General features: G+C 39.0%; 2 protein-coding genes across 3 annotated transcripts in view; both read right to left on the bottom strand.

Moving 5' to 3' along the window:
• Positions 1-638: 638 nt before the first annotated feature.
• PDZRN4 (PDZ domain containing ring finger 4) lies at positions 639-231331 on the bottom strand. Of its 2 annotated transcripts, XM_071423593.1 has the most exons (10): positions 230690-231331; positions 228325-228411; positions 224483-224587; positions 39971-40224; positions 38287-38389; positions 17598-17696; positions 15394-15456; positions 12227-12328; positions 8679-8795; positions 639-2817 (listed from the first exon to the last, which is right to left on the bottom strand). In XM_071423593.1, the coding sequence occupies exons 1-10, from the start codon at positions 231329-231331 to the stop codon at positions 1291-1293; spliced, it is 3099 nt and encodes a 1032-aa protein (XP_071279694.1). In that variant the 3' UTR covers positions 639-1290. The 2 variants fall into 2 exon arrangements, with proteins under 2 accessions (XP_071279694.1, XP_071279695.1); XM_071423594.1 differs by lacking the exons at positions 224483-224587; positions 228325-228411; positions 230690-231331 and adding an exon at positions 97889-98215.
• Positions 231332-276064: 44733 nt separating this feature from the next.
• CNTN1 (contactin 1) overlaps positions 276065-288358 on the bottom strand; it is a 211298-nt gene continuing 199004 nt past the window's right edge. Inside the window, exon 24 of the mRNA XM_071423632.1 lies at positions 276065-278616. Coding sequence (XP_071279733.1) covers positions 278537-278616 — 80 coding nt within the window. The 3' untranslated portion in view covers positions 276065-278536. The remainder of the gene's footprint in view (positions 278617-288358) is intronic.

The raw sequence follows: 288358 nt of genomic DNA on the forward strand, positions 1-288358 counted from the left end.
CTTCAACCCCACAGACTGCCCAAGACCAGTCATTTCAGCTTGCTCTATCTCACTGGGCTGCCAGCAGCAGCAGCTCAGAAGATTCCCCAGTGGCAGCAGAGGGGCCTCTGCTGCATGGAGAGTCAGGGAGTCCCATCAAGCACCCAGACAGCAAATTGCCATTGCTCCTGAGCTCCAACCAGCTCCCACTGAGCTTTAAATGACTTGGATGCTCCTCAACAATAATTTTACACCCGTAACTCAATTCGTTGCTTTTCATTCTCTGTTTTTCCTTAACTCACATTCTATGAAAATGTCACTGCTAGTTTTTCTTGCATGAGATTTGGCTCAAAGTTAGGCATATGCTGTGCTCATGTTTTGTATGTGTAGAACAAACAGCAAGCTCAGCCAGGGAGAGGACTCATGGCAGTTACCTAACATCTTACAACAAAGAAATACATCAATGAATCATTTAATTAACTAATAATATCAGGTAAGGAAAAGCCAGAAAGGCCCACTCATTCTATGTGTTCTGCAAAATTGAAAGCTAATTCATAAGAAATATCCTATGGAATTGTGTCCTTTGTTCTTGAAATCTCTACATGCTGTAAATACCATGCACAGTGAAATGGCTTATATTTAAAGAAAAATTCTCAATCTAAATAAAACAATGCTTGGCTTTTGTTTATTTCTTAAAGATAAGCAATAATTTATTTCTCTTTCATCTTCACAATTATCACATACTGTGCAGCTACAAGACCAACGCCACTACATAACACAGGAGAATTGCTCACCTACACTTTACTTGGACAAGTACAATTACAATTTACGGATTAAATGTACTGTAAAATATGCAGTTGGAAAAATGTCATTCTTATCTATATGATGGGATGTGGCATATGTTTTATGAACAGATTCAATCTAAGATGTAAAACTTTAAAACTTGTTAAGCCAAGGATACAGTATAAAGCGTTTTGATTTGGTATTGTATTGTTACTAAAGTAGAAAAAGCAAAATTAGAGAAATAAATCCAGATCTTAAGTTACAGGATATGTGTTAGGTTAAGAAATTTTTTGCTTTACTTTTCTATATTTTTTTTACAAATGAATAATATGAATATATTGCAGGATAAAGAAAGACTGCCAGATAAAGAAGGTACTGTTATATGAAAAACAAATGAAAAATACCAGGTCATTTTGCTTACAAAAAGATCAAACTATAAACAGTCACAAAATATATAAAAATGCCACATTGAACGAGGCAATTGTACTCTACCTAAACTGGTAGTATACTCTCTGTTAGAAGTTGTGTTCATACAGTAGTAACTGATAAAAAGGCATTGTGCACTCTTGTGCCATCTGGGGACTTAGCACCATGTGTCATCAGTTCTTGTATTGTCATCCAGTTGTCCAGGATTTTCTTGTTTCTCTTTTTCATCATTTTTTTGTGACTCAGTTCAATAATGTTGATTTCTTTTTTGCCCTCGCTGCCACTCTGTGGACTTTCCTTTAGACACTCCAGCCTGCTCCTCATCATGAACTCCCGCCGCCTCCTCTGCTCCTTGGCGCGCACCAAATGCTGCTTCCGCTCCTCTTTGCTCCAGTAGCGACCCATCTTCATCTCACTCATCGTGTCATCATCTGTCGTCATCCCACTGCGCTCCTCTTTAATTTTTAAGGCACGTTCCTTCAGGATTCTGTCTCGAACTGGTCTCTTTGTGATGTACCTCGTCCCATCACTCCTTATTTTCACTTTCCATTCCATCTTGGGCTCCACGCACTTCTGCGAGTCTTTGCACATGCTCACCAGGCTGAGCTGGCTCTGGGCATATTCCACAGCAGACTTCTGCTGGATCAGCTGCATATAGCTTTGATAATGCTTTGCATGAGCAGGGATGTTCCCGTACCTGTAAGAAGAACTGTGATATGGAGACAAATAGGGAATGTGCTCGCTGCCTTGCCTATCCTGGTCTGTGAATTTGCTGCTTTCTGATGCCAGCACTGCATTCTCAGCAGCACTGTTTTGCTCGGTGGGTTTGGTTTTGGCTGAGGTTGTCTCCCTGTTGCTTTGTCCTGAGGATGACTGATTAGCAACAATTGTGGTCCTCAGGTTTTTCCTGTTGGTTATGCTGATTACCCTCTGGAGAGAGTTATCAGGGGATCGCTCCACAGTCAGTGGAGTGCTCCTACAGCTTTCAGCAGTGTTGTAGGCACTGGAGCTGTCCTTGTCAGACTTCTCAGGGTGCTCCATGATATCATCCAGTTTGCCTCTTTGTACATCTGTGCTGGTGTTATAATTCCTGAAACTTTCATCATGTAAAGACCAAATGTCTCCATACTGGTCTCTCACCTTTTGGAGCCGGTGAGCTTGCATAATATTCTGGCATTCAAGTTCAATGTTCCTCAGTTCCTCATTGAGTAGCTGCAGCTCATGCTCCACTCCATCTTGGTCTCTTCTGTTGCATTCTATCATGCTGCTTGAGTAATAAAGATCATACTCCCCATGGTTTCGAATCTTGCACTTCAGTTCCAACAGCTGCCGAAACCTTTCACATTCCTCTTCTGGGTTTCCTATGAAATCAGATTCAATGTATTCCCCAGACACAAAGCTTTCATTGCACTGGAGCTCAACACTGCCTAATGTGTCCTGGCTGTGGCCCAGATCCCGTTTGCTCTGCAGGGTAGCACCGTTCTGCTCTTCAGTTGCATTTTCTTGCTCTGAGCTCTCATCATTGCGAAGACTTTCATCTGTAGGTCCCACCCCACTGTCCTTCTCATGATTGTTGGATGATGAGGTTGCAGTGTCTGTAGTGCCATCTTCCTCTTCATGTTTCTTTGGCTAAAAAAAATGAGTAAACCAAAAGGATTATCAAATGCAGATCATATAGAAGAATTATTTTCCAGTTCTCTTTTGCTTAAATAGCTGGGATCTGATTTAAGCTCAATTAAAACAGATCACTAAACAGCAGTCCTACTGCTCATAGCTTTTAAACATTTCTGAGAGCCATGCTGTGGTTTCCATACTAAGCAAAGTAAGTGAATTACACTACTAGTGACATAGCTGCTTAGGTCTGTAAAGAAATACTTCCCTCTCTAGCTAAGCCATCTCTTTGCAATGCTTAAAGATAATGATCACCAGATGGTGAGCTGATTTTGATTCTGGATTATGGCTCCACTGGTGGAGCTGCAATCTTCTCAAACTTGAGAGAAAGCTTCAGTACTGGTATCACTTCAAACAAACAGAGCAAGCAGCCAATGAAGCAATGACTAGTACAACCTAAAGGATGCAAAATGACTGCTGTTTCTTTGTTTAAACAGTGAACTTTTGTTTGCTTCATTACACCCTCCATGGCCTTCTCCTACACTTCTTGTGCCCAGTAGCCTTTTTCTGAAAAAGTGTTCATTTCAGATTCTAGGATTCTGCTCAGAAGGACCTCAGTCTGTTTCATTCCTGGAAACTCTTTTTGAAAACTCATTTATTCCCATTGTTAGAGTTTCTGTTCCTAAAAACTAAAAGCAGTCTTTCAATATTAAGTGTAGAACAACACTGAATGCTTCGCCATGGATATAATGTCAAGCTTTTTGACTGCTTATTAGCTCTCCACTCATTGTACCTCACCTATTTTTATATTCTCAACCTATTTATATTCCATAGAATATTATCCAGAGATAATATCTCTCTGAAGAGACAGACACTTTATTTTTCAAACCAGATAAGCAAAGAATCATGCAGAGTGCAATTTGTATGACCAAGTACCTAACTACACACAGTACCAACACCATGTCTCTTTTAGGAGGTATAATTGGATAATTATGTATAATGACTGTAATAATCAGGAGAGAAAAAAGGTACTGTGCACCCAGTGAAAGGAAACAAACTTAAAGAGGCCACTGTCATAATTCCCTCTTTATCTACTTTGACAAACAGTAAAACAGGATGAAAATATGTCTCCTATGTCATTCCTTCTCCTCTCTTCATGTGCACCTCATGATCACATGCCCTTCATCTGGTTTCATTTCTTCAACTGTTATGAAAAAATAATGGCTTAGGGTCAGAAAAACAAAAATAACCTCCACTCCCAATTCAGTGTAAGAGTGGAATAAAGCAAATATTGAAAGAAACACACCACCAGGAGAATTTGGTGTCTGTGACAAACCAGTTAAAAATTTCTGAAAAGATGCCTTAGGAGATTTAGGTTTAATTTAGTATCCTTCTAGTTCACCTCCTCCTGGTGAATGCTGCTACATATGCTATTCTGTTCCCTTCTCTCACCTGCTTTGGAGCTGCTGCAGTTTGTCTTGACCTCCTCTGCCCCCAAACCTTTCAGCAGAGAAATGACTCCAACCCGGGCAGCTTACACTTCACCCCAGCCATTGCACTGCAATGTGCAACCCATATTTCTCACTGCTCTGGAAAATATTTAACTACTGACAGGAGGGAGACAAGCTCCACCAGACAACAGGAGAGCAGTGCTGCAGGATAGTCAGGAATCTGGGTGCCTATTCCAAAGGCAGGGCTCCATTCACATGATCAAAGGAGGATAGTCAGGATCTGCTATTTGACTCTGGGCATGAGTGAAATTACACAATTTGCATCCATATGACTAAAGCTCCAAAGAGGGTGGTTTATGTGTTAGCCCAGCTAGACAGCTTACAAGAGCAGAGCTTTATGATACTTCCTCTGATGTCTTCTGCATGGTATTACACCACCCAAAGCATATATTTGAGCACTTCTGAAAGAAACCACTTAATGAGGCTATTTGTACAGGTGTTGGGAAGAGACTTTGCAGTTGAGGCCCATGCAATCAACACTTTCAGAACTGGTAGCTCTTGTTTTCCACACCACTTTTATCAATAATTTAAGCTTTGCTTCTTCAACCTGATTTATACTGACCAAATATAATACTCTGCCATCTACTTAAGTTACACTATCTGGAATTAACATGCACACACAAAAGGTGTAAACAGAGCAAAGTCCATCTTTTGAGTCAAGTAGAAACCAGATGAGCGGGATTGATCTGATGAAATATAAGTGGCTGTAGTACAGACATCTGAATGTCAGATAGTGACTTTGGGTTCCCTCAGGAGAAAACAATTGACTATAAATTCAGATTCTTCTCAAACTAAAGCAGACATCCATATCACATTAAATTTTTCCCCATTATGTGGATACTTACAGCTAAGTCAATTAAGAAAATGGAAAGTAATACAGATATTTATTGTACTGCATGTTTTTGACATACATTTTATTAAAAAAATCCATTGTGACTCAAGTAAGGTAGCCCCTGGCATTTTTGTCGTGGACATTTCATGCTTGCCAGAGCTCCTAAACATGTGCAGACTGAGCAGTCTTTTACAGCATGAGATAATTTTAATTTTATTTTAAAAGATAACAAGCCCAATTCCACATTACACCTCTTCTGAAAAACAAGAGAGAATCCACAATTTTCAGTGTGTTGCTTTTTCTAGTGTTATCTGATATCTGTTTCAAACAAAGTGTTTGTTTTCAAACATACATTGTCAATCTCTTCTACACTTATTTCTGTTTGAAATACCAAAGGGCTCCTTAGGCCTCATCTTTGCAGTGAGAACTCAGATAATGAGAAGGTAAACCCAGCAGTGCGTACAATCAAGCAATAAATGAACCTCAAAAGATTCTGCATTTCAGCTCCAGGAAGAATTCCTGCCTATAAAATGGCTAATCTTGCAGGAATTCAGACACTGTTCTATTCTTTTACAATTTATAATGTATATTGGGACTCAAAACCCAGGCTGCTACTAAAGTCTGAATGCCGTATGATTCAGTTGAAGCCTCCAACAAACACAGCTGGGCTCTCTGGTCAGTCTCTGACAGTGAGAGGGAGACATGTCACAGGGAGAGGAATCTCCAGTGGCAGGCTAACCATGAGGTACTCAAACCATGAGGGAAATTTGGAATTTATTTCAGTGGTTCACTAAAAGGGAAAATGCTCTTCTGCCAACAATGCAGGTCTTTTAAAACAGGCTTCTTTCAAAAAAAGGATTTTTCCCCAGATATTTTCTCTGTATTTCAGCTTTGAATGAACTAGAAGAATTCTTTTTATCCAATTCTTTCTTCTTCTTCTTAATAGGTTCTGATATATTACACTATACCAATAAGAATTTCTGCATGGCACATGAAAGGCAGTCTTCTGAAAATTATCTCTGCTGCACAATGAACCATGATGTCGTAAAGGGAAAGGAACACAATGAGTTATAAAAAATGGAGAATTACATCTTTCCTTGAGGCTTTTTGGATTATTCCATACAGAGAAGATACAATTCTTGATTGAATTCTACAGAGTAGGTCAAAAACATACAGAAAAGACATGACTATCTACTTGACTCTTCTATTACAAACTGTACCAATTTTTTTTGTGACAGCTCACATTAAATGTTAAAATGGCATTCTGTAAAACAGACTTGTATTTGGAAGGATATTATGATAGAAAGTGTATTCATTCCTGCAGCTCTCGAGATTCATGATGACAGATGATTATGAAGCCAGAGGGCTAAGTTTTTGTTCACAAAAATCAAGGCTGGTCTCCTTGGCCAGCCGGGGAGCTTGGAGATGCTCAGATTGGCCACTGGCAGCTGCAATGAGAGTGGTTTCATAGCTCCAATGGATGGTGTGATTCCCCTCAGGAAACTGCTAGATTTCCCAGCCTAACAAGGAGTAAAGAACCAGTTTTCTGACTTGACGAGTCACTGCATAGAGTCTAGAGAGACAGCAGCTGTCACAAATTACTGATGCCCCATTACACACCAAGCTGCATTTGGTTGATTCGATTACTCATCAGAAGGGCAAAGAAATGTCTGGCTGTCCTAGAATTACTTCAAGCAATGCAATGTCAGATACTGACAGATCAAAAGCGACCACAATTTTTTTCCTAGTGTACTGTTCTTTATAGCAATATAAAATCTCAATATGGCAAAAAAATATGCTTGGCAAAAGATTCCTACAGGGAATAAACAAATTCAATGGGTTCTGTGAAAGCACATCACAGAATATCACTGTTTACTCATTAACACTATCCACAACCCAAATTCATCCAAAGCCAAAGTTTGACATGAAGTTTTCAGTGTAAAGTCACAATGATAAAGTGATTGCAGAGATCCCAACATGTAATGTGAGTGCCTAGTAGGAGTTGATAGATAGACTTGTTCAAGAATTTCTACCAGAACTGGAGGTTTGAGTGAAAATGTCACCATGCAAATGAAATGGTTTGCAAAGAGCAAGTGGTTTTTCTGACAGGAAATATTTGGTATCCAAGATAAAATTTTGGCTAAAACAATAAACAAGATGCCATATATCAGCTGAAAGTAGCTAGCAGTGCAGCACTTAGCACATTTAACCTGGGAAACTGAGGCTTGGCTCACTGCCTGAAAAGGAGAGTCACATCTAAAAGGCTGGTAAAAATCCTGTTGCAAGGCTCCCTTCCCCCCAAGCCTGGAGTTATTCCACTTGGTGTAAATAATTAAATGCTTATAAGATCAAATATTTGTAATCTGATCTGTCATTTTTCAGAGAATTGACTTAATTATTCTGTCAGTGTCTGTGTCCCAATGAATATTTCATTGATATACAGGGAAGAGCTTTACTATGAGCTATCGCCTACTCATTGACCCAGTATCAAGGCTGAAGGGGAGGTCAGGAGGAAACAGACTAAATGCACATTCAGGCCCCCCAGTGTGGACCAAGCATTGAGGCATTTGAAGTCAAAGAAGCTCCCTGGTTTCCAGAAAAGAGAAGGCTCTCATAGTCTTTCTGCCTCTCTTCAAAGAAAAATGCCACAGGCTGTCCTTTTTGAGCAATTCAAAATGGGGTAAAAATTGTAAGTCACAAAGTTCTGTGGGTGGAAAAACAGTTTCTTCCCAGCTGCATAAATCCAGAAGCCAGGAGAAGTTGAATTTTATTTCTTTGGCTCCTCACAGGTGTGCACACTGGCAGATCATCTGATCCAGGAGTGGGTACTTACACCTTTCACAACAACGTACATCTGAGAAGACCACTTGATGAAACTGTAGGGTATGTTTGCCACAGTCACACAGCCTACAGAACATATGGGCAGGTAAAAGTCAGGACAGGAGCAAGCTGAGACTATGCTAACAATAGCTTATTTGTCTCCATTAACAAAACAAATGCTGAGCTGTGCGCTGTCGGTGTAAGAGAAATACACTCCCATTAACAAAACACCTGTTGTTTATTTAAACATGTCTTCTATCTTGTTTTGCAAGCTCTGGTGCAAGGCTGGCTCATACATTGCATGCATCCCAAAAGGATCATCAAGTCCAGCTCTAAAGTTAAATCCTGCATATGGGGATTGAACCCATGACCTCGGTGTTATTAGCACCAGTTTAAAAAAACTGACATGAAGTTTAACATCATAAATCCCAAACACTTCAGAATTAATGAAGGAAAGCAATATTATTCTGAGAGTTCAGAGAAAAGGAGAAATGTGTACTTTTCACACCCTATTATATTGTTTATTAACTTGATATACTGGGCCTAAGCATGTATTGTTCTCTTTTTCCTTACATAGTGTGCTGGAGATCACAGCATTTGGAGAGAGAACTCTATCAAAGCCTTTGACTCCATTTTACAGCACACTGTTTCATTCTCTATTAATAAAAAAGTATACCTAGAAAAATTTCAAATTATATTTTTAGTAGTGGTCGTACCTGCTCCACCTCATTGGCTGTGTACTGCATCGCTTCATTATGCTGCTCTTCCAACATTTCCAAGTTTAACTCTTCTAAGAATTCATTCCTTTCATCATCCAGCCACCCTTCCTCCAGCTGCAAAGAATACATCAGTATGTTATTTTATGTTAGCAAGGACACATGCTAAAATAGAGTAAACCCAAATGGCAATGCTTGACTAGCTCTTTTTATTCTAACGATTTTCTTCAGAAAGTCAGGCGGTAGGAGTTCAAGTTCACGTCTCAAAAAAAATAGAAAAGAAAAAGGATAAAAAGATGGGATTCGTGTCTTTTATCCTTTCGTAAAACAGTATGACTGATTTTCTCTCATAATGAAGGAGACTGCACAGCACAGACATTATTTCCTTTCAAAAGGTATGAAAGGCACAGCGCACAATCCTGAAGCTGTCATGTTCATTACTACTGAGAGACCCTGCACTGCAAGAATGGCAGTGTTACTAATAGGGCCAGGAGGCAACTGGGCTCTTCTCTCTAACAACCTCCATTCCAGCCCTGCAGCCACCGCCTCAATGGAAACCTTATGCTGCGTTTCTGTCACTATCTTCCCATTGATCTTCCAGGTAAACAAATAAACAGAATAGAGTGACAGAAAGATGAGGTGACTTGAAGGGAGGCAATTTTAGTTCTCCTGGTGTGTTTGGAAACAAGGTTTATCTGTTTGCTTGGTTTTTTCTTGCCAAGTATAAAATAGTACATTGACATTTGGTGAACACAATTTTGCAAAAGGACAGGAGGGGATGCCATGTTTTCTGTCAAGTATATATCTCTTCTTGAACCTATTTCACACCCTTCACATCTTTCAAAACTGATAAAACAGGCACCTGGCCTAAAACGCTGTTACTTCCATTTTGTTCATTATGCTCATGTGTGCACATGAGCATAATGATCCTTTGTACCTGCAATCCCTTGCCAGATGGCGCAGTGCATCAAAAAGAAAAACACTGGTCAGTGGCACTCTTGACTATAATGACAGGATTGTAGCGGAAGGAAACATTGGTTGTTTTGTCATTGATGAGGGAACAACAGGGATTGCCAATGGTGACAAAAACTTGCTGAAAGGAAAAGCCTCAGCATAAGACAATTACAAGAATACCAAGTACTCATGTCCCAAGATAGCAAGACAGATGTAGCACAGGCCAACTCCTAGAGCAGAATTACCACTGCCTCCAAGCCAGGATATGTCTGGTCACAGATGTCAGTCAGAAAAGTTACACTGAACCAGTAGTAGTAGTAGTAGCAGCAGCAGTAGTAGTAGTAGTAGTAGTTCAAAGCTACACAAGGAGTGACTGATGCTGTGCAATACTTCTAATGGAATACTGGCAGAACATCACTGTTTCCTTAATAAACTCTGATGTGGTTTTGCCCATGTCAACAAATTCTGTCCTCTTATAAAGAAGCCTTCAACATTTCCCCTGGTAAAGCCAGCCACATATGGTTTGGGATTAGGAGGAGACTTTTTTCCTTGAGGACATATAATTTTTATGTTTGTCCTCAATGGGACTTTCAAACTGTTCTGTGAAACATGTGGTAGTTTTGTTTACTTGTCTTGTTTACTTTTTTCACCCCAAGGAAAGCATGAGCACAGCCTTCCTCTGCTGTAAAGGACACGGTTTAATTCACCTCATGTGAGAAAATTGCAGAGATTAACAAATTTTGAGGATGAAAGATGAATCTCACTTGGGCAAATCTGCTCATTTGATTGTGGCAGTCCCTTTATATAACTAATAAGAACACTCATGTTATGTTACAGCTTTTGAAAGAAAACGAATATGTGCCTTAGCATACACGTGCATTACTTACACTGTGTACACATTCACACATGAGAATGCATGTGTGTGGTGTGATCCTCTAATGCTCTGTTTCAAAACTTCATTATTCACTGCAAATATATGTGGTCAGAGGGGTTTTATTCCCTGTTACTGAGGGAATGTGCTCAGCAGTTACCCTTCAAGGCTGCAATACTGCCATTACAATTTTTGATCTAGAAATGAAAGCCTGCTTAATCCTGCTGGTTTTTGGCAAGTCAAAGCAACACAACTAGCAGAAATCAGTTGACAGCCTGATCTCTGACTTAGTCTGGCTTTTTCATCAGTTTTGTATGAGTATGTGTTTAAAACACATAAACTGAACACAAAAATCCAGCACTAAAGGCCCAAACCTAAACCAACTCCCACTTATTATTTTAAAGAGTATTCATGTGGGAAGCTACATTGGTACACATAATTAACTCCTTATCTCATACTAATCTTATCATGTTGGCTCCTTATGTCATGTTGACCAGTCTAAACAAATACAGAGACTGAACTTTCTCTGGGCATGTATTTTTTATAGTGTAGAGAAAAACAGAATCCTAATGAAAAACAGTTGGAATAACATTAAAAAATCTCTTTCAAAATTTCAGCAACTGAGAACTATAATTTTGCAGTATAAAGTGAGGCACACCTATTTTTGCTGTACTTTGTCACTGTTTTTATTAGAATTATTTAGCTTCCTGAAAAACATAAAGGGTATGAATGCTGACATTGTGACTCCTTTATAACTACGGTATTTAAGTAGAGAATCACACTTACTTAATTTAATTTATACAGAATATGCAGCTAGTGAGACTGAAAATATCAGAACAATAGCATGAGAGACAAATGGCAACTTAACCAACTGAATTGTGGGCAGATAGAACAGTGACAATATAATGTCCTTTGCTTTGCTAAGGCCTACAAATAGAATATAAAGGGATACAAAAACAGCAGTCTTCTACCACTCTACCTCTTCTTTATCTGATAATCAACCTAACATCTGTTCCCCGCAATGATATTAAAAATTCTTGGAATAGCAAGATTCTTGGTATTGGCATAATTTTATTTTTAAAATCATAAAAATGCTTCTAAAAGATTTTGAAAATGCACCTCCCAAAATGCGGGCATGTTTTTGTGACCAGGATGCTGTAAAAACAATTAGATTTCCATTTGCTGAATGAGACTGTAGAGAAAGTCCCATAATTTATACGTACATTAATAGTTTACATGCCTGGTTATAACCACATAGCATAAAACAACCCCTCAGAAATGACAAGTTAATGCTTTGTTCATATAAATTCATATAAATTCATATAAGTTCATATAAATTATAAACTTCATATTAAAGATAAAATTGATAAATGTTAAGTATGGGAAATTTATCCCCTGAACAAAGCAGAATCCTCTAATGAGTAATGCATAGTTTTCAAGTTCTACTTCATATTTTACTAATATCATATTGGTGCTGCCAGCTTTATTTATATACCTGCTCATTCTGCTGGAATAAAACTTGTTTAGTTTGGGGAAAACATGCCCAAGTAATATCATATTATTTTCTTTGTTGGATAAAAAAAGAGCAAAGCTCTGCAATTAACTGTTTGCTCCTTTTGTCAGTAACTTTGGCATTCCTATTTCTTGGCAGCTCATTACTTGCAGTGACAGTGAATGCATGGTATAACCCAGGTTCTGGCTCAGTGCATCTGTTTAGTCTAACCTGCATCTCTGGCCTCGCCACCAGCAACACAATTTTCCTGCATTCTTCGCTGGAGAGCAACGCCACTGCCTCTTCCCTATTCTGGACATCTTGGCCATTTATCTAGGAAACAAATGAAAGTGGCACATTAGTTTCTATTTCCACAAAGCAACACACAATAAAGGGCAGATATCAGCTCATTTGTGCTGAATGTATGGACAATGAAAATTGCACAACGGGCTCATCTTCAGCCCCTCGGTGGTAAGTGCCTTCACTCAATTATGCGCTTACTGTAAGAGCTGTATTGATCGTTGAAGGATGGTGGACATCAGAGGAAGCAGTTATGTTCATAAATGTCCAACCTGCGCCCTGGTAACATACATCTAGCAACACAATTAACCAGCCCCTGACAGGTGACGTTCATCTTTCTCCGTTCAGAGTAATGGAAGTGTCACTCTGAGATAATAGTGCTGGTGGAAGAAGACTGGTAATGCTACAGCTGAAATCAGTCACTGAATGCTGGTAGAGAGCCAATTAGAGAGCTGCAGTATTATCTCTCACCAGGCAATACTTTCAGGCCACTGTTTGTTGCTGCTCCATTTAATCATTTCATATTTGTGCGGACAGCTTAGTAGCTGGTACCACACAAAACATATGTATCCCCCTTACAAGGGGATAATCAAAATAAAAGTGGTTCTTCAATGAAACTCGTCTTTTCTTGCTACCTTTCTCCTATTTTGTAACCCCATTAAAACAACGACATCCATGACTATGTGGTAACAAACACAATTTTCATTGTCCAAAAACCATTTCTGAAGGAATCAAATAGAAATCTTATTTCTCATAAGAATTCAGTTTTGCCCAATTCACAGCACAAGAAGTGAATTATTCTCATTGTGGCAACAAAACCTCCAAAATTCAGTCTATTTCACAGAGAGTGAAAACAAAACTGGATGGTAGAAATACCTGAATATTTTTGGTGGGAAAAAATCTAATGGTTCCATTTCAAAGCAGCAGTTGTAATTTTATTTCCATTTCAAGTCCATTTGAGCTTGTAGTTGAAAATCAAAGAGAAAGTTGCATTTTTGTACATATGTTTGGCTTGAAAGCCCTGATTCAAAAGCATAGCTTTAATTCAGATTAAAGAAAATCCCTGAATACCTAACTGGCAGTGAGCAAAATGTCTGAGACTCTTCAAAGCTTACATGATGGGATAATTGTGGTCTGTGGGAGACCAGGTAACACAGAGCTGCCCTAAGATAAAAAGCAGAGATGCAGCCACAGAGAGGCCTGGGAGCAGATTTGCAGCCTGTACAAAATATCCCCAGACATGGTGGCTCCTCCAATAACTCCTATCAACTGAGTAACTGCTCGCCATGGCCCCAGAGGAGGCAGTCGGGCTGTCCCCACACCACCTGAAGGTGGCCACCCCATCGCAGCTGCACTATCATGGGGAAAGAGAGGACTTCAGCCTGCCCCATGGACTGTGCTCAGCCTACAGGTTTACAGCTAAAAACATCAGAAGTTTAGGCAACTACCACGAGGACTGCCCTCTTAAAACTTTCTCTTGACATTGTAACATTTTATTTAAAATACTCAGGCAGTTTTCAGATGCTTAGACTGTAAAGACTGGTGGTTTCTGAGAATGAAAAGGGGGCAGTTACAGCCTCAAAAACAAGACAAAACCTGCTGTCATTTTGTGAGGAATACACATAACAACATTCCCCCCATAGCCTTAACCACTGCTGCCTGCCACCCACAGAAAACACCCCTGTGCTCAAGGATCTGTATCTCTCCCAGTCCCAGTGTAATCCACCCCTAATGGCACCGTCACCTTCTATTTCTCTGAGCTATCTCATCAATAAGAGGAGATAGAGGGTCAATGTGTTTTCAGATATGAAAGTAAACCCCACATAAGTCTCTGGGTGTTAACTTTAATGATAAAATTCATAGCAATATATCAGCACTGACATTAAAGTAATGCTCCAGTCCACAAGAGGATGCCAGAATTATCTATGTTTTCTCTCACCCCTGGAGTCTTTACTCAAAATTGAAATGAATTGAATTTCATTGGGAACTGGAGAACATTTGCCTGAACTGTTGTTGGCTGTCCACCCAGGAATTTTACAAAAAGGAAAGGAGTGGAAAGTTTCAGCAAAGATATTTCATGCAGAAATGAAAAGATTGGAAGGAAGGAACAGACTGATCTTGTGAAAACCTGAAAGCTCATCTGCTTAAATTAATGAAGGGCAATTATGGAACATGTTACAGAAAACCAACCTGTCATCACCAGGAATTTCTTCTGGGGCTTCAGTGAAAAAAGGCAAAAGTACAAGGCAAATCAACTTGGAACTGGAATTAAAATGCTACCATACAGCAAAAAGTTTCCAGTCAAGTGATTTTTAGTAGCTGTTTCATGATTTTGCACAGTGGTGAAAAATGCTGGCTGAAAAAACCCATTGCTGGCTGAAAATGGAAACCCACTGCCATTCTCACTGTTTCCCTCACTGTACAGATACACTGCCCCGTGCAGCAGCCAGCCACCCACTGATAACTGTAACACACAAACCTATGCTGTAACACACATACCTATTTTTGGGGTAGCTCTTTAAGCAAGTGGATCAACAGAAACAAAGGGAGAAAAAAAAGCCAAGGTGGTGGATTAGAAAAGAATTCAGAAAAGCAATGTATTATTGTGGAAGGAAATAAAACATTAACAAAAACCTAATGAACCCCCCTCCTTAAGTTCGTTCAAGATCATCCTTCTCTAACCAACACTTTTTTTCTGTGAAAACTCATATTATCTATGCTTACCATAAAGAGTTTTACTCAAATTTATGCAATTGGTTAATGATCAGCATGTCTTTGACACTTATATTTATGTCTGCAGGATCCTGTTTAGAATTTGACACTGAGATGAACATAGTGGAAATGAGATTTTCTAATAAATATGGGGAACAAAAAGACATGGGATGTAAGTGCATGAGCCAGAACGAGTTTGTCAGTCTCATTTTTCAATACACACACTCTAGCTCCCAGCTATTGTGTTAAAAAACAGACAGACATGGATTTTCTCATCGATCACAGTAACAAAGAGAACTATCTTCCCTCATTAATAGTCCACAGAGAAGATGGCACTGCATGTTTGTCTGAAGAAAGAGTTTAAGGAAGAGTCTCTCATCACATACTTGCAAAATGCGGTCTCCTTCACGGATCCGTCCATCTCTGGCAGCAATGCTGTTGGGATCAACCTGCACAGGACAACAACCAGTAACTGAACATGAAAAGACTTCTATGGGAAATTTTAACAGCTGCAAAATTGCAAGAGTTGAAAAAGTACAATTTTGAAACAGTACAGAGACAAGCTGAAGTTTCCTTTAGAGTAACAGAAATGAAGGAGTTCTTTAAATGATCATATATGAGCTTGTTTCAGAAAAAAGCCTCAAGATAGAAAGGGTTGGGAACATATGATTTTCAAATTAATACTTTGCCACTGTCAGGCATTAACCTTCAGCTGTCAGAGCATTAAAAATTAATGAGACACCCTTTTCTCTGGAAGTTCACTATGGACTGAGAAGCTTCTGCAGCAGTTGATACCTCTATACAAATGGGCCTGTCTTTGGGCACGATTCTTTTTCTTCCATGGAAACATTTACTATTAAATTATTATCTTAGTAATCAATCTGTTCACAAGGAAGCATCAAAAAAACCTGAAGGATCCATATTGTATGGATCACTCACAGGTCCTGTAAATCATGCCCAGTCTGAACCAGTTGAATTTAAGTTAATTTAACCTAAACAGATATTTAGGGCTCCAGTGATAGTTTATCAAAGACACTATAGCTCATCCCTGAGTAATGACCTACTGTTTGTTGCAGGACAATTCAATCTATCACCTTTCACTTGATGGTTGTCTTAAAACATTTACTTTTCCTCATCATGATATAAGTTCTTTTTTCAAACCAAAATTTTGAGTTGGGCATTGAGTTTGCGGGATACATCTTCTATGTGTTAGATATTATTTTCTTCTTGTGCATTGTCATAAAAAACCAATGAATCTGAAGTCCTTAATCAAGTACAAAAGATAATATCAATACATTCACTCTCAAAGGTCTGAGAAAATTTTATCATGTAGGATAAACAGAACATTTCAGATATAATCCTGGAATGTATTAAGAGATTCCTGAACTTTCTTTGCCCTCACAAGGTCAAACAGACAGCTTATACAACTGGTGGAAGATATATTTGTAGGTAATTTATATTAATTCCTCATTCTTGTTCCAAGGCTTTGCTTTTCAGCTTATTTAACATTGCTACCAGCCTCTTTATGTGTAATCTTGCCTTCATCCCATTCACTGATACATAGGAGAATTCTGTATTTTGTGATCCTCTCCATCCATGAGCTCCACTAAGAATTTAGAATCACAGAATGTGTCAAGGTGGAATCGACCCATATGGCCCCCATTAAGTCCCCCAACCTCCTCCTCAAAGGACTACCTAAAAAAGCCCAACATATGACTAAAAGCTTTGTCTAGTTGCTCCTTTAATTCTGACAGGCTTGGTGCTGTGACCACACCCTTGGACAGCCTTATTCCAGGAACAAACCACCCTTTTGGTGAAGAACCTTTCTTTAATGTCGAAATTTGGTTCAACATGTCAAAAAAGTGACCAACTGGGATCACAGCTCATGCAGAATAATCAGCAGTGACCTTGGACTCAGAAGAGTTTTGTTTTACCCAGAGAAAAAAAATCTTTGAATGACTGGAGACTCAAACAGAGATGGTGTTCTTGGAAGTCTTGTGGACTGATCATGCGAAATGCTAACAATCTGTGCTGGGTGCCAAGTTTTCTTAGTGGAGTCAGTGAAAACCTGAGGATTCATCCCACCTCAGTATTTAGAATTCTATATTTTGGTTTTCTAACATATTATTAATCTCTCAAGCTACTCCCTCTACCCATCTCTGGTATGTCTGTGTGTAGCACAATTGTAACAAACACAAAAATAATACAATAATGATTGACTACTGTTAATATTACTGAGGCTGTGAGAATGCAAGCAGGGTTGTCGAGAAGGCACTTTTCTCCTCAAAAGCTCTGCCTGATCTCCATCATAAGGGCACATTTCTTTCAAAATTCAGACCATTCTCAGACTGCTTTACTAACTACAATGTTGTAGTTCAAGGCACTTACACTAAAGAAGCCCACTAGTAATTATTACTCTGCTTGGGCAACATGATTTGAGCTGCTAATCTAAATGAATTGAGAGTGACATGAGCTGGCTGATGACCAACACTTCTGTGCTCCTGTCTAAGAGCACTTTCATGTTGATTCCCTGGCATGTGTAGCCCTCCACAAACATCCCCCATGCTCCTCCCCAGTGCTATGTCCTCACCTCACTGACATAGATTCCGGTGTCCTCCTCATCATCGGTTCTGTAACAGACAGTCAGCCCCAGCTTCTCCTGGCTGCCAATGCGGCACAGCTCCACTTCCTACAAGAAAATTCACAGGCTTTTGTGGTGGCTCTTGCCAAGGTTGGAAAAAAACTGTGCACAGCACAAGGGAGCACCAAGCTGCTGAGATATTCATGGGGTATGACCTACTCATCCTGCTCAATCTTGAGACACGATGTTACGGGTGGATCTTTAGGGGAGAAATTATTCCATGAATTAAGAAGGAAATCCCAGTACAATGCATGTTCAAGCTATACAGAAACTGTTTCGTAAGACATGCCAAACTTTGAGAAATATAGCTGTGCATTGATTTTGCAGGTCTTTGACTTTTGGGTAATAGAAGCTGACTTATAGTAGATTACATAGTCCTTCTAGTCGCATCACAATAGCTGATTCATGGCATCTAAGACAGACCGGATACCATCAATCAATCCATCACACAAATGCCACTCCCTTCTGACAGCAATCCAAACCATAAAGCAGAAGTACAGGCTTCCATTTATGGCATAATTCCTTCCCTGGGCAGTGTACTGGTGCTTCATTGCAGAAGCTGTTAGATAACAGAAAGATGCTTCAAGGAATCTCCTATGGAGATAAACAGCAGTGGCATCTTCCTCAATTGTGAGATGATGCAGAAAACATATTTTTAGTGCCAGATGTCCCAGCAGTGGCATCTCATGAAAAGTGCAAGTTTTTGGGCAGATGGTAGAGTGATAACTACTACATACACCAATCTGAGTTAAGCATCTTTAGGGTTTCATAGGGGAACCATTCACAAAAAGGCAAAGCGGCACTTGGTTTGAACACTGTGAAACAGATAGTTGTAATAAAGCAGGATGAATCCAATAACACGGAGTATTAGCTTGGTTTCAAGTAGGAAACTTTGGTTGGTATTTGTATGTAAAGAGAGTCACATTTGGACCCTGGACTTCTGCTTCTGTGGCTATGCTATAAAAGGAGAGAGATCAACCTTTGCTTCAGTTCTCAGATACAGAGTTCTTCGTGATACAAAGCCTGCTCCTCCCCACCCGTTCCCAGAGATGTCATACAGACTAATCCACAAACAGGGACTGGGTGCACAGCAGTGAGGACTCACTACTGAGTCCAGCAAGTTGTAGGGCCCAGTTGTCAAAAAAGCACAACTTACAGAAAAACCTGTACTTCACACACATGGGTTAGCCAACAAGCCTCGTGATGTTTTCATTTCAGCTGAAGATCTTTCACAAAGTGCACTGCTATGGCTTGCTCCCCTGTTCCCTCACAAGAATTCAAATCTACACAGGTTCACTACCTGCACAAATCCTAGAAGCTTCTCTCTGGACTTTGGATATTCAGTGTCTTCATGAAAACAAATAAAATGTAGAAAAAACTCATGAAACCTGTAGTATTTAGTTTTTCTTACATATGGCAGGAGTTCTACATAGGGTGGTAAGGAGTGGAATTATTCACCAGTACACAATACACATTGGGTTTGAAAGAAGAAACACAGAAGCATGTTTTATTAGGGAAGGGAATTACAGTGACCTGATTTTGGCATTGGGAGCAAAAGGATGTGTACTGGAGGGAGGCCTATTCAAAACCCATAGTAATTGATGCCTCCAGAGGGAAAGACCACTTGACTAGAACTGTAATATTAGGGAGAAATTACAGTAACAAAATGGCTTCAATTACAGCAACAAGGTATACTTTTAAGGAATAAAGAAGTTTGTGGTCCCTTGGAGGCCTATAAGGAAACCTAAATACACCATAAAGGACCGAAACTGGGACCTTTAAATCAAGGCAAACAGGGAGCTGTGCACAAGCTGAAATCCATTAACTTTCATTGTCCTGCTGGCACAACCTCTTGTATCCCCAAGCTGAGGGTGGACAGGGGCCCCAAGGACTGCTCTGAACACAATTTCTTCAGATGTGAATGACCTTAAAATTCTTGTGGATGATTTGACTCAAAATACTACTACAAAATTGTACCAACATTTCCGGCTGCAAACAAACTGAATTCTCTTAGTGTGCTGGCTCAATGAGCAGAAAAAATTAACCATTTAGGGCATGAAAGAGCAAAGGAAAATGAGGATGAGCCTAGAGGCATCATCCTGTGTGTGCAAGAGATTTGCCAAAATCACCTCAGGGAAGCAGCTGATGACAAGTATCAGTGACTAATATCCTCTGGCTGGGCTGCAATAGCCCTGGCTGCACACAGTGCTTGAGCTACCACAGCTTTCATTTCTCTGCCCAGTAACAGAGCTATAAGCTGAGGTTACTACTTGGTAGTCTTGGACTGTCTCTTTCTTAAATATAGTCTTATGACTGCACATAGCTGTGGCTGCTTAGAAGCTGTAGATACCTATAACTGAGATCCTGGCACTTAGTATTAAAGTCCCCAACAACCATTTCATCTTTTTCAGTGTAGATGCAAGTACACACTCAAGTGATATCTCATTCAGCATGAGGGAGAAGGTGGGTAAGGTCTGTTGCTTTGCACTGGAAGTCATTTCAGATAACTTCCTTTTGCCCATGGCTCATCTGCATTACAATCCTCAGGCATCTTTTTTTTTAAAGGAAACACTATTCACCCTGGTCACAAGCAAACAGACCAGAGTTGAAAAATATTTTAGGAAAATTTAAAACCACTTTGCATGAAATAGTAAATCATCTCTCAGAGCAAAAGTCCACAAATCTGCTAAGTCTGTGTAATAAGCACATATGAAACAATTTCAATGGAAGAGCAGCAAGTGAAACACTAGAGAACCTGAACTATCACAGTCAAAAACATTTGACATAGTGTTTTGCAACAGATGCTTTATAGTGCTGTGGAGTTTTTCTCCTCACAACTGGTCTTCAACAGAAGAAACAGTAGGTTTGGCAGCAGTGATGAATTTGCAAATAATTTCCTTCTCTGAAATATTTTTTGATATATGCATGCATGTGTGCGTACACACACACACACACACAGTCGCTTTCTCTTTGGCTTTTCTCTGTGTGCATGTAGGGACTGAACTGCCAGTCTTCAAGACTCAGCATTTTCAAAATATATGAGAAATAATATTTGGACATCCATGAATAGTGCTGACAGACAGATGGTGGGAGGAGAGGGACTGAAGCTCAGGAAGAGCTCAGGAGATGATAGCCTTCCCCTCTTCTGGGCACACTGGGGGCAGCACCTCTCAACACTTTAAAGAGTATTTTGCTGCCAAGTGACAGAAATCAATGCCAAATGGCTCAATCTTTGACTTGCTGCTTTTTTTCTCTGAGTGGCCAGAACAAAAATTCAGTGCATTTTCACAGTAAAGACAATACTTTAAAGTGTTTTGCCATAAATTATTTGGTAAAAAGACACACATGGAAATCAGAATAAGGACTATCCCTTCTTGAAAGACTGTGATGCAAACTTACAAAGTAGCCAATTTCTGCAGACATAGAAAAGACAGAAAAGAGATGCAGATCATGTAGGATTGAATTTTCCTTACCATCTCAAATTTATTGTACTTTACAAAAAAAAAAAAAAAAATTAGGAATATCTTGCCTCATAGGACAGATTTTTTTAGCAGAGTTCCAGAAGTTTTCTGCTTTTAAGTCACTATTCCCTGTTTGATTGTAACTGCTTTGCTATAGTCACCTCATACAACTTTTTGTGACTTGTTTTCCTTATATATAAGCAGAAAAACACTACCAGAGTAGTGGCACATTAAAGAATAAATGATTGCAGAGCATTTGAAAAGCACTGTAAGAATACTATAAATACTCTACATCCTTCAAAAAACATCCCCATCTGCCTTTACAGCAATTGCTGAACCCACTCAAAAGACCGAGACAGACTATCAAAACTGTCACAGCTACTGAGCTTTCCTCACCCATACAGTATCCAGAGTAATGGGTCCAATGAACTCTGCCACTAGAAGGGGCAGCATCAAATCCAAACACAACAGTATTTTTCCTAAATGGACATTGTGTGATCAGTTAACATTAAACTCCCCATTACAATGAGAATATTATCTTGCCATTGAGACAAAAACCAAATTAATAGTCAAAAAACAAATTAATTTTAATTAGTGTTACTCCCCAGCGTAACAGAACTTGTTATTCATAATTCAAAGTTTATATTTTTGTGACACGGCAAGACAGAAGATCCTAAACATTTTCAGTTTGTGATACAGTCAACTATTTAATTTCTAAGCATTAACTAGAATCTACTCATTTTATTTAGCTCCTTTATCTTTAGAGGAAAAGATCAGTATAGTCTAGCCTGTAAAACCAAAACACTCTGCTTTCTCCCTCTCCTGTTCAAACAACACTCCTAAATAGAGGGAAAGAAAAAAAGACAGGAATGAGAAGGGAAGCTTTGCTGTTTACAAGTATGGAAACAACAGGTTTTAAATTAAGAGCCAACACAGCAGGACACACATAGGTTTTAGAAAAGGAAATCACCACAGCATACTGGAGAAGGATTCCTACTCCACCAGCAGAAAGAAAAAGTGCTGCCAATCTGAAAAACTCCTTGTGTGGTGAAACAAACAATGCAGTCCAGTGATGCTTTATCTTAATCCTAAAATGTTTGAACCATGGCTGTCAAGTTCTATTTACAAAGCCCACAGTAATGTAATGGTGTTTTAAGGCAAAAGAATTCCAAGAGATGCACTCTATGGACATGTCTGTGGGTTCAGCAATTTTTCTGTACCAGTGAAGGACTACTAGTACCTTTTGGACCAAACCCAGATTATAATTCTTACTAGTTGATATTATTGCAATACCAAGGGAGAAAAAAAAAAAAAAACAAAACTCAGCAAATAAAATGTTATCCTTGTAGCCACCAGAACAACGCCCTTATCACTAATAAGTGAGTTAGTGCCCACAGCTAAGTAAGTGGCCATGTGCAGATTCTGAAACAGCCCCATGAGATAAACCACCTTTATGTTTTACACCTTAACAGTCCACCACCAGGGAGAGCTCCAAACTCTTTACACTATTTACCTCATGGTCAGATGACCTAAGAGTTTGGAAATGTTAAAATACACAAAGGTTCAGCTTACAGGTTTTTTTGATTATGTCCTTGTTTACCTGTAAAGCAGTGTCTTGTGTCAGGCAAGTTATTCTGTGCCACAGCCCTTTCAGCAGAAATCAAGGCTTATTGAATGGAACAAGGGGCCCAATATCTGATGATCCAAAGTGGAGAAGCATAGTGTTTAGTGTACATTTGAAGAAAAAACAACACCAAAATAATAAAGCAAAATAAGAAAAGAATAGTTACTTTTGTCTTTGTTTTTCCTTGTTACCTGTAGCAATTGCTGACAAGCTGCTTTTACTGTTCATCTTGCTAATGGCATAATTGACAGAATGAGTAATTGAATGAAGGAAGCACAAAAGGCTGAGATCAGAGTACTTACAGAATAGCTCAATAAGGAATTAACTGAGAAAGTACATTAAAGTCAGACCTATTTTAATAAATTAGTTACACTGAAAAAAAATCCTCATCTATCAGGGCTGGTGCCAGTCTTCTGAGGCCTCAAACAGAAGAGCTAAGGGACTATGTGGATTACACACACCTTAAAATTAAGATTCATTCTGCAGTATCATCTTGATTCTGCACCTTTATGGGTGAGACCAACCTCCAGCTGAATTTTGGCTGCTTTTCACACTTTCTGTCACAGTTACTATATGAAGTTTCTGTAAGTAAGACAATTTTTTTCAGCTTCTTGTTAGTTTCTGTAAACTATGGAAACTAAGAAAAGATGAGTCTCAGTCTCATAAAAGCGTTTAGTAATTCCAGCTCTGCAGTTCTTGTCTCATCGCTTATCTTGCATCTCAATGATGCAAGCATTGGGATCATTATCAGACAGGGCTTCAAAGAGTCAAGCACCTGGCAGATCTTGCTAATAGCATTCACTTTCTTGGTCTTTTCCTCCACCTGACCTGAAGGATTTACCTTTTCCAGGCTGCTAAATCACCATTTGTTTACATTGCTACTTTGTATAATATTTAATTTTCATAATGCCACACACTCATCATCACTGGTAAGTAATTCTGCTCATGAAATAAAAATAATACAAACAGAACCTTAACTCTTTGTACAGTAACTGCTCAATCTAATGAAGCCCTAGGAGGGCTAACAGTGGAACTACTAAATAGGAAAAATTCATCTCAAATTCCGAAGAGATGATAATGGTACTACATGTCACATAAAATCATGCATTGCAAATGAGAGGGTGTAAAACATAGGGTTTGTAGCAAAACAAACATCAGCAGCAGAATCAATGCAATTCTTTAGACTTCATTTTAAAGCAGAGTTTTTTTCACCTCGAATTTGTACTGTGCAGGAGTTGTGAGTGTCATGTACAAATGATCAGGGTGTGTACAATGGGTAAGGTACACACTTTAAACAGTGTTTCAAACAGGTATCATGTGTCTCATAACCCAAATCATGCTTACAACACAGAGCATGGCTTTTTTTAGAGGTTATATCTTTAATGGTGACCAGAAGTAATCTGAAGAAACTCAGAAGAAAGAGATGTAAATCCTAGCATTGGTAGAATTCATCAAAACAATCTATTTCAACTGTGATCTTTTTTCTATGGACTACCTATCTTTGTTTAGATGAAGAGAGTCTGTAATGCCTCTGCTGTATATTTAACAAAGTAATTTCATACTAAGGCAGCTATTTCACTTTCAGGGTTGGGGTGGATGTTGAATATTTAATTCTTTACTTGCATGTGCATGTGCCTATGTGTACAAACTTTTGTATATGACTGTATAGGCACTGCAGTACTTATATATCTGTGTAGTGCTTATGTGTCTGTATGCAAATGCATGCCAGGCAGGCCAGTTACACTGCAGAAAATCTTTCCTGGCAATCATATGACAGTTAATTTAAGAGCATGATTACAAATCTTGAAAACACAGTGACAGGGTATATGCTTATAATGAGAAAGTGAAAATGTCAGATCACCCCACAATCCACAGAATCAGAGTAATGACATTTGCAGCCATCTCTGGATTTCACTAACTTTTAATGACAAACCACATAGACTACCTATTTATTCATAAATGCAAAAAAGAAATGGCAAAAGGAAACAAGAATTTTCAGTTTCTAGAAAAGCTATTCTGTCTTAAGATAGATCAGTCCAACATAAAGCCCTTCTCTCACTTTACCTCCATGACAACTGAGTGTTTAGGGTGAGCTGCTGTAAAGAAACAGCTCACAGGAGAGCCTGTATAGAGGAACTGCCTATCACTGCAGCTTTCTTAAGTGTGCCAATAAAAAAAGATCAAAACCGCCTGGGATTCTGGGGCTTCCAGACAGCAGGCAAGCAATACTGCAGGCAAACAAAGGCATCCTAGACCTCAGAACTATCCTAACATCATCAAGAGTTATGCTCTCCTGTCAAAGGGATTTTCCAGGAAATACATTAATGTCTTTGTAACACAGGCTAATTGAAGGCTATCTTACAGAAGTATTCAGTGTGAAACAGAGTGCAATGAAACAGCCCTCCCCTTCACAGGTCACTGCAGGGTCCTATCACATTCTTTTCACAATGAATAAGCTTGTATTTAAAAGCTTGCAGGGGATTTAATTTACAAACACCAGTTACTTTTACAAGAAAAACAATTCTTCTATCAGAAAAACAAAGCTCTTAACTGCTCTGCTATCTTCACCATGGAAGGTTACAAACACTGCAGGATTTTAGCACATTATACATCAGTTTTAGAACCCATTCTGTAAATGTCTATGGAGATTTGGTCGAGTTCAGTGTTTCACTTTTAAAATCACTGACATTCTCAAGTTGTAAAAATAACCTAAAGAAATAAATTATTTTTCCTCTCCTTAACAGTCCCAGTATGTTCTGTTATTCAGATTTCACACAGACCAGCACATCCACAGTGTACTTGGGGGCTATTTGGATGGAAATAGAAAAGCTATGGAGCAAGACAGAGCCAGCCTAGATGTAAACAAGTTGGAACTGCTGGCAGCTGTGCTGTTACAAATAAAATTGCATTCCCTGGTGTCTTCCCACTTATCAATTTTGACAGAAGACTGTCCTGACTTCTCATAAACAGCATCGAAAAGGACAAATCACATTGGGTGTCAGATTTGCCAGAATGGATTTGGTTGGTAGCTTACCACAAAGAAACAGAGGGTTATCTCCATTCCACATGGTGGGGGAAAACAATGCTCAGTCCAAGGGGTGGGGGCTTTACCTTATAGGCTGATGTCTCATATAATCCTCATTTTTTAAAGTCAGGTTTAGATTTAAGAATCTCTGACACAAGATTTGTTTACATCAAAGCAGAAAGTAGAAATATCAGCAAGCATTTTTCAAATGCATAATCCAAACCCAAACACAATGTAGTATGAGAAATACTTAAAAATAAAACCACTTTCCTACTGATCCCTGCTTTATAGCTACTCTTAGAGCCACATGCTCTTTTGTGTCCAGACAAAGAAAGCTCTGGGATGGCAGGATGCTGTAGACAATGATACCAGTGTTAGAAAACAAAACAAAAGAAAACAAAAGGAGAAAAACCTATATTTAATTAATAAGTGCCTATATGCTTAAATATAGGCACCTATTAATTAAATATGATTGTTCTGGGGGAGAAGAATTTGGCCCTGTAGCTGCCGAATCTTTTGATAATAAAGAAGCTCCAATGGATGTGGGAATTCAGTCTCACCCTGCAGCTCTGCATTTAAAGGATATTCTAGCTTAAAGACACATGGTGGACTTTAGAGTGAGTGTATGCCATATGGAAGTCAAGGAAGGAAAAAAAAATTCTTTACAAATTATAGGCTTCCTGGCTGCTAAAGGGTCAACAGCTGACAGTGTATCCTCCAGGAAATCACAAAACTTCTCTTGAAGCTTAGCTGGCATGCATGATACCAAATCTTCAGATTCCTGTCAAAATGATAAATCCAAAAAATCAACACTTATGAGAAATATTAAACCTAAAATACTCTAAATGCTATTGAAAAACAAATTTTCCCTATTGTCTGGATGATCACACTTACGGGAAAGTAAAATATCCACTGTCTTCATTCAAACAAGCCATGGTCTTACTTTTCTCCCTAATTCTTCCACCTTCCTATTTGTCCTCTTTACTTCTGCTCTTTTCCCATGGTGCAGTATGAATACTAATTTATTAGAGATACTTAACTACATACCTATATTATTCCATGATATGTATGCATATATATTTTCTCCTGCTTGAGACCCAGCACCCCTTCTGGTATATTGTGTATCTGGGAAAACCATGAACACTTGCTTTCTGAGCAGAAAGATCCATGAAGAAATACTCATATGTAGTATTTTTCAGGAGTCAACTTTGGTCCTTGCTATTGGTGTTTCCCTCAATAGAAATGTGAATTTGCAAGGGTACAAGAGGAGGTTAAAGTATAATGAGCTAACTGATAATATGCAGTGAAGTTTCTTTTTCACTGATCTCAGATCCTACACTGTCACTTTTTTCTCCATAAACAAAGTAGGTGGAATAGCACAGACAAGGCAGAAACTGAACCTTATGTTAAAATGAGATAAGCAGACTGGAGTAGTAACTATTCTATTGTGCAGTATATATGAACATGCTAAACTGTCACATTGGTTTTTGCTCCTTGAGGGTGGGGAAAACAAACCCAACAAACTTAAACCAGTTCAATTTTTTTTTTTTTTCCTTTTGGGGCTTTCCAGAATTTGCTCCCACATCTGTTTTCTAATGGAAATGGCTCTGATGCAGAATGTTATAATGGACCTTCTCTTGGTTTTCAGGTAGGAATACAGTACTCCATATCTGACAAGAAGTTCATTAACTAATTAGAGGGCTGGAGTACATCTCCAAAAAGGGAAAGCTGGGAGAACTGCATTTGATTAGCCTTTTGAAGAGAACTCATCTACTCAATAAGGAGATATTGTTGCTTCCTTCAGACACCAAATGCAAGAGTCCAGAGAAGTCAGAACCAGACTCTTCTTTGAGATGCATTGTGACAGCCACATGAGACACCAGTCATCAGTTGCTACTCGGGACATTCCAGTTAGATATTTAGGGAAGTGCTTCTTTACTATGAGGGTAGTCAAAGACTGGAAGAGTTGTCCTGAGAAGCTGTAGACTATAACTACAACTACAAGTTATAGACTACAACTATATCAGCTGTATAATCAGCATCCATTTCTTTGCTCCTCTACAACAGGTTCACAGCAATTTCTGGACTTGCCTCAAATAGGGGTAATTGAAGGCCACTTGGAAAATTTAGTGGTAATGTCTACGGAAGGGAATGAGACAATATTAGCTCATGACATCAGTGCTAAAATCTTTACAGTGACTTCTACATTTCTGTTCATCCTTCATTGTGTTGGAGATTAAGGTCTGGAAGGGATCCAGGAAGTGCAAAAGCTCTCTGTACTTGGAAACCAGTCTCCACACCTGAGACTGTCAGATATATGCTTCTCTGTCCACGAATGTCCTCTTTGATACTCTGGAGTTTTCCTGGCCCTAATGGTATAAAAACATTCAAATCTGTCACACTTCATTGGGTAGAAGTAAACCTGTTGAAAGTAATAATTCTGATAAGGCCAGGAACTTCAGGTCCCCAGATGATAGCTGCTCCCCTTTCAAAAAACCCATCTACCTCAGCTGTTTCTGGTTTCCAATTCCCTTAAGTCTAATAAAGAACCTCTTCACAGCTTACAGTTCTTTCTAAACTGGAGCAAGCACCTTTTTCTAGACAATATACCTTAGATGCACAAAGTCCAGAGATTTAAGGGGCGTCATAGCTGCAGTTCAGATCAGCTGAAAATCACTTAGAATAATTAGCTTTCACAATATAGTAAATGAAACAATAAATTAAACCAATACAATACAATAAATTTCACCTAGTGCAGGTAAAATTATACTTTAAATTTGCTGTATTTTAAAATACTACTGCTGAGTACTTGGCTCTATAAACATCATTGTTACTGCTGCCTGCCTGCTGTGGGCCTGAAATGTGTCAGAAGATTTATCTGCCTCATCAGCACTTTCCAAACACCCAGGCAGCCAATCGAAATGGGGAGGCATAACAGATGTGCCAACATCTGCTGCAGCAAGCATTTATCTGGACAGTGGAACACATAGCTGCAGATTCAAACTCTTACCCAGTTACAGCTCCATGTGTATGGACAGCCTAGATCTACAACTGTGCGAAGGCTATTTTGGGATATTAAATGAAATCAAGTGAAAATGCAGTTTTTCAATTACATTTGTGAGAAATATACCTTCCTGTAATTCAGTCAGACACAGTAAAGGCAAAATATTATGAAAAAGCTAATTTTAAAGTTGAACTTAGAAATTCTTAGAAAGCACTATTACAATTCCATCTCATCAATGGTCTTGTTTACCTCGAGGTACACACACATTAAAATATGTTTAGTTAAAGTATGCACATTTTAATCACATACATTTGCCTATAAATCAAGCACATGAAGCAATAAGAAATTATTTTCAAAACACATTTTGATTTTCCTGGCACCAAAGTGAAGTCTATGGGCACCACATCCATGCTGAGTTTCAGCTGTTCAAACTTCTGTTGCACATGGAATGCCCTCTACCCCCTAACACACACTTGTGCAGATTGATAAAATCATGAGATGAAATACAAAGCAAACTCATCTTCTGCTTTTTGATGCACAATACAGTTTCACCTGTATTCCTGCTCTCCAAACCATGCCCTCTAGGAATGACTATAACATTCTCTTTGAAGCGATCCCTCATTAAATAAAAAAGCAAACTCCCAGAGAAAAGGCTTCTCCAGCTTTTTTTTTTGATTTCTCCTCTGAAAGCCCAGCATGAATAATACTGAAACCTTGTTTTAAGCCCAGTTTATTGTAAAAGGTTCCCTCTTCCTAGGGTGACTCAGCCCATGTTTCCTGTGCTCTAGGATTTCCTAGGATCTAAGCTTTAAAAAAGCAACATTATAATAAACTGGTTAACATGACTGAGGCTATTTTAAAAGAATATGTAAAATAAATTATTACCTCTCATATTTTGTCTGTATAGCTAGATTTCATGTTTCCAAGACAGACTACATGAACATTCAAGTAGAAGGCATATGAAAAATAGCATTAATAAAACCCTTAGAAACATTTTGACTGTAAAGCATATATGGAACTTTGTGGGATAATAATGTAAGAACTGTCTAAACAAAGAATTTCTCCAAAACAGAAGATTTATAATCCACAGATTTCCATAAATATGAAAATATTACCAGCATCTTTCTCTTCCTTCACTGACTGAAAAGCACATTCCATACATTGTAATGTTGCCCAGCAATAAAATGTTGCTGAACTAAAGTCACTTTTCTTCATTTTCCTAGAACAACATAAGCTCTGACAACAAGTAAGAATTTTTATTAGCTTCCAGGTGAAATAAGGAGTAACCCTGTGCTTCTTTTATGAAATCATGAAACAGAATGAATATCTCTGACTTGATATATATTTTCTCCTGTTTTAAAACACAATAAATGGTAATAACCTTGATAAATTTGTCCATGCCAGTTTTGTGTCTTTTTCTCCCCATTCTCTCATGATCCTCTGCAGTTGTGGACACAATTCAAATCCCTAAATTGGCTTATTTGTTACTTAGAGGAAGTGAGATGACAGCAAATTCATTCACTTTGAATGTCAGGATTTTGTGATGATATACAGCAATACACTCAAAATCAGCGAACAACTGTGGCAGAAATTACCCTGACATTGCCTTCTATCTAAATGACCCAATGACTAGCAAGGAAGAAGAGTGATTTAATGGCCAAAAAAGAGATGCACTACAATTAAAGGCTTCTGGCTTTTATTGCCAGTTCTGCCACCGATTGACATGGCAAGTCTCTCAATATGACTGTCCTTAGTTCACCCTATTGTGAATTCATGTAGCAATACAGGACATCATAACACTGCAGAACCTCAATAGAATGGTTTTGTTTAATTTATTTATACCTGAAAAGTGACCTCAGTATTTAAAAGACTAATGAAAAACTAAAAGAAAGGATTTTATCAATCCTTTGCTCATTTACAGTGTACAATGGGCCACAGTTAGGGAGAAATTCTATGTTTATTATTGTCTATGGGTAAATTATACTGATGTAAATTCAAGGGTATTTTAAAAATACATAATCTTATGCTGTTTTATGCCAAATGCATGCTCAGTCTTCTTTTAATTATTATCCACTGCTATTAAAATAAATAAAGCAAAAAATATTCCAGTGCCACTTTCCCCTTTTTTATTTCAACTGTGACCTTTTCTATTTTTAGTCAATAGCTGGGTCACAGGCTGGGCATTTGCCACCCAGAACTCTTTTGAGTTAACAGGAAGAAATCACAAGGAAAGGTTTTAGAAGCCCTGATCATGATAAGTGCTTCCTCAGGTCCAACTGAAACAACTCTAATAATCTATTTACTAATCCAGGAGAATTCCTTACAAAATAGCTTTAAACCAGATTCCATTTTTTCTCTTTATATTTGTATGGTAGAACAGGTGGAATGGGGAAAAAAAAAGGTCAATCACCCCAAGTTCCCACAAACCTGACTTTCCTAAGCAGCCAAGACCACAAACTACAGGCACACACATACCTGTTCCCTTCCTTCCTAATACTTCTTATCATCAGGTACCATATAATATTAAAAAGTGACACAAAAAAATGAGAAGAATGGTGTCAGTAAATGCCTCTATAGCATGGGGCAACCATGATTCAGCTGTAACTGCGAGGTTTGAATCAATGGTCAGAAAAGAAACAGTGTACCAAATGTCCCTCCTATGATAAGAGACTGAGAGAATTGGGGTTGTTCAGCCTGGAAAAGAGAAAGCCTCAGGAAGAACTTAGAGCAGCCTTCCACACCTAAGGGGGGCTACAAGGGAGCTGGAGAGGGACTTTATACATGGGCATGTCATGACATAGGACAAGGGGTAAGGGCTTTAAAATGAAAGAGAGCACATTTAGATTAGATATTAGGAATGAGTTCTTCCCTATAAGGGTGGTGAGACACCCAGAGAAGCTGTGGATGTTCCGTCCCTGGCAGTGTTCAAGGCTGTGCTGGATGAGACTGAAAAACCTGGTCAAGTGAGAGATGTCCCTGCCAATGGTAGGGGCTGGAACTGCATTACCTTTAAGGTCCCTTCCAATCCAAACCATTCCACGATTCTATGATGAAGTCCCAAATTATCTAAGCCCACTTTGAGCTGTCAGTTCAGTCCCTTCACCACAACAGCAGCTCCATAAGCTAAGGCATGTGGTGAGAAGCATTTCTCCTACCACACCAGTCAGGTCTGATAACAATGGAAAGACACAACCTTGTCCAACACTTCAGCTCTTCTAAACTGCAACACTCATATCTCTATAAGGATCCATATTTCTCGAAGCCTTCCCTTTTAAATTGTCTGGTGGTTGCTGAATTCAAAAACTGCCTTTTATTTCCTAGAGGTGCATTTTGTGATTTATCTCCAATTTTAAGACGTTCAGGGTAAAATATAAAGATTCCAATCACAGTAGAAAATATAGTGAAAAAACAAGCACAACCTGATATCTAGCTTCATTGTGCAGAAACACTCATCAAGTAACAAAACAAAAGAGCCTGACAGCAGCAATCAGCAGTGCTGGCAGTGTGTGCACAGAAGCTGTTTCCATAAAAACCTGTTTGTTCAGGTGCTAGCAATTGAGGAGGAGTTCCAGTTGTGCTGCTGCAAGCTCCTGTAATGCTCACACAGGGGTGTTTGCAGATTATCAGAGCTCTGGAGGGAGCTGTTACAGGCCATCAGCTCAGTAATCCTCATGTTAAAAAGGCCCTAAATATGTATTCACAAGATAGACAGACCTGTTTGTTTTATTGGTTATGTAATCCATGTGTTGAAAATGTCTTAAATAGGAATTCACCAGGCAGGCAGGTCTCTCCTGGACTATTACAGCAGTGGTGGGCTGTTCACTGAGAATGAATGTCACTGAGACCACTCTTCAGTGGCCCACGAGAGCCTCAACCCAAAAATACTTATAGGTATTCAAGTAACTTTATTCAGATAAATAGCCTCACTCAGACTGTTAATCTGAAATTACTCCTTTATTTCTATGGAAAAAATGCCAATAAAAATCAATCACTTCAAAAGTATAATGTCACAGAACTGATAAATTTGAATTTGCTTCTGAAATACCTTCCCTCATCACAATGGGGTGAGTATTACTGGAAGAGGGAACCAGTGTGTTACTGCTGCAATGTATCTACTGCAATGCTCAGATACAGTAGAAGAAACAGGAAAAGCAGGGTAAAATTTTCCCCTATGCAACTTTTTCCAGTGCAAAGATGTCTACACAAAGACTTAGTCATGGCCAACTCTGAAAGGTTTCTAGTTCATCTCTATTCAAGGCCCATTTTTAGTTTGTGAAAACAGCTGACAGCATCTGATCCAGAAATGCTCAGGTTAATAGGAAACCTTAGGAATTCCAGCAGGTTTGGATCAGGCCAATAGTAAATTTGATGGACTAATCTAAGTTTACAGTTAACAGATTTATGAGTGCAAATACTTATATCAAAACATTTAAATGAATGGCTGTGCATAACCATAAATTAGCATTTGCATTCAACATGCATACACACACATTTATTTCCTTATTCTGATGGAAAAATCTGTCCCTTGGTTCTACAAATCAGAACATGATCTTAAGAGTAATAATTTTTGCCCTGAAGTATTAGCCAACCCTCAGAGCACTATGCACTGCTGTGCTTAGGAGGAGGATGATGCAGTAAAGCAACTTGCATATGAATATTCTAATTTCCAGAAGTCCTATTTTCTATAGCACAGGAAGAATCCACACAGCATGTGCGTAGTTTTCAGCTCATGCTCCAAGTGGGAAAAGTCTCACATGGTTTTTTCTCAAAATGGTTTTTTTCTCACATGTTTTTTTCTCAAAATTCCATGCTCTTTCCTCCAAGAACTCTTATCCTTTCATTGCCTGGACACAAAAGGCTCCATAAAACATGACCACAGAAAGATTCTACCTGCACATGATTCATGTGGCTCTCTTACTGATATGCACAAAAAAGTAACTGAGCAAAAAAGGTAACATAAAGCTGCTCAATGGTTTCTAAGTGAAGAGCATCAGAATACCTCATAATTTCATATAAGGTCAACTCTATCCTAAGCAACTTTTCAGAGGTACTGTTCTTAAAACTGTCCCAATCTATCAAGACTAGCATTGGTGTGTATTAGAACTAAAGTCAACAGACACAGGTGGGCTAACACAATGGCTGCCTTCTCCCTTTTTCACTCTGAGATGTTTCCCTCCTGATATGATGGACTGTTGATATAATTTTCCAGACTCCTGAAAGCTGAAACAATCACTTGTGCCTAGAAATGAAAATAATTAGAGCTAGAAAGTATTTTAGGCAATTATTCTGGTTTCCTTTGTGCATCCACATTGACTAACACCCAACCTTCCTCCAAAAAACAACCCCTCAATGTTGACAGCAAATTTAAGTATAGTCTTCCTCAGATATGCAACAACAGAAAATGCAAACCACTTCTATTCCTTCTCAGGGATGTCTGCTTTTGCTGTTTGGAAGAAGCATTCAGCTGGAAATGAGAATCTTTTCCTATCTGAGATATATGAGGTTTTAAAAGCTGTAATCCCCTAGCAGAAAGCAATCACCTCCCATTCTGCTTTTGCTCAAAAGCTACTTCAGTACATACATGGTGTGAAGGTCTCTGCCCGTGGATAAGGACCTGGTGACTAAACAGCATTACCAGCTTGTGCCTGCTTGTAACATCTTATTTTATTGTCTCATTAGACTGATTGTGTAGGACCAGACATCAGTGATACTTTGTTTTGACCAGCTCTGTCTTTACAACATCCTTTGTTGGTTATCTTTTTTGTACCTATTTTTAACTGTCCCACCATTTCAATGACTCTGTCCCCTTGGTTGCTGTATTATTACTATTAATGCTCTGAAACAAGTATACAAAGTTTCTCTCTCCTGGAGTGTAGGCTTAGAAATGTTATTAAGAGTGCACCATTAGCTTACTTATTCCTCCCTCGTACCTGTAGCCTCTATTCTTACAGGGAAAAATTTTAGAGCAAAGTTTAACACATATTTACTGGGGACTGTGACGCTTTCAGTCATCTCACCTCAGTAGTACCAGCAAGGGGGATCTATAATCTAAACTCACTTGTCCAGCAGCTGAAAGCCACTCATAGTCAGGCTGGGTGGGTTTGTTCTGAATATCTCTGGCTCTCTTTCAGTGATATTGATTGCAAGTCCAATGGAGCACTTACACATTAGTCCATTCCTGCTTCTTAAAAGTCCTCATGGGTATCTGGCTATGCAAGAATTGCAAATCTTTTGATGCCTTTCTGCCAACACTGACTGATGTGGGCTCTGCCTTAACATCTACCAGCAATTCAGATTTCTTCTAGGACAATTTTTGCAGTAGCAACACAAGGATGCTCAAGTTGGCAGATGAAAATCCCCCAGCTTCATCATCTTCCCAGCCAATCGTTTAAAGTATGGTACTGTATGGAGCCTAATGAGCCTCCCTGGGAGTGCATCCTTCCAAGACAATTGGCTCATACTTGAGTTCATTGCATTGTGACAATCTGATCACAGCCCATGGGGCTTTTCTAGCTTACAACTGGAGTAGAAGAGTCTTGTAAGTGTCCAATCCTACCACTGCAAGTGTAAATCCATAGCCCCAGTGCTGGCTATCATATATGATCCTCCTCTTGGTCTCTTGTGGTAGCTCAGGTACTTAAACACCAGCACATATTTGTAAGCAAGAACCAAAGTGATCAGAGTTTTTCAGATCATTCCCTTTCTTGAAAAACATTTTTGTTTCCAGCACCCCCTTTGCTAATCATCTTATTTCCTTACTTCCTAATGTGGCCGTAGATTTTGTGTTTTTGTCTCACAACTGATGCATTCTTCATTTACAAACCATTTCTAGGAAATAATGAAGTGTTGTTCTAGTTCTTTTTCTGCCCACTATCTTGTTTCAATTCCTTTCTGAAATCTCCAGGTTTGGATTTTAATCCATTTAAAATTTTTGCCATGGAGACCTGTGAGCAACTAATCTCCATCCTTTCGTACAATGGGAAAATTAATGTGCATTTTGGAAACAGAACCATGCTCTTGACAGCAGACAAGTTTTTGACTGTGTGTGATTAGCTAAAGTTCAACCAGAAAGTTGTCACAAATTAAAAAACAACTATAAAATCAAGGAACACTGATAAAATCCTCCTTCTAAATAAAGCAGAGTAAAAACAATAAACACAGGATAAATCAATCAGTGTGAGATAGAGAACACTCTGTGGTTCTTCCATCCAGCCTGCAGACAGAGGGGTGGCATGAGCAGGGCTTCTGCACCCTTCTCCATGCTGCTTTCACCCTAAGATGGTGGATATGATGTGTTAAAAATCTAGAAACAAAGCAACACACTTTTGAGACAATATTAATACAGGAAGTAATATAAAAGCTGGTCTTTAATTGGAGATCTCCAAAGGAAAGTGAGGAAAAATGCCCACATCACGTAGGGCGAATACGGTTTTGTAAGTTTAGCATTGGAGCATAGCCTCCACTCCACCCACTGCCCTGCTGCTCCTTCCCAGGACCAGCAACAGGAGCTGGGAAGTTCTTTTTGACTCTGAGACTCTGTTTTGGGATGGGGATATATAACTCTGAGGACAATGATCTCAGTTTTTCCAGGTCCCTGGTTATGGCAAGGGAACTTAAAAAGGTCTTACAGGGACCTGAAGTAGCAGATAATACAACCAGTGAGTAACCTAAACCATAATATTACCATATGGGCTTAAATTTTGGGAATATCTTTAATGTTTAGAGCTCTGCTAATTAAAGGCTGTGAGATATTCTTATTCCTCCTAAAAACGCACATATTTAGTAGAAAACATTCTTCTCAAAGGAGTCTAGACAGTTTCTTTCCCATTTAAATTTCACATCAAACATTTTATTTCAGTCACTCAGTGTCTATGCCTTGGGCAACTGAATCACAGCTAACAGCAAATGAATGACTACGATGTTGTGATTAGCAGAGAATACAGGCAACTGAGAACCTGTCCAAACATTTACTGTAGTCACAGTATTTATGCCAGCCATTATTAGGGATAAATAATGGCCACAAAGAGGACTTGATTCCACCAGGTAGACCCTTTAAAAATTGTCACTGATATTCTTATTAAATGGTGAAAATTATTTCTATTTTAACATTTAAAAAAATATTTCTAGATGCTTACATTCCTAATTAAATCAAATATTATCAGAAAAAATAGTTTCTATTACATTTCAGGAACAAGTATCATGAACAAACACACTTGACAGAGAAATTTAATATTGTATTACACAGGGGGAGTCAAAATAAAACTTAAAGTCTGAGACTCTGATGCTGTGAGACACTACACCAAAATCCAACTGGGAAGAAATAATAATTTCACTTATCCATAGCAATGATTTTCTGAGGAGTTCAAATAAAAGTTTGCTTGTTCTGATGAGATCCACTGAGTAGACATTATTTGATTTTCCAGATTCCCCTGTCTGCTAGAAGAGCAATGGGCTGAACGTGCAGTTGAGCATCTTAGATGCTAAAGGCACAATAAAATTGAACTCACTGAGTATTTGCCAAGGCTTTTGCCTTTCATTTAATTTCCAAATGCCATCCAGTTATATGAAACCTTTAAAAGGGTTTCTTAAGGTAGAGCAAACAGGAAGTTAGGATGTTTTTAATCTTGTATTAAAGATTTTAAGTTGTTTATAATCATTAAAACACAGTAACTTGAACTTATGAAAAGACTCAGCACTTTAATAATAAAAAGAACCATCTGCTTCTTATGCCTGTTCCTATAAATATTTTGTTACTAGATGCCAGTGGAAAACATGAAAAGCTAATGACTGACTGACAAGTAGATTATTTAGATACTGAAATGAAAATCTAATGAAGAGCAACATCACTAATCATATGTTATCATTTTGGGAAGCTTCACATAATGATTTTCCAGTGACTCAGAAACACATCCACCCTTGTCACCAGACAGTGCAATACATCAGCAGCAAAGGGAGATTTGTGGTACAGAGCACAATCTCTTATAATTGCAATACTTACAAGGTCAAATATCAAAGAGCAAGTAATAAAAACTATATTCATTGTCCAATTTTAAGCATGATAAAAACAATCAAGCACACAACCAAATATCTAGAAGACTGATTTCTAATGCATGAAATACAAGGACAATTGATGCTTAAAATTAGAGGCAGGAAGAGGAAAGCAATTAAACTTCCAGTAACCATTTGTGGAAAGGCCTGCTTTAAAGTGTTAAAACTACTAAAGAGAAGCATTTGAGTTACAGTCTCCACTACACAAAGACAGAACATGTTAAACAAGCCTCCTAGACTTGTATGTAGTCACCCACTGCAGAATTCTGCTTTCAAATTTCACATCTTTAGCCTAACCCTAGCCTATCTCCAGTAAATCCTGTGACATCACACAGGTATAACACAAAACTGCCTTTTGTGATGATTTTTAAGAAGTATTCCCACTCTTCTTTTTCTCAGCGGAGCCTACTATCAGCTGTGTAAATGTCATATCTGTAATAACAGAAAGAGACGGTGAAGTGTGCCCATGATCTTACCTCATACTCAAAGTCCTCTGCTCTATCTGCATCAGCAGGCAGGCTGGAAAGATACTCATTGCCTTCATAAAATTCATGCTCCACTGGGTGAAGAGAATGGCAGCTATGTGGAACAAAGCAGTACAATAACAATAGATGAGAAAATATGGGTTTTTTAAATTAAAAGGTCCCACCTCACCCCCCTCCACTGTCAGCTCCTCCCGCTGCTGCCAACCCAGTCTCACTTCATAGTTTTCTCATCTCAGAAGCGCTTCTCTGAATGGCTGGACAGCCTGAAAGAACCAAGTACCTGAAAGAGCCAGTACCAAGAAGCAGCACAAGCTGTTTTCCCTGCAAAAGCTCATGCTCTGATTGAGTTCATTTTGCTGGGTTAATCTTTAGGCATATTTACACAGGGTGATTTCTTAAAAGGGTCTGGTTAGAACCCAACAGCTTCACTGTGACATTTCAGATTCCTTACACTCATAAAGGTACATAACTCCAGATTTGGGTGCTGTGTCATGGCTGAGGGCATCTCACTAATTATCTGGTCATAGTCTTGAACAGTCTACAGGCTGTATCAGGCTCACAAACTGCTTTAGAACTCATGTAAAATATCTTGCATTATCTTCTTGTGTTAAAGTGGTAACAACATGGTGAAGTGCATTTGAGCAACTGCACAATTACAAACGTTAGTAAACTGTGCTGTTAAATGGGTTTGGAACACAAAGAACGAGGTCTTTAAAACATCTTTAGACCCAAGGCTGGATCCCAGCCATGTAGTATCCGGGGTGGACCTATTTTAGCAGGGTTGAAAACTCTTCCCCATGCTGAGGGCATGGGAACTTCAATCACAGTAGCCCAGAGTTTAGAAATATCCAGTAAAAACTCAGAAATACTTGTATCCTGTTCCTTGCTGTGCAGCAGTCAGCAGTAAGCCAAGTCCATCTAGCCCAGAATTTCTAAAAATGGACCTACATCAAAGTTAAAAGTGTCATGTTCTGCATTAGCATCAATTCTGCAAACCCACACAACATGCCAGCAAATCAGTGAAAAGGCTCTAGGGCTATAATATTTTTTGGCAGGCTACAGAGGGTCTGTAGGGTCATCTGAGGTCACCCACGAACTCATGAGGTATTTATGAGGTGGGGTTAAAAGAGGAAGAACCCTACACCCTATTTATGTATAAGCACCACCTGCTGGTGTTTGCACCCAATTCAGTTCCAAAGAGAGATAATTTAATTAATATATTTTGCCATATGACAGATGAAATGGTACTTTTTGATATCTATATTTTTGGAATTGTTTTGCTTTTGATAAGGGGAACTTTATATTAAATCACTTGTTTCATTGATTTGCTTTTGTAAAAAAATTGGAAGAAAAGAAAACAAGACAAGCTCTTTCTAGGTCTGAAGAAGCCTTTTTGGTACTTTGGAACACAGAAGTGTTTTTCTTCTTGACTAGGGCTTAGCTTTGGATGAATGGATACATAAACACAAAGTAAACATGTCTGAGATTCCTCCCTGTAGCCTTAACCTACAAGCAGAGTTTAGGAAAGCTGTCACTGAAGCCTGAATGGGATAGTGTTTATCAACAACATTTATTATTTATTTAAAGTGTTCCTGAGACTTTTTCAGAAGGCTAAAAGATCCTCCCTGCAATGCCTCAATGCTGCAGGTAAACAGCAGAAAAAGATAAACCATACCTATCTGAAAGTAGAAAAGGGCAGATATCTGGAACTGGTGGTGTGGAAGGCCTTAGCTTGGCCAGAGCCATGATATGCTCAAAAGTGATGTCAGTCTGAGTGCTGGCATCCATAAGCCGAACATCCTGAGAGCCGCTGTGAGCTTTGGCAGCTGGGGCTCGTCGTAAAACCTGAACTACAATGGGCTCCTTGGCATTGCGGAAAGCTTCCACGGCTTCCTCGTGAGTGGCCTTAGAGAGGTCCTTCCCATTGACCTAAGGAAAACAGGGAATACAGCCAAGGTGAGAGAAAAGGCAGCATAAAAACATGGGTGTAAAATATAGAGGGATGAATTATTTGTGTGGCACATCAAGCCACCTGATGACATTGATGAGCATATTTTGGTATCCATGCAAGAGGGAATATACAGCTGGGAGGAGAAATAAGTTCTTTAATCTTTGCCAGAAATTAGAAATGGTTTGAACTCTTCCATAACTGTCCCACCCAATGGAATCCAAACACAGCAAAGAAAATACAATATTTAGAAAGTAATTTAAATTATTTCCTCTTATTTTATTAACTTTGTAAAACACAGCTAAAATAGGAGGGGTGCGTCTAATTTTGAATTTCAGCATTTTCTGCGGCATGCAATTGTTTTAAAGGATTTCTGGCATAGCACTGTTATTAATGCAGATGTCAATAAACATGTCTCTGATGTCTAAAAAGAAACAAGGCCAATTTTCAATGTTTTGTCACTTATCTGCTATGGCCATTATACAACCATTAAGACCACAGATAGGAAGATTGGACTAGCACAGTCAGCTGCTGGTCTTTCAAGGAAAGAGAACTAACTCAATAAATAATTTGCTATGAACAGACAAATAATCAGCCAGAGAAAATTACATTGCAAATGTAGCATAGCTCGGCAAAACTAAAAGACTGTGCCAAGGCGTCTCTCCACTACAGGCAAAGCAGCAAATTCCTCCTGGTCTAGATGAGGCCTTAGGGTACTAAAATAATGTAACTGCAAGGTTTGATTATGCTAAATTTATACAAATTCAGGTGCTTGGGACAAGATTTGCAAGCATCAGCCCACTACAAAATGTGAAGGCTAATTGGTCAATGGCAGTCAGTAGCTAAGCCCTTGAACACAGGGCTGTGCAACATCCTTACAGAGAAAATACTATTTCACTGGTTCCAGAGCAGTGGAACCACTGTAGACTGCTACACAGGAACTAACTGTTGTGAGCTACTGTGGAAATGAGATGATCCTGTGCTGGGGTAGAAAGGCAGGGTTTTCAGAAATGTGACTACCTGAAGGCACCAAAACCTGGTTAAAATTTATATTCCCAGGAAAACTTCTACACTGCCAGCAAATCAGAAATAGGAGTCTGCCGCAAGGTCATGCTCAAATTATCTTCTTTGTACATAAAATGTGTCATAAAACTTCATAAAACTTAATGAACCCTCCCCAGAAATGGGACAAACCCATAAATTACTTTTCCCCAATGTTTGCAAATAGTGGTGGAAATGAAAATTTCTTTGCCACATCACTCCTTCATTCAAGAAATTCTTGGAAATTTCTTGTCAAAAAGGACAAAGGCAAACAGGAACAATGTCAGCAAACTCAAAAGAGCCTCAGTAACTCAGCAGCCTTCAGTAACATTTTGAAGCAACTTGTGCAACCATAGTCCTATCAATTTATGTGCATGGCTAGGATACTGCTGACCATTAATTTCATGTATATATCAATTCAATACATTTCCAGAGTATGTGCACAAGTACAAGGTGGCATCATCTTTCCTCTGACCTAATTTCCAAAGAATCAGCACCTTCACACCCATGTCACTCACAAGGACATGCAAAATAACTGTACTGTGATGTAGCCACCAATGTAAAGGTCAGCTGATCTTTCTAGCTGGACCTGATGCAGTGATGGCAAGCCTGCAAATTTTGAACACATTTCTGTAGATATAAAAGCTCAAAACTCTTTATGCTGAATGCTTGGGGCACCCAAAAGTACCACACCACTGCGGCCTAGACTGTGACCAAGTAATTCAAAAGGCAGCTAGGTTGGTGACCTAAGCTCAATGCATATCTCTGGTCTGTCTGATAACTGAAGCAAAAAAAAAAGATTTAATGTTATAATTTTATCATTTAGACTATCATCCATAAAATCATTACTAATTATAATCTAATTTACATGGGAAAATATCAGTTGTATCTAAGAGGAAGAGCCAGAGCTGTCTAAGAAAAAATTAAGTTATAAGAAAACCCAAAGAAATTTCCCCCAGAAGAGAACTTCTGCAAACCCTCCCTGCTGACACAAGTGACACTGCCAGGGTGATCAGACTCAGCGCCATCTAATGGAGGCAATTCGAGATAAAGCTTCAAGCCTGGGTCGTCCAGCCACTCTTCAGTCTCTGCTTCATTCTTGTTTCGAACTCATATCCTATCAACGACACAGTTTTTCAGTGTCTGTGATTTTTGTAACAAGAGTGGTCTATAGGCTGTCTGAGGGACTCTCATTCCTAGGGCCCTAAGAATAGCAAAATTACTTTCCTGGCTCCCCAGTCCCTTTCGATACTTTTTCAGCTTCAGACAACTATATGGTGTTTCTCCTAAAAGTAAATGTTTGGGAATAAATACCACGTAGCAATGTATCATTTTTTTCCTCTATTTCAAGTATAAAACACACAGTCCTTCTGTATCCCAGCTGAACCACGTGGATTTTGGCACAAGATAACCATTTTATCACAGATACACATCAACAATCTAAAAGACATTTGGATAGCCTACAAAACCCTTTTTTTTTTGAAAATCAGAAGCTGTCTATTCACATCAGTCAACACTTATCACTTATTCTGAGGAAATAGACATAAATTCACAATAATGCCATTTACATGCAAATTTTATTTCTAAAGAATAATAATATTTTAAAATCACATGAATGTGAAAAATCACAAAAGATATACATTTTCATTTATCCTGGGAACCTATGTCTGACCTCTATTTTCATTTAAATGCCTATTTAATTTGATGGCTTTAAACACATTCTCTCCTTTATTTGGTTTCTTATGAAATACAAGCACAGTGGACCCAATACTTGTTTAAATTGTCACTTGAAGTTCATCAACACACTTTGTCGATCTGCACAGAGGTCACATAATTTACAAATGCCTCCTTTCTCAGAAGAAAATCTATAGCTGAATTACTCTATGCTGGCAGCTGTCCTGCCCACTTGGGGTGGAGGAGAATATTTTAAAAACCTAAAGCCAGTACTACACGTGGGGTTGGAAGCACTTTCCCTACAGGTTCTTTAAGGATCTTCTTCCTGCATTATCCTCCAACTTAACTCACATATAGTTACCCTGGGAGTTAAAGACAGCTGAGCACTTATTTACAACAAGCCATTTACAGGTTCTTAGTGGATTATTAAATAAATTCCTCGCCTCTGAAAGGTTACTTTCAGTGGAATCCAGGGTACTATTTTAAGTGGATAGAGAAATCAGTCACTTTTAACAGTCAACACAAAGACAAGGGAATACATTTGTTGTAGCAGATGGGCTAATTAATCCACAAGCTAGTTGTGAATGTTAAGTAAAGAATATATCTTTTCTCATGTAAACCAGCCTCCTGCCCTCTTTGATTAAGCTTTTGTTTAATGAAATCTCTCTCCCCCTGTCCCTGGCTATTGGACACACTGCAAAGTCTGGGCCACTTGTCAACATCTCCCCCAGAGTGACTAGTGGCCACCGCCTGGATCCTTGCCATCTCCTTTGGATTCTTGCTCTAAACCCAGCCACATGCAAAACTTCATCAGCATCAGAAAACAAACAAGGAAATGGGCTTTGTCTTTCATGCAAACATACACAGACATTGGCCAACTGCCACTGCTAATGCCAGCACCAGTGCACACAGGCGTGTTCCTACACAGAGAGGTGGGCAGCAGAGAAGTAAGGACTAAATAACAAAACAGTGACTATAAAATATGTAGACAAATGGTTGTTAAGTTATCTTCATGTTATGAGTGCTAAAGACAAGGTGAAGAAAAATCAGTCCTTCAATGAAGACTGCTTCTAGGATTTAAGTGCCTGTGACTGAAAATTTAAACTGCCTTGTCTGTCTTCTAACACTTTTCTGCTCTTGATCATTTAACGCTGGGCAGAATTTTTGAAACAAAACAGCCAGAAATGTTAATGTTTCCTGTAGTCTTTACTTTTTCCATATGAAGAGAAAAAGGAAAATAGCAGGAAAAAGGGGAAAAAAAGTGGAAAAAAGGAAAAAGTATGTATAGTCATGTGAATGCAATCACAAAATCATTAGCAGCTCATGAGATAACCTCCTACCCTCAGCAAATATCTGGCATATGCAAGTTTAAATTTAAGATTACCTCTGCTGAAGTGAACTCCTTTGAGACACTTCATTTATTCAGTAGAGGCAATGGGAAGAATAACTGAAGTGTTCTGCGAGAGCAGAGGTGTCTCGACACACAGCTTTCCTAGTTAAATGACAGAGATGCTGCCTGACATGATGATGGAGTTCACACAAGGCTCACTGTCCTAGGAGATTTCAACACCCATGCAGAAGATGTCCCTGACCTGACAGGTGCTAAATCTGCTCTCATCACAGCAGTCTCCTCACCTTCAATCTCTCACCCTAAATACACCCAGGCTACCATTCCCTGGGTGCATCCTTGGACAGCAGACTGGCACAAAGATCAAACACTGTCCTTAAGTTTGACCAGTCCTTCTTTAGGACAGGAATTTGAGCCCTTCCTAACTGCAGGCAACAGAGAAAAAAGAACAAAAACATCTCAGCTTCCTTCCAGATTTACAGCTTTTGGCATACAGAAACTCTAGAAAACTTCTACTGCTGAGGGCCAACAGCTGCGAGGCTCCCTGGGCAGGAGAGGTTGGCACTGCACATGTGACACAGTGCCAACCTGTCAGTTGCTCCCAGGGACACCCATGCTGCGGAGGACACTGTGAGTCTCCTGCTAACACACGTGTGATAGCTCATCTCCAGAAAGGGCATTTGACACACTGACATTTTAGGTTACAGTTTAGTACTAAGTCGCATTTCTTCAGCAAGTTAATCTGAAAGACAGCAAATTCAGCCATTATCCAATACCACTATCTCAGTCAGGGTTCATGCAAGTTCAGTAGAGGGACAACTTTTATTATGCTGGTTAATGACATTTTCTCTTCCTTGGCCAGATGAGTTAAGCGACTCTTGTTCCAATTTGATCCTTTGCTGCCCTGACTGTGAAATCTTGTCATCTTTCCTAAAAGCTACACAAGCTGCTGAACATGCAGGCTCTGGCTGCTTCCCTCAAGCTGAACCACAGGCTTATAACAAGAATTACATCTCTATTACCTGTAGAGCTGAGGTTTGTGCTGTTGGATAGCTGGTTTGTATAGTTGGTTCAACGATACCAGATAGGCCCAGGCAACACCCAGTTCTGCAGCCTTCTGTGCATCTCTGTGTGTAACCAGCACATCACCTCCATTTCCCCGTAATTAGCAGAAATCTACTGTGGCTGAAAAACCAGTGGGTAAGTCTTTATCTGAGCAAGACAAAATAAAGGTTACAAAAACTGGAAAAACATAAAAATATACCTATTTTCACTCTGTAAAATTTCCTCTCAGAGTGAGACAACCTAATGACTTGGCAATTTTGATAATTTAAACAGCAATTGCCAGAAGAAAAGCACCCTCCTTTCAACTGACCTCAAGACGATGCTTCATTTTGTCAGAGCTGTTACTGAGATCAGTGCATCTGTGGGCAGGTCTGACAGCTAGAATTTCTCTCTATGAAGGACATGACATATTTTGGTAAGACCCCAGCAAAAAGCTGGACACTGCCTGGAAGTATTGCCCAACAAGATGTCCTAGGAAATTCAGAAGATTTTTAAACTGGAATGGAAAAAAATGTCCCAGGCAGATGTACAGAGAATGGACAAATAGTTCTCATCACATCTGCAGTTAATACAGCAAACTAGTGAGCAAGGTAACTAATACCTTGTGCTTGTGAAACTTTGGTTCTCCAACAAATAGAACCTCAGTATCTTTCTTCTTTGTGATTTTGCCTTCTCTACCCCGTCACCTCTAAATAAAACAAAACCACTGCGAGAAGCATCTCCCAAAATTGTGTGCAGAATCATGCTCCATGTTTTGAAAAAAACATTTAAGTCTGTTGGAAGCAAAGCAATCACTGAAGATCCCCCAAACTTTGGGAAGAGGTTTGGGTTTTTAAATCCCAAATGCATTGACTGCCTAATTGCATGTATGGTATTGAGTATAAGAAATGGATTGTGTTTTAGATGTGTGCCTACAGCCTGCTTCTAGCTGGCTGGGTGAGGTACAGTCATCATTCACTACAAATGCCTTTGAGCATTTCCATCTCCTTAACGCAGTAAGGGACATTTCCATCCCTAAAGACTCTTGGTGGTTCTGGGCCCTCACCTTGGGACATCTCTTAAAAATCACTTGGATGCTACAATTTGCATCTCCAGGATAACTATCTGCTCCAACAAGTTTTAAATCATTACTCAGCAGCTTTAATTTGTAGCCAAAATGCAAACTTAATTTCTGCACTTCATAACATGAGGCTTGGCAGTCGGTGTAACTGGAGAATATTTCTTCCAAATCATCACTGTCTTTTAGAACAATGCACATCTCACAAAGATCCTTTCAAGTCCTTTAATGCTGATGTTCAACAACATCAAAACAGCTCAGAAAGTTCAGCTCAAAAAGTACAGCAAGTGCTCAGAAAATATTCACTTAAGTGTTGAAAGAGCGAACATAACAATTATCTGCAATTCTCTTGGTTTGTGTTATCTGCATTTGCCTTGTGAGTGAAATGAAATCACCAAATTAAATTAAAGAATTACTGCATTAGTTTCAGAGTGAGCTGCCTGGAGACAACTGCTGGTAGACAAGTATTTGTGATCAACTGCTGTTGTCTTTTTCCAACTCCCTTAATCTACCCAGCAGACCTGTGATTAGCTGCAATCACCATCTTTCTTGCATGCTCTTCCAATTTGTATTCCCAGCCTCATTCCTCCTTCCCTTGCTTTGCTGCCTCTGTTCTCTCTCTTAGTCTGCTTGGCTCTTCTCACTCTGCCTTTTTCTTTCAGTGCAGGCCCTTCTTTACTCCCTAGGACTCTCACGCCTGCTGATTCCCGAACCTTCCATCTTTCCTTTCCTGAACTCTTCTCTACAAAGACCTCCCACTGCCCTCTCACTGAACCTGTCCCCTCCCCACAGGCTGGGAACTTGTCATCCTCCCAGGGTGACAGCTGGAAAGCTGAGCACTCATGAGGTCTGCCGTCACCAGCACCTCCTGGTACCGACACGAATGCTCAGCTAACCCAGATGGTAATGTTGCAAGGCTGGGGTATATTTACTATGCAAATTGCTTTTAATATTGACAAACAGTTTTTTTGATGATATTAAGATTCTGCCTGAGGGCAATAAAGACTAAACTAGCTGTGGCATGCATAAAATACGTGTGTTACTTCTTGATATAATTAGGACATCATTCATTACATTAATCATTGCAAACTTTTTCTGTTTGGGGATAGGGCATTGAATAAATCTCTCAAGAGATCTACCACATACAGTAATCCTTTGATGATGGGGAAAAATACAATCAAAGGCCAGTGTGCGTGCTAAGAAAGAACATTTTTTATCTCTCAGCCTTTGCACTGAATGCTATAGTCTTCTGTGAACTTCACGGTGTCTCTGCTCCATCACAAGCTCACTCTCCAAATTCTCTTACAAGGTATGTACTTTTCTCAGAAAAGAGGCTCTTCAAAAGGTAATTGCCATTAAAGTTTTAGGAGACCAAATTAATGACATTCTTTAATCATCTGCAGTTCCCAAAGAATAATGGAAGAGGCTGAATGGCAGATTTTAACTCTCTAAATAACATGTAGTCACTTCTTTCCTTTTAGGGAGTCATACTCCACATTTCACTAACAGAAAAAAAACCTCAGTCACGGCTGGCATCGCCACATGAATGTTACACTTATCACTGTCATAACAATTCATCCACACACAGACGACTGAAACTCCTGGTCTCCTCTGAACCGAGTAGTTTAAAAAGATAGATGGCTGCCTTCTGGCTAATTGTGGGAGTTCTTTCATTACTATAAAAAGACTTATTATATCTCAAGTGACTTTATAAGCAGTGAATAATGAGACTTAAAGTCTTTGGAAAAGACTCTGCTGATCAAATGCTGGGATAACTTATGGGCACAGTGACCTTTTCCTCAGTAAGATACTTCAAACTGCTGCTGTTGGCCCATTATTAAAACTCCCCATTTAAGGCATGCAGTTAAGCCCAAGGCAGACTTTATTTTTTAAAAATTTTTAAATTCAATTTAAGGTAGCACAGCAAGACCTGTATCTCTCCCAGCGTGGAGGACTAACTCCTGGCCGCTCCAGCTGTGCAGGAGCAGGACAGATGGCTCTGGAAGTGCAGGCAGCTGGCTGGGTCTCACCACCCTGCTTCTGACAGCACTGCTGGCACCAGGAGCCTGCATCCCATGTGCCACAGCACTCCTCACCCCAGCAAGGGAGCTCCTTCCTGCCAGCACATTCACCAGCAAGCACCAGTACACTGGGCCAGCTCCTGTGTCGCTGCAGGGAAGAGCAGCCCACCGCCTCCAGCCAACCTGGTGTGCTGCGTTTGGCCTGGCCAGGAGGGTGCCAGCACTGCACACTGCAAAACTGCAGAGACATTAAACCCAACATCACAGCCCTGAGCCTGGTCTCAACCCTGGCTGATACCCTGGTCAGTTCCTGGGTTTTGCCACACATCTAGCACAACCCAATGCCCTACTGGGGCGCCACACACATGAAGTGCTAAGGTTAGAGTGACCACTAAATGCACCTGCACTTGCTTTTTTAATGAAGGAACAACAGACTAGCTCTGCTTTAATATTCATTTCTTACTGAGCATTTGTTTTAATTTTATCTTGAAGAAACAGTAAAGGTTCCTCCTCTTTGGAAGCAAAACTTGCAGAGTCTCTTTCATTATTTTCTCATTCTTCTCTCATGCTGTCTTGAAACTAATCTGACACTTTTGTTCCTCCATTGATTTTCATGGCTTTACTCCAGAACAAGCATATTGGCAATTTCTTTGGGCATAATAGTACTTTCAAAAATTAATTTCCAGTGTTTTACAGGACTAAATATTTAAAAAATACTTTTGATGAGCTCAGATGTATTTAGATTTTCTCAGTCATATGGGCAGACAAAACAACAGATACATTAACTTCATCCTGCCTCTGGAACATGGCAACTTCCTAGAGCTCTTTTTCAAAGATGAAAATGAATTCAGAGGAACCACTCACTTGATAAAACAATGCAAGTAATGGGGCCTTACCTGCTATTCAAAAGTTCATCAGATGCTTTTGTACCAGAAAGTTTCCCATAGCTTTCCCCACAGGAAGGCTTAGCAACAATTTTTATTGAACATAGAGAAAACAGCTGTAAACTTCTAGCTACACGCAATGAACACAAAAGAAAATACGTGCAGAGGCATAGAAAAGGAATCTGATGAAACATAATTGTGACTGTTTCTTCCCTTTTGTTTCTCTCTCTCCTACTTTGATCCTCTTTTAAAGACTATTTATTCATGTAGGATTACTTTAATTTTCTCCTGAGTGATGAGGGCTTGCTATGCTGACAGAGAAATATTTTAAGTTGCTTCTTCCTAAAGTTTATTTGTTGCATTCCTTCTTAGAAGAAAAGGTTGTAAAGGATGTGAATATTAGTACCAGCTTAATTCTATCTTATTTAGACAGCACCATGACTGTGTACACATTTTCTGTACTAAGAGCTACAGCTCCTTTCTTGCTAAAAATCAATTACAGCCGCTATTTCTGTCCCTGTGTTTCCAACTCTATACTTCCTTCTGAAGGCCTGCTCCTTCCTGTCTCCCTATCTCTGCCTTCCTTCACCACTTCCTTCCTGTGTTTTATTCCAGTTGCCTCTTTGGCTTCCCTCCCGTATCTTTCACTCACTCCTTTGACTCCCTTTATTTTCTGGGATTTGGTCTCTGCAGTGTTAGAAGCAGCGGCAACTGCTCCTGTATGGCTTTAGTGTTTAACACCTGCAAAGGGAATCTCTCCCTGAATGAAGTCTACAGGAAATCCCTTCCTACAGGCTTTAGGAGAGAAGGAAGTAGCTGACTCATAGCATTTTCTGAGGAACTTCATGCAATGCTCATCAATTTTCTTTTCCCAGGCAATTCCAGGTGTATTGCAAGGATATCAGAGCTGCCATTCCAGCTCTCCCAGGCACATCAAGGCTGTTGAGGCTCAAATGGCTGAAAAATACATCAGGGAGCTTATGCACTGCTGGTAGCCAAGGCTGTGCTGCTGACTGGTCACTGAATACGTTGCACCATTGCCTTGCAATATCACAAATATCACTGAAATACAAACAGATTTTGAAGAGTCTCTTGTGTTAACTCTTCAGGAAAAAAGCTGGCCTTTGGACACATCTGAGCAGTTCTTGTTGCTTTCAATTGCCATGCACCTACATCAGATGGTGAAGTTTAGCACACAGAGCAGAAAGGACCTTTAATTATCAGGAATAGACTAATTCTTTCTGCTCAGAGAAACAGAATTTTACTCTAATATGAAGTGAAATTATCTGACAGGCTTTTGATTATTTTAAAAGCAGCACAAGCAACTTAATTAAAACACCAAAAAGAATATGGCAACATACTATACTTGTGTATTTGAAAAAAAACTGCCTAGGGGACGACTGTCTTTGGTTGTATAGTATCAAGCACCACAGAGCCCCAGAGTAAGTAGGGCCTTCTAGATATTGCTGTAGTAAAAATAATGATTATACATCTGTGCTGAGAATTTAGACAATGAATTATAAGGGGACATGAATTAAAATAGACATGCTTTAAAATAAAGTTTATGGCCCAGACAATGAAAACACTTTAATCATGGCACACTGGGGGATATCAAGACAAGGGCAGTGTCATCTTTGTTTTGTCTCAGGAAGAAAGTCCTTTTAAAAATGAGGGTTTCTTTTCGCAATTTATATGACATTTCATTACATAAAAAGATAGCTACCACTGAAAGAAGAAATAAGGCCCCTTATGTTTTAGATTATATATCAGAAAAGATATGTTAGGTGCACATGAATTCCTGATAGCAACATACAGATTATATACAGAGGATAATTTATAAAGGGAGATATAAATTCTGTATGTGCTTATAATAGAATTATTACAAGTAGACTCTCTAGGAATGCTTTTAGTAAGTTATAAAAGTGTTTGTAAAAACAAAATTCCTGACCAAATGAAGACATTTCACCAAAATCAACAACATTGAAATGCTTCTCGGCTGAACTTCTTAACTAAACCTCATGGATATTTGTCATCTTACCATGACCCCTGCATTGAAGTGTTTGTTTACACTAACTTTGGCAACTTTCTTCAGCAAGAGGCAAGGAACTGTGGTAAAATAAGAAATATCTATGCTGTGCACAAGTATGGACTAGGAGAGGAGTGGCTGATGGGCAGCCCAGCTGATCTCCCTCATATGCAGTGGCAGGACACATGGCAATAGTGCAAAGCTGCACCACGGGAGGCTTCTTTCCTGAGATGGTGGTCAGACACAGGGACAGGCTTCCTAAAGAGGTGTGGCATGCCCCATGCCTGTCCACATTTAGGAAACATTTGAGGAATGCCCTTAACAACAGGCTTAAATTTTTGGTCAGCCCTGAAGCAGTCTGGCAGTTGGACTAGATGATCACAGTAGGTCCCTTCCAACTGTAAAAATTTTATTCTATTCTAGTCTATTCTCACAGAAACAAAAAAATGATGTTGCAACATCACAGCTTGTAAAATTTTTGTTCTTTAAATAGGAGGCAGGTGGAGAGCAGCAGAAGCTTGCAACTGGATCGATAAATTGTAGTGAAGTGCAAATTTCAGCCAAGTCCTGTGTGTTCTAACAGCTCAGATGTACTTGGATTCAAAGGCTTCTTCTTGGCTTATTTGTTGAAAAGGTTATGTTTTAGAATGGCTTGTTGACGAAAAGTGTATTTTCCCCCTTAAATTTAAAGTCAAGTGGGCTCCCATTTCAAAACCCACATCATGTAGGACTTGAGAGCAGCTTTCTTGTTACTGCTGATATATTCTTTAAGAAAGCCGTGTTTCTTTAAACTTTCATGGTAAGCTGGCTTTACAAGCTAGTAAAGTAAAATGTCATAGCATAAAGTTATTGGTGAAAAGAACCACATCTGCAAAGCAGAGACTTCCAATAAATTGAGAAATGTCTGAAGCCAAAATGGCAGGGCAAAATTTAAACAAACCTTCCCCACCTAAGGAGAGGCAGACAGGCATAAACCATTCCCAGCAATCAATTCTGCTATTTGAATTCATCCTGACACTTGTTGGGCTCGGTTGCTGATGTGGAACCATGGCAGAAAGGCCAGGCCACCAGGGAAATTTGGCCAGCCTCCACATCTGAGAGTGAACCACCCGACTGCAGGTCTCCAACCCTTCTATCGCTTTTCTTTGTGTTCCAAGCATAAACTGTTTTGTCCACTGTGTTTCAGGTCTGCCACAATAAAGAAAATTCTTCGTTCACTGTTCATATAAGAGATGGGAAATACTGGAATGGTAAGGTTGCTTTTCAGGCAGACAGTTTAAAAGTAAACCTGTCAAGTTAATATTCATGATTCTGTTTCTCACTCTGGCTACTTTGCAGTTAATTATTGATATTGTTAGACAACAAAGAAAACATCTGAGAAAAGGCACTGCAGGTTTCTAATTTGTGAAAATTCAATATTTACATACATTGGAGACAAATCTGCTTTTAATGGAGATTCTCAGAGATTTTTGTGGGAAAGAATTTCCATACTGGCCTTGAGTGCCGTCATTAATACCAAGCAGAAATATCATCATACTCTTGAGTTGTTAGTGCGTAAGTCTCACCAAAACACAGTTAAGGTAGCCAGTGCTCACAGATATTCAGAACATGCATTTTCTTTCCCCCCTCCTACCCCTCCAAACCCTAGCCTTAGAACAACCCAGAAACTGTGAGGTCAGGTACCCAGCCATGCAATCTCAATCTCCAGACTGACGTCTCAGTCAGTGGCAATAAGCTGCAGGGCAGCCATCACATCCTGTACATTGCACAGCTCTACTGAGCAAGAGGGATTACCTGGAGCAGATTGTGATACTGTGATCTCAGAAGGCAATGCCATCCCATCTGACATCCTCATGCATGATCAGCAGCCAAGGTGCACAGGTACCAAAAGTTATCGGTGTCCTCATTTCACCCTGAATTATTTGGGTAGGAGGAGGCACAGGGTCCCTCAAGACCTGTCAGCAGGAGATGCATGTGGTCCATGGGGCAAGTCAAGAGCCACTGTGCCCAACAGGCTGGAAGCAAACTCAAAAGGTGCTTTTGGAGCTGCCATCAAGGCCTTGCAATTAAGCAGACATGTCTCCCCATTAGGTCTATGCTTCTATTCCAGGCCCAGGACAGTCAGACTCCTTAAAAAGTTAAGTCAACTAATAGAACACAATACTTTCCCTCTCCCTTAAAAAATGAGGACAGTATGGATAGGGAGCAGTAACAGCTGTACATTGACACACTAGCTTAACAAATAAGTTATTTGCCTAAAAAATGGAAAAAAGGAACTCAGCATAACTGTATGAAATCACACCTTTCACTCTGCAAGGCAGTCTTTCCATCAGGTTCCTGAACATTCTGAAATGTAAGAAATTACACACCGCTTTCTGAAGCTTTAATTTAAAGTAACAAAATATAATCTAAGCACCAATCAAATAGGGCTGGATTTAAGGAGTTAAGTATGTGGTTAGATGGAGGTTACTCTTCTGAAATGCTTACACCATCCCAGTCCAATAGGTACAACAGCTATGTTTTGAAATCTGCCAGTAGTGGGACAAATGGGAGAAATAATGGGTCTAGTCTGAGCCTCTTTATTCTCATTACTGCACTCTGATTACCGTACTTCCATAAAACATGGCATGTCTCATCCTCATTATGGCATGTCCCTTTTTTTCTCCACCTTCTTGCTTCACCATTTAGCCTTCTCCCCTCCTCCCCTCCTTTTTCCCCCCAGGGTTCCCCGGTAAAGCTCCCAGTCCTGCTGAAGCAATCTGTATTTTAAAAGACATTAAGCATGTCATTAGGAATTGGCAGGTGAAGTTTGCTGATATTTCCACAAATGTCACCAATAAAAGTATTAAATAAGATCACTGCAAAGACAAACTCTTCTGGAGTTCCAGCAGTAACCTCTCCTCGGCCTTTCAATTTCCTTTTTAGCACTACATGCAGTTAGATATACCTGCAGAGTCAGCTCCAGGTCCTCCTTCCACCCACTTAGATCTAAGTGCTTCTCTTCCAATTTAGGTAGTATTTTTCTTCATAGTATCAGATCAGATATTTTTGTTTATCTTAGTCCAGATAAAGAGGACCCACCACAGACTCTTCATCAAGATAAGGCATTTGCTAATCAAAAAGACTACCATGTTAGCCCGGCTTTGCAACCTGCTCAGTCTGTGATTCATTATGCTGCACTTACCCTTTGCCTTCCCTAAGTGCAATCATCCTCTTCTTCAAATTGTACTTTAACACCTTCACACTGTGTATTCTGAACCTAAAGACTGGCAAATCCCATAATGATCCTAAGCACAGGTATACCATTTAATTTTATTCCATTAACTCCTCCACGCTAGACTAGATTAACCAATCTTCCTATTTGTCCTCGCTACTGCTCTCTCAACACTTGAGAATCTCTTGCCTCATAGTTTTGCCAGTATAACTACTTCTGGAGGTTACCCTATGTTGAAGATTGCAATGCAAGTTGTTTTCCATTACCATCTGTATGGCAGACTGCCTTTGTCAAGTGGGCAGTTTGCTTTATCTCTCTCTTTGAGTGACCACACTCACACCTCCCTCTGGAGGGGGCATCTGCTGATGACAGACTATTGAAGGTCACTGCATGACTGATAAGAACAGTAACATCCCATTGGGAGATGCTCTGCGCAGAGGGAGGAGCCAAGTATTGCTACCCAGATATAATCTAGAAGTTTTTGAAACACCAGCATGGTTTTCTCCACTGGATTCCCCAGAGGAACAGCAGCTGTCTCTTCTTCCACTGGATCTTCAGAGGAAGAATACATCCTTCTCTACAGGTCCTCCTTGCTCCAACAGAACCACACCTGATACTTCAGGAGGACTGCAGCCACATTTCCAATTGGACTGCCACCAACACCCTGACCCACAGGGTGTCAGGTTGGGTTCTGACTCTGTCAGTGTTGTTCTAGTGTACTGCATTGTTTATTTTATCCTTTTATTTTTTTCCCTTTCCCTATTAAAGAACTGTTATTTCCTGCTCCCATATTTTTTGCCTGAGAGCCCCTTAATTTAAAATTTATAGCAATTCAGAGGGGTGGGGAAGGGTTTACATTCTCCATTTCAGGGGAGGCTCCTGCCTTCCTTAGCAGACACCTGTCTTTCCAAACGGAGACAGCCTAAAAATTGAATCCCAGAAAATCCTGCTTTGAAAATCATCTCTATTAAAATGTTAGTGTTATTTACCCTATGGACAATTGCCTTATCCTTCCATATTATCCATGTTTCCCTCAAATCCTCTCTCCTACACCTTCACTCTTTAGGTGCTTTTCCCACACACTCAAAACACGTGCCTGTGCAAATCTTTCTGAGAGGTTTTAAACCTTTCTGCTTGACACATATTGTAACTCCCCAAAAGGTAGAAAATCTTCAAAATGGTCAGACTGTGATAAAATGACTGCTTTCCTGGACACAAGGCACAGGGAATATGCAGTAGAGCCAGCCAGATCTTCAGGTTGAAAAGGAGGACAGGAATGGCTCTTTAGTACTAAATACCTCACATTTGTGTGAGTATGCTTTCAATTTACTAAATGACATAACCTCGGTTTTGGAGGTCTCTTAAAGGAAAAAAAAAATCAGATATGAAAATAAAATCAGTGAAAGACAGGGAGAGAACAATTCAAAATGCGGAAAAATTATAAAGATTTACTATTATGGCATTTGTTAATCCAGGGAGAACACCTCTATTAGTAGATAGCAATATTCAGGGTGTTGTAAACCTATTTCCCTGGATGAGGTCTGATTTATAGTCTTGGACAGAAATTATTCTTCTCATGTCTTACAAAAACAGAAAAAATCTTTTACTCAGCATGGTTTCAAGCTATACAAGTACAACACAGCGGAGACTCTGCTGCCTCTTGATGCCTTCTGTGTTGGTGTAAGTTAGCTCAAAGATGGCTTTATTTTTTAGAGTGATATTTTACAGGCTGTTAATCCAGAAAGTGGATTATTGCCTTTGGGTATTTTGTGAAAAAATAAAATAGAAATCAATTGAGGTATTTCATTTATTATAGCTGTTGCTGTGCATGGGCAATCATTTTTTTTTTCTCCCATAATATATTAGGCTTCTCTGCACTAGAACTTCCTGAAGCAGCCTCACTAACATAGTTCACTCTAACCCCCTTAGAGCCTGTCTTGTCAATTATCTGTGAATTTAGAAAGACTTGCACAAAAGATCATAATGAACTGGGTTTGAAACAGACTGTAAAGGTGTAAGGTACTGAATACTGAAGTTTGGAACAGCTACGGTGGAGATATGTCTTGTGCTAGGTCTTGCACTCAGACAATAAATGCTTTTTCATTTAAAGGTTATGTTAAAAAAGATGGAAGTAGAGATGTGAATTGAATGGGGCAGAACATGAATTGTCTGAGTTCTGCCTTTATCACTGGCATAGCCCTGTTGTACAGTATATTAACCTTGCTTAACTGTATTTTAATACTTTGCTATATTTTAAATTTCTCCCTGCCTGCTGTTATGCTGAAGATAGTTGACTTCTACTCTGACTTCAGTAATAAACGGTTTATTTTTTTTCTTAATCTAGAATATAATTATTTTTCCATATTTGCAGACAACCATCCCCAGATATGATGTATGCTTCTTGCATCACACCTCAGAAATGCAGTGTGACTGAGTTCATGTTTGCAAAGCACTTCTGAACCTCAAAAAAGAGCACATTCACAAAGCAAATTGTAATAAGGACAGATGTCAAAATTTGATAACAGCTGCAGCAACAGCACAAAGCAAAACCAGGCAAAAGTCATGACTGATATCTGACCCTCATTCATGCATCTCCAAATGCCACTAGTGTTTAAGACTGGTACCAAGAGGGGAATCACAGGAGTATGAGGAGAAATAGGACAGTCCTTGTGCCAGAATATCTGGATTTCCTGATGGACAGGAAATGGATGGATGACAGCTGAAGACTCCATTTAAGGTCTGCACTTTAGTTGGCAGACACAGATGTAAAAGGTTTGCAGGTAGAGCTCCTGGAAAATGTGATGACTGCAAAGAACAGCTCCCACTGTGAGCACTGTGCCTGGCTCCATCCAGCTCTGCCTCTGGCACATTGCTTGGCAGCAGGCTGGCACCAAAACCAGATCTGCCCTCAGCTTTCTCTCAGCTTCAGGAACACAGTGGATACAGGCACAGTTAACCACAAAACTGGGGTCTCTGTGTACAGCTGGGTCAGGACACTGCTACACTGGATTGCTTTTAACTTGTGACATGTGGCATATGCCTGTTTGTGCCTGGAGTCTGTTCTTTGTCAGATGGCATGAGAGAGGCTTTTAAACCACCATTCACAGGATGTTTGACACATTCAGAAATTCCCTTCTGTGTCAAAATAATAAAGTGGAGAAGTCTTCAGGATAAATAGAAAAAACTAGAATATATGTAGTTGTATACACTGATTAGCCCCCTGGAATGCACATTTAACAAGGCTTGTGAATGCAAAATTAATCTTAAGTTTAAAAAAAAAGTTTTGTGAAAAAAAGCTAGAGGGGTATTTGATAGGAGGCCAGAGTATTGTTGCCTGAAGTAGAATGATATTTACAGACCAAAATGTGCAAAACTGGAACATTGTTTTTGTCAAGTACAAATTAAGCTAATGTACCATTAAGAGCTAGAGGCTCATAGACATTAAAATCATGAGGTTAGGACACAGACTGTGCTATGACAAACTAACTGTGCAGATATGATAGGGATGATCCAGCACCCAGCTAGGATCTTGAAAAGCAACTTGCTGCTTCTCCTGTGGCATATTTAGGATGAGTCTTTTGAATACTAATATTACTCCAAGCCAAGATACTCTTTCATTTTTGTGAAAAGAACTAACAGTGGGTAAAAAGAACAAAAAGATATGGAGCCTAATGAGAGGTGAGGCACTACTTCTGGAGTCAGTATATATCATTTTGTTATGATGAACAGCTCTTCCCTAAGACAGATCTTGTATTTCTAACCTTGTAGCAGCTTCTTGAAGCCACAGAGAGGAATTGGAGGAATCTTGAAGCCACAGAGAAGGAAAAAGAAGGAATAAGATGGAAAAGAAGCTTATATCCCAGAATCATAAACTAAACTTTAGTCAGACAACATGGAGATTGTCTTTACACTGTTTTTCTCCACCTGCAGCTACAAAATAAAATTTCCTTCCATGCTGACTTTGCCTACCTCCCTTGTAATGTCTCTCTGACCTTTTTGATAATAGATATTTTCAGTATTAAAAAATCACTTGCAACTTTGCCCCATCTCATTAGTGGGAAGCCACAGGAAAAAAAGACAAAAAAACCCCAAACAACTGAGAGTTAAAATAAACTATGAACATCAAAGCAAAAGACTGTTAACTGTGGCTCACACACCTTGTGAAAAGTGAGCACATCCACCTGAGGCTCATGGTCTGATACAATGGCTGGAATGGCAACCAGAAAACAGACAACCTGATGAGACCCTCCAGACCCTGGAGGGCTCAAGCCTCTCTGGGACCTTGCTCTAACCACAGGGCCATGAGGTAGTGTGCTCTGGGGAGCTCTGCTGCCACCTGAGGAAAGGACAAATGGTTGGTGAGTGACACGAGATGAGCAAAGTGAGAGACACCTCTCTGAGGAAAGTCTCCTTGGATGTGTGTGCTCTAATTCCCTCCTGGCTCACCACCATGGCCTGTGGGGGCTGCCTTTCCTGTCTCTGGAATGACAGGTGCTCCAGCCAGTGACAACGCAGCCCTGACCCAACACCAGGCTTCATTTGCTTAACTTATCACTACTGTGACATCAAGGGTCTGTGACCCCCATGCATGACCAAGTAAATGCATGGAATTGCCAAAAATCACAGGCATTTCTACTTTAAAGGACAAGCTGTCCCCTCAAAGGAATGTTTCACCATCTACAAATTAATCCCTCAAAGATTTTTGCTGAGAATTCAGCAGGAATGAGAAAGAACAATTTCAAGAATACTGATGGCAGACAGAAAAACAAACCCTGTGGATTTTTGTAGGAGCTCTTTGCTTTCTCAGTACCATTGGAAAACTCAGCCCTAACTTTTTTCATAAATCATGAAAGAAAACATAGCCCCAAGCCACCTCCTAGCCACACAACAGTCAGTTCAGCAAAACAGGAGTGGGATGCAAACTGCCAGACAGCACAGAGAGATCCCCAAGCTTTTGAGGACAGCCAACAAGAGCCTGTACCTCTAGAAACAAAGGCAAGATATGCAAACTGAAAAGCAAACACTTCCATCTCTGTAAGTCTCTGCTGCTGCTTTTTTCACCATGTGTGGTTGTTACACTGTTTTCCACATTTGCTTCATCAAAACAATTATTATCTGCAGCCTTTTGAAATTATTTTCCAAAGATAAAACAATTATGTCAAGGACTAGTAAAAGCTCGTCACTGTTCCATATCTGCACAAATTACCTTGTATTTCAGATGATTTTATGTACATTTAATCACTACAGATTAATTAGATGGCATACAGCAACCAGCAAGACTGAAGAGCTAAATTCAGTTTAAGTACACATGCAGCTAACTTGTGGCTTTTAAGAACAATTTTAATTAAAAGTTCTAGAAAAACCATCCAGCTGAAAATATTGGGAGCTTTGGGATGGGCTTAGCATAGCTAATAATTTTATATTTAATCAAAGCAGCCTTTGGCTGTAATAAAAATCTATTTTCCTCTGGTAATAAATAGAGTAATTCTGTGAAACAGAATACATAATTTGCAAAATTTCATATGTACAGAAGATCCATGCAAAAAAGAGATCATTTCAATCCCAACCTTCAGAGAGCAGGTTGCTTTCCTTTTGAATATGTAAGACTATTTTGAAATCAGCTTTAAATATTATGCCATAACAGCAATTTCTGAAAAAGATGACCCAAAGTGCCTTGGGTTCCTCCAGAAGAGGGATAATAATCTAAAGTGACAGTAATTTTGAATGAGGCTGACTTTTCCAGTGAACCATGGAGAAAATGCAAGAAATGTCCCACTGGCTCAGACCAGCCACCAATGTAGCTCACTTCCAGCAATGGCAGTGGCAAATGCTGTTCAGAGGGAGGCCTCACATGAGGCCAGCTACTTTTGGCAACCCATCCCCATGTACCCTCCCAAGCACTCATAGAATCTTACAGACCATCCTTTAAAATGTCAGTTGCACAGAGAACCTGAAAAACAGCCTTTTTGACTTTGTTTCTACATAGCACAGTATAATAGCTGGCAGATTTCCAGCTCTAGCCAGCCTGGCCAAATGCTGGATTTGATCCATGCAATCAGATGAAAACAGCCCCATTAATACAATATAAACCTTCCAGCTTTGCAAGTCACAAAAACACTCATCCATCTACTTACACAGTGACAGCCAAGAGCTGCTACAGCATCTTTTCTACTAGAGACTTCCTTTCATTTATATGACACAAATTCCCAGTTGTGCTGCTGTAACATGTTTTTCATGTGGTCCTGCACTGAATTATATCCACTCCTTTATACTGGGTAGATGCAAATTTAAATAAAATAGCTACATTAATATAACATGATGCATCTTCTGCTCCTAAAATACCTAATGTTTTAAAATAAATTACAGCTTTGACTCTCTGCTTTCTTAGATGGGTCAGAATGCAAAACATTTTTCCTGCATTGAAATATTTCATTCATTTGTAGTTGTCAAAATACTTTCTTACCATTTTTTTTCAGTTAACACAAGAGACTGACTAGAAAATTATTGGTCTGATGCACCCTCCTGATACAATTAAATTGGCAAACAGATTAGGTATTGATCTGCTAGCAAATATGTATTGATGAATACCTGCTTATTGGGAATTAGTGTTGAAATGAAAATGAATGTTTCATTTATAATATATATTATGTGTATATGCACACACTGCAACCTCTGGTCATTAGGACTGAATTGCAGTAAATTTATAGATCCTTGCTTTACTATAAACACATGCCAGTACAGCTGATCTGCATAGATTTTGGGAGATGTTATAGGGAGACTAGCTGTAAGTGCCTTTCCTGTGGCAAAACCTAGTGCTGCAGTTCTCTTTTGTTGTCTTCTTTTCTACTTTCTGTGTGTATTACAAGTATATTCTCTCCCTTTCTTATCTAAGAATCAAAACCTGCTCTTCCTGATAGCACTGATGCAAGTGCAGTCTTTACCAGCATGTAGCACAGATTTAAGGCTGTTGAGTTGGCAGTAGAAAGCTTCTTGAAAGCCTTTCCCAAGAACCTCACCTTCATGGCCTGCTCTTCTAGCAGTACATCAAAAAACTTTGGTGCTGCAGTCAAATAGTTGAAACACATCTCTTAAGTCATCTTTACATCTCAGCAGTACTTTGTCTAAAGTGTTTACATCTCAGATTTACTTTGTCTGAAGTACCTATTGCAAAGGTATAGCATTTAAATGACTTTCCAGTAAAAGTGCGAAACACATTTAGAAATGCACAAGTAGAAACACACAAGGAGAAATGCTCTTATTGCCTTCCAAGACTTACAGTTAGGCCTTTTTTCCATGCAAATAGTCCTAGTCATTATCAGCTAGTTCATTAGTTTTGTTCTTGTCCATGCAAAACAATCTCTGGAACAGGATTCTTCAAACTAATTACCAAGGAGCTTACTGTCATATTTACCTTGTAACCATCATTTCCTAAAAGCAAGCCATTCTCAGTATCCAGCCACGTTTCTTCATTCTGTTGGATCTCAGTGTTGCTAGCTGCACTTCGTTTGGGACACTTTCCATTGCCCAACATATCATCACTATTTTTCCAGACATTGTCCAATTATATGATAGTGGATATCTTTGGAATAAAGACATAAATACATATGTCTGTTCTCTGCACCAAGAATGTGCAGAAAAAAGCACAACAAGTAGTATTTGGGTTCCATCTTGATGACAGGCTTTCCTAGTATTTTCCATCTACGTCTTTTTAGATGTCACCCCAAGGATGTGTTAGCCTTACTCTGGCAGTTTGTTCTATAAACAGTAAAGGCCAGAAATGTCTTTGTAGAAAAGACAGATCTTGAAGAAGAATCAATCATAACCACAGAATTTGAGGTATAATACCCTTCAGTTCTACCAGTGAATCTTCCAGAGCAAGACACTTATGCCAAGTTGTAATACCTTAGAACTGATCAGAAAATAAAGATGATATTTTAAAGTAGTAAAAATTAGCTGTATTGATCAACAACTGTGCATTTAAGAAGAGCAATAAAGACAGATGAGACTGTATGTTCAGCTACACAGGGCACCAATAACATTTCACATCCTGAAATGATAGAAAGCTTCATGTCTGTAACACTATGTATGTCCTTGAGCATTGCCTTCTGTTCCTTTACACAATTGTTTCCCTCTGCATATTTCATGGGAAGGAGACTGGAAAGAGGAGTGCTTAATAAATGGAACCATTAAAAAGATTGGATTGCTCTTGCTTTCATAGGCATTATTGCAGCAGAAACCATTCATCTATTCTGCTCTGAGTAAATTTTGTACCTAAGTCTTAGTAAAAATACAAGTGCATCAAGACAGTAAAAATGGTAATCTGACTGATGATCAAAACTAATCAAAATGCTGCTTTATAGGTCCTTTTGCTGATACATACCTTCAGGATCTGCTTTAAGAAGATACAAGAACAACTGATCATTAGAAAAAAAATCAAAACAAACTGAACATCAGAAAAAAAATCAAAACAAAATGTCTATACACAGTAGGTCAGAATATGGAGTGTCTAATTTCTACTGTAACAAAGTACGTTGTACTTGTTCTCATCTCTATTGTTTTCAATAAATGATTTAATAATAGAGCATTTTTCTGTTTCAGTGACACCCAACACAGTGCTAGTCATGGTGTTATTGCTACTATTATCTAAAGCCATCAGAGCAAAATACATAGAACGTGATAATGTATCTTGTACAAGAAAAGGTCATGCAGCACTTCCACAATTTGCTGATCCTAAATATATGTAGAGTTGTATCACACTGCATTATAATCACATTTCTGACGTGATATAGCCAGCGTGCACGATAGCAAGTTTATGGTACAGTGCCAATTACATGACATTGTGGGAGAACAGACAAAAGTTGAACCAGCATAAATTTAGCATGGTGCAGACAGATGATATCTGATTTGGTATTAAGCATAAGCCTGCTGTTAGGAAATTAGCCAATCAACATTTTTTCCCACAAAACTGAAAGATGAATTTTAACACAGTTAATGGTATGTGAGATGCAGTCACAGAATTTTCACACTTGTATTTATGAGCCTTGGAGCAGCATTTACTGCATCACTGAATTTCAGCCCAGGAGAGAAAGGGAAGATACATGGAATTTAGCCAGGAAAGCCTTTCTGCTCATCCAAAACAGGCATAACAGCTTTAAATGAAATGAGGACTGGAGCAGTTGCTGTGATTTAAACACAGCTGTATTAATCATACAAAGGCTAACAAAAGTGTAGTTAGCCCATGAAGAGCAAGAGGTGATGTAAGCAAGGAGGAGGAGCCCACAGAGAAGAACAAGGAATCAGCAGGTTGGAACAGTGAAGGGCTACATCAGTCAGATGTAGAGGATGAGATAATGATACAATATGCTCAGATTTCTCTATCTAGTTCATGATTTGGGGTATGACTGACATTTGTCCATCTCCTATGCCGAGCTTCCTGTTTTCCAGGTCTAGTTATACAACAGATTTTATTGTATTTGCAGAACAAGCTATCATAGTAGTTGTTTTTATTAATTGATGGAGATTGGATCCATTATTAAAATGGAAAAAAAATTAGATACTGTTTCTCTAAGACTCTAAAAATGAAGTTTCTGTGTAAATGAAATGGAAAAAAAAATAGAATCTGTTGCTATTACTGGACAATATCAATTAAAGCTGGATTTAACAAGTTCTAAAATAATATTGACTACATTGGCACAAGGTAATGTCAAACCACATCACCAATTAAGAATACAGAAAACTGAAAAACTTGAACAAAGTATACAGAGATAATTAATCCTCTAATTAATTAATTAATCCTCTAATTAGGAGGCTAAAATTAGATCAGGAATTGAAGGGTGAACTGTTTTAATCTTCACTTATCTATGCAGAAGAGTTTCCATATTTTACTTTTTAAGAAATTATTCATCTTTTCAGTTCAGGTGTATCAATGCATTTTTTCCCCAGGTATATGACAAAGACTGCAAATCACATGTGCATGCCTGAGTTTGAGAAATTTCCTGTCTTAGTTTAGGAATATACCCACTCAGGTAAACTGGAAAAGCAAACACATCACAAACATTCTTTGGATTTAGAGCTGAACTGAGTTTCCAGAACTTATAAGGAATTTAAAGCTTTTTAGGATATGTCTGAAAATCAAACCCTTTACGTATTTTCTGCTCAGGAAGCATTAGCTTTTTAGCACCAGTTATTGTACAGAAGTCTTGCTCATAGAAGCTTGTGTCCCATACTTAGGAGATGTCCTCTGCCAAAGACAGTAGTTCACTATTGAAATTACTGGGCATAATCAGTCTTCTGTTATTCCTAAAAAAAAGTTTTAAAAATAATGAACTGCAGACCGAGGCCTTGAAATCATCCAGAATTAATCATCATTAGATCCAGTAGTGTGAGTCAAGGCTAGAAGTACCATCATGCTGCTGAAGGAGGATTTGAGTGAAGAGAAACAGAAAGGAGAGATGAAAACAACCAAAGCATCTGCTACAACATCATGACAGGCTTGTACCAGGGAAAAGGTTTCAAGTCAATTTTATCTGTCCCTCAGGGCCACAGTGAGCCCATTTTTTAGTCAAAGAGAAAAGACAAGGGATTTGCTGCATCAGTATTACAATAAGTAACACTTGAAAAACCAGGCTAAGTATCCCAAACTTCAAACCTGCCATGACTGGGATTTGATCAAGACAGTGATACTTAAAATGCAGGGCATAGCACATGTTACAAGATCGAATTCCAGCTCCTGCTACCACCTGCCCTGGTGCCTATGTCCTGGCTGGTACATAGGCAGGGTAATGGAGAGCAATGGGAAGCAAACTTTTAGGTTTTCTTCTTCAAATGAAATCCAGGAATAAATGTGTTTCAGCTTTTAAGTCTCACAAGTTTAAAGCACATCTGTAGTTATTCTCTAAATTAGATAAGGCACCAGGATCAGATACAGTACATTAAAAAAGAAACCCTGTAGAGATAGGCAAAGCTTGTTCACTCTTGTTATGGACCACTTACAAGGTCTTTTTTTGGCATTCACATCTTTGTTAAGAGTTATTTAATTTTTTTTTTAAGTTGCACGACTTTTATTGGTGAGTAAAACAAGAACAGCAGGATCCAACTCCTATCTCTGTAACTCTTTCATCTGCTTAGCTGACTGTATTAGCCACTTTCCCTGAATGGAGAATGGGGGAAAGTTCAACAGCAGACTGACATAATAATGAGGACACAAAATATAGATGAAAAGAATACATGCCTAAATGTCTGATGAACTGATATTAGCATATAAATGCAATATATGTACAACAGCAGCCTTTGAATTAAACCACAAAGAACACTGTCTACTTGATTAGTTGTTTATTTTTCCTTTTGAGGGAACACATCAGAGCCACAGATTGATACTTTAATAAGGAACACGAAAACCTTTAGTCAAGATTAAAAGGGCTAGTAGTTAGATGTCATAATTCATGGATACTGATTGTGCAGGACTTTGACAAGAACCATTAATTGTCACTCTGTAGCTTCCTTCTGAAGTCACATACTCAATTTAGTTCTAGTTCTTACAAGATGTGGTAGGATCATTAAAGGAAGCTTGGGGCTAAGCACTGATAATGGGACTATTTTAATATTCTTAGTACTTTCACAAGGGAACAGCATGTCATACATCTGTTCTATGTATTTCACCTAAGGTCTCTAAAGGAAAAAGAGTCTTTTTGTTGTCTCCACTGTTACCTAAGACAGTGAGATGTTAGGGTTTCTGCACTCTTTTGCAAGCCTGTCATACAGTAGAAATTTGAAAAAAAAGCCCACAAAAAGGCCCAGCTCACAGATGGCTTTCATATTTCCTTTGTACCTTTTGGACTAATCTTACAGATTGACTATTATTTCACAGTAAAAGGAAAAAAAAAATCTAAACAAAGGATGCCTTCTTTCTTTCTCTGAAGGTTTCAGGAGTTCTAGAAGATCAGAATTTTCTTCTCCAATGACAGTCAGAATGGATGAACCCCTAGATTAATGTAAAATTAAACAGAATTTTTCCCATTCTCCTTTATTTCTTGTCTGCAGTTGCTTCAGAGCAGTAAAACATGGCAGCATAAACAGAGGCTAAATGTGCCCATGCAGGCACAAAGCAGAGGAAAAATTCAACATGAGTACAGGTCTCAGTGTTCATTATTAAGGCAATAGCAGGGTTTAGGTCAAATAAATAAGCATAAGAAAGGCATGGGGGCAAAGAGGGTTCCTTCAGGCAACGGGTCCCTCCCGCCTGAAGGACTGGCAGGTTTATTCCACTACAGACTTATACTATTACAAAACCACAAGATAGCATCCACCTCACCTGCCTTTTAGGTATCTGAAGCTGTATGTCTAAATGGCTGCAGGCTTCCTTTGAAGTCTGTGGGGAAGAGAGCAGCTTCAAGCCAATGCATCTGATCTATTTAAGCTCTGCTAAGGCAGAGCTTACCTGCTCCCTCATAGTGCTTGTTTCTTACCCTGTTTTTCACAAGGCCAGACACATGGTTGAAATAAGGAAGATGAATCTTATTCAAACATCACTCATTTCTTGACAGCTTGACTGTTGATCTCAGTTACTGTGAGTTACTATTTCATCTGGTGAGCAAATGGGCATCAGCCTCCATGGAGAGGAATATATAAATTAAAAAATCCAGCAAGTGTATAATTAAATAACTTAACTAACAATCCACCAGAAGTTTTCGTTCATGTAGTCTTACTTCCATGTTTTTTTTGGTAACTAAATGCAGATGCTTGCTAATTAACATCAGTGTTTTAATGGCTTAATATAAATACTGTCACTGTTCACACAGGACCACTTCCAGTCTCGCTTCAGACAGATATTGAAGTCAGGATCTGGCTCTATGCCTCAGTCACAAGGGTTTTTCTTTTTCTTTTCTTTCCCCTTTTCTTTTTTGAGAATGAGTGTGAGCTATTTTTCAAAGTGAGACAACAAAACTGGTATTATTTCAGGATGCTTCAAAACGGAAGCCAATTCACTCATCATACAAAAGGAAACAAAGCTCTAGAAGAAGGTTCAGCACTACAATATCCCCTGAGGTTGGCCAATTACTTTTGGTTGATTTGGAAGATTCAAATCCTGCTTTGTTTACAACTAATTCTATATTATTTAACACATTATTGCTGTTGACATCACATTAATTAAAACAGCACAGAGACAGATTGTTCCAGCTCTTGAAAACAAAATGAATAGAAGACCCCACAAGAACAGATTTCTCTTCCTCACACATTGCAAACACCAGATCAGAGCTAGAAGTATTTCCTGTCACAAATTAAATTGGTATTTACCAATCTTTCAGCATCTGAGCAATTTCTGTTTTGATTACACACAGCACATGATAAATTAAAAACTGCCAGAAGTTTCACAAAAGCATTCCTGGAGCTAATAACCACTTCCTGTGTATCTCTCTCAGATCACATGCACCACAAGGGGAATTAAGTGGACTCAAAGGTCACAGAAAACTTGTGTATGAGGAGGGAGTTCAGTCTCAGCAGCCCCTGAGCAACACTGATTCCAGACTGGAGTCATGTCCTCTTTCCTATGCCCTAAGGAGTTGATTTAGAGCAGTAAAGGAGAAATATATCTGGGAGAAAAATCACAGAAAGCAGTTTCTAGGTATTGAAAACCATCTCATTTAAATGTTTACACATTTAAATGTGTAGGGTAGGGTACACTAGGACAGCTAATCTAGATACACTTACCATTCAATGGCTACTCACCCATCAATTAGTTCTTGATGCCACCAATGGAAAAGGGAGTTTTTCCTTTGGTTCCTGGAGCCTGTGAAGGCTGCTGCTGAGATCCTGTTTGGGATCAACAGCAAAGCAAGTACCTTTTTGGACAACACTGCTCTTAATCCCTCTCACTCAGCAATATCCACCCAGAGCAGGACTGCTGATATTTTGTCTCATGCTGAAAAATTACAATTTCTCTTCTCAGGTTCCTCATAATGAAGATTTTCTTTTCCACCCACTGATTGCAAGAACCAGAATAACTGCAGATGTTTCTGTTGCACACCATTTTTATATTTTATTTTATGTACTTTTTTCTCCTAACTCCATCTCTTCTCCCAAGCTAACACACCATCTCTTGTCCAAGGAACTGTGACCTCTGTATCTCCATGTGTTCGATTGTAATGGATGCACTACGGAGAGTTCATTTGTTTCATACAAATGGACTATGGGAGCACCTTGGAATGACCACACATATTTCAGGTGTGCTATTAATATCAAATAAACTATTTTAACACATCCTTAATCTTTCTTTAATAATCCATTCTAAGTAAATTATCTTGAAGCAATGCTGGACTCTGATTGATGGGTCTCTCTATAAAATCTCACTCTTGGCTCAGCACAAAAGAAATACCCTACCAATTACAGAAAGCTCACTCTGGATATTCAAACCAGATTCTTGAAGAAATAACAGGATGGAAGAGAGACTGATATTTCTGAAAGTAGTTCAGTGAGTCTTGAATTCTCTCTGAAACAAGATAGATGCCTTCCTCTGCTTGCTCACAGCACTAACAACTTGCCCTGTATATGCATCCCCAGAGTTATTGCCAAGTGCAGCACCACTGTACATGAAGCACCACCACCTCCATGCAAACATCCCTTATCAGAATGTATTTGCACATCTATACAAGGTGACTGCTTTAAAGACATGGACACTTACTGGAAGAGCCTGTGCCTATGCTACTTGAATTATTGATCAATTACAAACAGATTACTAACTCTGAATCATTAAAACCTTATAATAAATCATGTAGATAAATAAAACATGCCTAGGGTGAATAATCTTCTTTCTCTCTTCCTCTTTCTGAATTCACTACCAGAAGCATGGCACTAATCTATTTATAGTAAGGCTACCCTCTAAAAGCCCAAAGTCAATATTTAAGAAGCTGGTGGTCTTCTGAAGTAAAAAGAGTACTTCCTTAGGCTTTATTATCTCAGCTGACAAACCAGACACTCCTAATAAGTTCACCCTACAATACCTATGCCTCTGAAAAAATTCATCATAAATAATTGGCAAATAGGGTAACAAATTGCTTTTTTGTTCCTTTAAAGATATTTTATTCCTGTAATTTTAACAAAGAATCCTTGAAAAAATGCAGTTAAATTATCTAGCAATACAAATTACAGTGCCCTAATTCAGCAAAGGCAACTGAGTATTAAAAACAAATAAATTAGGTCAGGTAAGGTAAGTCACAGTACCTCAGAAATTAGCTTTGCTAACCTATATTTCAGCATTAGTATGCTGATTTCTAATTTCAAAAGGAATTTCCATACTTCATTGTAGCATTAATTAGCAAACAGACCCCTTTTCCTTCCTCAGAAAGAAAACACTTAGATTCTGGTTCAAAGCCTTCCAATGCCTAAAAAAAATAGAAAATGTGAAGTTTAAAAAATACTCAAGACCCTAAATAGTTTGCTGGATCTAGGCCCTATTGCTTGTGCCATAGGGCACTGCTACTTGATGTATCAGTCTTCTCTGCTTGCTGCTTTACTTTGCTCTACTAAAGGGTAAGCTGAATTTTACTCACTGAATAAGCCACCAAATTTGGGGTAGACCTGGGTGGTCCCTAAAATTTTACCAGAGCCATTGTCTTTAAAGAAAGAAATGTGTAGAACATAAAAGAAAAAGGCTAATACTCCAATGAAGTAGCTGGTTTTCTAATTTCCAATTATGAAAATACGTCTAAACTTGCTCACCAGAAGTGAGTTGGCAAATACTCAAAATAAAAAATTTGACATGAATTCACAAGGTCATTCTTATTTTCTCCAAAGCCACATCAGATTGTGCTCTGTGAAGCCAGCATTAATCAAATCTAGCAGAAGTCACAAATCTCTTATTTCACTAAGTCATGATGTTGGTTGCTTAGAAACTCAACAAAGTATTACCAATTGTATTTTACTGTTTATTTCATTTTCTCCAGAGCATAACCCAGGCTCAGCAAGCTTTACATTCTTTCAACTCACATAGCAGTCTCTTCAATGGAAGAAACCTTTCTCTTTATTCTACATACCCCTAAGTCTACAAATAAATGCCAGTGTGGATCCCAGTACAGAGATGGAACCTTATCACCACCCACATTGCTACAGGTGCTTCTACAGTTACAGAAGAACAGTAGTAGGATAACAGTATTTACACACCCCTGGCACAGAAACTGCCCTAATTTCACTGTCTTCCTAGACAATTCAGGGCTGTGCCCTTACAGAAGTAACATAATTCAATCCAAACTTTAAAGCATTTTTAAACTCAGAATAAATATGTAAACTGTAATCCAAGCAAATATTATGCAAGTGTGGCTTCCACTACTTATTCTGCAATTGCTCATGCAAAAGAGGCAGACTCAGAGCTGGAGCTGTCAATATTGTGACTGTCAGTGCCAAGAAAAAAAAACCACACCAACGCTGCTGGGAATATCAAAATAAAAGTAGACTTCAAGCTTTCTCCAGGACAAGTAAAGCCACAACAGAAGCCTTCCCCAGCAATGCGACAGACATCCTCTCTTGCTGATAGAAGCCCTTCTTGCCTGATCTTTGAAGAGTTTTGACAAAACACTGGGCAGTAATTTATTTTGTCTTACCCTAGTCATGATCATCACTTCTCTATGCAAGTTCATCATGTATGGGATGGTTAAGTGGATGCAGCTTAAGCTAAGTGGCCCTTTTGGCACTTAAAAGGGGAGGATTTGTACAGCGGAGCAGGCAGGAGCAGACCAGTCTGCTGAGAGCAGGATGGTCTGACAACAAGGCATAGGGCTGAGCAGGCCAGCAGGGGCTTGCTAAGGAGGTCCCTTTCAAAAACTGAAATAGGTTAAAGGAGCATGAAGTATGCTTTCCTCTTGATGCTATAGATAGTGAGACAACAGCAGGTTGCTACAAACACTTTGTGTTTTATCTTATTCTCAAGGAATGCAGAAAACCCAAAAGTGCTGGCACTCAGACACTACTGCCCAGAAGTATTTGCTTTCTTGTACACATACAGGGAGGGACATGTTCATAAGGAAGCACAGATTAGTATTATTAATGTATGTCAACATGTTAACAGCTAGACAATGTGGAGGATTGATCAGGAAACTGAAGTACTCTCTTAATAAGAATGCATAGCCAACAGTCTGTGCCTAGAATTTTGTGTATCAGTATATAAGCAAAATAAACAAACAAGCAAAAAATAAAGTAAAAAGAGGAACACAGATTGACAATGAGTCTGTGAAATTTGCTATATCAGCATACTATTTATGTCATCATCTTTCTGTAACTTACTATGGATGTTAAATCACATCTCTTTTTTAAGACTATAATTAGTGCCCCTTTAGTGATTTAGGGAATTATGTGGAACTTCAAGGATGCAACAAAAGGTGAAAAATCTTCTAAACACTGGAGGAAACTGGACCTCATTTTCAAACAAATGTTTCTGACTCTTCAGCTAATGGAAAACAAACAAAATCTCAAATACTGAACATCTTTGAAGATGTCAGCACTTTGATTTTGATTTTAATTACATGAAACTCTGCAAAACTGAGTCAAACACACATCAGTAATCCCCAATTGGATTCCTTTTGTTACATTTCAGTAAACCCCAGGTGGATTCCTTCATTTACTTCGGAAAAGAAGGAAATTCTTTCTTGCAATATATCGTTTTTTCAGAAGAAAAATGATTTTAACTTTAGGATTGCTAGTTAGTCTCAAAATAGCATAAATTATCCTGCAAAGACTATTTACACAAAAAGAATATGAAGTTCTGTCCCTTAAAATTAGTGGCCTCTGCTGACATTTATAAAAGCTCTGCAAGCCATCAGGAGTCCTCCAAAAGCTGTTTTAAGCAAAGTGAGCTGAGCTAATTTGTAACTTCAGTGCTTTGTTCTACATCCAGAGCCAAAAAGTCAGTCCAGTGTCTCAAGACAGGGGTTACTTTATGATGTTACTTTACTGATGCCACCAACAGTACAGAGAGGACAGAGCCAGGCTGTCCTCAGTGGGCACAGGTCAAACCAAGTGAAATCCCAGTCAGACATCAGGTAAAAAGCTTTGCCACAAGGATGATGGAACACTGGGACAGGTTCTACAGGGAGGCTGTGCAGATTCAATCCATGGAGAAACCCTGAGCGACCTGCACAAAACTGGCTCTGCTGTGGGAAGGAGATGTAGCTGGTGGCCTCCGGCCACCCTCTCCAACCTAAACAGTTCTAAATGAATCTGTACTCAGCATGAGTACACAAAGGAAGAGAAGTGAAGAGAAATAAACCACTTACCAGCCAGCTGGGCATTTTAAGGGAAAAAAAAGTGGCCTTACCTGAAAAACATAAGAGAAAGCAAAATGTTAACAATTCATCAAAATCAGCAGGGTAATGAATTGCAGTAACTCTCTGTACATAAACAACTTACACAATTATGCTTTCACAACATTGCAAACATTGGCCTCAATATGTTCAAACCCTGTAAAAGACACAGCTATGCTGAAATGCATACCAGGGTCTCCCGACAACTGAACCTCCTGCAACTATGCCCACAGCTCAGGGAAAAGAAGTTTGTCATCTGTAGGCTCTGTGACCTGAACGTTTTCATACTCACTTCCTCACTATTTCAATTCATCAGACATGTGCCAACATTTCTTGTAGACAATTTTACCTTCAGTCCCTGCTGAGGATCTGTCCACTAATGACCATAATGAAACATGCTTTGTGTGAGAGCCTGTTCATTTATTTTCATTCCCGTGAGTGCCTTCAGAGACCAGTGTTGCAATCACGGCTACTTACTATTTAATTCCCAGCCAAATTTATGGTCAAATTGAAAAATGGATGCAGGCTGCCTGATGCAGCATGCTTTTGTCTGAAGTGTCCTCATGGAATCATTATACTTGCATTAATCTTTAATCTGCAATTAAACAATCAGTTCTATGTAAAAGATAGCTGCAAACAGATCTCCTGAATGTGTACTAGGCAATATATCTTAATGAATGTATGTGTGCTGTCGAGGGTCTGCAATTAGGACAGCATCCATCACTGGGCCCCAGGTCAGCAAAAGGTTAGGGGGGAACCAAACCTCCCCCAGGTCCTGAGTGTCCAACCATGCTACCTGTCCTGCTCTAGGGCTGTGCCTGCAGCAGTAGAGAACATTGAGAGAAAAGCCAGGTGGGGGTGGGAAAGGAGATACAATGGATTAAGGCATGGCCTCGCTGATAAATCTGTCTTGGCAGAAGATGCAACCTGCTTTGAATCTGTTTCTTTCCAATTAAGAAACCTGTTTCCAGCTTGGGCAGATGCTTAATTGGAGACTGAGGCTGCCAGGCAGGCACCAGAGCCATGATCATTAACAGGTAGTTTGAAGCCATTAAGGTGCTCCTGCTTGTCAATTCCCCTCTCATATACCAATGACATAAACAAATGCATCCTCTTCCCCATGGCAGCAAGCTCACCTTGCAGGGGGATTTGCACATGTGTGTCCTGCAAACACACCTTTGGTTTCTGGGACTGTGAAGTTATTACATCAGCACCCAAGGCATGTGAGTCTGCAGGGAATACAAGGGGCCTTCCTGCCCGGTGTCAGTGTAATACTAGAATGGTACCAAATGGCTTCAACAATAGGTAAGCAGAAGGGCATCTGTTTCAGATTTGACTATAATTAGATCTTGGTAAGAGATCCGTCTGCTCATGTGAGGTTTTATCAAATGCTCTTGCCTAATCCATACAAGGAACCAGTTTTCAGGCCTCAGTGGACAGTGTTTCTAATGCAAACACGGGCACAACCCTAAGAAACTCTACACCTGTGCAGAGTATTCTGTATGAATAGATGACTGCACCAATACAGCAGGTTTTTAATTTAATTTAAGAACATGGGGAAACAAAACTACAGTGATACCCATGAATGCTGTCTTATTACAGGACATTTGTCCCTTCCCTGTTTTAGACCTAATAATTCCCTCACTGGTGAAAAAAAAAAATAAAAATCCACTGGATTAATGTCAAGCAGTGAGATTCATTTTGTTTTATCTTACAAGGATATCCTGACAAAAAAATCACAACTGCCTCATTTAATGATGTAAAGAATTCACTACCATGTACCATTTGCAGCTTACAAATTAGCCAATCTTGACAAATATACACTAATTAAGGGCAAGAAAGTAAAAGACACTTATTGATTTCAAGGTCTGAAGCACCAGAAAACTGATTAAATATATGTTGTTAAGGAGTTAATAAATGAATTAACTCTGCTATGCCATGCTCCATGTACACACAAGGCTATGGTAGCTAAATGGCAATTCAATGCTATAGTCTTCAATTATTTCCAGTGGGCTAATAAGACAAGCAATTAGACCATTGTGTTCATTTCAAACCACAGCATTAACACACCCACTTGTGCAAAGGAATAAATGATACCCATCAGGTGGGGACAAAACTGCCATGTATAAAATATTTTGCAAATAGAAGACCCATTTGTTTAAAGAGAAGTCTAAGTCAGCTGCTACATAAAAATAATAGAATTTTACAGCTGCAGAGTGATCACAGGAACACCATAGCTAAGGGAGGAAGATCTCCCTCACCAAGAGGGAGAAAATTCCTACTTAAATATATAAGCTTTTAAATGGATTCTATGCCCTAGGTAATGCAGACCATGATGGACTATGACGACTGCAAAATGATTAACCAAGACCCTTCTTGGCCCCTTGGTCTTTGTCCCTTTACCTGAACCCTAGTCCAAGTGGAGTAGCACCACTCTGAATTGTAGCCCAAGTGGAATGGTACCATCTTATTGCACTTTGGGATAAAAGCCCAGTAGTTCCTGACTTGGGTTATGGCCAGAATGGAAACTTACTGATGACCAGATCAAATCACCTTGCAACCCTATAAACAGTACTCGTAAGTGAGGCCCTTTGAGCTCTCCTGGACTGCAGCAGCTCCCTCTGAGTGGGACACGTCTCAGAGCTCACGAACCCTCCAGCTTTTGATACTCAAACTGTCACTGATGATGAGGCCTAGGCTAATTCTGCTCCCAACACACAATTCCATGCTCCTTGAGGTGCAACCCTTCCTTGCCTGCTGGGAAATGCAAAGGAATTTGATGTGAGTATTCCACTGCACCTCACACATTTTACCTGTGTGTATATGAATTGATTGTGACATCAATGTTATTATCTCAAATCCATAGTTAAGGCACTGTTATAATTGGTAGTTACCCTACCGACCTGCTTTGTAAAGGGTAAAGCACTCAGTGATTAAGTGCTGCTAAACCCTTTTGCACCCTTATCTGTACATCCATATCCTTTGCATCCTTACCCCCTTTTGCATTTTGAACTTCCATGTAAATCATAGCAAATTGTTTCTAATTTGATCTTCCTTTATATGCTTTAACCTGTGTAGTAAGTTATAGAGTGAACCTTGCAATCAAACTCTGTAAAGCTGCATTTTCAAAAATATATGTTAAACCCTATAATTCTCAGTTATGTGCACATTTATTCTTCCTCCTTTTTCTGTTTTCCCCTTCCCATAAATTATGAAGCTGTATACTGAGCCATGATGAATAACCGTAGCAATAATGGGCTTGCTCCAAGAGTTCTTCACTATTTTGACAATGCCAAAATTAAGAGCAAAGCATGTGTTGCTGTGCATCTGTCAGTCACACAGCAGTCTCCTTTGAGGTCTATCAATGAGCACAAAGTGGCGGGTGGTCATCTGAACAACACACTGTGCTTCCGTACTCCGCTCAGCAGTCTGCACAATTGTAACCAGGGAGCTGCAAGGATAAGGAGAGCAGATTTTTTCCAATCAGGTTAAAATGTTTCAAGTGGCCCATTTTCACTTTCTGTATACTTCTGAAAGATGACTAGGAGTCAGTGAGAGAGATTAAGCTCTGTTGGAGGTGCACTGTATTCATAATATATTAATAACCAAGAATGACTCAATTTTGGTTTTACACTGGCAGTAGACTAAACTACAAAAGGACACATACGTGACAAAGAAAACTGAAGGAAGTGACAACAGGTTACTTTCCAGTACTAGAGGACCTTGGAAAACTGTAAGAATGAGGTTCTGTGCAAAAAAGCTGTAAACCAGTTGTTGCTGAACAAATTTCCACAATGAAAAATTGCATCTATGCACTTGGAAGGAAATAGAAGCTATGGAAGGAAAGAGGTGCTACTAATGAACAAACTTCTTACTGGACTATGTCAAAGAAAAAAGCATTTCTTAAAGGATTGTGATAATTCAGATTTGTCTTGCTGATTTGGTATTATTTCCTTACTTTGCTCCCATCTGTGACTGGGAGACTCACTGAACTGAAAATATATTTGCAAGATGCAATTTCAAATATCTGAAGACACAGCATTACTACAAAACACTGGCTTGAAGCATATCATGCTTCCTTACAGAGGCTTCCAATTTCCTTTACCCAGGTACTGAAATTCTACAGCAACTACCTCCACTAAGTATTTCTGCAGGCTAAGCAAATGCCCACCAAATTTTGAAACTGACTTTATACAGATTCAGATATTATTTTCCACATATTAACTGAATATCCAAACCATAAACTATGTGCTCAATGATTTCAGGAGAAATCCAACCCAAAACAACCAAAAAACCAAACCCCAAACCCCCTTGCTCTTCTGTACCTTTATTTTGCAACTGCAAGTGAAGAGGAGAAAATAATTAACTTTTATAGCAGCAATAACAAAACATGATGTCACAATAGTAAAACCGGAATCAGAAAATTATTGTATTGATCCTGAAATGTGTGAAGGATTGGTCATTGCTGTAGGTTACCCACAATCTGATAATGCAAATTTTGGCCATTTCATCACACTGTGCAAACACGTCTTACATTCTGCTGGGAATTGTCTGCAATCACCCGCTTTCCTAGGAAAGATGAAGCCACAAAAATTCTTAGGTCTAAGGCTTTTAATGCTTCATAGCTCTCTTCAAATGTTGTTCTCTTGTCTCTCAACTTCCATTTGTAATTTTCAGAAATATTCCAGCAACAAAGTACCCCCAACAGAGTAAGAAATTAAGGACCTCTTATAACGGTTACCCAGGTGCTCTACTAATATTTACCACCCTTCCACCTTCTGACACTTCACCACATAATTTTTTGTAATGCCATCAGCTATTATCAGCTAGTGGAAATACAGAGCATATAAACATATATGAACCACAGACACATAAAAAGTGCCATACGCATGAGTTCAGGAAACTTAATGTCCAAGGAATACTACTAGGGAAATAAACACCAGGAAGAGAAAAGGACACTAAAGAAGGCAAAGGTTATTTATTAATTCAGGGTGTTCTTGTCTTCTGTGTCTGAAGATCAAGACCATGCATTGTAAATGGATCTAACATTCAGGAATATGCTGTGTTTTTTCCATTGCAAAAGTATGATCTATAGATGATCTACAGATCGGGGATCTGGTGATAGATCATAACTTCAGTGGAAGGCGAAGCCTGCATTTGTCGGTGGGTCATGGATTTTTATATTCTTTGCTTGTGGTATGTAAGAGAATGAAATATGCTTTACCTGTATGATCTCTCTCAGATATTAGAAGTAATGTATTTTGAGGTTTTTTTCCTGGGGAATGAAGCCTGAAGAACAAAACATTGCACAATGTATATGCATTTTTATTTCACTAGAAAACATTGAGCGTGAGGGAAAGTGAAAACAAGACAAAAAACAGACACAAAAAAATCTTCGGCTAACTTTTTATACTGCATCTTCAAGAATGTTACAAAGATTGGTCTGTTGATGTGCAGATGCTACACCTACAGGCATTACCTATGCAGAGAAGCCATAAATTACCATGCCCTTAATTTGGCACTTGAAAGAAGTCACAAAATGTAAATAGGAAGGCATGATATATACCATGAGGTCGGTTCTGTCTTGTATTTTTCCTTTACTTGTATACTCATTTTAAAACTCAAAGAAGCCTATTTTAGCAATCTTGCCATTAACTTGCCCAAAGAAAATAAAAGCAAGGGATGGGCAGCTCACTGTTCTTTAGGCTTTCTTTTCTTCTGCAAAATTTAAAATTTCCTTACAACCTTTCCCCCCATACAGTCTACTGCCACCCTTAGATGTCATTGAAACAATGTTAATATTTGTAGCTGGGTATGACACTCAGCCACCAGGAGCAAAGCTATTTGGCACTGTAATGCAAATGACTGCATTCATCAAATGAGCTTTGTTAGTTATTCATTGTGTTCCTTATCATTCCTTTCCCAAAGCCCAGTGCCTCTGCATTGTGCACAGAGGTGTGTCCACAGCAGCATCCCGCCGTAAAACCCACCCTTATCAGGCAGAGCAGGGTGCCACCCGAGTGACCTGCCAAGTCACTGTGTCCCCTCTCCTCCCTGCACCCTTTTGTGCCAGTGTTGCTCTTTGTCCTCCTTCACAGGATCTGTCTCCCCCTGCTCAGATCGCTGTGCCAGACCCTCTCCCACAGCTGAAAGAATGATTTGCAATGAAAGAGACTCTGGAGAGATGGGTAATTCCCTCCTTCTTTTACCCCAGCTCCTCATTTTCCTCTGAAATTGACTGCACCAACCAACTTTCTGCAGGGTTGGGCTTTTAGAAACAACTACAGCACAAAACTGCCCCAGCCCCTGTGTGTATTGTGGCAGCCCAACAGGCTTGCACAGATGGAAAATGGTATTGACAGGTTTGGAAAGGGACAGACATGGACTCTCATGCAGGCAGACACTGGGGGCTTATTTTTCATTAAATCTTTCACTGCTTAACACAGTTCAGCATACCATTCTGTACCTCCAGAGAAAAGCTTTTGGGAGATGGAGCCAGAGATTAATCCCTCTGTAATTTCTACTGCTGCTGGCAGTACTAACTGCCAAGGGATTTTGGGGAAAGATAATGGCACTGTTAACTCGTAACCTAGGTGTAAAAGTGGTCTTAATAAAACTGGGATGGTTGAGGCCCCATCAATAACCACCACACACCAATTTTATTGGATGTAACAGATGCAATCTGTTTGATGTGGTACTGGAGGCTCATCCCAATATGGTAATTAATAGAGGTTGGGGAGCCACTCAAAAAATTGTCTGCCACAACAGCAAAGCATCTGGGACAGTCAGTTTAACCTGTAAAGCAAAGTAAAGATGTAAAAAGAGCTTACATATAAAATTGCATTTTACACTGAAGAAAGATCCAGATCAGTAAGAGGACTGGTCTGGACTTTTCTTCAGTGTAAAATGCAATTAAGCAGGGTATAAAAACCTGTGTATAATTAAGCTAGTTTGGAATGATTCTGCAGATATTCCATAATTAGTGTTTGTATAAGAGCAGATTTTCTGTTTTGCAAGAATCAGCAGTTGATTGTTAACCTGAGAAGATGCTGATACCAGCATAATTATTTTTACATATACCTACCCTTCCATGAAAACATAAGTTAGAGACAATTTTTTCTAGCCAAAAAACAGGTGTAACAACACAAGGCATAATAAATTGTTCACAAACAAATCCAATTCTATTTTTCTGTTTATCTTCAGCAGTGTTGTTTGTTTTTATTTCGGAGTATGGAGGGGAAGAGATAGAAGCACTGATTTCACATTCTTGGCACTATACGTAATCTTGAGCAAAACTTTCCTATACATTTTTTTCCCCTGGTACTTCCTTGTCACAGATCAAGATTACTCTGTTAGTCTGATGGATGCTTTGATACTATAGTTAGGAAAAACAGGCTAACAAGAATAGTACTATTATCTGCCCTGTGTAATGTACTTACAGATGCTTTGTGATCCAAGTGCAAGGTTCCTAAATCTTCTTGTTGAAAAAGAAGAGTGCAAAAAGATTTGTAGAAGTTAAAGGCTAAAACAGGAACAGAATACTAGGAATTTTTCAGTGCAATAAAGAAAATGGGAGCTATTTAATACCCTGATAGAGACTGTTTTCACTGGAATCCTTTATGCTTCTGGTCATCTGTTCTCTCAAATTTTCAGGAGCCCTCTTAGCTTCCTGAATGGAGCAAGAGTCTTCATCAATGGCAACTAAAATTAGGTTTACTTTAGCTTCTTTTAAACTTTCTATGCATTTTCTGTGCCCAGGTTGTCAAGAAGGCCAGTGGCATCCTGGCATTTTCAGCAACAGTATGGCCAGCAGGAATTAGGGCAATGACCATCCCCCTGTACTCAGTGATGCATGTCAGATTCTGTGATCAGTTTTGGGCCCTTCACTACAAGAAAGACATTGAGGTGCTGGAGTTTTTCCAGAGAAAGGCAAGGAGGCTGGTGAAGGGTCTGCAGCACAAATGCTGCATGGAGTGATTGGGGGAGCTGGAGGGGGGACCTCTGGCTCTCTACAACTACCTAAAAGGAGGCTGTAGTGAGGTGAGGGTCGGTCTCTTCATCCAAGTAACAAATTTGCCCCGGGCATTTAGATTGGATATTAGAAAAATATCTTCACAGAAAAGGTTATTGGGCATTGGAATAAGCTGCTGAGGAAAGTGGTGGAGTCACCACCCCTGGAAGTACTTAAAAGAAGTGTAGCTATGCCATTCAGAGAACATAGTTTAGTGATGGACTTGGCAGTGTTAAGCTTACAGCTGGATTCAATGATCTTTAAGATCTCTTCCAACCTAAATGCTTCTATGAATTTATGAATAGGCAATATTAAGGAATCAGCAATCAGTTTCTAAAAGCATCTCCTTGACTTTGATAATATCTGCTGTTATTACTAAGTTTGTTCCCATTTATGATCTTATCTTATTATGATTAGGAAAGCAGTTTTAATGTAGCAGAGAATCGATTTACAATAATGATAAAAAATACAGCCTTTAAGGCATGCCTGTGTTAGCCCTGCTACGCATTTTCACACAGTTTCTTTCCTTGTCCTCTCATCTTTTTCCGGTCATGTAGAACACCTTCCAAAGCTCAGACACTTTTTCAGGCTCTTTCTCTAGGATGCCCATCGACCATTATCAGGAAAAAAAGTGTCAAATGCCCACTGTCACCTTCAGTCAGCTGCCAGGAGCTGGAGATGTAACAAGCTTCATCCCTACAGCTGGTTGTGGTGCCACAGGACTAGCACAGCATTTTCAAAAGATCGCTCAGGTGTATCTCAAAGATACCACTTTCCAATTAAATTTGGCTGGCTCCATCTAACAGGGTTTAAGACTGAAGTGTCCACAGAGCACTAAGAAAATTGCTGAAACTGCTTGAAATTCAATTGTGACAAATACCTAACTCTGGATAAGGTCTTTGAAAATCCTGCACAAAAAGATCTGAAAACAGGAAAAGCAATAATATAGAGGTATAGAAGCACACAAAACCTACTATGTCCAAAGCCAACAACATTGCATTTGTATAAAAAACACTAACTAGAACAAACTACTCATCAATTAGTACAATATTCATCATATCTGCACCAACTTTAGTGACATTTTTAACTACACGTTCTACAGAAAACGTCACCACTGGAGAAACATCTAGGAAAAAGGAAATGTTACTTATAACCCTGGTATACTGAATTATTAAATGACACATAAAACAATCTAGTTGCAAAATTTTAACCCTTAAAATGAAATGTAAACCTATTATAGTGCAGAAAAATCTAAAGGTGTGCTTTCTGCAATGGGAAAACATTAGATACTCTCTTAGCAGAGGAAAAAATCTTTCAATTTGCCACAGACGCCATAGCCCAGAAGATTAAATTTCAGTAGAAAATTATCAAATCAGCAGAAAATAAAATTGATCATTCCCATGCATACTGCAAAAGCAGTATTTTACTGAAAAGACTGAATACCTCAAATACAACATAAAAGCTTGCCATAATGACAGATAGTTCTATTAGAAAAGGTACTGAGTGCATAATTAACCAGTGCTAATACCTATCTGAATATCTGAAAAGAAGAAAAATTTATTCAAGTGGAATATAAACTATTCATCAAAGCTGGGGGAAAAAAAGGAAAAAAATAAATTGCCACACTTAAAATATGCACTAGTCAGGCTATGTTTATGATCCCCTGACAGAAATGTATAAATAGGAAAAATTTACCACTCATTCACTAGGGGCTAATGAAGCAGAACTAAGATCACACGTTCACTATCACTCAAGTAGAGAGCATTTGCAGCTTCTCAGTTTTATATGGAACTGCCTGCTCAAGTCACACATTCTGTAACAAAGGTCATATTTTTTGTTTCAGTCTAAACAGTAAACTGTAATTGGCTCAGAAGTTTCATTTTTCTTAAACTAATGTTAATTTAATGAGTATTTTCTCCACATTCCTGGATATAGGTGATGGAGGACTTCGCTTTCTCAGTTTCCCAGTATCAATCAGTTACATATAGTAAGGCATAAAATGTAATACTTAATTGAATTTTCCTTTCTTCAATAAACAACCACAGCTCTAAAATTTTGGATTTTTTTATAGCAGTTTACAAAAATAAGGAAGGTCAATCCTGCTATGGCCATACTACCTAAGCTACTGGAACTATTTAGTTGCAAATGTGAACACAGTATGTATCAACAATTTTAAAAAATGCTTCTGGAGCTAAAGTATTGGTAAAGGACAATCAGAAGTTTATACTGTGTAGACAGGTGCAAGTAAGGTCTAAATTCTCAAGCAAAGGCAAGTTTCCAATCCCTGAATGTTCATTTGGAGTAACACAAGCTGCATTACTTTGCAGCCAATAGAGGCATATGGACAATATTACTGAATATACTCTCAGCTTTGAAAGTTGTAACACTTGCAACCGTAAACATATTTCTGAATTTTTAGCATCATCTTACTCTGATCTGTGTCAAGTAGTATTTTCTGGAAGGTGGTTGTGAATGAGATATAAACTGGGAAGATTTGAAGTATTTGCCATGAATTTACTTTCTCAGAGGTCCTAGCAAAAATGCTGCCCTGGAGTTTTAGCCAGGTGATTATCCCTGATACATGATTGACTTCCTAACTTATTTACACAGCCTATAATTCACTTAATAAAGATTTGAGTGTGTGAGGTATTCTGTGAATAAGAATAATGTGTATAAATCTATAAACAGATTTATAACTATGGGCCTGTTTCTAAGAAGAGGAAAAAAATTGTACCTTGTGCTTCCAGCAGCATGTTAGGAAAATATTCTCTGGAGTTCTGCCTCTGTTCCTCAAATGGTTCAACATACTGCCAATCTATTAGAAGGATAACTTTTTTCCTGATCTAAACATAAACCTCCACTACACTTATAGAAGTGTCCTTACTGGAAGTTTTAATTCTGCATATTGTTTTCTGTAAGCATGCAGACAGCTGAAAGGACAAAGAGAAAAATACAAAGAGAAAAATATCTTAGAGCAACTGGTCATGTATATTTACTCCGCCTACAGCTGCATATCTGGAAAGGGATGACCAATACAGACCTATTGAACAAAGGTAACCATGAGAGTAGCTTGCTTATGGATCATCCTCTGATCCCCCAAGAAAAAAGAGAGCACCCTGTAAATACTGCAACCAGTGTCACATCCTGCTCAGCAGAGGCCAGGGTGATCCTGTCTTCCTTCTGCATGGGCTGAACAAAAACCATGCAGGGTGAGGCAAGGCAATGCTGTGCTTTCTTCTTTAATAGCAAGGTAAAAGATCTAACTGCCCACTAGGAAAAAACAGACTACCCCTGGAACAATATTCACAGCACTTTAACTGAGGATAGTAAAGTTTTCTCCAGAATGTTGTACATGCTACTAATGCCAGTGTAATTGGTATTATTCAAATGACTATACATGTTCTGGGGAGTAGAAAGAAAGCTGGTCAATCAGAATTCAATAGTTACCAGTATTGAACACATCCATAACAAACATATCAAATCTCTCTCTGGAGGAAGAAAAATAGGAACCATAAAAGACCTTTTGCTTGACATGGCTTGAGGAACATTTTCATAACATTTTGTACAGTAAGCACAATTCATTGTGGATCAACTGGTAAATAAATCTTATAGAATGGCTCATGTCTTTAATTCTTTCACATCTTTTAGTTGTTGCAGAGGCCCAAGCAACAACACCTGTGATACTGTAATTTTGTTTCACCAATGAACAAAGATTGATATGGTAGTCAGAGAATCAAATTAGAAGGAAGAGACAGGAGTAAATATTCTGTCAGTGTTGTTCAGTGTTCCTGTGCAATAAAAGGAAATCCAATTGTCTCATCCCTCCCCTTGCATTCAGATTTTCCTCACTACAAAAAAAAAAAAAAGATAAGCAATTCTCAGTGTTTTCAAAATCAAAAGTGTAGGAATAGCAGCTTTTCTAAAAATCTGTTACCTAGAGTAAATTCCAACTAAAATTTCCCAAGGTATGGGGAAGTGGAAGGCTGAGACCTATTTTTTCTCAAGTCATACTAGAAATCAACAGCACTACTATTTGCATGATGACCTTTCTGTATAGTGCTAATAACTGGTTTTCCTTGGCAACAGAATTAATTAATTGGGACCTAGTCCCAGCAGCTGCTGCAGTCAGTGCAATCCAGAAGGGTAAACTGAAATTTCTCTCCCACTTCCAACCTATTTCATATCCCACTGAAGACACATGCATTGGGAGACCATTTTTGGGGTGCAAATTTCAAAGCATCAGCTACCTGCTGCACATTTCTGCCCTAGATAAAATACAGGGTGTGTTCTTCCACAATCCCTTTTCCATAAGTCATTTTAGCACAGAGTAATAGAGAGGCAATATAAAATTTATTCCCCTGGGGTTACTTGTTCAAGTGCCTGTGATGCCAAGGGTGAGAATGTGCTTTGAATAGTCTAGAACTGTCCTGCTAAGATTAGAGTACTAAGTAGGATCTGACTGCAGGTCCATTGTATTTTTGCTTAACTTCTACTCATTTCAGGAGTTAATTATCTGTAAAAAGGTTATTGTAAAATGATGAATCCACTCTCAGCTGGAGGTCAAATAAGTAACTAAAGAGAGAAGAGACCTCACAGAGAAATTTTTAAATTAAGATTCCTAAAGTCTTATTTGCCTATTTTAATCTTAATCAAATTCCTCTTCAGGAATTCTAGATGGGAACAACTGTCTTTATAGTAACCCAAGTGAATCCACTCCCAACCTAAAAGTATTATCCACTTCACAGTACACCATCTCCAGACTGAGAAAAATGTTGGATGAAGCAACAGGACTTGAAGACTATCAGCAAGCTTAAATAATTACAGATTATGGTGTAAGAAACAGTCTTTCAATACTCCCAACTCTCAGAAGCATTTCCCAGCCCACAAGCCAAGCACACTTTTTGAGCTTCAGACAGAATACCTACTAAGCCTGAATTAACGAAGGATTAATATCAAGACAAAGTCTAAGAAACCCAAAGTCCTTGCACAGAAATATACAAATCCAGCACATATTTGAACTTTGCATGGAAATAAACTTTAATGCATCTGAGTACCACTAGGAAAGGGAATAGAGCTGCATACAGCACTTGCTGAAATCTCTACAAGAACATAAGGGAGCCTAAAGGGGTCCATTATGTTGCATTTTGGGGACATGCAAATGCCCATAGTCAAAATTAAAATTTGAAAAAATAAAGAATTTACAGTCTCATTGCTATGCACAAATGGGAAAGAACTGCTGGCTGCTATGCTGAGAAGGCTGTCATAATTCTATAAATAATCAGACATACTGATCACTTGGGAGCTTTTCCTTATGAATTCCCTCAGTGTTTTGCCTTCAGTTGTCAGTAACTATGACATGTGTCCTCTCCATCGAGCTGGCTAATGGCCCTGGTCTAACTCTGAAACATTGGACTAGCACTTTGTGAAGCCATCTCTATCCAGGAAATAAAGATAAAGCCAACACTACAAAGTCTTTTGAACTTCTAGTCTACCATTAATTGCCCTGAAGAACTTAAGGTAAGCAAGCACTTACCACCAAGCAGAACCTTGTGACATCCCACAGAAGTGCTCTCCCAGCATACCTGAACTGTGGACAAGGAATGGGTTCATCCTCAAAGGAAAGGCCCCGGCTAGTCAAACATGCCTCCATCCTTTCCTAAGAGGGCAATTCAGGCATGGTAGCAATATCTCACAGGCAGGATTACCAGAGGCAGTTGATAAATCTAAGAGAGTTTGTATGTTCACTCATTGTCACAATATTAAATGAGACAATATTGATGCAAACTTACTACTCTCAATATAATAGTGGAAAAAAAAAAACCCCAAACTAAGGGATCTACTGCTAATATTAAAATGAAGTAATATAGATAAGCCTAGAAATAACTGTTCCATTTACTCTAAACAGCAGTGGAGTCTCATTTGCTCTTTCAAAGGCATAATCAGTTGAAGGGCACATTTTTCTTCTTTGTTCTTTCCCATCAATTTTAATAGGTGCAGAACATCAGTCACATGAAATGTAATGGGACAAGAAGATGGATGAGTACATTTGAAGCCACTAGTCACAGGACAGAAAGCATCCTGACAAAGTGACACTGGCAGCACAGGGTTCAACAATAGAGCCTGGACAATATTTAGTAAGTGAAACTACAGTGCTACATGATTTGGTATTTTCTCACTGGGCAAAATCCTTTCCCTGTCACTATTCATCATATTCCTACAAGTCAGGCTTTCAAAGACATTCTCCTTCTGAACATGACCAAATGACATTTTTAAATCAGGGAAATACATAAATCTGGGGAGAAAGAGGTCATTTGGAGATAAATTGGAATGACCTCCTATGTTAAGAACTTCAAACTACTTCATCAAGAAGGTTTTAAATGGTTTAGTCAGATTCACACCTGAAATATGAAATATATTGTGGAACTGACAGCAACAGGACTCTACTACTGATGAAAAAAATACCAAAATTTTCCTGTTTCTACTAGGATCTGAAGAAAGCAATACCAACAAATTAACAATTAGAAATTCTTTCACACTAAAAAGCCTCTGATCTGCATACTACAATGAAATACATGAATAAAAAACCAGCACATCCCATTAGCTGCCTGTGAAGTAGTACTGGGGAAATTGTAATGAAAATTTATATAAAATTGAAGTTTCATGTACAATGAAGGAAAAAACAGTCATCCAACAAACCTAATCAAACCCTTTCTGTATGTTGAGGAAGCATTGGAAATGCAGGCAGGCCTACACCCTCCTGCAATGATCCACTTGTGTTATAACTTTACCAAAAAATGCTCAGTGGCTCCATCCAGCACTTTATGATGGTTGTTGTGATCACTATCATCATTATTAGGCAGTGCTAAGTCAGTTTCTTCATTAGCCACTTGCTATGTTCTCTACAGGTAATCTTTAAGCTTTAAATAATACTGAACTTTCTACAAGACCAGGAAAAGAGAAACCAGAACCTCTTAACATATACCCACAAGAGAAGGAATTAGAGCCAGACCTCCAAGTCCCACTGCTGCACCAAGTAGGCCCTATACCTCAGTATACTCCAATCACCCTTCCCGTGGGATGCAATATCCAGAAAGGAGAAAAACAGATTTTGGCAAATTCTCTTAAACAGGGCAAAATTCCTCTCTAGCAGCACAATATGCATTGATGGTGGGTGGTGCATTCTTTTTCTGTCAAGTACCTTATTGGAAGCTGTTTACAGCTACTAAAGCTGTTCTTGCCACTTCCCTCCTCTCCCACAAGATAGAGACTGCTTTCAAACAAATCTCTACAAGTGTGTGCTGGCAAATACAATTTCACATAGACAGGAGTTCCCCCCAGAAAGTCACATATTTCAGTATGGGACATCCAGAGAGAATGGAAATTCCACATTTAGAGAAGTTCTGAGATTTTTCAAACAGTACACCTAACTCTGGGAAGAGCAAAACAATTTTAGATAAAGGAAAAACTTGACTCACTTTTGGCTTCCAAATTTCATACATGAAATAACACACTGTTTCACAAAGTCTTGTATACGTTTCAAAAGTTAATCGACCTAAATATTCAATTATGATGATATATAAATAACCTCCATGAATTTCTGGAATTTTTTCCCCATGTTTTTTCTGTAAGTCCATGTTTGAAGAAATATCTACATTTTTTATGAAGCATTTTGATTTTGATGGAATTAGATTCCTTAGTGAGAAACAATGTAGATACCACCCACACTTACTGTAAACCTATAATAAACATTTATAAACTTATCTGTCTCCATCTTTCCCAGCTGTAATAGTAGACTACATGACAAATTCAAGTGAAAAACTATATTGTAATGGAAGATGTCATCCCCACTTTCAGCAACCTTGACTTCTGAGAATGCATTCCAAATGCTGAACTTTAACTAATAATCAACCTTTTCTTCCATTAAAATTTATTTTGAGCTGGCAGTTCCTATGACCCGGGATATCATGAGGAATCTGAATATTTCACATTCTAGCCATGGGGAAGTAGTCAAAGACCTGAATAAATGATTTCCCTGAGCAATTTTCCCTGCAAATTCATCACTATAATATGCAAAAAGCACATTACAAATACAATCAAACATATAACATGGGTCAGTCAATTGTTCTGTTATATTACAGGTAACCAAAAAGAATCCTTTTCTCTGCTTATATCAATTGTTCAGTCCTCATAATGATTTAGCCAAATCCACCCAATCCCATGCTCCCTGTGGTCCTCAGGACACTTGTTCTGGCACTGCAGTACCTATTTCTGACATTACAGAGCAACTGAACGTGTAGCAGGTTTGTGGCTCTCTCCCAGGAGCCTCCCCAGTTTGATGCCCAGGGACACAGAAGCTGCACTGACATTTGCAAGCAGGACAGTTCCTGGAGGCATGCCTGCAGATCCTGGCCAGGAGCAGCCTGGCTCGGAGGTGTCTGGAACCATGAGCCATGGCTGGCTCCTGCAGGCACTGATTCTCTGGGCAAGCCCTGACAGTGCAGAGCCCAACCATGCCCTCCTCCTCAGGGCCATGCCCTGCTGCCAGCACCCTGTGGCTGGGTTTCAGCCTCACCTCTCATGCAATGCTGCCAACCACAGATATGCAGAAGAATATCAAACCAGAGTAACACTGGTTCTAAACATTATCTATTAAGTTCATCCCATTTCCTTTCAAATTTCATAAACTGAATTAATAACCTGATTGCAACTTACAAGCTTTTCACGCTGATCATGAATGATAGTGCTACTAATGAAAAATAGTTTTTACAAAACATTATGATTCCAGGAACTAGGAAAAAAACCCAAACAAACACTCCACACCCCCCCTCCCAAATACTGAAAAGTATGAAACATAGAAGAAAGAATTCTCCAGCTAGTTGAAGAACTCAAAAACTAAGTTTTATCCAGACAAATTAAAGACACTTGTAGACTTTTTGCAGATTGAATCCTCCCAGGTTCAACTCTGACATTACTATACCTGAAGCATAGGAATTCTTGTGTGATGTGGTTTGGAAGATCACTTGTTCTACTGTTCCTATGTTGTTTCAGAGGTCAAATGTCATGGTTAAAACCTCTAGAGAATAACTATTACCATAAAATTCAGAAGACAATTAAAAAAATTGCTGCACTTTGCTTATTATCAGGGTTTGTTTTTTTCAGTTAAACATATAAACAAACAAACAAAACCTCCAACTGTCATACTGGAGAAGAAAATTATGTATTATTTTTTCCACCAGAGAGAAGAATATGTAAAATATTGTTTAACTTTTAGGAAGTCCTAACTTCGTAAAAGTTAAACAATAAAAACTCACAACAGTGGGAGTCATGGAAGTCTACATCATCCTATTATGCAGGAATGGCCAAATAGTCACCCTGTTCTCTGCCTCTCCACATCAGTATTTTAAACTAAAATGCAAACACTTAAAGAAGAGACTTTACAGTGCATTACATATATAAAGACAGTATAATTCCATTTCTAGGTCCAGTCCTAGAAATAGCATACAAGTATTTTTAAAATTCTCTTTCTGACCCACTATTTGTTATAATAATACTATAGATAACCTTTGAACAGTAGCTGATTTAATAACCTCTTTTAACAGACTCGGTTTTGTTACAGTTATTGAGCAAAGTAAAACAAAAGACAAGCTTATTACACAAAAAATAGAAAAGTAACTATCTTCACTGCAACCACAAAGTAAATGTATCAAGAGTTATCAGCATAGAAATTCTTAAATTCTTTCATGTCTTGATATTTTGAGATGATGTCAGCAAACTTGGAAATCTTCCCGCACTTGAAAAATAAAATCTACTTAGGAGTATCATCAAACTACTTTGCATTAAACTAAAAGATGAGAAAAGCCTTTGTGATTGAAATTACCAGTGGGTTCAAAGTTATAGGGTTGACAGAAAAGCAAATACTATTACAAAAGCTCATGCCATTTAAAATAACAGGTCAAACATAATCTGAAGCTAAATAGTCTTAAAGCCAAAGATTCAAGAATTTTTCAGTATTTTTTAAAAATTATTTTGATAAGACCTCAACAAATCCCTAGGGGTGTGTGGGAACTCAGTACATCACTCTGGATGTCCAGCGTTACTGAGAGAACCCTTGGGGGTCTCGGAAATCCTGGAATGTTGCCAGGAGTGTTTGGTGGCTTGATTTTGATCCATCTACGGAAGTGACACCAGTTTGAGAACGTGAGAATCACTTGAGAGTGAAGGGTGCAAGAAAGACACATTTATAGGGTGAAATATAGATTTTAGGGTTTTTGGTACAGAGGGGTTATGGAGACAAGATGGAGGGATCCGGGCGTGTCTCGCCCTTCTTCTTTCTTCTTCTTGTCTTCCATTTTCTGTGGTGGTGTTGGCACTTGGGGATTGGTTCATGGTGAAGGTGCACTTGCTAATATGGGTGAAAGGTATTGGGAAATAAAGGTAAATATCATGTACATAGATTTCAGTATAAAAAGACACGACTGCCCCGTGGGTGGTCAGAGTGCCCTTGGCTGCCTTGCAGGTCAGACCTCTGTTGGGCAGACAGAAAATTTTGTAGATAAGAAACAATAAACAATCTGAAGATCGAAAAATGGAAGAGTCCAGACTCGTCCTTTGAAACGCGTGCCACCCAAGAACCACCCTACCCGTGTCGGGGCAGAGACAGACAGCTGAACCTGACAGGGGTGGAAAACTGCTAGTTTTCACCAAGCCCTGCTGCATACATCCCCATTAAACTCTCAGATCCTGAGAGAAACCTGGTGAAACAATCTACTGTCAGTTAACCCCACATTCATGGTGTTGTGTTTGGCTGACATTTTAATGCCCTTCCTCTTCAATGAGCCACAAAAAAAAATACTGAACCTCTAAAATATACTTCTTTTTTGACAGAATGCTCAAGGTAGCAAGACTGGCTTCATCACATCACTGATGTATAGAGCTCACATAAAGATACATTTTGCCATAGGCCTAAGGATTATATCCACACCAAATCACATCAGGAAGAAAGCCTCAAGAAAGGACGGCTCTGTAAAAATGTATAAAAATCTGGTCATTAGAAGAATCCTTAATCCACATTGCTAAATTCAAGATGCAAGGAACAAACAGTAAGATGAGAGAGAAAATCATGCTATTCAGTACCTGAACCACTTCTTTTTAAAAATTTTCATGACATTGCATGTGGAATTGTAGAATCAAAGAATATCCCTGCAGATTACAGATATAATCTCAGTATGGCTTTTTATAGGGGCCTGTGTCGTACCCATCCCCTGAATTCTTATCTCACATACTATTGTCTGCTTTCTTATCTCAGGATGACTCTTTCTTTATCTTTCCTCTTGAGGTATGCACAGGAACTATAAACCTTTTACAAGACAGTAAACAAGGACAGAAAATGAAAGCTTGGCCTCAATGAAGTCAGTGTTAACACTTCAGAGTTTCCTGGATTTTACCAGAAAAAAAAGTGTTTCATCATTTCTTGGTTTGAGATCAAAAATAATACTTAGCTACTCGACATGTAATTCAGGTATTATGCTCAAAAGAATGATCAAAAACCCTCCTGTGAACAGGTTTAGGTTTTTAGAGAACCAGATGACAACCTCCTTACATGTGCAGTTGTATGCATGGATGTCTTCTCTACAGCCCCTATCCAACCAGACAGCCAGAGCTGGTCATTTCAGGCAGCCTGTGTGTTCCCAGACCCAAATCCCAATCCTCCAGGACTCCTCAGGGAGCGTTTACACCCAAACAGAGCGCTGTGGTAAGATCTAAAGTCACACAAGAGGTGGCCTGAACGTGTCTCTTCTCTTTTAAGCAATTGGCATGTGGTGACTCAAAGCCCAGAGCTGAGGAGTGGGTGCCCAGGGCTCTGGGGACTATTACTGCTGCAGCCCATGTTCCCTGGATCTGTGGCACGGTATCCAGTGAGGGAAAGTGAGCTCCTCTACCAGGAGCAGGTTGTTAACAATGACATGACACTACTGTTTCTTCCTGAGCCTGCAGAAACATTATGACAATGGGATTATTTCTATGATTTAATTTCCATTGTTTCATGCTGCTTAATTATTGGTGTGAAGGAAATAATCAAGGAAACCTGAGAACCAGGAAATCTGTGCCTGCTAACCACAAAGATAACCTCTTATCTAAAAGAGAAGTCAAATTTTTAAACTCATTTTTCAGTCTTTTCAGTTCAGCAGAGGTTCTTTAAAGAAATGCCAAGAAAGTTTTTAGGACATGGCTAGAAATGTATGACAAGCTTTACTTGATTACATCTTAATATTACATTACTACTATGAGACAGTGCATTTTTGAGGGGAATTACATAAAGCAGATCTCTAAAACTGTTCAGTTAAACAGTACTCCTGCAAGTTTGTTGACTTTTATTTTTGAACTTTTCAAATAGATATATGAATATTCAGAAGAGCTACTTAGAGAAAAAAAAAGACTCAGGGGGTTATCACTTGTTTGTTTAAAAAATTTAGAGGAGCAAGAAGAAAAAGAAAGGTAATGCTGTAAGATCAAACCAGATCTACTTTTGCTACTGATTTAATTAAACTCAGATAATTCAGCTAATTTCCAGACAATTAAATTCAGACTTTTTTTCTTTCATATTCTCCAGAGGTAAAACTGTGCTGCTACAGAATTTCTCATAAAAGAGAGAGAGCTTAGATACAAACCAAAAATGTGTTTCTGCTGATGCAACACAAGCTAGTACTTTCCCATAGCTGGTGAAATCATGAGGGGCATTTGGAGGTGGCATTGATATACAGCAAACAAAGGTACACAAAAGTTGTGGCAGGTATCTACAAAAAAGAATGAGAGCTAGTGGCAACCCCCACACTGAGGAGTTGTCATGTAAATACCTCACATGGCATAAGGACCAAAACAGAATATTGGTGGCTGAAGGGGGAAAATCCGTATTGCATCATCTTGCTCCTTAAATCATCTTTGGAACAAACTCAAACTTCATCAAGACCAGAGAAGGCAGGTCCCAGTGCTAAGGAACACTGCTTGGCCCCCAGTCATCCATATTCCAATGCCAGCTGCAAGCAGCACCTCCTGAAACTTGCAGAAATGCCTCTGCTGTTTCAGTGGGCAGGCTTGATGTCTCTCTTGTGAGCAGCTTTGAGTTTGAAGAGCTGTGCCACTAGAACTCAGTACAAGTAGCCCAAGGGATATCAAAATGAACATAAAATCAGAGCTCTAAAATGATAAAAATTTGAACTTTATAGTAATTATGGAAACCAACAGGAGAAGCAAACAGCATAATCAGTCTTCAGAGGATTTAAAAATGCTGTGAGCAAGCTCTACTATTATCCCAGGTCAAATGTGAAACATAAATGTACAACCTTACAGTTTTAATCCCAGCTTCACCACTGGCTTTGTGAGCCATTTGAGATAGCCTCTTTTCCCTTCTGGCTTCTCTCCTTTCTCCCTTTCAATTCGATGCTCACCTGAGCTAGATCTGCTTCTTAACATGCAACTCAAAAAAGAGGTTTGCACCATTCTTTGGTTTACTTCTAAAAGCAGTGTTCTCTCTCCAGCTTTCTCCTCTTTTTCTGGGTTAACTCCACATTTTGAAAACAAAGCACAAAAATTCAAGCAAACAGAAATGGTTTTATGACAGCCACAATATTCTGAAGAAAACCTGCATTTTCTAGAGTCTCAGACAAAGCTATTGAAGATTACTGGTGATTCCCTTCAATCCTAGCCATATTTCTCTTATCCTTTCTGCTAAATGGGAAGAATCCTCACCATGCTGTTAACAAATGACTTTAACTCGCTTCTTTAACCCCTGCAGTGGAAGAAAAAATCAGCTGAGTATGGCAGAGGTCTGCTTTTAATGAACATGAGCATACACCAGATCCCACCCTCTCTAAGTGACTTGACATAGACTTCCTGGATACACACTCATTAGCTCAATCCTGCTTATACAGCACACAGGAAATAATATTAAAGTGCTCCACAAAGTAGCATGTAGGGCCATAAATTTCAAATTCAGACATCTTTCATTTCTGCACTGGTAGGCATATGGAGAAGAGGACTTGAAGGAGATATGCCTGATACCTTCCCTCAGTGAAGCCAAGAAATAAACCTGAGCCACGCTGAGGACTGGTGAAGAGGCACTCAGAAGGACGAGGGTCCTCCACCAATGCACAGTGGTATCTTAAAAGCTTTCATTCTTAAAATATGACTATTTGACTTTTTATTTTGATCCCAATCTGCACGAACAAAACACAGTTATCTAAATAAACATATCCATCATACCAGCAAATGATGGTTTTGGAGATGGCCCCATGGTCTCTGAACTGCTACCAAGCAAAAGACAAGTCTGGAGTGAAGGAATGGAGGAAAAGTGAGAAATTATACATATTCTAATGATGTCTTCCTTTTCCAGCAGCTCTTCAATAAAAATCCCTGTGATGCTGAATCTGACCTCACTAAAAACAGTCACAGAAACCTGCTCCACTGCAAGCATTTGCATGGTTTTCCTCTGCAAACATGCTTTCCTTTGTTTACTATATTTTTAAGTGTATGAGTGCACAGACCACCCACAGTATCAGGTAGCCCAGCATGGGAAAGGTGGCAGATGAGGCTAGGATTGCTTCTTTATATGAATATAAATTAATCTATCTGATCCACATATGCTAGTGAGCCGCAGCTCATCCTCAGTCAATTCATGTCCCTGACAGGCTAACTTGTCCCAAGCTCTCCAGAAATCATGTAGATGAAAGAGCCCAGCCTGTGGTATAGGAATTACAGGACTGGAGAGTTAAAAAGGGATTTGCAAATCAAGTAGTAATGCCTGCCTTGGCTTAATTTAATTTATCATATTCTACTGCTGCTCCCCCTTCCCAGCAGCAAATCAGAATTGTACACAGAAGCAGTTATGGTGTGAGACACTACCTGATTTTTACTGCAGCACCTGGTTAAAAATATGCTCAGTATCCTTTGGGCTCTGACCTGCACACACTGAAACAAAGATAGGGATGAGTTTACAGATGAACACAGGATGTGGCTGTGAGCACACTAAGTCATTTCTCTGCTCTCCTTCTGCACCTTATCAGTGACATTTCCCTAACAGCACAAGATGCAGCACCAGGCTCACTGCATTTCAACTCCCCAAGGAACATCCCTGAGATCCTCCCAGGGATAACACTTTATCTGGCAAGCACCAGAGTAAAAAGTGAAAGCATTAGTTAATTTTGCACCTTGATTGCTCACATCTACAGACACTCCAACTCAATAGCAGAGAAGATAACAGATAGAGGGAAGAATTTCTCTTGAATCTCTTAAAAACCCCACCTTACAACATTACTGCAAGGAATATTTTGAAAATGCATTTACTCTAAACCAGACACAGTCTTTATCCCATACACACACGCAGCCCTTTAAGAAATGTCTGATTCCTTTCACAGCAGAACCTGCATTTCTTATTCCCTGGCACAGAAAAGCAGACACTGACCTACTCTACTCCATTTTACACTTTCAGATCAGTTTGGCAATCCAGAGCTGGGGAGAGGGAAAGGGAAGAGAGGGAAATGTGCTGCTGCTATGCTTTTCCCTGTGCTGTTGCTGTAAGAAAAAATGATTATGGGATTACAACTAAATATTGAACTAAAGGGAAGTGTTCCACCTAGAGACCATCTTCATCAGGCAAGGCAATGGGCATGCTACCTGCAAACAGACACTCTTTTAGGATTGAATACACTTGCTGGTTCTGTGGTAAAAAATGATGCAGAGGTATGGCCCCCAGTAGTAATTAACAATGTTAATCTTCTTCTTCCTCTCTATGGTGATAAAAAGAGTCATTTTTATATTTAATTAATGCAGAGGATCATTCTGGAAACTGGCTAATGAGGCTCTGATCACATTACCATGAAAATGTGCATTAACACCACAACTGAGGAGGCTGCTTCATGTGTAGAGAATCCACTTTGTAATTAGCCCACTGTGAAATGAATCACGTCAGGAGGAACTCGAAGAGAACCAGTCGGCACTGGGCACTTAGCTGCTGCTGTGCCAATAGACCACCAACATTCTAAGCTGTTTTTTCTCCCCTGCACTGCCTGTCAGCAGCAGTGCAGTCCAAAACTGCCAGTGCTCAGCCTCTATCAATGGCAATGTATCAAAGCCAGAACAAATTACAGAGAGGGAGAGAACAGATGCTGAAAGGCACTAAACTTTAGCATGCGTGAGTCTGCTATGCCAAGAGGAAAAAAAAAAACAAACAAAAAGCTGCAAATCAAATACTGATTCAATAGGATCTGAGCAAAAATTATGGGCTATTATGGGGAAGTACTTGTTTCATCTTTTCTCATCTTATTCTGAGGGAGCTGGGAGCAGAGCAGCAGCAGACTGCTACTCTGCTGTGCACTACACTGTTAGGATGCTGAAAGAGACACCAAAATACCTAAATGGGATTATGATCTTTGTCTAGTAGAATACAGAAATAACACACAAACAATGAATGAACGAGCAGCACACCTTACCCATGGAACCCTGTTGTACTCAGTACCTGTTTAAAGGCAACAACACATTTCAGAATTATTCCAATTTTAATTAATTAATCTGAAAATTTAACACACTTCTCAGGCAGCATAGACATACCATAAAAACTTTGTTCCTTAACTTAAAAATACCTGAGATCACAGACCTAAGGCTTTCAGAGGCAGCAGAGCGATTTATCTGAAATCAGTCTTATTACCCAAGCCAAGGGCTCCCTTAAAACATCACCGACATGGTTCAATGAGAGTGCTGCTATAAGACTGACATCTTGGCAGAAGATGCACAAAAATGTTAAAAGAATCCCACAGGAAGTCATCTGAAGGGGGAGTGGCATACGAGCAGAAAACAACAGGCACCCAAAATACTAATAATTACTAATCTCCCCCCAAACAATTTCACAAGCAATTTTGCAAAGGACAGAAAAAAGGCAAAGCAAAACAAAAGCATCTCTACTTACTGTCTGTAAAGCACACACATTTTTACTCTGGAGATTGCTGGCAATATCCTCTGCACTCACCTGTGAAACTTCATAGAGCAGTTTGTAGTGTTCCTCTCTCTTCTGAAAAGTGCACAGATTGCAGCCCATCCTAATAAGCAGCACAAGAGCAAAGCCTCTAATTTCCCCAGCACTGAAAGGCAAATGCACTGACGGGGAATCACCCTCCAGACTTGTCTACTGTTTTTCATCAGTCACTCGAGCCCCGACACACAGGCACTGTTAGCTGGAAGCACAAGGCAGGGCAGTGCGAGGCAGCATGCTCTTCTTCCCTTTCCCTAACTATCTTACACTCACGTATACACACACAGAGTTTCGACTCAGTTCATGGCAACACTCCCCCTGTCTCTGCATCAGTGCACATGACTACACAGATTCCCACTCATGAATATTAATAGCATCTCATTGATTATTTATGACAGAACGTGTTAGCAGGGAGGGGTGTCATAGCTGCTGCTGATGACAGATGAATATTCACTAATTAAGAAGCAAATGTACTGTGGTTAAACAAAATTCACTCGTGTCAATACCAACTCTGTTTATTAAGGTTAGAGAGACTAAGCTGCATGCATTTCACCCACACTCATCTCAATTTTTACAGTAATTGTGAGACTAATTCATTAATGGAGGTGGGAAAAGCACAAGTCAAGTCTTATGTTAGGTCTCCACCTGGTGCAACAGGGATCACAGAATACATTTAAAATATTTGTAAGCATTTTAGGAGAGTGCTTGTGAAACCTGAACTGACGTTGCTAAAAATTTAAACTAAAGAAGGCAGGAGAGAAAATTAGCCCAGATGGCTTTACTGATAGCTCCAACTCTGACATGGCCAAATTTAGCCAAAATTCCACTGTACTCATAAAAGGCATAATTCCATAACAATTCATCATGCATATGTAGGATATGTGGAAATGCAGGTGTGCCTGACCTGGTGCTTTTTACATATAGACACACATTTTACTGTTTATTAAAAAATCTCACATTCAAGTCTCTTTCTTGCATGTATAACAGATTAATTGTAACTATAGGCCAAATTTCTCAGAAACTCAACAGATACACCCTCTCAGACTCCCAGGTATCAAAGCTATTATTTTAACATATCATTATATACAATTTTACCATTTGTAAATTAGATTTTAATAGTGCCACAATTCTTAATGTGTATATAAAGGAAAATTTAAAATTAAACTAAACCCACAGCTTAAATATTAAGGCCAATGGAAATAACACTTAATTCAAGGCTGACATTAATTCCTGTATTGTACATCACATAATCCAATGGTAGTTATGCAAGATAAAAAGCCCAAGCCATAACAAAACAGGATATAAAAAGCAAAAGTTGCTCCTTTTTTATCTTTACTTTCTCAGCAACTTTGCTCATTAAGAACTATATCAAGTGCTTATTTAAAAACATCTTTAATCTGGAGAGGATAGCAGGTGGAATCCAAAGCAGAAATAATTACTTTAACACCAATGAAACTAGTTAGTTAAGATTAACACTGTGCCCTAAAGAGTTTTATTTACTAAGAAATTATGTACAACTACTATTTTTTTGGGTGCAGTTCCCTAAAAGTGCTTTGTCAAATATTTAAAATCAATAACAGTAAATTATTCTAATGACCAGTAATTGATAAGAAATTGGCTTTGCATCTAGCAACACCTCAAACACCAGCAACAACGGGTAGCAAGCAGATCAACAATCATGTGCTGCTTATCAGTTCAGCCCCTTGGGATGTAATAATCCGATTTTCTGGGCCCTAATTTTACCTAATAGACAGGATGAGAGCCAAGCAGAGAAACATACAGGAAAAACTGGGCCATTGCTGCAAACTCTGCATAGTAGTAAAGTTTGCTAGAACCTCTAGGTAAATTATAAATAGGTTGAGACTAAATCTTAATTAAATTTCATCTCCTTTAATAAATGTGCAGAGTCAGGAAGAATCTAATAATGACCATTAACAGAGCAAGCTCTTCACATACCAGCTTCCAGCAGTGTTCTGAAACAGAACAGTAAGATTAATTTTCATTTGGTGGAAGAACCTGAGCAGGCAGGTTTGGTTATGAAATTCCTCCAAAGCCCAAGGATTTCAAAGATGAACCGTGGAGGCCGGTTCATCATTGTTCGAAAGAATCAGCCTCTGTTCTACTCCTCCACACTCACATGAAATGCTGTTCACGCTGAGAGGTTTAAACCCATGCAGCAAACATCAACTCAATCTTTGAAGGTTTCTGTATTGTAAGGTGCAGAAAGATTCTCAGATGTGTAAATTTTGAACTTAAGAAAGTCAGATCAATGAACAAGACAACAGTCATGCAAGGACACCCATGCCATCTTTTGACGAAAGCGTTCTCTTCTTCCACTGACACAACTTCCTTCTCTGACACATACACATTTTGAAAGCTAAACTACATTCTTGAAAGGAAACATTATTTACCTTGGTATATTTTTGATAGTTTCTTAAAATTAGTTCTTAAAATATCAGGGGAAAAAGGGCACATTATTACAGGATTCCAGTTATATACAAGAAACAACAACAAAAACCAATAGACAAAATAAGCAATAGAAAGCCACAGCTAAGCTTTCAGCAGTTTCCCCTTACAGTGTCTATTTGTTCTTTCTCTGATTCTTTTGTCTACTTCTCTGGAGACAACATAAGCTTGGCCATTAATTTATCAAGTGCCTGCCCTCTGCTCATACAGAGTAAAAAGGTTCTGTCTTCTGCTTCTGCAACCACTAATGGGCACAGTCTGAAGGACTGAATAGATTTATTAGAGAAGGAAAGGTGTACGTCTAGGTTCCTGAGCTTCATCAAAATATGCAACTTTGATCATATATGTGGTCAAAATACAAAACTTTGTGCAGTGTATAACAATATTCAAGGCAAAACTTGCTAGAACTATAAAAAGAATTATGTGATGTACTTTGGTCAAGTTATGTCAAGAATTTAATATTGGTAAGAAAACAGTTTCTTTCCCTCTTCTTCATTGTTAGTGCCCTCCGACATTTTGTAGCTAAAGGGATCAAAAAGGTACAAAAACATAATCAGGTCACTCTTATTTTATATGTAATTCATAGATATTTCAATAATTCAATGCTTTTCTTAATTTTGGAGTTCTCTATGATCATTTCCTACCATTAAATCTTTCCATAAAAACTAAAATCATAATTTACAGTCAAACCAGTTTAATTTTAAGAGAGTTACAACAAAAATTGTTAACATTTTCAAACAACATGCCTTTGTTTAGGTCCCCTAATTAATCTTAAGTATCTAGGAGATGACTTATATTTGGTATAAAGTTACCTCATTGAGGTACAGCAATGTCTAATTATGAGCACCCATGCTTGAATATTTATCATTGCAAAAAATTAAAGACAATGACTGCAAATTAAAGGCCACTCACTCCTTTATATCTTCTTTATCACACACTGAAAGACACATAATAAACTATAATATTCATTTTAAGAAAGCATAATGAAGCTGTTGGTCCAAAGTCAGTGGTGAAACCTAGTGAAGTATATGTGGAATTCCAAGTTTTCTTTGCAAGCCCTTGAATTCTCACTGTCCTCCTGATGTACCAGCCCCACAGCATTTACTACATAAATTTTGAGGAATTCCCAGAAATCTGGCTCACAGAACAGATGGCAATGCAATTTATAGTCTAAGGGCTGCATAGCTGTAAAACAGAAGTATCATATGAAAAATGGAACTGGAGAAAACTTTTGCATATCCCCACTGTTCTGAACAAAGGCCTGAACTCATAAAGTTTAACCTCAGTCTGGGTAGATCTTTTAGTCTGTTGGGATATTTAGTCAGTTGGCATATTACAAAAACAAAGAAACTTCCAGACCTATGATTGCAGGGGAAAACTTAAAAACCTTGAGTAAATATAACCCAAAGGCTCAGAATTTGCATATATGCTAGCCAGCTTGAACTCTAAAATAACATAATGTATATATGAACCAGTAGGATAAATGAAGGTGCAAACTATGGAAGCACAAAGTCATTGAAATGGGCTTAGGCTTCAATAGAACGGATTTTTGCAAATACAATAAACTAGAAAATCGTACCACAATCCCTATGAGGTACATGAAAGTCTTACTCAAAGTAAAAATGCTGTACATTTTCTACAGTCATCAGACCATACTTGAAAAAGCTTGAACATAGAAACTAAGAATTTGTATCTACGACAAAATGCAATATTCTCTGGAGCATTAAGTTAGGAAAGACATTTGTTTAATCTCATGCCCTTTACCACAGCTACCAAGATTTCATGCACAGGTCAAAGTCACAGCAAAATTAAGGTGGCAAGAGAAGAGGGAGGACATGGAATTCCTATGTTCTGTATTTCCCAGGAGGACTGTAATTTCTCTGAAGACTATTTAGGTCTGCCTGACTGTAAATCAAATGGACTCCATAAGTGGAATTTTCCATTGCCTCAGTCCCTGCCTTCCTCCCTGGAAGGCAGGGAGCACCCATAACATCATATTACACAAGCCCAGTCTATTGATATCTATTGATTGTTTTTCCCATCCATGATTAAATTGACATGGGAACTATGGGATCCTATGGGATTTATGGGATTCCTTGTCAAAAATGCAAATACCTGTCTGAGGGGAAATGGAAAGCAAGCACATGAGGAATCCTCTCTGCCACGACTGCTTACAATACAAGTTCTATTTGTTCTTTTTGTTCTATACAGGAAAAAAAGAAAACAACCCCTCTGTTTTAACCCATTTATCTATCAATACAATGTGAATGAGCTGGCTAGCTTTCTTTGGGAAAAGCACAACTCCTTTACCATGTCTACTTCAGACTGCTCAGAAATCTTTTGTCTCTTTTCTTTCTCAAAGAATCATCCAGGATATTTTTTCCCCATGGTTTTTACTCTGAGTGGCTTCCTTATCACCCTTAAACTGGTGTCATAATAATTAGGGAACTGTAGCAGAAAACCAAATTATGCCTAATACTGAACTTTAAGACCTCAGCAATACATAAAGGTTGGTGTCAGGACTTGGTTAACATCTTCTAGAAGGACCTTGACTTTCTCTTGACTTTCTCTATCTCATCAGTTAGTTATAAGGAAACCATCTCACACAACTTCATGTTTTTGAACCATATGATCATATGAAACCAGGCTGATGGCTCTCAACTGCACTGGAGAGTTTTAATGCTATGGAGTACACGAAGTAGAATTACTCATAAATAAGCGATTGAAGTGATTTAAAGGAAACAAGGATTAATCAGGATAGCCAAACCTAAAGTGTATGAACAAAGTTCTGGGGAAAATGCTCTGATTATAGATAAATTTAGATGTGAAGTCCCATGTTAATATACATTAAATAATGCACTTAGAGAACACTGCTAAAATATTCAGTCATAGTCTCTAAAGTAATTATATCTACTCAGAAAATAGGTTTGGAGTTGTGGATAGTTTCCTCCAATTGCCTGAGGAAAAGACTAACAATGGAACAGGAACTATTGAAACTGCACAAACACCAGAAATATCCATATTTTATCCATATAGCCAGCAGTCCTGGTCTTTCCATCTCTAAATCATTTAAAGAAAACAGAAGAGCTATGAAGCATAAATGAGAAATACAGATAATAGTTCACTTTCTCTGCATCTTCCATCTTTGTATGTACAGATCACATTCCTTCTCACATTTCACGATGAAATAATAAGATGGTACATTTAAAACAGCAAAAGAAAGTCTGGATTTTTTTTTTCCAAGAAATTTGACAGTGGAATGCATTATCTTCAAGGAAGTAAAATGCAGAAAAGGGTTCAAAAAGGTATTAGACAACCTTACAACAGGTAACTGTTCACTAGTCATCTACCTGCCTAGGAAGCTCATAATTCACCAACTCCTGGGAGCTATAAGAGATGGAACAGCTCTGAGATTTCTCTACATGCATCCCCTTGCTGATAGCTCCCCTGTGTTTATTATTTTTCTCTTTGAAAATCTAATATTGGCAACAGGATCCTTTACTATTTTAATTCTAAAGCTCCAAATTTACCAGTTCTTACACAAAAAGCTAGAATATCTCTTTAACTGGAAGTTCCTTGGCTAATGTTAGCTGCTAATACAACAGCAAGAGTCCAACAGCATTAAGGATCACATCACTTTGAACTTCAAACACATCTATAAAAGTACATTTTATTGTTGTCCTGATCAGTTTCAAAGCTTTTCAAGTTGCATCTGTTTCAAAATTAAAAAAAAAAAAAAAAGATTTTCCTCAACAGTTTAAGATTATATCTGAGCTTTTTTATACCTGTGTGGGAAATAAAGACCATTTGGAACTGAGATATGCCAAGTTCAGGCCCAGATCAAACAACGGCAAATATCAATGAAAAGCCTCAATGAGAAACTGAACTCACAGTACAAAATTAATTCAAGGGCTGAAGCTGCAGGGACTGGTTCAGAGGACAAGAGCAGTGGTGAGGAACTCCTTGGCTCTGTTCTTTCCTCTGATACCTGGATCATTAGAAAAGCTCTTCCTTTTTACATCCTTATAAAATCACTAACACCAGCCTTGCAAGGGCATCAATTCAATAAGCTTTTTAAGACTTTACAGAGCTTTTCAAAGAATGTGTTATGGAGGGGTGTTACACCCACCCAAGCTCTGCTGAGGCCACCCTTGCAGTCACCAGCACTCAAATTAATTAACATGTCTTGTGTTGTTTCTCAATTAAAAGTTTTATGTTTTATACAGCAAATCAGTATAGAAGTATAAAATGAAAAATTACTCATGACATAAAAGGCCCTTTGAGTGTAAGTGCCATTAGTTCAATAAATCTACAAGAGTAGTAGACCCGAATATTTCAAAAGTGAAGATGCTGAGAAGAACAGTTTGTCATGAATATGGCACAACCAGTGCAGAGACATTTACCAATATGGACACGCCACTGCTCACGTTCAAAGCTCATACAAGTGGCAATCTGGAAAAGCTGTCGAGGGATACAGCAATAAAATAGATAATTCTGTCTTACCCCATATAAATGGCCTACTGTGCCCTAGAAAAATACACCAGGATTAGGGAAGTTTTCATGGCCCTGAATGGATTTTCATGGTATCAAAGCTGAAAAGGCGAAGTGTATTGAATTAGACCGTAAAAACAGCTGCTTTTCTCCTCCACCAAAGTATAAAGATGTTGTAATATAAGTGTCAGAAGTTAAAATTACTACTGAAAAAAAATAATTTCTAACATAGATATGACCTATGTCTTAAAGAACTAGTTAGACAGAGGGGAGTTGGATGTTTGTGTGTAACTAATCATGTCTTCATCACCCTAAAGACAGTATTAGTGGTGAATGTGACTGAATCTCAAACCTGTCTTCCAACACGCAGTTGATAGAACGATGGATGCAGGAGTACACCACACAATGCTGCAGGAGCAACTACCCACACTACTCCCATGTCTGTCAGCTAGTCAGACTAGCTGAGTTTGGTTTAGACTGGCGAGATTGATTTAAAATAGCAGTGTAAACTACAGTCAGCTCTGTTTGTTGACAGTCACTAACTGACCACCATAAAAGCACCATTAATTCTGTTGTTGTCAGCAAATGCTTTGTAATGATTAGAAACGAATGCAGCTTCCTCTTCTTGAAAACCCACAGCATCAAAGGTTTACTTTGTACACTCTTTGGGCTTTCTGAAGTTTAAAATCACAGCCAGTGCACCTGCGTTCTACAAGACCATTAGGTAAATATCCCAGCAAAGCCCAATAAACCTGGCTTTAGTTACCTTACCGTCTGCTCCAGACGAAACTTAATGTTATTAGATGTGTCTTTCCCTGAAAATTGCTGGTGTTTGGTTACTGTGGCAGCTGTCAGGGAGGTGCAGGGGTCTTTCTGCTGGATGCTGATTTGGCAGGCTGCCTAGTCACAAGCCTAGTCCCAGCCCATGCCAGCCACCCCACCTGTGTCAGGGTGCCCTGAGCTCTCACAGCACACCAGTGCTCAGCCTTGCCAGTGTGCCCTGCCAAACCCCAGATCCCTGCAACTCTCACCCATCAAGAAGTAGAAATGTCAGGTCTGAACTCAGGTATAAGGAGTTAGGAGAAAAATGTAGAAAAAAAAAACCAAACTCCTGCAGACCTACATGGATGGAGATAAATGAAATCCGATTAACGACGCCTCTTGTTCTTCTATTTTAATGTCCTGTGGAAAAGAAATTAGCATAGCAAATCCTGCTTTATCTCTGAAAGAAATTTCAGATCCTTAGTCTGAACCCCTCTCCTTTTTCCTGGAATAAAAAGCCAAAATGAAGATCTTGTCAGCTTCAGAGAGGAGATTTGTCACACATCAGTGGTTTGCAGGGGTGGGTGCCCACCCAGCCCTTTCTGCCTGGCCACAGGGACACCACTGCCACCCAGCCCTGCTCAGCTGCTGCCACCCCTGTGCTGGGCTTCAGCCTTACTTCCAGCAGCTTGCCAGGACTCCTGGATCATCTGAGCCCTCTGGACAGGGGCATTAAAACTTGAACATAGCTTCCTAAAATAGCCAAAGGACAATATAAATTGGAGGAAGATAATTCAATCGCATTACAAAGAATTGTGCAAATTACAATGAAGCAACTAATTTGTATTTAGCATGAAAGATATGAAACAATATAAACATCAAGATCACTTAAAAGAAACCTCTGGATGGGAAGCCAGAATTGTAGAAGCAATGGTCTCATTCATTTTGCCAAGCCTGCCGCAGATAAAAACCATCACTGTGCTCTGAAGAAGAGCTGCTAAGCACCCTTCCTCACTGGAGCTAAAAGCAGTGCATTTACAAAACTCACTTGTGTTTTTTACAGAAATAAACTTGTCATCTTATAAAACAGAATGGTCTTTTAAAAGAAGATGAAATATTTAACCTTCTCAAAGTCAGTGTCTATTCTCTTCTCTATGATTCCTCCTACAAAGATGTGAAACAAATCACAGGAAAATAAAGAAAAAAAAGGGAAAAAATCGAGGAGAATAACTGATTGGGAAAGGGTGTGTGCTTTTTCTGCAAGACCTTTGCATCTAGTCTGAATATGTTTCATTTTTATTCAGTTCTCGTGCAGGACACTAGGATTATATGTATCAACTTAATTCAGTGATAAGAAAATCCTTACTATAAATCCTACCATGTGGGACAAATCTGTCAAGATCTTGATTATCAAAACAAATGAACAGACAGTAAAATGTGACATACATAGCATACACTTTACATGATAAATTAGCCCTAGCACAACTGACACACATACTGTAAGGTGATGTTAAGGTTGTTACAGCAAGCAATGTCTTTCCTTCCCCAGCACCTGAATCACAAGTTTTCTGAGCCAATGGCTTCTAGCAAAAGATAAAAATTTTCTCTAGTTAAGCATTATCTGCATATAACAGAACATATTTCTCTGTCCCACTGTGGTCTCCTTCAAAAGTTACTACCTTTAAGAGTGACCTCACCCTGTCACTGGGGTGACTAGGCAGAAGCCCTAAGGTTGTTATTTGCCCCTTCAGCAGATGTGTTGGGGATTTATTGAAATGCTTTAGGGACCAGATAGTGATGATCAAACAAATTAGGAAACTCATGCAGTGAGCAACAACATTGTCAGCTCAGGGAAAACAAGAGTCCTGTCTCAATCTAGAGATCTGAATGGAAATGCAAATATTTTAGCTATTGAAAATTTTGGATGTTATATGTTCCTCAGAAATGGGCTGCCATGTAAGAACTGAGGTTTTTTCAGAAACATTCCCACTTTTGGTTGAAATTAAATTTGTAGGAAAAAACTCAGTGATTTCAAACTGGTGTGATTTCAGCATACTTCTCGTCCAAAACTGTGTTTGGAACTCCTAAAGCAGAAAATTAGGGATACATTTAAAGAAATGGAGTAAACCACAGTAAGAATTGAGTAAAATCTCTTTCTGTTAACAAGACATGACAATGCACCAAGAGCTCTCCTGCACAAAGACCAAAACACTGGAGAGACATTCCTGACACAAGGTGTTCAGAACCTACATCAGGACAGGCTCACCCTTGCTGCAAAAATTACAAATCTTTTGCAATAAGCTAGCTAACAGCTTCACTGCTTACTCCTCCCAGAAATCCACCAGAAATTCAAACTAGATTCACTTCTCCCAGCTTTCTCAACAAAACTCATAAACAAGTGTGTTCTCACTGACCTCAGAGGATGTGTCAAATAATCAAAAACTATTATTTAGCTGTTAATTTCTCTGATTACAGATTGTCTTTTTTCATTTAAGTTATGACATCCATATATTGATCACCAGCAGACCCAGCTATGACCAGATCAAAATCACCATGGGAAATGCTCAAGTTTCTGTATGTCTAGGAGGGACTGCAGAAGGCAATTGTGTCATCTTTCTACTGCCTACTGTAGTTCATTGTATAAGCATTTTGCAAAAGGTTACAATTCAACTGAAAAAATAAATCATTTAGGTGCTTTTCTGAACATGTGCTATCCTAATGGCAAGTTAAGTGATAAAATAAGAATGAGAAGCAAGGATCTTGAAAAACTGCTATCCTCAGCTGGTTTGTTTAAACCCTCTCTGTACTGTAGGTGAAGATTTATATAAAGATCTATTTTCTGTTTGAAAATACTTTTTATTCCTTCAGGTACAAGAAGAAGAGCAAACAATTCTATGCAAGTAAAAGAGATAATTTAAAAATAATTAAATTTAACTCATACCAAAAAACCCCTGGGAGTTAACTACTTACATAACAACAGAAGTCACGTTTAACATAGAATTTTTCATACAGAGGTATCAAAGTATCTCATAAAATCAGGTAAAGCTATCACCATTTTATAATGTGTGAATAATGAAGAAATCTAGCAAGGCATAACATTGAAATATGACAAATGATTTTCAAAACTTTGCACCAGTGTAAAAAGTACCAAGAAACCCCATAGTGAGGGAGCTGCCCGGCACCAGGCAGGTGATGGCACACACACCAGAGGATGGCATCCAATGAGCCGTTTGGGATAACAAAACCATTTTGAGATTTTTATATACGTTGCAAAGAAACAAAACCAGTACGATATTAAATCCGACCTTGAACGAAAAATGCAGCTCTTAGAATAGGCTGCAATGAACACATATAAAATTCATATCAGCTTCCAGCCAGCAACACAAACCTATGCAGTTTTACCACATTTTTTTCTTTTCTTCCGTCCTGTATTGTATGGTGAGATTTTAATTTTGCATAATCTGCTTTGTATTTCCTTTTTCCTACACCCTGCATAAATTCCATGCTTTGCCACAGCTCTGCATTTATCTCCCAATTCACCCATCCATGACTCCAAACAGGTCCCTACTGCTGTGCACTGCTTTTGTTCATCACATCCTGCTCCTTCCCAGCTCTTCTCTACTTTACTTCCCTTTACCCTTGGCTTCAGAACTTCCCCACCATTATTCCTCCTGTGCCCTTCCCAAGAGCTGAACTCTAAAATAACCGAGGAGAGGAGAGGCAGCCAAAACCTTTGGAGTAGCCTGGGCTCAGCTACACGTGCCCCTGGGGCTGCTCCCCATGACTGTGCCAGCTTGGATATTACAACAAGTAACAGCTACACACCTGTTTTCCCAGTGCTCAGCAAAATAAACCAGGATGCCAGGGCCACAGGTTTAATTGATTCTCTTTGTCTTTCACCCTGCTTCAGAAGTCAGTCTGATCAATGCTATTTTACACTCTCCACTGCAAGCTTTACTGATCTAACCTCTGACTAAACACAGATTCATCAAAGCAGCACCAGGGGATGCAATATTTATCCTTTGCAACACACAGGGAATGTCATGTTACAACTTCCTCCTGGCTTTCCTCTTCTATTAGGAGAGGAGGGGAAGGAGGAATGGAAGGAGGACTTGCACAGCTGAAGTGAGTGCTGGCACTGGAAACTAATGTTGTGTATTTATCCACTCACATTAAGTATGGAAGAGGCAGTCACAGTTCGTGTTCCCTTGGCACTCTTGAAATTCTTTTCCTTTCCATCTTCCAGAGGGTGACAGAAAATAGCAGTTACTGACAAATGCTGGGGGAAAGCACAAGACCTAACCAATAAATATTATATGCATCTATATCTCTAAAACTCTCCTTCAAGTCTAAACAAAGTAAATATGAGAATCCCCAGAGGAAGTCATGGAAGCTGCCAATTCCTTTCAGAAAGGCAAATAAATGAATTTTCTTGATGCTTCCCTACATTTCTTCAATAATCTGAATAAAAGTTGCCAGCTAGGACACAGCAGAACACATTCACTTGCCGACACGAGCCAGCCTTTCCCTTGTCAAGTGCCGAGGTGGGAAGGGAGGCAATCACTGAGGCTGTGGGAGCATTGCCCTGGCAGTGCCACACTGGAGGTATCCAGCAGACACGCTCACAAAGAAATAAGGCTTTGTCATGTCACATAGGGGAGAAGATTACTTCTAATAAAAAGACAACATCTAGAAGGATTCCTATGTGAACCTGGTGTAAAAAGTTCTACCACTTCAAGCACCTACTGGTTTCCTCTCCAGCCATCTGCTCTTTCTCTTTCTTAGCTTGTTATCTGGATGCAGTTTTCTCAACAACAGTTTCTCAGTTCTATTCAATGGTGGGTCTATTGATGACTCCTTTAGTGCCTTCTCCATATAGACATGATTGTTTTGCCATATGAAATCAAAGGAAGGTTGAACTACAGCACAGCTTGGCTATTGTCAATCCTGCCAGCTGTTGATTGAATATTTCAATTTTGAGTAGTTTTGCTGAGATAACATATTTTTAATCACTTCCTATTCAAGGTGCTCACCTTCACCACCAGAGACCCAGATATTAAAAGCTTATCTGTCATTCTTTCCTATCACTGTCCTGGCTTCCATAGCCCTTACCTTGTCTTTCCAAACTTTTTTTTTTTGTAACTCATCTTTACTTAATTTTTAAAAAAATAATGTAACATTCTTCCCCTTTCAACTCTCTTCCGCTCTTTATGAAGATCTTTAACTTGGGCATAAACGTCCTGGTTTTTTCCTATGCCAAACCTCTTGTGGGATCTCATTCCTATATCTCCAAATATTTATTTCTGTCAAGGATTCCTTCTTCATCAGGTCCCTTACTATGAAATCTTGACTCCTTCTCTGCTAAAACTGAGTTCTGAGTTTCTCAACAGATAGTGAACAGCAACCTCCTGAACCTCTGTCTTCTCTGAACTCAGTACGTTGGAGAACATCAAAGAAACAGGCCTCAAATAGATCTATTCCAGGAAATTTGTTCCCAAACCTGACATATTACTGGAATACAATCTAAACTTAAACAGCAAGTGGATGATTTTACTAGCAACTGAGAGCCAGAAATTAGGACCCGCAAGTATTTCTGATGACTTGAACAACTGAAAATGTTTTCATGTAGAACACACACTGAGCCTGTAACTGAATGTGCTGTAATCAAACAAGCTCTCAAAAGCTGAGAGCAAGTGCTTACCTCAAGAAATCATAGTAGGGCATCAAATAACTGAGAGTTTGAAGTCACCACCCTGAGTACTTACAGTTCAACCTCTGGGTGCAAAACAAGGACAGTGTGCCTTCTCATTTCTCATGCTAATACCTAAGGTATCACTTCATGTAATTACTACTATATTTGCAAAATGAACCACAAATCTCCCTTCAAAAGGCACGTGTTTTTCACAGAAACCCATGAAAATTGACCTGATTATTCACCACATTCCCCAGCACAAACTACCGAAAGCTTCAGCCTGCGGCCCTGCGTGCATCTGCCCTATGCTGTGTGCTAATTGAACCACGGATGTGCTGAAACAGTCAGCTGGAAAAGAGCCAACTTATCTTTGTGCTCCAAAAGAATTTTTAAAAGAAAAGGAAACTCCTGTTGTGAATTATGAGAATGAGAATCCTTCAAATACTGCTAATAGAGTGATAAGAATTACCTTTTATTCATGTTTGTAATACTCCTATCAGCAAGGACTTACCCTCTCTCCCTGAGCTTCAATTTAAGATTTTTTTTTTACAGAATTGCTTTCCAGAGATACATATTAGCACATTTTTTTCAAAACAGATAAATACTGCCAAAATAATTACTAAACACATCTTTTCCTGCAAAGCCAACCAAGGTCTCAGTTCTGAAAACTTGTGTTATTAATGAATGGCACACTGCTGCAAACTAATTGTATGTAAAGTCAATGGATGCATGTTTAAGAATTTTAATTACTGTTCTGTGATTGCTTTATATTCAATACGTAACATAAAGGTAACAAAGCCTTTATGATGATAAGCAGTTTAATTAGAAAGCCAAGATAAGAAAAAAATGCCTTTAAAGTTACAGAATTTGTTCATGCTGGCCATGTGATAACTGGAGTACATGGTTTCTCTTGGTATTTTAAAATATGAAAAGCTAATTCTACCTAAACCTTTGTTTCCTCACACTACTTGAACTGCCTTATCTGCCATTTTCTTCTCCCTCTTATGGGTGCCAAGAGCACAGTTTAATTAGCTGACAAACCTCAGTGTGTGAGCAGGTCCCCACGAGCCCCGCGCTCCACGGCGGGCGCAAGCGCTGCGGTGAGCTGAGAGCAGCCTGGGCCGCGCACTGGCCGCGAGCACTCACCCTTTCAGCAAACTCACCCTTTCAGCAAACTGTCTCGGAGGATGGCCATTGATTTCCTAGTTATTATGAACATGGAATTATTGGATGACAGATGATAGAGTGTTAGGTCCTACAAGTATTTTCCCAAATGGGCTATCCAGCCAGTGTTGCCGTGGCAACGAGGCTGTTTGACAGCGCTTATGACAAAGAAGTCTTTGCTCAGAATTCGGCTACAAAAGAGCTCCTTGCTTCCTATCATATCCTCCCTGGTTTTATCCAGCATCTCCTTACTGCCCCCCTAGCCTGTGCCTCCAGTTGGCTGTCCCAACACCAGCCAGGGTATGGCACTGCTGACAGCCTTTAGTCCCTCCAGGAGAGCACCCTGCCCACGATGAGACGTGACACTTTTGCCTATGATAATACCTATTCTCCTAAGGTGAAATATTAAGTCTGTCAGTCCTGAATCCACTGGCAACACAAGTTCTGCATCAGAACACACAACTGAAGGCCTAGGAGGAATCATGCTAACAAATCAGCCATTGTCTTGCACAGTTAAAAGTTAAATTTCTTCACCTTCCAGCCTTGACTCTTTCTTTGCTTGGAGGTTTCTTTAAGCCTTTTTTCTACTAGCAGGACAACACTTGAACACTTTAAAATAAAACCCAGCTACCCACCTTCTCCAAGTGCTGTCATATTTGCTCAAAATTTCTGATAATTTCAGAAAATGCCTCTCCTTTGAGCTTCTGACTCCAAAAAAAGCTGTTTCACAAATCCAAAATTACATGCAATAACAGGTTATTTCACTTAAATGGGCTCACCCCCTTTTAATTCACTGGACGGTTTTTCAGAAAGACAGTGACAGGAGAGGGAATTACTGAAGAACAGCATGAATAGCTCAGGCTGGTTGCAGCAAACTACCATAAAGCTGCAGCCAGAAAGCCTCATGTGCCTGGGCTTTGCTGCCCAGGATGGCAACTGCTCTTCACCACACACAGTTACCACCCTTTTCCACTCCGTCTCAGTCCACAATGAATTTTGCTGTACTTTCTTCCCAGCCTGGGTGAGATGAGAAGCATCTCAGCTGCCATTGCTTGAGTTAAGTGGGTAGGAAAATATTTATTAAATCTACTAATATTTTCAAGAGGCATCAAGTTACCTCTCCCCAGGTGTACTACTTGGAAAAGTACACCTGGGAAAGCTGGAACGAGGCCCCATTGTGAAAATACAAGTTAAAAATGTGCCCAGATATTCCCTGATATCCGTAACAAGTGAGAGGGTTTTTTTCTTCCAATCTCCAATAAAAATCTATCCCAAAAGGTGTGGTTTCTGTCAAGATGGAAAAGTACAACTAAAAACCTTTAAAGCACACACCATTAATTGGGGCAAGTACTGATGAGATTCCCAGGAGAAACTGAGGACTAGTTATAGAATGAGAAAAGTGAGGTATGTGTCTGCAATGAAGCTTAAATGTTCAGTCTGTGCCAACTATCTTGTTTCTGTCTAGAAATACTTTAAGTCTTAAAATACTTGTAAGTTCATTAAAAAAAATATTCCTGGTACAGCCACATCTGCTCCTAGCAGCACTTTTATAGGACAGCTTCAATTAGAGTTGGCTCTTGATGAGCCTCATCTAGGCTGTGCTGCACAAAGCAATAAACAAGGCACTGAAAGCACATGGAAAGCTGCAGCTTCATGCTGCCATCAGCCCCCACTGTCATATTTTCTCTCTTTTCATACCCTCCTTCTAGCATAAGCAAAGCTGTAAATGTTTTAGGGCTCTGTGATAGTCCCTGAGAAAAACAGGGAGCATATGTAATGTATTTTCACATGGAAAAAAAAAATGGAGATCCTAATTTCTAAAGTGTGCCTTCTGTCCAAAGTATACCCTTGACACCAACTCGGCTGTGATGCAAATCACTTTACAGAGATTACTCAGCCATAGATGATTCCAAGGTACCATCAGAAGGGTATTAGTCAACAATTTCTCATGAAGTCCAATTACATGTTTTCTATATAATTCCCTGACTACCCACTAAAATTTTGCTGATATTAGCCCATCTAAAAGGCATTCCAGGGACCAGGAGCACAGATAATATCCATTACAAAACCATTCTGTGGTTTCTGTCAAATCTAAGTTAAATGCTCTATAGGGACTGGAAAGCTGCTACGAAATTGCAGATTCAGGATCTATACAAAACAAAGACAATATGTCAATATACTCTTATTTTTAAACAGAGAGAGACATTCAAGTATGTGAAGACCGAGCTGCAAAGGAGGCATCCAATGGCATAACATGCATTCCCTCTGAGTACCACTGTGATGTAACTTTGAGGATGTGCCTAGCCCATAGACATAATTGATGTCATCTGGATTTTCTCAAATTTCTCATGCAAATACAAAATCAGTACCAAATGCATGTAATTATCAATAGGGGAAAAAAGGTAGGGTTTTTTTGGTAAAATCCTTTTCTCTTCTCTTTTCAATTAAATTGTCAAAACGTGTCCCTTCTGAAGACATTTAAATGACCAGATGGTTCAAGGCACAGGTAATGGTACAAACCCCCTCACCTGAAGGTCATAAATTTGCCTTCAACCTCAGCTGGTAGTGACTAAACTTTACTATGACCACACAGCTGTTTAATGTTCTATCTGAAACAAGCCAGCAGTTTCAGCCAAGGTGCTACTGGGCACGTGTTTGCATTATTAAAACACACCACTCCTTTCAATAGCACTGTTGGGAGTGCCAGCAAAGAGGCCAAGGATGGAGTGGACTTGGGGACTGCATATGTTGTTCTGAATGAGAATCAGAAAGCTTTGGCTACTTTGGGATTGATGAGTAACAGAGAGAAACATAAGCTATCCTTGATTTCACTGAACTTGTTCTAGGAAGAAGATAGGAGCTCTCCACCTTGTCATAAGCAGCCAAATCTTTCTTAAATCTTTCAATTCTTATCAAGAATTCCTTATCTCATATAAATTTTCATATAACCAAAAAAATCTGAAAGACTTCAAGGTGGAAACAAGTGCCTTTAAATAAAAGACCAGTATTTTGGAGGGGGAGGGAGGTGACAAGGGCATTCATTTTGGGTCTTGTACTGCCTTTATACACTGTTTGCCAAAATAGAAGAGGCAAACTGTAATTAAAAAAAAAAAAAAGAAACTGGAAAAGAGAAAACCTGTGAAGCCTTAAAAAAAGTATATTTCTTATTTGTGGGATCTCCAGGGAAACAACTGCTGCTTTATTGATTTGTGCTACAAAAATAGTATAAGAGAGTAAAGGACTGAAATGAAACTTAATGTAAACAAATCAACCTAACTAGTATCTTTAATTGAAGTCAGTGCAGGTAGCTCATAGTCAGTGTCCCAGAAAGTAGGGGATCAGCTCCAGCATTTTTTCTTAAGACAACAGTGGCAAGCTACTCATCAGGGCATCCTGACGAACAACTGTTCCAAAAACTTATATTCACTGTACTATCTCCCCCTTGGCTTCATGTAGAAGGGAGCATGTTGCTTCTGTCAAGATGAGAAGTTTTGGGGCCATTCATGGGCCAAAGGAAGCAGGAAGAATTTTACTGGAGCTATTACCCTCACTTGGCAAAGTTTTTAGAAGTAAGATTTTCAAGGATGTGAAAGAAAATAGTAATTTGATAATATTTGGCCAAGTTAGTGGAGAAAAAATGTACAGAGAATGGCTTTCAAAAGAGATTTAGTGTGCTGCTGAAGCTGTTAAGTTGAAAAAAAATTCTGCTAAGTTGGGAAAATGGGTGCTAAGGAATATCCCTTCTTTGCTTCACTGAAAGTCGCCTGAAGTGATCTTATATGATTAAGACTCTGAAAAGTGAATGAAGAAAGTGAAAGGCTACTTCCTCCAAACACTTCAATTTTAAAATCCTGATTACAGTCTTAGTACAGTACAATGCTGTATAAACACAGTTGTTTAAAGATAACACTAGTTAACCTTATTTTGCTACGGGCAATCCCAGCAAGCTTTAAAACCAAAAAGAATACATTTGCTCATGAGGCAAAATTTTCCTATAACATAAATAGCAAATTCAATCTGCTGTTAAAAAAACTACTCTGTTTTAAAAGCAATTAAGAAGGGCATTTCCCCCCCAGATTGACTTGTCAATCCTATTAGACCAAATTCTAATTAAGGGTGGAAAAGTGACTATTTTATCTGCCAAATGAAAATAATTTAGTGTGAGTTAATGAGGACTGGCTCATAACTGATTAGTCATTTTGATTCTGGCTTGTTACAGTGGTAGAAATTACTTTCAAAGGATACAGTAGGATCAGCAGTGATTTTCACTCATTTGAAAAACAAACTGAGCTTTCCTTTGTGACCAGATTTGGCATAAAAATACCTGAAAACAGGAACAAGATAGGTGCAACAGCTTACAGCTTGTTTTGAAAACATAAACTACTTTGAATGATAATAATAACATCTAAATTATTAAGACCTGGCAGTCTTTTCTCCATATCACACTTTGAACAAGTAACCTTTGACTAACAAAGGCCAAATATCACTATGAAAGAGGATTGACCGACCTCACAAATCTTTACTTACCTGAGCAGATTTGCATCACCATTCTACAATGTCACACAGGGATGCTCACGTGAAGATTTCTAAAATCAAGTTTATATGTGTTATCATGTACATTTTTAGAAACCAAGCTCATGTCAATGTGCAATAGCAAATGCTGCATGAGAATAACAAGCCCTGCTAGTCCTTCACAAATGGATAAGGAGTTGCTCAGGTGGCTCAGAAGGCATCCCAGGGCAGCTGGCCTTCAGTGTGCCAGGACACAGCACTGCACAAAGCAAAAATACCTTAAAAGAGCTCACCTACACCTGCTTAATTTCTTACATCCTGGATAACTCTGTGGTTGTGTAAGAATTTGCATTTCTCAATATCACTTGAAAACATTCAATTCTTTCATGACAACTGATGTATTCTACTCCTGTGGCACCTCACCCGTCCTTGAGAACCATGCAGAGATGGAGTGATGACATTTCACTTTCAACGTTATGTGTAAAGACACAAACTAATGTCAAACAAAATCCTAAAGCCAGATTATTGGATGCCTGAAAACTCATCTCATTTTCTCATATGGACACAGGTACCAAAATGATTAATGATTTCTGGCTTCAGAAAAATAAAGTAAAAACAATTAAGTCAAGATTGAACTGGTCATTTCACTACCCCAAGAAACCAGATTTATGACAGATTTATTTCAATTGAAGCAGGCAGGTCTTTTCAGTTAATTGCCACTATTACAACAAAGTAACTCTTCTACTTGGTCTGTACAAGTCCCAAAGGCCATAGCTTGGTTTATTCTTAACATCAACCACCACTGAGACATTACCTGGCTAATATTATTCATGCCTAATTTTATTTTGGTATCATGACTTTTAGTAGCTGATCTTCTCCAGAATCGAAAACAAAACCTGGAGAATAGAGGTAAGAAAAAACCTAAAACCTCTCTGAGTACGTGGAAGACAATCTTTTCAAGATGTTTAGGCTCTTAAAAATTCAGAAATATACTTTAAGTTCCTCAAGTACCTGATCAGTTCCTCCTGAACTTTAAACATCTCCCAGCATCCCAATAACTCTGAAATCAGACCACGACAATTATTTGCTTAAAAAACACGATAGTAAGGTAGTAAACAACATTCCAATACTTTAAAATGACAATTGATATTCTACCTGAAACAAATACTGTTTGCTCTTGTCCCCTCTCAGCAATAATTCAGTATTTAGATTTGGCATTGAAAAATACACTATCTTCACTTCGTGACATAATGTGGCATATAAACCTTTATTCAAGGTACATCACATGGACAAAGGGAGTTTGTTGGGCTCTTCATAGTACATTTTTATATTCACCTGCACTTCTAGTTTAAAGGCAGCATCCATAATAAGTCAAAATTAATGGGGATGTGAAAGAATCAGAGAAAAACTTTGGGTATTTCTTGTAGCCTATTTACATGCAAGTTTCACAAAGGCTTAGAATAAAATAATTAGATCCTTACATAGGGCTGTACTTACATATAATGCTGCATCAAGTTTTTAGTATTAGATACATGTCCATAATCACCATGATATGATGTTCATCATGCTAATTGTGTGCAGGTCACTGCAATTGGAGCAAGGCACACAAGGCCACTGTGGCACTCCACTGTATCCCAGAGCCAAGTGCTGGGCAGGGCTGTGCCACATGCCATCCTACCTGTCAGAAATCTGTAACTCCACCTGCTCTAGTCCACCTGCAAGAGAGAAATAAACTTTGCCCCTCAACCAGGATATTTCCTAAGCACCAGCTTCCAATTTCAGTTAAGGAAACAGATCCTTCAGTTTTAAAAGTGTGCAGCATGTTCATTGCTCTTTAATTTCACATAGTCCCCTGAAGCACTTTACTACTGAACAGCCTTTAATATGATTTGAAACAGATACCACTCCAGGGCTTTCTCATCTTCATCACTTGTTTGTTTTGACCTTGACATTTATTCAATTAGAACTGATTTGCCGATCATGCACAACGCGTCCTAAAGTCCATTTTCATACACCAGCGCATAGGCCCATCCAGTTAGCAATGATCTTTCCATATGCCCAAAGTGAAAATCTACAAAACCAAGGAGCTTATAAAATAGCCAAGGTGTCTGTCACAAAGCATCTTCCATTTTCTTTCCTACCATTGCTCTCAGTAAATGGAAAATAAGAGAAGCTATGAAACCTCTTTTGGCAAATAATAAGTTCCAGCACGGCCCAACTGTCAGATTAATCAGCTCCCTGAAATTTGCCTCAGGAGGAAGAAAAAGAAGGAATGGTTCACATTCAGGAAAGCAGGATTCATCCCATGAATATTATGGCAGCTCCTCCACAGCTGAGGAAGAGAGGGGAGCACACAGGCCCTATCACATCTCTGTCACATGCTCAGTGCTGGGAGAGGAAGAATTGTAAAAATTGTCAAGTACCATTCACAAATTTATGCCTGTGGAGTTGTTCCTTCTGGAAGAGAACCAAATAACTCATACTTTTTGAAAATTGCTTGTGACAGCTTCTCAGTCTGCTTCAGGCTGGCTCTCAGTGATGATTTGTATTTTCATATACTTCTCATACATTAAGAAATTTACACCTGTCAGGTCCTGACAGAGTGTCTCCATCTTCAACCTTTTCAGGGAAAATTCTTTGCTTGCAGACATTATCCAAATAAGTTTCTATCAGAAGTCTGGGTGACATAACAGGTGGGGGTCTAAGAAATATGCAGCAGGCAAGCACAGAATTTTAATGAGAAACAGGGGCTTCTGCACTGGCATAAAAGGGATGGAAATTAAAGTACTGATTCCTGTCACTTTAAACTGCTCATAAAGCCTATGGGTAATTCTTAGGGGAAGACATAAATGCCCACTACAGAACTTTCTTTACTACCCAGGCTTATATCAGAATTTTTATTTCTATTTATGGAATCATGCTTGGGGTCAGAAAAGCAGCTCAGAGAACAAGACTCTTCTTAAATAAGCAGGAGAATGATCATCCCTGCTGGTACACTTCTTGACAGCAAAACATGCCTGCTCCCCACAGCCAAAGTGGCCAGAAGAGAGACAGAAGCATGTGAGGGATGTGAGACATGCTCTGGCATGGGACTCCTTGTGCATTCAGCCAAGCCCTAACCTGATAATCCTCAGAAAGCTCAGACCAATGAAGACACTTACTATTCACCACAGAAATATTACATTTTTAAGAACCTGTCAGAAAAAATGTGAACTTTGTGGCTCAGAGTCAGTGCTGTGTCAAGTACCAGAGTCCTCAGCCCAAGTATTTTGATGAGAAGACCCACAGCTGTATTTCCAGCTCAGACAATGCATGCTTGCCACGTGGCCAGCAGCATCCTGGTGCAGCAGCTCCTTCAAAATAGCCCACATATGTCTGCAAGGACAAGGGACAACTGTCTGCAAATCCTTCCCTTCACCTCCCTGTTCCTCAGGATGCAGGATGTTTCACTCCACAACTGCTCACAATACTTCTTTTTCACATGGGAGACAGAATTTGCAAGGAATGCAGGGTGACATGATAGCAAGAGGGAGCGGGCAGAGATGACAGCATTGCTTGTGTAAGAAAAGCAGTGTGGGACACCTGGTCAGGACCATACCTCCACTGGATGGGGATGCCATGTGTCAGAGGCCAACAGAACTTGGGTCAGGAGCACGAGGAAGGGAAGCAAACATCACTCAGTGTTTGTTTCTGACCTCTTTTTATTGCTGGCTGAATGAAGACCTAGACAGGATGTCCAGAGAGGGCTTCTGGCTTGCCTCACCCTTTGGCACTGGAGATGAAGGGTTGTCAAGAGCACTGGCAGTTTTGTTATGCTCCAGTCAGCAGCAAGCAGAAGACAGAGCACCCACCTTGTTCACCTGTCCCCCCCAAGCTCCTTTCTCACTTCCCTGAGAAATTACTCCATAGGTAAAATAAAAGAAAGAATATGCTGCAGATGGCAAGGACCACAAGGCAACACCACACCTCTCCTGCCTTCCTCCCTAGGAGAGCCAACATTTGCATTCTCTCTAACATTGTAAGGCAAGTTATTTCACACCTATTCCTGCTGCAACTAACCATAGTAACACTGCTGGACAGTAATACTTAATTGCCATTACTTTTATAGTTTAATGAATGGCTGGATTACCAATGCTGAAAAGACATAATTTGTCAACTGTAAATTAGTGTTGTTCAAATTAACTTTGGACCATGGAGAGGGCTTCTAATGTCACTCATTTATTCCACACTTACTGCCCCTGTTCTGTAATTGATGTGCTAACTACTAAATTATTTGATTTCTTCAATCTTTTTTAATTCTTTATTACTCGATACTTTCTGTTGTACTTGAATGATCTGCCATGCCCAGCTCTTCCAAATAAAGGGCTTTGTTAAAAATCCTAATGAACCACTCAACAGATTAATTTTTCTCCTTGTACAACACCTTCTTCAAGCCTCTCTTCTCCCTTTGATTGCAGAAGGAACCAAACCTCCAATATCTACATTAGTTCTTGAACCATCTTTCTTGTTCAGGCAAGATTGCCAAGATTGCTTTTTTCCAGCAAGTTTTAAGGGTAAAAGTAACTGTAACATACATGCACATAGTGCTGGAGTGAGATGAGACACTCATGGACTTGGCTTGAAAGTTTCCAAAAAGGTCACTTCAGTCCCAAAGACAGTCAAACCACCTCCATTAACAGCACAGTCAGCTACTTGTTGGCATTAGCTTTTTCAAAAGGCCACTTTGAGGTTCAGGCTACTGAATGCAGATTCCAACTTTATTTCATCTAGAGATGCTTAAACAATTCAAAACTTTTTTTGTGTGTGCAAAGATTTCTGAAGTTAATTGCCACGTTTAGATAGATTTTTATGAAAATACTGCTTTACCTAACTGGAAAAGTACTTCATCACATGCAAAATGAAGCATTTCTTTCAGGTTTCATTGTTCTTTGTAAAAGCCCATAGATGAGCATCTTTTTTTTCTTAAAAGATGTCAGTTGTGAAGTACTGAAGTAAGGGGTGATACATATCTGAATGCACACACACACACACAAAAAAAGAAATTGTATCATCCTGTATCAAATGAATGTTAATTTGCAATTAATTTAATTAAAAATTAACAAATATTTGTAAAATAAAAAATTAACAAATATTTGTAAGTGGAGACTTTCTATTCAAAGATACAGCAGCCTGTCAGTCAAGGCACAGCTGATGAACACCTGCTCTAATTCTATATACAGCATAAAGCCTAATTGTTTTGTCATTCTTGCTTATCTAAGGGAGCCTAATCACAGGATTTGAGGATGTGCCAGCATAAGGGCTTGGAATATGTTGAAATTGGTCTGAACATCATGTAATGAAAAAACTGGATGAGGGCAAAAAGACATGAAAAAAAAAAACAAAATAAGAAATATAATAAATACAGTAAGTATTGCAGGATTTTATCCACTTTTTTTTTTTAAAGTGGCATCTTTATTTGTATTGGGAAAAAAGAAAGAAACTCCCTTTAAATGTCAAAGCAGACAAAACTACATTGGGGAAAGTTTGAAATGCCATGAAATGGGAAAAAAACCCCAAACACACAAATATGCAAAGAAACTGATTGAAATGAAAAATACAGGCAAAATAGAGAGTAAATGAGAGTAAAAGCAGCTATGGTAAAAGTATTTGTGGCTGAGAGAAGGAGGCAAATGCAAAAAACTGTGTGAGATCCTTCTGACACAGATGTTAAAAATTAGTGTTGCAAATGAAGTCAGAGTGAGAACAGCAAATTTGGCATGTTGGGTCTACAGGAGTGCAAAAATCCATGTTTGTCACCATTAGTGATTGACTGGTGCACATTCACATCATAACAACCTCCACTTCTTTTCTAATAAACCAATATCTTTCAATCTCAAACACTGAAAACTTGCTTTTGATTTTTTAATGGAGGAGATGACCTTCCTTTGTCCTCTTAAAATACTAAAACCAAAACCCCTGAAACAGCTACAGTGCAGTAGCTTGAAAATGATCAGTTCACCCACATAGAGTGAAAGGAAGATTCTAAGCCACTAGGATGAAAGGCAGAGTATGGATATAGTTTGCATTTTTCCCTCAATCTACACATGTTTAAATCAACCAAGACATTTTTGCAGCTTCTTATTTAGCTAGAACTAAATCCTTATATTCTCCATTCAAATATCTGTACTACTTTGTTATTAATGTACTCAAGTACTTCATTACATAATATCAGAAATGAGATTGTAAAATTCACAAGTATTAATAGTTTTTCCAGGTACTTTTCCCTCTCCCATTAGATTCCTTCCTAAGTGTTTGGTAGCCTACAAAAAAAATGAAGGCAGGCAAAAGCTTAGCAGTAGCTGATTATCCCAAATGATTTCTCATTTTTTCTATTCAATTGATTTCACCAACCAACACACAGTATCTGAAAATTATCTCAGCACAACAAATCCACTGCTAAAAATGGAAATGAGAAACAATGATTTATTTCAACATGGTATCATTAAATACCATAAAGAAATTAAAAATATTGGGAATTATTTTTGTTTAGTGTCTTGTATTTTGTTTCAACCAGCCTACCAGACAGCTACAATAGGTTTGAACAGAATATTGTCCTGCAGCCAAAAATCATAAAAATGTTTTATTAGTGAGCTTATTAGATGGATCACTGAAAGAGAAGAGCAATCCAAATCAGTGTTGTAAGCATCCCAATTTAGATTTGGTCCTGTATCAGAAAGCAACTTGCTTCCTTCCAAAGCCACAAAGGCTCTTCAGGCTTCAGGCAGAATAGACACAGAAGGCTCTGGTGGTATGGTTGGTTTCCTCCTCAGCAGCAAAGCAGCCACATGCCCCAGCAAGTGCCTGATCCCTGGTCAAGCCAAGTAAAGCCTCTTGCTCTCACACCTGGACTCTCACAAATCCTGTCAGGAGCAGCTGAGGGAACTGGGGTTGTTAAGCCTTAAGAAAAGGAGGGGAAATTTTACCACATTCTCAGCTACCTGAAATGAGGTTGTAGCAAGGTGGGGGTCAGTCTGTTTTTCCAGGTAGCAACTGACAGGACAAGAGGAAATGGCCTCAAGTTGCATCAGGAGAGGTTTAGACTGGATATTAGGAAAAAATTCTTCATTAAAAGGGTGGTCAAGCACTGGAACAGGCTGCTGAGTTCACCACCCTGGAGATATTTAGAAGGTGCATAGATGTCACACTTTGGGACATGGTTTAGTGGCGGGCTTGGCAGTGCTGGGTTAATGGTTGGACTCAGTGAGCCCAGAGGTCTTTTCCAATCTAAATAATCACGTGATTGAATGATATCCTTGCTGAACTGCCTTTGACCAAGCTATATTACCAAGCCTTAAAGCCAGATGCTTAAAATCAAGGGATGTTGGCCTTATAAGCCCTACAAGGGGCAAACCACATGTGACCCACACATGCCTTGAAAACATGCTGTCCTGATGGAGCCCTCTCAGTGCCAGCCTTACAGCAAAGAGCTTGCCTCACAGCCACCACCATGGCCCAGCCTCTGAGTGAGCTTGGCCCTGGGAGATACCCTACTGCCCTGACTGGGCTTCCTTTCAAAGAAGCACCTTTATGGGGCAGAAGAAAGAGTCATCCAATGCCCTGTTCCTGTAAAACATGATGCCTTAGGCATTGGCAGCAGCAGGTGACTGTTTTACCACAGCTTGGAGTGTGCTTGTTTGTAAACCCTCAGCATAATACTTCACACATAACTGGTTGAGTCTCATTAAACAGGTCAGTGTGGGGCTACACAAACACAAGAGACGAGGTGGAACATGCATGAGATGGAACATGCACAATGGATAACCAACAAACTAAGTGGAATATGTGTGTTGTCAGTTCACATGTTGAAAAGGAGAAGTCTTATCATTCACTTCAAACTCCAGTGTTGTGCCATTAAGAACTACTGGGAAGTTCTGTATCACTCTGCCTAAAACCCATTGAATTACTGCAGTTTCACAGGTTACAAAAATAAATGGACAGTTTTTGGTGAAAGATGAAGGAAAAAGAACACAATTATGAAAAATCTGCTTCCATCTTTTGTGATATTTTCATCTTTTCAATACAATGTCTGACACTGTCTAGTCAAAGTTGGAAGAAATAAATAAAAAACCCAAGAAAGAAAACACTAAATGTAAGAGGAGAAAGCAGCACACAGCTGCCAGTACTAATTTAGGACTAATTCCTTAAAAGAACATAAATGCACAGCTTGGGATATTCCACATTTATCCATGTCTAATAGCTTCAGTGACCATCATCCTCCAGTCAAAAGTTCCAAGGGAATTCTTCAACATTTTTTTCTTTAGCACTGGCTGCAGCATTTGTCTGTTCTTCATCATTTCCTCAGATAAAGTTTCTTACAGAACTCACTCTCTGACAGGCATAAAAGTCTTTTCTTTGATGGCAGCTGAGAGTTTTACCAGGAAAAAAGGAACTACCTCTGTTTTGTCATACCTGGACATTCATTTGAGGGCTATAGAGACCATTTTTCTTGCCTGTGTCAGAAAACTAAAAAAAAAGAAAAAAACATAATTATATGATCCCCAATGAAAAAGATCCCAAGCAGCTGGAAGAATTATTGAGATCTTCCTTCTCTGCTCTTAACACCAAATGGGACTGCTAACATGGAGCAGCCTTTATCCCTTTCCTTGCATGTCCTGATAACGACACTGAACTCCCACACAAATTTAACAAATGGAGAAGCAGGAGGGCATGCAGCAAAGGCCCTCAAACCCCCAGTGTTCTCCAGCTACCCAATTGCCAGAGCACATGAAGCTCTTGCTGCTGAGAGCCAGGCTATCAATTGCTGAGGAAAAGATGCCCCCAGGAACACCAAGCCCTTCTCTCATGGCTGGGCACAAAACCTTCCCAATGTGAGCCTCTATTCACCTCTGGATCTGCAGTCAGGTGAGTGAGATACCTCTGCTCCTCCTCATATCTTCTCAGAGGAACAACAGAGATGAGTTAACAAGCAAGGGAATGGCAGAAGGATGGCCCCAGTTTGGGGATATTAGCCTTGCTCAATAAAACAGTGCTCAGCAGACACAGGAACTGGGGAAGGACAAATGGTTTGGGGTATAACACCAGACTGTTTCTCCTTTTGGGGCAGTCAAGTAGTTGGAAACTAAAATATTAAAAGAAAGTTGTTGGATTGAAGAAAAAGGGAAAAGAGAAAATAATTTCATTTTCCCACTCCCTAGTCTTCTAACAGCTTACAAAATCTTTAGCCTTGCACAAGTCCATAAATGAAAACTTAATAGAAACTTCTGAACCCATCTTATTCCTTAAAATGGAAATTAACTATGCAGATTTGGCCTTCCTTAGTAAGCTTTTTCACTGCTTCAGTCATTAGAAACTTTATTTATTTGCCCAGCACATGCCTGATATTTTTTTTAAGTCTTAGTCCCAGTGCCTCTGGTGGAAATCTTCACAAGGTGAGTTATATCTACTGTCCTTCCAGGAGATAAGCAGAGAGGCTCTCTTTCTCAAGCAGAGCACCACACATAGGGGTTTTACAATCAGATACACTCAGAAGACAACAAAATGTGAAAAATACAAATGGAAAATAGTTTTCCCCTCAGAGTTTTAAGTATTAAGTAAAAATTGCCACATTTTTAAAGGTAATAAAGCAATCATGATCAAAATACCTGTGTCTTTACCTCATTCTTTTTTTTTTTTGGTAAACTTTGCCCTGATTTAAACAACAATCTTATTTTTGTGCCTGATCTCTGTTGACTATCAAATGAATCAATCTTCTTTCTATCTAAAATGGACTTGGTAATTGTTAATAGAAGATTCAAAGGAAAAGAGCAAAACACCATTTGTCATTTATCATTTCACCACCAGTGACTGGGAATTGAAAAAAAACCCATGGATTATACAGAGCACTGACACTGGCTTTATTTACACTTCTGGTCTTCTCACAATGGTTGCTTTCCAATTACAGAAACAAAGATAAAAGAATTTGTCAACTGCTTTTAAAATTCTTCCTCCAAAGCTACTTGCCACTTTTCTTTCTAATATATTTTGAAACAAATAAGACAGATTCTTAATACAATTTAAAATTAAGAATCACATATTTTTACTAAGAAAGTCAAGAAGCACATGCCTAAAAATTACCCATAAGCATTTCTATCCTGGCAAAAAGAAGACATACTATCCACATTAAGCTAATGACTGACAGCAGACAATTTCATGATAATATTTTCAGATAGATGTTTTTTTCCCCCTGTGACAAGTTTGTGTGGTCACAGAATCTTCCTTTCACCAGACTAGTACTTAAGCTTCTATCTTTCTTTGTCTGCCAGTTCTGCTCTGTCAAATCTAGTAATATCCATTATATTGCTAAAGTCTTATAAAAAGAAACAGGTTACTCAAAAAGGAAATATTATGGTCTATTCCATTAAACACAGTAAAACTTTAAATCTCACATAAAAATAGGTCATCCAATTACATGGCACAAATGACATTTTTTCATTGTCCAGTACACAATATATTTACAGGAAAATTACCAGAAACTCCTCAGCTGTATCAGATCTGAACCTTATATTTAGATGCAGTCATATATTACTGCTGATAATGTGATGCCAGTGAATAGATTGGAATTTTTCACTGTCCTTTATCAAGATAAATTGTTCTGTCAATAGCAAATGGCTGGCAAGTATTAACACTCTGCACACTATATGACTTTTCATTCCAAGCAAAAATTGTATTTAATGCTTTTTCACAAAATCCATGGCCGTGACTATCCCTATTACCTATTTAACTACCTTTTAAAAGGAGGATTTATTTCTGCAAATTAGGATCTGGGTAACAAGACGGTATCATGCATCATAAACTTTAAGTCAATACAAGGCAGGACACTTGCAGTTCAAATGGGGAAATACCTTTCTCTCATCATTTGGTCACCCAACACCAAGCTGTGGTGGGAGCAGCTGCTCAGAGCAGAACTTTATCTTGGCGTTCTTCCACCTACACCGCCACCACATCCCACAGTAGCCATTTGCTCATTGGCCTATTACTTTCAATAGGTATTGCAGTAATTGGCTATTTCACACTCGTAAGGCTTGAACTGGCAGAGTGCAAAGGGCAGCCAAGCAGCCTGTCAGGGTCCTGCACACCAGCCATCCATCAATTATCATCTGCTATTACAAGACAGAGCAAATGCTCTGAAACCTTGTTGGCTTGGATCAGCTTCGCTATGAGCGCAATTTATCCTCAAACCGTGTTAAGTTCCTATCTGAAGAGCAAGGAGGTTGCTATGAAATGAGTAACATGTTTGTTGGTTGGCATGTGCTGGGGAGGGAGGCAGTGGGGGAGACACTGTTGATTATCTGGAGGACTGCAGCTTCTGCTGGGTTCTGTGGCCACCCTGCTGTCCTACACCCGCTCCCTTTGCTAAGAAATACTCAAAACCAGAAAAACACAGTTTGTTTTATAAATTATGACTTCACGGGAAAAAAAAAGGTCCTGCCTATAGGAGCCCAGAAAATCTGGGCACACTGCTGGTATTTGTTGTAAATTGTTCTTTATCTGTGTTTATGACAGAAGAAACACATGTGGAAGAAAAAAAGGGTAAAAGCATTACGGTAGTTTAGAAAGTTAGAGTGATTGTAACACTAATCCCTTTTCTGCTTTAACCTGACAGTCTGAGAGGCTCCATTTGCAATGAAGTCAGATTTGATTTCTCACATTTCCTGCAGCATTTTATTCTTCATCTTTCTGTGACAGGCTTTTTCATTACTCCTATTTAAAAAGCAAAAAGGCATACAAAATCTTTGCCCATCTTATTTCCTAGTCACAAGATGTTCCAATTCTAGGTAATGTCATTTAATGGTAGCTGGGGCTTATTATCTACCAGCTTCCTGTACAAACAACCCAGACAACTTCTTCCCAAAGGCCGAATTGACCTGTTGACCTGCTAATATACAAAGTGGTCTCTTGCCTTGCAAGTACTTACCTTGAGCAAAGTAAATGATTTCAAAAAATAAACAAACTTCTCTATTATATGTGCTAATAAAATACCAAGTACTTAAAAAAGATAAGAAAAAAATCACATACTTGTTAAGAGCAAAGTGATTTAGAAAGCCAATAAGGATGTTTAAAAATCGATTCTGAACTTTGAGAGGACATGTCTAAGGCTCTTAATAAATCCACCTTCAAATAAATCTAAGAGTTACACACCCTTACTAGTTGAATAAATGAAGTGACACTGACGCATATCTAATTGTAATACATCACAAGATAATCTGTCAAGCCACAAGTGCTCAGGTCCTGTCACCCTTCTTCATCCATTATTTATACATAACCTTCATTGCCAGTGAAATCTCTATGAAGTATAGCTTGGTATCCAAATGCAGCCATTTTAGTCACTCAGCAGATACAGTCAGGAATCAAACCTGCACAAACTCTCCAAAATAGCTGTTACTCTGCTGGAGAGAGAGAGTTCAGAAAGGAACAAACATGCAGAAGCCACAACTGTTTTCTGCTTTGCTTAATGGACTGAAGAGCTAACAGCTCCATGTCTTTCCAGTGGACTTTGGGGCATGCCCTGCTGCCAAAGCTTGCTTTATATTCATTTCAAGATGCTATCTGGGGTCTCTCTAGCCTTTATTTCTTTATCCTATTTCAGACAGGGAGGCTCACTCAGAAACACATCTCAGTGCTCTTAACAGCATCTGCTGTGGTAATAGGCAAGCAAACTAATGGAGCAGTGCAGTATTTTTTACTCCAAACTTGCCAAAGAAGTGTGAAGGGCAAACAGTTGGACATATTTACATACATTCATGATCCAGAAAGTCTCAGTTCAGCAGCTGCTCCAGCAAAGGCAATTCTTTCCTGTTAGCCTGCTCCATGAGCACAGCTCTGCTTCACATCCTGCTGAGAATGATGGGTGGTTTGCAGGGAAAGCCACCAGAGCAATAGACTGACTGGGGTTTTTTTTGCTGACTCTTACATTAGTAACTGAAGTCACAAATTCTTAATCACCACTTTATTGAGGAAGAAACAGGGATTCCTCCCCCTGTTCCTCTTCTTCCCCCAAGGCACACATAGACACTTTCTAAATGTGAGAATAAAGATGCACAATTCACACTATTTCAGCAGTTCAGCCAGGACCTCTGCTTAACTCAAGGAGGCTGCAATAACAACCACAATCTGTTTCAGGCATGCAGCACTAGAAAATTAAAGGTTCTGTAAATTACATGGCTATATTCCTCCCACAGCCCAATTAAAGGCTTTATTATTTGTCAATAAAATACCAAATAAAAAAGGCATCCTCCAGATAAGGCAGCTGTTGCTATTTGGCTCTAGTGAACCTTTATTTATGTTCTGTAAGTTTGCAGCATGTAAGTTGCTGATAGGCCATGCATGTTATTACCAGGTGGCCCACAGAAATGCTCCTGTCCCCAGGGCCAAGTCCTCAACAGCACAGATCTTTTCCAGCACACACACAGCCTATTCACATGTGGTGTGATTCCTGTTATCACTTTCTGCCTCTGAAACAGCAGACACTGCCTCCCCTTTAACACAGCATCCTCCAGCAGCCACCCACCCCTGTACAAAGCAATACCTGCTCTGCCTGCCTCTTGGTATGGTGTTGGTATGCCCAAGGGTATCCAAAGATACCAGCAAGAGTTTTCCTTGTATACTCAAAAGGAAAAAAGGATCAGGCCCCTGAGCAATACTCTTGTCCTGCTGAGAGTTGTTATCACCAATTCCTAGGCTAAAAAGTTTGGCTGCTGCTGTCTCTGATGCCCATATTCTGCCCGCTGCCCCAGCTTCCCAGAAGTAAGTTTGCAGAGCTGAAGCTTCTCTCTTCTTCCTTATCACCTCTTTTTTTTTTTTTTTTTTCCATTTAAAGAGCAATGGCTTATGGGCTTTTACTACGGCTGTATGTTTTCATCCCTAGGAAATGGTAACAGCACTCAGGAACTGAGGCATTAAGACATCAACACAGCACCCCCATAGCTTAATGTGCACAATTCTCTCCCCTTCCCCAGCTTTTTTAATTTCAGGCACTTCCTACTTCTTGTTTGGGCTTCTGAGTGATACAAGTGTGTAATTCGTGAAAAAAGGCATTAACATCTGCAAGGAACTCTTCAAACATCAAAAAATCAAGCTATGCAAGTCTGCTTGCTGTTTCTTGTAATCACAACATTAATTTCCTACTTTTGGGGAAAAATAACATTCCTGTATTTCACAGACGATGGCAGAGCTAAAAATTAATTTAAGATGATAATGCTACATGAAAATAAAAACCTCCTCTGATTGAATTTCAAGGACTCTTCTGTTTAACTATCTTCAAGAGTCCTTTTTTTGATCATAATAAAATTATTTGCCATATGGTTCAGATGCTTGTGATCCTCTCTCAATGAGAGGATTATGCATGAGATATAATGCCTACTGTAGCTGCAGCCAAGCACACAGCTGGCTCTGATAATGCCAACAAATGGCTTCATCTATCTCAATGTCACGTAGGAGCTGGTGCGATGTGAATCAGCCTAGAGTACAATTAAAATCTACATCATCTGTGAGAAAGGTGATGGAGGTTCTGACATCAGAGCTGTGCCAGATTCATCCTCTTTCCATTGTAACAGAAGAAACATGTTGCCCCTTTCACCCTGTCACACTAATGATGTGCTTTGCACATCCCTTCCTCTGCACATTAAAGGTAGTAAATCAGGGAGACTCCTATTTAAAGGCTTCGCCTTTATCTGACATTCAGTAACGAGGACAATTTCTAAATTTAAGTGCATTCCTCGCTCCCTCCTCTGTGATGAGATAATGCCACTTGAAGCTATGAGTGAAATATGCATAGAGGAGTTTATAACCCATATGGATGCAAATTGTGACAGTATGCAAGAATTTCCTTGTTTTAGTTCCACAATATTTAGTCACACTAATAAAACTAGGCTTGCAAATCCATTTCTTCCACCAAAACAAATTTTATTGCAGAAAATGGCCATAATTCACAACAAACAAGCTTGATATCAAGACACTGATGAACCTCCTCTTTTAGGGCTTTAAAGCTAGTGGAAACTTGGGCAATTATTTTGTTTTATTGTTAGACTCATTAAAGAGAAAACCCACAAATATGTTTTATTAGCATTTTTGACAACTTAACGTAAATATAAGACAATTACTTATGTCTGGCTCTCAAATTTTATTACAATCCAGGGTTCTATTAAAATACTTTAAACCTTTGGATATCAGAAATATAAAAGCTTGTCTGGTGGAATACAGCAAGACACTAGCTAATGTTGTTTTGTCCTTTCTGTCAATTTAGCTGCATCAGTTTGTGTGGCACATTGCAAATGGTATTGCTAATCAATGCAATGTAGGCACTGGAAAATGAAGATATGCAGTTTTACACTCACTTGTGATCTTTACTGAGATGTAATCAAAGTCTCTTTAAAAATCTTTAATCACACAATACACATGCAGACCATTTTCAACTATCTCCTGCTTAGGACATATGACAATGTCTCAGTGCATGCTCCTGAATTACAATGATAAATGTGTTTTTAAATGCCCATGTTTTTACTAAATTAGACAAAATACATCACATTTGGTCTTCCATTGTGCTAGTCCATCTTAATGTCATTTGTCATAATGATGTTACACCACCCTAAAACTGATACGTGCCAGTATTAAAGTATTTTTTTATGCACCAACATCAAAAATCTAAATCTGGGAATGCAATGTTCAATCTCCAGGAAGACTAGTACCTTACTGCTTTCTGTTAAGCAGTCAGTGGTAATAGGGGGTTTTGCCTACACATCAGCCTGAATGTCTGTAATGACACTGCTCTCAAGTTAATATAGACAGAATGACAGCAACATCCTCTTCCATAAGAGCTTACATGGTACCAACTTTGGGGAAGCATCCAGGTGACAAAAATCTACTGTTTAATATAGCAAAAATTACAAAACTTGAAAATGAAAAAACATAAATCAACTCAGAGCTTCTAAGGAATACTTAAGAAAGCAGATGTCTCTAAAGTGAACAATGCAATCCTTGTAGTTGATGTAAAATGTCATTGCTCTCAAAGGAAAAAAAAAAGAAAATCCAAGGAAAAGTTTTACTGCACCTGTAGGGTCTGCCTATATCTAAACTTACTGAACTACAGTTAAATGAAAGAAAAAGCTGTGTGGAGGCTTCATGCTTCACTGAATAATATTTGTTCTCTCAGACTTTACTCTTGTTTTTTTTTTCCCTTCCCAAATAATGACAGCTGGAAACTGCATAACAATTCACCCACTTAAAATTCAGGTATGAGTTCTTCATAACTGTAGCCAAGAAACTTTGCCTTTGAAGATAAGACACCTGCACTTCTATCCAAGTTATGTATTCCTCCTTTACTTGAGTAGATAAACACAGTAGCCTATACCCAAGTTTGAAAATAAATTGCAAGACTTCATAAAAGCAGCCATGCCAAATGCCAAATTGTCTTTTCCTGTGCATCTTTCAATAGTTCTGAAACAATTAAGCTAAACCACAAAAGGGTAAAAAAACATAGAGCAAGAATTCATATCAATTAAGGTGGCAGATATACTGGGAAAAAAAACTGGGAAAAAACTCTTCTCTTATAAAGTCAAAATGCCATTGGAAACTATTAACACGCTTCCTCTATAGTCCTGAAAATTGTACTACAGCTACCCCAATTCATCTTCTGCACCCACTTTTATATGCACCTCTGCAGTTCTCCCAGAAATCCAGGAATTTAAGAAAATCTAACACATACAATCTTGAAAAATATGTATCCAGGCGATGTATTTGAAGAGAAAAATGCTCTTAAAACAACTAAATAAGTTTTACAAAATTAACCTAACAGGAACAGAAAATCCTGTTAGCTAAATGTGGCACTCTCAAGAAGACAAGAAAATCATAGAGCAAATAGAAATAAAATAGAGACACAGAAAGATCACCATCATGACATATTAAAAATTTGAAGGTTAAAAAGCCATTGATTTGAAGGTGGAAAAGCCAATGGCAACTACAAAACTGCTAAAATATTAATTTGAAATCACAGCGCACAATTTCTAGAAGCAAGGCATCAGAAATTTTATCATCTATGGTAAAGTAGAAGTTCTTGATGATATGTGACTTGGCCTAAGCCACCAATATATTTTTAGTATGTTATAATAAAAAGCAACCCATGGTAGAAGAATTTGTTCAAAGCAAATTAAGACAGAACTAATCTCAGCATTTGCTGCAGGAAGAGGAAGAAACAAATGAAGAAAAAAAGGAGATGAAACTGACTAAAGAAATGAATGTTCTGGTAATCTCATCCTTTAACACTTGCCTGTACTTTTACCTTGAAAATGCGCACAACAAAACTGAATTCTGCAACCTACTGCACATACTGCCAGACCACTAAACTTTCCCTATTCTTAATAACCAGGCTCAGAAAAAGTCTGGTTATCAAAGAAGTTTGCTTCCATCCAGGAGTAAAAAGGCAAAACCACTTAGTTAAACCCTCCCATCCCAATGCGCATACCTACAAGAGAACAAAACCTTGAATTCTCGAATGACTTGGTGAAAATAGGAGAAATTAGATGAACAATCTATAAAGACATGGGGACAAACCAATATTAGATATGAAATAATGAAAAAACCTATTCTTTAGAAAACAGATGGTGATTGCTGACTCAGTGAAGACCTTGCAGAGGCATGTATTAGGTTTGTGTGGCAAAGTTTTGATAGCAAAGGGCTACACGGGTGGCTTTTGTGAGGAGCTGCCAGAAGTTTCTCTCATGTCTGACAGAGCTAGGGCCAGCCACCTCCAAGACAGACCCACCAGAGCCCAAGGCCAAGCCCATCAGCAGCTGTGGTAGCACAGAGTAACAGTTAAGCAGGGGGGAAAGAGCCCTGTGCATTTTGCAGCCAGAGCAGTGAGAATATGTGAGAGAAACAGTCCTGCAGACACCAAGGTCAGTGCAGAAGGAGGTGGAGGAAGTGCTCCAGGCAATGGAGCGGTTTCCCCTGCAGCCCATGGTGAAGACCATGGTGAGGAAGTTGTGCTCCTGCATTTAGGTCCATGATAACCAGACTATTAGTGAAGCACTGAGACTGCAGAGAAGAAAAAAAGAGGATCACAAAAGCTGTTTATCTCATACTTGGCAAATCTCTCTTCCTGTCATGCTCTCTGAACTTACAGTTGCTCTAACTAATTAAGAAGAAACAAATTGTATGGAAACCTTTTCTTATCTTAGTGTGCTGAGCAGCTCAATTCAGTTTCTGAGCAACTCACTTCCAAACACCCAACATATTTTGCTGCAAGGTTTTACCAGTGCTTGCCATTGTTGATATGATTCATTTCTGCATGCTGCTGAGTTCCTCACCACCAGCTGAGCACCTAGATACAGACACAAGCAAGAGGCGCTACAAAAGAAAACTTTTCTCCATTGAGTAAACCGTAATATTTCAAGAATTTTTATTGCTGAAGATGAGAATATATTTCTCCTTAATATATGAAATACTTATTGACAGATTATTTCAATCAAAATATCTACAAGTCTGGGTCTTCAAAAGGTACAAGAGGTTGTATATAGAATTATGGGTATGTGTTGAGGTTATTGCTCATCTCCAAAACACGCTTCCCATTTTAAAGATAATATTAGAATCTCAAAGAGCATGAGAAAGGAGAAATGAGAAAGCAGATGAGAAAAAAAAAGAAGTTTACTTTTGAGATAGCTCCAGTGCACCTTCGAGCTTTGATATTTTCTGTTCACCTTCTTCTATATCCCTTTTTTCATTTTCCTAGAACCAGCTGTCTATTCATAAAGCCAGAAATATATTGTTCAATATAGCATCAGTATTCCTACTATAGCCCTGACAGATTAGAAAAGGTTGTTGAAAAGCATATGCATATATGTACATGTTTTTTCTATATTAAATGGAAACATCCCAAAATCTCAAATGATCCATGTGAAATTTTAATTATAACTTAACAGCTGTTTCAGCTAATTGAAGAATATCAGAAAGGTGATTTCCTTTTCATTGTAATTAAAGAGTTAAGCCTAATTTACTGTTGTCAGAATAAGACTAAATGCCAATCTGCTCTGCTTAATTATATAAAAAGGTAAACAGGGGAACTCCAAGACAGACATCAGAAGGCTCCCTCCTACCTCAAAAAAACCCCTAAATGCACTTCTTTTCTGGCAAGAAGATGGGCAATGACCTTTAAAGCAAGCGAGCAACTCACTCTAACTCTGCTTTGCCATCCCTTTATTAATTTTCCCTGGAAGCTATTTTCATTTCCATTCCCTTGACTTCCAGCTTTATTGTCTAATATTGTGGCTCTGCATAAAGGTAAACATATGTTTTGCATTCACTAATGCGGTATTATCTAGTTGCCACCACTGAAAGAAAAATGCAATACAGAAGTAATGTTGAAATACCTGTTTTTCTAGGACAATGAAACAGATCTTTCCTCCTCTAACTCTGGAGGAAAATAGAGTGAACAAAAAAAAATTTTTGATCTCTGAGATACATATAATATGCATACTTTCTAAATTACTCATTAAATACAATGGTCTTCATAACAAATACAGTCCTTCCAAATGTACCTGAAGAAAAAGTGGAAGTTCAAAGTTTTTGGTTTTTAAGCAATCCAGTGATTAACAGACAACCTGCACAGGAAAACTTTACTACTCCATCTTTTTCCACCTCTCTTGCAACATAGATGCCGTTATTGAAGAGAAACACGTAACATCTACCAGAGACATAGAACCTGGCTACAGGTGTCAATAATAACCAATTTAAAGTTAACTGAAATATGAATTATGTCAACAATCACATACATACGTGTGTGTGTATGAATTATGAAAGCATGCTACCTCCAAAATGATATATTAAACACCAAAGAACTCCAAGTGGAATATTGCTCCTATCTAGGTATAGGAGCAAAAGTAGTGAGAGATGAGTGAAGCAGTGCAACCTGGGAGCAGTATTTCCCTGAAGAAAAGTGCATCTGTATATTTAATTCACATTTGCTCCACACCTGAAAGTCTGCATAGCTCAAGGGCAATCAGCACCAGACCCTAGCAAAAAGGAGAATAACACCACTGTGCTGGATGTCAGCAGTCAATCAGGAAGCCAACTGAAAAATATTAATCTCATCACATGATGGGGATTTACACTGGAAGGGACCTCAAAGACCACACCTTTCCGATCCCCCGACACAGGCAGGGACATCTTCCACCAGATCAAATTCCTTGAAGATCCATCCAAGCTGGTCTTGAACACTTCCAAGGAATATTCATAGGTGTTGGACCATGTGAATCGAGGAAGAACAAATGCAATATGGAAGGCATTTTGGATGTCTTTAACAAAGGCCAGTGCTGTTGGAAATGAAGAGAGTCTCAGATTTGAATAGAACCTCATCTTACAGTAAGGTATCATGCACTGAATACAATCTGTGACCAGACAGCTACTGTTCTCAGTTCAGTTGATCATGGTTATTTTAAACAAGCACAAACAAAATACAAAGAGCCAATCATACACTGAAAGTACTAGAGGTAAGTTTGCAGTGAGCACTTTCTGCTCTTTGCTGCACAAGAATCTTTACATCAATCCCAGTCACATTTTAAGCACTAAACACTCTGCTTTTATGCTCAATTAATGTGACTTAATCCAGCCATAAGCAGACTATTTCAGAAAACCAGATTGTGCTGGGATTCCCCTGCCGCCTTGTGCTCTAGTGCTTCTGCTGACCTTGACAAATCTCTTGGTTCTCTTTCATACAATGTAATTTCCTACATCTTTTTAAATGGCCAAAAAGAGACAGTGTATTGCAAAAACTTAATGGGGAGTTATATAAGCGTACTTGAAAACCATCTCTGACTAATTAATTTCAAAGAAGAGAATTAAAAACCCCAATTTTATACTATACTGAATATTACAAACATAAATTCAAACATAAATTGTACACATCTATTTCAGTTGCTGTGCCCTCTATACAAAGCAGGGCTTAACTCTGAGGTCAGTGGGAACAGCTAAAGATATTACTCCACCTTCCTTCCACTGCTTTCTCACTCATTTATTTGTGCTTAACCCTCTGCCCAAATGTTGTGAAAAATCTTAACACAGATTTATCTCAGGAACATTTACAGAAATATTTACCTTTGCAGGTATCATCTCATTGGTTAACTTCCCCAGATAAGAAGCTACTAGAATCAAATTATTTTACTACTCATCTTTCTCTGCCCTGTCAAAAGTACATTTAACGCAATCTGTGTGATGAATGTGGCCTCATGAGAAGTGGGAGGGAAAATTAATTTGGGGGGTCTGACAATGAAAAGATCATTTGTCATTACTGAGCTGAGCTCTGCCAGCAAACGACTGTATTGTTAGATCCCAGTGGCTGCTACCCATTCTCTGCCCCTTCCCTTAGCAAACTCCTCCTTCCTGAAGCTTTGGTTTGCTCTGAATGAAGGTTATTAGCAATACTAACCAGCCAGAGTGGGGAGCCTGGATGCCGGGGGGGTGGGACATGAATTTGTTAGAACTAATTTGTCTAATGTTTGGTAACAAAGGCAAAGTGTCTGTGCTGTGAATTAATACAGCATCAATCACTGACTAACTCATTCAGTACATGTAATGAGAAAATTCCCAGGCCAACCCAATGGTCTGTACAGGCAGCTGGAGAGATGGCACTCTGAATTGGATTTTTATTTTAATGCAACTTCCATCTTTAAAGCAAGGAAGAGCCCAGGGAGACTACTCTTGGCATGTATGTGTATATATATATATACATACATACGTACACACATATTCTTTCTTTCTATATATATTTTTTCATCTTAGAATAGAAGTATTTATTTTGAAAAAATAATGCCTCATAGTTAGTTCAGTTGATTGTAAGATTCCTGCCTAAATGGGCCTTTTAATTTTCTTCAAGTTGTTAGATCTTCTTTCCAGTAGATTTTTTAACCATATAGTAAATCATCCTATTATAACTTTAGTTTGTATAAAAACAGAACATAATTGGAAGCAGTTTAACGTCCAGAACAGGGATTTTTTTTTTGTCCCTTTCATTTGCTGATCACATTAAGAGAAAGAAACATGTATTTTAATACTTTTAGACTAAATGCAGTTACACTTGAGAAACACATCCAGTTGCATTTCTCTAACAAGGATATTTACTCTTTGCATCATGACTTCCCATTGTTTTCAAAAAATAGAGTAAATGCAATTTTTGATATTAAAAAAATAAAAATCCCTGTTGATCAAAAAATGCATCAAGTTGACAATCAACTGGAAAACTGGAACAGTTAGTGGGCAACTCGCTGAACTGTCACCTCTGGAAAGAAGGAACTCTCTGTATAAACAAAATCAGGGAGAGCTTAGGAGTGACAGAGAAGCCTAAGGAAGAAACCAAAAAATTTTAAAAAATTAAGGAGAAGTTGAAGAAAGACCCTTATTACAAACAGTAAAAATGAATGTGGCACTTACAACTAAAAGGCTCACTAAACTTTGCATACAGATTGCATCCTTCAGCACAACACACCCAGACTACTTGATCTTCAGCCTTCCCAACTTGAGATGGCTGCAGTGAAGTAATGAAGATATTTTATCTCTTCTCAAGTCAGATAAGCAAAGTGTTGCAGGTCATTACCAAAGCACTCCTGTCTCCTTCCTATTGCTGCCCGTTTATGTTATTACTCTGCTAAATATTTTGCCACCTTCAGCAGTCTAAGATGGCCTTACAGACATCTAGAATGCCTTCTAGATCAAACTGTAGGCTTTCAAGAGTGAAGAATATGCTGCAATACAGTCTAAATGCCTATTCTATGGACTTCAAACGTCTTGTACTGCAGGCACTGTTAGGCACAGGTCTCAAATAACACACACACACAAAAAAGAAACCCCAAACCAAAAACAAAGCAAACTACAACAAAACAAAATGCCAACAAAACCAAAACAAGCAAAACTCCTGAAACAAGGAACTAACAAACAAAATTCCCCTGAAACACTACAACCCAAAAACAACAACCAAAAAACCCTACCAAATAAACACCCCAAAGTTAAAACCCGTGAGTTCAAGGCAAGTTTAGGGCCATAGTACCCTCTTTGTCAGACAAGGCCTGCACTGCCACAACCCTGTCTTTAAGCCACTATGACACCAGGAAAACATCAGGAGGAAGCGAACCGTGGCCTTGTGTTTCTGATCATGACAGTTTTGTGAAATACTATTATGGGATATTTTGGAAAAAACATCCTAGAATATGACTCTAGGAAATAGTACTTAAGAGTAGCCTGAAATAGAGAACAAAATACCATTTGCCTTTCACAAAGCAACAGAAGGGCCGAGATGGAGCCATGGCTGCCCAAAGTGGCAAACAAAGAAAACTACTCTTTGTTTTCCAGCAAAGAAAGGATGAACTGCAGCCATTCTCCCCCAACAGGCTTCAGAGAAACCCCTGGGAAAGGCTGAGCTTTGTATTCCTGTGGGAAAGAGACACTGGAACTAATTGCCACTGCACTTTCATTTAAACTCATGTACATTTATCAGAACAAAAATTATAAATTTACATGAATTGGAACAGTTACACAGCATTCCAACCAAGCAGGACACCACTGTAATGGGTAAATTAAACAACAGTTAAATTGAACATAGAGAAGAAAAAAATTTACTTGTATTATTTAGCTGTGGAGCAATAACTTGACAAGATCAATTGAGAACTATCCAATATGTACCCAAAATGCCCCTTTACCACTTGCATGTCACATAAAAACCATTTCTGATGACTTTTATGCACACAAAGTATTAAGGCTTTAATTAGATGATGCACATATACACTATTCTTATTGCTGGAAAAAGTAGATCCTTTAGCTCCAAACTGAATTAATGGAGAACTTAAGCCTCTTTTACTCAAAGTGTATAATAAACAGCCTATAGCATCAGTCCTGGATGAGTCCTAGGAAGGAACTGTGATTCAAACACAGAATTCTTTCCATTACCGTGACAGCGGAAGGAAGTAATTAATTGCAACTAAATAGAGACTGCAGTGTATTTCCCTTTTCTTCTACTAGCTGGTAGATTGAGGCAGGTGCAGGGAATAAAAGCTACATATGACAACAGCCCCTCTTCTTCTGCCCAGCTGGATGGAGAACTACATGCAACCCTTTACCCAAGACTTCAATTCCCAGGACAAGGAAAAGTATTAGGAAGATTCTGTCTCCTTGGCCTTACAAAATGGTGTCCCTGGAGCTCTTTTGCAATTTGGTTCCTGATAAAAACAAAAAATTAAATAAATACCAGTGACTCAGAGGAGAAGCTCTGAATCACATACTGAAGGACTTTCTCTCCTTACATGTTCTACTTTGTTTCAATCCTTTTACATAAAAAAAATAAAATCAAAGGAAATATGATTTATTTATTTAAAGGTATAAACAAGAGGAGTCTCTTACTCATTTAAGATGACAATTGAATGGCAGTTATTATTGCCAGTGTAACTTTCCCTGTCATTATACCATAAAGCACTGAGATCACATTCAGACTATTTCTACAGGCTACTCATGAAAAATCATAAACCATTGTACACCGTGCAATGTTTGTAACAAATTATACATATGTTTTGTTAATTTATGTCATGTTTCACACATATGAAGTGAATAAAAATCAGTAATAGTTATTTCTCAATATAAAATAACCCCTGTGTGCAAGTGCACACAGATTGTGGTTACATTCAGTACTTCCTTGTGGTAAAATGATAGATAAGATTACATTGCTGTATTTTTTTCTGGAGAAACAGTATTTAAAAGCTTTATCTAAAGCCTAATCAAAAGTGGGTATGCCAACATTCTCAATGACAATTGATGCAAAAAAGAAAGTCACACATTCAGACAACCTAACTTATCAGTTATCTTCTGCTGTTGGATTTTTTTGTTCTGTTTGGAGAGACTGAGTGGTTTTGTGGTCAGTTGAGTGTGTGGAATTAAATCCAGCTCCTAATCTGGTGAGTTATCTATGGTGTGCAAGGCAGAGACCATCTATTATGTAGCATCAGTGAATGACAGTATGAATAGCAGCCTTTGCCAGTTAAAACTGTGATAAGACCTGGATTCTGAGAGAAGTTCCTGCTCCAGAATGATCTCTATTGTTCCAGCCATCAGTTTGGGCAGAAAGACCAATTCAAAGATAAGACCGCAATGATGCTGGCCTTTTAAATAGAAAAATATCACCAAATAATCAATTCACCTGCATGTAGAAAGACAGCTATCAAGATGATTTTTAAAAAAATAAAACCCAGTGCCATGTTTTCAAAATTAATAACTTAACTATAAAGAATTTCTTAGAGTTAGGATCTGATCCAAGGCAGAATTATTCCCTATTCAGTATTTGGATCCCCACAACTGATTATTTCCATAACTCTGCTAACACCTTTCATCTCAACCTCCCCTTATTTGTAACTGAATTGCTGCTGATGGGCACATCTGCTGAACTTCAAGTAGTACTCTTCTGCTAGCCCAGCTTTCTGCCAGCCCGGGCTGGCCTTTCTGTGCAGGAAGGATGCAGAAACGCGGGGCAGGAGCGCAGGACCACGACCCCGCGGGCACGGCCCCTCCCGGGAATGCCGCTCAGCACCGCGGACAGCGCCGGCCACCCGCGCCCAGGCGAGGATTCAGGGCACACGGCATAACCTGAGCTATCTTCAGACCAACTTCACTAGCAACAGCAAACAAAGACCGGCTTTCTGAGCTCTTCTGGAAACAGCTGCTGAAATAGCAGAATAAATGACCTAAGGCACTTAATTTTCCTGATTTTCCAATGAGCTTTTCATAAACTGCCTCCATTAGAGTCTTTTAAGGAAAATAAATAACTGTAGGGCAAGGGACAGAGTCATAGAATTGACTGAAAAACTGTTAAATGATAGGAAACAATGAGTAATGGCAAGTGGCTGCCCCTCAAGATGAAGAAAATGTAGGAGTGAATGCTCCCGAGGTTGCTATTTAGATGAGCACTATTTATTAACAACTTGGAAATGGGACTGAACAAGTTAGGACCCATGGTAGCAGAAGTTTACTGGGTTTTTAAATTCTGGAAAGTTTAACAATCTTCAAGTAGCTAAAGAACCTAGATGATACTTGAAAACACCTTCAATGATACTAGAAGTGGTAAAATGAAAATTCATTATGAGAAAATAAATATGAGGAAACAGATCTGTTTCAGTTTACACTACAGCACCGTGAAAGAGTTTTTTGAAACAGAAAAGAGAAAGCAGCGAGAACCAGCAGAGAGACGTCAACAAATTAGAGGGCTGGGCAATCACCAACCATATGAAGTTCAACAAGAACAAGTACCAGATTTTGCACCTGGGACAAGACAACCCTGAATGTACAGAATGGGCAATGAGATCTGGAATGCAGAGCTGCCAAGAGGGACCTGGGGGTTCTAGTTGAGGGAAAGCTGAATTTGAGTCAGCAGTGCCCTGGCAGCCAGGAGGGCCAACCCTGTCCTGGGGTGCATCAGGTACAGCATCACCAACAGGCAGGGAAGGGGATTGTCCTGTTCTGCTCTGGGGCAGCCTCACCTCAAGGACTGGGGGCAGTTTTGGGAGCCACAATATAAGATATAAAGAAATTAGAGCGTGTCCAAAGGAGGGCCACGAAGCTGGTGAAGGGTCTAGAAGGGAAGCCATATGAGGAGCAACTGAGGTCACCTGGCTGATTCAGTCTGGAGAAGAGGAGCTCATAGCTGCTTACAACTTCCTCACAAGAGCAAGTGAAGGGGCAGGCACTGATCTGCTCTCTGGTGACAGGACCTGAGGGAACAGCCTGAAGTTGTGTCAGGAGAGGTTTAGATTGAACATTAGGAAAAGGTTTTACACTCAAAGGGTGATTGGACACTGGAACAGGCTCCCCAGGGAAAAGGTCACAGTACTTGCCCAACAGAGTTCAGGAAGAGTTTGGATAATGTTCTTGGAAACATGGTGTAACCCTTGGGATTGTCCTGTGAAAGGCCAGGAGTTGGCCTCAACTCTGTGGGTCCCTTCCACCTCAGGATATTCTATGCTTCTATGATAACTGGGCAAGGGGTTTTTTTGCATATACTATATAGCATGCAATTAATTCCATTTGCCTCTGGATATATGACACTACATTTTTTCTAAGAAACGTCTAAGAAAATTCATCTGTCACAAGGATTGACTAAATTTTGTTTAAACAGATACAAGGTGATGCAAATTAAAAATAAAACCCATAAACACTCTATATAATTCCCATAACATATCTCACCCTGATTACTCAGACTCTGAAGATCTGTTGAAAAGACTGAAAGATCTTGAAATTCAGCTGTCTAAAATCTACAATTATTCCACGGTCATTAACTTAAAAGCAAAATTCTTCAGAAGACTATTCTTTTCTTTTACTAAATTTCTTCACACCATGAGGGAAAATGAGTGATATGAAATTAAAAAATATAGGCCTCATATCATACACTGGGTACATTTGAATGTCTACTAGTGTGTTCAGGACAAAAAAAAAAATCACAGGAAAACAACTGACTGGTTCTAAGGCTGAACCAATAAATGGAAGGGAATAAAACAATTAACAAATTTCAGAATTTTATAGCTGCCGAAATTATATGATACCTTGAGGGAATTTCATGCAGATATTCATAATTAGATAGGATATATTAAAATCTGATCAGGTTCCACTTTTTTCTCTATTACATAAAATGAAAGGAGTTTTAAATGAAAGAGCAGCAAATGCAGAAGCAACATAGAAAAACATCTCTCTTACACAGTCAATGGAACTGGCTGTCAAATCAGGTCATCGAGATAAAAACCATAGCTACGTTTTAAAAAGAACTGCATAATTTTATGACTGATAATAACATTTGTAGCTATGCCAGGTAAGACAATAAGGGTAATCAAATCTTATGCTTCAGGGTATGAGACAATGAATTGCAAGGTTTAGAAAGAAATGTGCAATGTCACGCAAAGGGGTAACATGCATTAGCCTTTTGGGAAGAGATTTACCTTCTTTTAAAATCTCAAGAAATAGCCACTGCCAGAGGCATGGCACCAGACTACAGAGACCTGGTGTCTGATCTGCTGTGACAAATCCTTCGTTATTACGAGTTTGGCTTTGATAGACAATAGATTCTCCTGAGTCTTATGGAGCTGAATTCAAATTAAAAGCACATGCTCTACGAAAGCATAGCTTGGAGGAAGGATCTGAAGGACAGAACTGTTAGCCAGTAATTAAGAGTTCTGTACTACGCTTTCTGGCAGCAATTATTTTAACATAATTCTTAACAGAGTCTATTAAAGAGGAAATGCCAATTAGCAATAGCTTATTGCACAACAAAACAATGACTGCCGATATAATTTACTGCCATAAACTACACAGAGAATTGACTGCTAAATAAAATTGGATGGGTAATTAAAAATGAGGGAGAGGAAGGAGAATCTATACACATTTAACATGCACAAGCCTGATGAAACTTCAGCTCCTACACAGAAAGCTCAATTCAGAATCATGTTGAACTATCTGGGCTATGCATATTATTTGAAACACCTTTTAAATTACAGTGAAATTATGATGTTTTCCATACAATTTGTCAGATTGTTCATACTTGCCAACCAGTCAGTTAGCCATTTGAGAGAAAAATCTGTAGGCACACTGTTATTCCCACACTTCACATGAACAAGAAGGATGCCAAAAGAAGAGGCAAAAAGGAGCCTTGGTCTTAGCCAAGCAATCTGGGTCTACATACAGAAGTCAATTTTCTGTTATAAGGCTTTCTAAGAATACTGCAAATTACTTCCCTGAATTACTGACCTTGATTTCCCAGCCTAGCCTGAGCCCTGTATTTTCCCTCACCCAGTTGTTCCATCAAAATGAAATATGAGTGACACAGAAAACATGCAGCTAGTGTTGTGCAAAGAAAATGTGAAGTTAGGAAGGTGTTGCTGTGGAAGAAAAGTCTCCAAAAAGGTCTAAACTGTGCTTTTCCAGGCTTATAAACGTGAAATTAGAACTGCAAGCCTGGCAAAGATCTGCTAGTTGACTTTGCTTCTTAGTTCTCACACATAAGAAGCAACCTCTGAATATTTCTACCTTACAGAAAACAATGGTAGCATTGTTGCCTTTAGTCTGGAGACAGAGTGCCTGCACTACAACCTGTCCCATTAAGCTGATAAAACAAACCAACACAGGAATCTGGTATGCAATGGCACTCATGCAGGCAAAAAGACAAGACAGATGGAAAGAGAAGTGTGAAGTTTGCAGTCATAAGAGCTGCACTGTTTTGCAATCAAGATGTTCAGCTATGTGGAAACACAGTTTGGCAGTGTCATCACCTAGAAGACTGTACCTCCCCATAAGACTGAAAGGAAGGAAGAAAAAGAAAAATGATGCTCCTGCTTTCCCCCTAGAGGGTGGAAAATAAATGAAATGAGAAGTTCCTTTATGGTTTTATGTTTTGTTAATGTGATAGCTAGAGACCATCTGCAGACCACTTTTGAATAGGTCTGATTTTGTTTACAAAAACCTTCTTACTTTCTTAGTTTCTAGTTTTAAATCTTATTTGGGGATCTAAAAATGGACTGGAATTCATTGGGTCCTCATATTGAATCTGAGAATTAATTGTCTCTTGCCTCAATAAATTAGAAGCAATCTTTGCTTTTAAAAAGAGAACATAACTCAAATGTGTTTTGTCTACCTCAGAGTGAGCTCATGCTTTCTGAAGTTGTGGGCCACAGGCAGCACTGCAGAAGATGGCATATATTTCTTGATGAACCACCTGATTGATCTGGTTTAAATTTTGTAAGAGATTTATCCTTCCTCTGGAGAAAAACCAGCTTTTATTTTTCCTTCAGACGCATTTCAGTGAAATTTTAGCATAGTTAGCTGCCATAAATAAAAGAGAAAAATCATCAAACCTGAAATTGGAAATAAATAATGGTTATAAATATCCTATGGGCCTGATTTGATTGTTAGTGAAATCAAGTAATTACTTACTTGACCTCATCTTCTCAGATGATGTGTTAATCCCCTTCTTATAAATTATTAGCATACCTAATAGTTTAACTAACATATTACTTAAAAAGGAAAAACAGCTGAAGGATTTTTTAGATTTTTCCCTTTTAAAATAGCACTAAGATATTTCTTTTAATTCTACATATTTATTGGGGTTACGCTCTGGTAATATGTGTAATAAATAAGTGAAAGGCCTAAGAGTGTCTTCTAAATCTAAGAAGCCAGACATTTCTTTCTTATTAGACTCCCTCTCCAGATACACAGAATTTTATCAAACTGTTATTTTCATCAAAACTTCCCAAAGGATTGTCTGTTTCCGCTTCAAAAATCTACTATTGTTACTGAGAAGATGCATTTTTGGAATGTAACACAGTCACCATAAACACTGTTCAGATTCCCTATTACACTTGCTCCAAAACACTCTGTTAAATACATATATAAATATAGCTTTTAATTCTTTTGCTACTGTTCAGTAGAAAACATTATAGGTTTCATAAAAAAGATATTAGATAACTACAGACTTGAAACAAACATCAAGATGTTACCACTATATGCACAGAGAAATAGATATATTTCTGTGACATTGCACAGCACAGACACCTCTACACTGGTATGAGCATCATAGATTCTTGGAAATGCAGATATAGAGTTTTTGTTTCAAATTGGCAGCTTGTTCCTAGTAAGCTTTAAATTTTACTGAAATACAGACTACTAAATAACTAAACAGAGCAGCAAGCTCTCCTCCAAAAAGAGATGGAGCTCAAAGCTAGGATTATTCAAACCATATTATTGATCAGAGTTCCTATTTAGATTTTCTTCTATGCTAGTCTAGAAAAAATGCTTTTGACTCAGCAAATCCTAACCTGTGAAATACAGTTCTCTTGAAGACAAAAGAAAACAGGTTTTTTTCTGGCTGTTTAGTTTGAGTGCTGAAAGGATGCATCTGATTAAGCAACTCAAATAGCACTGGGCTACCCTGGACAAAGTAGCCACAACTCAAAAATAAACTTCTCAAAAGCATTCTTAGAGATGTATCTGCTGTTCTTATGGAAATACTTCTTCAGAGATTTGGCTAACATAAAGACATTACTCTTAGGCACCAAACCCTTTATTCCCCCTGAATGTGCCCATTCCTCTTCTTTTTTACACCAAATTAAGTGCAGATACTATCACTGCCATATCTAGGATAACTCTATTCTTTATCCTGCCCAAAAAAGCTGCTGTGAAGGGTTAGAAGAATACTACAACACCAAAACTTGCACTTCTGCTTTGAAAATAGCAAATGTAGACAGTGTTGAGTTTCCCAGATGTAGGAGACAGAAGTTCTGTCCAAGCTATATCTCTACCCTTGTATATATTATGACATCATAATGGCTCCATCAGCTATAATAAAAAATGAATTCCCTTGACATATTACCCGTAAGTGCAGTGTAGTAAATAAATGATTCATGCAAGTTCAATTACAAGGGTATGATGTCTATAAATGCTAAGTACCTGCAAGATAGCAACAGTAAAGGAAATGAACCCATGCAGTGTTAAAAATGCCTTTCAGCTAAGATTTCTGACCATACCTTTCATCTCTTTTTACATTATTTTACATGTCTTTTACTAAACACACTCATGGTAGCAATCCACTAGAAGGTTACATACAGAGTAGTGTTTCTATCCTTACTATGGATAAATCTAAAAATAGAACTAGGTTGCTCTTTTGCTCCAGAGGCAGTAAAGGAATTTTTTTAAGAACTGGAACTCCCACTGAATTTAAGACTCCACCTCTGCTTCCTGTAGTTTAAATTACTAAGCCTTTAAAATTAAAAATCTCTACCCATGATGATTTACATGCATGCAGTCTAAATACAGTATAAATATATGTAACATCACATTACAAACACAGTTTCTTATATTTTACAATTATTTATAGGAAACAATGGCTCAAGAAGTAGGTGATCTACTCCAAATCATGTATAGTCTATAATCCTTAGCAAGTGCATTTCTAAGTCTATATACATTTTACAAGATGACCACTCATGGTAGGAATTTTTGAATATTATTAGCAAAAACTAATTTCTGAATGGATTTGGAGAAACAATGTTGTTTTATGCAGGCTTACAGTTATCCATTCACCCACAAATGAAATAAGGATTGTCACAAGGACTTCCTAAATTTACTCCCCACCTCTACTAGGAGACAGCACTAGATGGGTTAAAGAGGTCTTCCAGAAAAACAGAGTATCACTGGTGAGTCATTACTACATCTGGTCTTATCCCAGTGTTAAAAAGTGGAACAAAGAACATAGCACATAACTTGAATATACCCTCCACAAGTGTATGTTGTCATAATTAGTAACAACTTGAATATTTTGGGTAGTGACTTAAATAAAAAAATGAATTATGAACTTTCATTAAACTCTCAGTTTTCACAATTTCCTACAAAACAGGTTCCAGAGATAAAATAAAATCCCCAGGCCAACCTTCTTGAACTCATTTACTATTCTTTTCATTTGCCTGGATTTTAATTCTTGCAAAATTCCTCAAAATACTCATCTAGTACTAGCAATGCAACCACAAGACTTTTTGAGATTTTTTTGATGGATGAGGGTGAATTTATATTTTTTAGGGTTCCACTTTACAATAAACAGCATTTTTTGATGTCTTCTATGTTATTGTGTTTAGTTGCATTTTCCATACAATTAGAAAAACCAATAATAAATTGGGAAATTTCATGTCTTCTGGACAGGGCATTGAAGCTTCCATGTTTGATTGCAAGATTTTTACAAGTCTACTTTTAGCAACTGAGTCTTGAAAGGTCTTTCACCTAACCCAAAAGGCAGATGCTTGCAGGGTGGATCAAAACTTCGTAATGCAAGAAATGAGAAATGCAAATGTCAGTTTGCTTATTTCACTGTTATAGCCATGAAAGTAGAGAAAAATAATTTGTCTAGCACAGGAATCTCTCATTGTAATAAAATAAATGTGTGAGGACAAGGACAGACAGAGTTCAAAATTACACTGTACAAGGAAATAATACGCATATTTACATTCAAAGTATTTGAGTCCACAAGGTCAGGGACTGACATTCAGAGGACATTTTTACCATAAGAAATATCAAGGAAAAATACCTCTTCTAGGTTTGATGCTCCTTTGATATCAAAACAGTGTAAGACAGCTGCTGAACACGAACAGAAAGTTGCAGTACATTTTGTTCGCTTTTTTAACATACGGCTGTAAACTATTAGAACTTACAGTATCTGCCACAAAAAAAAAACTTAGACCAACATATCCTTAAGTCTTTTTAAGTGGAAGTAACTAAACCTGTTGTCTAAGACTAAAACACTTGAGTATGCAATTCCCCTATACTGTACCAAAAATTTGCTGGGAGAGATTATTCATAAAATATCAATGCATTATTACTTATTAATGAATTTAAAAGTGACACAATCCCCTTCAACTCCTCTTTTCACACATGCACAGCTTGATTCTAAACAAAGATGCAAATAAAATAGAGGAGGCAAATGATTTGAACTGCAGGGCAGTGAAGTGTTTTTATACAAGAAAGATGCATCAGAGCTTCTGCCAAATTTTATGAAGTAGTAATAACAATATTGTCTGATATGTAAATTTCTTCTCAACCCTTAAATGGATTTAAAGGCTGATCCTTATACTCACCTCCCTTGAAAATTCTACCATATTGCAGCATTTATCTTTATGAATTCCTTCAGTGGTTTTTAATTTCACATTTTTCCTTTCTTTTTAAAGCAGTAAACATTGCTGTAGAGCTGTATTAAAAATAGATAAACACTATTAACTTAGATCACAAGTATAAACAGAAGCTACCACTAACAATTCTGCACACTGATTTTTTTTTTTAATTATGGAAAAAAATGTATCAAACTTCACATGGGATTTACTTCTAGTTTAGTACTGCAATTAATTTGGTGTTTGTCTAAGAATATAAGGCCCCTAAATATCCTTTCAGGATAGCTGGGAGAATCATTCTACTGGTTTTTATTAAATCAGTGTTCTCTTTGCAAGTTGCAGCATATGCATAAGATCCACAGACAGTTTAGAAAGGCAGAAACACAGATGCTGTCCACTCAGAAAAGCACCTTAGCTACCCGTATTTATGTTCTTCACAAGTCTGTGCTTGGACAAAGGGAAGCAGCTCAGGATTCAGAAGCACCTTAGATTCTTGAAGCACTTTAAAGAAAATGTATCTGGTACCAACACCATACCCTCAACTTCCCAGTGTGCTGCAGCTGTACCTCCTGGAACTTCTCTCTCTTAAGGATACAGCAGCAGGGCTACAGGAAGGTTATGTCTAGCCAGAGAACAAAAGGCAGAGATGTTCATACATGTCTTTGTCATGATCAAGATGCACCGAGATTGTTCAAGACTGAGTCTGCACTACCAGTTGTGGCAAAACTGCAGCTCTGAATCCAAAATCTGAGTTACAGTTCTGGCTCCTGATGTCCACACTCAAATATCATAGAAACATGGGAAGAACAGGTCAATCCCCAAACAAGCTCTTCCCATAACCCACCCCAGGGATAACTGTAATTTCTAAAAATTTCCTGTTCACTCAGACTCAAACAACACCAAGCACTTACTGCTGTAATGGAGAAGGGACCTGCCTCAGCAATTCTGCTGTTAGAGCATGTGTCTCCCAAGAGCCCCTAAAAAGGTGAATGAGAAGGATAAACTTAGCTCCTCTAACACATCTTCTGGAGGAGATGATCTCCATCTCCTCATTGTGGAGAGAAGCTACAATGATCAATCTCACTTGGTGAATACCCACTGTAAATATACAATATAAATAGATATTACTGTAGCTTGAACAGATCATTAAGTGAGTAGACTCCAAGTATCTTAGCAGACCAAGGCCACAGAAACCCTCACCCTTGTTCCCTAAGGAGTCTCTGCTAACAAGTCTTAGTTTCTTGCAGATGAGTGCATATAATCAAATATATATATATATAATATATATATATATTTATATATATATATTTATATATAAATATTATATATATTTATATATAAATATATAATAAAAAGCTAACATTATTTTATGATGTTTTATTAGCTGGAATAGAATATTATTTAGAATATTTGCTTTCTCAATTCTTTTGACTCCTGATTATTTTTCCTCATACTTGGCTGGTTCTTGCAGTCTAGGTTGTACTTTTTTAGATTAAATTAAGGTTAGGAAAGATAGGACTAACAGATTTACCAGGTTTTTCTGTTGTCTTAAGACTCAATGATCACAAAAGAATACTTCAAAATTTCTAATAAAAACTTATGAAATTAAGACTTACCAGACAGGTTTGAAATCCAACTTTCTGAACTGCAAATGTATGGTGATATTAAGACCAGAAATACTCCAGGGGAAATAAAATTGCTCTAGATTGCATTTTTCACATGTTGGCATCAGTGTTCAGATTGCCCAACGATTCAACTAATCTTTTTAATGACACCTTGCAACTGGCAATTGTAAAGGCGATCCTGCTGTTGCAGTAATGGACAATCTGACTCCTGTTTGATATGGTGGCTATTTTCTGAACCATCATTATATCTGTAAAGGTATCAGTTTTGAAACTAGCAGTTTATTGCTACAGATGACCTGCTTCAAATGTGATAGATATAATTCTCTCATGCCCATCAGATTTGCATCTCTATTTTCTTCTTATCCATTTTTCTTTTGCATCTTGAAGCAACCTTGTGCATTAGTGCTATTCAGCATGGCAGAGCCTCACATTAAAGCATCAGAGTTGTAAGTGTGGATTTGCCACACAGTTCCATCTTTGAATAAAATATGACAGTATTTTACTAAAATAAGTTCCACCACTGGAAATAAACACCAAGAGCAATACTTTTCCATACAGCATTCCTTTTATTTTCCAGAGCCCTGCTTAAGAAAGACCTGCAATTGACTGATTACTTAGCAACCTCACCGAGTCTGATAGACTCACGCTGTGATAATGGCACTATCAATGCAGTTATAATGGACTTACACTCTGTAGATAGCTGTTTCAAATGGAGCAACATTCCCTTCCAGCCCAGTGCTTCTCCACAAGGCTGGAAGGCCTGGTAAAGATTGAATAGATACCCTTAAAAAGAACAAGTTAATACAAGGTTTCACTGACCACTGGTCCTCTGTGCTGCATTAAATGTTGCTGATGCCAATTTTTTCTCCATTATATTTTGTTATTTAACATCAAGTTTTAAACTGATTTTCTGTGGAGAAGAGCAAAGTAATAAACATCTCTAATGTAGTCTCCTACTTTATATTACTTCTCAGGAAAAATATCAATATAACCAATGATTACCAAGTAACCATCTTCCATGCTATTAGCACATAATACAGCCCAAGATTTTTAATGAGATATTTCACAAAGCAGACCAGTCTACATCATAAGGATATAATTTACATCAAAAATGTACTTATTTGGTTGTAAAATGGGACTAAAGGGCAGCATTTACAAAACTGCACGAACAGCAGTCAAATCTAAGACCCAACTTCACTGTCTATATCTGAAACACACACTGTATCTGAAACACATACTGTCTCAAGGCAACCCCCAGCTGGGAAATAACATGCATTGACTCCATGATTCAGAAGGCTGAAAAATTTCTTTATTAAGCTATACTATATTATACTACATGTTAATACTATACTCTATACCAAACTATACTAAAGAAAAACCTGTGACCCTTTCGGTCGCAACACAGCTTTGACCCAATTGGTCAACCGATCAAAACAACCACCACCAGAGTCCAATTAACAAATCACTTCTTTGTAAACAATCTCCATGACACATTCCTCATGTGTCAAATGGCAGGAGCACCAAATAGAGATAGGAATTGTTTTCATCTCTTTCTCTGAGCTTTCTCACTGCCTTCCCCAGGAGAAATCCTGGGAAGGTTGTGCCTACTGCTCTCTGTGAAGTGAGCTGCAGCCACAAACACATTATAACAAACCCACCCCAAACAAACAAAACCAAACCAACCAACACAACAAAGAAAACCCCACACATGCACATGCCCCTAAAAACCCCAAAAATAACTAAAACCAACTAAAAAAAAAACCCAGACCCACATCTCCTCCTCATTGTAAAGAGCATGGATGGCTCAGCTCAGATCCAAAAAATGCACTGCATCCCCCAAATAGTGGCATCATTCACCATGCCTCCTGGGACCAAGCCCTACTTCATGAACAAGATAGTCTGAGAAAATGGTAATTGACATAAGCCATAGTTGTGCCCTGTAACAATATATGTAGCATTCACAAAATAAATGTCACAGGGCTCAGGGCATACTGGCTACACTTAATACAATCAGTGGGGCTCACAGAAATCTTACCTAGTTTTAAAGTTCTTTGATATATACAGAAATGAACAGGCACCACAGATGTACTAGCTGCCTCTCAGTACCACCATGTCATTAGACACCTGTGCTAAACACCTCCACTCCTCCAGTGTAACCTTTATCATTTAGGTATCTAAACATACTCATCTAGACTTCACAGGTAATCTCTGGGGACACACAGGCATCTCTGGAGATCCTTTTGTTTTTACCTTAACTACAGTGCTCTGGCAGAGATGGCTGTTGCCTCAGAGACAGGAGAGCCTGGTTTAAACACATTTCAAAACTATAATGCCTCTATTTGGCTTGTGAAGCCATGCAAAAGGAATCATTCCTCAATAGAACCTAAACTTGTTTGAAAGCTTGATTTATAGTCAATTTTAGTTTTATCACAGTAGCAATTCACAGTGCATCTAAGTAAAACATCTTCAATGGGCTATAATACAATTTTTTTTAGATACACCCCCACACACCACCCTCAAAATAGCAGATTACTGGCACAAAAGAGGAAAAGAAAATCAACACAGCTGTACAGACTTCATATTATCAGGGGAAAAAAAAGTCAAATAATGTTAGTAGGTCAGATGCTCTCAGGTTGGCTAGGCCTGTTGGTGGCCACTGAACAGTATAGAATGAACCAACTGAAGTTCATTGAGAATTTAGAGAGAATGAAGAATTTGGAGACAAGAGATCAAGCCCATCTCCTGTCCTTAAAAATGGAAGAAATAGTCAGAAAGAAGTAAAAAACAGCCCTCTACTTTCAATAACTAGAAAGACGATAAAACAAATTATTAAGCAATCATTTTTTAAAGACCTTAAGGATAATGTGATAAGGAACACACAATTTGGGTTTTCCAAGAAGAAATCAGTCAGGCCAATCTCATTTCCTTCTCTGACAGACCAACTGCTGTACTGGATAAGGAACAGGCTGTGATGTGATATAGCCTGACCACTAAAGCTGGTGATGCTGTCACAGGTGACATCCCAGAAGCAGAAGAGAGAAATATGGTCAAGATTGAATTGCACTCAATTTAAAGGATTTATCAGCTCTTCTCCATCAAGCTGAGAAAAGGTATAAAGAAGATCTGCAATGACTTGTCTCAGGCCCTGGAAAACCTGCCATTTTTATGAATGGCTTAGATGAAAATAGTTTGTATTGAAAATAGTTTGTATGTGTATGAACCCTACAGATGTCACTGCATTGACAAATTTTTTGCTATTTTAAGACCAACTTTGAAAAATCAGGACTGGACAATGCACAAGCACATAAATATATTGGGAACAACTGACTAGACACTAACAGGACAAAAAGTTTGTAGTGCTAGCATTTTACCAGAAGAACAAGAGAGACAGTAATAACCTTCCAGTACGGGAAATTGTTACAGCCAGGTGACCATTAATTGTTTTCTGTGTTCACTGAGAATAGAGAGAGTTGCAATCATCCTAATCTGCTCTGTAAGAATGGACTGGGGAAAAAAACCAAACCAAAACACAAACCCGCAGCTATAATACAACTCTTTCCAGTGCTTTTTAGTCATTTGAGATTGGGAAAATACCAGCACAGGAGGTTCTCCATATTCCTTAGTATCTGTTAAGGATGGTCATGGGTCTCATCCTATAGAACAGAGATTTGAATGAGAATAAATCTTGAGACTTCTCAGATTTCATATCCTAATATCTTGCAAAAGTAAGAACTGCCATTTATCTATGTCTGTTCTTTGACTAGGCTTTCATTTACATTGGGTATGCATCATCACCCTCCTCCTCCTTATTTATTTATTTCTCTTTCCCTCCACAAGCCAGTAAAAACCAATCAAGACAATAAAAGCTCCAGTTATATGTGCATCTTCAAATTACTGCTAATTCAGTATTCCATTTTAGCTGTAGAGGTTCACTGTTTAAGCACAAGAGAACACCAGAAACCACAGTGGTAACTTGTTAAAACTGGCTGGAAGATTGTGAGTTGTGAGTTTGCATTAAGAGGCGATGAATAGACTTGACTGCAGAATCAAAGAAAATACACAAAAATCCTTCAACAGAGAATAATACAAAGTCAGCAAGGAAATTAAATGAAGCTTGCAGTATTTCTCTACTCACCATATCCTTAGAAAAAGGCTTTCATTTTATGGGTATCAGATTGAAGCTTCTAGAAGGAACTCTTCCGTAAAATTTATGTGAAAGCTTATGGCACCAACATTCATGTGTTGCACTGTGGGGTTTTTTTCAGATGACAATATCTATGTTAACTTCTTGCATTCAGATAATAAATATGTTGACAGTAGAACATTAGGGTGTTTATCTGTTCTGTGATGGATAAAACTATACTCTGAACAAACAGCTCGTGAGACTGACCTTGCGCTAGCCGCATGTGAAGAGCCGCTCACCTGCCAGAAGAATATTCTTTACAGGGAAAGGGGGGAGACAGCTTTTCCCTGTCAGGGTAGTTTTACAATGGAATATTGATACATACTGAAAAACAAGGAACTGAGGGAAAGGACTTCATACATTTATGACAGCTGCCACAATATCACACTATTTTCTGACTTAGTTGAAATTGGACAATAAATCAATAAACCTCTAGCTGATTGTTACCTTCAGTGAAATATGATGCAACATAATTTAGAAGGTGATTTTAAGGAGTAATTCTGTGGAGATTTTATGACACACATTTGAGGTTTATTTTCTTTTTCCCCATGAAAAATGCTTTAAATCCATGTGCAAAATTGAAAAAGTTTTCATCCAACTAACCTGCTTTTGTCTCTTTCTGACCCTGCTTCTATTTTCAGTCATATCAGTATTATTACAGGGCACTGTTTTCAGACTTGAAGCCATACTGACTTTTGCTGGAGAGATTATAGCACAGAGAGTAATGCAGTTCATACATGCAGCTCAACTAGGTCCTGCCTTCAACATACTTTTTCATAAGCACACCTCTGCACCCATATGCTTTACCCATCAAAGCACACACTGCATTCTGAAATTGAGCTCATTGCAAAAAATTCCTGACTTCCTTTCTTACCAAAGTAAAGAAAAAATAATTTGTGTTTTAAAACTGCAGTTCATTCTATTTCAATTATTTAAGTGGTTTTGTCATAAAATTTCATGGGCTGGCTGTTGGAAAACCAATCAGAGTTTAAACACAACTAAGAGTTTAAACACAACTACTCAAGCGACCCTATGCAGGTCTGCTGCATACATGAGTCCCATCACCTCCTTCAGTGATATAAGGAGATAGGCAAAAATTGCATTTACATTTTAAATACATCCCATAGTATTTCAAAATTACATTCCATGGTCCCTATCAAATAAGATTATCTTCATAAAGAGTAAAATGTGACTCAAAAATGAAAATGTAAGTTCATGTACTTAAAATCCAGCTGCATCCTCTGCCACACTCACATATACCCTTAAGCATTTGCATTTACTATGCAATACCATCTTCACTTTAATTTTTTTTGTTAAACTTTGCATATGAATTGGCCTGATCCAACATCATACCATACTTGATAATACCTCCAAAGATAAACTAGATCTGTTAAAGATCCCTTATGTCACTTTGTCTATAGCTATAGTCAACAAGAGATGACCTTTCAGTCCCATATATTCCTAAGAGTATAATTAGACTTACTAAGCAATCTCTAGATTGACTTAAGTACTTAGCAGGGTATTAGCAAGAGTTGAATTAAATTCAAGATTCAGTTGCCTTAATTAATATAGAGTCTGAAAGCTTTCATTTGATGTGATAGTAAGGAGAGAGCAGACATCAAGACCTGGCAACACTCAGCTGTTTGCTGTCTTAGTAGAGAATACAGTAAAAGAGTGGAAAACAACATTAATTATACAGAAAACAAACTGTGATTAAGAAATGAAGGGTTTCCTGCAAGTTTACTGACAGGTGTGATGCTGTTAATTCATTAACTGTAAGATATGAAGGAATAATTATACAGGTAATTTTGATCATTCTCTGCAATGCACCATAGCTTATAATACTTGAAAATCCCTCATGATAAGTACTACAGACAGATTAACAGTCAAGCCCTTAAAAAGCAAACTTTTAAAAAGTGTAAATTTTCCATTAAGCCACAAATCTGAATTTAGAGTAATCCACAGTCACATTCTGGAGAAAAGGTGACTGACATGGAATCACGGGCAGGAGGAGTTCTGAATTTCAGATTAAATTCAGTGAGCACACTGCATCTGCAAGTGAAGTGACACACAAAACAATGTCAAACAAGCTGATAATCTTCAAAAGGCTGATGTGATCCTGAGACAATTTGCTTCACATACCCAGTATCACTGGCCACCTTTGCTCTAGGTTACCAGCTAGAATTTGCAGAATAAAGATGTGGGTCAATCCACAAGGTCAGATTTACTTTGTGAAAAAATTCACAGAAGAAGATAATTGCACTTTTCTTCTGCATTCTCTTCACATTTTAGCATGCCAATTGCTTTAATGTTTTATGAAGAAATTGTAAGAAGGTATTAATATTCTTATATATGTAATGTAATGCAAATTTAACCTAGAGTTATAACTTAACTGACTGTGAAGTTTTAAAACAACTCAGCTAAACAAGGACAAAATTTGGAGGCTGCTCACATTTTGATTTAAACTGTGCTAATACACTGTAATTTATACACTGCAACAGTTTTACTACTGTGAAGGTTTTAATATTAATAAGGAACTGGCGGTAAGCACAAATATCATTTAAAAGAAGTGAGAAAAGAACTAAAGAAGAGAAAAATTGAAACTGCATAATCTTTCACTATACACCTCATAGCACGTATTGGGTTTGCATGGTCAGATTTTGGAGCAGGGCCTTCTGAGAGATAGCTTCTGTAAACTGCTCTGTCCAGCAGAGCCAATGCCACGAGGCTCCAAGACAGACCTGCCACTGGCCAAGGCTGGGCCAATCAGCAATGGCAGCAGTGCCTCTGGGATAACAGATTTAAGAAGGAAAAAAGTTATTGCATAGAAGTAATTTCAACCAGAGAAGAGAGGAGTAAAAGCAAGTGAGAGGAACAACTCTTCAGAGACCAAGGTCAGTAGAGAAGGAGGGGAAGGAGGCACCAGAGCTGAGATTCCCCTACAGCCCATGGTTCTGGCCATTGTTATCATTATATTGCAAAGGTTCCATATGGCTGTCTCCTTATTGCAAGAGTTTCCTACCTCCTTGATGTGTCTCATAGGCAGCTCCTACAAGCACTGACTCTTTCTTCTTCCCTCAGTAGCCAACTGACTCCAGTTCCCCCTCAGCCCACCAACCCACTCTTTTATAGCACTCTTCTCATTAGCTACAGCTGTGGCCTGTTAAAGTCAGGCCTGTTCCTAATCTCTAATAACTGGCCCAGCTGCAACTCCTTAGGGGTAAGATTACTCTCTAGACTACCTTTATTTTCTTATATTCTATCCCCCTACAGGCCATGGTGAGGCAGCTGCACCCCTGCAGCCATGGAGATCCCCAGGAGATCCCCCTGCAGTCAGGGGAGGAGACCACACCAGAGCCGGTGGATGCCTGAAGGCTGACCTGTGGGAAGCCTGCACTGGAGCAGGCTTCTGGCAGGACCTGTGGCTCCATGGAGAGGGAAGCCCACCCTGGAGCAGCTTTAGGGCTTGTGACCCATGTTGGAGTAGGCTGTTCCTGAAGGATCAACGCTGTGGAAAGGGACCCACATTGGAATAGTTCATGATGAACTGTGGGAGGGACTCACAATGGACAAGTCCATGGAGTACTATCTCCTGTGGGAGAGACCCCATGCTGGAGGAGAGCAAGGTTTCTTTTCCCTGAGCTAGAAGCAGCAGCAGAAAAAATGTCATAACTGACTGTAACCCCCATTACCTTGTCTCTCTGCTCCACTAGGCAGGAGGAGGTAGAGCCTTTATTTTACTTTTCATTATCCTGCTCTGATTTTGATTGGTAATAAATTCAGTTAATTTCCCCAAGTCAAGAGTGTTTCTGTGACAGTAATCAGAGAGTGATGACTCCTTGTCTTTATCTCAACTCATCAGCCTTTCATTGTATTTTTTTCCCCTGCCCAGCTACAGAAGGGAGAGATAGAGTTGCTTTCGGTGGGTACATGGCATCCAGCCATGCTCAAACCATCACAAGCAGTCAGTAAGTTGCAAAGAGATCCTACTTTTCATGAAAACAGGAGCAACTCTCCTTTAGTTGTGAAATATTTGGTGCAAAGAAATTTGCATTGTGCACAACCCTGATAATATCCATTCTAGCCAAGCAGCAGCACATACAGGGAAAAATAAAAGTGTTAATTTTATCTGCTTATCATCAGCATCAGTGAAACTGCAAGTATAAACTGAAGGCACATAATCATATAATAATTTTTCAATGTACCCAGGGACCAGTTTTCAAATTAAACATGAGCAGATGGAAAGGCAAACTACTCCAAATATGAAGTAAAATGTTCCAGTTTAGGAAGGTTTTCCCCACACACAAGTTTTTACCTGTTTAAATAAACAAGTTCAGTTAAACCACTATAAATCCATGTTCAGCATCCTGTGTTTTATCTCTCACTGTGAATATGATTGCCTATTGGATCTTAGGGGAAAAGGGGCATTATATGGTCAGTAGTTTTTGACTACTGGAAATACCTTCTGATATTAGGTATGAGCTCATGGGGACTCCTAATAGGTTCTGAACTTTTTTTTTAATGACTTCCCCTCCCACCCCCTCATATTCTTAATATGGGTCCTGGCTAAATGAATCTTTCTAGGGGGTCATTTTCAAAGAAGTCCTAATGATCACTGTGAAAACTAGAAGTCTCTTGGTGTTTTCCCAAGGCAAAGAAATATTGCATACCAGAAAGGGTGTATAATAGATTTTTAGTTTAATTAAACATTTTCTAGATCTCCTATTCCAGTTAGAGAATCATTTTAATTCTAAAGCTTCACTAGAATCTGATTGCTGGTTTTGGAAACTGGCGAGTCAAGTCACAATTCATCCATTTGCCTGGCAAAGATACTATCTACCAGAGGCATGATTACCTAGGAAAGGTATTATTCCATCCAAACATATATATATGCAAAGGAAATTGTTCTTAAAGAGGTCAGTGGTGGGTCAAAACAAGCAGCTCAACGATTAAACAAAGATACACATCCAGTCATTACATTTGCTGATATAATATCAACCCATTGTTCTGCACATCTTCCCCCTCAGTACATCAATAGTAACCTATACAATCTCCTACATTGTCTATTCCTATCTGGAGACAGAAAACATAAATTATGCAAGGTATCAATAAATAAGAGCTCCTAAATGGTCTCTAACCATAAAAACTGCTGACCTTATGCATGGCTGAGTTGCAAATCCAACAGAACAACAACCAGATAAATACTGCTAATAGCCACAGTTTAAAAATAAAAAAAAATGCCAGAGACCATGACCTTCTAAACAATGCATGGATTTTATTCTTTACATTCCCAGATATCATCTCAGTGGTTATTTGGTTTAGCCCTTTGAAGCTGAAATTTGGTGTGTGAAGCTTCTCCTCTCAAGATCTTTCAAGACAAAGAATGTGTCCCCATCTCTGCACAGAGAAGGTGGACACTTAAGTCTCTGGCTACCTTGCAGAATTGAACCATTAGAAATGAACTGCTTGTGATGGACCAGGGTAAGCAGAAATGTCCATATTTTTCATGTGGGCACTGATAATAGATTCACCAATTGACAGCTCACTGTCCATGTTGAGCATTGTTAGAAGAGATTTTTTTTGTTACAGAATTAAATCTCTGACTTTGAATTCCTGCCATTATGGGCACAACTTCAACACCTGCAGGCCTGGCAATACTGAGATTTCACAAGAGCTCAAATAAGCTCCTAATAGAAAGATAGTTTGGATAATAGGAAAACAGGGAAGTTTAAACGTAAGAGCAAGTTGAACCATTTCAGGAGCCTATGTCCACTCCGGAACCAAGACCAGATAGGACCAAGTGATTTAGAATAAATATTCTTACACCTATAGTTAGCAACATGGTATAGACTTTTTTTTTTTTCACATGAAAATATAAAAACATCTTAAGTGAAAAGGCTCTATATAGAACTGTCCATTTTGCTAATATAAAAAATAGTCAAATTATATGTTTTGATGGATATAGGAAATTAAAATTAGTCTAATCTCTATTTGTTACACATCTTAAATGGAAAAGTCTTCTTTTTGTAGCAGTATTTTCTGCCATTCATTTTAAAATCCCCACACTGTGTAAACTACAAAGAATTAATCCCTTAGGCATAGAGTTTTTAAACATAGTTACACAGAAATTTAGGTCATAATACTCTGGCATTTTCAGCCTAAGAAAATTCTATTATCAAAATACAAAATATACATAAACAATGCTACTCCATTTTTAAGGGTCTCACATTAAGAAAAGCTTTAAGAAACTCCTGTTACCCCCTATTTACACACAATTCTAGCTGTGATTGTTGGGTCACTCTGTTTTCACAAAGGCAGTGCTGCCTTTGTGAAACAGTTTGGAGAATTCATAGCAAGAGAATACAGAGAATCTGGAACTAGGAGGAAAAAGGAAGAATATATCTGGCTGCAGAAATTAATCATAAACCTACAGGGCAAGCTTTTTTGTGATATGATACATTTATTAATCTTGAAATAATTCCAAAGACTTTAAAAATGGCTTTACCAAAAGAAATGGAAGAAGTTTTAAACCCATGTATTTGAAAGAGGACTGGGGCAATTAATTATTCTTTACAGGAAACAAGAAGCAACTTGTGAAGAATAAATTACAGCAGTGAACATATAAAGATACTGTAATTATTATGTCTTTTTCCAGAAAACTCCATCTGCACAGGAATCGAGAAAACCCAAAGACAAAATTGACTTTAATGTTTTCACCTGTAGGTCAACCTCCTTTTACCTATGAGCCAGAAATCATCAGTTGATCCAACTGACTTCAGAGAGAAATCCAAATATATGTATTCCAGTTGTGTAGTGATTTAATTCACTCACTTTCACAAATAAGCTGTATACATTAGCAAGAAAAGGAGACAGTAAACTAACAGCAGAGCAAATGTAACCTTGTAAAAAACTAAGTTATTTTTTAATATTCAGAGTTTGAACCCAAAATATTGTAACAAACAAGAATTTCAAGAACCATCTTGGATCTGATTTTTCTCTACTATGGTGCCTAGAACAGACCCTTTGTGGGCTATCAACTATCAATTGGCTTTCAGATGAAAGAAGCTGTGTTGAAGTATTAGTAAACTTGCACATGAAAGAGGATAAACTTTTAAATACCTATTTGCAAGTGCCATTGAAGGAACAGCTCCCAGTGAAGTCTTGCATCTGTACATGTAGTTTGGGGAACAGTGCACCAAGTTTCTATATCAAGAGTTTGACTCTAATTATATATTGCTACACAGAAACTTTCCCAAGATCCTGCTGAAGATTTAGAAGGGTTTAGGGAGAAGGAAATATTTATTGTACTCACACAATACATTATTCCTCTCTGTCTAGTCCCGCACAAAGCAAGAGTTTACAAACAAGCACTGTTGGGCATGCATTACATATCTTTATTTTGGCATGTGTGTTTTACATTTTTGGGCACTTTTTATCATGGAAATAATTATATCAAGTAATTTTTATGGAAAGCTTAAGGACAAAATTCCAAGGCAGGAAAGGGGCTAGTAGGCCATAAAAGGAACAACTTTGACCAAAGGAAAATAAATAGCAGGAAGTCAGAAGTGGGCATTTGTCATTGTCAGAGCCCAGATTTGCATCTAAGCTGTGAAAGGTAAGTTGCAAGGAAGATTTTGTAGAGTTAAGATCCTCTATTCATCATTCTTGTTGTGCTCTGAAATTATTCTGAAATAATTTACAATAGTCTTTATAGATAAAATATTTTCCATGAAATTACTCTGAACTTGAGTTTAAATACTAAACATTTACCAAGTTATAGCCATGTGGAAAGGAAACTCCTCCTAGAACCCCAAATAGGAAGAAAGCTGTGCAGAGTGCTGCCACATCATGGCGCACAGGATGGGAAGCATGACCACCTCCAAAAGTCCAGACATGACATCATCATCAAGGAATTATGTCAGCCTGTTGCATCATGGAGGAATGCAACTCAGCACCACACAGAGGAAAAAGAGCAGAGAATCCAAATTTGGGTCTGGTAAGCCGGTACACCCAACTGCTAGCAGAAACCTTCTTCATTAGCATCAAGAAGGTTAGGCTGTGCCTCTGAATAAATTGCTGTTAGCATCTGAAAAAATCAAAATGATTCCTTTTTATTGCCAAGGCCTCTAACTCCTGTCCCTGCTGATCCAGGGACTGTCTCTGTTCTGCATTGCTGGCCATGGGGGGAGTTTTCTTTCCATTTGTTCATTTTATTTTTACCTGCTAAGAGTCAGTGGGTTTTGTCGGCTATGGATCCTATGAAGAAAGCTCTGTGTGTGTGAACCTGCCTTCAGCACTGAGCTGGAGACTACAACAACCCCTGGTGTAATGGAGCTCAGCCCAAGTTCTGGCTCTGCACCTGCCTTGGTTCCCTGTTGTTTCTCATTAATCCTTACTGACTTTATGTACCTGCTTCTCTTTAGTCCTCACTTTGACATAAACCTGTTCTCTTTCACCTTACACTATCTAATCTACCACCTTCCCTCCAACCCCCTTCCTGACTGATGCTTCTTTTTCCCCCTCCATGTACACAGCACAAACAGAAACCTTTACTGAGTAAAACTGTAGTTATTTCTCCCACTTAGAACAGGACATGGAAGCTTTGTATGTATTTGGATTCCTTGCTTTGAACCCTCCCCCTTCAACTTTCAAGCAGACACTTCATTGACTTAATGATTTACTATTATCTCTTAAATTTGAGGAGGGGTTATTTCTTCTGCTTTCAGGGGAGCTTCTGTAAGCTAATACATTAATGCAGTTCCTGGAATGAAAAATCTCATGAGTGACAGCAAATACACTTGATGTCTTAGTAAGACATACAGAAAGACCCTGGTTTTATTTGTAGGAATAAGGAAGCTTATTGCTTCCTTCTCACACTTGTGAAGACTATGTGTAGCAAGTAGAGAATGTATGGCCTGACAAAGAAAAGCTGAAATGCCATACAGACACCAGGAAAAAACCAAATGCATTCAAGTGGCAAACTCCTCAAGATTTGATTTGAAGATTCTGTGTGTTTTATTCTCAATGACAGCTTTGCAAAGCACCTGTAAGAACAGGTCTGTCTGTGATAAAGCTGTTCATGTGCGATAATGCTCTGCAGCTTCAGTTTTCAGTATTAAAACTTATGTTACTGACTCTGTTTCTGCAGCACTGCATTATTCTGTACAAAATGAATTCTGCACATTAAACACTCCAGAAACATGCTTGAAGAGGACAAATGAGATCAAAGGACAGACTCTACATCACATTTTGTTGAAAGCACATTCAGCCATGAGATCAAATGGTCTATGTCAGATTCCACTGTAATTTCTAAAGCAACTTCTTTCAGGCAGGGATGAAGCAGTTCTTACACTTTATGATGTATGATAAAGTCCGCTTGATTTAAAAGATCAATTATTGTTCCACCAAAAGCCCACAGCCATAACCAAAGACTTCACAATGTGTTAGTGACATTGAAAGTATAAAAAGTTATCCCAAAAAGTAAAATTAGAAACTGTCAAGCAAAATACTGCGGCCAAAGTTTCTAAGGAAGTTAATGAATGCTTCAAAGTGGGCTCAGTGCTGCTGTGATCCTGCAGTGAACCAGCTGGTGTAGGCAGGACCCTCAATATTTCCATCAGACACAGGGGCTCTGCCAACAAGCACCTTTGCACACTGGACTGTGCACCCCAGACTGCTACATGGAGGATACAAGGACATGGTCCCCACAGCTCTCTCAACCAACCCAAATACAGCTTGCTGGCATCATTTCCCAGTTAACAAGGAAATTAGTGTTTGTTTGGAAGGAGGATAAATCAAAATGAAACAGAGGATTGTTCAGAGTATCTAGAGGCTTCAGGGACATCTCCTCAAGAAGAGGGAAACTATGATTGACAGTTATTGACATAATCATTAAAATTTGCAATACCATTCAATTTTTCTGCATATCAGTTTCTCTTTATTTTCAGAGGAAGCTCCACACAAGCAAGCAAGCTTGTGTGGAGCACAGCAAGAAGTAACAAGCTTGCTCTGCAAAATTCTGCATTTCCAGCATCAGACAAGACAAGCTACAATGTTTCATTGATTCTGTAAGAGTGTCCTTTGAAAATTACACTGACCACATAGAAATAAGAACTTCAGGTTAAGCATTTGACTCCTCAAATAAAATTCCAATACAGGACTGTGGTAATAGCCAGTGACTGTGGCAAAGGTGAGAAAAATACAGGACTCAGAACCCATTACTGGAACTTAAAGGGTGAAAGGCAAAGTAGGAGTTATAGCAAAGGTACCTTATTTTGTTTGCTTTTCTGTGAGACAAGGCATACTACTGTTGTTAAATACAGTAATGGTACTGTTCATTATTATTTAACTTCTTAGCAAGAGAAAGAATATTAGTCACAACACTGAGTAATTTGCAGAAGAATATTTTTAAAGATATTGTCACTCTTTTAATGTACAGAATACTTTCTGTGAACAATTCCAGAGTAAAAAAGTCACTACATTATTTGAAGATGGAAGGTTTAGAGATCAGTTACCATAAATAGGAGACTAATTACACTATTCAAAGCCCTGAAAGCACAGAACAATTATTCTGAATGGATGTAATTCAAGACCCACAAAATCTGCCAGGGAAAACTTTAGCTGAGGCAATGTAATATCAGTAGAGGAGCCAGAATACAGAATGGTGTGTTTGATAGTACCAACCCACAGAAAAGATGCTGCTCTCCGTGGAGTACAGAGCTAAGTTACTCCTATGGACTCAGAGGCCACTGGCACTGAGGAGTACTCCAAGAACAGTGTTGTATACTGGATCAGGAAAACATCTGGAGTACTGTGGGCAAGGCAAAAGGAACCATAAAGTCTTCATGTAAACACAGGGAGCTTCCTGCTCCTCCCACCTTTCTACAGACAGCAGAAAGAACTGATGTTCTGTGCAGCCCCTGCAGAAATTCTGTTGTCTCCACTGACAGCTGAGCAGTGATGGCTTGTGTGAGGCACCACACACAGGGCCAAGCAAACACCTGAGTCCCCCTGAGGTATCACCGACCACCACGCAGGTACCAGGTGCCACTGCCTCCCCAGCAGCATCCTAGGCATACAGCAGGAGCAACAGTGGGTAAAAAACAGTTCTCTGGGCTTGGTACCAAGGTCTCCAAAGCAAACTGTGCAACGGAGAATCACATTCCATGAAAGGACCCATGCAAGGATGAAGAAGAATGGAACAGGTCACTCTGGAAACCCAGCACTGCCATTCCTGGAGCACACTGCTCTTTGCAGATGGAAGATCTCACTCCCTCTTGCTGATGACAGGAAAAGGGAAAGAAGGTTGTGGTCAGAGTGCCAATGGCAGATGTGAGTATCTGCAGCAGCTACTAGGCTGCTCCTGTGCAATGGGAACTTTATTTGAGGTGTCTCAAAATTCACATCTTACCAACCCCCTCACAAATTTTGTAAGGTATAGCCAGAAATATGGGACTGGTCTTGTAATCACTTGAGATTATAAAGTCCATAAGAGCTTTGTAAATACAACAAAAAATTGTGTTTTATAGCCAGTAATTTATAAATGTTTCTTCAAGTAGGAAGCATACAAAATAGCAGAGAATACAGTCACATTCCACATAATATTAGGCAGTTTAGATTGTAATAATAATCCTGTAACATTTCATAATAATGCCTTTTAACATGCTACACACACACTGTAGCATATTTTTTTCAGCTGATAAAACTTTTTAATGACATTTTGCTATACTTTCTGTTGTTATTTATTGGATAGAAAAAGGAAGACTCCATCATTTAAAATCTAAATAAGGAATTGTGCAAATTATGAAAATGTGGATTAGAAAGACTATCTTTTCTAAGAAGACCACAACACATAATACTCTGAAAATTAAACAGAAATGAATGAACTCAAGATAACTCACACTTGTGTAAACGACTAAGTTTACACAAGTAGTTTTTCTTCTAATCTTGCATAATCAGCCCAGGTCTGCTTCTACTACTCTGTGTTGCCATCATCTGGACTGTTTGCAGAAATGATCAGCTGATATGCATGCTAGCATAGTGAAATGTAGCTTTTTACTATGAGGGCCTCCAACAATGCTTAGGCATATAAAATGAAAATAAAAGGGTAATTGACATTTGCCCCCTCCAAAAGATGCCCGAGGAGCAGAGCACGCTGTCACTCAGCATTCTCACACACTCTTCAGAGAGACACAGAGACCACGCCGCAAATAGAGACACAAAACATCAGAGAAGAGCTACAGTTCCAATTAGGACAAAATCAGCCACTCTAGGCAACAAAACAACGGGAGCCATCACAACATCGATACCTGAGAAATACTGCCACTTGTTATCTAACCGCATCGCTCACTCTAAACATTCCCCAGGAGATTCAGAGCCAGCCTAAACACTTCAGAAACCATCCAGAGCCGTATGGCACTACACTCTTTCATACCTCAGGAGTAAAAGTTAGCCAGAGCCTTCTGACAAACTAAAGTGATTTATTATCACATAGCAGAACTAATGCGTTCTGCTTTACAACTCTCCCGGTAGACTAGGAGAGATGTTGCATTTATTACCTACAGTACATAATGCCTGCTGCAGATCTCTGTATTATTCATAAGACTGGCTTTTTTGTGCCATCATAATGCTGATAAATTATAAAAAAATGCATATTTTATTTCAATTTCTAACATATTTTGGTACACATATCAATCCATCACATTGCTGTAGAAGAAATAAGCATTATTGCTGACAGCTGTTGACATGTTCACCTCAACAGATATGAAACAAAAGGGCTGCAAAGGTTGCACCCACTCACAGCTGCCTCTCCACTTCATTAATTTTTCGTGGTTTAATATTTAGAGAAGGCTAAGTAAAAATCAGCGCCACCAGAACCGAGGAGTGCCGAGGAATGGAACAATACAAAGGACAAAAAAAGCCATCAAAAGTAGAAAGGGGTATTCAATTTTCACTTCAAATTTCTGCCAGCTGAGTGGCTCCAAAAAATAAATTTCACTTCCTAGATCAAGATGAGTTTAATTTCTAATGAGGCTAATTCAGATGCTACTGAGTTATACAACTAGAGATGCAGGTGGGGTTAAAACAAGGGTTATTTCAGCTTCCCTGTCTGGCTGATTTCCAATTCTTCCTTCTCACCTGCAGGTAACATGAGCACATAGCACAGAGAGCACCCTCTACCACTGCTCATCAGTCCTGATAATAAAACCATCTCACTAAAAATATAAAATCTGAAAATACAGCACTCTGCACTCAAACTCATTCAGTTATTTTCAAATGCATTGTCTATATTGATAGATAGATGTAAGTTGAATTATCTGCCTGTTATTAATTTTTTTTACATGAGTCCTGATCTTATGTTAGCACCATCCATTGATGTTAGTGTCTTCTGCAGAATGTAGGTAACAGGGATAGCCCTAAAGATACTAAGGTACCACGAGACCTGTAAGATTTTTCTAAAACTATTGATTAATAACATAACACATAAAACAGACACGAGCATAATCTTTCTGAACTATTAACTTAAAAAATCCCAGTTTTTGTAAACACCAAAACCCTGTACTTCATGACCTATACTCTCTTTTGGAAGGCTTAAATCATACTATTCCCTAACTATTCTCTTTTGATTTCAACTTGAAACAACAACTACCAATACCATTGCAATTCCGTTCTCTGCTACTTCATTAAAGTGCTACTAATATTCATTAAAATGTTGCTAATATTTGCTGAGTGATCACAGCAGAAATGCAAGAGAAACCATACGACTTTAATGTGTGGCAGGCACATCTCGCACGTCAGGCGCCCTTTATCTGCACACACACATTCTGTGGGAGAGGCCCAGGGCTGACACACAGCCACGGCTTTCAGATCTACGAGACCATTAACATAATTGGCTCTGGAGCAGATGAAGGCTTGCTTGCCTTAAATCCCAGCAGCAGGCTAAAATATCCAACTACTACTCACCTTTTACACAACAGTCTTTCTAAAAAAACAGGCTCTCTCCCTGAATGAAGAGGAATTTTCACCTTGAGCTCAGCCAGTTGTTTAAATCATTAAAGGGGAAATGGATTTCCTTTAACGAGCACTGCCTGCCCAGCACTGGGCATGGACACAGCACTGCCACATGGTGTGACCTTCAGCTCTTTTAAAGTCTCAGCAGCATCTGGAGAACCAGGATCTCTTTCACCTCACAACCATCCTCTGACACCTGGCACAGCCAAGGTGGCCCTGGCAAGTCTGTGACCATCCACCTGCACAGAGTACCCTTCCTCCACTGAAGGAACCTGGGCACCATCTGCTCCCAAAAGCCTCACCTCAACCTGGCACAAAGGTCTGAGACTCAGAATATTCCCAAGTAAGGTCACTCTTCATCAAAGTTGCATAGAAGAAACAAACAGAAATACTCCAAGGACTTAAAGGCACCTGCTCAAATTGGAAGCATACTACATTAAATCAAGGACTATATCAAAAGCATAAACGCACAGAAGGCAGCCTGGGCTGCACCCAGTATGTGGCTGGATGGGATAAACTGGGATATCCTGCCATCTGCTGGGAGCAGATGGTTTGCTGCAACTCTGCAACCCCTTTATCACTACATACGTAATTATAGACTTTTAAAATCTGCCAAATAAAGTTATGAATTATGTGCAAATCATTCTGCGTGCCACAGAGTTTATTTGTGAAATACATAATATTGCATGGACTTTGAAGGTATATTTGTTTGCCAGGATCTACTCCAGGTATGCATCCTTTTATAAAATACCATATTATTTTCTTCTAGTAATATCAACACTGTTAATTTTAACAGACACATTAATTCTTGCAAAATTGAATTTTTTGATAACTTAAATAATAAAAGAAACATTTCAAAATTCCAGTAATCTAGAAAGATTTGGTGACAAACTCCCACTTCGTAACTATCAACAGTTTCCTTATTTTAGAAATTTATTCCAAATGTTTTAGTATTTTGAGGGGCTAGGGGGTGGACTATGCTTCAGTTAAAACCCCAGATGCTGGATTCAGGAGGTTTCACAACAATCTGAGCATTTAAATTCTTTTCAAGCAAATTCAAGTAAAAACGTTTAAGAAAACTATAGAAAAGGAAGGAGTAGACCACCCCCCAATGCCCCCCAAAAAAGTATTGGAAACAAAACTAGAAAATATCTTTGAAGACAGTACTACAGATTACTTGTATTGTCAGGAGTGAGGCAACTCCATTACAGCTTCCTAACTCCAGACCAGCCTGGCTGCAATATCCTTAGCACCACTGAATTATCTCCAAGAGCTTCATTTCTAGCTTGTGATCCTCAGAGCTGACACAAACAGCAAAGGGCCACTCTAGCTTAGTCCAACCGAATGCCCAGCTACAGGAGTGGAGCCCTGGATGGCAGAGGAACTCACTCAGTGCTGCAAGTCTGCAAACCAGCAGAGAACAGATGCTTCCAGGCTGCACTGAAGACAGCTGTAACTTAGCTGGCCAGGTAGCACACATGCCAGCCTGGAATAACTCCATGGAGAAAGCTCTGGGATATTCCTGGACATTACAGCACTGTGGTCGCTGCAGTGCGGTTATACACCCTCACTGCCCAGAGAGGCACAGAGCATGAGGAGCAAGGGGAAAACCCAGGCAGGAAAGAGCACACCAATATGCTACCTACTTGTCCAGGAGTACTTTGCAGTCAGAAAGTTGGTTGGGTGAGGCAGAGAGGAACATAGTTCCAAACCTAAACAGTTTTATTTAACAAACTCTTCCCAAAAACTGCAATATGAAAAAAAGCACACTATCTCTACATGCTGATCTATTAAAAATTGTTGGCTTAGCACTTCCCTAATTACAAAAAAAGTTTGAGACTGAACAAAACACACACACAGACCTTTCCCCACTGCAGCAGCAAAAGTACAATTTATAATCAATGAAGAATGCAACATCTCATTTAAAGAGCAAGGTGACACCAGAGTTCTCAGTTGACTGACTGAGCATATACATAGGTTCCTTCTAACTTAATAAAAACCTCTAAAAGGTACACAAATCTTTCTGCCTACATCAGTGAAGGCAGGATATTAAAATAGTCCTGTTATTTCTAATACTTCTTAAAATACTAGTCTATTCAGAAGAATGCACCATTAAATATTATGGGCTATGCCTGTAAATATGCATGTTCCTCTATTAACCTTCAAGAGGAAATAATACATATACACATAATAGGTTACAAATAACCTGACTACCAGAGAACCTCAACCACTTAACAAGTCTACTATAAACAGATTTATTCATAGTGATTACCTCATATCCACCCAGAAAGGCTGCCAACTAAGGGAAAAAATAGTTTAGGTTGCACTGGGGAGTAACACAATAACAGCGTAAAAAGCCAAGTGGACTCAAATATTGGATTCAGTGGAAATAAGTAGCTGAGCAGAGCACAACTGCTTGAGCTGGAAGCCAGCCAGGATACTGTGAATGATGCCTATGGTCCAGAGAAAGCTGCTGAACTAATCACCATTGCAGTCCCCTCTTCAGTTTTACACAGAACATGTGAAGTTGCATATCTAATAGCAGTGTGCTTCCCTCTCCCTTGATGGCTTAAAGGGAAGGCTGCTTAAGTGCCAAGCTTAAACATACACAAAACTCTAAGTGCAAGTAAACAGTTTAAATGTATTTCAGAGGGAATATGATGAAGTTGTGCTAAGCAATTGTGCATTTTTCAGTTACTTCAAATCACGCTTAAAAGAGCTGCCAGCAGTAGGCAATGAGAGGTTACCAAGAACAAAAAGAAGACAAATAAAGCATCTATAGATAAACACATAATAGGGGAAAAGGGCAACTTTACAGATGAAGCTTAAAGTGATGAAGAAATGCAATCTGCAAATAAGTTCAGTATAAAAGCAGACCAGAAAACAATTGCAACTTCACTCACTCGGGCGGCCAGTGCTACTCAAGACAAACTGATCTCATCAATTCTTGAAACTAAAAATACCACACACACGCAAAGAGTATCACACTTTCACTGAGTGACTAGTTTAAAATTATTGAATGCTCTGTCCTTTGAACTGCAAGCAGGACCTTTAACAATAAGTAAGAAATAATCCAAACAAGAACCACCACGCACAAACTATTTCCTACAGTGACTTTCTAATACATTGTATATATGTGTACTGCCAAGTGTACAACAAAATTCAGCAGTTAATTAGAATTTTTTTGTATCAAACAAATTTTGGATAGTGAAAGTGAATTTTGAGCAGTGGAAGTGAAGCAACTATGTCCAAGAGGATGGTACCAGAACTCAGTGATAACTCCTGTTCCCAAGATGGACATTTGCTTTCTTCTATACTTGCCCTCATTCCATGTCTTGTAACAGTTCCTTCACATGTTTGGAGGGAGATGTGTATATGAGTGATAAGGGGATGCATAGATTTTTGTAAGTGATCTTCTTTAAGAGGCACTTAGAGCAGTGACCCCTTAATGTAATTTCAAATAGTTGCCAAGATTTAACATTTATTTTGCTAGACAAATAGCCTATTATTGGCAAATTGGCTATTCTTCTAGCATGTCAATCAGGCCAGGCTTAAAATCAATACACAGTATTTGTCAATTGTGTTTCATGTGCCTTCAGCCTGATTGTATTCATTAAGAAGGAACAGACTGCTAATAGCTTGCATTGTAAATCAGGTTAGAGTGTCAGAAAGCAAACAATCTTACTGCAAAATAATGAGCTTAAATTCTTAGCTGGAAGAGCTGTACAGACAAAGCTCAGCTATAAAAATCATAATGCATGTAGTCTTTAGTTTAAGATGACCTTCAGCCTGCAAAATCCCAAAACAATGTTGCTGTAAGTATTTCATCAATCCATGCTTAATATCAGTCATGAGAGTAAAGGTAAACCCAGTGGAGCCCTTCTTATAAAGAAATCAGCTTATATCCCATGGTTTTGTCCCAGCATAATAGAAACTAACTTTGAAAAGAACTCATTTTATCTTCAACCTTCCAGTTGCCAGCAAAAACAGACACACAGCTGATCAAGTTCCTAAAATCACTTTTCAGAGGTACTTTTATTTCTTCTCAGCAACAAAAACTGATCAACTTTAGTGCATCACAAATACTCATCTAATACATCAGGCTGCAAAAATTGGCTCAGTGTATTTTATCTCAATTTGTTTCCAATGCATTTAAAAAACAGAGAAGATTCCCTGCTTCTTCATCTTCACCTGACCTGCATCCCAGCTGATTGTGTCACCTCTGATGAATGCTCATTAATCACAGCAGCAAATGCAGGTAAGCCCAGATCTGGGCTCCAGGCTGCAGTTTCTGAACAGAATGAATCACAATTAGCATTTGCAATCAAACTAGGAGAATATGGAAAAAGATATGCTGCTTTGGAATGAGAAAAAGGAAGCAAAGAGTTTTAACTTTTAAGAGGTAGGACATACCATAAACACAAAACCCTACAAACAAACAAACAAACAAACAGACCACAGATTGAAAAGCCTTTACATTTTTGAGAGAGTGGAAACCAAAGACTTAGAAGCACAGTGAAGGCATTTGCAATGTGGCAGTTCTTCAGAGATGGCTGCACCCAAGAACCAATTAAATTAATGTTACTGCAGGATTGCCACAGTTCTCATTTTGCTAATTGCAAATGTAACCACTGGCTGAAGCAAAGGTTTAAAAGACTCAGTATAGTTACCATGGAAGCAGGGGAGAATGCCATTCAAAATATTTTAGAAGAAAAAAAAAAGACATTTAATGACATTCATTAATGGCAATTATTAACTTCTATAGACTCATACATCGCAAACCTTTGGCTCTCTAAGATACCAACTGCATGATCAAAGAGGACAAAAAAAGTACATTAGAGAAAAATGCTGATCATTCATTAATTTATTCAACTGAGACAACCAAAACATAAGCCAGGGTGTAAACTTCCTAGAAGCTTGGCAATTTTTTTACCACCACGAAGAAAGGACCAGCTCTGTAGTACGATCTTTTTCACCACTCCACTGGTTTGATCTGTCCAAACATTGTAGACTTTTCGCTGCAGCATGCAGAGGATAGAGTGACCTCGAATTTCATTGGCAAATGGCAAAGTAATGTTGGGTAAGCTCAATCAGTACTGCCACACCACTCTTGATAAAGCAGCTAATGCCTTGTGTCAAAACAGATTGTAAGACTTGTTTGGAATCTTTCATTTTAACCTTTAGATATGCTGATGCAAATTATATAGGAACTACCATATTGCTGTGTACAGCTGAATGTTAACATGAATGAATTTGTAAGACAAGCTAATGACTAAATGATGCTGACTTGGGAAACATAAAAAGTCAGTTTTAAATAAGTTTTTATGTCATTACATCTTACCAAGCAATCAGACTTTAAACACAAGCAGATTTCTCCAAATAAGTAAGTTGAAGCTCTAAGCAGTGAAACAACTGGAAACCTTTTAAATACACAAGGGGAAAAGAAAAAAGGAAAAAAAAAAGGGGCCAAAATATCTTACAGAATCTTGGTATTCAGTTACCTAGACAGATATTTAGACATATTGACATATTTACCTCTCTGCCCTGCTTATTTTTCATCTGCAGTATATGACACAATTACCAAACAACTGCCTTTTTAAAAAAGATTTGCACAAACCAGATGATCATGAGTTGCATTCATTCCATGCCCACAATGCCCACATATAGGAAAGTAGGGCAAATAGAAACAAGAACAAAAAGCCTGAAATGGGTAGGTTTCAAAGCAAGAATTAACAGATATTCAAGTAATTATTTTTCTCCATTCAGTTGGGAAAGATACTTTAAAACTAAATGGTTTATGATGTGCACTACCTATCTCTGAGGTTTCACAGGAAGAGGAGACCTGCACTACACAGCTCCGGCTTCCCAGTGGACACAGAGAATATCACATATACCTGTCTAACAGGACATGCAGCAGAAGAGAGAACAGGTTCAGGAGCACACACTGGGCTGTCACCAAGCCACACCTGCCACAAACCCACAATCTCTGCTGCAAGTCCTTCAAGAAGAAACACTTTAAGCAGCACTTCCCTCCATGAAGCCATGCTTAAAAGATCAAATGCACTTTTTTTTTCAGTCTTGGAATTACAATGGAAATGCTTATGAAACTTATTTGACATTAGCAGAGACCACATGGAGAGCATTAACAACTTACGTGGTACATAAATTGTACAATTTTCAGAAGACCTTCAAGAGTTTGATACCAGACCTTGCAATTGCAAACTGTCTTGCAGAAGGCAGCCTGTACAACAACAAAATTTGGTAGTTCCAGCTTCCTTCACTGTTGTAGGTGATGAGTATGCAGTAGCTCTTTCTCAAACCTGAATTGGCTGTAATCATTTTAAAATTTAGATTAAACACACACCTTATCAATGTGACCAGAGAGGTAAGTTTTTACATCAACAGATTACCTGAAGAGTATAACCATTAGGCAATCACTAACCTGAGAACATTATCCTGAGTAGTTTTAATGACTTTCAACCATCAAAAAGAAGGAAAAACGCACACCTGTGAAATGTGTGTCTCTGTAGTTAGAGAAGCATAGTTTCTTTATGTCCTGCTACATTGACAGTGTCTATAGAGTTGGTAGGTAGTGACTTTTAGATTGAATGTCTCCATTTGTTGCACACTCAATTTTGTTTACTGTAGACCAGGAAACCAGAAACATGAACAACTGTACCCTTCCAGATGCATTTTGTAATTGTGGCATTGTGGAGTCCTCCAAGCAGAGCAATGGTGTGAACAGGTAACTCCTTACAGAAAACCGCCCAATTGTCAAATTTGTATTTTCCCACTCCATAATCCCCAGGAAGAGGGAAGGGTTGGAAAATCAAGCTTGGTAAACTTAGCAAGCATGAGCGCATTTCACAAGAATTGCCTTCCCTCCTCCCTGAGCTGTTTTGAGGAAAAAGGGTGGGGAAGAAGAGAATGACTGAATAAACAGGGGGGAAAAAGTCTGCCCCGTGTATTACACATTTATCTTCCTTTAAATAATAATCTGGATGTGCTCTCCTGGAAGAACTCAGTTGTTTCCTGTATGCTGCAGCTTCCATATCATACTTCATACTTTTTTTTCCAAGCAGAAATTATCATGATAGCTGTCTAAAACAAAGCCCCAGTCTGAGCCTGAGCCAGTCATTCACCACAGATTTCCCCTCCCCACCCCTAGCTTCTCCTCAGCTGGAAAAGTCTTATTCAGAAAACCATTCCCAGGGGTGGCCCCAGTAGCAAGCCAAGTAGGCCACCCACTTTGAAGCAGAATATAGAGCCCACTCATAATATCATCAGTCTCATGGGGTGATCACTACTAACTGCTGAATGGCAGGGAAACAGCACTAACGTCAGGTTCTGAGTTACTGTCTCTGCCTGTGCTTCCCTCCAAATTGCATCAGAGGAAGTGCTGGAGCCTTGCTCAGGGCAGGCAGCAGCGGGATCAGGCTCGTGCTCTGCAAAGTTCAATGTCACCAGCAGCCTTTAAACACTGCTCACAACTCAGTATTGCCTGGACTCATGAAAATGAAAAGGGGCCATAAAACTAAACAACTAACATATATTACAAAGCAGTTTTTTAACTTTCAGGTACTTAAACTCAGCTCATCAATCATACTAGAAACCTCTGACAGCTCACCAAAACCAGAATTTTCCACTATAAAAGCTGAGCTTATGAATGTGGTTTATTTAGTTACGATGAAATTCTGTGTTTCACATACAAACCAGCTAGTCATATCTTGTAAAAAATCTCAAGGCAAATAAAAATCTAAAGCAAAATGCCCTGTTAATAGGTCTTTTCTGAACAGCCAAATGAATGTTGAAAAACAGATTTTTTTTGTTTTCCTCTGGTCCATCTATTTAAAAGGAAAACTGCACAAAAAGCACCCTCTGCAGCAGACCATCCAACCTGAGAATCAGAGCTCTGCTCTCCTACCTTGTTTCTGGGAGCAGTCCCTCTCCCAAACCCGCAGGAAGCAAAGGGTGTGACGCTGTCAGACAGCCAGTTCACTCACAGAGAAAGCATTCTTTTCACATTTTAGCATTTTTTTCACATTTCTCATCAGAGAAAGCACTCCTGTGCAGCAGTCCTGCAGAGGGTGTGGGGGTGTGTGTGTAACAATGAGGGAAAAAAAACCAAACACACTTCACCTTTAGGTGAATATTTCTCCATATTCACAAGGTAACACCAGAGCTGTATGCTTCTTTCTAAGTATGTAAACCCTCTGGGAAACACAGGCAAATCTTTTCATAATGGAACCAGCACTAAACAGAGGCCACTGACAAAAATAGCTCTGATGAGAAAGTTAAAAGCTTTGGGACTATTTATATGGGTTGTCTCTGTGCAGCTCTGGAAAAAAAAAAGGCAGTGAGGAAAAAAAGGAATGTGAGAGAATGTAAGTTCTTCATCTGAGTACAATTAATAAAACACTGGATCATTCAAGCATGGATTTTGGATGGATGCCCTAGCTCCATTTCAGTACTTCAGAGCAAAATAAAGCAGCTCTGAAGTGTCACTCCACAGGGAACAAGCACCACTTGCTGTAGAAACAAACATACATACATACATATTTAGGGTAATAATAACCACTACTACCAATTTGTTTCATATTTGCAAAGGAAAATTTAATAATAAAAAGTATTTAAATTTGTGGGCAGATTATTTTTGTAGGTAGATTATTTTTACTGAATTACCAAGTGGAAAATAATGCATTTAAGCCTAACACATAAACTAAATTTATTAATAGACAATAAAATGTTTCCCTGAAATATGAAATGATACAATTACCACTGAGCAGTACACTATTGGCTGTGTCTGTGCCTGCTCCCTTGTAATAGATGCCTTGCAAATCTTTCTAAATATTCACATTCACACCTAGGGAATTTATCAACCTAAAACTTCTCCAGAACTCCCTTTGAAGTCTGATAATCACATCTGCACTTTTGAACCTACATAGGAATCCTCCCAATCCACTGACTTCAATTAAGTTAATCACTGTCCTATCTAGGAACAAAAATACAGGTCCCTAATATGAAAATAGAAAACATAAAGTTCATGTGATTATCTCAGCATAAGAGGCACCATGTTGTGTCAGCCCAAAACCTGATCCAAATCAGTGTTCTGTTTTCATCAGTGTTGCTACCATGTGCTAAGAAATAGAGAAAATATAAAGCACTGTTTTTGCTGGCACACCTCACACTTTCAAGTGGTTATCAGGAGATTACAGAGAGATCAAGATGTGTGAAGTTTAGAAACCATTTCCATCTACAGTGCAGGCAGTGACACTACATTTATAGCAGTGTGTTTATGGGAAAGTATTTTGTTTAAATGTTAAAATTGGAAGCATAATTCTGAGGATTTATAATTTACTATCTTTCTAAAATCTGAAAGAACAAAGGTAGTATATTAAGTGCTCCAATTTCCATAGAATTTTTCCCTGAAGTTACTTATTTAAGGAGCATTAATATTCTTAGCTTTTCCTCAAAAAGGTTACAAAATTCTTGCCTGAGAAATTTGGGAAGTAAACTTGATGGAATTTCCTTTAATAAATCCTTTTGCAACTTCTCTAACTAGAAAGATTTTAAGGAAGTTCTCTTATAAAAACAAATCCACTGCATCCACTAAAATGCCCTAACAATATCAAGGAAATTATTTTCCTCATTCTACCACTGAGCCATCATACATCCTGCAATTACACCAGCTTAATTTTAAACAGAAGACTAAGTTCAACCTTATCAAACTTAGACCTGTTGTATCTCCCCTGGTCTCTGGTGCCTCATCTTCTTTCCAGTGCAATATTACATTGCCCTCTAACGGATTAGCTGCACAACTACACAGGCCTATTTTCCTTTTGAAACTCCTGAATAAGCAAAAAGGTTGCTGGAGAAATGGGAAAAGTAAAGTTGTTTTGTTCCTGCTCCTGTTTAATCATCTTTTTTATATTGGAATTAAAATTTGCAAAATTTTAATTTTCAACCTTTTAACGTATTCAGCTTCAAAATGTGTGCTGGAGGTCTTTAGGTTGAATTTGAAATCTAAAGTCAAAAAAGTCTTTATTAAAAAAAATAGAGGCTGATCCAGCATAGGATTTTTGAAGAAAATTTCATCTACTCCAACTCAACTTTTGAACTCATTTACCTACCCCATGACAGACATTAAATTTCTCAACTCCACCAATGTCCTCCTGCCTCAGCAAGGTGACATCAGCACAACTACCTGCCTTTCTGCCCTTTTCTCTCTTCTCCTCAGAAAGTGCTTATCTCTTCCAGATGGAAAACAACTATATTTTACAAAAAAAACTAAAACTTTGTGAAGAGATCTAACTGTATCTAAAAGTCATGTCCAAAGTAAATAGGCACGTGGATTTACACTAGATAGCATATGCAGTTTAAAGTAAAAGGCAAGGAATTTTTTGTGGTGGTGCTGCTGTTGCTGGTGTTGGTAGCTTAATGCATCTCAATGCTGCTCTAGTAATATTTTTTAATTATCATAATTCTCGAAATGCTAAATATTCATTGTGTATATCACCAATTTTAAAACCCGAATAAATTTCAAGTAAATTTCAAACTAATGCAATATTTAATTCATTCAAAGAGCAAGACTACACAAATTTAAGCATAGCAACTGTAATCATCATCCTGTCAATGTCTAGCTTTATCCTTAAAACCACTGGAACCATCACTTGTAAATTAAAACCATTTATCTTTAAAGTATGGGGAATCAAATTTGATAAACACAAAAGAAATGGAAACTTGAATCTCTGAAAGTTAGGATTCAATCAAAAATCTCCTTTCCGGCAGTAACAGGACAAAGGGGGTTCAAGGAAAGAAGAGACATTTCTGGATTGCTAAATTCATGAAGTAAAAGCAACATACACAGAAGTGTCAGCACCCAACAGTGGAAGAACAAAATATCAGCTTTAGATCTACATCATGAAACTAAAACATGTCGTAGCAAAAACTGTGGATTAAAGACGTTTGAGTAATTATGTTTCTTTTGCTGCAAGAGTTATTTGATTTTGATGATATCAGAGAAAATTACATTTTCCTTTGTTCTTAAAATGAGGTGCAAGTTAGTTCAGTCTGAAAACACATATATGTACAGACAAACAAACAAATAAGGCTTTCTGATAATATCCAACCAGCATGCCGTGGGACAGAGCTTTCTAGCGAAAGCTCTAATCACTCACTTTGGAATTTGTTCTCTAAAGCTTATAAAGGCTAAGGATCTTTAGCAAAACTCTGTAATTTCAAGTAATGATTCTTGTCCTCTTCTGGTTGAACTGAGATTTGAGCAATCGTATTTAAAACAAACAAAAATGGAAGAGAAGTCCACTAAACTGGCTTTTCACCCATGAAACTGGGTCTAACCTATACTCCTGAATATAAGGACTCCTGGCACCTGCACACAGAAACAATTTTTACCACCCAGACCACCCAGCATCTGACTGACTGACTAGGGCAGAAACAGAGACTGAAGTACTGAGTACAGTATATATTTCCACATCCAAGCACTCAAAAATACATTTACTCTAAGAAAAGTGTCATTCAGGGAGGTTATTTCTATCTTTGTCCTCCTAAAATTGAAACTTAGATGTAAACTAATAGATTAGTTTCTGAATGAATGAAGTTCAACTAAATGAGCCAGCTGACTAACACAAAATAGGTTAAGGCAAAAACCAGTTGGGAAAAAAAAACTATAAACCCCATTCCTATAAAGCAAACAGAAGCAAAATTTTCTACTCTCATTAAGAAAAACAAGGATTTAAAATTAGTGAAGAAAAAAATTTACTGGGCAACAGGTATTTCTATTCAGGGATATTCAAAGGCTCAAAGAATATATTGTCAAGCATAGAAAACCAATCTGTGTGAACAGATTATAAATGCTGACTTGCCAGTTCTTAAAAGCTATCTTCAAAGTATGTTTATGATCAGGAGTAGAAAACCCCATAGTGAAGAGTGAATCTCAAACACACAGAACTCAGTCAGCTTTTTCAGCAAAATGTTTGAAACCCTGTCTCAAACCCTAAGCCAGACTACTCGCTATAAAGGGAGAGATGCTAAGAGAGTAAACAAGAGGGCTTTGAGCAGCCTGGTGCAGTGGAAGGCATCCCTGCCCATGGCAGGGGACATGAAACTTGGTGATCTTTAAGGTTCCTTTCAACTCAAACCATGCTATGAAAGGTACTGTTTAGTACAAACTTCAGAGAGGGTAGAGAAGTGTAAAGAAAAGGAGAAAAAAGCATAACAGTGCTAACTGATGTGTAACCTTGTAGTTGTGACTCTGCAAAACAAAGCAGGAAAGATTACATGACCTGCTCTAAAAAGGCTGCTGAAAGGTCTCTGTCTCTCAGCCTTCTTGTTATTATTTAAAAGAAAATACCAAAAGGGAAAAAAAAAAAAAGGATTGCCTAGGCCTTTCCCAGATCAATAGGAAGCAGGAATGTTTATTCTGAAAACAGTAGAGTAAGCTGTCTGACTCCATGGGAAATGGCAAAACACCATGACATAAGAAGTACTGGCAAATAAAGTAAACAGATCAAAGGAGTATTTTTCCTCTATTGTCTTTTGGTTATAGCACCTTTTGTCCAAGCAGTGTACTTTACTTCTCCCAATGATACTTCTTCCAAACTAAAGACAGCATTTTTGAAACCATTATGGATTACTATGAATCTGGTTCAGTTTTGGGATGACAGAAATTGTATTTCTATTTGATCCATGAGAATATGCAGTAAAGTCTAAAGATAATTTTTCTTCTCCAAAATAAACTGCTATGGTTAAGTAAAACACAATAGACACACCATTAGCACCTGGGAACAAATTCTAATTAATTTCTTAACACCAGCATGCTCATTTTGAGGAAAACAGGGGTGAATGCCTTAAGGATGGAAACTGTAACTTGGGGGAAAAAACTCCAACCTGGAATCTAAGCTGATTGCATGACTAGCAATTCACACTTCTCACCAAGATCTATCAGAAAAAGCAATTACTCTGCAGAATAACTAGGTGTTCAACTAGACTACTAATTGCACCACATGTGGGTTGAAGATACCATCTCTGAGATTTTATTCAGGCTGCATTAGTTTTCTCCTGTTAGAAATGCATTCCTACATTTCTTCCACCTCATTTCTAGATCCATATCTAATGGGTCCAACATCATTGCTTCAGCATCCCTGTGGGTTAAGCTGGGGATGACATAAGAGGGTGCTACAGAACAAAGGTTTGCTCTGGGTGGGAGCAAGCATCTGATTTGGTTTCACCTCAGCCACTGTCTTCTGACTGGGCAAGGGAAAGGACTATCTTTTCAATCAGCTGATGAGCTTGGAGCATCTTTCCAAGACTGGTGAATATTAGTGACCACAAATTATATTGCAGTCATGCAATTCCTAGGAACTAAGAAATGTATCTTAACAGGAAGGAGCATCTTACAGTTCTGGCAACAATTCTTGCAAGTGTCAGGCAAAGATACAAAGCTACATCATCCGGTGATGAAAGATAAATTATAGGAAAAGAAGAGAGAGCCAACAGAAGTATATACCTGTAAAGGGCTGCCAGGTAATTTAAAAGGAAATAAAAATCTGTGCATATTTGTGAGGTGGAGAGAAGTGGTAGAAGCTGTTGGCAATAATGAAGCTTGAAAGGAAGTCTTTTTTAGGCACATCTCTATTTTTAAATTGGAATGTTTTGGTTAAAAGCTTATTACACCTTCTGGACTCTAATATATAAAAGTAGAATTTTTTTTTTCCTTTAAGCCAGTTCCAAGGGCATAAACTCTTACAATTCTGGAAGTGTCAACAAGTATATGCACAGCAAGTGTGGGCCCTCAGACCTACAGAGAAGCTGGCTTTGTGAACAATCTTTTTGAACGACTTGTTTTGCATTGAACAAGTCATATATAACTAACTATGGCATCAGTCTAATTAAATTTCTGCTTGCTGTATTTATTTCCAGTGAGGAGAAATGTTCTCTCCTTTCTTTTTGCTTCAGTACTTTCTCCAACCCCACTGCATTTGGGTTTTTCTTTAAATTACTCTTCAAAACTCTCACTTAAAACAGAAACAAACAAAAAAAGCACAAAAGTTAGAGTAAGATGTCTAGCCTAAAATGATCTATTTCACTGTGCTTCAATATTTTTACCCTCTGTAATTTGGCTTATGCCTGAATTGCAAGTTGAAATAATATTTTTGCTCTGCATTTGCATTGCCAAGCCCAACAGTGTTAATCATCATTATAGTCCCAATAAATGACAGTAATAAATACTAAGAGGTTTTATTTCATTTTATAGGATTTTTCCGCCACTAATTCAGGCTTAGCAAATGAAAATCAGAGGCAATAACCTTAACAATTAAGAAAAATACTTCTATATTCCCAAACTATTACAGCTACTTCTTACAGAAAAGCAAAGACAACTTTGAATTTCAGCAACAATTGCATAAAAACATACAAAGAAGATGTAAATTCACTGCTATCAAGTAACAGTCTATCATGAAAAACCACAATGAAGTTACATTTAGACAATTCTCAGACATTTGAATAAGTAATGCAAGCATGCAGAGATTTCCTTTGGGTGAAATCATGTTTAAGTGGGCAAACACAACACAACCAGGAAGAAAATGTCCATTTTTCAATAGGAAAGAGTTGCTGGGGTTTTCATAACCTTAAGCTTCCTGGATTTTTAAGTAGTTTTTTTCCTTTATCCCAATGAAATACAAAGGAAGAAAGACCAAGCAGATACATACATCTGATGGAAGAAGTTGTGGCTACCAGTGTAAGTCTCCCCACACTGACTGTACTTAATCCTCGCAGTAAACGCTCCCGACAGCTCACAAGCTGAGATGTGCCTCAGCAGGTATGTTTTGTTAGTGACAATGAAGAAGTGTTAATGCATTTATTATCCCTGAAAGTGCTAACATCAGTCAGGGTCCATAGGCTGCAGTATTTACTGTAGTAAAAAACATCAGCTTTCTATTCATGTTTTCCTCTGGTAAAAGTTAAAGTTGACATGACAGATTTAGGGTTTGTCTTTTTTGAGACAAAAAGGTGCTCAATATTCTCATGAGACAAGGACAGGTACAATGACTGTCTAACCAGCCACGAGCAAGGTAAGGATTTTTTCTGATGTGAGCTCTATACCTGAAGTGCTGCTGGAGGCACTGCAAAGAAGCAAAAAAAAAAAAAAAAAAACAAAACAAAACCAAACCAAAACAAAATAGCTGCAGGGGAGGTTTTGACCCTGTGGTTCAAAGAGATAATCATGAGAGATTTGGAGAAAGCTGTAAAATCTCTAGTCGAAACTCTTCTACTTTACTAAATCAGAACACAGAAAAAAAGCTTTTAAATTCCCTCTGATAATATTTTCTCATTTGTTTTCATTTAGTTACAAAGTTTTATAGAAAATATTCTTCTCAACAGAGAAAACACTGCTCTTCTCAACAAAGCATTATAACACAAAACCAACTTGAATTGAAACCTGAATGCAATACAAACTTGAATCTTGAGCAACTTCACGCTGTCTCACATTTAACTTTTAGAAATGCAGTAGTTATACTCCTTTTCTACTCTGAGAAACACACCCTAAACCTCCTCCAAAAGACCTTTCCAATAAAAAGGCCACTGGCAGTAACTCAGGAAAGCCTGTTCTGTTTCACTCTGAGGAAATCACTTGATAAATCAAGTTGGGATTTTTTCCAAAATGGTACAGGTCAATGAGCATATGCTGATTAAATTAATTAAGATACTTCTACAGGTGATGGTGTTCCTGGCAACCATTCTGAAAATATTAATAAAAATTAATTCACAAAATTGGTGTAGTGAAGAAAAATGCCTCCTACTACATGTCAACCAAAGGGCCTTACACCAACCACATCTCATTGCTAAAGAGGAGACAGAAGATCAGGTGGACTGTTGCTGGATTCCGACAGCAGTATACCATTACTCATTGCAGCTTCTTAATATAGGTTATCTCTTGTATGCAGGAGATAAGTCTTAAAATTACTTGGCTGTGAATAGCTTTTCCATGATGAAATCAGTTAGCAGTAATTAGTCCCACCTTCAGATACTCTTGGAAATATCTCTTTTTAGACACACCCCTCAAATGCAAATACTGAGACACTGCAGTCACTTTATCATTTTGGTTTTGTCAGCACTTTTAAGATACCTTCAAATTACATATGAAAAGCTGTGGCTGTCTTGACTGTCTGGAGCACTTTCATTCAACAGCTTTGTTTTCCTTAGCAGCTTGCCCCAAGGATACAAATTCCCAATGATGTGTCAGTTCATCAAGATCATGCAGTACAATACAGCAAACACTCATTTATCATCCATGTCACCAGGCTGCAAAAATATTTATTTCAAATGCATCATTGACAAATACAACACATTATAACGGCTTATCCTGGCTTGTGTCACTCCTTCTTTACAAACTCTGTCAGCTTCAATTTCTGGTTGTGAATATCAGCCCTTTTTCTGGCATCATATGCTATAAAGAGCAAGTGATTTCAGATAGCAAATACGACAACTGACAACATGACTTATAGCCATGAAACTGAAGAGGCGGCATGTTTGTTTATGTGGGCCATGGCTTAACCCTCCAGTCTCTCTGGAATTTCAGACTTGCTACCATGCATAGATGGAATGTCATGTTATAAGTAAATTCTGGAGGGGAAAAAACCCAAAAAGCACCGCAGCCTCCTCTCTCCCCAAAAAAACCCCAACAACAAAAAACTAAAAGCCAATAAATGTCTATGTGTGTTCTTTAACATTGCAAATAGAAGGAACTGAAAATCAGAAAAAAATACACTTCTGTGTACACTTATTTGAGTATGATATTTTTGAAGCCCAGCAAGAGTTTTTTAAAATGCTCATGTTGGATTTTGCCTTGTTTTATAATTGTAAGAACCTTGCACAATATTTAAGAGAGAATTGAAAACATGCAGTGAATGTGTCATTTAAATCTAGCCTGTCAGCTTAAGTCCAGTTCCTGCATCCCAACCACGGGACCATAAGACTTACTGCCCAAGGGGGAACCTACTTCTTGTTTTTTAAACTACTTTCCCTGCATCTAGAAAACCATAGCCATGAGAGTCTCAACAGAAATTAATGAAAGACAAATCCCATTATTAAGGTTATAAAATAATAATATCATAATTAATTCAATGTGTTCTTACATGTTCCAATTCCAGTGAGAGAAACCCTTTCTCTTATTTGTTTTCTCAATTTAGAGAACATAAGTGAAAGCTTATCTGCTGACCTCCAGTGTCATTGCAGTAACTGAATATTGGGGAAATGTGCAATAGTTGTAAGAAACACTACGCCACTGAAATGGCATAATCATAAATACTGATGGAAATCGAACACAGTAGTTCTAAGTCAGGGGTCTGGGATTTGATTAACTGTATTTTTCTTTGAACTTCAGCAATATGAAACTGTGGTGACAAACAGGGCCCCCTGATGTGGACAGAATCCCACTAGATACGGAAGACACAAATGGGTTGTTACTTCTTTTATACAGTCGGAAGAAAATGCCACCAGATGCTCCAATTAGGAATTCCAATTAGGAATTAAGAGCAAGTTTCTTAAAATGTGTAAAGAAAAACATAAAACCAAACCAAACCACAAAAAGAAAACCAACCAAAAAAACCAAAACAACCCCATTACGCATTTTATATCTTGATGAATCTCGACTACTTAACAATTCTGGACTAACAATACTGTCTAAATTGCTCATAATGCATTTAGAACACAATATTTTTCCTGTAGTAAAGTGCACAAAATAAGTTAATAAAAACTAATGGCTAATAAAAGTAAATTATAAACTAACAAACCTTAATTTATTGCTGTCTTTATAACATATTCCAAAAATGCTCATTAAAGTGAAAATGTATTATGGTTTCTGAGTTAAAGCCCACAGCAAGGATTTCCTCAAGCTATTTAACAGGATGTATCTATAACTAATTGGCTGCCATTATTATGAAAATACACATTGTAGGTAAGAGCACTGATAATGAGCCAAGCTCTGGCAGCTGCTGCCATGGTGTGCTGACCCTGACTTCGGGGGGGACCCTCTATTTAGAGAAACAAATTAAATTCTGGAACAAAGGCCCAGCAACAAAAAAATAACTGGGGCACACAGTTAGTGATCAAACAGACACAATTCAGCCAAGTTAAGCCTTGCAGCAGGAGCAAGCAGCACGTGAGGTTGTCTAGAAAAGCAGTTACTGAAGTCTGGGAGCACCCACATAGCTGGTGCAGAAAGCACAACCAACTCTTGATGGTACATTTGCTAAATCCATTGAACTCATGCAGGTGGAGTAGCACATCCCTTGTTTACCTTGGATTACTGAATCAAGACAGAAAATTTGCTACCTACTTGACAGGAAATCCTTCAGTTAGCCTTTCCTGTTAGCAAATTAGTATTCTGTACTTCTGGAAATACTTAAACAGGAATTTTAAATTTTAACTTGGATCATTTATTTCACTCCTGTAACAAAAAAGATAAAAAAAAAAAAAAAAGATACAAAACCTGTGCAGTTAGTTCAATTTAAATGCTGCAACATGACAGAGTATGAAGGCATCACACTGAAGACTGTCAGATGACCAAACTTAGCAAATCTGTCAGTTAAAGCAAGTGACAAACACTGCTTTTTGGACCCCGTGTGACAGAACTGTTTATGGCCTTGATGCTGTCACTAATAGCAGCTTTTCTTATGAGCAAACTATTGATGAAAGAAGGTAAGATATCCCTGAGGTGCATTCTAAATATAGCAGTGAGATTTTACCCTCTCATCCCACCTTCTGGAGCAGATAATTTCCACTGGTATCAAGTGATCAAAGAATTTGTCATGTGAGATGAGAATGCAAAATAGCAAAAAGCCTACAGCACAACACCTTTTCTAATTTAACATTACTTTAAACAAATGTTTCAAAACATTCCCAGAAATCACATGAGTAAAACACATCTCCTGTATTTAAATTGTGGCTTATAAACACTTCCTGACCATCATCCAATGATTGTAATTCTTGTTAGGCTTACCACTGACAAGATGAAAATCAACTTGCAGAGGACATTTTTACACTATATTAATCACTTATGCTATATTTCCCCAAATTTTTAAACTCTGAATAGACACATACCTTCCTTACAGTACTTTGGTGGTCTCTGCTCTGTTTATGATCCACCTTTCAGTTAAAATTCAGACTTTCTTCCATCTTCAGCTAACTATTGCTTATCAAGTGTTATAGCTCATTTCAGTCATCAAAAAAGTGCACATTGCACTCCTTAACACAACCTGCTTTCATCATCTCTAGGTACTTAATGGTATAAAATAACAAAAAACTGTCTAAATTGGCAGTGATAAATTTAATGTTGGATCTACCCTTGCTTAAGGCTATTTTAGCCCATTTATAAAAAATGCTACATTTTCCCTGTTCCATCCTGAACATCTGTATGCGTCTAATACACACATATGGAACAATATTTTCAGGGCTTGCTAAAATGTGTCAAGTCTAGCCATAGACTAGCAGTATCACAGGGCAACTTTCCCTACACCCTGAGTACACTGCAATGCATGCACACCTATTGCATCTCTGTCTTTGCAGAGAGATTTCATCAAAATGCTGTGACATCATCCCGCTTTTCTTAGATTTCATCCAGCTTAAAGTTACACTTATGACAACTTTCAAAGGATTTAGCAAGAATTCAGCAGTATCATATACAAACAGCAGATGGGATGATCTGCTTAACTTTACCAGGATAAGGCTAACTTTTAGAATTACAGTCCCTCAGCTGTCCCAGAGAAGCATAGATCGCTCACATCTTTCTTCTTTAACTGCCTGTTCCATACAGGTCATTTCCTGGCTGCCTAAAACAACAGTCTGCGTAGCTCACATCTGTAAAATCTTTTAGCAAATGGATAAATGCCAGCCCCTCATGCAGCTGAAATATCCAGAGATGGTTCAAGCTCTCTAAAACCTCCTGAGCTGCAATCTTCTTTCTGCCAAGGGTTACAAAACAATCCCTTTCCCTGAGAGTTTCTGCCAGCACAAGAGTTACTGTTTCTTCCTCTAATGCATCCTTACTTCTTGGTTTCTTTACAAGGATTATGGTACTTTTCTCCTTCATTTAACCTATACATACCCAGAGGTCAATGCTATTAATTACAAAATTACTTTGGATTAAAAAAAGTAAAACAACAGTACATTTTAATTACAGTAAGATTAACTCTCTGAGTTAATCATGTTGAAACTACATTTTCAGTGAACAAAACTCCAATTGCATGCCATTTTCTTGAAAAAGAAAATAAACCCACAAGAGTCTCGCTGTACTGGAAATAGCCCCTAGTCTTTAACAATTTATATTAAATAAAGCAATATAAAGGCTTACTGAATTCCTGACCAGTTCCTATTTGCATATCTACTCTCATGAATTAGCTCAGCAATGAGGAAAAAATGTAACATAACAAAACATCTTTTTCATAATACTTCAAGAGAAACCCAGGCAGAAGCTATAGTGCTATTAGTGTGTGTGAGAGAGGACAAGATGGAAAAGACAAGTTCCCGAACCTGCTCTTTTTCAAGGGCTTCTGCCAGGGCCCAGACAAGCATTGTCCTAGAGTTACTATGGGGAACAGCATCATACCACATATAGGACTCAGCATGAACGTGGAGGACTCAGGCACATTGCTCAATACATGATGAAAAACATCTACTTGTAACATTGAGGATAATCATTTTAGGCTTTAAGATGACTGTTGCAAGAGCCTCAAAGTCTCTACAAGACCATGGATTCACACTCACAGAGAAAGATGAAGTTATTAAAATTGAGCCAGAAATACTGCAACAGGGATTTAAGCTACAGATTTGGCCAGTAATGAAAGGCATGGTGATGAACAGCAATTACAGCACAGGATAGTTGCAAAAGGCCAGAATGCTCAGCTCAGCTGTTTACTTGCCAGATGACGCGACCCAGGTTACACAAAGCACAGCACACACCCTTAAGTGTTCCAAGTACACGAAGGTTGAGAGGGCCTGCCTGACCCATAAAAGTAGGGGAATATCTGCTGTAGAACACATCAGTTTGTCTCCCTCCCCTTGTCCTGGCCAAAAAGGCTCATGAAGACCAACCAGAAGCCTTTTGCAGGTGCAGAGAAAACGTTGCTTTGTCTTGGAGATGTGCAGCTCAACCAGATGATTTCCAGCCACAGCTGCGGCCCCTCCATGTCCCCAGCTTGAACCAGCAATCCTCCTCAGAAGGCTGCTGGGGAAGAACTAAACTTGTCAGACAGCCTTTACTCTCATGAGCAGGCCAACAGCTTAATTGCTCATCGCAGACAACAGAAACCCCATGTATCCTGCTTGCCCGTCTCCAAACTCTGACAGAAGAAAAACACCAACCTATCACGCAGGGACCTTTTGTTATTTCATTCAAGTACAATGAGATTTTCATCTGGTAGGTGGTGAAGTAAGAGATTTATTGCTGTATTGTTCTGAGAAAAAACTATTTGAGTCGTTCAGTAAGTTTGGAAAAAATCTCGTCACTGTTCAGTAGAGAACTTTGCATGATCATTTTTATTGTTGCAAAAGACTTTAAAGTGGAAAAAAAAAAAGAGAGAAATTCATTATATGAAAACTGGATAAAATTATCAGAGTGTTTAAGAAATTCTTTGGGGATTTTTTTCCTCAAAAGTTGCTTGTGACAGCATGAGAACCAAGGCAGGTAGAAGGTACGGTTAATGCTACATGATGGACAATGATGGATGTGGGTGAAGAATCCTCAGAAGACAGGGGACTAGTTCAAGATAAAATAGCCTGAAATGTCACAGAGCCCTTGAGAAAAAGCAGAGATTTTCTTGTAGGATTTCTTTCTAAAGTATCCAAGCAGTATTAGATCAAATGACTAGTCTGAAAAACCCTATGAAGAAGAGGCAGAAAGCAAGAGCAGAAGCTCCAACGCTCCCTGTCCTGCACAACTGCACTTATGTAATTATCCAAAGAATAAACAAGCACATACAGACACCAGCTAGAAAGAGGTAGGGTCACATCTTGACAAAGTGCTCCAGCCATATTGCCCATCCCACAGCCACTGGCATCCGAAACACAGCTGCAGATCAAGCAGCACGTGCCAGAGGTCTTTATCACAGATGACATACTGAGTGCCAATATAGTCTTTCCTTTCTTGCATACCCCTCTGACCCAAAATACTGTACCTTGCCCAAAGCAATTGGCATTAGTTTGGCATCTTCAAGTAAAAAACAGAAGAGAGAAGGAAAAATATGATCACGTATTTTTGTGCCAGAAGGAGGGTACCCATAAGCAGACACATCCCAGCTGGTGTCACCTGCTGGATTCCACCAGCACGTGCAGTCAAACTGCAGACCATAAAGAGGGCAAGATAGTAAAACCATTCCCACAGCTCCAAGAACTTCTCTTTCCTAGTCCACATCTTGGGGTACCTCTTTCACCCCTCTCATATAATAGTCAGTAAAAGTTTAACTGTTCAAGTAGTGGGTGTTGAAAAAGTGCCAGGAAGATCTTGTATGAATACAGAAAGAAAAAGTCTCCTTGCTGACGATTGGGCAGATACACTCTCTATGCACCTTGCCATGGAATCCCCATCATGCTGGAGGTGCTTCTGGATATCACAACAAAAAATTAATTACAAAGTCAACACAAAGACATGAATGACAGATGCACTGCAGATTTTCAAATGTTAACTCATGATGTAAAAGTATCAACAGTTCTTAAAAAAAAGTCAAAATATAACTATGCTACTAGCAAGTAGAATGTAAGGAAGATTGTTTGTGGATGAGAAGCCACTCAAACAGGGAGGAGTGAGAAAGAAGCCAGCACCTTTAGAAGAGGTGGTCAACAACAAGACAAAAGAGTCCAGAGGGCGTGTAAAGCATCAGGATTTAGCAATATCCTAAATTGCTGTGAGTTAGCAGCTGGCAGGGCATAATAATAACCAGGAGATTAATAGATTTTTCCAGCGTGAGGTCAGAAAACTACATAAAATAACATAATAGTGCTGACATTTTAGAAGAGACAGTAAAGCAACAGGTATTAAATGAAACCACAAAAGTGGGAAGTGGGTGCAGGGCAGGGTCATGGTCCTGATGGACACTCTGCTAAAGCTCCTATTTCAGCAGGCTGTTCAATCCCTTGATTTTCAAAAGTAACAGCAAGTGACAGATACCAACTTCTGATCCCAGTTGGAAAGCACTTTTTGTGGCTCTGTAGAGACACAATATGCTGCTGTCTTCACCTGGAAACTTTTATGGCATGGAAAAATTCACAGCAGGGATGAAAAATAAGCAGGCCGCATTACACAATTGCACCTATCCCTAAGAGGAGTAAGCAACAAAAACTAAATCAGGAATTTCTGTAACAGGAAAGGAGCAAACAGAAAAAAAAATGTACTCCCTGACCTTCAAACAGGGTTAGCACCAGAAACAAGCGCTATGTCACTGCTTACTTTGGGGATTCCTATACACTTTCTAGTAGTTTTATTATATATTTTTTGTAACCAAACCATTATTCCTCTGCATTGCGGTACCTAAAAGCTGACCTGTAAGTTCTTTTGACCATAGCCAACCATAGCAGAAACTCTTCACTATTGACTGCTACACTTCACACCCAAGATTTCACAGAACTCACAGAATCACTAGGTTAGAAGAGACCTTAAAGATCATCGTGTCCAACCCATGCCCTAACACCTCAACTAAACCAAGTGCCATATCCAGTCTTTTTTTTAAACACATCCAGGGATGACGACTCCACCACCTCCCTGGGGAAACCATTCCAAAACATTGGAACACTGACCTCAACATTTCAACACTGACCTCCTTCTTTGAACAGCAATACAGCAAGAAATTTTTTTGAACCCCAAAAAAATCAACATAAATTAAGAATTAAAAGATATGAGTGTATGCTATTTTCAGTAATTTCAAAAACATTTTCAACATTTTCAACTACTTCCGGAGTTAAAAATAAACTGATAGATCTGAAACTACATGATACTGACAAATAGGAGCAGGGATAAATTCTGTGTTTCAGTTCATGTTGCATTACTGGTCATGTTGGAGCAGAGATGCAGATGTGTGCAGACAATACTGAAATCTCTTGTTTGCCTCTCATCTTCTTCATAGAGGAACATGCAGGCAACATAGGAACAGCATAAGGAGCTGTAGAGAACATTATTGCTAATATCAACAATGCTAAATCAAGCACTGATTTATGAGCATTATGTTTACAATCCTACAGACCCCCCCTTGTATTCCTAGACAGGTTTTGATAATAATTATGGTGCTATACTGTGAGAGTCTGTGTTTTTGCAGCTTGTGCAATAGCTGAATAGGCTGAACAGGCACACTCAGAGCGCTACAATAAGGTGGAGAGGCAGGATGAGTATAAGTAGGAATTAATTTCTAGGACATTTCTAACTTTTTCATGACTAATTAAGATAAGCTTACTTGCTGTTGCAAGTAAAGAACACATGGTGTTATTAGAAATTGGCACAAGGAGTGCTTAAAACATCCTCTGGCAACTCATTAAAGAACTGGATTAGTCTTAAGGAAAAAAAAAGGGTCGTCAATCAACTGCAAAAGATATGAGCTCAGCCTTTTCTATGGGTGCATCAAGAAACTGATTACCACACAAGCACAGATGAAGAAAAATTAGCTGCTGAGTTATGAAAAAGTTGCAAAAGCAGCAAACCGCTTTGAAAACATCCAAATATGAAGCAAATTTATGAAAAGAGCCAAGACATAGCAGGACATCTCAGGCCCCTCCCCTCCTCCCCTTATGGCACAGGGCACACAAACACAGTCAACAATGACAGTACAGAAAAGGCAGCTCACTTTCCAGCTACTATCTGATCCCAGGATCCTGCAAATTATTGCCACAGGCATGAATTTTCTAGCAGAAAGACGGGCTAGAGCCCATAGAGATTTTAGTGCCTCATTAGCAGGTTTCTTCTGTGCCAAACAACCCATATTCATGCCCCTTCCCTTCCCTTGAAATGAGAAATGTGTGCTCCCCAGCTGCTCTCCTGCACCCCATTTATTCATGGTGCATTCAGGTAACACTGCACATGCCACAACAGTGTCCAAGGGATTTGTCTCTTGGTTGTAATTGCAGTTCATATGTGCTGCCCAGCTTACTGGCAGCTCTGTGAAGGTGCCCTCTGCACCATCTAGTGCTAGGGATGCTGCTCTCCCTCCCTGAGCACCTGCTACTCAGCATAACTACAGTCCATTATATGCACAAGGGTTCTGATTCAGCTACCCTAAAAAAGTGAAGGCTCTCGGCAGGAAAAATTTTGTGTCAGAAGGAAAAGTTTTTCTTTCAAGTCTCTGGAAAATGTGAATGCCAGAGATCTATAAATACCTAAAGTAAAAAAAAAATTGATTTCACTTTCAGAAAGAGTTCTTCAGATGCAGCTGCAGCACTGACTTAAAGGTACATGAATGTAATATCCAGGGTCCATGAAAGAGTAATCTTTATTAAAGGACAGAGATTCAGGAGAAGTAACAGTGTTTCATAAATCTAAATTCTCCTGACCTTTTTTGGCTGCTAAAACCTTTGAAGATTTATGAGTCCAGGATGCTATTTGCTCCTTTCGCAGCTACCAAATGTGAAATAAATACATATCAGTAGGGACTGCAAAACACCACTGTCTGTATGTCTGGCAAAGCACCTTCAGACACTGCAGGACATGGAGACTGTCTCCTCTCCTTCTTTGAGGGCAGATCCACAGCTCTAGTCCACATCAGGGTCTCAAAGGGATCTCTTCCAACACTGAAAAGAATAATTCAAACACCATCTTGTAGGATGAAAATAACACTGATGTTTTTACCCATAACTCAGGGTACCTCCATTCAAGCTCCTCTATTTAAGAAGCCCAACCTTCAAGATTATCAGAGAAGAGGACTGTGGAAGGTGCAAGTGAAGAGGAGGGAAGAAGATTGTCATTAGAACAGGGAATAATTAAGTCTGCCAAGTAACAGCTGAAGATAAGCCTGAACTGTCTGTAACAGCAAGCTAAAAGGTTCTAAAATCCCTTGTCACTTATACTGGATGTATTCCTGCCCTTCCTTGGTGTCATGCAACTGCAAGGTATCACTTCAGAGCAGCTGGTCTCCTCAGTCAAGAGGCAAAAATTATGTGCTAAGTTGAAAAATTAGAATTGGCAGAATTAGTTCATTTGGACCATCTTCAGTCTTACTTTTCAACGTTGCTGCTAGTCAGAGGTTGTATCCAGCTCAGATGGTGGGAAATGTTTATAGAGTTCAAATACCATTCAAAACCTTAAAACCTAAACATGTCTTTGCACGCTTGCCCTCTACCAGTGTAGCCCTAGGTCAGTTACCAGTTCTTTAAATTCAAAAGCTGTGGTCTCACCTAATCCATGAAAGTCAGATACCATATCTCATTTTCATAAAAAACAATTTTTTGAGGTGGCTAGCTATGATAAAATCCATTTAACAGAGAGAAAGAAATGATCTTGGCAAATCATTTCAAGGGTACATTTCCCTTACAAGCACTTTTAGCTTTTTCAGAGATTCAGCAGAGTCATGTGTTATTTGATTGGTTTTAATACAGTTTTTGCTTTCCTGACCTTTTGATCCCCTGAGTGAAAGTGTATCACTGATGAGGTTAAAACAATTCTGCCACTTACTCGTCAGTATTTAAAGATGCTTATTCAAAACAAAATGGATGCTGGGAAGAAATTCTGCAGTTACAATGACCACAAAAAATCAAGAAGAGGCATATGGAAAACTCATTAAAAGAGTTCACTAGTGCTACTGCTACATGTTAGCTTAAGCATTACTTGGCTGGACTTTTAGCCTTTTGCAAAATGTTACTGTGGTTACAAACTCCCAAAAAATGCACTGAATTTAAAAAATAGATTACATATTTCTTGATAAATCTTCCAATTCAAATGGCAATCAATGCAATGGCCAGGTCCTCCCTTCACTGCCTTTATGGCAGTCAAACATTCTCACTTTCTTAACTCTATCTTTATAAATCTACATTGATTCATCAAAGATTATATGGCAATATATTTTTCTGTGAAATAACTATACTCATACAGACATACAGAAAAAAAAACAAGGAAAAAAGTCTATATTTCCCTTTAGTTCCCTCCCTAAAACTAGTAAATATAGTGTACAGCAACTGGTCCTTTTTCTGAGCATGATTTTCAAAAACATTTTTCTTTTGACAAAAATATTGCACATTATTTTTTCAAGCTCGAGTAATGAATACTTAATTGCTTCTTGCTCTTTTTTTAGCTTCCAGAATTGACCTGGGGAACTCTGCTTCTTTGATAAAAAGAGTAAGATAGATAATGGGCTTTTCTTTAGGGTCTCTCACATCTATCAGTGTTATCAGGACAGGAACGAAGCTCTTTCATGCTGCTCTGCTGATAATTCAAGAAGTTTATGATGTAAGTGGCCTTGTTCAATATGTTTGTTTAGTAGAGAAGATTTAAAGTTCTACAAGAAAAATAAATGCATTCTTTCAAGCTAACTTTAAAGACTCAAGATTGACAGCTGAAAAGAAAAATGAAACCCTCAAGCTTTACCTTCTGTGATACCTTAAGGGAACTATTTTTTCAGTTCATCGTGAGCAAAGATATCTATGTGAAAGTTGTGTGATTTAGCCAAGCTTTCTAGTTGATTTTTTGCTCCTTTTTTATTGACTAGCTCTTGAAACATTAATCAATTTTGACTTCTAATGGAAGCCCTGATTTTAGGCAATGTTCTTCTGCTAATCAAAATAGCAGTAGTCAAACAAGTGCAGATGGACAGCTGAAAGACATCTGCAGGACAGACAACCTGCCCATTGAGTAAGCCCCTGTTAGCACCTCTAGTCCTCAAACCAGAAGGGCAGAGGCCTGTGAGGGGAACCATTTTCCTAAATCCATGTTTATAGGGGGAGGTACAGAGGATGTGAACAGGGACAGCACATGGTCACTGCATATTTTTAATGTGCTGGGATAGGCAGGGGAAAAAACATTTTCCTTCACAAGTAGTTCCAGGTAGCCTAGCCTCCCACCTGCTGCCAGATTCTTCTTCCTTTACCAGACCTCTTTAGGCAGTTTGCCTACTTCATCTTCACAAACATAACCATCTATATTCATATAAGAATATACTCTAGTACACACAGACAGGTGACTCACCCAACTTGCTGCAATGGAAAAGGTGCAACAAACTCTAAATCATGGCTCCAGGAGGAGCTCTGGCACCTGCTGATGGTCTACACCACACCTTCCACACTACACCCATGACCAGTCTCCCCCAGATCCCTTGTGCTCTCCAAAGCAACATTCTACCAATTCCACAACAAACTGAAGATGATGTCTGGAAGCAGACAATTTAAACTGAGAAACTGGTAAGTCATTATACGAACCAACAAAACAGCTTCGTTAATTAGGTAAAATACTGTCCCCTCAGATGTTTCTCAAGATGTATTTTATGCCATCGCAAGATATAGTGCAAACTTTGAAGGAAATATTCCAAGGGACAAACACACAACATCTGCTCAAAAAACCAAACCAGTCCAAAAAAGCTTCAATTCAGTAGTTCTCTGTTTTCAAAGCAATTTGAAATCTAGCATAATCTGTTCAACTCTACAGACAAAAAGCCCTTTTCTCCAAAATCTCACAGCTGTAGTCCTATAACTAAAGTTATGCTGTATATTCACACATAGAGTTTAGAAGTCTGACAATTAATTAACTCCTGCCTACCTGAGTGTTCAACTTCCTTCCCTCATCTTTTCTCTGTATAAATAATGTATAAAACTGGTACAATAAAAGTTTAAAAAGAAATTGAAGACCACCCTACTTCAAAGTCTATCCTCTAGTATCATGTATTTCACAGTAACTAGCAGCAGTGATTTTTAGATTGATTACACTAATCTTTTTCATTAAGTTTAACTGAGGACAAGTGGAGGCTGTTGAGCTCCACAGCATTATCAGGAAAGCAACAGAAACGCTCCACTGTGAGGTTTCACAGACAGATACTGACATCCATGTCATGGAGAGACAGAGAATCCTCTGTCTTCTCCAAACACCAGAAAGAGGGAGGTTGGATAGATGATAAAGAGGCTATATTGTGCAGAAGGCAGCTCCCAGTACACCTCACTCAGCTTGTCCTATTTCCTGCTCTAATTCAACATTATGCTTTACTGTAGCCCAAATTTCTTCCCTAGACAAAGACCCAATTCTAAATTTTGCAGGAAGAACAGAAGAACCTGCTTTGTTTGATGTACCAACATCAAGAAAAGGTCTGAGTGTTAAAAATGACTTTGTAGCAACAAACTCTAGAAAGACAGCAATCATTTACTCTAAAAGGCTGATACTGACAATAATGGCTATAAAATCACTTGGGAAACTGGTCTACCATACCAACAAAACAAGGTTCTGGAACAGGTTTGTAGTGGGAGTACTATAGACTAGGTAATTAGTTTTAGGCACCATCTCCAATAGTTAAAAGGATGTTATAACCTGATTGCCTGAGTACAGTCCATAGCTGTCTTAGTTCCCTCATGTTTCCAATAATGAACAACATTCAGCATTTCAAAGATACAGAATTTAATTATATATTTAATCAAGAGGGGTTTTTTCCTAACCAGATGAATGTACTTACTAATAAAAGCCAGAGGAAACCCTCAAAGAATATTAAAAACTCCAGCATATTACCAAGGTCAAATTGTAAAAGACAAATTCAGACAATTTAGTTCATCCTCTGCAAGAAGCACAACTGTCTTGTCATTGTAAAAAATGCTCTAGATAGGTGTTCCTGAAAGGTTTACACAGAACTGGGCATTTATCTAACCTCTTTTGGCTTAGCCTGTAGAGGTCACTTACACAGACCAGTAGCTGGCTTCAAAGCTGATTTCTAAAAAAAAGTGTCAGCAATGTATCCTTCCTTACCCCCTCTGCATGCCCACTCCAATTATTCTCATATTTACTGACTTCTCTGCTCCCTCACATTTCATTTTTCCTCTCTTTGATGATACAGACATCCTGGCTCCATCTGTCATAGGGCTAAATAATCATCTCTGATTTCAGCAGATTCTATGAACTGCAAACTAGAGCCCTGAACCAATCAAGATTTTCAAAAGTTCTTTCTTTTTTTTTTTTTTAAACTGGTCATTTCCAAGCTAAAGGCAAGCAGAACTTAACCTGAGTTTTAACAGACATAGAAGGAGAATAATATTTATCATTGTGAGAGCTGCAAATAGTAAGCATTCTTTTCTACTTCTTAAAAACCTATAATCACAAAATGTTATTTTAGAAAAAGAAAGTCAAAGAATGCTTTAACTGCTGTAGACTATTATTAATTATTGCTTACATGATGGAAATATATGTTTTTCTTACTTTAGGAAATATCATAAATCTGATAATGTGTTTGGCTACTGAGCCACTCTGAAGGCCTTCAGACAGCAATTCTCTCTAACAAATGTTTACCACAGAAGTCTGGTGAGTTAGGATATGTGTCCCTAAAACCATCCACTTGCCTGTCTCTTCTTAATGATATTTTAGTGTTTCTACTCGCTGTGCACTTTCCCATCAGTCAAAGTTTCCACACATTAAGTGACATAACAGCGTGGATATCCCAGCACAGACACAAATGCTCTTAGCTCTGGAATACAGACATCTTGCCATCCATTCAGATCCTGATACTCACATTTCCCTGAAGTGTATACATATCATTTTTAACCATGAGCTGTGAGAATAACACATCATAAACACTTAGGGGTTTTGGAGCAGAGAAAAACATTTCCAGTGAATCTGAGGGCATCATTTATAAACCATTTCCCGGGATTTTTTTATTTAATGACAAATTATACTCCTGCCTAAGACACAAAGTAACATCAGCCTCATTGTTAATCAGTGTCATTGCTCTTTTTCTATCACTCCGCATAAGTGAGTCAACAGTATGTTGGTTATGCATTGCTTGTGCCTTCTCAAACTTTTCCAGTGCATACTGCAAAGTGGCTAGTGCTGCAGAATGGCAGCCCCTAAGGCTTTCTTCCTTCTTCTGTAAGTTTTGCCAATGGTATCAGTGAAACATCAGCCTTTATAAGTGTGCTGAAGTCAGCAGGCATAGAATCAGAGCCCCAAAGATAGCTTCCAAACTCAACAGGTGTTTTATGTATAAGAGATCTTTGCCACTGCTCATCATTCTCAGTTATCACCAGAAAAAATTCCCTTACATCTACTTTAATACCAGTATCTGCAGTCAAGATTTTAGGAGTAAGTTACAGAGCAATTGTGTATTAAATCATTTTGGCACATTTGGCTCAGCAGAATGTAAAGTATAATTTGACTGTAGCCTTCTCAACAGAATAAAGTCATTGTGCCTGGTTTATCTGAAATGCTACGGACACTGCTAAAACATAACAAAAAACACACACAAAAAACAGGAGACTCACCCAAAAAAACCCCCACAAAACAAACAAACAAACAAACAAAAAAACCAAAACAAAACCAAAAACAAACCAAAACACAAAACCCACAAAACCCTCAGAAGAGGATATGGTAATCAGCAAGCCTAAAAAAGATGTTTTATCAAACATGATAGATTAGGAAGAAGCACAAAATCATTTTAATACTTTCAGTAACACCCCAAGAGAGAAAATGTTTTTGTATTTTTTTAGCCAACTTAACACAAAAAAGCAAACAAACATCCACGTAGATATCATGTGGGGTTACCTAGAAAAATTTAAATCATTGGCTCTGAAAAAAATTGGCCTACAGAAAACATGGATTTTTTTCATGGTTATCATAGGTTTACAAAAGGAAAACAGACATTTGGGTTTGACTGTGATCACTGGGGCAGGAAGCCCAGCTGTCAGAGGAGGACACTGGGCTCTGATGCAGATACACTCTGGGCAGCAGCTTGGACTGCTAATGAGCATGACTTGACCAGAACCCCAGCAAACACAAAGTCCTCCCATAAGGATTGCACTGCACTGCCTGAAGCCAAAGGACCATCAAGTTCAAGGCCCTTTCTGCAGCTGATCAGTATCCAGAGCAAGGCAAAAAGTCAGAGTAGAGCAAACACATTCCTTCCCCAGTTAGCTCCCCAGCCTCTGCTGGGAAGAGGCTCACGGTGGAGTTCACAGCCTTTGAGGGCATTTTACACTATTACTCTGTTGATTTCTTTTCCATTTATATCAAGTGAAATAAAACATAGTAAGGAATTTATCATGGTGGTTTTGAAGAAGGCTGGAATGAAATTTTGGCTATATTCTAGACACTGTCTTTGGTGTTTGTAAGATAAAGTTTTACGGTTTGGTATAGAACTTCAAAGTCTTTAATCACAAAACAGAATAAGTGGCTCCACACAGCAGTGTAGTGTGGGGGAAAATAACCATTTGGCACAACAGGTTAAAATGCAGACAAAACATGGGTTAGAATACTGTGCTGACAAAACAAGAACTTGGATCTTATTGCGACTAGTCCTTATATTTATGAGTTGTTTAGGTTTTATTTGTAAAAGACAATTTCCAAGACTGTGCTTCTTCCTCCCTAGGAGCACTAGTTTAACACTCAGTTTGAAGAAAATTTATCTTTTTAGGCTATCAGAAAAATGCTCCTCTGAACCCACTGCTCAAAGACAAAGTAAATGAACAGGAAAAAATACTGCCACTATCTCCAAAAGAAGCAGAATCTATAAACAGAGAATTGTAAAGCACCTTCTGTCTATTCATGACCAAATGTCAAGGTCTAAGGCCAGGCAGGGGTACTCACAGCAGCTTCCTTTCTCAAGAAATGCTGTAGGTGAAAAATAGGAATTAGTGACATGGAGAAATCAGAGATCTGATTTGCAACTCCAAGCACAGAAAATTCCAAGATTTTCCTTACCAAAACTCAGTTCCCCTGCTTCTTTCAACTGAAGGATTACTGGGAAACATTTCGTATTTCTCACTAAATGGCTAGAATGCATTTCCTCAAAATACAGATGTTCACTACAAACTAAATTTTGCATGTCAAAACACAGATTCAACCACTACTGACATAAACAGGAGTCCACACTCTTCTTTTAGACTGGTTATGGTTCCATCTATCAATTTAAATATAATAGTCTGGAAATTGATAAGAGTTAGTTTTGTGTGGTATTATTGTTTCTTCCTCAAGAAAATTAATTTTCAAGTAATATTTTTAGTATGTCTTTAGATCCTCTTTGCATTCCAAAATGAGATAAATGCTGAGATATCAACTCCAATTTCAATTAATTTAAAGTATTTACTTTCTCTAGCATTTATTTTCATTTGAGGCAGAGAAACACTTTAAAAGAAGCAAAGTTTTTACTTGTAAGTCATGAAATGAAAACTTTCATGTGACAGGTAAAGGCAGTCTATATGTGTGTTTGGATGAAACCAAAGATATTTCAGGGAAAAAAAAAAACCAACAATTTTTTTTCATGTTAATTAGGAACCTAAATCACATTCCCAACTGCAGACAGCTAGAAGATGTCACTGCATGTAAAAATCCACTATGTATCTTTTGTTGCATTATCAGACAAATTATAAAGATCTTCAGATAATGACTTTTTTTGTTACCTTAGATTTTCAAAATGTTTATTTTATAAGTATGCAGTCAAACTTTTGACCCATCAATATGGTGTAGTTAATTAAAGTTAACCCAAAAGCAAATTCATCAAATTATAAATTTCCTTAATGTATTGCAAGACCATTACTATGAAAAGTAAATGTCAGGATCACAATCATCTGCCACTGTTCCAGAGAGAGAATGGAGCTTGAAAATGCTCTGTGCTCTCTGTAGAGGCAGATTAAAGAAAGGGTGGATAATAATCTTTCATATCACTCTCAAACACAGGATTCACTCTCTCTGGATCTGTGCTGTTATTATGGTTTCAGTTCAGGCTATTTGTAATGTTTATTCTCACAACATTAATGAAAAAAGGAAAACAAATTTTAGACATATGTATTTTGGCTCATTTTACAAGACAAAAGAGCCATTAATAGCCTTCTGAATGGTTCACAAGAATATAAACCATTTCACTAAATTGCAATTATAAAAGTAAAAAAAATATTCTGAATGGTACCTATACATAAGAGAATGAGATCATCTTGTTTTTCAAGTAAATTAGTAAAAATCTTTTCTCTCACTATAACGCCAATCACAATAGGTGGAAGCTTGTAAAAACTAACAAGTGAAATTTTAAAATCACATTAAAATAATCAATTTCATCTATTTTTCACTCTGATCTTTAAAAGATCTGAAGAGCTTTTTATATGCATTATTATTTTCTAGGTTTCTCTATCTTAAATATAGCAGCTTTTTTCTGATCTGTTTTGCTCGATGATGTTCTTGGAAACAACTGTGAAAATACAATGTATTCAGATTCAATTTTTGAAGAGGTAGTTTGCTTTCTTTGTGGGTTTTTTTTTAACTTCCAGAAATCTTCAAATTTTGGATAACCAGACCAAAATGAAAATGTGCAAGTTAAAAAAACATTTACTTCAAATGAAAATTGAGTAAAGTCCACAACACTTTCAGTCTTTCAATAAAAAGGAGAAATAGGTATTTCTAAATAGAAAGAAGAGACATATATGCTTGCCTGTGATTAGAAGTTTGTACTTCATTATTAATCTTCAAAAGTGAACAAAGTGATCAATCCTATTTGTCCTTCCTAAAATTAATCTTTTTTTAAGGGAGTATATAATTACCAGATCATTTGTAACGATGCTTGGCAGCCTGACTTTGCAAAAAGAAATCCTGTGGAAATATTTAACACTGAGGTTGTTCATGTCCTAATACTGTAATTTCATTTAGCTGGTCTCAAAAGCTATACATGAGTAAGTAGATTAGAGGTATATCAACAAACAAGCACACACTGAAGTCTCAGAGTAGCTACAATCATTGTTGAAAATCTTCAATTTGGTTAAATCAGAATTTAACCAATCAGCAATAACAGGTTTTACATTGCATAGTTTTCACAGTGATTTTACATGACAGATCCAGAAATGTTAATATATATATTTATATAGACACATGTTTTATAACAAGTTCTGTGTTTATGCAGTACATTGTGAATACACACCGGCAAGTGTTTGTACTGGGACCAGCACTGTTTGGTGCCTTTGGTGACACAGACAGTGGCACCCAGTGCCCCTGAGCAGGTTTGCTGGTGACACTGAGCTGTGTGCTGTGGTCAACATGCTGGGGGGAAGGGCTGGCACCCAGAGGGACCCGCACAGGATTGATGGGGGGGTCTGTGCAAACCTCATGAAGCTCCACAAGGCCAAGTGCAAGGCCCTGGGTCAGGGCAACCCCAAGCACAAGGACAGGCTGGGCAGAGAATGGGCCCTGAGAAGGTCTCAGGGCTCCTGGCTCATGAGAAGCAGGCAAGGCCAAGGGCACCAGGCAGAGCTGACTGCACAGCCCTGGAGAGGAGCACTCCAGGGCTTCCTCCATAAAATGCTATTTAAAGACTGGATAAATGGCACATTCCCAGCAACTGACAGCCCTTGCCAGGAGCAGTGGACCAACCCAGCAGTGGGACTCTTGCATGCTGCACTCCAACCTGTAGATGCAGACTAGCTGCATGCAAACCATGTAGGTCAGACACTGCAGGTATTGGCCCTGAAAACCCAGCTAAGGGTTCTGACGTGGCAGGCTGATGCAGCAGGAGGGAAGGCAGCTGAGGTCTTGACTCAACCAGCATAAGTTCTCTCACCTTGCTCCCCATGTCCTTTTTGTTAAAACACATTCATTAACCCATTTCTTATCAGTGGGTAAATCTGATTCACTGAATGACTCAGCAGCATAGCTTTGTCTCCCAGTTTTTTGGATGTCCACACCCAGAGAAGTCAATTGTTTCCTAATTTTCAAAGGACCTCTAGGATCTGAAACTAATCCTTGTCATTCTCAATCAGTGCTTGCTTTTTCAGGAAATATATGTAAATTAAAATAATCAGCTTGATTAAGCATTAAAACTATTATCAAGTGTTATTATCTGGATTTCCCAGACTCTTACAATACTTTCAAATTTATAATCAACCATAAGCCAATATTAAGCAGTTGGATTAGAAATTGTCTGCATCAACCCAAGGAAACTTCCTGACAGGATCAACAACAGTAATTAAACTAATTAAACATCACTGGCAGCTAACATTATTGAATGAAGTAAATCAAAAAAGAGGAGGTAGGGAAGCATGTTTGCATTATGAGGAAGTCACAATCTTGTTGAATTAGCATTATGCACCATGGTCTGTAGATCTTGATTCTGAAAACTCCCAGAACTCTTTAATGACAAAATACATGGAGTGAAAGCTCTGATTAGACACAAAGATCAGCAATAATTAATCAGCAGCAGACTCACAGGAAGGCATAAGTTACAGCACTGCCTCCCAAGCCGTTTCAACACTTGCAAGAGTAGATTTAGCAGGCAAGCTATACTCCACATCAAAGCATGGGAGGCCAGAGGAAAGAGCCATCATCCTTTGGTTACCAGAGCTGCAGCCCAGCACATGAAATCAGAGGATACTATTCACTGCAATCTGAATAATATTGCTTTGTGCATTAACCAAGCTTCTCTATTTTTACAGCCTTTTTTCAGTCTCAAATCTGCTTATATCTGTAAAACCAAGGATCTGTACATTTTGATTTTGTCTCTCCATACAAGTCCCTTGGGAGCAAGCACAGATTGACTCTAATGGCAATGCTGCTGATGGGAATGGGTTCTGCCCCAGAGAACCGTGGCAGCTTCCAGCTGATCCTGGAACCTTTTCCACCACAGCAGCTCCATTTCCACCCTCAGGCAGTTCCTGCAGGTCAGTCACTTGCAACACTCAGCACCTAATGTGAAATGACACAGACCTCTGCCAAATTCCCATGAAATGGGGTGGTCTACATCAAAATCAGGTATGAAAACTAAGGTACATAATACAGCTTGCCTGTGTATACAAGTACACGCATTCAATTAATTATGCACACTGGGCTTTTTTTGAAGGAGGAAGTTGTTACTTTTGTCATAATTTTTAAAACAAGTCGCTGAATTCAACAAAGCTTCTACAATAAAAATAAACTTACTAGTCTTATTTATAGAAAATTAAACAGCAATGTCTACAGAAATATTTCCTTTGGAGTTTCTTGATGGTAATAAAATTACTAATAGTATAAATGCCTCCTACTGAAAGGAGGAAAAATTCGTTCATCAATACTAGAGTATTATCTAGCTGTTTATTAATTATTTATTTATTTTAATCATTCAAAGTGAGGAAACAGAATGAATGAAATATACTGCTATAGCCACTTAGCATTTTATCACAAGTGAACTTGTGCAATAACCTCTCAAATTTTGAACTCTACAATGAGCCAAGAACAGTTTTATAGAATCACCTCCACATTTTGCAAATATTTGCATAAGCAGTGGCCTCTGAGCACCCAGTATATTATATATCTTTAAGCAGCAGTGTGTAACACAGCACTGAGGAAAAAGGAGGCAGATCCTGCAACAGTCCTCATCTTGCTGATGTCCTCTGTTTCTTAATGCATCTGTTCAGGTACAGCAAGGAGTCTGTGTGACTACTTTGAACAAATGAGCATTCTGTGAACAGAGTCACTAATAGAATACCCAGGTAGTCAATGGGGAGTAGCCATGGCTCTACTCCACAGTACTGTTATTTATCCATTGATCCAGCCTTTCAGCTCCAACTGTTTGGGCCCAGGTCCCAATCAATTGGGTTTCCTTCAGAGGAATCATCCCAGAACAAGTTTACATGACACAGACTCCAACAGCTGCTCTTCAACCTGACTATACTAAGAGAGCCACTCAAATATCAGTAACTACCCAAGACCTCTCCACCTGGCAATGCTGTAAAGCCTTTTTCAATTGTACTTTGACTTTACTTATGTAAAAAGGGAGAAAACCAGAAGCTAAAACTCAAATGTCAGGTTCTCAATGCAAAACCCTGACACAGTAAAACAAAGTCTTTGCCAAGAAATTAAGTTCACAGAAGATAAGGAGATGACAAGAATTAAACTCATTAATTAACTACATAAAGTTGCTGATAACAAGACTGGAGAGTGCTGGACTCTTCTCCAATTGCTGCTGCACAGTCCCTCCTAGCATCTCCTGCCCCACTCTGCACACAGGAATGTGACCACCTTCCTCTCCTTACTGACCTTACTGAGAGCAGCTCATGGCTTCAGTCATGTGGCCCTTGACTTCTAATATCTTCTCTAACAGCCTTATCAAACAGCAGCAAACAAGTGCATGAAAAATAAGAAGAAATAAGAATGGTTTCTTTGATGATGATTGTGGTCCCTCACTCAGAGCTGAAGGCTTCTGCACCAAGAACATGAGAAAAGATGCCAGATGCATGAGCAGAGGGGAAGAAAAAGAGAGTTAATCTCCAGGAAATAGAGAGAAATACAATGAAAGTGTCACCATTTCTTCAGTTCAGCTAACTGTCATTAACATGCAGTGGTCTGAGCATTATGTGAAAAACAGAAGTGATTACAGATGTGCAAGAAGGAATCAAAGTTTTTGAAATATTTTCAGCAGGATTTTACAAAGAAATACTGAAAACATTTTCTCTATTCTCAAAATCAAGTAAGAAATATTTCCTACAGTAAGATTTCAGATAAAAGCATGAAGTAAGAAGAAAACACATAGGTCTACTATTCTTTGTGTTTGCCCATGGCTTTCAATTAGTATAGAGCATTTGTGTGTAACAGACCAATGTAATTTAAGATTTAAAAAGCACTGATTGTTCTTTTTTGAAAAAAAAGATTAACAAGATGACAAAAAAAAAACCAAAACCAAACCCTTTCACCTAATACACAAATTGCCTGGAAACATTTTTTAATAAACTTTAAAAGTAAATGTAAATATTTATGCCAGACTGAACTTCCTCAGCTCACAGGTGATTTTAGATAACTACATATACACATATAAACATCCATTTGTTGTATATTTACATGTCATTATGGATATAGCAATTGAAATATTTTAAATATATGTTAAAGTGTGGCTGATTCACCTCAAGGTACACACTTGCAGATGATTTCACTGCAGTTTGCTTCTCTATGCAAGTCCCCAACACCAAAATGCACACAGACTCTCCAGAAAACTTTTCAAAGACCCACACAGATCTGAAACCTCTGAAGAACACATGCATTTTCTTGGTTATCCACAAAGAGAAGAGTTCTAACCACTGCATTACTATCTCAGTTTGGAGCAATAAGACAAGACATTACCAGAATTCTACAAAACAGTTAAAAAGCCTCACAAGTTCTTGAAGAGTTACTGGAGGAAATAATGAGTGCATGCATTTAAGTCAGTCTCTTTTGCTCCCCACCACTCCTTATGCAGACTGAAAGTTGTATTGCAGTATTCATGCAAACACTGGCACTTGAAAAAAAAAATAAATCCTTTAAAGTGGTTACAATTTTAGACTTTGAGAAAGAGAATCTAATAATAACATGCTTTAGGTTTTGTTCAGCTCTGAATCGGTCAGGCTGTTGGACTAGATGATTGCAGTAGGTCCCTTCCAACTGAAAATAGTCTATTCTCTTCTAGTTTGTTACTCACAGTGCCTTTGGATCTTAAACACTTCCAAACCCTCACATGTGAAACAGTAGTTTGAAAAACAATAGCAGCTGCCTTCTGAACACCGAAAGGTACAGCTCACAAATTCTAAAAAGGAATTTTAAGTCCCATCCCAAAAGCACAGTTTTACAGTCATACAATGGCTGAAGTTGGAAAACAGTTGCAAGGGAAGTTAAATAATATCCAGAGTGAACAGCTGAAAAACCATGTAAAGAAAAGAAAATCAGACTGGAAAAGTCTGTTTAATAGATAAAACTTCAGCTGTTCCTTTTATATTATCCCCTTGTGTCTGACATGCTAGTCCATTAATATCTGAACTGTATCAAATAAAATGCTACAAGACCTACCATTAAAAAGTATTATAAGAAATCGATACTGAACATTAAACATTGACACTGAACATTAAACATTTGTAACTTTCTTTTAGTCTGACTCATTTTTAGATTGCTATTTTGTGATTACAGTTTACACTGGTGCTTGTGCTTTTGCTGCCAAGCGTTCCCTGTTTTCTCTGTAGCCTTCAAAAGCTCCAAGGTACTTCTACAGCCAACATCTTCCAAATGTAGTTTTTAATGCCTCCCCACAGAGGCATTCTCAGAACCAATGCATCTCCCATGTGTGTATCCTAAAACCTGATATGCTCATCCAGTGCTCAAATATGTATGTTGAAACTGAGTGGAAACATCCAACCATAAAACTCCAGAATAAACTCTGAATACAAAAATCAATGAAGACAACTAAGAAAAGGAAATGTTATTTTGCAGGAAGCAATCTCCACATCTCCTTATTCGTCAGTCCTGGTCTAAAGAAAACCCAAAAAACCCCAAAACAAAACAAAACCCAAAAAGAAACAAACAAACAAAAAACCCACCAAAAAACTTCGATAAACTTAAGTAAAAATATATAATAAACCTCTCCATGCCAGTTTTAATGAAAACACCATTTGCCCAAAAGCCTTCCAAAATTTTCAACTGTCTTAGTTTGATAAATGATGCTACCCTTCTTCCCTTTTGTAACTTAGACCTCTATGCAAAATACTAAACCCAAAAGCAATAAAAGTGCAGATAAAAAATGCTTACTTTGAGCAATAGTTTTTATTGTTCTCTTGCCAAAAGGAGTCTCAGTCTCAGTACCAGCCTCTCAATCTTTGCATGGTCTGTTTCTCTGAACAAACTCCATCTCTCTGAAGACTGCCGAAAAATGAAGCATTGCTCTGCTGCTTTCGATGGCTGCTGCCCTGAACCATTTCAAACACATCTGCACCTTCACTTGCTAAAAGCCATTACCAAGGCTCCACAAACACCCATTCAGACTCCTCCACAAGCTGCCAGTATCAGAGTTTGCTGACTTCCACAAAGGCACAGGGAACAGTCAAAGCTGAGATCCGGCACATGCCCTCAGCCGACGCAGGGGTTCGTTCTTCTCTACAGCAGAGCCAGCTAAACCAGAGTCACACCAACCATCCCTCAGGGGACACAGACTGCCATCCTACTCTTGGCTTTACTTTATTCCAGTTGTAAAGATGTAGAGATTAACAAGACTGGATATGACATGAAACCATATGTTAGGTGATTTCAAAGTTAGTCCCTAAATAGGGAGGGTTTAACTGGAGCATTTCAAGTTGCATCCTTTTTCATGATAATTCCTGCCAGATTTTGAGTAACAACATTTAAAATTTAGCAATTGAAATATCTGAAACATGGAATAAATCTTGATCTTGTTGTTGTATGCCTATTTTGCTTGGTTAGCTTAATGAAAAATTTAACAGTGAGAAATGTAACATTAGGACTATTGAGTTGGAGCAGGCCACCTCAAACAGGAGTACCACAGCATAGGAAGTAGATTCTGAGCCCAGTTTTGTACCTGAATGTCTCTCTTTGTACTTATGATGGCATTTTACATATTATGAGTTTCCATTTAATTAGTGAATTATATAATTCCAGAAGAATGGAATATCAGACCTATGTGAGACATAATATACAAAGAAGAATAAACTAAATTATATTATTTCTTCTTAAATTTTATTCATTCTGGAATGAAACAAGATTCAGTAAAGTTTGTTCTGACTTTAAATAGTGAAGACCTCTGTACAAAGAGCATTATCCCAACAATCTAACCCCAAAAGCACTAAATAGCACTAAAAATATGTTGGTTCATGTGAAAATTCCAGAAAGTTTAAGATGTATCACAAACACTTGCTTCAGCTGAATCTCATCTTAACTCAAACATCACTAAGTGAAATATTTCAGGTTGAACTAATCACATTTGCTAAAAAATATATGTCTAACTCATCTTCAATACTTGGAGAATGAGAAAATGTTGAGATATTTATCCATAGGCAGTATGAATCTCAAGTGTCCTGTGTGCTATAGGTTCTAATTTTATATTGCTTTGTGGGGCTTTTTTGCAGTGCTTTGAACACATAATCAGCACTCAAACAAGTAAACAACAAGCAGATAGCTTGACACAGGCTGGTGAACATCACTTATAATTGTTCTACTACTTAGTAACATGGATTCATCAGGGTTTGGCCAATCATTTAAAATGGTAAAATGCACAATACATGAATTCAGGGAAAGCTCAACTCATTTAAAATTGGAAAAAGCAGTACCAATGATGGTGCTTGCAATTTATAATTAGACTCCACTGTTTTGTAGTAGTCTACCACACATTTCTCTGTCCAATCCATTAGTCTCAAGTCTCATTTCATTTTTTAGTGGATGAATCAAAGGAAAAACTTAGCAACTGGATTATGGAGTTCAGGCTTCTCATGTCAGAACAGATCTTTAATGGCTCCAAGCTGAATAGACAAGTTTTTGAGAGGACAGGGTATTTATCCACTAAGTAGCAACTCTGATTAAGAAAGCAGGAGTGGTTATTTTTTTTGTTTCAAAGTACATAAAAAGAGAGAGACAAATGCAAGGCAAGAAGTCAATAATGTACCCAGAGAGTTCTTCATTTTCTACTAAAACTCCCTGAAACACTTGGTAATGCCCTCAGCAGAATGGCTGTAATGGACTGCAGGGCTCTGACCAACATAAAATGAGTTTAAGGAATTGGATGAAAACTTTGCTCTTCAGTAGCTCTGCTAAGGAATTAACAGCACTGTCTGAACAGTTCACTCTCTGAAAAGTATTCTGAAATGTCATAGTGTTCTTTAATCTTTAAAATATTGTCCGTGGTTTGTGCTAATTAGAAGATTCAATCTCTGGGCTCAGTGATGAATAGTGATCCTTTATATTTCCATTACTCCATAGCAGGGAAGAAACAAAAAATACAAAAAAATCCCACATTCTTAGTACAAGGGCACAGTACTTAAGTGACTTAGAAAAGAAGGCTGAAAACAGTGGTCTACATTTATCTAATGAGAAATTCTAGCAGTAATAAGAGTTCTTTTAAAAAAATATTATTTGAACCATTTTTCCTTCTTCCAGTTTCTTTTTATATTGAAAAAAAATAGAAATATTTGTCCTAGTACTCAGACTCTCCCTGCTCTATTTTTAAATAAAAATGAAAAATAGAGAAATCATTACAAATACTTTTTAAAAAAATAATAAGGCACTTTGAGTATTTGGAAACACAAAAGAACCCATATATTTTTGAAAACTGTCATACTTATTCTGCCTACCACTCAAAGAAAAAAAATCAAAAGGTGTGCTAGAAAGAGCATAATGGCTTTAACACCATTCTCTTGGTAGCTAGAAGGTAAATTTCTGTTTAAAAAATTCTCAAAACAGCCAGTTTTCCATATAATCACACACTTAGAGCATACCAAAAACCAGTTGCGCCCAGCACTTGGAGATTTTATGGAGAAATTTAAAAAAACAACACGCAAGTGCAAGTTAGAAGTGCAAGTTATAGACTTAAAGTGTAAGGCAGAAATTGCTGCTACACATCTGGCACTAGCATGAGGCATCTGATTTGGATCAGGGCTCTGAGCACTGCAGAGGAAGTGAAGGATTCAACTTTCTAGTCCAAATGCTGGACATTGTACACCTCCAAAAATGCAGCTAATCTGCTCAAGAAGGGCACAACAGCCTGAAAGCTCCTGGAACATTTATCTTTTAGGTCACAGTAGCAGCTACCAGAGAAAGCTGGGGGCCAGGCAGAGAGAGGTATGTGCTCAAAAATCTTGCTGACAGCATGAAGACCATATGGCTCCTTGTTTGCCATGTGCCAAGGACTCTCCTAAATCAATCAGACTGTAACAGAGAAGTGTAGGGATCCAGATGTTTTAATTCACTCAAGACAGCAAATCCCTTCCATTTAAAATAGCATGCCTTCTTCCCACAAGCTGCTGGAAGGACTTCAGATATTTACCCTCTTGATCAGCGTGGTTAAAGAAACAAATGCAAGATTGAGAGACTGTACTTGGAAACAGATGAGCAAGCTCTGAGCCTCTGGGTCTCTCAAATGTTGGATGCTCCAAATAGGAAGGGAAAGACAGAAAAAGGGAAAAACCCTCACATTCTCTAGCAACCCATTTCAGAACATCTCCCACATTGGGTGACCTCTTCTAGACACAAAGAATCAGAAGTCATCCAATTTTAAAATTGTTAAACCATTTAACAGGTGTTTGGAATACAGTGATCTTCAAATAAGGTTACCATACTTAAAAACTAAGTAGAAATCAGCAGGATGTGAACAGTTCTAAATTTTTTTTCCTGTCATTTCTCCCATTCCCTCTCTATTTCCCAGTCTGGCTACTTGAAAGACAAATATTTTTCTCAAAGAAAAATTATGTAAAGACATATCCTGTAAATAACATGCATAAACTTTCTATGTAAATAAACATAAGAGCCATTACTTATTTTGTCAACAATATTTCATAAAGAAAATGCCTTCCAAAATAATTTGAATTAAGAAACAGTGTTGAGTCATTCTGCACTCCTTTCCTGCAGCAGCTATGATTCAATCAAGTTGGGTCTACACACAAAGTTGTAAAATTACATTTGCAATTCCAAACAAAACATATATTTACCAAAACGTCTGTGTATTAGTAACAAATGTACTTTGCTTAGCATATTTGATTTTACTAAGTATAGTCTTTGTTGGTGGTTTGAAGTGGCCACATCAGCTCTTGCCAATTAGAAAATTGTTTTTTCCATAACAGTATGGCTTTAAATGCTGCAGAATTTTTGGACAGAAATTTTGGAAGTTTAATTTTGGAGAGAAGTTACCAAAGAAATATTTTTTTTTTAACATTATCACTTTTACTTTCAAAGCATTTGGAAAGCACAGTGCTGTACATGCTTCTTACTACTCCTATTCAAAAGTTCTAAGGAGGAACATTCTCCTATTCAACACACTGCTGTATTTCACAGCTTAAAAACTGGATCATTAATTTTTTATGTGAAGCCTTGAATAATTACTTCATTTAGAGCATTTCAGCATTGGAGAACACTAAAGGCTTTTTTCATTCAACCTCCAATTATAGACAACAGTGATTACCTACTCCTTAAAAATATAACTAGCTGATTAAGAAAAAGAAGAGATCAAAGCCCTTGGAGCTCATATTCTTGGGATTGCAACAATCAATTCAGTGACTTAAGAAGATTCTGCATTCGCACAACACATGTAAGCTGTCAACTCCTCTGACTGTGAAGTTGTCTCAACCACAATAAAGAGAAACCTTCATGAAAGGCTGAAGAATGCTCTTTTCACTTTCTGAAAATGCCAAGAGCTTCTGGGTGCCAGCAGCATGTGCTGTGAGAGACACGTCTTCCTCACACATCCTTCAGTTCTAAGCACCAAACTCAGCATGGTCTCAGACTTTATCAGAGCTTTCCATGGCTGGCCTTGCCATCAATTATTCCCATTCTTCTTGATCACATGAGCCTCAAAGGGTTAGATCTCCCTGATACCTCCTCTCTGAAGCTTCTGACCTTTTCTGGTCTTTATGTGATTGACAAGGCTAAGGAAAGTCACTGGAGAATGCCTTTCCTGCTCTCAGATTTCCATAGTTCACCAGGTTAGGGTACCTGGCTCCACAGCAACCATCAAGTTCACCCTATCTCTAAGACACATTTGGACCAAGACCAAGGCAACGGTACACAACCTACAGCCCAGTTGTCATGGAGATTTGGCTTATCAATGGATGAGAAAGCACTTTCTTCAGGGTTGCCCAAGATCATTCCCAGAGCAAAGATCCAAGAGAAGGGTTTTCACACAAAACCTTGCACCTTCAGCAATAAAGATACATTTCCATGATCTTGTCTTCTCTAACATAAATAGACACTGACATGTAAATACATGTATATGCAAATATTTGGAAAATTCCTAAACAAAACACTCCCCTACATATGCCCTCCTCTTCCTGGGAAGGGGATGAAAGCAACAGCATTTGACAGCTGTTAGACAAGTTGTTTAATGCATTCCTGAAAGTGTTTAATGAACACCTCACACAAACAAAATTTCCTCTAAACCTACTACCTCAGCTACATATAAAACTGCTTTGCTCTGGCTGCTGGGCAAGAGGGAAGGATGCTCAGGTCTTGTTGTTTTGCAAGGTTTACCTTAAACCATTAAAAAACCCCAAAAATACTCATGGAAAGGAAGAGAAAGATGACATGCAGCAAAGTCAAGATCAAACAGGGCCTCTAGGAAGATGCTAAGCTTCAACTTGCCAAATTTCTGACACATTATACCTCAGGGGTGAGATCAGACACTTTCTGAAGGAGATGGGTGTGACCAGGCCTTCACACGATGCTGAGGGATCTGTGGCCCATGGTAGCAACACCATTTATGGGATCTTGCAGGTTCTTACATTACTCAGCTCTTCCACAGGTTAACCAAAATCCTTCCTACCTAACAACATTTCTGAGTTGCCAATTTAGCAACTGCCTAACTCTGCAGACCCAGTACAGTTATCATAGTTCTGCTCCAGTACTGTTCCCCCTCATTTACCTATCAGAGTTCATGACATCGTGTATAGATGATCTAATCTGACAATTCAGTGGCCCCTATTCCTACATGTCCTCCATTTCTTCCACACTTCCTATTTATGAGCAAGCACTAGAAAGTACTTCTGTGGAAACTTGAGGTTGGTGCTTTGTACTCTTTAATTGTAAAGTTTCCCATTTTTCTTTTTTGTTGCACATTCTACTTCACTCTTTCTCTTCTGCTCCTACAGTTATCCATCTGTTGTAGAGATCCCTCACAGTCAGAGCAAAATAGAAATATCTCATGGGAGAGCAGGGGTTATGCACATTCATGTGCAAGCAAGATCCTGAAGCCTCTTTCATCATACCCAACCTAAGATGCCTAAACAAACACCCAGCGTGGTAGAAGTAGCATAAAAAAACAGGGTAGAAGATGATTTTCACCACTTCCACTTCACATACTCTCTTGACTTCCTTCATGCTGGGTCACATTTCAGAAATACTCTCCCACTGTTACTTCTGCCCCATCTGCCTCATTCCATTCTAGCTACCACAGCATTGATTTTCTTTGCTTACTAGGAGCACCTTGCTGACCAAGATCCATGACTCCCAACCTGAAAAGACTTACAGAAAAGGACAACACTGTCTTATCTGTCAAATACACCAATTCTGCAAATAAACTAGTTGGAGAGTTCATCTGATGGTCATATTCCAACCACGTTTGGCATTTCCCTCATTTTTTAGATAAAAGCACCGTGAGCATACATATTTTCACAAAAACAACGCAGCATTATACTTGCACATGTGCCTGGTTTCTCTGTGAGTACAGGACCAAGCAAATACAGATGGAAAACCCTCCTACAGGCTTGGGCCCCTCTAAAGTTGCATCCACAGCAAGTTCTCAGTATATATGTCAGATTAAAAGACCCCACCTCTTAGAAAACAAGGCATTTTAGAATTTTTTCACGATGCTGTGCTACACAGATATCCAAAAAGTATCAAATATTTTGCCTCTTTATGGATGTAAGACTTCATTCAGTCAACTAAGAGTTCAAATAGTGAATTTCTGTCCATAAAATCTTGCCTTTCACTATTTACTCTATCACACAAATTTCACCATTTCTTAAATATAATTTTGTTTTATTTCTTCCTGTTCTTTAGGACAGAAGCATTTTGCGAAGTCTTCATAAGACTAATATACTTCACCAAAAAAAACTCAAGATGCTTTAGGTCACAGAAAAATAAAACTCTCATTTTTCTTTTTAAAAACAGACAGTGAATTTTAAGTGTTTTTTGGAAGGAACATAACCTGTTTCTCTAAACACAATATTTGCATTTTAGTTCAGTGAATAGAGAGGAATGAAGGCACCTCTAAAGACCTGTAGCAAGTCCAGTCAAATGTAGACTGCTGATCTGTAAACTGAATTACAAAATTCAGGCATTCTAGGATAACTACAGTCAACTTCAGAACAGACAGTACCTTGAACACTAAGTTCCTTCACCTACAAGAGATCCAGCCTTCATGGCCTTTTGATAGTGGGCACCAGCAGCAGTAACCACCTTCCAGCTAACACTTGCAGCTTGAGTTAAAACACAGAGGAGGAAAACCCTAAGTACTGGTATTTATTCAACTAGGGAACCCCATCTATCACATTTTAAAAAGTGTCCTAGGTAGAGGATTTCCTGGTTATCAGCATTTGCTATCTGTCCTCCCAAAGTCAAGGCACTGTGAAGTTAGAAACGCAAGTATCATTAAACGAAGTGTCATGTAAGATGCAAGACTGTCAAAGAAAGAGGGAAATTCTTGTGTATTGTCACAAGCCCTTACCTGGAAAAGGGCAGGACCAGTATTCCAGATAGAGCTCCCTGGAACTAGTGTCTGTTTCACACCAGATCACCACGGGATAATCCTGACTCTCTAAACACCTGCTGGCACCAAGCTCTGTTTGAGGAGGCTGGGTGGACGTTGGTCTAACACAGGAGAGCCTCTGCCTTAGTAACAAGGGCAATTACCTGGAGAGGTAAATTCTATCCTTTTCAGTGAGACACCACAACCAGGATCTCTTGCTTTTTGGAGAAGCACTCTAAGGCTTTCTGTTAAGTAAAAAAGCCAGTGGGGGCAGTAGCTCCAATTCAACCGAAGTTATGCAGGCCAGGTCACACCCCACTTAAAATATTTACTCAGACAGATGAAGGATTACAGGTGTCCAAAAACCTGTATCTCAAAAGGTGAGGGAGAGGTGAAAAGATTCTACAGACATTTCTAAGCCTGTGGTTTCACTAATTTATTATGCCAGGGATCTTTCACACTAATTAGGAGTTATCTAATGATTGCAGGTGCCAAACCTGGTTACCTGCAGCATAATATTTTGAATTTGTTACAGATTTAAGAGAAATTAATATAGCTAAGGCATACTTTGATGCACTGAAAGCTACACCACTAAAATTTGTTATTTTATTAAGCTTTCTTAGCTACCATACAGATTTTACTGGCCACATCTTGTGCAGCTTTGTTTCAAAGTCATCCCAATCTTCTGGCTCTGATCCCAGCAAGACATTTTAAGACTCACAACTTCTACAGACATAATCTGACACTGGAGATTCTTAGCCAAATAAACATGACTAGTATCAAAGATTTTGCTTGAGCAACATAGTGAGTGTAATGACAGAAACATGCAGAAGATAAAACATCACAAGACTGACACACAGCACAGTCAGCACTCTGGCAATAGTTAAAAAAGTCTCTGTGTAGGCACTTAGCAGATGTAAGTTACTTCTGCCAGGATAAGCCTTAAGACTTCATCTTTATTGAAACTGGCTTTGCTAACATGTGCTTCAAAGACATTGTGTGAATACTCTCCAAAAAACTGGAAAGAACAAAGGGAAACATGGAATACAGGATGAAGCCTTATTTATCATCCACTTATGGAGCTCAGGCTGCGTGAACAAAATTCACAGTCATGATATATAAATGCGTCTGTCTTATTTTTCAGACTTAAAGATCCCAGACTAAAAATGCTTTCCTTTCCCTTCTTCTCCATCATGCCTGCTTAATTCATGAGAATCAACTGACTAAAATGCAGAAGGACTTGAGAGTTTCACTTGAGAGTTAAAGAACAGAAGTCTTTTCCTTGCAGTGCAAGGAACAGAAAAACACTTGAGCCTTTCTGTTGATGATGTGCTTACAGTTCCACATATTAATATTTTGGACTTCAACCTAGCCCTTTGCATACAAAGTTTTTCATTGCTGTTTTGTTATATGGCAAACCTACTTTGGCAATGTTAATTAACAAGGAGCAATGTTAAATAAAAAGGAGCAATGTTAATTGCTCCTTTTCCTCAAATTGATGAAAAAAAAAGTTCTTTTAAAGAAAAAATAAACCAAAAAAACAAACCATCAGAAATTCTATCTGGATTGCAAGTTCTGTCCTGGTCATATATTTTCTGTAAAACATTGAAGTGATTAAAGAGTATTCTGCAAGACACTGTGACTTACAGATGGAAGACGGTGAGAAGAACTATCATGGTTTTTCTTTTATTCTAAAGCTGGGCTTAAAAAGAGAGTACACCACATGCCAATATCTGTAAGATTAGTATCATACAAACAAAAAAAACCCAACTCAAATAACTAGTTATGACTAGCTTGGTAACTAGGCTTTAAGTAATGTACTTGGAGACCTGGCCAATGTGGTGCCTTATTTATGTGAAGCTGAACTGTCTGCAAATTGAGATACAAGTTTTCCTCCATATGGAAAGAGCTGCTTTCAGCATTAACTGCTCAGAACTATAAGTACAGATAAAAAAACAGCAGGTGAATCACTTGTGTGTATCAGTAACATTGCTAAGGGTCATAGCTGTTTTATGCTGCCTTGAGGAGGTAATCAAGCATGAACAGGGATGAGCAATGAGTTTACTCAGTAGGAATGATTAGCATGCAGTAAAGGGGAGGTAAAATGATGCTGAGCTATATAAATGAGAACCATTCTAAACACACATTAATAATATAATTTTCTCATAGATGAAAACAGAATTCTTTGAGCTACACAGACTAATAAACATCCCTGTGCACTACTTGCTGCTTGTCTCCTCTTGACAGGGTTCAGAGGCAGGGTGGAAAGGAAGAAAGCAGAGCTCCAAAAGGTAGAGCTTGAGTATCTGCTCATATCCAAGGGTTTCATGTTGGGAATCACAGATATCAGTGCTGCATCTAGTTTAATGAGATGCATTTTACAGAAGGTGAACAGTTCTAGTCCTTGAAAACATGATGCAGTCTCAATTTAAGGGAGCTAGATTTTTGGATTTAAACTTCTAAAAGCATCAGAAGACCATGACATCTGCAGGAACCTGCTACATAGAAGTAATTCATAAGGGTTTATTCTTGATGAATAAATAATGATCACTTGGGGCCTATAATAGGATTCCTGGAAACATATACATATATATATACACACATACATACATATATATACACACATACATACATATATATATATATAATATATCTATACACACACACATATATACATATATATATAATATATATTCGCACACAGACATATATATATATGTATATATACATATATACATACACACACATGATATATATATCTGTATATCTCAAAGTGTTGCTTGTGCACATCACTGTCCCAGGTCAGCTTTACACTGCATAAACAAGTAATTTTTTCACAGAGGGTTGAACCTTTAATAAAGAGGATAACACTGTGCCTGAAACCTGTTCTTCAGCAGAACAGTGAAAACAATCAGCAAGGGTCCTGTGACCATCCCTCATGCAGTCCCTTGACACAGGGGATCTGGGGCTGTCACCCTGTCACTCTCAAGCACCACCACGCTGCCAGCACACAGGCATCTGTTTCAGCTTTCAGGTCCTCGTGCACAAAATATGCTTCCCTGAGGGTAAAGCCCAAATAAACACCAACCTTCTTCAAATGAAAGTGTCAGAGGGTCTATATCCTGGGCATATAGATCTCAAAAGCTTCCAGCAACTCCAGTCATTTGTGTGGCACTTTTACACTTAGAATAAATACCTCAAGGAAGAAATCTGACTCCTTCTCTTGGCATTCTTTCAAATACCTTAATTGTTTGGCAATGTTGCTGCATAGATAATGATATATATAAAATAAAAGGCAACACCACTTATTTCTACCAGCCTTTGCTCTCAATTCCATCTGCCAGTGCCATAGGACTGTGAAATCCATTTGCTGCACTAGGTTGCCCATGAGATGGTCATCTGAAATTTGCAAAACTCACCACAGTCAACCATGTGCAGTTAATTTTTGTTAAACATGTGATAAACCACTGAAACAAACTACCTTCTTTATTTAACAATATGCCTTGAGAACAGATTTTCTGATTTAAGGGGATAGTTCTGTCCATTATCCCATTAGATACACATTGCTAGAAGCACCCCGGGCATCCCATTGCCAAACAAATGACTTAAGCTATCAAAGGCTCTAAAAACAACATCAGTTCCTTCTGCTCTTGATTATTGAAGAATGGCCCCATAAAATATCACCCATTAGATCAGATCACCAAAAAAGGGAAAAGCAAACAATAAGAAGTCCCACTTCCTATCAACTTCTCACCAAAACTCATATTCCATATACCTGCCAACATTTCTGAAATAGTTACACCACCCTGATTATTTCCTCACAGCAAAAGTTTTCAGAATGATCTTTCACAACAAACCACATCAGAGCTGGCAGGGCATCCCAGTGCAAGAAGACATTGATAGCTATGCATGGGAAATGAAAAATTCAGTGTTCTGACTCCAGATGTTTCCTGCATCTAGCATGGAGGAATAATTACTTCTTTTCTCCTCCTCTGTTTATTTTGGTCTAATAAAATTGGAAACACTGAAACATATACTAGAAATTTTGGCCTAACCCAAAATATTTTTAAAGGCTTGACTGAATACAGAAGTCATATACAAAGCTGTTGCATATTAATATGGTACTCCATTCAGAGCTGTATGAATACTTATGCTAGATTGGACCTATAACATCACACAGAACTGAAATCTGTTTCAGTATGACTTTATGCAGCCAGAATTTTTCAACAAGTAAAAATCAAGCATCAGTTATTTTGACATTTTGAGATTTGACCTCATATATAATAAATGTTGGTTTGGGACTTTATTCTTCCTTCTTCCAAAAACACTTCATTTTGTCATTAAAAAAACAAAGCACTATAAAAGCACATTAAATTAAAGCAGGAAGTGTTGAGCAAATGCATGAAGCTACATAGCTGGTCAGTCTGTAAAAAAAAACCCAAACACAATGTGGTAAGTGAAATAGTAATGTCAGAAGAAAATAGATCTTTACAGTATAAGGCTGCTGTTCCAAAAACCAAAAAATTGGATCTGAAAGCTTTTGTATACCTCAGGGAAATAGATATCTTGCAAGTTCAGTTCTGCTCAGCCCACTTGGTGTCTCCTAGAGATACATCTATCTGCCAGCCAAAAGCATAAGCTTTACTCTTCCAAGAAAATATATTCATTTGATTTCACTCACAGCTCTAGGCTCCCAACATTAAAAGCAATGCCAGCATTCAAACCCTCTTAGCATATGCTTTTAGTCCTTAGCAGGTATATAACACAAGAAACCAGCAGCAGAACTCTGCTGATTTGTCTTCCAATCCACTTATTTCACGTGTCTTTGTTCAAACACCCATCCCCCTGCAAGTTCACACCATGCTTCTAAGCCTCCCCTGAACTTGCAGAGCTGGAGTGACATGGCCTAAACAAACCCAGCAGCCAGCAGAATGTGATGTCACTGTGAGTTGGGTCAGAGCTGGGATGGGAAATGCCATCCTGGCAGCACCCTAAGGAGCCCATTTCAGTCACCCTTGTAAACTGCTCCTCTGAGATTTCTTACAGGGCTAATTACAGGTACACGTGCAGGCCAGACATCACCCTATTCTTCCAACTGATTTATTTTATTATTTATAGTTATTTTATGAGAAAAACTGCATACAATGCACGAGCAAACTGAAAATTCTATGCTAGCATATTACATGACCATGAAAATGCTGTAGTGACTCAGGTGAGAACAACAGATGATCTCCTGCTGATCATACAGCAGGAAGTGCTTCCTCTAGTTGCTAAAGAGGTTTCACAGCAGTGCTTAGCAAGCCAACTTCTCTGCTTTGTCCCAGAGTCATGAAAATAGTCCCTACACAGGACAAAATCAGTTTCACTAGACCTGTGAATTTTCAGTCATTCATCTTCTTTCTCAACTTAATGAAAAGAAACACAAAATGCTTCTACTGCTTGCTATTTAAGTGTTGACACCTTTGATTCACCTAGATCAGCTTAATCCCCATACCAGTAAATTTATTACTTGTTGGAAAAATCCATCTTGTTCTTTAATTCTAAGAAACGTTCAAGCAGTTCAGTGTACAAGAATCATGTTCAGACACAGCAAAAGAGGAAAAATTACAACCTACTTAGGGTGAAAACCATAAAATCCTTTACTAATCTGATAATATGACAGACTAATCCATTGGTGTGGTTTCTTTCTTACCTCAATAATCTTGTCATTAATTTGCAGGCCTTCTGCTTTGTCTGCAGGTCCATTTTCCAAAATCTTTGACACATAAATTCCCTCAGCAGATTCCTCCTGATTGTTCTGTATCAAGCAACAGGGAAATTGCAAAAAGGGCCACATTAGTACAAAAATTGAGAGAGTACTAAAATCAGCAGCATTAAAAAAATGTAAATCCATCTGAAATATGCAGCTCATTTTTTTAGCTCCTTGAATTAAGAATTAAGCTCCTTGAGATTTTTTTAACTTGCTTAACACAAAGTAGCTATTAATCAAAAGGACAGAATTAATGAACTATTCCAGCAATTTTTATAAGATTATCTATTTACTTCCGGTTATTTTAGTCTAAATGAGACACAGTGTGCAACAGTAATCTGATCCCAGCTGAAATACTTGGAGCAAACCTCAGACTTCACAGCAGCCAGTGACTAGCACATAAATGCACAGTGGAAGACACTCATAAAAATGGATGCACAAGTGTTTCTCTCAGAAGGAAAAGGGCCCCTGCAGTACTGCTGCTTGCAAACTGCCTTACTGCATTTGAAAATAAAGCTCCAATGAACAAAGTGACATGAGTTTGCTGGCACGTAACAGCGAGAGGATTTGGCTGGAACTGGTTAACCTCATAAATCCTATTCACATGGGAGATTGAGAACTTGCTCAACTATGAAATCCACACAGAGGAGCTGTGGACAAAAAGAGAATCCATCTCCAGCTGATCTCCATGCAACACTAAGTACAACTCACAGAAGGTCGTATTTAAAACAGCCAAGTTATCTAGCACAGCTGCAACAATATAACTGACGTTGTTGTACAAGCTGGAATTACTTTATTTCATTACATGATAATTAAAAGTAGTTTTAAATAATTATTAATAAAGAACTAATGTCACTGCCTACTTACAGGGTTTTAAGTGTTGATACAAATAATAACCTAGCTAGCAATAACTGAAGGAATCTTTTTCCAGCTGATTTATACTTTTGATTGCAGTTTATATGATGCCCATTTTCCTTCTGTGACTGGTGAATCCCTGACCAACAGCAAAGTTCATATGTGCACAGGTCTAGGTCCTATACACTCATGGGGACAATGCTTTATAACTTTTTCTATTAAGAAAACTGTGAAGACATATGTAAAACATACTTTATACAATGTGGCAACATTCCTACGGACACTTGACCCAGGTAGATTTAAGGTCAATAAATATTTGTTCAGCAAAATATTAGTCAGACTATGTTTTCATAAATTCCTCCCCCCCCCCTTTTTCACAGAGACTCATACATGTCAGGGAAGAAGCAAAAGGGAAACACAGTAACAGTTCTAGCAATATTTTGAAATTATGAACAAATAGATTTCCATTGACTTCCCATCTAGGCAGTGAGAAATGAAACTCTGATAAAAGAAGCATAATGGCCATTAGTGAAAATACAAGAGGGATGTGGTTTGGTTTTAACCTGAGAAAACAAAAAGCTAGATTATAGCACCTTCACCCACATAAAACTGTATTTCTTTCCATCAGAAATTTCATTGACTTTTTCAAAAGCAATCTATGATCTGTCTAAAAAAAAAGGGTACTTCAGTCTGGCTTGTAGTCCCCATCAGTTGCATGTGCTGCTACCCCCACTTCTGATAGGAAAACATAGCACAAGGCACACTGAGCTCCAGCACTGTCACCCAGCCCAGGGGCTGTGCAGCAACTGTGCCTGCAGCACAGCCCCCTCCAGCCTGGCTTTGATGTGGCCTCCTCGGGGCAAGCAGTCCTCCCAGCCAGACAGAGCTGGGGCCCATCAAAGCAGCCTTGCTCCCTCAGAATAATGAATCACCTCTCAGGAGCACACTCATGAGAGGCAAGCTCCTTTCTGACAAAATAAAAGATGATCCTATGATGAGTTATTTCTTTCCTCTCCTCCTTCCTTCAGGTAGAAGGCAAACAGTGGGGATGCCTATTATGGGCTGAAAATAAACACAGCCAACAGAAAGTATGTATGTGCATTACCCAAGTCATCAAGAGTCACCTGCTTTCCAATGGAAAAAAGCTGCATTGCACTTGTAAAACACAATGTGATGGAGAACACACCCCCAAGCAGATGACTAATACAGAGACATCACTGTTCTGCTCTTCTGCTGCAAGAGCCAACGTTTCAACCAAGGGCACTTTTTCCCTGGACAGCCTGAACGTACAGAGCACCTTCATGAACTCTGTCTTTTTAATAACTCCTGTTCCACTATTTAAGCTTTCCAGCAGAACTTTGTGTTTTCACTATTTGAGTCAACTCAAGCATTTTTTCCTGTTCTCAGCTCCAGATACACTGAGTCTCACACTGATACCTGGGAAATGCCAATCAAAAGCCTGTGGTAGTCACATTTGTCAAAACAAGAACACAAAGGAATTTCCAAACTGAACTTCAAAGACTCAAAACCACCTGACACCCATCCCTGCCTCACAACCTCACAAATTTGTCTCCAAATATGAGTGTTATAGAAATTAATTTCCTTTTCTCCATTTGGCAATGTTCTCAACACACAGTGCTACAGACCTTCATGTATTCATCATTTACTCCTTAAAAATCACAAAATATTAAGTCGGAAAGTCTGACAGTTTGTGATACATATCACTGTTGCAGTATGCACTGTCAGCATACTGACAGTGCATACTGCATCTTTAAAGGACATCTAAGTCCTTTAAAGAAGCTCAGTTGCCATCCCAAGAAAACTGAGCACATGCTCCCCTTTCCCTGCAGTTCTACAGATGCAAATTAGAGACATCACAATGCAATCCAAAATAAAGACTGTCTGAATTTTGTTACTGCTGTACTCAAATATGAACATAATCATGGCATGTGTGTTTTAACTTGTAGCCACCTGTTGTCTCATCCTTCCACTAGAAAAATCTAAGAAGCTCTTGCTTTGGATTTACAGCCCCATCATCTGATAACTGCTGGTCTTGATATTTACCCAGAGGGAACAGTAACTGCAGCATAGAGAGTGGACTGATGGGAACAGACTCTTTGGCACCACTAAATATAGCTTTAGAGCAGAAGATTGCCAAACTAATACACAGGGCAGGGTCCTACTCCCCTCCTCATGAACACTAGAAGGCTACAATTCTCCCCCCAACAAGAACCCGATCAGTACATAATTATTACCAACCCTTTTTAATCAACTATTAATTTTCCAGTTTAACAGGTTTCTTTACCCTTCATATGCAATGACAGTCCTGATTAATGCTTTTGGAAAGATGAAGTAAAAAAAAAAAAAGCAAGCATATTCATGTGTATATTCTAAGTGGGGGCTAGTGATCCTTATGCATATTCTGTGGTTTGCAATGAACTTTCTAAACCTAGACTGATGAGATTAAGATTCAGTATTGGTGAAAACCATTTCAGTTCATAAAGAAAAATTGAAGGCAGGCATGTGAGAACAGGACATGTGCTTAAACTATCTGAGCTACAGAAGCAAACTTTCTTCTCTCCTGTAAAGGAAAAAAAAAAAAAAAGGCAAGCTGCTTCACAAAATTCCAAAGGCTTAATCCTGCAACAATGACTTTTACAAGTATTTCCATTGAACAGTTTGCATGGATACATATTATCCACATGGAAACTGAGTGTAAACCAGCCTAAGTTTTTAAAGAAAAAACACTATGAACGCTCTTCCAAAAAAATGAGAATAACACAATTCTCATGAGATAACATCCTCCAAACAATACTCCAGGTATACCTGATGATAAACAGTACTTCTATCTGAAGAACAGATTCCATACCTACTGTCATCAAAAGTTACTCTTAATTAACAGTGTCACCTAGAGTTACTTTTTGCATTACCTGATTGGGTCGTCCTCCTATAATATTGAAGCCCAAAGTGTCGTTTTCTCGGTGTAGCATGATCATCAATGGTTTGCGCGCTCCTCCCTAAGAAGCAAGAGATTAAACACTGGTAAAGAACACAGTCTCAAGAAGTTATTAAATGAAAACATTATTGCATGTAAGATTTTTAGCTGGAGAATATATAAGAAAAGGCTTGAAGGAAAACTAGGCTGGAAAGACTTGGCACTGGAAAAAAAAAAAAAAAACAAAGGAAAAGTCATGATTCACTGAAAAGTTAGCAGGTAACACCTGATTATCTCCAGTTAGCTTCAGCTGAACAGAAGAAAAGGACAGGTTTTGGGTGTGAGGAATGCTTGGCACCACTGAAAAAGTCAGAGCTCCAGATGCCTAGGAGTCTCTATAAACATAAAATTGCTATAAGTGTTGACACATTAAACATACAGACTAAAATATACAAAATTCTAATTTTCAGACCCCAAAGTCCTACCAGTACACATTTTAAAGCAACTTTCAAAGAACACAGGGAAGCTGAAAAACAGCTCTTTATCCCAAACTTTTTCTCTCCAAAAAGAAAGAATCCAAAACATCTTTAAAAATATGGGTTGTATTCTGAAAAAAGGCTTAAAATATAAAGCAGATACTGAGAAGCATAAACTGAGTAAAAGTTAAAAATTAGAAAAGAAAAACCTTTTCTTTCAATGCACCAGGAGAATAATTAAATTTTTTTAAAAATTAAAAATTGGAGGCTTTAGCACAGCAAGTTACCTTGTTTTACGCTGAAACCCACATTTTATTAACTGTGTCAGTGACGTGTTTTATGTCCGGACGGTAGATTTGAATTTAATTCCGTGTGTTTTTACTGTACTGATCGTTTTCCTCCCCGGCGCTGAGCGGTGGCGATGCCCGGGCGGCAGCGCCCACAGCGCCCCCTCCCGGCGGCGCGGGGGAGCGGCGCTCCCGCCCGTCCCGCACCTCGGCCAGCTCCAGCTCCCGCTCCTCACCGGCAGTCACGACACCTCTCCTCCCTTTCTTCAGCCACCGCTTTCCCCCACACCCCACCCCAGCAGTCACTGCTGGCCCACTCCACATGACTTTATCTCATCTGCCAAGAGATGAAGCAAGTGCATGAGCACACCTCTCTAAACCTCACGGACTAGCTAACCAGAGGAAACTTTAAAAAATTACTCAAGTTTTCAAACACAGTTACTCAATGCCACGAAGACCTGTGAGACCTGTATTCTGAGGCATTCTGGTGTCCTGTGAACAACGTCCCCTTTCCCATTTTCCATGCAGCAGGCATATGCCCAGCACACTACACTGCTTCTTCGGGTGTGAGTTTCACTGCTCAGACCTTTTCCACCTGGGATTTTGCTTCCCAAGAGCCCATGTAGATTTAGGTAGAAAGAATAATTCTTTGCATTAAAACACTTCTCACCACGGCTGCAATCAGCAATGCCTGAGCCTGCACAGTGAGCTTCCAGACAGGAATCAAAAACTAACCAGTTCCATCAGAGCAAGTGAAGCCAGCTCACCGCAATTCTCGCATGGTTCGTTTTGCCTAAGGAGCGTGTCAGTCTCCGGGCAATGCCCTCAGATCTGAGGGGAGAGCGCAGCACTACTCCGGCCTCTGCTCATCAGAGGCGGTAGCTGTCATACCGTTCTACCAAAGCTTTGCTGTCCTTTCGCCATCCTTTCCACAGTCGACAGTAATTTTACACTCAAGTTTTTCAAGATAACTTCTCAGCTGCTGAAATAAAAGTTAAAAGCCAGCTCCACGCCCCTGAGCTGCCGCAAGTACCCGCTGGAGCAAAACCAGCAGCAAGAGCAGCTGGGTCCCTGCGAGGCGGAGCGGTCTGATGCGGACACCCTGATCGGAGGAGCCAGGACCCGTTTGCCAGCTGCCAGCCCAGGAGCGAAGCCATCTCCCCTCCCGCCCCTTCCCCATCCGAGGCAAGCGCTCGGTCGCAGCCTCTGCCAAGCACTGCTGGGCTCACCGCAGCACAGGGTTCCGGCTACCGAAGAGGGACAGGCAAGAAGCGTGTCCCCAGTGGAGGTGTTACAAAAAATCAGCCAAAATAAAACTCTTCATCTGGCAACAGGGTCCGGCGGCTATATCTCCCCGAAAGAGGCGAGGGGCGGCTCGCATCGCCCGGGGGATGGACGGCAGGATCGGGCTAGGTTCCGAGCTGCTGTGGTGGTGACTGCCGGCCCCGGGGGCACATACCGCCCCGTAGTTCACTCGGCCGGTGGTTCACAAGTCGGGCACGGGAAAGGGAAAAGCAAAAGCAGGCTGGAGAAGAGCACAGCTGGAGGGGCGCGGACCGGGTCGCGCTGCCCCGCCGATCCCTGCCGCCGCACTCACCTTGCCGGGCTGGCCGCCCGCCAGGTCCCGGGCGATGCTGCTGATGTGGCTCATGTACTGGCCGAACTTCGCCTGGTACCGCCGCGCCGTCAGCTGCACCTCGCTCTGCAGCGCAGACAGCTGCGCCAGCAGCGACTTCTCCCTCCTGCTCCAGCGCAGGGCGTCCCTCTTCAGCTCCTGACCCGGCTCCGGGGCGCCGCCGCCCCGCAGCGCCCGCAGGCAGCGGTGCCCCCCGCCCGCCCGCGGCTGCCCCGCCGCGCTGCCCGGCGAGCGGCCCGAGGGGTGCCGGGCCGGGGGCTGCGGCTCGGCGGGGCCGGGCGGGCCGTAGCGGCACGCCGCCAGGTGGGCGGGCAGCTCCCGCAGCCGCACGGTGCGGCCGCAGCCCCGCGGGCTGTAGTCGCACTTGACCTCCAGCTCCTGGACGAGGCTGCGGAGGGGCAGGACGGGGCGCAGCTCGGCGGCCGCCAGCGGCCGGCAGCGCAGCGGGCAGCGGCGGCGCCGCGCCGCCCAGGGCAGCAGGCAGCCGGCGCAGAAGACGTGTCCGCACGGAGTGGACAGCGGCTCCTCCAGCACCCGCCCGCACAGCCCGCACTGCAGCTCCGCCGCCACCGGCCCCGCGAACCGCGACGGGTCGAAGCCCATGGCGCGGCCGGGCACCGCCAAACTTGGGGCGCCGCGACCCCGGCCTGGCCCCGGCGCCGCTGCAGCCGCTCCCGGCGGGCGGCGGCGAGGGGCGGGCGGAGGAGCGGGGCTGCGCCGGGAGAGGCGGGCGGCAGCGCCCAGACGGAGATCCCGGCGGCTCTCCCCACCCTCTCGCATTAGCTCCCTCTCCGCGGCGCTGCCGCCCCACGCCCAGCCCCGGCACCACCTCCGCCCTCCCGGGGCATCCTCGCTGCGCGGCGGGGCGAGGACCGAGGCGCGGGGACGCGACGCCGCCCGGGCGAGCCCTGTCCCGGCGGGAGAGCTGTGTCCCCGGCGGGGCACTCGGGGCTGGGCAATGGTCGCGGACGGAGGGAGGGAGTTGAAAGGCTGTGGGACAGCGAATCGCTCAGGCTCTGACTGATGCACACTTGTGCTGGTAAATAACGCGCACGTGTGAGCACGCCTGTTTCAGGTCTCTCCAAAAGGCTTCCTCCTCTCTTTTCCTCCCGTTTTGGGATATCCGTCAGGGCACAGAATCCTGAAATCCCTTGTACTAGCGCTCTCTTTGTTGCCACACCATAAAGGAAATAAGTCAGGATAAGAAAATTACTTGTTGAGCTCCCTCAAACTATAGCATATGTATAAACAACACTTTCATTTAAAGAAAACCTAAAACACAGCAAAGTCTAGAAAAGTGTAGTTAGGATCAATAGCCGCTTGGATTCTACCCCTTCATTGCTGCACAACCCACAACATACACTGAAACATGAAACCCCTAACACATTCCCCACATAACTTCACTATTGAAAACACAGGGCCAGATTGCTGCCCCCAGCCCTGTGGAAAACCTCCCAGAGCAGAGAGGGATGGAGCTCTCTGAGGAGTTTCTTCAGTGGACTCCTTCATGTGGGGATCAGACACCATCATTTTTGGAAAGGATGACAGGTTTGGTCTGTCCAGGCTCGATCACAGGTTATTTCCTGGGCTGAGAACTTCTGAGGTAGAGTCAGGGTGTGTCCTTACCAGTTCTGCAATTTCTACTTCAAACTCTGAATCTCAGGAGCATCCCTTTGGGAAAGCCATGGGGGCTTTTGAGACCCACTAACGAACGGTTCTTTTCTGTGACTAAAAAGACATCATGTGGGCAATACAGTAGAGACTTTTTTCCCCCCAAAGCAAGAAGGAAAACTCTGCACATATCTGCCCCTAGAACTGAATCTGGGATAGCAGATCTGTTATGTATACTCATGATTGACTTAAAGATTCACAATGCCTCATAGAACATCTACAGACACAAATATTACTGAGAAGCATGACCAATCTACTCTTTCCGACTTGCCAAAGAGAAACCCATAGTTTTTGTTGGATTACCATGGCCATGAAATACATAAGAAAATGAACTGCACCATAAAATAGTGTCTCATCTCAAAGAGAATGCACTACAATCCAATATTTCAATGCAGATCAAAATCACATTCTACCACATGAAAAAGGAAATCAGACACCTTGAGTAACTAATTGTGCTTTTCATACTGGTTTTAATCATCTATCCATTGATTTTAATTGCTTTGTTCATGGAGTCAAATCAGTGTCATCCAAAATGTTATAGAAAATTATTTTTAAATAGTGTCCTCCTCTCCATTTTTGAATTTAACTATTAATTTGGCCTCATTATTTGTTTATATCCTCTTCTGTCTCCCAGGCTCCCAATGTATTTCTTTGACCTCATTATACATGGCCCAGAACTTCAGGCCTGAGGACAAGCAGTAATGTCTTCATTCATAAATTAAACTGGGCAGAGAAAAGGCCCTGACATTGGTTCATGATCTCTTAAGCTGGTATTGCTTCTGTTAGTGTGATGCTTGAAATGGTTTTGCCTGAGATGTGTGAGCAGCCTCCCAAATCCCAGCTGGACACAGCATTAGCCCTGAAGGGGCAAGTGCCAAGAGATGGTTTGAGGTGGCTGCCCTCTTTGGGAGGTGGAGGCTTAGGGGCAAGGCTGTAAGTCCTTCTGGAGTCCCTGGCACATTTTATTCCCCAGTATAAATGCAGTCATAGGAATGAGGTAGCCAGGTTTGAGCCTTGGAGCCTTTTGCCTCCCTTTAGATAGGTGATTAATTAAACAATGGTTTGGGATTCCTGTGGTAAGCATACTTGGAAAAAACAACTCTGTCCTTTCTGGCCCACTTTGGGCATTGCCAGTCAATGAACTGGCAAAACAGTTCCAGGAAGTTGACATTTTCTTTGCTTGTTCTGGACTAAGAAATTATCTTTCTTTGCCATGATGTCAGCACAGATGGAAGCACAGGCAACTGGGTTTATAGCAGAAGCAATTTTCCAGTGCAGGAACTTGTAATACAGACAAATATACTAAACTCATCTAAAGATAACAGCTGTCAGCATACCAGACCTCCATGGATAAATACATGCAAATGTTACCAATGTGCTTACAAAGGATGATTCCTACAATTAGTCCTGTTAGTTCTGATGTAATCAGGAAACAAAAAACACAGTCCTCATGCTGTCCTAAAATATTCTTAAAGAGACAGCATAATTATAATTTTTTTTTGCTTCTCCAAGGTCTCAGTACGTACAGCTCCAAGTTTCATATAGCCACTCCAGTCATTGGTTCACTGAGGTGGTCAAAGAGGGAAATGCAGATTTAGGGAGATGGAGAGAGGCTGAGGAGCACAGGAACAGCAGTGCTCTCCTGAACCCTGGGGACAGCTGTGATAGCACCACACTGGGACTGAACCTGGTCACAGATCAAATAAATGTGCAGTACCTTGTCTGCCAATCAGTCCATGTCTTCAACAGCTTCTAACACATTCATTTTGTCTCTGCTTGGTAAGGCAGAAAAAGTAACTTGAGATAAGAAAGCATTTGCTTCCTTAGTCACTGGTACCTACACACACAGACACACACACACACTTTGAGGGAGGATTTTGGTGGGGGTAACTGCCCTAAAGGAATTCTTTACCAGCACACAAACCCAGCTGCTCCTGATCATCAGAGCCGGGAGGAAGAGCTATTTCTATTATAAATAGAGGGTCATATCTGCCCATAGCTCTTTTCTCATCCTAAGAGGATCTACAGCTTAAAGGATGAATTATACAGCTGTTTCCAAGTCTTCTGATGAAAATATCACAAGAAAGTAAGAAATACTGCTCTGAAATACTGAAGGTAACTGTAAGGCTCCAGGCTCCACTGAAGTCAAAGGGGAAAATCCTGTGAACTTTCAACTCCCATATGTGGGAATAAAATATGTATTTTTGTATTTCCCCCCTCATTTTCATAAAAATTTTGGCCTATTATTCATCCATAGGATTTCACAAAAAGGTTCTTTTTCCAGTCACACTAGTAAAATGCAGTAACTAATCTAGAGTTAGGAAGACTCAGCAATTTCACTCTGAGATTAGAACTTAGATTTGAGCCTTTGCTATTAAAATCTGTTATCAGATTTTAATAGCAGAAGTCTGCAAATAATTTTTGTCACTGCACTTTGGAAAAAAAAGATTATAAGCATAAAATTAGACAATATTAGTAATGTTTTATTGAAAATAATCACCTCAGAAGGTTTACAAATTTTAAGTCAGCAAGCAATTTTTCTGTACTACAGTTTATCACTGAGCACAGTAAAAGTGTTTGAGGAAGTGTCCAAGTCTGAGAGTGTGCAAGTGTACAGATATTTCCTGAAAGCTGAGCAAGTATTTGCATTCATCAGTTAAGGAAAGAAAATTCAATTAAGTTGCACACATTCAGTGAAAAAGATTACATCCAGAAATATTTGTAATCTATGTTATTCACCGGCACAAAGACACTGTATGATCTCTATGTTTGTGTAACTATGTATGGCATCAAATAAGCCAACAATCTGCTCTGGCCACTAGGAAATGAGAACAAAAAAAAAACCAAAAAAACCCAGTAAGTAGGAAGTCTAGATTTTTGACCTGCCTCTTTCAGCCACTAAATAGCCATAAGCAAGTCTTGAAACAGCTTTTCAGTTTTCTCTTCACTTACTGCTAATGCTACCCAGCAGACTTCCCAGCAGTCAACTCAAGTCCCTATACAATTCCTGTAGCTAATAAAGATGTCTCACTAGGACACTTTAGGGCAGTCAGGATTGAAATATGCACCTTCCAACAGAACAGGTGGATAAAAGCACCTTCCAGGACGTGCCTGACCCGGGAGGTGTGCTCTGCAGTCACACCCTTGAGGTGTGAACCTTGCAGAGAGAGGAATTCAAGGAGCAGTGAGATTGTGTGTGATATAAGAGTCAATCTGCCCAGTACTATAAAAGCCAAATGCTCCTAAGCATGCCTGTTCAGCCCTTTAGGAACTTACCTGATAGAAATTAACTATGCTATCAGCTTTGGACACCTCCAGCAGCTGAACAGGGTTTTTTTCAGTATCACTTTTCTACTGCAGTCCTTGGTACAAGTCAAAGGTAGATATGAGCACTTCAATGTGGTTTTTTCATAGTCCTTTTTAGCAGAACATTTTAATAGTAAACAAATTTGAAGGAGGGAATAGCTCCTACACCTATTTTGTGGATGAGGAAGTAGGTAATTAAATTCTTTAGATTCTGGGTCAGAATTATTCGCATAAACTGGAAATATGTGCCAGAACAGGAAACTGGGACTTCTCTTTCTGTTTTGCAGACTATGAGCAAGACAAAGTCATCTCCTAAACTGGAAGCCCAGGTAGAAAAGGCTATGCACTTGACCTGTATCGATGCAGTTTGAGTGTTGAGACTGCTTTTTCTTTATTCCCCTTTACCTTTCCCCCCTCTCTTGTTCAGTGTTCAGCATAAGCTACTCGCCAGCTCTGTGCCACCTCCCACAGCCAGGCTGTGCTGGCTGCCCAGCCCTGCCCAGCACTCCTGCACTGCCCTGCTCACCCTGGGGCTGCCTGCAGCCCAGCAGAAGGGGCCAGCACTGGGTATAAGGGTAAGGGAACATCAGAGCCTTGCCTTGCCTTGGGCATTTCTCATTTCCCTTTCCCAATCCAACTGTTGCAACCTGCAGACGTCACGGGTTTTAAATTTGTCCCTGCAGAGCCAGTCCACGGTGCACTTGCTGCAGACACCTCCTTTCTGCACAGAGCTGCTCCCTAAGGGTATGCAGATACAAAAAGCTTTCTATTTTAGCACCCATTAAATCAAGGGAAAAAAGGCTTAGGGGATCATTTTCACATTATGGAGTCTCATCAGTTGCTGTCACTGAGAAGAGCCACTCACTCACCTTATGAGATGACAGAGCCCAAACTGGACTGGAAAGGGATCACCTCATTGCTGATGACAGTCCCTCCTGAGAAGGGCCAAGTCCTCTTGCCCTTGCAGTACTTGATCAACCAGCAAACACCCAGTGGCTGTTCCTAGGGCTTCCTTTTCACAAAGCAAAATGACATAAACACCTAAGATGAAAAAACAGTCACCCCAGTATTAGTAAAATAAGGCACCACAAACTGGAATAGAAGCAGAACATCAGTTTCCAACTCAGCATGTCTCAGTGAAGGCTTTGACAGCTGTTCAGAGTAAAATAAATTGTTCAGGGTATTTGTACCCTTTTGCATGTTTCTTTCCAGTGTCACATTACATGGCCTTTAGAAAACTGCCTTTACCTATGCATTTTTTGTAGTATTAACTTACATATCAACTGGTAAGGGAGACAAGTAAAAATTTTAAAAACATATATGGAAAGTTCAGAGTGAAATATAACAAACTAAAAATAAATAAATGTGGGAATTTTGTGGTAGGATTTTCAGAACTTTTATTTAAATACCTGAATTTAAGCCTTTGAAATTAAAGTTAAATATCATTGCCACCAGAATGTGTCTGGTCTTAGTCTAAACCAGGTGAACAGGCTAGGAAGTGTGTGCAGAGAATTTTGATTACTTTATGCATTTAAAAATGACACAGATTGGAAAAGCTATTAGTAAGTCAAAGAAAACCAGTCAAAAATGAAAGAAGCCAGTGGTAATCAGTGCATGGGAATATGAGAATCCATGTACTGTTTCAGTGTTAAAGTCTTACATGATACAGTACTAAAAAAAAACAGAAAAGAAAAAGAATAGGTTAGAAATATGGAAGCAATAGAAAAAATGGAAATGAAATGAAAAATTAGTATCTTGTTGTTGATATGGGCCATAAGATAAGCATATAAGAATATGTTTCTGACTCTTCTATATGTTCTATTTGTTTGTTACACAAGCTGTAATTTATGCAGTGTAGAATACCCTCTTAAATCCCATGCCTGTTGCCTACATGCACAAAATAGGTTAAACAGAAATAGCCAAGGAGCACTTTACTCTGTTGGTGTTCCTCAAATATGAAAGCTGTGATACTCCAAATATTAAATTGACCCCAAGGTCAGTTCCTTTAAGATTCAGCTTACATTAACACAAATAATGCAGTGGTAAAAAAGAAAGATTTGTTCATGTAATTAAGTATTCTAGTGCACTAGCAAACATGATTCCTAGATATATTTTACTTTCTCCATGAGACACTTACAACATTGAAGTTTTGTGATTGCATTTGACAGTAGAAATAATATGCAGTAATGATTTATAGTAGTTAATCTTTAGAAATGTCATCATAAAATAGAAGCAAATATTATGAGCAAGGAGAAATAATGAGTTTGGATTTTGTAGTTTTTCCAGCTCTTGATCTTTTTAGCCTTATTTTTCTTCTGAGTCCTGTTTTTCTGAAGTTATGCTTTCAGAAATTACTTATTAATGAGTCTGAATTAAAATGCATACAATTGCTTATTCCATAAGTAGACTTAAATCATTTCAATGATTTGTATTTTATTTAACTTATAAATAGGATTTATTGTACTTGTCTTATGTGGAAGACCACCTTGACTAGATATTCTAAAACCACATCTGGAGCATTACTCTTTCTATCAGAATGTCTTGTTGCCACCCTCACTAAAAGTAGAGAGAACTTGGTACAGTTTGTGATTTTTTTCCTTTTAGGTGTGTGAGAACCACTGTTATTTCAAACAGGTCCTTCCTCTCTGCTCTCAGCAAGGCTGGAAACCATGACCTCTGACAGATGGTGACTTTTTACAGTATTTTGGGTAACACCTGCAAGGGACAGCACTAAAGGAACTGCAGGGAGCTCAGATCAGCCTCCATGATCGATGCCTCCATGCTTTCTGTTCCCTCTCCCATTCCAAGCCAGGCAGAGGGCCACGGTGGGCTTTAACTGTGGTGCCTGGGAGCTGTCAGAGTGGAGACAGACGTGGCCTCCCGGTGCTCCTGGGGAGGGAGGGCATCCCCAGGCTGACAGAAGGTTGGCAGAAGATTTGGCAGAACAGATGAATTGGGGTTTTCCCAAGAGTTATGGATGGTGTCTGGTTTTTCTGATGTTCAGTGACAGTGGGTTTCATGGTGTTGTTTCCTTTGGTGGGAAGACCCAGGGGAAGGGCTTTCTCCTCTAGCAGTTTGCCAGGTTTTATTTAACTTCTAGGATCTTTCTGTCTCCTACACATTTGCAAGATGTGGTTGAAAGAAATGAGGAGTTTAAGCATAATTAAAGAGGGTACCCAAACAGATATGCATATACACAGATAAGGCCAATGCCAGATCTTTTCTTAGAGACCAAACTAAGAAACAGTCTGTACAGGTAAAACCATAGTAAAGATCTTGTAGCTGTTTATCTTAGCACCTGAGGGAGGGCAGTTTAGCGGAAGAGATGTCCTGGAAAAATGCTCTCAGATGAAGTGGATGTCTTCCCTTTCTGGAAATGTCAAGAGTGCTGAATTAGAAATTTTCAACTACATGATTTAATAGTTTCTATTGCAATGAGCTCAAAAATGGAAAAGAAAGAGAGAAATAACTTTCTGATGCTTGAAAACATTTTAAAAATATTTTGAGTTGGACCAGCCACATCTACTCCTCCTTTTGAGAGACTCAGACCTGAAAGATCAGAGATGACATCATTGAAGCATATTTGGACAAAGTAAATCTACATTTTTCCTTAACTGCCTATCATCATGGATTCATGAATGTTAATTCTGGTGTACTAATGCAACTTTCTAATGACTACCTACTGCTGCACTGAGGATTGACATGTACAGCCTGATAGTCTTGTTGTGGGGTGTTTTGTCAATGTGCTAATGCAGCTCCTCCCTGCTGTATTTCCTCATTGCTATTTTTTTTAACCTATAAAGGTTTTCAGAAAAGAAGCCTGAGTTTTAGAAATGCTGAGCAGCAGGATGCTTCAGTGACATCAACAGGAAATAAACAGGTCCAAATCAGGCGCACTTTTAGATAGGATGAACATGCTTTTTCTCATACCTATTAATATTGTCCTGTTCAGCCCACTCAGATGTATTTCAGGATGTTTCCACCCTTCATGTTGGAGTCATATTATGGATGCATCAGTTTCTGCTTGTATCACCAAAGATATGGATCAATAACATACAATGTAGCGTAAGGGTCTGATATTAACTTTTGAGAGTTAATATCAGACCCTTACACTCCCCTTACCTAAGTGAGAAAAGCTGGATTTGGCCCTTGGTTATATTTTAAAATTAATCAAGGCACAGCAAGATGTTATATATTAATTTTATATTTTGCTATCATGATTGTCTCTTTTAAAGAGAAACATAAGCTGAGGTTTGGGACAACTTAGCTTTTCACCTTAAATGGTTATCTGGTATATGCAGAGGCAGGGTTTGAAATTTATTACATCTCATTTTAAGGCCAGAAAATTTTCCAAAATTAATGGTCATTCAAACTGTAGTAAAAGCTGAAGTTCTTCCTAGATCATACATATTAATATGCCATCAGCATAAAATGCCACTTTAAATTCACTGATTCCAGTCTCCATCCCCACGAGAATCTGAAGCAGCATTAACAGCTTCTGTGAAACATTCTCACATTAAAATAAACCAGCATGATGGTTGGAAAGAGGAGAGACACAGAAAATAACTTTTTTCTGTAGTAATGAGACTTATAAGTTTCCAGGTTTCTTGTTCTCTACAACATCAAAATTTATCCAGCTTTGTGTTTGAGCAAGCAGTGATTCACTGCTGACTAGGACAGAGTCCAAAAGTGGCAATCTTTTTCTCTAAGGCAAAAGTTAGATGAACACAATCTTTTGGCAGCCTGCATATTAAGAGTTCCCCTATTCCCAGGTTCTCAATTGAGGACCTTCAGTGAGGTAAGCAATGACATTGAAATCTGATTTTGTACTGTTTGGGAACTGAATTTCAGTACCTCAGTGTTCAGGCTGGTTTTGTGAACATGACAGCCTGACAAATAGTACCAGCTGTCTGCAATACCCTTCAAGCAGTGGGATTCAGACAAGCAGGAGCTTCTCTTTCCATTAGTCCCACTTTCAGCTTTCTTTTAGTGATTCCCTCCTTTCCTTCCCACACAAATAATCTGTTCCTAAAGAAATCCAGCTTTTAGAGATTAATAGCATTTTGCAGTCAGTCTAACCCTTTACTAACAACTGTCACATTGTCAAGGCCAGAGGGATCAGGGCTCAGGGCTGACTTTCCTTATCCCTGATTCTGCCTCTGACGTGCCTTAGGATCTTTATTAAGTTAATTAACCTCTGTGACTCAGGGTAAGCACTGGTGTAATGCACGTAGTAATGCTTAACACAGAGTCCCACAGATGTGAGGTGTGATAAAAGGGTAGAGGACTGTTATTGCTACTAATGATCATTAGTTTGAAATCATAGTCAGGCAAAACCAAGAATAACAAGACCATTACAATTAGTTGAAAGGTAGGGTTGTGATATTTAATCATCATTAAAAGGGTACATGATGAAAAATATATTACATATTTTCAATGAGTGTCAAGAAATAACTTTGTGGGCTATCTGCAGTAAATACCATGAGTAACAGCTCTGAAAAACAAGGTTCACTAAACCTTCTGGTCTTTTTCATCCAGCATAGAGGTTATTTTTCCTACTGTGTCACACACTGTGGCTACTAGCGTAAGTCTATTTTCATACATGTGATATGATGGAGCACTGAAAACTAACAAGCCACAAGTCTGTAAGTTTATCTCTGACTTTTTCATTGTTGCTATTTTCTTTACTGTGCTTAATACTAATTATATGCCATTTCTGAAGAATCACAGATTTGGGTCAGAGCAAGCTCTTTTGTCCTGTGTGCTATACAAATGCATTATAAGATATTCATGGTCTTAATGAGGTAGCAAAAAGAAGCTGACACTGTCATACAGCACAGTTGTTTATAGCTATCTTTCAATTTTTTTTAAACATTGCCTCTGGGACATAATTAGATAAAGGAAAAAAAATCTCATCCATCAATTAAGATATTAGTAATCAGAACTGAATATTGGCAGTCTCAAAGAAGACATTCCTTTCTAGCTATCAAGAATTTTCCTTCATTGACTTGTCTCTTTCAGTCTATCAAAGAAAACTTTTAATTTGCAGCTGAAATCCTGATCCTATGATGAGTCATGTTTTCTCTTGAATGCAAAGGGCGTCTGTCTGGCAAAGTTGGCAGCCTGACCTCTGTAAATATTGTTCTATTGATAAAAAGAGGAATTGGATATAGACACTAGCCAAAATAAATATTTTGCTGGGATCTTGCATGTCTCACTACAATAGAGCAAAGGGATGTTGCTGCATTTTAAATTATTCAGACATGAGTTGAAGTGAGTATTAGTTTTAGTTAAAAAACTGTCAAAGGCAGTCTGCACGTTTCCTTTCGGAAATGAAGATGGACACCTATTTAGGGACTGCTCTTCTCACTTTATTTTCATAGGGATTTGCCATTAGTTTTGTTGGGAGCAAGTCCGGGCTTTTTGATTTCTAGGAGAATTAGGAAAATATTTCAACAAAATATTCAGAAATACCAGCATGATGTGCTCCTGTCTTTTGGATGGAGGTGCATGGAAAAAGAGCCCTTTGTGCTGTCCCTATCAGAAGCCTTCACAGGCTCAGGGAGGCTTCCTCAGCATGCCCTTGGGACAGGTATGCAAGTGGAAAATCAGCTGGGCATGGTAGGCAGCAGACGGGCTGGGCAGGCCCAGGGATCAGGGGAAGGGAAACCCTTATGCCCCCACTTCATACTGAAGAAGTACAGAAGCACAATTTCTCCCAAAAATGTAATTGCTCCAGTGGGTCTCCTGGCATGGAACACCTCCCCACTGTTTCCTGACATGGCTGTATCCCAAAAGAAGAAAGATGTGCTGCTCTGTGTTGCCATACCTCCTCCTTTCTGTCCCCTTTGCTCCGACAGAAACTGCTCCATAAAGCAAAAAGGGTGTGCAGAAGGAGGAGGTGTATGTGAAGGATTACAACGAGAAATCCTCAGAATAGCTGATGAGAGGTGTCTCAGCACCATCAAGTCACAACAAAAATGCTCTGACACAGAGGCATGAGTGAGCTTGTGCTGAAGTCAACAGAACTGTACCTTTGCTTAACCAGTGACAGCCTCCTGCTGCTCTTTCCCAAAAGGAGAAACAAAGGAATTTTTCCCATCAGAGACTTTTTGTTCTTATCAATAAATGACACTATCTCACTACTGCAATAGCTAGTCTGTAAATAACAGAGGACATATATTTTTATTGGCTCATCTGTTTAAGCAAAGAGAATTCCTGTCATCAGTGCTGAGCTGCAAAGTAAAATTTGAAGGTGAGATACCATCTATTTCTTCTTTCTCCTGGAACTCACAGCGCTGCTGGGATTGCTGTGCAAGGGAATGTTTGTCTAGTGCATGTGACAGATACCCTAACACTTGCTGTTTATCTGGTTCTCCCTTCCTATCAATCATTCTCCTTTCTGTACTGTATACCTCCTGAAAAGGGCCTCCTGTTTCAAATTTTTTTAAATTAATGTTTACAATAAAATCATAATAAAGCAATACTTTTGCAGTAAAAATAATTACATAATTTACCTGGAATTTGATTCCTCTCTTCTGGAACCTCAAGCTGAATTTCCTTTTTTCCTTATTTTCTAGATCATGGAGAAGATTTGCATCTATCAGCTTTCTTTGTTATGGGTATATTTTGGAAATGCCACCCTCTCAACATTTTGAAAAAGCTTTCCTACTTTTTTTTTCAAAGAGGGTGACAACACTTGCATCCTCATACCATTTGCAGGAATCAACCAAAGGCCACCAACTGAATCTTAAACATGTGTATTAGTCACTCAAAAAAAGAGTGAGACAGGGATGGCATTCTCCTGTGTTAATCCAAATGTTCAAAGAAAATTTAAGAAAATTTAAGAAAACCTGTTCATGCCCAGAACAAAACGCAGAGAACACTATCCACACACAGAATCCACCACCACCAGGCAATTCCCATCATTCTGAGTGCACAGGCACTGCCACCAGAGCACCCTGAAATGCCTGCTGAAGTCTGCAAGCAGAGCAGGGCCCACTGTGAGTGCTGGGGCTGCAGGAGCCCAGACCTGCAGAGTGATGACACCGTGCACAGCAGTGACAGTGCCCCACACTTCAGCAGTGCTGCGGCACAGCTTTGTGCCTGTGACCCCAGACACTGCCGGCTCCAACTCTGCCTTAAGGGAGGCTAATGGGGACTTCCTGGCCATGCTCCTTGCACAAACAAGCAGTGAACCTGAGGAGAAATAAAGAACAGCTTGTAAAAGGAAGCAGGCAAAAAACCAGTACAAAAAACCAAAAAATGGTTTGTGACAATCTCACACAGTCAAAACCAAGGGCACAACATTTATCAGAGAAACACAAATCTGCTTGTTAGGTTGCCATCTGCTAGACTGCAGGTCTTCAAAGCTGCCAGAGGAAGGCTGTGTGCCTAATCAAAACACATCTCCTACTCCTGGCTCAGTGATTTAATACCTTTGCTTCTGAGAGCAAAGCATTCTCCTAAGTACCACTGGGCTGCAAGAAAGTCTTTCTGGTATATCTGTCAGAAGGCTGATTTCTGAGCACAAGCTGAAGCTACTGGGGAATTTTGCCTAAAGTCAGATTCTAAATGAATTTCTGCATAACTGTTATTGCCTTGTTCACACTCCTCTCTTTCTGCTTTTTGCTCTAATTCTCACAGCTAGAATTGATAAACTGGGGGGACAAAAACCAGGATAAACTTTTTCTTGGTTTAGGTCTAGAATATTAATGCACCTATTTTATCTCTGGGACTGCAATGGTTTTTCACTAGCAAAACCTTGTGTACCAGTACAAAGTTACATTCTGGGACAAAGTTTTAAGAATTTGCTTCCTATTACATCAAAAAGCCACAGCAGACTCAACATTAGTGCATCAGCAATGCAGAGAAGGATCCATAATAAATGCTTGCAGTCCTATCTTAGAAGCACAGAACAAATCAAACTTCCTGAATACAGGCATCTAGTGCCACTTGCACACCCTGCCATGTCCCACTTGGTTCCTTGTCTGTCTCTCACACCAGAGAGTGCAGGTTCCCAGGTGCCTGCAGCCAAACCTGGCAGTCCCTTGCAAATGTCCTTAGTGTATTTGCCTCTTAGTACATGTAATCAATCCACTGATGACTGCACATCTAATTTACTTTGAACCTTCTTAACTCCATCTCGGGATAAAAAGATCAATTTCTAGTCTTGTTATGTGTTTTGAGCAGAGCTTTTGCAGTGCTTGGGGTTTGCCTGTAGAGAAATTCCCACAGCCATCATGAGCATCCCTGTATTCTCTGGGAAAGCCTTCTTAAGTTTCAGTGAGCTTTGAACAGAGCTCATGAAGTTGCTATTAAAACAACAGCTAGAGGCCTCAGCTGAGACTGACAAATACTGAATAAGAGCCAAGAACTCCCCAAAAGGTTCTGAAATGAACATCAAATAGATGTGATAGACAACAGGCAAATAAACTTCCCATTTATAAGTATAAATTTATATCTTTTTATAAATTATACTTATTTTATAGATTTGGTTTCTACTCTAAACACCTAAAATATGTGGGGGAATCCAAAAAAAGGAGACTACTCTTCCCAGGTCCCAGGTCAGCACTTTATCTACAAAGACATTCTCTTCACCTATTAGCTGTGAGGTAGGTAACAGAGATTAGGTTAAAGACTAAGAATTCAGGAGTTAGAAAATGAATGATCACCAGGAACTTTGAAACAGCAAGGCAGTGTACATGTCCTAGGATGCCATCTTTCATCATGTGCTCATGTTGTTTTTTCCTTTCCATGGATTCTTAGTGCAGAACCCTGACTGCGCTCAGTTAATGAGTAACAACACAATGTTATTTTCCTTCCATTGTTCAGTGCAAGACTGTCCGGGTTTCATCTGGGATAGAGTTAATTTTCTTTCTACTAGCTGGTACAGTGCTGTGTTTTTTGGATTCATTATGAGAATAATGTTGATAACACAGTGATGTTTTCATTATTATGAAGCAGTGCTTACCCTGAATAAAGGAGTTTCCAGTTTCCCATGCCCTACTAGGGAGGAACTGCACTAGAAACTGGGAGAGGGCATGGCCAAGACAGCTGATCTGATCTGATCTGGACAAAGGGGTATGGCCATGCCGTAGAACATCATGCCAAGTACATAAACTGGGGGGATCTGTCTAGGAAGCACTGATCACTGCTTTGGGAGAGGCTGAGCATTGTTCATTGAGTGGTGAGTAACTGGATTGCACATCACTTGTTTCTCTTGGGTTTATTTATCTCTCTCTTTTTGTTCTCTTCCCTTTCAATATTATTATTATCATCATTACTATATTTTATTTCAATTATTAAATTCTTTTTATCTAATCCCACAGGCTTTATTTTTCCAATCCTCCTGATTCCACTGAGGGTGTGTAAGGGTGAGCAAACTGTCTGGAGTTAAAACACAGCAACAGCCCAAGCTGTCTTTCTTCTCCATGAAGCTGTGTTGTGAAAGTAGGGTTATTCACATCCTCAAGAGCTCTTTACAGTGCCTTTCATTGCAGCATGTGTGTGCTTCATTGTAATGTGTAACCTGGTTTCACAAAGCCCTCTGAGACGTGGACTTAGTGCTTTTCCCATGTTCCAGGTTTGTAAGTGCAGTGCAGAGTGACTAATGTCAAGTTGAACAGCATCTGCCTGCTTAGGGCTGCAAGGCCCTTGGATGTGCTCTGGAAGCTCTGGCAGGGAGAAGTCACATCTCTGTAAGCTTTCACTGGTGAATCACAACCACTTTCTACAGAGATGTTTTGAACTTCTCCAGAGAAATGTGGTATTTCAAAGGGCCGTCTCTTGACCAAAATTGAATTTTCATAGTGACAGTAAAAGATAAGCTTATATATAAGGTTTATCTTTTTGTGAAACTTTATATCATGGCACTAAATCTTAAAAGAAACTACATTTAAAGTAAAGAAGATGTTAAGCTCTGAGACAGGTAGAAGTATATTCTTTATCCCCAAAACACTGGCACTACAGTACTAGCTTTCCCAAATATTCAGAAATATGCTCTGGAAAAATAAAATAAGTTAGATGGAAGTTAGATGGAAAATTGCATTCCGTATGGAGGAAGTTTGGAAGAGTTGTGAGAAGCTAAAAATGGGGTATTGCAACAGGAAATGTGCAACCTCAGGAATATGCTACTGGCCTCACTGCAAACTCAGAGAGCATTCAAAAGAGAGATGAAAAAGAGTGTACTGCAATGCTGAAAAGAAAGGAAATCACAATAAGAACATGTAACAAAATAATGCCTGTCAAAAAAAATAAAGAATCTTTAACAGAGAGTAATCCCATAGAATATTGAGTGTATTTCTCTGGTCATTCTTATCCAGACTTGTGGCACCATGCAAAAATCCTTTTCTTATTTTCCACTGCCAGCTCATACAGAAAAAGAGCTTTCTGGTTATATAAAATGGAGGTTATCAGCAATATTGCTAATTAATGGTGTAGTTGCCAAATAAGAAGCTAAAATCTGACAAACATGACCTAATGCTACACAAATATGCTTCATAAATCACAGTTAAAAAATTACACAACAGGCAGCATTTTTTTTTTTTGGACAAGTAATAGAACCTATTGGCAGTTAGTATAATTAAAGGCTAGTAAGCAGATGAAAATGTTTGGGGGTTTGCAGACTTGTGTATCCAAAAAAAAAATAGAAGTGTTTTTAAAATTCCACAGCTTTAACTTGTTGTTCCTTCAAATGGGAAGACTTCAGTGGGAGTCCAAGGATCTACAGGCAAACCCAGGTTGAGCATGGGGAGGTCTCAGATCTCTGGGCACAGTGAGGCTGTTTTGGATGTCCTCTGATGGACACAGCTGTTGCTGGCACTGATCTTGCTCCCAGCAGCCAGTGCCAGTGCACTGTGGTACTGGCATCTCCCCGGGTATCTGCCTGGTCTTGTGACATACGGGCTGCTTTCTTTGTCCCATTGTATCCCGTAAAATTTGAAGCTCTTGTGAAATACTGGAAATGTGGAGAGCCCTGAAGGGCTGTTCAGGAGATGGCTTTGCTTGGCATCTTCCCTTTGAATGGAGCAGAAGGAAGGAGAGTCCACTTGTTTAATATATTAAGTGCAGAATGTTTTGAATGATGGCTTGTAACAGGTGGGAGCTGAAGAGTGCAATGAAAAATTGGGAACTTCAACAGCAACCTCAAATGAGACATCAAACAGATTTTGTTCTTAGGTTTAGATGCAAAGATTAAAGGCAAGGGGAAAAAATTTTGCATGGGAGAATTCCCTTTACTCATTTAGTGACGTTAAATCAAAGTTTTTACAATTCTGTTTCAAAACAATGAAGTCTAATGATGAGGATGAACCAAACGTTCTCATATATTCACTCTGAATGCTGTTTCCCCACATCCAAGAGAATGGATTGACTACTTTTTTATTGCTATCAGAAAAGCATTTCTCATCTATTTTAGTACAGACTTAGTAAATCATTTCACAGTAATATTTATTTAAGCAGAAAAACATTTGTCAGTGACATTGAGAACTTTAGTTCCATTTGTGCTTGGCAATTTATCATTAGACCCACTGGATTGACATACCATCCCAGGAGGGTAAGGAATGCTATGAAAAACTGTTACTTATTAAAAGGAAAATCAAAATATGAATATTAAATAGACTGCACTGTGATGGAGGTTTTGTTTTAGTACTGGTGAAAGAGAAAAGCACCATAAAAGCAAAACATGCTAGATGAAAAAAACATGGACGGAAGCAGTGTCAGTGACAGCTGGCTCTGAACCTTTTGTGAACCTGCTGATTTCAGTGGCCTTTGGATGAGGTCCAGACAAAAGCCACATTTTTATATGGCAGGCAAATTTGATAAAAGCACAGTCAGAAGCAGAAACAAAGAAGTGTTGAGGAGCTTTGCAGAGTAGACAATGAAGCAGAAATAAACAGAATCATACAGTCCAAAGGACTAGAATTTGCATTCACTCACATTGAAGCCACTTGACTGATTTCCATGTAAGGAAATTTGAGCTGGAAAAAAAAATAGTAATCAGAATTGAAAAAAATCTTCAATATCTGGGTTATACACCTAAGATAAACCCTGCCAGAAACAGAGCATGCATTATGCCTGGCATTTGGCCCATGCTTTGTATTGCAGTTGGATTTCACTAATCATAAATCCCCAGGAATTTAGAACCTCCTTTCATGGGATCACCTGGCCAGCTCCCCATTATACCACCAGCACAACTAAAGCCCATGAAACACATACATACAAACACTTTATCTCCTCATGAACATGAGTAAGAGCTGCTGCTTCCACTGATGTAGGACTGGGTCTCCAGTGAAAGGTTTCCCTTGTTCCAGATGAAATTGTGAAAGGCCCCTGCTGAGATGACAATGCACCAGAAAGAAACACACAAACATTTAGTGTGGGTTTACAAACACAACTGAAAAGCTGCCATGCCAAACCCCTTCATACCCCTGTAGGTACAAGAGCTCTTCAGGTGCCTTGGATTTTTAGCTTTTCCCAAGATTGTTTGAATAAAATGCAATTATTCAAGTGAATGATTTCAGCAACACAAGATATACTGAATCCCTCTTTTTTGTTCCAGTAAGGATGAGATTTGTCTGACCTTGTCTTCAGCTTCAGTAGAAAAAGAGAGTCTGTCTGGGTCTTAGGGCAGCCAACAAATGGGGGTGAGGGCAGTCTTTAAGAAGCCCAGCTATATGACTGCAAGTTTGTAGGAGAAATTTGGATGAGCCTTTTATTTTCCCATCACTCTAAAGTAGTAACTGGAAAGGGAGGAAGAATAATAATGCATGATGCCTCCCTGGAACAGAATGTTAATGGCTGCAAAGGCCAACCAGGTTGTGCTAGTGGCAGCATAAATGCCAGATTTAAGATACATTTCAATGCACAGAAATTCTTTTATCTATGTATTAGGTATTTTCTTGCTGATTGATTGATTCCTGAGCAGAAACAGCTTATGTGCTAGATGAAGTTTTTCTCGCTCCAGAAGCCTTCCCTTTTCCTTCTATTGGAGAGACTGACTTTCCTGCAAGGACAGCAGAGACCTAGGTAGGAAAATGTGACAGCTCTTCTAATGCTGTGTTGTACTGGCCCGTGGAAGTTTTGTTCACTTTTTATTCCACAACTGATTGTTGTATTTTCTCCAGAACACATCTGCAGACAAGTTACTTTACTCTTAGCAGATGCCCAATGGGGTTTGTCCCTCAGGATCCCAAACAGCTCTGCTGTCATGGTGCTTTGGCCAGCACGCTCTTCCCCCTGGTAACCCAGAACAAAGGTATGTGTGTAATTGCATCACCTTCTTGTGTGCTCTACTGGTTAGCTCAAAGTCCTTTGTGGGGAGTCTGATCTTCCCCAGGCACCATAGAAGTAACACAGGCACTACAGCATTTTGGATTCTGCAGCAGAGGCCCTAATTTTAAGGCAATTTAGTCTCTTTGAGGATCTGGCCATTTATAAATGGTGAAAAGCAAATATCCTCTATTTGCACATGATTGACAAAGAAAGACTTTTCTAATAATAATTCATGGCTTCTCAAGAATGTCTCAAGTTATGGAGTCAAGATTTCTTGGAACAAAGTTGTGCTCATCAATCTACTGCCTGTGAGGAACTTTTTCTGAAAAAGAATATGAAAAATTACTGTGTCTTTAGAAACAAACATGACTGGCTAGAATAGACCATTATTATTATGCGAAAATGAATTTTTTTTCTACAATCTTTTTTCCTCAGGCTTCTGCAATGATGTCTTATTTTATCTCCTTCTCTAAAAACAGTACATCATTTATGATTCACAAGGAAGATGCTTTCATAGGCTTGGAGCAGAACAATGACAATGGGAACACAGTAAAATATTATCAAGTTAGAATGGCCAAACTGCCATAATTTTCTTTGCATTACACCTTAAGATGTTTTAACTGAGGTGCAAACCATGTTTTGTGGTTTTTGTTTTTTGTGTGACATTAAACTAGCCTAATCCAGGCTTGGATAGGCACCCAGACATAACTGCAAACTGAAACACAGCATGTGTGAAACAAACTTTACAGAAGTACCCGTGACGGAAATTATATTTGTAAATACAGCACATCTACACAAACATCTAGAGACTAATTGCATTCATAATTAACAAATGTTACTCAAAGCATTGTTTATATTATAAAACCTGTAGCTGGGAAGAAAACATGTTGGGCCTTATCTACATCTATCGTAGCCCAGGAATACTCTGAGTTAGGTTTTGGATGAAGTTGCAGGCACTTTGAGATAAATAGGCCCAAAAAACCAAAAAATATCTGAATTTCATTGCCATAGAATAAAAAAAAAAAAGAAAAAAAGGTATTCTGGATCAAAAGATTGCTTTGCCCAGTCACTGATATGTAGGTTTTGTCCTGTTTGATTTATCACGTTTTGAGTGGGATTAGATGCAGACACATTAAAACATGTGATGCTAGCACTACATGTTGGTTTTGACAATTTTTGTTAGTCCTGAATTAAATCTAGCCTGGCTTCTGTGACATATGTCTGACTGTCTCATTTCTTGAGAACACAGTTTTCTTTACTTTGGAAAGAAAAATGAGGCTTTGAAAACCTTGGGGACAAAGATTTGCTCTGCAGATTAAAATTACTGATGTTAATATTTCTATTTGTTTGCCAAAGATAAAATTTGAATTTCCTATTTTGTTATTTCAGACTCTTGCATGCACAATATTTTATTTAGTTGGTTGTTTTTTTTTTTAATAGGGGAAGAAAGGACATATTTACTGCAGCAAAATTATTTAGAATGAAGGTTTAAAATTTTATAAGATCATTCCTGCTATTAAATTAGAAATCATTTGACCAAGGATATAATTTTCCAAATAGTTAAATAAATGCTGAGTAAGCAATACAATTTCCTTCTGTTGCATTTAAGAGTTGCACAAAGTCACGTCACATGCTTAGATGAGACCTTTTCACTCTACTACAATGTTGTGCAATGGTTTCCACACCCATACTGGGGACTGAGAGGGATGACAGACTGCTTTATCTTCTTCACTTCAGGAAAAGAAAAACTGGTTGACAGTGTATTCAAAGGGAGAGAGAGAGGAAGAGGGAAAGAGAGAAATTTGTTTGGAACCCACCAATGTTATTATGAAATATCAAGTTCTAATCCACATGACTCATACCAGCTACTCTCCCCAGGCTGGCCAGAAGACAAAGCACACTATAATTATGTGGGTAAGATTGGAATGCTCTGAAAGCCTACGTAAGGAGCCCGTTGGACTCCACTGAAACCCACCAAGGGCAGTAGACCTCCTAACCAAAGACCATACCTAGAGATTACAAGTGGCAGGGCCCTAGTCCAGCTAAAACATGATGCTACTTGCCAATTGTTTCTCCCTAAAATGATTGCTCTGCTGAATGCCTGAGAAGAGTGACATCAGTAAGTGGTCACCCATGACAATTTTATTCCTTCAGCCATTTCCTATCACTTCAACTGCAAGGAAAAAGATTTTCGTTCCTTGCATAAAACTCTGTTTGAAAGGAATAGGCCAGGGGAAGCTTTTCTAAAACTAGAACTCTCACTCCTTGAGTAAACAAGAAAATTCCTCGAAGGATTTATTCATAGCAAGATTATCGTTATGGCACGGATTCGTCAGCAAAATAATTTCTTATTGTGTGTGAAAGAATTAGGGTAAATGAGGACAAAAGGAGAGCACAAACTGCTGGTTTTACTGGCTGGAAAAGATCAGCCTTCCTGATTAGTTTGTCCGTTCTTTTGCTCCCTATTCCATGTTAGAATGAAAATATCATCCTATAATGTGTTTGTAAAAATGTCTTCTCCATAAACAAAAAATTTTTCTTGAATAGCCAGTTCTCAGTGCACTGCAAGGCCACCTAGACAATCTTAAAAAGGCAAGGTAAAAAAAGAAGAAAACAAGCAACAAAAAACCACAAGAGCAAACATTTTCAATGTAAAAAAAAATCTGTTATCTCAAATACAATCTAGAAACACAGATCCAGGAAATCATGCCTACAAATTTCTGCTTTCCTTTACTCATTCAAACTTTTCCCATTCATCTTCCACTTTCTCAAGGATTTTAGTATTTGCTTCTTTTCTTCTAATTGTTTTGCCTTTCCCTGTACCAGCCCCTGACCATCCCTATTCCAGTCTTCAACATGCCCAGTTCTTCTTTCCAGTTCTCCTTCCCTCTCCTTTGTCATCTGTAGCTGCTACATTTTGTGTCATTTTTTCTATTCCTCCTTTGCTAGTGAGGAGCCAAGAGCTAACGTCTTCTACCAGCCACAGAAGGGAGACAGGAACACATACAAAAACGAACTCCTGTGGGAAAGAGGAAAAAGCAGAATTCCCACCCAGCTGTTGCCTTGTGCTGCTTCCATTCAAAGGCTTGCAGTTTACAAAATCTTAATTCTTCCCTCGTCCCTGTAGGTGAGGAATAAGGGAATAAAAGATCCCTCATGGAGGTCCCAGACCATAAGAACATCAAGAAAAGGAAACACTTCCTTCTAGCAAAAGAAGAACAGATGTAGTTTGCCCTGAACCTTTAGAAATATTGTACAGTCACATCCACTGGAGAAAATAATTCATCAGTTTTCTGTCTATTTTCAAATGACTCCATTTACTTTAGTTCTTCAGATTAGATCATCACCTGGCACAGGCAGCCTCCAGGAGCTCACCCTGCTCTTGCAAGTCCCAGGTTTCCCAATGAAGAACTCAGGGAAGTTACAATATCCATCTTGATTTTAGTATCTTTCTTTTTAAACCCTTGCAATGATGTGAAAAAGAGCTCTTAGAGAGCTTGGATGTTTCTAGTAACTCAGTTCAAATGCCAGGCCTGCCATATCTGCTGCTTTTCCCACTAGCCTACAGCTGTTTGCTCTCCTTTGTGAGACCTAGCCGGTGTCCTAATCTACCTGTGATTTATTTTTGGCACTGGATAAGAATTGTATATTCAGTTTGTGAGACTATTAAAGAATAGTGCCAATAAAAAACTGAACTCTTGTTTCTCTGAAATCACTGAGAATATATTACTCAAATACAGTTTACACAGATTCATGATTACTAAGCAATTCTGGGTAAGATTTTTTCCCTTGTTTTTAGTTTTGGGGGTAACGCTTCTATTTTTGATTCATACTTCTTAACTGAGGTTTCAAAGTGTTATAGTTACTCTCAGCTTACCAAGGTATTGTCTGAGGCTGAAGAACAAACCTTGCCTTTAAAACAATTCATCTTTTGTCTGGGTTTTTTTGTAACCAACATTGCAATGGCACTACTTGGTGGTTGGGTTTTTTTTGTTTTCTGAACTCATCAGTACAGACAGAGCTGTTGAAAATAGCTTGATGCTGCTCCTTTGCCTCCTGACATTAATCATAGTTAATTAAATGAGAATAAAGTTTGGGTTAATGCAAAAAGGCATTAATTCCTGTCATCTCCCCACTCTCAGGAGTATACAAATGGAACAAGCAGAGAAAAGCAACATTGAAAATATATCCTGGAAAAAACATTCAATTAACATCAGGATTAGAGGTCTTGTCAGAGATCTGTTAAAATGTGTTGCCCATATTTTCCCAATAACTTCATGAAGACAAATCCCAGTGTCTGCTCAGTGAGACTATGGATTGAGATGTACTTTACTAGCACTAGGATAAAACCTTTTGTATCCTTGCAGCTGAATGTATGCCAGGCAGTGTCAGGCAGAAAATGTGCCAGGCTCATTTTTCTAGAGAACCTTATTTCAGAAACACTGAAATTCTTCCTCATGTTGCTTAAATGTAGAAAACCAAGCCCAATCAGGGATGAAGAATAAGTGATATTCCTTGGGTGGAAAAAAACTAGGTTTAGAAAGCAAGATTTAAGTAAATAGGTCTCTCTTTTTTTAATTTTTATTTGGGAAAGAATAATAATTTAGCAATCAATTTGAAAAATCTGAAAAAGTGTCACTAGGTGAAACACTGTTGTTCCAACCTGTGTTGCCAGTAGTCCTGAAATGCTTCTTTTAGCTCAGTGAGGGAGCAGTTAGATATGTTTATGTATCAGTCACAGCTCAGTGCCTATTCTTAGAGATTTAGAATCTCTTTCTCAAAGGGTATGAAATACATGAGGTCTGTTACTACATTTAGCTAAAGCATTCACATCTCTGTTTCTAGTTACAAGACCCACACAATCAGCTCTGTCTCTAAATATGCTCTCCATGGCTTCTTCTTCATGTTCTTCATGGCCTAAATTCAACTCAGCCATTTGCCACCACCAAAGCAATACTCTGCTGCTCTTCCTCACCTGCTAACCAGCCCTGCAACACCAGTGCCACTGGCACTACTCCTCTGAAATTGCTGCTGCTACATCCCCATCACAGTTTCCTGTTGATCCCCATCCCACAGAGTTGTTCTCACTCACAGCACCCCTGCAGCACTTCTGCCTGCTGGAGGAGTTTTGTGTCTTACAGGACTGGCTCCTTCCAAAAGCAGAAGGCAGGAGAAGCTGGGATAGGAGTTGCCTTCTTTTACTCTAAAAAAAGTGAGAAGTTTATTTGTAGCAAAAAGACATACTCAATACTTGAACTGTCCCATCAGCTCCCATGGCTCTCCAACAGACTCCTGCAAAGTGCTCCTGTCTGTCTTTGGCCACTTCTATTCAGAAATTGGAAGTGCTCTCCAGGCAGGACCCCTGGGCAGTACATTTACACCCTCAGGCCCCGAGAGGGGACAGAGGGATGGGGCACTGCCAGGGGGGCTGTGAGCACCCACCCCAGGGTGCACTCCTGGGGCTCCCTGGGGCAAGGCAGCCCTTCCACAAAGCAGTATGAGACTCTCTGCACCTCCACTGCCAAGTGGCCTGTCCTGGTGTCTGTCCTCCCTGGAGTGTGTTTTCACTCTGGATAACTCCAGATAAGCAGAAACTGAGTGCCAGTGAGTGCCTGTTTTGTAGCTTTATGGATGACTTGTGTTGGACAAAAAGTCTCTTCAAAATAAAGTTATGGAAGGACATTTGCAACAAAGAAGATGTGCCCACAGCATTATAAGTTTCTCATAGTAAAAAATTTTAATAAATCTTTTAATTTGGGCACTCTTTTGCATACTGTGCTATACACATAAGTGTTGGCAGGTATAAAAGCAGGCTTCTGTTGCAGTCACAGGAAGAGGAGCTGAATTATTTACAAGGGGAAACTTTTTTCAGTCTGGGAATCGTAGTCAAATGAAGAAAATTAAAAATCTTGACTGCTGCACAGTCCAAAGGCTATAAACATAAGATCTCCCACCCCAATTTTTTATGTGGCTACAGGACATCTATATTCAGCACAAAAAATAATTCATATACAAGTGAATGCAGGGGGACCTGCTTCTCCCTGTTTTGACTCTCTATGCATTAATGTGTGGTAAATACATGATTCAGCACAGAAACTAAACATAGCCTTTGAATTTTTTGTCATGGGCTTATTTTTTCAGGATTCTGCTCCAGTACACTTCTGTTATCTCCATTTTTGAGTTCACAGCATCACAAACCTGCTGGGTGCAACAACTCAGCTGTTTTTCTCCTCTTATTGCTGCATACAACACATACAACTAATAGCAATGTGGAAGGGTAAAAGGAATGTGGAAGCCAGATGGAAAGCATGCTTTTTTGTAGGTACATATATTCAACTATTGCATGGTAAAGATACATAAATAGCTATGCCCTTCATCCATGTCAACTCATAAAATTCTTGTTTTAAAGATGCATTAGTGTACTGTAATAAAGAAATAACAATGTATTCTTGTGTTCATATTACAGTGACACTATGGAAAAAACAGACTTTATATTCGTTCTGTAAAAACAATTGTGATAAGGACAAGTCTCTTCTACTTCTGTTTATTGGTGTTCACTCCTCCAGCCTTTATTAGAAACATTGCCTTGGCCCTCACATGCCATCCCAGAATGGGGACCTGAACTCTTCTATACCTTTTGATAAAGAAAGAGGTGCAGCTGCCTCAGCTTTCAGAGCTGGATTGCACAGAGGACCCACATTTAGATTCATGTGCTACAGCTTTTCTTTCTCATGGTAAGCAACTAGCAGAAAATAAACTTGTTTCCCCATTTCTAATACTGTGCAGCAGCTCTGCACTTTTGCTAATCTTTCCTCTAGCAGAGGAACTGGGTTCTTGAAGAAATCAAAAGCGTCTGTCTCTTCGCTGAACCACTGAGTGGGGAGAAAACCACTGCAGTATGAGAAAACCCAGCTCATTTTGGTTTCTTTTTTACCTTCTAGACACTAAACCTGAGACAGCCATCATCACAACACTGGCTCTACTCGTTGAAAAACTTGATTAAGAGGTGGACAAATTATGCCAAGGAGATCATCCAAGAATTATTTCCATAAAGGCAACACCATCTCACCTGGTAAAAACTATTTTTCATCTACTAAAAGTCAAAGGAGGAATTTAAGAAAGACAGAATTAAAATTTGCATAATTTTCTTCCTTGTGTTCTCTCATATCCACTTTCAGCCAAGACCATTAGGGCTTATGAGGAAGTTCTGCTTTAAAAATATTACAAAAAATCAATTATGACTGCTAGCTTTAAATAAAGAGGTGACACTTGGGAGCAATCTGGATTGCTTGATAAGCTGTGTTCCTTTGAACCACACACACTTGCATATGGTTAACATAATGCCATTAACCTTGACATAAGAATGTAGGTCACGATTACAGAAGGGTGATTGTATTTTGGAAATCAATAACTACATTAAGGACTTAAGGGTCATCAGTAGGTGGGAGCTAATCAGACTTTCCTAATGCAGGGCTCATCCTGATTTCACCCTGCATTTGTGCAGAATGTGAAATTAACTCTTTCTGTTACTAAGGTCTAGCTGAATAAGTAGAAATTCCAACTGGAAGACAGGAATGAATGAGAGTGCTTTTAAATAGTATATTGCTTTAAAAAATAATAATTCAATAGTCAGCTGCCTCTGCCTGGTCTCCCAGAATCATGCAGTTAAGTCAGAATTGCAACTTGCATTAAAAGGTGAGCAACCCTCCACCACATATTGCTGCTCAGTTCTGATTGCTAGGGGAAAGATCTGAAAACATAAACCTTGTTTAAGTAAGTATCATCATGCTTGGAGCTGCCATGCTTTCTATACACCAAACAGAAATAAAAAAAAAAAAAATCATTTTAGAAAATATAACAACAAGGAGTAGCTAAAATTAAGACAGTTTCTAATACGAAGATACCATTTTGTTACCAAGGGAGTTTCTGTCTTCAGTTTGCACTTGAGAAATGAAGACTACTGCAGCAAACAGGCTGGATTGACTTGGCCTATGTATGTCTGTAGATGGTGAGTAACTTGGGATAGTCCCACCTAGCTCTAAAGTTTTGGAGCTGTCCATCATTGGTTTCTTGGCTCCAGCCAGTAGGATAACAGAAGTTCATCCTCTGTGTTAGCTGGTAGTTAATCAGTTTTGCCAGCTGTCAGCTACAGTTTTGTCAGCTATATATCAGCTGTGTCTCTCCTGAATCTTGTAACCTGGAAGGGTTTTTTAGCCAGCTGGTGTTTCTAAAACACAGAGATCAAGGCCTGCATTGGGGTGCCATTAAAAAAAGGCACATTTGGGGCCAGAACTCCTGAGCTATTTCTTTTTGCTGAAATAGGTCCTCAAATACTCACAACACTTAGTCCTGGCATGGAGTAGGACCTGGTTACAGCAGTTTTATTCCCTCAAAGGAAAAATCTGAGTGACTCTACCAGCCTTGCTTTCTTTCAAGTCACAGCCTCACGGCCAGTGATGTGTGCTGACTCTTCCTGGACATCAGAGTTCCTCTCTGCAAAGTGTCCCCTGGGGTCACCATGCCATCTTCACAGCTCTCACCTCAAGCAAGAGTTGAGCTATAACCCTGTGATTAAAAAAAGAAATTCAGGGGGCCCAGCATCAGGCACACACTTTCCCAAAAGGAAGACTCTTCCTGTACTTTGTGTCTCCTCCTGGTCCTCCTGGAGGTTGTCTAGGTGGGTAACTAGAGCCTGCTGCTTCCTCATGCCTCCAAAACTACTTGACTTTTCCTTTGGTTTCTTTACCAGAGAGAAGCATTTGCAAGGCTTACAGTGCTCCTGGCACCCCTCAGCTTTGACCAAAAGGCCTTTTTTCCCCAGCAGTCCTTACCAGTACTCTTCTGTCTTTAAGTCTCTGTTTCTGTGCCAGGATAGCTTGCAGGAATGGGGCTTATATGGGGATATAATCGCTTGGGAAAGGAATGTAATTAAAAGCAACATATAAAGCAGTTAAAAAAAAAAATCTTCTGAGGACGCTAGCTGGCACAATGAGAATCTTGCTGAGAATATTTAATTTGTTTGCATTATTAAGTGCAGACAGGTTGGTTTTAATTCAAAACAAACATGGCAATTAAATAAAAAGACCTATGTCAGTACAACATTGTAGCTAGAGAATTAAAAAAATGAAAATGTAGGAAACACAAATATTCAGGCTTTCAAAAAATGGGAAAGACTTACTAGATTAACCAGATAATTAAAAATAAAAAAGAAAACAGTCCTAAAGTTTTATATCAGCTATGCTATAAGGAACCAGATGAAACACTGATGCAGCTGCCTTGATCATTAATATTTTTTTATTCCTGTTTTTCCAGTTATATGTGCAGCAGAACATATAGCATCTGATGGTATCAAGTGCATGTCATAAGACACATTTGACAGATGAATTTACATTTATTACATTTTCTTTCTTTAAATAGTAAGACACGTCCTGTCTTACTATTTAATTTTTGAAGTCTTAGCACATTGACATACTAATTTAGGTTTTCAGTTTCTTTTCAGAGAATATATATATATGTGTATATATATATATATATATATATATATATATATTGTTTTCAAGTTTGATGGAAATGTTTGATAGAAATACTGTGAAATATCAGATAGACTTGTGTGAGGTAATGCCAAAATTGATCAGAAAAAGTCAAAGCTACTTTTTTTTTTTTTTTTTAACTAACTGAGAAGGAAATCCAGGCTTCTGAAAGACACTACATGGGTTTATCTAGTATGTCTCTTCCATTGATAATAATATATTAAGTTATTCTTACCTGAGAGAAGTAAGAAGCGTTGAGCCCTGTTTGAGAAATGGGAAGCTCAAATAGGGAGATTGTTTGACTACCATAAATCCAGAGAAGGAAACTCCTTCAGTTCTATTATTAGCTGTTAGGAGATCTGTATTTCTTACCACCTGCTCAAATCTATAGACAGAATTATGCCATCCACTTCAAAGAAAATACTTAACATCTTATTCTCTGGAATGGAGTATCATTAAAAGGTGTATTTTTCCCCAAACTGACCAGTTGTTCTCTTGGAACCCTTTCCTGAGCTCCTGTATTTATTTCCATTTTACCCTTACTACAGTCAGACACTGTCTAAGCCAAGTTTCAGCACAAAACAATTTTTCCCTTTTGTCAAAACTAGTCTGGGGTGGAGGGAATGGAGGGTGCTTGGATGAAAGTGTTGACACTTGAGCTGTTGTGGAGAATCATAAATATGATGCTCTAATAAATAATCCCTGCTGACAGGTTAGAAATCAAAGCTCATTAGCACAGAAGGAAGACGAGCATTTTAATGCCTCTGGATTCCACCCACTGCAATTAACACCACATACAGCATATTGTTCACCTAAAGCCATAAATCACAGTAAAAATGTCATATTATACACAGATCCTGAAACCACAATAAAGAAAATGAGAAATGGCTCAGAAAAACTAGGGAATACCACATTTTATTCATATGACCAATTGGAAACTAAACCTAGTGCTGAAAATATTTTAAAGCCTTGTAAGGTGGATGGTCCTCATAAATAAATGTGAAGGTCTCCATTTACCTGAATGAACTGCATTGCTGTAATGCCTGTGGGTCCAACCCTACCAACCCAGGAAAGCAAGAGTAAGGCAATGGTAATCCTGAAGTGAATATATGAACTTATGTGCTTTAGTCTGTATGGAACTTGATATAATTCTTGGTAAAAGTCTTACAGAATTTTTTAAAGGGAAAATTAGTGACCCTTAAGTTCAAAGGATATCAAGAGCCAAATCTGAGCCTGAATGTGACACACAGGTGCAGATTATTTAAACTAGTGATTATTTCTGAGTATTTCTATTTACAGGTGTTGGACCCCAAGAAGGGGAGTTGTTAGTCTGTTGTTAATGTTTAACTCATCCTCACATCCACTATTGTCAATTTTTTTATTTTAACCGTTTGATGCACTGCAAGAGGAGGCAGAACTCTACAAGTCCTGTGCCTTGTTTGACATCTTCCTGTGCAGATTGTCACTTAATTGGCCTCCCTTCCTGTTTAGGGCATTAGGTGTGCACACCAACCAGCTGAGAGAGAGAGATCTGAATTGAAGCAGAAAAGGGCTGGAAGGGGAAAGCATATTTCTGATATATTTTGCAGCATAAATGCTGAAACATGTATTCAGAAAACAGCATCAGTGAAGTGGTGCAGTGGCCTGTGACAGCATTGGGGATGCACAGGGCACCCTGATGGCCAGCACTCTGCTCAGGCACACCAAGGAGGTTCAGGAAGCATCACCAACCTCCAGCCTCCACCTCCTCATCCACATCCAAAAGCACCCATGCTGGCCCTGCAGCAGATGATATTCTGCAAAATGTTTCTTCTGCTACCCAGGTGTAGCACTGTGCACTTGCTTCTCCCTTCTGCCTCAGCAAGGAGAAAAGCAGGATGGTAGGATGGTGCCCAACCACACAAATTCCACATAAGCAACATCACCCTTCCCAAAAGGGTTTCTGCCAGCCCATCTGCAAGCAGAGACTGTTTCAGAGGTCATCCCAGAACAGCTTTGGTTTTCCTGAGGGACAAACAGACCTTATGACCTTCCCCCCCCGCCCCCCCCCCCCCCCCCCCATTTATCAAACTCACCTCTGTCCTGGTCTGGCCTGTCTATCAGACCCAGTCTGGGTGAATCCACGGCTCAGGAGGGATTGTGCAGCTGTGCAGGTGCTCTCCAGCTACATGGAAAATTTCTCAATAATCTGGGCTTGGCTGGGTGTGGAGGAGAGCACCAGATCTCTCTTTGGGAGCTCCTTGTTTTAGTAGGATATAGGCTTGGCACTGGCCATATATGAAGAGTGGCTCTTTCCTCTGTCTAATTACCATTTTGAGCTGAGGGCCAGGAGAGGTGAGCTCTTGCTGCCAGTTCCTTTGTGTGCAGCTCCTGCACAGAGGAGCCATCTGGGTGCCTGCCCACTCCCTGGGGACAGAAGGAGATTCCTCTGAGAGGAGTCCCACTGCCTGCCCCTTGGCTGGGACGTGACCAAGGGACAGCAGTTTCACCCCCAGCTCACCCTGGGACCCTGCCTTTGGGATCAGGCTCCCTACCACTTGCTATTTTCCTGGTCCATGACCCTTATATTCCTGTCAGTAGGGGCTGGGGTCTGACAGGAGCATGGGATCTTGTCCCTTCCCTGTGCCTCCTCTTGAGGATAGTTTGCTGCTGAGTGGTTAAAAAGAGGCATAGAATCCTTTACAAGACAGAAATTATCCAGATAATCTTTCTAAGAGAGGTTGCAGATCAGACCATATCTGAGGAAAAAGCTGATACCACCAGCAACATCAGCACTTCTGCTCCCATAGGAGACCATTAACCCTGTCATGAACTTGAAGGCCTCCACATTCCATGGACAGAGGAACAGAAAACAGCCCTGAAGTAGGTTCTGCACAATTTCAGGGCAAAACAGTGGCAGAAATTCAGGTGTACATCTATGTCTACCATATCCTGATGGTTGCTCTGTCTGATCCCTGCTTGACACACAAAGCTTTCTGGATCAAGATTTTAAGGCAGAAATCTTTCCATGAGTAGGAAATCTGTGTCTTACTTAGGTGGTCCAGATTTTTCTGCCAGATATCTCTTTCTGCCTGTTGTAGCTGTCTGCTTCATGTGTTGCAATATCTGTCTTGCCCTTAGGCACCAGCAAAAGAAAAATAATCCAGTTTCATGTCAACAAATGGTTGGAAACAAACATATTTCTAACACATCATTATTTCATGTCAGGTGGAGAAGGAAGACCTATAGCACAGCAGTGAGAACAAGCCTCACAAATGCCTCTGCTTTTTTTCATGTTCCAAAGGTATACATCCAGTCAGAAACAGGAAACACATAGCAGAACAAGGGATGGCAAAAATTTGAGCTTCATTCATGTTCTGAAGTGGTCTTTGCCCCACTTCTCTTGTATTTCATTATATTACCCAAAGCACTCAGTTACACATCTGAATTTCTTCAGCTTGTCAACAGAAATTTAAAAATTTGGCACTTTTCCTAGAAGGGTATGGCTGCAGTTAAAGGAGAGCAAGATTCTTACCATAGTTTTCTAATCAAGTGTTTTCTGTGGGCAAATATTCCCTGTCCCACCTTAAGTGTCTCTGAGGAAAGACACATGGTGTCCCATGCTCCATAGTCATCAATTATCTGAGCACTACCAGTAGTATTATTAAGATGGAAGAGAGCAGTTTCCCACAGATATGCTTCTCATTTGATTCTCATGAAAAAATAATTTTCAATTAGCCAAGCAAATATATACTGCAGGGAGCACATGAAGGCTGCTGGCCACAGCTGGTGGGTGGATTACTCTGCTGATGGGGAAGGGACTCAGCAAGGCCTGGTAGGGGCTGTCATGGCATCAAAGTCCAGCCTGGGCTTCACGCCACTGTGATTAATGAATCATTTTTTGAAACCAGTGGCACATTGTGAACGGCCTTCAGCCACTTCTCCAGCCTCAGTGACCACATAATTTACAGCTGTAGATCCAATGAGGGTATGACTGAGTGTGGACAGCCTGTGGCACAAGTCCATTGCAAAGGTTTACTCATGCTACTGTGCCACAGTGTACAGCCTTTACAGCATCTTTTACAGCTGAATGATCACAGAAGGAGATTATACACTTATCTTTGTGTATTTCTGGAATCTGAATGAACCTGTGACAACTGCAGCTGAACAAATGTCTCCTCTGCATTACGGAGAAGATTGTGGCTGAAGTCCCTACAGTGTCCTCTGCTTCCCTCCCTACCCTCTGCAATCTTCCTTTTGTAGTGGCCACCACCAGCAAGGGTTCAGCATTTCCTTCCTCTCTCTGTCACTCTGGGTAGGCAGCTTGTTCTCTCTGTCAGTAATACTAAGGTACTAGCAAGAGTAGATTGTCCCACCTTTATGGAAATCCACGTGGAAGAAACCACAAGATTTCTTAGTGGATCCATATGCCTGAATCTGCTGTGACACTTTTGTGGGCACATATAATGAAGCCAAGAAAAAGCAGAGATCAACCTGCCTTGACCTGTTTGCTGCCTTTAGGACTTTCTCAGCAGCCCTGAAGTTTTGCCTGAAGTAACTCAAAAATGCCTCTTACATTGTCATACTTGTTATGTTGGGCTCCCAACAGTTATATGGCAAAAACTAACCCAAGACATTTCCAACAACAAATTAAATAAAATAAAACAAGTATACTAACAATCAAAGATGCATGGATTCTGTGGGCAAAACCCATAACAATTTATTGTCTATTTACATTCCTTTAAAAAACTCACCACTTACTCTACAGATGTGTTTTGACAGCAGCATTTTTGGCAGCTGCCAAGTAAGGATAAACACAGAGACCTGGTGCTCATAGGGAAAAGCACAACAAATGGAGGAAGGAAAGAAAAAAACCGCACATGCACATAGAAAACCCAAAGGATTTTGCAAGTAGATCAGAAAATGGGAAGACTATTTAGTAACAAGTCTGAAGTCACTGAACATTGGGAATGACTCTTCTGAAAGGAGCCATCATAGCACCAGGACATGAAAGGTTTGGCCACCCAGTGGGCAGGCAAGTGTGACCTCTGCTGTCCACACTGACCTGACAGGAAAGCACAGGCAAGTGCTACAGGGCTGTGTTAGCCTGGCACTGTGCTCATACTTGGAGGCAGCTGTGATGAGAGCTCTCAGCCCAAACCTGGGTTACATCTGACCAGCCTGAGGGGAGTGGGAATACTAAGGTACTAGCAAGAGTGGATTGTCCCACCTTTATGGAAATCCACGTGGAAGAAACCACAAGGTTTGTCCTCATCAGGTTCTATGGGCCTGGGCAAAATTGCTTGGCTGAGCCACAGACTCCTTACACACCACACTGGTTGATGAATTGGATGAATTGGTTAAAGACTAGGATTTTCCAGAATACAATTATGTCATTATCAATTAGAAGGGAGGTGTATTTGGACTTTCAATGTTCTGAAAAATGTTAAAATTTCTCCAAAAATGAAAGCTTTGACCATGCTCTTTTCTGACAGCCATTTTCTGCTTTTCCACTACTTTAACTTCCTGTCTCAGTTTTACTGCTAAATCCTAGTGCCACAACCTAGTGCTTCTCTCCATCCTGGCTCTTAGGAACATTTTTTTCCCAAAACTATTCTCCAGGTTTTTCTCCGACAGCTGTGCTGCTTGCCTTTGAAAAACTTCCCAAATCTAAGCCCTTTCCCTTCTCACCTTTCCAAAGATCTCCCTTAGAAACTTCTGCAAAAGTTGTGGTTGTAGAGTAGTTAGCTAGCACCCAAAAGTGTCTGAACAGACACCCAAAATCAAGATTTGGTATGTATATGCAGACCTGATATCTGAAAATACCCACCAGTAACACAGAATAGAGAGGTGAAATAGGTCTAGAAGAGAAACTAAAAGCTAGGATGCTGTGTAAGTAGCTTAAATTTCAGAAGGATCAAGTACCCAGTAAATTTCACTGAGACTAAGAGAATTATTGTCTGATTGTGGCTGTATTTAATACAAACTCCAGTAAGAGAGACAGACACAAAAAAGGCAAGATTACACTGGCTTTGAATGTGAAAGCTGATTAAATGCATTTTCCTCAGTCACTGTTTGTTGCTACTTGTCACTGCATCTATAGATTACTCATTCTTTCTGCATATCATGTTTGTGTTTGCCACACAGTGTTATTCAAATAGCCCAGATGCTGAAGCACGAGCTGGTTGCATTTTGTTGGCCAGCTGCACAAGGAAGAGATATTCTATACCACGTGTATATAAGAGGTACTTTTTCTTATCCTTCTGTGTAAGGGAAAGCAAAATACAATCTCCACCTTTTAGAAGTAATTCCCATGCTTTTAAGTCTTTCAGGCCTTATCTATGAGGAATAATAATTCTAATTCCTTGCATTACTGACCTGTTGCAGGTTGAAATCCATTACACATGGTGAAGTGCTCCCATACCATTGTGAAACACTAATGACAAATACCCAGATATGTACCTCATTACCAAGTTACACAAGTTAAAAGTCACCAACTTGGTTTACCAAACCTACTTATCTGATTACTACAATCTGATGAAAATACAACTTAACCCCAAAATATGTTGCCTCTGGATATTTTAAGATCAGTGACTGATGTTACCTAGAGACCACATACAACTCCTGGTTGCTTGTTAGGATGTGCTGTGGAGTGGACTGTGACACAGTCAACTGCTGCTGGCAGATGTTTACAGTCCCTGTAGTCTAAGATATAAATTCAGCTCTGGTCTCACAAACCTGAGCTTTGCTTTTCTTAAAGCCTTCTGCCTCAGGAATGCTCCCACTGCCACCACCCTTCCCTGCCCAGCATGTGGCTGGTGTTCTGTTCTCTTGCTGGGACTCGATGGGGGAGGCTCTGGTTAGATGCTACAAAAGCCTTGACTGTCCTCTTTTTCTTGAGACCAGAACTGGAATGTACCTCTAGCTGTTCACAAGAACATAATTACAGGTAAATTTAATCTTGCTGGCTTATCCCCCTCTATCTGCATATCAGCTCAGAGTACAACATCTCATGGAAATCCAGTATTTCCACAGTGCTCAGCGCTGTACCTCAAGCATAAGTAGGAGGTGTGCAGGGTGTGAGGAATGTATTAAAAGCATATATATTTGAATGCCTAAATGCCTGCATTTGCCAGCCTTGCCTCCCTGGCCTCCCTTGATAGTCAGTGCAGACAGAGCGTCTCCCCCAGCGGGCAAGTCAGAGCGTATATCCAAGGCTCCTCTCTGAGTCACCCCCAGAGGTGTTACCCTCATCCCCTGACTCTGAAGGAGGAGAGTCTCCCTCTCCTATTTCTCCATGCAGGCATCCCAATTGAGTGCATAAACCTTTGTCAGTGTTACTGTTTTCCATCTTCCCTGGATATTTTCTATTTCAGTTTCTTAAGGGAATGAAAAATAGCGAAAGAACTGCAGGTATTACAAGCACTTGAACTAAACCCAGACTAGAGAAAATAGACTGTTGCCACATTAGCTTAATGGAGAAACAAGCCCTGGCCAGGAATGGGTGACAGCAATGTCTAAATCTGAAAGACAGACTGGGATGATACATGGATGATACACAGACTCCATGGATGATACAAACTCCCCAACTTCCAATGAATCCTACAGCATGTATAGGCCCATAAGCAAGTGCTCCGTATATGGGAGGAAACTGGTTGTTCTCCAGTGCATCCTCAACTCTATGTAAACCAGGAGGTGAGCAACTAAAGAGAGATCCTAAATGAGATACCAGATAGGTCTTTCATCCAGTTTTAAATATATGAATACATAAATCAATGTGCATGTTTATGTGTCTGGCTCCAATTAATAAGCACCCGTCCTATGCCTCAGGCTTCCTGACAAGCATCAGAATTAATAATTTAATACATGGAAGAATGATAATCTTGTGGTTAAGTAATTTGAAAGTTGGATCAGTTCTTGGCTCTGCCACAGATTTCCTGTGTGACCGTGGGCAAGTCACTTAATCTCCTTGGCCAAGTACCTCAAAGGTATGTAGGTGCCTGATCCCACCAGTTCGGCGCCACTGCTATCTTCAAAAAAGCATTGCTTAGCTGTTCCTTTAGTTGGTAGGTGTCTGATTTCTCTCAGTAGGCATAAACAGGGTTTGCTGACATCATCCTACAAATTAATGAGCCACTTTGAGGCCTTAATCAATTTCAAACTCCTGGGTCCCCACTTTGTCACCGCTGGAAAAGCTGGCTTTCAGCTCAAGGGACCCCACGTGGAGGTGCAGAGGATGTGCCTGCCTAGCTGGAGAGAAGCAAGCAATTTTGGCTGGGAAAGCACTCCTTTTTGCGAGGACTTTGGCTGCTAGAAGTCCTTTCTCAGCTGGGAAGGCTATTTCCCATCCATCCCATGTCTGGACCCCTTGCACATTCAGTTAGGTAGCAGGTAATCTCAGTTTAGGGGACATTTTAGGAAGGACAGAGCAGAAAGACAGAGGTTTTAGCTTAGGCCAGGGCAATGCACCCTCTGTGCCTCCCAGAAGGGGAGCAGCCATGTCTGGGCAGTGTCAGCCAGCCCACAGCAGCCCAGCAGTGCCTGAAAGCTGTGTCTCCTGACTCACTGGCTCCTCTTTGCTGTGAGAATCCATTGCCCTCCCTTTCTCCTTCTCCTAGTGCTGCTGACTTTCCATGGGGGAAAGCTGTTGCTCATCACTACTGCAATTCCTCACAACAATAGCAATGGTCAGCACCCTGCTGAGTCCCCTGGGGAGTTGGAGTTGTGATCTGAAACTCAGAGCAATTAAAAAAAAAGAATCCACCAAATTTATTTGCCCTTGTGACAGACTGGGGGTACATTGACCAATGTAGTGACAGGAAAAATCCTGCATTCCTCCCATTTCCAGCTATTGTCTGAGGGTGGTGTGTGAGGCATCTTGGTATACACTGGCCAGAGCTGTTTTTCAGAGGCCCCTGCCCATCCTTCCAGAAGGACCTGGAAACCTGAGCAGCCCCAAGTAGAAGAATGATGTTTTTAGACTTTGAGGACTGGATTTAAACAAGTCAGTCATGTTCAGGTCTTTAGCATACCTTCTAAGCTCAGCCAGTTGTGCTTGATCCAAAAGAAAAGAACAAGGAGAGAAATTTTACACAGAGAAAGGAGTAAACAGAAAATGCAGCACTGAAATTAATTTAGTTGGTTTAAGAAATTATTCCAGCTAAATGCTCATTTACTCTTTTAGCTCTTTTGAGATATTGCAAACCAATCAAAATTATATAGAAAATTAGAATTTCCACGTGTGCTTTAATGGTTTCCATAAGAATGTGTAGCTGCTAAATTTCATTAACCATACATGAGAAAATCAAAGATCTCTGAGCACAACTGAGGGGCACTGAGCTACCAAGGTAAGGAGATTTCAAGCTGATGAAAGCTACTCCCTGATGTGGCTGTACTTGTGGATGTGCAGAGCTGTCTCTAGTGCATACGTTGTGGGGGTAGCAGCTTCAGTGGAGGAAAAAGCAGGCCCTAGTGGTTATTTCTCCTTCTGCTGAAAACACAGACCTCTCTTTTTGTCTCATTTACTGGCACAGCCCAATGGAGTGGGCCTGCTTGCTGCTGCCACCCACAAGGAAGAGTTCCCAGACCGGGGGATGATGACCTTTCCCAGGAAACCTTTGCCTGTCATTCCCTGGACAAATGCCAAACAAACCCCATTCTCTAGCAACTTGATGCTTCAATCATGTTTTGTTCCCTGTTGTGCAGTTGAAGCTTCTCCCTTCCTACAGAAGTGTCTCCAGGGAGGTACAGAGGAATCCCACAACAAATCTCAGCTGTGGCCAGGAGGGCAAAGGCTTCCCCAGCCTTGCAGGTGAGTCTCTGAGAGATGTCAGCTGGGATCACAACTTCCCTGGCTCTTGGGTAGATTCAATCAAGCTGGAATGAAAGCCAGCTTTACTGAGTTCATTGCAAAGTTAAATAGACTAGGGTTTGACAAATGAACTCCCCTGATACACATTACAGGAGAGAAGTTAGGTTCAAGGTTTCTCCTGTGCCTCCGTGTTGTCCAGGACTGCAGCATGGCAAAAATGAAAATTTAGGAACTCCTTTGTGACTTTTAAAGTTACCCAGAAAGGCCTTGTGGTGCACAGATTGGGACATTACAATGACAAAAAAAAAAAAAAAAAAAAAAAAAGGGAGGAGCTTCATAAAAATAGCACAACATTTAGAAAAGAAATGTTTTAGAGAGGAAAGCAATTATTTCATACCTCTGCTGTATGCATCCTCCACAAGCAATCTCAGTCCCAGTCTGCTGTCATTATAGTCAGCAACTGCCACAAATGTCTTCAGGCAGGATCAGGTCTGTGTTGTCCTCCTGGGAAGGTTTTTTTAAATTGATAATGCAATGAATAGAGTAAAACAATGTGCTACTTAACAGTTTTCCCCTTCAGCTCAATCATTGTAAAGGTTGATTTTTTTGACAGTTGATCCAGCATACAGGCATTGACTAAATAAATAGTGGATGGAGGCTTAGCCAAGAAATTAGTCTACCTGTAGGTGAAACACTGGTTACAAAATGTGGTGGAAAGGCTCCCATGACAGTTCTTACACTACCCTGGGCCAAAGTGAAGGTTTGCCCTCTTATTGTCTGGTAGAAATCAACTGTTTTCTTATGGCCCTCAGCCACCTGGTCTAGTGGAAAGTGTCTCTGCTCATGAAGGGGGGTTGGAACTAGATTTAAGGTCACTTTAAGGTCACTTCCAACCCAAGCCATTCTATGATCATGCTTTATTGCTTAAAGAGAATATAGCCATTGCTCTCTGTACTATGTTTTACAGGCACATAAGCACGAAACACTTTGTGACCTTAGTCATTATTATACCTAATGATAAGCACTTAGAAATAGTTTATTAACATCTGGCAGTCATCAGCTTGTAATGAGAGTTAATTTTAATATATCCATTATAGAAAATTACTTTTTGATGCTTAATGGACAGAAACATTAGCATCCATAATTGAAGGATTTTTTAACATGTTTTTTCTACATATTTTACTTATTTTCCTTTTTTTATGAGTTACTTTTTACTTCTGGTTGAGCACACACTTTGCGAAGGAAAAATAACAGAGGCTTCCTGGTATGAGCCAAAGGAAGTAAAAAATAATCAAAGACATTTTAAATGGGTATTATCAAAAAACCACATAATGCTTTTACATGTGTCCTTAATGAAGTGTACATTTGATTTATCTAGATTTTGCTTGCAGTTCTACCAGAGAGAAGCAAGGAGATTATATATTTGGTATAGCTACTATTTAACCCCTTTACACAGTTCATTCAGTGGTTTAGATTCACAATTAACTTACAGGTCCTGTCAGTATCTACTCATGGCATGAAAAGCTGCAAGATCTTTTTAAGCTGTAATTTATTTTTTCATATTTATCCTAAGAAGTCATCAGAGAACACTAGGCCAGTGAAAAACTATTAGTTAGTAAATCAGGAATATGGAAATCAGAAAAGACACCACCACTTTCTACAAATAAACATGAAAAGGGAAAAACTTAAAATAATGATCATAAACATATATATTTGTCATTTAGAAAACTATCTACTTAGATGCGAGATCTCCCATTGTATTTTTCAAATGTTCTTTCTCATAAGATTTTTTCATCCCATGTTTACTTGCATTTTTAAAGATCAGAAACGGAGCTGACTTCCCTGGAGTTTGATTTTGTAATAATTCTCAATAGACATCACAGCTTTTGGCATAACATCAACATTATCATAGTTTATACGCAATTATTCTCACAGTAGTTCTAGTTCATTAATTTCTGAGGAGCTAATACTGTCAACAAGACTTTGCTTTTCTAATGCTATCATTAGAAAGAATCTTTTTATTTCTCAGTCTGTTATTTCTCCAGTGGTGTACTCCACAGTAGTAACTCCTTCCTTTCAGTTGCCCTGGGGTTCCTCTGTGCTAGTATGGTACAAATGCATTTTCTCTTGAGCAGACATCCCACAGGATTTTACTTTTGGTATAATAAGGTTCAAGTATTTCACTGATAATCTAAATTTTCCATCATTTCAAGATTCTGAAGCAAAAAATAACCCAAAACACAAATGTTGGCAGCCTCTCGTGGGGCACACAGTCTCCCTCAGTCTCCTTTATAGCCTTAGGAGGTAGCCAGCCACCCAGGTGTTCCCACCTAGCTTCAGCAATGAGCTCAGCTGAGGTGAGCTCTGCTTGCCACAAGCAGAGGTGAGGGTCATCAGCCTGTCCCAGGCAAAATGGCTCCCTGAAGCCTGCCTGGCTGGCTCCCCAGACCTAGGGGAGGTATTGTAGGACATAGGGGAAGTCATGGAGGTACCTGAGTTGGGGTGGAATAAGTTGTCCATAGCACAATGTAAATTCTTTATTGATGTAAACGCCTTGTCATTCAACACAAAGCCAGACTTAGGCATATTCCCCCCATTCTGCCATGTTGTATGTTAGAATAAATGCTGGTATCCAAATATCTATCATGTTCATTATGAAACTAGATTAGAAATTGCAGGTTGCTCATTGGGTAATGCATAACACATGTGTTTTAGTTTAGTTTTCAGAGCACATGGCTTCAAGTTCTTTAAGATGTCTGACACTGCTGTCAAGTCTTTTTAAATCACTGGACTATATCCTTGATCCTCCAAATCCGATTCAGAGCTTTGGGAAGAAGCCTACACAGGGCTTGACAGAGTTAAAAGTCATGGTGGTTTCACCTACCTCTTTGTTGTACCAGAAATGTCCATGAAATTGAGTGCTTGCAAAATCTCTTGGACACCTGGATAGTCATTAAGGGATTTTTCCTTGTTTTAGAGCTTAACTAACCATGATATTCCCTAGTGATGGCTTTTTATTACCAGCGTTAAAGTTCCTATTCAGTTTTTCTTTTGAGAGAAGGAAGAGAGGAAGGGAAAAGGGGAAAGCAAATGAAGAAAAGCAGGGGGAGAGGAAAGAAAGGAAGCAAGAAAGAAAGCAAGAAAAGAAAGAAAGGCTAAGTACTTTGATCATGGAAATATCCATTTTTGTTTATCTTTGCTGAAAGGCTGAGTGCTGGGAGAGCACTGGCCAGAAGCCACCAGGTTATCAAATTGCAGCAAGGACATCCTGGAAGATGCCAAGTAGGGAAATGAACTGTGTTAACTAAGTTCATGCCCCCTGTGCCCCTGACAGAGTGAAGGCTTTTAGTTTCTTCAGTACTGATTAGAAAAAGACAAAGCCAGTGATTATGCTGTTTCTATATTTAAAAAAATCCTGTTTTCCTGCCTCCTGGAATCCATAACCCTCAAAGCAGCAGGTTCTTTTGTTGTATGCCAACACAGTTACTAACACTGAAAGTTAATGCTATTTTCTAGGTCATTTGCATTCGCACATTTGGCTCAGTCTTGAGTGTTTGAATTATTGATTCCTTCCTTACTTACATAGAACTGTTTTACCCTCTTCTCCTGTACTACTGTCTAAGTCGTCATCTCTGCAGCATCACACAAATCAGTGCTGTAGGTTGATGACAGAAACCTTTGCTGAGCAGAACCCAATGCAGTCATTCTGTGTGCACTTCCTTGCCTCTTGGAGCACGAAGTTTAACCTGTCTGTATAAAAGCTGCCACAAAAAACTGCAGAGCTCCCCTCTATTGTTTTGGGCTTTTTTTCCTTGAGGTATTAATTTTTGTTACAGATTATGTTACAATCCCAGCGCATGCTTTACATCCTAGTGTGCTACTTGCAGAAGGCTCACATATATAAATACACTCACCCTCTGTAGACCCTTTTGTATCATTCCATCACGAGCTTTTTACTAGAGATAAATCAGGTACTGAAGCTGGCTGAAGAGTCTTGTGATTTGATGCCAGAGGAGACATCACCTTGGCTTTGGCACACACGTCAGAGGCCTGCAGCGGTACTTGGGTGCTCTTTTGCTCTGTGAGAGGAGCACAGTGGAGAACTGGCTGATTTTCAGCAGCTCTTTGAGCTGCAGGTAGATCCACAGGGAGTCTGACATGCATTATTCTGTCAGCGTACAGTTAAATAAGGATCCATAATTAACTGCTTCAGTCCTGTCAAAGAGATCTGACAGATGCTTATTTCTCAGGATCTATAGCTAAAAACCTTCTGGGCAGAGAAAACAACATATGACTTCATGAATATTATTGGCTTATCATAGACTCACAAGACAAAGAATAGCAGTTTAATGTTGAAGCACAAAAGGTGGGTCTGCAAAAGCCTCACCAGAGAGTCTTTCCCTAAAGCCCTGTGCATGTCTCCACTCCCTTCTTAATTGCAGATAGAGATAAATTAATAGTAAGGACTAAGCTTTTGTGGAACCTACAGCAACCCTGAAGATTTTAAACTGATAACTAACATACCCAACCTGCAGCTGGTAGTGCCAGCCCTGGGGCACAGACTCCTGCACTGCTAAGTGGTTGCCAGGGGTTCTGGCATGGCTCAAGGCTATGCCATCTGAAAACCAGTCCTGGAAGGACTGCTGGCCATGAGCAGTGCCTCATGAATGCTGTGGGTAGTACCAGATTTGAGCAGCTTGGAAACACCATTTGATTCCACCAGACCAATTCACCTACCATGTCCCATGAGTGCTACCATTCTGCAGACAACTGCAGGGCAGCCGTTCATAGAGAGCTGTCTGGATGGGATGAATTCCCTGAGTTTAGTGCCTCTGGGAATTTGGCATTTTTTTATATGTTTCTCCCTGTGAGAATCAGAAATAAATGTCAATGTGCAGCTAGCACAGTTATTGGCACATAGGTCCAAGTTGTTGAGAACCGCCAAAGGCTTTCACTTCAGGGCTCACTGGATGTTGAAATTCTCCCTGTTCACATCATATGGACCTTTATGCTGGAAGATATTTTCTTCTCTCCTCCCATTGAGGAGAATTCAGTGGCTTGTGCTGGATGTATCAATGTATCGTTTCTGAGGCCAGGGCGCTGTTTCCATGTCTGGACAGAGGCTTTGTGCTCTGAGGACAACAGCTCTTGCCTGTGTGCTCTCCAGGGCCCTGGGGCCACACCACCTGGGTATTTCCTGAAGGATTTAAGACCAGCCCAAAGTCAGGCAATGACCACTGCTGCCATTCACCCCCATGGCATGTGCCCACTTGGATCTGCATGCCACAAAAAAGGATCTAAATTTGGCTGGAGCTGGATTATCTTGGTGCAATGGAAACACTTCTCTTTCTGCAAGCATCAGCTGAAGGACAGAGGTGACATAGCTGCACCATGACAGCCACGAGGAGGGGACGATGCCCAGTCAGTATCTTTGTATTCTCTGTTTGGATTTCTCTTTTTGCCAGCAGATAATACTACAAACTCTCATGTATGCTGCCTGCTTTGAGAGAAAGAAATTATGTCATATCTTTTTGTGAAGCAGAGAGTTGGTGGCTGTGACAACACAGTAAAAGACCAAAAGCATCAGGTGTTAAAGACATGATTAGATTATTTAAATATAGACCAGAAGAATCCAATCATCAGTGCTTACCAGGGGTTGCCTGTTGAAGTTACCACCTAAATCAAGAGCTTGTAAAGGGTTTTGGAGAATAAAAACTGGTATAACTTCCAGTGTCATTAATTAATCAAGAGAATAAATTAAATGAGAGTTAAGGCCAGCTAAAGTGGAGGAGGTATTTTTCAAGTGTCTTTTTATTATGTCCTTTAGACTTGGTTAATTGGCATGGAGGTAAAAGAAACATGTTAGCCTAGCAAGAAAAGACAGTGCCACTTCTCTTTGAGATGTGAACACCATTTTTTATTTTCTATTGATGAGGACTTTTGTGCATTCTCTCCTTTCTTCTGTTTTTAGAAACAAGAAGAATTTTTAAATGGCAAAGCAAAAGGAATTAGTGGTAGAAAGTTAAAAAGACAAGTAGATCATCTCTGGAAGAAATGGAGAAGGGTGCAGAAGGAGTTGGGAAGGGACAGCCAGGACAGCTGACCTCAAAATGCCCCAGACCACAGGCCACCACCCTCAGCACAGAGAGCTGAGGGAAGATGAAGGGAGTGGGGAACATTCAGAGTGATGGCATTTGTCTTCCCAGTCACCATTACCCATGATGTATCCCTGTTTTCCTGGAGGTGGCTGAACACCTGCCTGCCCATAGAAAGTGGCAAATGAATCCTTTGTTTTGCTTTGCATCTGTGCATGGCTTTTGCTTTTCCTATTAAACTGTCTTTATCTCAATCCATGAGCTTTCTCACTTTTACTCTTCTGATTTTCTTTCCACTCATGATCAGACAGTGAGTGAACAGCTGTATGGGGCATAGTTGCTGGCTGGGGTAAAATCATGACATATATCTACTGGAATAGAAAATGTTACCTGAAAAAATACTCTCCTTAGTTATCTCTTGTTTCCAAAAATGCTGAAAACCTCTCAGGATGCTCTCTCTTACCGATTTTAGGAAAGTCTTTCTATCTGTATTACCTATAATCAAAGCAAATAATGCAGAAAAGCTCTTAAACTCCAGCAATAGTCACAGGAAGGCAGGGCAGGGATACACAGGACTTCATTCTATCCATACCTTTACTATCACAAATGACCACATTGCCGTTATGAAATTAGAAAGCTCCAATTCAAAAGACAGTTATAATACTTTGAGTAACATTAATACATTTATTTAATTGTCATTTACTTTTCATTCATAAAAAGGACAAAGCACAGTCCTGTTCTACTCCTTTGAAAAGAAAAGATAAAAAGTAACTAAAAAACCAGTTCAATATTCATCAGTATCAAATAATAGCAATATCAATTTTCCTGAAATATAAGGAAACAACAAATATGTCTATCTATATAAACTTTAATTAAGAACCTTGCATTTTAAAGCAGATGATACATTAGTTAGTTTTTCTTGACAACAATTTGAAGCTGAAGGTCCCAGTCAAATTTACACAATTATGTGAAACAGAAAATTCTCCAACTATCTGATCAGTATGTGACACCTACCTCATCCATGTTGCTGATTTAAAAAAAGAGAAGTGGCTTTCCGTCCCGGGTCATTTCCATGCAAAATGAAACAGTTTTGCTTCTTATATCATGTATTAGAAAAGTAAAAGGCAATCATGCATTTGGCAAAATATGTACTTGTGGTTGTATATTATATAAAAATGAGTCTTACTGCAAAAGAACAAAACCAAATGAAGCACAATAAAACACATTTTTTTGTACAGAAGGCTTACAGCATATAAGTCTCTTATGTATGAAGACAGCTCATTTCTCTTTCAAATAATTATACAATTTATGAAACTCAGTAGTGTTTGACACTTTGACATTCCTCTATAGGGGAGTATCACTTTTGCCTATTTAAAAAATTTTCTTCTTGTAACAAATAGTTAAAATTAAACTAAAACCATATTATTGATATTTATTAATGAAGACTCTACACTTTTACATGTAAATATATAGTACAAAATTATACAAATAAAAGGAAAGGGTGTAAATTATTAATAGACCTATTCTTGCTTCATGTAAATATTATTACGGACCTCTACAGTATCAGTTCTAAAAAGATAAAATCTATTTCTAAGTAGCTAGCAAGGTTGTGCTAATAAAATATGATTCAAAGCTTATAATTCTTGAAGCATCAGACATTGCACTATTACTTGAGCCAGCTGATTCAACACCACTGTGTTTCTTCATCATTCACACCCAAACTAATTCCCAGCATACCATGGAAAATGAAAGGAATGCACATTTCTTTAACAACTTAAAAAACCCCAAACAAACCAACAAAGAAACCCAGCACTGAAACACTCTAGACACAGTCAGAACAAAAACATTCTCTATCTCTAATAGATTCCCATTTTGAAAAGGCCATAGTAAACACGTAGCTTTGACTAACAGTTGGGATCTGACTTTCACGTACTAACACACAGTTGGATCATCCAGTACTCTGTCAAATAGAGAAATGGTCTCAGAACTTTAAAACTCTTATTTACAACACTATGAACATTAGAATAATATCAAGTTCTTGAAAAAGCATATAGTTCCCCCAAATGTATGCCTTCAATACAGGAAGGTAACACCTGGTGTCTGCAGCATAAAAATGTAAATATAATAATTTTTTTACTGTGCTACTCTGCTTTTGCCATTTATTGTATATCTTTTTTTTTTTATATTTTAAATCTTTTCACTCTAAAAAATAACATACATTTCCTACCATTTCATCGTCCACTTGGCTGTTCTTAGCATGGACTTCATCTCCAAACTCCTAAGTGTTATATTGCTACCTTAATAATAACAATAGGAATAAGACTAAATCAAAACCAATACATTACGCTGCTTCCCTGAAAGCTGACATTTGACTCGCAAAACCAGCAACAATTACCATAACAGAATTTTTCAACAGAATTCTTTTCAGAAAAGAATATAATAAATCTCGGGTCAGTGAAGCACAGGTAAATTCCTTTAAGCTGAGCATGCTATCCATGCTTGGGTGAACATATTTAAAACAAAAAATCCTTATCACTGACTTTTATTTCAATTCCTTCAAATTCTATCCAATAACCTCAAGAAATATAGCTCTAAATAATTAAATGTTTTTGCTTTGACTGTCTCTCTAAAACCAGTAATCCCAATAAATGATGACGGGGCTATTCAAAAATATGCAGTACACAAAACATATAGGATAGTACAGACAGACGCAGTACTCTTACATTTATCACATACAATCAACATTTCAATCTCTATTATATTTCACAATTTGTTATTCAAGTTAAAGCACCTACGTATGGTGATTTTACTTTCACTGTACAGCCTATGTTATTGGGTTTTAACACTGTAACTTGCCCCATTGGACCGAATCATGCAACTGTCACAGATCAGCATAAGTGTTTTATAAGGCATATTGGAACAAGTTAAAAATTCTTAGCCGTTCAAAAGTTGATTACTTCATGAAGGAGTTCCTGGATGCCTCAGTCCTCTTAAAGTTCATAGGAAATCGGTAGGGTAATTCTTTTTAAAGTGTAATTTATTTGGCTTAGGATGGTGACACAGGAATCAAAAAGAATCGTGGTCCTCATCATCAAAGGGAATCCTTTGTGTAATGTGGAGGACAAGGTGAATCCAGCTACATTCAGAATCCCGAGCAGGCAAGGACACCCAGGGCAGGCACCACTAGGACCAGGAGCAGAGTTGGTACTCCAACAGCGGCACCTGTGCATCGAACACAAAACAACACAGTATTGGTCTGACTGCAGCACCACTTGCAGTGGGGGAACAACCCTGAATTCGACAAGAGTATGGAGGCTGCAAACCAGCTGGCATATCTCAGCACAGCCCCTACCTGGATGAATAATCTGCAATGGACAGAGACTTGTTACAGTAGGGCAGAGGACTTGCTCCTTTGTTCTGCCAGAGCTGCATGTTTATGCAGCATGTTTATACAAGAAACAAGGCCATTCAGGACACATCAGTGTATTTTGATTTGGCCAGTCTGACAAGCCAGGAGGTTATTATACCAGGAGGCAAAAGGTCAAAATAAATATTTAAGCTTGTGAAAACAAAATTAATGGAGTCTTTGAAATGTGACAAAGCAAAGAGACACCTTTGGAAATGTTAATGCTCATTTGAACAGCAATAATCTGAGAGATGTCAAAGAGCCTGGTCCGTTTGTTTACCTGCCAGACTACAAAGTCCAGATGGCCGACTTCTAGTAGTGTGGCATTTATGTCTGTTAAAGTCACAAGGGTATTTCTTAAACAAATATTTTAAGACATAAAATATTAATCTATGGCTTACAAACTTTACATGACTCGCTCTGACTAACAAAATTAAAAATTTATTTTTGTCTAACAAAAATAAAAATTGCTATTGTTCAGAGGTTTGTGCTGCGATGGTCCAGCTCCCTGTTAAGAAGCATCTATATGAGAAAACAACCCAGCCAAACTGTGCTGGCTGCCAGTCTTGGAGATGGGCCAAAGGAGCCTGAGAACTGGATATTCTTTCACCCCAGGGAGGGCTTGTCTATACCAGGATGGTAGATGGGCAGTGCAGGACCCAGCTTAGTGCTGCTGAACACTCAGCACAGAGGTGCTTGCAGCTGGTGCTGAAGGCATTGCTGGAACAGGCCCACTGGACAGCTCTCCAGAAAATGTTAAATGAAGAAAAACCATACTGAGAAGGTAATGCACAAACTGAGCAGCAGAGATTTCAGCAGGCCTAAAAACAAGCACAGCATGACAAACTGTGAAAGCACAGGGATATATTTATCTTATTTTTTAGTGATTTATGAAGCACATTAATGTTTTGTTTTTGTTCTTAAATATCAGAGTACAGGTTCTTAATGAATGAAGCCATAGGGGAAAAACTCCAGGTTTTGTGTTTAAGAATATCCACAGAAAATGTATTCTGCTTTTGTCGGACCAGGATAATGCAGTTGGAAAGACACAAATAAATATTTTGAACACTTCTAATGAAGAAAAACAAGACAAAAAGTTTGCTGAGTAAAGTTGAGTGATGTGCAAGTATGAGGAAACATCTCTTTGCATGTTGCTGTTCTACAGAGAAAAAGGAATAATAAATCTTCCCCTGAGATGTGCTTACTGGCTCCAGAATAGTTAGCAATTCACCTCATTATAGTGATTCCTTACAAGGTTTAGGCACTGTTGCAGAGATATATTTACCAGTTTTCTTAAATAAAGCAAGTCCTATCCTTGGACAGCACATTAACAGAACATTAGCAGGATAAATGCACATTAAGCAGATCATCTTTTTCTTTCTTGTTAGATTACTGACCTACATGTAAGGATCCATACTTTACTGGAAACATTATTTGCCATTGCATGACATCAGAACACTCCTGTAGCTCATGAATGAAAGTTAAGAAAAGTTTTGCCTAAGAATAAACTACAAGAATTAAAAAAATAAAATTCTGCTCAGTAATGCAATTGTGATCTGTCAGTTTTAGCAACCTTTAAAAGCTAGAGAAATGCCAGATAAAGACTCAATGGAAGTGTACAAATAAACATGTGGATGTAAATTAAAAGAGAAGGATTAGTAAGCTCCCTCTGAAGTCTGGCCAGGTATGAGCCAGATATATGTAGTGCCTAAATATTCTTTCTCTCCTCAGTGTTATAATGTGTGATCTCTCCTCTCAATCAGCATTTAATGGATCCAGTGTGCAAGCAACTGCAAACTAAAGCTATCGAAATCAGCGTCAACACCAAATCAGAATCACACAATCCAACCATCACTCTAATGCACCATGTGTGAACTTACTATCAAGAATCCTCACCTCTTTTAAATAAACAAAACACATGCCCTTAAATTTGGCTGGGTTTTTTTTGTTTGGGTTTTTTGTTTTGTTTTGGGGTTTTTTTGTGTGTGTTTTTTTGTTTTGGTTTGGGTTTTTTTGGTTTGTCTTTTATTTTTTTTGTCTTTTTGTTTGGTTGGTTTGGTTTTGGTAGCTTTTTTTTGTCGTTTTGTTTTTGTTTTTTTTTTTGTTTGTTTTTGGGTTTTTTTTTGGTTTTTTTTTTTGGGTTTTTTTTTGGTTTTGTTTTTTTTTTTTTGGTTGGTTTTTTTTGGTTTGGTTTGTTTTGGGTTTTTGTTGTTGCTCTTTTTTTTTTTGGGACCCCAACAGTCCCAAGCAAAAATAGTGAAATCTTGCACAGGCTTTACTACTGTCTGGTATATAATTCCTTCAGCAGATAATTTTTAAGTTTAGGTCTAAACTATCTAGAGAAACATGTACCCAGAATGTAGTTGAACATCAGATAAAATCTGTATGGGATGCATGCAGTTAACCTAACTTTTTTTCCTGTCTCCTGTTCTCAGAAGCCTTTCTCACACAAGTGGTTGTTCATCTGTCTGAGTAAATGAAAAGAAGAACTGCTCGATGGCTTCTCCTTCAGCTTGATCTTTATGTATCACAGGAACTTCTTGTAAAGTTCTACTAATTCACAGCTTTCTATTACTATTTTAAATTCTCTGTTGCCATCTCAATCACATAACATCCAGGATGAAACTTTCACATTTCTGAAAGGAGATCCTAAATTTTACTGATGTCTTGAACAGTATGCAACAGTCTTCCAAATATACTCAAAGGAAATAAAATCAATGCCTAAATGAAACATGCATTAAAACAGTTCCGACTTTGATGTATTTCTTAAGCCTTTGTGACAATTTGTTACATCATTATTTTCTTTAAATGTTACTTATCTTTATATATGATATTTTTGGCCCTTTTCCCAACATCAATGTCTTTTCATTGTGAAAAAAAGGACCTTTGAGATCTCTTCCAGACCTCAGCAAGCTGCAACCTCCCTCTGAGTGGGGCCTCTCAGAGCCAGCAAACTCTCAAGTTTGTTAAGCTCAGGGGACTGCTGATGAATGCCAAGGACACAGCCTGGGCTGATAATCCCCCTCCTTGAGGCTCAACCCTTTGCCTGTGAAAATGCAAATACATTTAACATGAGCTCTTCCCTAAACTCAATGGGAATTATTCACACACTCCTTTAGCTCTATGTGCGTGTGAGTGTGAATATGCCACAGCAAATGCACTGTGAGTGTTGCTCTCAGATTCTCAAGTATGTTGGATTCCTAAGTCAGGCCCATAAAAGAGTTACTGATGTGTTTACAGTAAATTCTACAGAACCTTTTCTCAAATTGTTCGACTTAGGCTATTGATTAAGTGCTGTTAAGTTTAAGTGCTGCTAAAACCACTAGGTCTAAACTGTTGGTCAAGCTGAAGGCTAAGTTTGGTGAAGGGGGTCCCCTTGAAACATTTTGACACAACCAGAGAATGTCCCTTATTCCTTTTTATCTTTACCCTTCCCCATCCGTACCTTTTGCCATTCCCTGCCTCCATGTAGATAATTTGAGGTTGATTTTAGTTTTAGACAGATTGATTTTAGATTTTATTCTGATTTTTCTCTCTGTGTTTTGTCCATCTAGTAAGTAAAAGAGTGAACCTTACCAACAAACTTTGTTGTACTTCCATTTTTACATTAAATCTGCTTTTGCTGATACCTTTGCTGTTGATTCTTCAAACAACCTAAAAACTCACTCATGACAGTCTGTCTTTGTGACTGTTTTGCAAAACAGGTTTCTTTATTTTCTGAAAGAATGACCAAACTCCTACTCATTTTCCTGTAAATAATACTCTCCTTTTGGTGCAGGATCCAAGGACCTATATTCCATTAGGGCTATCTGATTTTTAGCTCTCCTTTTTACTACAAGAAGGTTAATTGCAAAGCCTTCTTAAAGTCTGTTTCTCCTTGAGTCTAAGTTTGTCCACTTCTGTGTGAAAAAAATAGGCCATCTGGAAAAATGAAGGGATTTTTGCCTATTCCAGTCATTAGTTTCTATATCAACTATTAGGCTTCGTTTGTATCTGTTTTCTCAGTGTTTTCATATTTACTCAGGTAGAACAGGAAAACAGAAATGAGGTGAAATATAATTTCTTCAAAGACTACTGCAAAAGAAATAGGTCGTATCAGGTGACAGGATTTAAATTCTGTTATCCCTATTCATGGAAAATGGAAAATAATGGAACTAATCACAATATACTTATCTTGCATCACTGGCATCATTACTAAATCAAGCATCCAACTTTCCCTTGTCTAGGAAACCTTTTTTTGTGCACGAGGAAATTTTCCTCTTGACTGCGCCATAAACCTTTCACTATGGAGTGATTCACAACTCTGTGATTTACTGTATTTGCAGCAGAGTAGATGTATGGGATGGAAACAAAGCTGTCTGTCCATCTGCCCATGCTTTGGGCTGTGCTAAGGTTTGCTGTGCATCTGGGGAACAGCTTCAACTATCCTAAGAAAAAACATATTTAAATTGCTGCTGATGGTCTGGGTAGTTTTTCTACCCCATTATGTTAGTCTGTCCTCTCCTACTTGAAAATTCTGTCAAGGAAACATTTTGTTTTCTTCTGGCAATAGCATCTGGAACCTTGGCATTGTCAGCACAATAGAAGCTGGAGCTTCTATTTCATTGATTCTAGCCCTGCCACAGACCTGGGCTGCCAACATGAAAAGATGACCTGGACTCCAAAAAAAATCAGAAAATTTTCAGTTGTTGGGTTATTACTTGGCTGTCAACAAACATAGGTTATTTCTCAAATACCTCTTCCCCCTCACATATACTAATATGCCTTACAGATTCTTTCGCATGGAGAGTAAAGTAGAAGACCAATGGTAATATTTTTTCATAAAATATACTCTTAAAGTTGTGCACACAACAAATAATAGCATGAAGAGATTCTTCTGTGACCTTGGCAGAGGATCTTCTTTGGCCAGCTGGCATCATGAGGGATGTCTACTCCCCCTTGTTCAAGAAAATAGGGGTTTGTGAATTTTTCTTACAAATAAATTCAGCCCAGCTATATACCAGCTGTGTCACTCTTTTTGACTTGCAAATAGTCCACATTTAAAAAGCCACAGGGTGCAATGTGCAAACAGCAGAAACTCTTCAGGTGCAAAATGGTGGCACAGCCTCCTTCCCTCTGCTCCCTGAGTACTGCAGCACCACAAGGAACAATCAGTGGCAACAAGCAGCACCCAGGGCTGGAGAGCAACACAACAAATATGCAGACAATAAAAATAATGGACTGAGAAGCAGCAAAGAAAATAAACTAGTCCAGCAGGACAGATCAGCTTCAATTGACCTTGCTCTTCAGCAAGGCAGAAAAAGTCTTAAATTGGGCATTAAAGTCACTGTAGAAAGGAAGAAAGGAAACAGGGATTATCACAGGATAATGCAGACTAAGAAAACATAACTAAATATGAAAATACTTCCACCATCTGTCCAAACTTTGAGTTTGAATAGAAGAAAAAGAGAAAAAAATTGAAATTAATGAGAATATGGCTTTTCAAGATAACACTTGTTCTATCACTGAGTATGTCACAATGCATGAAACTGTCACCTTATTCAATCAAACTAAGGCTTGGAAGGAGGCAATACCAATAAATTAGAATTGTGATGAAATGAAATGTGATGATGAAGAAAAATCAAGAAAAACAGCAGAGAACAAAATATGTTGTTTTAAGCATATGTATGTACCAGGTTAGAGGGCATTCTGAGTATTTTCTAATTAATTTTTCAGTAGTGAGACAAGAGCAAATGCATTTTGAAAGTTACTCTTCTTTTAGAGGAGAGCTCTTTCAGAAATGTACTTTTAGTTCAGTAGAAGCTTTTTGCTGTATTCTTGTACAAGATGCATAAGAAGTTCCAAGGTGAGGAACAAAGGACTGTCCTGCCCCAACTAGGTAGAGTCTGTTTTCTTCAGTATTATGATTTTTATCTGTGTTCTCCTCCTCTTATTACTACAACTTTTGCAACAGATGGGCATTTTCAAATCAAAAGATTGTGATTATACCACATGAGAAGTGAATGATCACCTGACTTACTTGATACTAATGTGTGCAAGAAACATTTGTCCCCTTTTAAATAGTAATTGAAAAAAATTAAAAGATAAATAATTAAAAGGATTGTGTAAATTAGTACAGGCAAAATTTATGCATTTTCCTTTGAAAGAGCTGTACTTCAAAGTAAATGCTATTTCAGGATCTGAAAACATGCCTCTGGCAAATGGAATTCATATGTGTATATATATGTGTGTGTGTGTGCACTGAACACAGAGAAACTGTAATTTTGTTCTCTTGCTATAAGCATATACAATACCTAAATTATTCTTTCTCCATGCCACTATTAAAACTGAGACATTAACCTGATTTCACATGTGAAGCTGAAGGTGTATGGTACTTCCCTTTCTTCCCCAATATTTATTCAAATAAGAAGAGTAACCCTCCCCTCTTTCCCACCCTGGATGAATATTTAAAACTTGAGAGCTTCATTCTTTTTTTCCTTACTCTGGCATAAAGCAACTGCACTGGGGCCAGTGCAGTTACACAAGTGAAATGAAAAAAGAACTAAGCACCATATGGTTTTAGTTCCTACTAATTGCAGGATTGTTTTGATTACATTAATTTTAGTAATATGACAAAGCACTGCAGTCCAAAAATCATGCAAGAGACAAAAAAAATTTCTCAGCCTTCACTGTATTTCAAAGGAAACAGATAAGCCTATTAACTCTTGAAAAAGACTCCATTGGTTAAACAAGTCATTCCAACCTTCATCTGGTTGTGGTAACTCAAAAATGAATTTTAAATTGTGTAGCTCATTAATTCACTATAGTGGCTTAAAAAATAAAGCTCCTTGCTCTACAACAGGCACTGGCCAATAAAATACAAAAGATTGTGGCTGTATTTTACACTGATTATAGCTGTATGCTGGAATGCACATATACAGAGAATTATTATATTAGAACTTTTATTTCAAGATGTTCACTAAAAAGAAAGGCATGTAAGGTAGCTTCAGATACTGTTTGATAAACTTCATTTGTAGCACTCTCAACTAAAATAGTGTAACCTGTTGGAAGCTGACTGGTTACATGAGAGCAAAGTGGCTGCAGGATATTTGCCTCCCCCTTCTGCAAGTGACTGGGTTTTCTGTGAGATGGGAGAGGATGAAGAAAACAAAAAGGAGGTTTTTTTCCCTTGAACAAGGAATTGAGATAGAAATAAAATCTACTTCTAGTTTCTTTTCCATTTGAATTTCAAATGCAATTATGTTAGTTAAAACATGCTACAATTTTAGTTCCTATGTTAGGACCTCAGGGCCAGTTAGTGCTCCTGAACCTGAAATATAGGATAAAAGATGTGTGCTGGTGTCCTGTCTGGCCTCCACCTGTGTGCTGGGATGACTTTATGATGCTGAATTACATTCCCATTCATCTGTTTAGCCCAGAAAGAAGTTCTGTGCCTTTAAAAATAGATCTGAGAGAGAAGGAAAAGCAGTGGAATTTTTCAGGGCTGTATTCAAAACCAAGGAGACAAGAGCTGCAGGTGCCTCTGAGTGCACGTTGTCTGCAGCATGGATAGGGAGTGGGAGAGAGCTCTCCTTTGCTTTTAGTTAGTTTTTAGCTAGCTGAGGAAGAGAAGTTCCTCAGACTGTGGCTTCTTCTTTTCCTGGAACTGTTCAAACCTGCTCTGGACAAAAAACCCAGGAAAAAAACACTGTGAGCTCCCACTGGTGGCACACTGGGGGCCCAGGACACTGCACTCCAGCACCAGAGGGACTGAGAGACACTCAGTGAGCCAGAAACACCCACAGAGCACTCTCTCTGAACTACAGAAGGGCTTTCTGAATTTGCCCTCTCTTCAAAACAGCAAAAGGTTTTATTGTTTAATATTATTCATTTTTTATGCTTATAAATGCTTTGCTTGTTAAATAAACAGTTTTTTCCACTTTTCTTGAAGGAAGTTTATCACCTCAACAGGTGGAGGGAAGAACTGCTGAATTTTGCCCTTTAAGGAACCATCCCTTTGGAAGTTCCCTTCCAAATTTGTCCCAAACTAAGACAACCTACCTATCCAGAAGGCCTCAGCTTCCCTGTATTTCATGTCATGCCTGTCAGAATTGTGTCCCTGGACGTAGCATTTGAGATGCCCCAGGATGTCCCTGGTAAACTGGGGTGTCTCAAATGCTACAGGCTTTGTTTAACATTCTGAATTACACCCTAAATGACAACTGATTATAATGGGAGCTTAGACACCTAACTCAGCCATATTATGTAGATTACTTTGGATTTGATACCCAGTGAACAGCAGGGAAACACCCACTTGGATGACACACTGGTGTTGCAGACACTCCTTGTTTAAGATCCTGCCATTCCTGGTCATATAGGCTATTTGGAACCTTTGCCCTAGCTGCTTAATTCTCCCCATTCACTTCTGCACAAAATTAGGTAGGTTTGCAAACACTGGAATCAGATGCCTAAAGGTCATGTAAGGCAATATTCCTCTCTGAGTTTGGTAAGACTCCTTATGTTTTGCTCTAACTATTGTTTACATCTCTGTGTAAATATGTAACTTCCATTTTGGTCAGTCAAGCACCACAACATGCATTCCTATCAAACTACATCTTCTCTTCTTTGCAATTCTCTGAGAAAAACCGTAATTAAAAAAAAAAAATTAACTACTCTATCATTCTTTTGAGATAATTATTCTAAACCCTAAACCATTACTGGAAGATTTCCTTAAGAATAAAAATTAGCAGACATAATTTGCCATGTGTAGGCATTAAAATTATACTTTGTTCTGCTTTTTGGAAAAGCAGCCTAGAAATAACCTGAAATTCTTTCCTGATTGGCTGTATACTATGTGTTCCAAAGAGACTACCTTGCCTTTTGTCTCTTTTTCAAACTTTCCTAAACTGAGTCCAGGGAATGCTGTCTCTGTCTAGGTCAGCAGAGACACAGTCCCTGTCTGTCTAGCTGGTGTGTGGTACAATTTATGGATGAGAACTTGTCTGCAGTGCAGAAGACAGTTTAATGCAAAACTCTGCAAATCAGCATTAGCAGGGTGCTAACTCTCCCAGTGGTGCTAATTCTGTACAGGCATACTTGGGACAGGTCACAATCTTGGCAAGACTGATCAGCTTGGGCTTGACATTGCACTGAGACGATGCTCTGGGAAGTAATCTGCCAGCTGCAACCTAAAGGCCTTTGCACCACACCAACGGCAGGTTGTAACACATGTTTGATACAAAGATACTCAGGACATGTCCTGAAGACAGGAGTTCCCTAAACACTTTTGCAGCTTATAAAACATATTAAAAGTGATTGTCCCAGTGAATGATAATACAACAATATATTTCAGATTTTTTAAAGTGGTTGACTTACTATCCTAAAATAGTCTTATAGAACATGGTACACACAATTAACACATATGCTAAATGGATTAAGAAGTCAGTCACCAGCAGATTTCAAACCACAATTATTGAAGAATGGGCACTGAATTTCTAGTGCAATTCCACACTGAACAGCTCTGGACTGAATGCAATCCATATATTTATATCAAAAGCAGCAGAAGTAAGCACCTATGGA

This window comes from Agelaius tricolor, unplaced genomic scaffold (assembly GCF_023055355.1).
Source record: "Agelaius tricolor isolate 1412-34295 unplaced genomic scaffold, bAgeTri1.0.p SCAF_3, whole genome shotgun sequence".
Taxonomy (NCBI): domain Eukaryota; kingdom Metazoa; phylum Chordata; class Aves; order Passeriformes; family Icteridae; genus Agelaius; species Agelaius tricolor.

Bases quoted from the DNA above. Each gene is read 5' to 3' on its own strand.
- PDZRN4 (XM_071423593.1), bottom strand. From the start codon at position 231,331: ATGGGCTTCGACCCGTCGCGGTTCGCGGGGCCGGTGGCGGCGGAGCTG. The intron at 38,390-39,970 runs GTATGGTTTATC...TGTTCCACATAG, and splicing joins CCTTTTCTACTTTCAGATAG to CTGCCATTCTCTTCACCCAG. The intron at 15,457-17,597 runs GTGAGGACATAG...TGTCCTGTGCAG, and splicing joins CCGGAATCTATGTCAGTGAG to GTTGATCCCAACAGCATTGC.